At 40.9% G+C, this 288,358-nt stretch overlaps 6 protein-coding genes across 38 annotated transcripts in view; 4 read left to right on the plus strand and 2 right to left on the minus strand.

The window, feature by feature from the left end:
* Window positions 1–35,852, plus strand: part of lrp8 (low density lipoprotein receptor-related protein 8, apolipoprotein e receptor) — a 170,775-nt gene extending 134,923 nt beyond the window's left edge. The window contains exons 10-19 of one of the 8 annotated variants that reach the window (XM_019346925.2): window positions 2,873–3,044; window positions 6,331–6,555; window positions 8,128–8,246; window positions 9,596–9,735; window positions 16,555–16,696; window positions 19,163–19,315; window positions 21,357–21,728; window positions 25,443–25,511; window positions 28,160–28,350; window positions 30,099–35,852. In XM_019346925.2, coding sequence (XP_019202470.1) covers window positions 2,873–3,044; window positions 6,331–6,555; window positions 8,128–8,246; window positions 9,596–9,735; window positions 16,555–16,696; window positions 19,163–19,315; window positions 21,357–21,728; window positions 25,443–25,511; window positions 28,160–28,350; window positions 30,099–30,137 — 1,622 coding nt within the window. In that variant the 3' untranslated portion in view covers window positions 30,138–35,852. Of the gene's footprint in view, window positions 1–2,872; window positions 3,045–6,330; window positions 6,556–8,127; window positions 8,247–9,595; window positions 9,736–16,554; window positions 16,697–19,162; window positions 19,316–21,356; window positions 21,729–24,481; window positions 24,862–25,442; window positions 25,512–28,159 lie in introns of those variants that run through there. The other 7 variants (XM_019346926.2, XM_019346930.2, XM_019346921.2 and 4 more) reach the window with 7 other exon arrangements.
* Window positions 35,853–56,619: 20,767 nt separating this feature from the next.
* On the minus strand, window positions 56,620–133,232 carry kank4 (KN motif and ankyrin repeat domains 4). Of its 6 annotated transcripts, XM_013275840.3 has the most exons (11): window positions 130,838–131,165; window positions 108,039–108,246; window positions 76,250–76,323; window positions 72,224–75,664; window positions 68,850–68,943; window positions 64,915–65,178; window positions 62,709–62,793; window positions 62,402–62,621; window positions 62,146–62,288; window positions 61,531–61,731; window positions 56,620–59,961 (listed from the first exon to the last, which is right to left on the minus strand). In XM_013275840.3, exons 3-11 carry the CDS (start codon window positions 76,266–76,268, stop codon window positions 59,842–59,844), a joined length of 4,587 nt encoding a protein of 1,528 aa, XP_013131294.1. In that variant the 5' UTR covers window positions 76,269–76,323; window positions 108,039–108,246; window positions 130,838–131,165; the 3' UTR covers window positions 56,620–59,841. The 6 variants fall into 6 exon arrangements, with proteins under 6 accessions (XP_013131294.1, XP_005457168.1, XP_005457165.1 ...); XM_005457111.4 differs by lacking the exons at window positions 108,039–108,246; window positions 130,838–131,165 and adding an exon at window positions 133,139–133,232; XM_005457108.4 differs by lacking the exon at window positions 108,039–108,246 and having other exon boundaries at window positions 130,838–131,164.
* Window positions 133,233–136,072: 2,840 nt separating this feature from the next.
* Window positions 136,073–145,829, plus strand: usp1 (ubiquitin specific peptidase 1). Of its 3 annotated transcripts, none has more exons than XM_005457107.4 (9): window positions 136,073–136,442; window positions 136,925–137,165; window positions 137,497–137,638; window positions 139,933–140,034; window positions 140,418–140,599; window positions 141,031–141,755; window positions 142,050–142,208; window positions 142,453–142,654; window positions 142,875–145,829. In XM_005457107.4, the coding sequence occupies exons 2-9, from the start codon at window positions 136,993–136,995 to the stop codon at window positions 143,677–143,679; spliced, it is 2,490 nt and encodes an 829-aa protein (XP_005457164.1). In that variant the 5' UTR covers window positions 136,073–136,442; window positions 136,925–136,992; the 3' UTR covers window positions 143,680–145,829. The 3 variants fall into 3 exon arrangements, with proteins under 3 accessions (XP_005457164.1, XP_005457162.1, XP_005457163.1); XM_005457105.4 differs by having other exon boundaries at window positions 136,074–136,442; window positions 137,494–137,638; XM_005457106.4 differs by lacking the exon at window positions 136,073–136,442 and adding an exon at window positions 136,471–136,650 and having other exon boundaries at window positions 137,494–137,638.
* An 82-nt stretch (window positions 145,830–145,911) lies between these two features.
* dock7 (dedicator of cytokinesis 7) lies at window positions 145,912–192,006 on the minus strand. Of its 19 annotated transcripts, XM_025899825.1 has the most exons (53): window positions 191,844–192,006; window positions 187,480–187,579; window positions 185,428–185,603; window positions 184,592–184,660; window positions 184,358–184,487; window positions 183,990–184,202; window positions 183,724–183,809; window positions 183,551–183,617; window positions 182,901–183,050; window positions 182,420–182,500; window positions 181,994–182,156; window positions 181,411–181,553; window positions 181,207–181,300; window positions 180,920–181,082; window positions 171,802–171,919; window positions 171,554–171,624; window positions 169,653–169,791; window positions 169,239–169,340; window positions 168,893–168,979; window positions 167,907–168,138; window positions 167,655–167,819; window positions 167,442–167,462; window positions 167,014–167,183; window positions 165,766–165,858; window positions 164,078–164,167; window positions 162,708–162,803; window positions 162,420–162,560; window positions 162,055–162,168; window positions 161,584–161,751; window positions 161,317–161,456; window positions 161,005–161,174; window positions 160,563–160,741; window positions 160,274–160,456; window positions 159,638–159,797; window positions 159,260–159,356; window positions 157,727–157,744; window positions 156,426–156,522; window positions 156,181–156,315; window positions 155,944–156,096; window positions 155,541–155,699; window positions 155,255–155,355; window positions 154,914–155,106; window positions 154,647–154,790; window positions 154,430–154,561; window positions 153,061–153,075; window positions 149,878–150,003; window positions 149,697–149,786; window positions 149,366–149,602; window positions 149,138–149,281; window positions 148,956–149,062; window positions 148,541–148,708; window positions 148,374–148,393; window positions 145,912–146,727 (listed from the first exon to the last, which is right to left on the minus strand). In XM_025899825.1, exons 1-52 carry the CDS (start codon window positions 191,879–191,881, stop codon window positions 148,378–148,380), a joined length of 6,444 nt encoding a protein of 2,147 aa, XP_025755610.1. In that variant the 5' UTR covers window positions 191,882–192,006; the 3' UTR covers window positions 145,912–146,727; window positions 148,374–148,377. The 19 variants fall into 19 exon arrangements, with proteins under 19 accessions (XP_025755610.1, XP_025755609.1, XP_025755604.1 ...); XM_025899824.1 differs by lacking the exon at window positions 148,374–148,393 and having other exon boundaries at window positions 159,638–159,773; window positions 191,844–192,005; XM_025899819.1 differs by lacking the exon at window positions 148,374–148,393 and having other exon boundaries at window positions 191,844–192,005.
* Window positions 175,462–179,168, plus strand: angptl3 (angiopoietin-like 3). Its single transcript, XM_005457091.4, has 7 exons — window positions 175,462–176,111; window positions 176,256–176,366; window positions 176,517–176,628; window positions 176,751–176,864; window positions 177,087–177,182; window positions 177,810–178,082; window positions 178,240–179,168. The coding sequence occupies exons 1-7, from the start codon at window positions 175,584–175,586 to the stop codon at window positions 178,422–178,424; spliced, it is 1,419 nt and encodes a 472-aa protein (XP_005457148.1). The 5' UTR covers window positions 175,462–175,583; the 3' UTR covers window positions 178,425–179,168.
* Window positions 192,007–193,397: 1,391 nt separating the features above from the next.
* atg4c (autophagy related 4C, cysteine peptidase) lies at window positions 193,398–204,517 on the plus strand. Its single transcript, XM_005457090.4, has 10 exons — window positions 193,398–193,818; window positions 194,202–194,285; window positions 194,834–195,058; window positions 197,141–197,480; window positions 198,277–198,347; window positions 200,746–200,948; window positions 201,114–201,192; window positions 201,964–202,040; window positions 202,515–202,634; window positions 203,000–204,517. The coding sequence occupies exons 1-10, from the start codon at window positions 193,743–193,745 to the stop codon at window positions 203,165–203,167; spliced, it is 1,443 nt and encodes a 480-aa protein (XP_005457147.1). The 5' UTR covers window positions 193,398–193,742; the 3' UTR covers window positions 203,168–204,517.
* Window positions 204,518–288,358: the final 83,841 nt, after the last annotated feature.

Consider the following 288,358-nt stretch of genomic DNA (forward strand, 5'->3'; position numbering starts at 1 on the left):
ATCTGTAGTGCTGGGGCCTTTCAGAAAAACAGTGACTCAGCTTCTTTCTTTTTAAAAAAAAATAAACTTCAGAAGGACATATTGCTGTGACAACACCGATGAGGGATAAGAGATATTGTCATGAAAAAGTGAGTCTGTGGGGATTGATGAAAGACATGTCAGAGTTATCCATGTCCTCATTATACAGGCTTCAAAATGTTCTCACTTTTCTCTCTTTTTGCCACTTTCCCATGTTTTCACTTGTTTTGTTGATGGCTTTTTCCTTCATCCTTCCTTAATTACATCCTCTTAATGATCATTTCTTCCCGACTTTACCTGGATTTGTCAGATTTACTTGCGCTTGCCTGTTCCTTTGTCTCTCTCTCGGTTTCTCTCTCGCTCGCCCTCTCAGCGGGGGAAATTGATGATTACAAACCCAGTAGTAAGAGAAAAATGATTGGATCCTAGCAGTAGTAGAACTGTAATATTTTCTCCTTGTGCAGTGGCCTGTAATAAACCAGGGCTGAGGAAACCTGTCAAAGCACGGTTGAGTCGGTGTGAAAGTAGGAGTTTGTGCTGTCTGTGAACGCTCGAACGTTGCTGCCGGCCGGCTTTCTGTCTTGTTTGAATGCTTTATGTGGCAGTGTTTTGATTTTTGTGGACAGTGGAGAATAAAGATGACGTGACAGCTAGGACAGAGAACAAACGTTAAAAAATGAAGTTGGAAAATTTAATGGGAGTGGCAATCCAGGACAAACCAGTGCTGCTAAATTAAAAGAAACATTGTTGTGTTATTAGCTGCACTGTAGTGAGAGTCCAGGACTACATTTCTTGTATTTTAGGTTGAAAGTGCTTGATGACAAGAGTATGGATGTCAAAGAAAACTCCCATGCTCACAAACTAAGGTATCTCTGTGTGCTAGAGTTGACCTTGTCACCTACCTAGAATTATTTAAATGTCTGAGCCATCCTCACCTTCAGTCAGCTGACATGTGTCCCCTACCAGGTAACTAATGTGCCAGCGAACGCCACATCCTGAATGCCCCTGAAAAAGAGAACCCAGCAATGCACTGTTGTACTTAAAATAGACTACTGTCATGGCTCTCGTTGGGTCACTTCAGTAACAAGACTAATGTAACTTTGTCCAACAGTAGGACACCACACTTGCATGCTTATTCCAAAACAATAGTCTTTAAAAAGGGATGTGTGCTTTCCATTTGGACCGAATCATACCGCATACATCATTTTTCCTGTAGTGCATAATTGTGTGAAAAACTCACTCAATAATATGATGTTGTTCTAAAATCTATGTGTAGATGGGCGACATTATTATTTTAAAGGGGTTGTTTGGATACATAATTTATGTTCACATCATCAAAAATACATGCTTTAAGGACCTAAATAGTACAAATGCAAAACAAGAGTACAGTTGGCTTACATTATGTTCCCTTTTGGGAATAAGGCTAAACACTCAGCACTACCCACGGTATCTTTGTACACAACAGTATGTAGGTTATTAGACTGGTGAAGAATAGCACAGGGAAACACTAGAACAGCCTATTTTGTGTGTATGTGTGTTAACAAAATGCCACAATGTTCCCAGGAATGGGCGTCCCAAGAAATTCCTCTTAAGGTCAGACCATGCAATACCCAGAGAAATTGCTTAAAACCCCAAGAGGTACATCTCAGACTCTAAAAACCCCTGTTTGGGTGTTAAATGTCAAAGTTCATGACAGTTCATGACGCCACAAAAAGGCTGAACAAGTGTGGCGATAGCGTCTTCTCTTAAAAAAGACCACGGCAGCACACCTTAGCTTTACAGAGTTCATCTGAACAAACCACAAGACTTCTGGAACCATGTCCTGCGGACAGATGAGAACAAAGTGGAAATGTTTGGCCATAATGCACAGCCCCACGTTTGGCAAAAACCAAACACGACATAATCAGCACAAACACTTCATACCAACTGTCAAGCACAATGCATTGTGCTTGACAGTTGGTACGCTGTATACCAAAGTATTGTAGAATCAAATATGAGGCCATCTGACCGACAGCTAAAGCTTTACCCAAATTGGGTCATGCTACAAGACAATTATATCAAACACAGCGGCAAATCTATAACAGAATGAAAAAGAAAAAAATGAAGGTGTTGCAAAGGTCCAATCAAGGTCATCCAGACCTACACCCGAGTTATGCATCAGAAAATGCTGCCAAACCTCAATGAACTGAACCAAGGTTGTGAACAGTTAACCAAAGTTGTTCAGTAGCTTCAAGTTATTGCTGTCTAAGGTGATTCTACAAGCTACTGAATCATGAAGAGTACTTAGTTTGTCAGAGGACTACATAGAGTCCTATCAGAACTTTGGTTTCACATGATTGTGTAGATTTGAAAACTGTGGGGCAATGACTGCAAAGGCTCTGTCACCTCTTTGCTTGAGGTATGTACCGTAAGAGGCCTTTACCAATGGGTCTGTGAGATTGGGAAATATTAGTGAATATAAATGAATAAGACTGGTAATACAAGCTAGGGGCTGTCCATTAAGAACCAACAAACAACCATAAACTGAACTCTAAAGTGAGACATGATGCCAATGCAGAGAGGCCAGGACTGGAGTGATGTGCTCATACCTTCGGTTCTAGTCAGCAGTCTAGCTGCAAATGCCTATAACAGTAGAGATTAACAAGTTCAGCTTTCATGTACAGGTATTTTGCAAGGGTAACAAATATTTCCCTGTGACATACCAAGAGCAAAAGCAGTACAAACGGCCCATATTTGGTAGGTTCCTCATTTAGAGTCACAGCAGCGGGTTACAGGGCAGATGAGCTGTTATGTATAACTTCTCTGTCCAGTTGTTTCATTGATGGTAACGTAAACATCTTTCCTTTTCCATCAGGAAAGAGTCCGTACCTGCTGTTCACTAACCGTCATGAAATCCGTCGTATTCACCTGCTGAAGAGTGAGTACACACAAGTGGTTCCTACACTGAAGAATGCCGTGGCCCTGGACGTGGACGTGTCCACCAACAAGATGTTCTGGTGTGATCTGTACCATCAGAAAATATATAGGTACACACACATACAGCATGCACACACAATGACAAGTTATATTTATTTTTTAAATTATTTATTTAACCCTATCAGGTACTGCTACACAGAACTGAAAACTCACTGCGTCACTAACCCACTAGATTTTGCTGGATCATTCTGTTTAATCGACAGAGAAGTGATCTACAGTTGTATATTTCAGTACAATTATTGAAATGCTGTAAATGATGTGTATATATTCTGTCTATAAAGGCAGAGGAAGGCCATATAAAACAATGAAAGCCACTGTATAGACGCAGGACCTTAGAAGTTTGGATAACTCACTTTTGTCATTCTTCAGCCAACATGTTCATTATCTTTCTCCTCTATCCATCCGTCTTGTGTGCTTCAACCTGTCACACCTTCTGGTAGTGAGTCAGCCGCACCTGTTTGTCCTTCACACACACTGTGTGAGTCTGTGTGTGCACATATCATAGCTTTGCACATACATTTCTGTGTGTTTGTGTCACCCTGATGGCTGACAGGTTGTGGGAGGGGCTTTCTATCATCTCAGCTGAGCCATATGCTCTCACTAATTTCACTGCCTCAATAATCGCTGCCATTATTCATCTCCATACACACACATTCACACGCAGACATTCTCCCACACAAACTTGGTAACACAGTCAAGGGCTTGTGACAGGGAACGGACAAATGAACTCATTTTTCACAGCGAAGTCTATTTTTCGATGCCGTAAATAAACTCACATATCAAAAGTTGCTTTAAGTAGCAAACAGCGAGGGAAGTTATACGGCTTAATCTACTTGGCGTTGTCCTTGATGTTGTTTTCTTTTCTCTAATCTTTCAAAGCAAAATCTTCTGCACTTGCACCCAAGTGCATAGCATCAGAATCAAGCTTTCCTGCTGTTTAGAATATCTGCTCTTTTTGACATTACCATGTTTTCTTTTCTCCTGTACCGTCACAGTAGAACATTAGTAAGCAAATTGTCCAAGTTGGCTTGGTGACAGATCTTAACCCCAGGTAGAGATGAAATTAGAAATCGGAGCTTATTAGGCTGGACTACTCTCAGTAAATTGTGGTTTATTTATTTTTTATTTTGTTTTGTCCCCTGATAAGGTGTATTTATATGAAATAGCTAGGCTTATTAAAGTCTGCACTACTGATTCACCCTCAATGTGATAATGTGGTTTTCCAGACTAATTCATAGTGATTAGCATGCTACGGGTCAATGACTTGTTACCTTCTCCCAATGATGGAGATGTCTGTTGCAAACAATGGTTCAACCAATTAAACATGCAATCTGCTCAGTGGACTTGGACTCATCTGTCTCTGTCTTATTCTTCACTGTGCCTGAAGCCTCTGTTCAGCCCTCCAACCTGTTCAACCTAAGTCTATGTGAAGATTTTCTAACTCAAATTAAGGACATAGTGAAATTAGAGTGAGTAAAAGAATATAAAGTGGATATAAAACATCTTCAGAGCACTGTCAAAATATCAGGATTTGTGATGTTAAGAAAATAAGAGCCCAAGAAAAATGACTTCAGTACTTTGTCCATTTTTAATGTGACATACATAAATTAAAAGCCATGGTCCAGAAAGAGCTTATAAAGCATTAAAGAGATCTTATTATTTAAAGGTATCAGTCAGGAAAAGGGTACACAAGAATTTCCAAGCTGTTAAATATACCTTAAAACACATTTTGTTTCACTCAAAATGGACAGAAATATGAACAGTTCCAATACTGATACCAATTTGGTACAAAAACTTAAGGCAACTGCTAGACGAAAATGGTGAGGAATTTCACCCTTTAGCACAACAATGACCCAAATCATCCAATTCTACAAAAGAATGTCTTCACTAGAAGATGATTGAAGTTTTGGAAAAACTCAGACCTGAATCCAAATCAAAATCTGCGGGATGACCTGACGAAAGCTGTACAGTAAGAGAATCTGACTGATTTGCGGCACTTTTGCAAAGAAGACTGTTAAGTATTGCCACATCAAGAGACGCAATGCTGTGGCTACTACTACTCCTAGCCAAAATGACCGAACGGTGTAGTAAAATCAAAAATGTTCTTCAACAGTATTTTAGTCTAACGCTGCACAGCCAGGTAATTGTAAGTTTTTCAGTGATTGTCCACCACCCAAATAGAATTGAAGAGTGACTGTGAATTGTGCAGGTTAAACTTTAAAGGTGGAAATGATTTTCTTAAATTGTTTACCTTGATCTCATTTTCTTCATTTTTATACATCATGAAAACCTGACGAGTTGAATTTTTATATCCACAGTGTTCATAAAATTAAATATTGGAGAAATTGAACAAGAGATTAAACAGAAAATATGTTTTAGTGGAACTCGCGATTACTCAGTATCAAAGAACAGAATATAATGTAAAAGAAAATTGTTTCAAATTGAATTTGTGTCAAATGTAATTTTTGTTCTGGCGTTTTCAGTAGAGTTTCAATGGAGTTCAGTATATGCATATATGTCCACCATGCTTGAGCCGTTTTAATTTAACCTCGAGGGTGAAACAGTGTGGTGCTGGATCCATGTTATAAACCCTGAGGCACTCTTGAGAACCCATAGATTATCTATCACACTCACACAGTAACATCCCACACTCACCTGACTGTCAAGATGAAGATATTTGGGTTGGCAAAATGTAACAGTGAGCATCTCCACTTCATCCCTCGCTCTAACTACCCGTCAACCTTCTGTAGTTAAGATGCACCTCCCGTCTCCTCTTCACTCCTGTAGGCGTTCTAAATTGTGAAGGCACTGTGCAACTTCGGACAATGCTTGTCCCAACCTTTTATCGAGCATTTTTTCTTCCATCTTGCTCTTGCATTCATATATTGTCGGGGCAGTAATCTATTAAGTTTTAACAATTTTCACCAGTAAAGGGAATGTCAGTGGGGAATGGGGACAGAAGAGTTGACAGAGTAAGTGGGAGGAGGAGGAAAATCAAAGAAACTGAAGACAAGAAAGGGACACTCGGTTAAAGGGGAGATATAGGCATGTGGTGCTGATAGAAAAAGACAGACTCATTGTCCCTGGGAGGCTGTGTTTGGTGTGAAGGCTGAAGTTGTTATAAAGGTGTCAGGATTGGGTGCCCCTCACACCTGAATAGAGTGAAGAATCTGTGTTCCCAACAAGATATCTAAGCCACTCACAATCAAGTCATTCCTCCCAAGGAAAGGAAGCCAGACGGTAGTAAATCTATCGTGCCAGCACCTCTGTGATGGATTAGGCTTTTATAATTTCCAGATTACTTACTGATACATTTCCTTTCCATCCGCCCACCAGCGCTTACATCAACAAGGCCAGTGACTCATCACAGCAGGTGACACTCATCGATTCGCTCCACTCCCCTGAGGGCCTTGCTGTCGACTGGGTCCACAAGAACATCTACTGGACGGACTCAGGCAATAAGAGCATATCTGTCGCTACGGGAGATGGCAGGAAAAGGAAAATGCTCATAACCACTGAGCTGAACGAGCCACGAGCCATCGCTGTGGATCCGCACCAAGGGTGAGTTGGGTTAGTTTTAGGGTAAAAGGGTTTTGAAAAGATGCACAAAGGAGCAAAAGATGGCTTTCCTACTGTCATTGTGTGTGTGTCTGTAAAAGCCAGTGTTGTTATAGTTGTTGGTGTAGAAGTTGGCCTAAAGTATTGCACCAAAGTAAGGCTATTTGTAGCACTGAGCCCATCTGTTAAATTAAGCAGTTTAACAGTTTTCTTGAGATGGGATGTAACACTTTGTCTTCCCTTTCTAACTCTTTCCATTTGTCTCGGGTGCCTTGAGCTCCCCAAAGACATCTTTTCACAGCTCTACAAAGCTAGACTAGCATGAAATACATGCAAATGAAGCCACGATTTCACAGTTTTATCATGGACACACATACACACATATTCAGATAAGGTCCAAGTTTCCAGTACCTGCTGTTTTGCACAGTGCTTTCCCTTTTATGTTTTCAATGCCTGTCTTACTAATAATACAGTCATTTTGCAAAGAAAATAATAGAATATGTCTGTGTCTGTGGAACATCGTGTGTCGGAGTACAGTTGATTTTATCAGTTAAGAGTTTTTCAGAAAAATTGACATTGCATATTAACCTCTCTTCACAAGTGACTCCTTTCATTTTTGACACTGAACTGGCCGTGCCTTAATGATACAACATGTATATCAAGATGAACTTGGCCACAATGGCATCTCTCACTGGTTTTGGACTGTATTTGGGTGATAAGCTGTATGTTAAGTTAGCAGCTAATGCTAGCTACACATACAGATAAGGTGCTAGTTATTAAGTAACAGACAAATAAAATACTACAATTTCACTCACCAAAAGTAGAGCACACAGGAAGCCATATTATTTGTTAGATGATTGTATTAAAAGTTCAAAAGGTCACAAACACAGAAAAAAAAGGTTCAGTTCGATGACTCGAAGTAGTGGAAGTTAAAGCCTTGCCGCGAGTTGGTGCTGCAACCACCTGTATTAGCATCCAAGTGTCCGTCACTGTCCACAGCCGTAGTAATTCACAACTTTAAGTGTTAATACTTTAAGCCCCCATAAGGGGATGAAATGTGAAGATGTCACAAAGGTGGAAAATTACTTTTTATACCAAGCTGGAAACGTTTTTCACCCCTGCTCTAAAGCTAGGCACTCAGCCACAGATAGCCACCCATTGGTTTCTGAAGTGCCATATTGTATTGAAGCTTCTTCCATTACCAGCTTGGTTGGCAAAAAACCCGAGTTGACAAGAAGTCAAGTGTAAAACCGCACAATCATTGGCTAATGACTTCTGACGGACAGCTAACCATATCAAGCGTGCGGTTTTTATATCATTTTGTAACATGGTATGACCAAGATTTATAAAATGGAGTTGATATTTTATTCAGTATGACCCAAAACAAATGAGTAAACCTTTAAAATCTGTAAGCCATTTCTCGTAGTCTTCTGTAAGACTTCAGGTCTTCTTTACAACCACAGCTATCGCCATCTGGTGGCCCTCAGAGAGAATGCAGGCACATCACGTTGGCTTGATTTCTCAGTCTCCGAGGTTGCTGCTTCAATTTAATCTAACTTGTGTTTCTTCCTACAGGTTTATGTACTGGTCAGACTGGGGTGGTCAGGCCAAAATTGAGAAGGCTGGGATGAATGGAGTGGATAGACAAATTCTGGTGTCTGAACACATTGAATGGCCCAATGGAATAACTCTAGGTAAGGAAAAAACATGTAGCTTTGAACATGCAAAGCCCACTGAAGAAGGATGAAAAGCTAGAAGATGATGCCCAGTTAGAAAAATCAATCAGCTGTGACAGCAGTTTTATTAAAAAAAAAAAAAAAGTTATTATGCTGACATTGCTTTTAGAGAGAGAGAGAAAAAAATGTCTCGAGCGAATTCAACACAAAGAACAAAAAACAACACATGGAGGAAAGCCAGAGAGAGACAAACACCACAAGTTGAGAGAAGAAAATAGTCTATGGGTGCTGAAACCCAAGTAGCTCTTATTGTTATATACCTCAGTTTGTGTCTGGCTCTCATCAATCAAGCCAGTGAGTATGAGGCTCCGAATTAATAAGCCAGACGCTCTGTGCTGTCGATACCTACCCTCATCCCTTTCAACTCCCTCCGAAGCACCAGCCAATTCCTCTCCGCTGCCCTTGCCTGAGGAGAAATAGAAGCACACAGTCGCTACACTCTGTGGAATTGAGGTGTCGCCGCATCTGTATGAAAACAAATTATTTTTTGGAATAAGGCGAATGAGAGGCTTGGCGCCAGGCGGCTGTGGAAGAAAGGGTGAATTGTGTTCCCCCGGTCATTGATTTCATAGAGACCACCAAACAGTGCAGGTGATTGAGTCAGGAGAGGTGAATGGGGACCGAGAATCGTGTTAATTCTCTTCCTCCTCCAGTTTACTTCGGTGCTTTTATTGGATGCTTTTTTTTTTCAATATACTTCCAGTGTTTTACCAATTTTGAATTGTTTATTGAACACAAAAGCTTAATTCTTTATTATTTACTAATTAAATTCTTGCTTTCTGTTTTTTAAATGTTTTTCTTAAAAGCATAATCTTAGAGTCTGGTGGAAAAAAAGAGTAATACAGGGATTATTTCCTTTGCTGTTTAAATTCAATGCGGTGTTTCGATTTCAAAGTAAACACCACAACACTTTGCAGCTCGTAGCAAGGACACAACAATGATTTGGGCCTAATATAAATAGCAGTGGAGGCTGAAATGTGGAGTTAATTGAGATTTGAGAAACAGCAAAGTTTGTCTTTAAAATAGGTCCAGCAAGACTAATGAATCTGTTCAAGGGCACATATATTTTCCCCAGCAAAGAAGTCAAGCGGCAATATTACAATCACATCTGTGTTTTCTTAGTACGGGGCTGAGGCCGTCATGTCAAAGAAGATTGATTGTGTAGCTACTGGGCCATTACATCCATATACCTCTCACCCTAGGCCGTTTCACTCTGAGTGACCTCTCTCTCTCCATTCACCTTCTCCCCTACCCCCTCTTGATTTTGTTCTCTCTCGCTCTCTCCCCCCTCCCCTACATGTTCTCAGACTTGTCCAACAGACGACTTTATTGGGTGGACTCCAAGCTGCACCTGCTGTCCAGCGTGGATTTCAATGGTGACAACCGCAAAGTGCTGCTGTCCTCGCATCACCACCTGGGCCACCCCTTTGCCCTCACTGTCTTTGAGGTACAGCAGTTGAGAATTGAGATTCAAATGCAAAGAATCAGACCAGGCAGTAATACCAGAGCTCTGGTCTGGTGCGTACAGCAGTTTCTGTAATATGTATTTTTGAAAGTGTACAGTGTTTTGTTTCGTTTCCAACCTTTTGGGCAAATTTTAGTTTATGCTAATGTAATAATTCATCATTAGACTATGTCATCATAGGGGATATATTTTCTGCTCCAGCTGTATACCTATTGAAATATATGCTGAACAGTTTATTAGGTACACCTTACCACTAAGGGTTGGAGCTGGAATCATTCCTCCGATTTTGATCCACATTGGCATGATGCCATCAAACAATTAGATGTGAATCTCTTGTGCCACCGTATCCCAAAGGTTCTTTTTTGGTCTGGTGACTGTGGAAGCCATTTTTGTACGGTGAACTCACTTTCATGTTCAAGAAACCAGTTTGAAATTATTTGAGTGGCATGATATGGAGAATTATCCTGCTGGAAGCAGCCATCAGAAGATTCATTTTACACTGTGGTCGTAAAGAGATGGATATGGTCACCAACAATACTCATAAGTTAGTAGAGGGTAGGGACCAAAGAATGCCAAGACATTTCCCCGGCACTATTTCATCACCACCAGCCTGAACTGTTGATATCAGGCAGGATGGATTCTTGCTTTCATTTTATTTATGCCAGAGACTTTACAATCCGAATGTAGCAGCAGAAATTAAGACTCATCAGATCAGGGATCATTATTTTAATCTTGTGTTGTCCAGTTTTGATGAGCCTCTGTACGATGTAGCCTCAGTTTCCTGTTCTTAGCTGACACCCTGTGTGGTCTTCTGCTGCTGTAGCCCATCTGTGTGAAGGTTAGAGTTGTTTCTTGGTCCCATCTACATGTTTAAATACGCTGAATTCCTGCCATGTGATTGGCAGTTGGATGAAGTTGAACAGATGTATCTAACCAAGTGACTGGTAAAATATGTTCATTGGTCGGGTTTCTGTCTTGGTTAATGTCCTTGGTTAGGTTAGATTTCTCAATATATGTCTTATATAATTTTGGGTTAGGGTTGGGTTAATTTGAAATCAGTTTGCTTAAAGTAGATTAAATAAATGTGAAGAATGCTGAACTCTTTTTAAGTATATATGGATATACACAGCACGCTTTTTCTTTATCTCCTAATAGAGTTAGTGGGAGGCTTTACCTGGAAGGTAAACAAGATCCACAAGTTCTTATTTCACTTCCAAAATAAATGTAAACACACACACAAAAGGGGTCTCAGCTCAGTTATCGCTGCTTTGTAAGTGACAGTCATATCTTGTCTGTTGATTCCCAACATGGTTGCGTATTTCTAGACTTTTAGCAGTGGGATGAGTTTTTAAGTACCCTGTTTTGATGCCATTTATAACTATGCTTGTTCCTCGTCATAAATGGAGGACTGACAGACTTAACACACATTTTCAGAGTGTACTAGCGGTAAAAGAAGTGAGAGAACTCGAGGGGGAGAGATGAGTCGGTGCAGGGACATGGCTGACTGACTGAAAAGAAATGGAGATGTTATAAAAGTATAGAAGCAGGATAAATCCAGAGAAGGAATTGTTGTTTGCTTGCTGACGAGTGTAGAGTCACAATAGAGTGCATCAATCAATAAAACTAATTTGGGTGTATTTATTGAGGTGGGAGTGAATCGGTACGTTAGGGCCCATCAAGCATAGATGATGGTGCGGATGGTGGAAAACAACTGGAGGAGGGAGGAGAGGGCAAGGATGAAGGTGGGGAAAGTGGTAGGTGAAAATGTGATCAGTAAGTAGTGTTTGCTCCATTCCCCTCTTTGCTGCACACACTGTGATGATGGGAAAGCAAAGGGAAGAAGGGACATCCATCATGTCCAGCTGAGAGCGTGTGAGTGTGTGCGCGTCTGGGTGTTTGCGTGTAAAAGAGAGAAAGAAAACCGATGTTTCGAGCAGCAGTGAAAGTTCACCCCAGGAGATTAATAGCTCTCGGCTCTTCTGGTCTTTCTTCTGCTCTGGTTATGATACAGACCAAATTAAAAACCTTTAGCAGCACAGGAGGATGTCACGGTGCCTACAGACCGATAATGGGAAGTTTGTTACTTTTAGAATTGCCTGGTTCAAATTTTGAACTAAAACACTGAACGTTTTTGATCATTTAATTCATTCTGGCTTCAAGGAAGTGCTCTAACAAGTAAGGCACCGGCTGTGATACTTCATAAAGATAGGATAGGATAAAAGAGCTACTGTTCTAGGCTACTGAACAGAAAAAGAAACACGCTTGCAGCATCAGTAAGGAGGGACAGGATGGGGCTTACTACCAATAACAGAAGGCACAGTGCCCGTCCTGCAGATGTGATACAAGGTAAGCCTGCAGCATAGACCTGACCAGGACAACCACACTTACTGCACAGTGCAGAAAATATGGAGTGCAGTGTACTGATATGCACTGATATAATTCATTTTAATGGAGAGAGACTGAATAAAGTCCTATAGAAAAGTTCCCAAGAAGCCTAAAGACTTTAGAGAGTTTCTGGCCAAAATCCCTCCTGAGATGTGTGCAAACCAACTCCATGAAACAACAAGACAGGAACTAAGTCATGTTTTGCTTGAGGATCAAATACTCAATTACATACAAATCAGTTTAGAACTTTTATGTGATGTGTTTTTTCTGCATTTTGGTTGATGTTACGTCTCTCCTTTTAAAATGAATCTACCATTTGTAGCCATTTGTAGATGGATAGCAAAGGCAAGTCTATACCCAAGTTTATACTGAATGAACAGACTCCTAGTGTGAAGATGCTTTGCAGGGACAACATTTTCTCCAGCCAAAACACAAGTTTTTATAGAATGAAAAAAGTGAAAGCTGTGACCTGTGTGTCCTGCCTCAAATTCAGCAGAACAGTTGGAGTATTTTAAGGTGGAGCAAGAAAAACAACACCTCTAGCAAAGAGCACCTGCAAAGAATCATCTGTGTCGAGAATGGCAGAACACATTTCCACAGAGTCACTCATGCAAAATATTTAAAACTGGTGTCATCCATGCCCAGGAAGTTTGAGTTTTATTAAAGGTAAAAGCAGAGAGAGTAAAAAATATTACAGCATGCACGAGTTGCACGGTGTTGCTGTGGTAGGAATGTCGCCTCGCTTTAGTTGGTCTTGGGTTTAAATCTAGGCTGAGGGCTATCTGTGTGGAGTTTGCACGATCTCCCTGTGGCTGTGTTGATTCCCTTACATGTTCCAACTTCCTCCCACAGTCCACAGTCATGTATGGGGTTGGGTGAAGTTTAGGTTGGTGATTTTAATTGGTTAGCATGAATGGTTGTCTGTCCCTGAGTGGAAGGAAGTGGATGGGTGGATCAAATATTGGATCCACGCTAACAGACACTTGTGTTGCAGTTGATTCTTAAATAGTGTAAATTAAGCAAACGTTAATTTAACCGTTCCTATTCTTTGGTTAAAAACAAAGTAACTATAAAATGTTCACATTTAGCTCATACACTGTTCGGTTAGTTTCAGTTAAGACAAATCCACAATAATAAGACCTGAGGGATCACATGTAAAACTTTGTAAAAACTGTAGAAACTTAGTGGGAACGGGAATTGTTGTGGGGACTGTGTAACTCCAAATCAGTCATCCTCACATGTTTTCTCGCATGCAGAGAAAATGTTTCTGACATTTAGTCACATTTGATTATGCACAAGCATAAAAAAACCACAACCCCACTGCTCTTAAGCATCCATTTCTTTCACATGCACATCCATATAGCTGCTCTTCTGAGCATGTCAGATATGAGTTGTCAACTCATGTGTGGCGTACGGTTTATTCCAGCTCCTCATATTCTTGAGCGATACAGTGAACGCTACAAGTCATTACACTCGAGCGTGTCATCTGCAGACTTTGTTTTGATGCTGATGCGCGAACAGGTTTTCTCAGCACTGCAGAGAAAGATGCAGGGCATCGGTATCAAACCCTGAACAGACACACGCATGTAAACTCTACCAGTTAGTGCCGACCGCCTGCCTACACGCCAAGCCCCGAGGAGATGTAGATCACAGAAGCTTGCAGAGAGTAATGTTGTCTCTTTTCAAGCTCTTGACAGGAAGGGGATAGAAGAGAAGGTGGGATGGGTTTGAGAAGAGGAGTGGTGGTTGAAAGAAATAAAAACTGGAGTAATATGTAAGGAGCAAAGAAAATGTCAAGATTTAAATTTTAAAGGCTCTGTGTGAAAACAGGGGCAGTCAAACGACATGTGACCAAAGCTTTATTTTCAAGAAACCTGACAAAGACGTCGGTCAGGCCCTCTCTGTCCACATCTACAGCCCAAATAAGAAAACTAGTCAGCTCACATAACTAGAGACACGTTGTAATGTGCACATGAGAGAGATTAAAATTTTCTTTTGCAGCTTATTGGAGATTAAATGATTTACCGGAAAAGCCCCCACATTATTATTTCATAACTTGGCTAATTATTCCAAAGAATGCAGATCAAACCCCTAAAAAAAATCAAATCAAATCAAATCCTCAACAGGCGAGTGGGCTGGCTTTGTTTGAGCTTTCATTTGTAGTTTTCATGCATGACATCCAGGTATCCAGTAGGCACCTGAAGCTCATCAGACGGATGTGTCAGACAGCCCTGACGCATATTCTTCTGGGATATAGAATCACGGCAAAATCATAAAAGGCTGCTTTCCCTCGACTCAAAAATGACTCCATATCAATTTAGACGTGCTCTGACTCCCCCCGAGTTGCAGCTCCGTCTGATGTGACGTGGCGCCATGTGTTCATGGGAGCAAGTCTGCGTGCGCTTTGTGTATAAGTTCTGGCCTATCCTTCAAAACATAAAAGATGTACCTTGATCCTACAATTGAAGAGCACTGCCCTTCTCAGGTTTTGTGCTGCTGTTTGAAGCTTCAAGGTCACAAGTGGCGCATTGAAAGATTGACAGTGGAGAAAGTAAAAAGGGGAAAACAATGTCAGAGACTGACTGCTGAGGTAGAAATCAAGAGAGAGAGAGAAGCAAAAAAGAGATGGAATAATAGATTTGAGTAGTGTTTTATCAGCGTGGCTGATATTTGTCTTTCATTGTTTCAGAACTACTGTCATATGAGTAAAGGTTATCAGAACCTAAGTGAGGGAGAGATCTAGTGATAGAGAGCTCACTGAAAGATGGGGGAAAGTGGGAAGGTGAGAGAGAGGTCAAGTCCACTGATAATACGGCACAAAATGGAAAGCATGGATGGCTGCTGTGAGTCTTGCAGGTCTTTGCCTTTAAAAAGATGATAAAAATACATCCTCCCTGTAACGACAAAAAAAAATCTGCAGACACTCTTCCTGTTTGGTCTCTCCGTCTCATACTCACCTCCTAAATCGTCTCTTCGTTGTTTTATCGAGCTTTCCATGATCCCAGCTTTTCTGTGTTTTCTCGTGCAGTTATTTGCTGCATTTTTCTTTTTTTCTTAATTGATGTGTGCTTGCAAAGACAAAGCCGTCTGGGGTTGCTGTGGAAACCAAGTGCCGTGAGCACTTGTGCGGTTATATCGTGTAGTATCATTAAAGAGAATAATGAGGAGGTGTGAAAGAGCGGAAGGGAAATTGAGAAGGAAGCAGAGCTAGGACTACAAAGACACTGAACGCTCCGCCAAAGCAGTCACTACCTCCTTCTTTGGCACGAAGCTTAAACAGAGAGTCAAAGGTACAGATGTTTTTACAATAAAACACCGGGGCTTTTTATTCTTATCAAACATGCAACTTCCTTACAGACTTAAAACTGTGTTTTTACTGGGGAGGGGGGGTTAAGTAAACACTGCTCGCCTTTTCACCCACCGAGCACAGAGTAGGTGGCTTATTTTAACTAAACCGTCTCCAAAAGATAACACACCTCCTCTGTCTCCTTGCATTTGTTAAGTTGCTGTGATAATTATGATGGTTAAAAATAGAAATTACCAAAGAGTGCCACCTGGGCTTTCTTCACTGGAGTAATGTGACTCTGTTTTTAAGTTTATTTGGGGCTGATTATTTTTACCAGAGAAGAGAGAGACTGTAATCTTAAATACCTGGAGTGCTGGAGGGTAAAGATGGTAGAATGGGGGCTAAATCGCATGTTTTGGGGGGGGGGGGGGGGGGGGGGGGGGGGTATTGCATTTTTAAAAAGTGAACCAGTTACCTTGGATATAAAACACCTCTCTGGTCAAGTAAACCACAACACATCCTGAAATGTAATCATAAATTTAAGTAAATAGCCACTTTTGGGATGAGGACATTTCTTTGCACCAGACTGGCTTTTTTTTCTTCCTTTTTTAAAATTAACAGTGACTACAATCAATATCAGTACACGGTTTCTAAGCAGAGACAAATGGTGTTTATGAAAAGCCATTTACTCTAAAGTTGTATGCAGATGATGCTCATTTGCAGCATGGTTGCTCCATAGTTGAGGTCTCACGGTTCTGAATTACAGAATCACTGGACTCTGAAAATGATAAGCGACAACAGCTTTATAAAACCCTAGAATGACGCTCTCTTTAGAGAAAACACAGATGATGGGCATTTTTTAAGTGTTCTGTTACTGAAATATGAAATATGTTGTCATCACTGCCATTCGATTAGAAACGTGTCCGATCTCAAGTGGTACGGAGCCGGCAGTTCTGAATCTGCAACATGCATGGGGCTTTTTAACATTATCTGTGGCATTAGCTGAGTTATCTTTTATTTATTCTTTTTTTTTTTTCTCCAATAGGTTGATCGTTAATCATCAAGGCTGGTTTAGGGCTTTTTATTTATTTGTGTATTTCTCAAGCTGACTTTCCTTTATTTTAACCCAGGATCGCGTGTATTGGACAGACTTGGAAGATGAAGCGATATACAGCGCCAACCGACTGACGGGACACGATGTGTCCAAGGTCGCAGAGGACCTTAACAACCCCCTGGACCTGGTGGTGTTTCATGAACAGAGGCAGCCCAAGGGTAAGAAGAAGAAACGCATAGAAGCTTAGCACAGGTGATGTAAGTGGGGCTGTCTCAGATTATCACCTCAGAGAAATCGTTTTTATTCCACCATACTGCCCAATCTCTGTCTAGGTGTTGTTTGCCACTCGTAAGCGTCCAGGGTCTTGTTCAGTATAATGAGCAGGATTTTGGGGCGTATGTGCACACAGGAAACACAAAATCTAACCTCCTTCCTGAGTACAAAGCCCTGCATTATCAGCACGTAGACGTGAGGATCCACTTAGTGAAACGGTCTGAAACAATAAACAGATAATCTGATGAGTGTGATTAGACTGGTGGATGTGACGGGCACGCCAAAATGATGTGTTTGTCTTTTTTTTTTTTTTTGCACTCTCGATGTGTGTGACTGCGTGCGCGTGTGTTTGTGTGTGTGTGTGTGCGCCTGTCAACACCTCTGCTTGTGAATACCTGGGTGTGTTTGACACTGCGTGCCAGAAATGTGTTTGTGCGAGTGTTTTCATGCTTTGTTTTCTCTCCTCACTCACTGAGCGCTCAGAAGCTGTCTTGTCTGTGCGCCAGTAGGCAGCTAATTGCATTCCCTCATTAATAAATCAGGAATCCTGGTCAAAAAAAGAAATCACAGAATTGGAAAATGTTTTCTCCCAAATGCCAACAAAAGCAAGACAAGACACTGCAAGGCTAAGTGAAGGTGTACCAAGTAGCCCCCCCAAGCATACGAGTAGCATTGATAAGCAAAGTATTTGATAAAATGTGACCTCGACTGCAACGCTTGGTGAGTTCAGACTGCTCTCTGCCCTGACTTTTACCAATTTATCTTTGTTTCATTGTTTCATTTCTTTGTTGTTAGTGTACTACACCTAAGGAAACCCCAGTGAGGAATATTATCTGTAAGTGTGGTTTGGTATATTACTGTGTGTCTCCGCACATTTTGAGACGCTCAGATGTGTTTCATGTTTATCGACACACTTCCTTAAAAGAGGCTTTCGTCCGATCCTTCCCATGTTGTGTCTGTTTTATTTATGTCTTTATTTTGTGTGCGTTCAGTGGGTCTTTAATATTTTAATATTTATTTAGGACAGTGCATGTTAATGAACATAAATGTAAAAAAAAATTACATGAATGTAAACATGCCAGATTATAGCCAAAGGCTAATTTCCATCTGTTGTCCTTAAACATAAAAAAATAGACATAATAATTCATAAAAACTCCATCACCAAACTTACACATACACACCATTCTGTTCCCAAATAAACAGCCTAGGTTCACTCTTCTTAGTTGGAGACCAAAGAGAGGCAGCGCAGGAGGAGAAAGTGACGCTTTTATGGCTTAACAACAACAAAATTATGTTGTTATTATCATCTCGGTCCTTCTTTTTTTCAATCCTGATCCTCATCATCTTCGTTCATTTTTCTGTTGCCTCCCTCTCTCTCCTCCTCTGTTTCCTTCTTTCCTTCCTACACTCTTCCTTAACCCTTTTTTCCCATCCTCCCCAGTTTGATGACTCCTTCCAAACCTTTTACCATATTTGGAGCTTTGAGAACTTAGACAGCTGTTCCTATTACATAGTCATTATGCTGAGATACTGTACATCAAGTATAAATGTATTCCCAGCTTATTAAAATCTCTCTGTGTAGCAAGTGATATTGCTGCTTTTCCTGACAGCTGATGACGTGCTGCTCTCTACAGCTACATAAGAAATCAGGAAAGATTGCGACCTGACCTAATTCTCGTGCTTCCCCACATGACACAAAACTGGAATGTTTTTCCATGAGTCTGCAACTATGCTTAAGAAACTACATGTACATTTTTTATTTGGGTTACAGAGATTAAAAGCAGTTGAGACTCTCCTGCATTCACCTACGCATCTCTAAAGTCGGCAAGAGGAAGCGTGTGGAATAAAGATTAGATTCCTAAATCTAGCTTCAAACTAGTTAATCGTTTGATGGCAGCAGAAACTTTTTACTGATGAGATACCGGCTCCTATGTGTCAAATTTGATGCTGGTTTTTCTTTTTCTTAGGTTCATTGATGAACTTCAGCATCTGCGAGATGATATAATATAAGATGATTATTCCCAGTCGTGTTACTGACATGTTTCCAGTTAACATAATGAGTTGCAAAATGTTTCTCCAGCTGGTTCTCTTTCGTTAACACTTACTTTTGCAGCCTTTTCTTGCCCGTGTTCCAAAATTTTTTAAGACTAGTTATTGTTATCAAAATCAAAGTGGCCTTATTTTTTTGTTACAATTGTACATTCTCTAATTTTAAACCTTTGATATATTTTCTGTGTTCTAATTTGAATTAAATTTGGGCTGCTGAGATTTGGGCTTTGTGCAAGTTTTTTTTTCCTTTTCCAGTACAGCTCATTAATAAAACATTTGGGGTTTTATTGTTTTCCAAGAGATAAATGTGTTGCCAAAAGTCTTTTTTTAATATTTTTACATTTCTGCCTGTGTTCCCAAAGGTCCTGATACCTGTAATATGGGCACACTGCCTAATGGTGGCTGCGAGTACCTCTGCCTGAAGGCGCCTCAGATCACAGACCACTCCCCCAAGTACACCTGCGCCTGTCCTGACGGCATGGAGCTAGGACCAGACATGAGACGCTGCGCCATCAGTAAGTCTACATTCCACAGGCGCACCTGAATGAATGATTCGTGTGCATAAATGTCACATGAGATTCACACTGCTAGGATCACAGTGAAATTCAGGAGCATTGGTGCCATTCTCAGGGGTCGTTGGCTAACAGTGATCACTCCGATAGTAAGGCCTGAATTTTCTGGGGTTCCCAAATTCCTTTATGCGCACAAAGAATCCAGGCTAACTTCTAAGCTACTCCATCAGTAGAACATAGAACAGCAGTGGTACACAACAAGGCTGCAAGAACGAAGCACACAAGTCATTCTGTGTATAAGTAAAATGATTTGGAATGAGCTTGTTTCTAAGTCAAACTTAATCTGACAGAAATATTTTGGAAAGACCTGAAGTTCATTTGAATAAACCCACAAACATGCAAGCCGTGTAATACTGGATTAAATTACCAAGAATATTTTTGTCTCGTTTATTTATTTGAGTCATGTTCGTCTGTGTGTGACTTGTGTTAAAGTCTGATCATCTTTTAGGTCATATTTAAGCACAAATATTTAAAATTCTAAATATAAAGCGTTTCTATTTATACCGTTTCTATTTGTTTTAAGTCATAATACTTTGGATACTCCAAATACAGTATTTTTCAATGTCTGCAATTTAACAGTACAATGTGTACAAAGCTAAAAGTGCCCTGGATCCTTCAGAGAATCTGGACCTTGAGTGTAGTGTAAAACTATCTTGGGAACTAGGTCAGGGACTCTTGCCTGCACTTCTAACCTACCTCTCTTATTTTGCTGACCTTATTTCATCAGTCAGCTTGTCCCCCTGCCCTTATAGAGTCACTACATTTGTAAAGTTGCTATTTTTACTAGACCTACACCTAATGTCTATATAGGTGAGATAGGAGGAGCTGACACAGAGAAACGGGGGGGAGGGAAGAGATGATGAAGATGTATTGAGGCAATATTTCACAGAATCCCTGTGAGAGAGGCTGGGAGTAGGTGCAGGGGCAGTGAGTGCATTTGTACCAAAGCTTTTTGGATTCTTACTGTAACACAAACATTTCTGGTGGAAAAATTCACTGGTTTAATTGTGACTGTATTGGATCAACATTTCAGTTTTACAACCACAAAGAAATGCATTTCATGATAATCACTTAAATTAAAAATAATGTTTAGAAAACACAAAACAGAATGTTATATCAGCAGCAGTGTGTGCACTGGGATTTGTGTAAATCTGAAAAAAAACAGTGATCAGAGGAAGAGCCCAGGGTGACATATGGTGTAATTTAGCTTCAGCTAAAATCCCTGACTTGAATACTTCTTTTAGTACATGTAGTACACTATGAAGCAAACATACTGGTGTAGTACATCTGCTTTAACAACGTAGTATTCTCTCAGATCATTTCTTGTGATGTGATATGATGTTTGCAACGTTTGACTGCAGCGCTTGCACTAAATACTGCTTATTATGCGCTTGTGCAACTTATCCATCTGGCAACTTGTTACTTATGAATGTGTGAATGCACTTTAGCACACTGTGTACACAGAAATATCACAGTACCTGTCACGGTACCTATGTGGTACTGTATAGGACTTTAAGGTGTCACACTTCTGATTAGCAGTAACGCAGGGATTATACCAGACTGCTGTGGTGCACGGAGAAAGCTGAAAGGTGAAGCTTTCCATTTACTGAGTTTCTACTATAACGTGGTTGGGCTCAGCTTTAGAGATGAGACACTGAGGAACTTGGACATCTGGAGGGACCTTAGAGTAGAGCCGCTGCTCCTGCGTATCAAACACACCAGCTGAGCATCTATTTAGGATGCCTCATGGGTGCCTTCTTTTGGAGGATTTGCAGGCGTGCTCCAACTGGTAGGAGACCCCAGGGTAGACCCAGAACCCCCAGAGGAGATTATATAGCTCATCTTATAAGACAATGGAGGCATTGCTGTTGACTGCAGTCGCATGCTGAATATTGATGCAGAGTTTACAAGTGGAAATGGATGCAACAGTCGAGCAGTCTGGAGTAAAATCTCAAATCCCACTGGTTGTTTTTCTGTTGCGCAGTTCGATCCCGTCCAACCACGACAGCTGCCCCCACCACAACCACAACTTCCACGACGACCACCACAACAAGCACAACAACAACAACTCCCACAACCGTTGCCACGACCACGACGCCCACTACCACCACCACCAGCACCACCTCTGCTACTACCACATTACCACCCACAGCCAAGACTACAACACCAGCCCCTCCTCAGACCACCAGGAGCGGCAGAATCACAGAGCACCCTCGGACTCCTGCCGCTACCAGTACAGAGACGACCAGTTTGAGCAGCACTAGTCAGAAGTCCACGTCCACGCACACACCCTTATTGGCCGCCGTGGCTCCCAACAGCATTCAGAAAGAGAGCAATGCCAACCTCTCCCACAGAGGTAAGTGACATGATGACAGGAATGTGGATGTGTGTAAAGCGAGTGTACAGCGTGTGTTTTCTTCTGCTCTGCTACCATCACTGCTGTTACCACCCATCATTAAATCAGCAGGAAGCTAAAAAACAATACTTTTATCCCTCCTTTCTCCACTTTCGCCTCTGATCATTTGCTTTACCGGCCCTACGACCTCCTCCTCTATTCCTTTTCTCATCTGCTCACACACACACCCATCCGAACACTCCAATGGTGTGCACTATGTCTCGGTCTGCTTACTGTTGGTCCCTCGCGACCAGCGTCTTAACAGAAGTGTCAGAGCTAAGAAATGACAGTCCCCTCCATTCTCGCATAAAACTACTCATCACTCATCCTCACTTTCTGACAGCCTCTCTCTTACTCTCTTTGTCTTTATCTCTGTCTTGGTCTCTCCCTCTGTACCTCTCTCCCCTTCTCTCCCCTTCTCTCTTTAGCTCTCGCTCGCTCTCTCTCTATAACTGGCAGTGTTCTTCATTCTCGCGCCAATCACGCTTCACTGGCTCGCAAGAAAAATACCACTTTGCAGCCCAGACAAACAGTGACAGCAGACTAACAGGCGTAACAATGGTTTACAAAGCCACGCTAAGACTTAAATTGTACTTGGAAGCGGACGAGAATCCTCGATAGCGCCACGCAGCAAAATTGATAAAGCCACCAAATTGTGTGTGTGTGTTTTCAGAGATCAGTATTTTTCAGCAGTTGTTTTAAAAATCTTCTTAGCTTTTTACTGCATGGAGATATTAATTTGAGACAGTCAACCTGCCGAGGCAGCTTTTTATTATGTCTTTTGTTTCTAAGAAAATGAAAAAGGTTGCCTTTTTAATACTGACTCTTTAGATGAATATGTATTTACGTCAGATAATGGGCCTGTGCACTATTTAAATGCCCTGAAAGGAAGATTAATACTAAAACACTTATTGTAATACTTGTATATCTTTATATCATTCTAACAAATAATTTAGAGGAGGAAAAAAAAGGAATTGAAAAAATTACAAAGAGGTAAAATTTGCATCGGAGAAAGGCTGGTGGTTTCTGTACTGTGTCTGAACTCTTGATTTCTCGTTTCCTGTTATATTGAGAAACCAGGAGAGCAGGTGTTGAGGATGAAAAAAAAGCTGTATGGATGGAGAGAAGCAGGGAAAGATGATGAAAGTTTTAAGTGGGAGTTGGAGGACAGGGAAACGAATGAGAAAAGGAGCAAGGACTAAAACGAAGGAATGTTAAATGAAAAAAAAAACAAAAACGTGCAGTGTGAGACAGTAAAGGGGCCACAGAGAACGAAGAGTGAACAGAGAGCGAAAAAGAACATGACAGTCCAGCACTTAAACGGGGAGGATGGGAGTTGTAGATGACACACTGTTGGGAGGAAAGGCGGCATTTACATGGATATGAAACGACGGGATGGAAAAAGAGGCGGGAGAGAAAGTGATTTTCTGGGAATTAAAGAGGTTGCCTGCTGTATTACTTTAGGGGCCGCGGTACTTCAGAGTTACTAAGAGGCGAGAGGCACGTTTCTTCCGGTCTCTGAAGTTGTCAGCCCTCCTCACCACACCACAAGTGCTCCAGATGAGAGGTGGAGCAGACACAGATGAGAAAAATGGGGCATGAACAAGACGTGTCTCCAAACCCACGGGCCATGTGTTATAATTTTCAACTCGGTGCACACTGTCAAGTTTGCCAGCATCAGCTGTTACACATGTGCGCTGCTGGGGGGAGGGAGGGAGGGCATGGTGGGGCGAGGGAGAACCAGGAGTCTGATTGAGGAGGGCAAAGATTAACCACAGCTGGTAACCAATGTTTTCTTTTGATATTGGTAGTAATTTTGCACATCTTTCTGTGCAAAAAAAGAGAGATGTGTGACACACACAAAAGAGTCTGTAGAAGCCATGATGCTGCCCGTAACATCGTCCAGCATGACAGGTTTGGTGGCGGGTCAGTGATGGTCTGGGGGGCACAGACCTCTACAGGCTAGGCAATGGCACCCCGACTGCTGTTAGCTCGCAGGAAGAAATCCTTGGACCCAATGTCAGACCATACACTGGTGCACTTGTTCCTGGGTTCCTTCTGGTGTGCAACAATGCCTGACCTCATGTGGTAAAAGTGTGCAGGCAGATCCAAATCCAATAAAAGACCTCTGGGATGTTATGTTTTGGTTCATCCGATCCTGTAAGGTCACACCTCAGACTGTCCAGGAGTTCAGTGAAGCCCTGGTCCAGATACTCAAGGAGATCTCCCAGGACACCATCCGTCGTCCTGTTACGAGTGTGCCCCATCATGGTCAGGGATGCGTACAAGCACATACCGTTTTGAGATGCTGCAATGACATTTCCACAAAACAGACTAGCATGCTGCATCATTTTTTCACTTTGATTTTCAGGGTCTCTTTGAATTCAGCCGTCTGTGGGTTGATAATTTTCATTTCGATGTGGCATCTTCTCATTCCTAACACATTACCCAGTCCATATCAGTATAGATATTCAGCTTTTCCCCCCATTGAGATCTGATGTGTTTTTAAAGTATATTTTTTAGGAGCATATTTACAATATACTGTTTTATTAATCATTGTTAATTGTACTGGATATAGCATTCTAACCCTGACAGTTGTATTTAAATACAAAGTGGCAGTAAACGTTTTGATATTAAAATCCCTCCAGTGAGAATGACCCTCATGAAATTGAGACTTTTGTCCCCTTTTTTTCTTCTTCTTCTCCCTTTCTCAGTGCCCTCCCTTTCCAGGACAGCCTTCTTCCAGAGCAGTTTCTTTAATGAGATTCAGTTAATCTGCCTTTTTGAGTCTTACTGTAGGACCCATTGGACGTCACTCACGCTTAAGAAAAGCCAAAATTCGCTTCTGCTGACTCAGAACTCGCTGTCTGAAGTTGCTTCACCTTTTGTGGCTCGTGTGTGCATTTATCTGCATTTCATTTACTATATGATTTCATTTATGAAGAATAATGTGCATCTGCATTCTGTCACATCCATCACATGCCATCTGTCTCTTTTTGCCAGCCATAGAACTGGAACAGTCACTTTGTCGAATGAGCCAATCAGTATGCAGGGCCAGCACTGTGATCTCTTGTGTTAATCTTCCTTACCAGACTTCATTATAGCCATCTGATCACACTTTTGGCTAACAGCTAGCCTGCTGCTAATACGAGGGTTGGGAGCGAGATTAATGTCAAAAGCTCCCCCGCCGACCTGTTGGGGTGAGAGCTGAAGGGGAGTAAGGATGCAAAGCATGTCCAGAATAAATGTCTTCTGCATTGCATTGTGACACAGTTTTGAAACATCTCGTAGAAAAAGAATGGAGTAATGCGAGATCATGTGCTCGTTGCTTATATTCATACAAATTCTGATGCATTGGTTTCTGGAAACGCATTTGTCCCTTTGTGTATTAAAAGGCATCTCACTGCATTTTTATGCCATCCCTGTGTGATTCATTGGCTTTTTCATTTACACATGCTGCTGGGGAAGAAAAAGTCAGCAGTCCAAACTGAAATCAGATGGATTCTCTGCCCTTATATTATGCAAATATCCTTTTCCAGCCTTTCTTTTGATGCTCCCATGTTGAAATCTCTTTCTCTCCAGGAGGGCACTTGGTGGGGGTTGAAGCAAAACTTTTTCTTGGTTTGATTCTCTTTTTTTTTCTCTCTCTGTTTTCCATCTTTCTGTTCATCTCAGCTGCGAGTGATCACTACCTCATAGGTAACAACATCACAGTAGCTGTTCTGGGGATAGTCATTCCTATCGGTGAGTACTGTTGACTCCCTCACTGTGTTGTCTTTGCTTTCTGCTTGCCTGCCTCTCCCTCCTCGCTCCTTCAAGTCTGCTTAAGTCCTGCATGTTGTGTGTGTTTTGTTTTTAATGTGTGTGAGTATGAGGTTATGTGTTTGCATGCGTGTGCCTGGGTTTTAGGATGTTTGCGTTTCCACCTGGCTGATTAAATCTAAAACATTCTCATTAAAATAATAACAATTCAACACATGAGCCCTCTATCTGGTTCAATAGTGAGATTCGGGCATAAAATTGTATCGCATCTATAGAGAAAATGTACTGAGGTATGGTATTATCCAGCAATATCCTCGTGGCCTATGGCTAGAAAAAGCCATTACATGGAAGTGAGCCCCTCAGTCAGTAAACGGCCAGGCCGCTGTAATATGCACATTATGTCATTATTAATGACATTTAAGCGAATGTGAAATTCAATTCAGGTTTTGTCATCACACTTGACCAGCTGTTAGAACATTTTGCTCGTGTTCACCGCTCTGATCAGATCGTATCAATCAGGCCAGCGTTCTGACCTATTTTTGTGACCGAGCGGACTAAGAGTGGGTTATACCGCTTTACGGGAGATGAGGGGAGAGAAAAGTGGATTAATGCCATGAAATTGTGTTTTTGGCCTGGAGCAGAAAGCTAATGACCTCAGACATAATGCTGTTGTCTGTTTAGGCAATGAAACATAAAGAGAAAACCATCAAGCTGCCTCTACAAAGGCAGAAAAAGGCAATTGTAGTTCTTTCAATCAAACCGGCTTAGAAAAGTTAATCTACTCTATTAGCTCCGATTAAAATGAAAATCTAATTTTATGGAAATATTTCATACTTTCATGCCCAACTTGACTGGGAAATCAGCTGAATGTGCAAATGACCTTATAGTGGCAGCATATGCCACTAATTGAGATCTCTTTCATCCCTAATATTAACAAGTTTGATAATTCAGGGGAGCGCTAAAAGATTGTAAAGCTATTTTTTTTTCCTCTTTTCAGTCTCTATAGTTGAAATATCAGCTCATTAAAATAACCCCGGAGACTATTAACCCTTTCCGCTTTATCCTTTATTCTGTCCTTCTCCCATTTATTGCGGCCACAAATCTTTTTTTTAGCAGCTTTGAAACGTTAATGTTGGAGGTCCACACGGGCTGGATTTCTGCACCCCAGCTCGCCGCTCATACCCAGTAATGCACCACACCCACCCACAGCTCCGTAAGGGGAAGCAGCCCAGCAATGACTATCGTTTTTACCCAAAGACAGGCTGTTTTGCCACTCGCTAATTGGAGATAAATTTTCTAAATGAGAGGAAAGTTGATGGTTTTTTGTTTTTTTTCCTTTAAACCATTGAGCATTTAGAGCAGAACAAAGGAGGCACTGGAGTTTCCAACCAGGCCATGAAAGAATCTCAAGTGTCTATCCAATAAAGTCGCAATTAGACAGGCGTACTGTGGCGTAGGAAAACACATCTATGAATGCAGGCACACATATCCAAACCTCCTTGACTTACCTCTGGTTTGGCTGTTTGTGCTTTCATTATACAAAAACTCTAAAGCATGCACTGTATACACACACACACACACACACACACACACACACACACACAGGTCCTTGCAGGGCAGTTATGCTGATATGGTAATGAAAGGGGAGAGACGGCGCTTATCTCAAATCCTCCAAACCCCAACCCTTTCCCCGTCTTCTCTCCTCCTCTTACCCTCTTCCTATTCTCCTCCCATAACCCCATCCAGACACTTCAGATATTAATTTTTCGGTGCAATATAATACAAAATTATAAATCATTGCCCAAAAAACGGGCAATGAGCACCAGGATTATATGCTGATGACAATTAAGCAACCTTGTGGGGCTTTTATTCAAAAACAAGGCCGTAATCAGTGTCTTCAGGGCTTGAATGGTTACAGATTTAATATAAAATGCCAGTTTGGTTCAGTGTGCCCACGTGTGTGTGTGTGTGTGCGTGTGTTGGAATGATGTATATGTGCATGCAGACATTTATGGTTGCATATTGTGTGTGCATGTTTTTGATCGTTACGTGACACTGAGGGGGGATATAATGCAATGAATGATTAGTTCCTCTTTGAAGGCTCATTGTTTCACTAATAAATGCTTAGATTTTTTTAAATGCAGATACAGAGGACATACGGGGGATGAAACATAAAAAGCTCAGCCCACAAAATTTATAGAAACAGATGCATAAAGTGCCACCACTTTTTCTTTAACTTGAAAGTTGAAAAAAACAACAACAAAACATTGTTCATTTAAAATATATCTTTTGTAAGTGGTTTCAATACAGAACTTTCTACTGTAATTGTGTTTTAAACACTTTAAGAAAAGTGGACTGCTTCCCCTTCAGGTTCATCTCCTTGTGCACCTCTGGACTTTTTCCAGAAGGTGAAAATTTCCGTTTTGTTTTTTTTCTTTCATTTCTTAGCAGCTGTTATGCAAACAACATTTTGCATCTTTCAAAAACAAAAACTGAAAAATAATGAGCCTTCAGGTGAACAGTGCAACGTGTGCTTGTGCGTGAGTGCTTAAAGCGTCGCTCTGTGTCCCCCGGGCTGTGTTAACGCTCCCGCCGTGTGTTGTTGTTGTGTGTGTGTTAAACACATGCAGTCCCTATCCTTGCCACAGTGGTCATCGGATTGCTCTGCACCGGCGGATACCTGGTCTGGCGCAACTGGCGGCGCAAGAACACCAAGAGCATGAACTTTGACAACCCGGTGTACCGCAAAACCACAGAGGACGACGACGACGAAATCCACATCGGGCGTCACAGCGAGTCCATCGGTCACGTCTACCCAGCAGTGAGTGGCAGCCACAGTCAGCCATTCATAGCACTTCCTCTAGGGGGCGGCGTCACAGACAACAACTCTCACTGGTATTCGGGGGCGCCGATGCTCTCGAGCGCTAAGTGAGAGGTACTGCAGAGGAAAGGAAGGAGTGTGAAATATTTGGGAAATGGGAGTTGGCGCGAGGGTTTGGAAAAGCTCGTTTTCTTGTACATGTCAGCCTGGTTGTAAGAAAGAACAGGCTCGCACACGTTCATATATCATTTTATTTCTTTATGTTTTTGAAGTAATTACCGAACACACCAGTCACGCGTACACGTAAACCCTCGACACCACGCCATGTCCACATTTCGTTCACCTTCAGCAACCATATTCATGCGATACATCCCTGCTGCCGACCCGCCATCCCATTTATTTGTGCATCGTGTTAGTGTTTTTGGTTGTTGAAGTGAGTGATCCCCATTTCCTGACAAAACCCCTGTGCACAGGCAAAGCATTATTCCTTTGCTTCAGAAAGGTTCGAACAAATGTTGTCCAAACAGCCAAGAAATCATGATTAGTGCAGATGAGATGCAAAAAAAAAGAGGTGAAAGAGGAGTCGCTCTATAGCCACTTAAAAATGGACAACAGAGAGCACAAGGCTAGACCGCTCACAAATAAATTGGACATGTAGAGTAGATAGTTGCGTCATAGCATTGAACTAATGCGATTTTGTTTAGAGGTCACACAAAATTTGAAAAAGGGAGCACAAATCAGGATGAAGGACACTCTCGAAATACAATTTATCTTGCAGAAACCATAAATCTCAGCAATGTGATTTCAGGATTACCCTGATGACTTCCCACTGATGTATATGCAGTTTTAAAAATCACTGCAAGCGGCATTTTCTACAAACCCTGGACACGGCGGCTGCTGCAACATGTAGCAGTAAAGTAAAATGCCCTTAAATCCAGGCTGTGCATCATTAGGAGTTTATGACATTTACCGAATATGCTTCTTGTTTTGGGTGTCAGAGAGCAAGCGACGAAGGGCAGCCAAAAAGGATAAAGGAGGGAGGGCGAGATGGGAGTCTAGCGCTTTGATCGGTTGGCATGGTAACACAGATTTCTTTGTGTCACCCCGGAGAGAAAGAAGGCAAAGAATTCTGGGTATCACTGGCACGATGACAGGCGGAAAGCACGCTCAGACAGAGACTGAAACAGGTGCACGACTGAGTCATATTAAGATTCAAGGTCGAAGTAACAACCTACCCTCACCGAACGAGAGAGGGGACTTTACTCCTTCTCTCTCATTTTCCCAGTTTTATTACAAACATTTGTACAAATCTTATGTATTGCCTTTTATCTCTTTAGTGGTTTTCTTCCTCGTCTTTTCTCTTCCTAACTTTTTCTTGCCCTTTGTCTCAGTGTGGCAGCTCGGGCAGCCAGAGGAATCAGGCTTGCATTATGTGGGCCAGACTTTCGCAGCCGTAGGCAAGCAGCCTGCATTCCTCGCTACGAACAGCCAGGGAAGGAGGGGACAAACAAGACGTTGGGGGGGCTGAATTGGAAAGAAACGAAGACAAAGGTCGGGGACAGGAGGCAGAATAGTGAGAGGGCATCACATAACAAAGCTGCCATTTTTCTTCTGGGTTCCACCTAGACTGGAATCTTGTCTCCCTTTTTCCACTGAGCCTCTCTGTTTTCATTCCCCACTGTTCTATCTCACTTCTCTCTCCTTAACCAGCCTGCTGTGGTAACGGTCTTTTTATCTGCTGTTTGCAGCGCGTGGCACTCAGTCTGGAGGATGATGGCTATCCCTGAGGGAGGAGGGGATGCAGCCTGCACCCCTCCGCTCCCATCCTGGCCCCCTCCTCTCACCACAGCCTCTAGACCACTACAATGAGGCCAGTACAACGCAGAGGAGAAAAGAAAAGGAGACCTCATTTTGCCTCCCCGTTTTTAAGGAGCAGGGATGACATGTACACCTGTTAAATCCCCCCTCCATCTCCTACCGTCTCCACTGGAGTAACACTACTACCATTATTAGCTACTACTACTACTATTAGTTTAGTAGCCTCTACTCCACTCCTCTCTTCTCTCTGCCTCTTGTTAGCACCAGTGCTGCTCAAAATGCTGCTTGATGATGATATTGTCCATACTAACCTCATTCAGCTGTCTCAGTGCACTTTGTAAATAGAAGGATTTCTGGCCGTCATGCAAGCGGGAGAAGGCAGCATGCATAATTTTAAATTCCTCGTGCTTTCACTCTATTTATTTCTGTTGCGTTTGCTGTTGTAAATATGTGACCAGCACCTCTCAGTGCACTGCACGAAAGACGAGTTTGGAAGGATGGTGCGGTACAGTGGCAAGCAAGGACGTTGTATTTCTTCATTGTCATGTAAGGAGACCTTTTTTTAAGGGGTTTGTTGCAGGGGGGTGTCATCCTTTTTCACACCTAGTCACTCAGATTTGCCCCTTTCACTTACTGTAAAGCTAAATACAGCCAAGGAGAGGAAAACTGATGGGGTCGTCTCTACATTTAGAGGTGATTTTGGGGGTAAAGGAGACTTTTTTTCTCTTTTTCTTTTTTTCCTTTAGGGGGAGTTGGAGTATTTGTGACACCAGAGGGTAGTGCCTCAAGGCTGAAAGCAGCAGGGTAGAAAAGGCAAAGGATTATGGGTAATCCCCTCTCCTCTGCCGTCAGAGGTGTGCATACAGTCAATAATGAACTTGGGATTGTTTTCCTGTTTGCACTGAGTAGCAGGAATCCCACATGTGTTTCTGAGTCTTCATTTGCATCTGCCAGCGTCAATATTCTAGCAGCAAGAACATATTCTTTTGAATTGCTGCAGGGAATTTAATTGGATGTTAAATAGTTGTTTAGTGATCGGATTTAAAAACATGCAAGTGCATGCTGCACTTGCTGTATAGGAATCCTGGAGGAAATGAAGAGTGAGATGACAAGCTCATCACGGCAAGAAAACACAGAGGTCTTTGACTTTGAGTGACCCCATAAACATCAGTCCCAGCTGGGTTTTTTTGTTTGTTTGTTTTTTGGGGTGGGGTGGGGGAGGCACCTTTACTCCCCCTTTTTAACAGTGCAGCTGTGTGTTTTCTGGATGTGATGCTGTATTTCTTATGTCTGTCACTGTCACCGTCTCTGTGCGGTGCGCAGATGAGTAACACACCGAGGCCGACTGAGCTGAGCGCCGATTTGAAAAATGGGACCTGATCTTCCTTGGCTTGCTTCAAACCAGCTTCCAGCCTATTGAATCAGTTGCGATTCATGCCAATGAATATTGCAATAATTGCTCGTCTCGTGCTGGAATAGCGAATCACTGGAGGCCGCGATGACAGAATAGCAGAGCTGTTACAAGTAGTCGAGGCAAAATGCCAGCGTTCTTATTCAGGACATTATTTGGTGTCCTAATTGAAAATTTGACACTTTTAAGCACAGTTAAAACACATTATATACTCTGTAAGGCAGTTTTGGATGGTCTAAACTATAAATACATAAAACACTGGTCTTCCATTCTTGCCTAATGAATCTGATCAATGCTGCATTTAAGATCCTACATATTGGACTAGTAAATCCAATATGACTAAATAACACACACACACACAAAAGTTCCCAATGCAAATGTTAAAGTCTTCCATCCTAGACTCATTACGGTCTCAGATTATGTATTCATGCAACAGTTGATTAATGACGGTTATTATTCATGGATTTCACTATTTCTTGGAAGGCTCGGCTTCAGCGTAGAAGCTCAGATAACCACGAGGGAGGAACAGAAAGGCAAGGAAAACAAAGATAAAAGGTGGTGTAGGGCTTGACTGCCAGAATTTATACGCCGCCATATGTGAGCAGGTTTGTACTTGGAAGATGAACGGTGGGTCGTTTGTTTTCCCCGATTTCTGCCAGTGTTGGCGTCGCCGTATTCTGACAGTCACTCCTCTCGCCTCCCTCAAAAGGATGGCACTCTCTCCTCTCAGTTTATGAAGCACAGTGGGTGATTTGTATGAACTGTGTGTGACAAGTAGCAAGCTAGACAGGTAAATTGTAGTCCTCTCCAGCAGCGCGCTCCCCCTACATCTATCTAACAGAGGAGGATCGAGCGCAAGGGGGAGGCCATCTCCCTTCATCTTCACCTTGTACAGATGAAGCAAAATGTAATGCACTGCACAGTGGGGAAGATTGGGACTCCGCTCAGCACGACGTTAGACTGGTTTGTTAGTTTCCTCCAATGACTGCCTTTTAGGCCTTTAAGGATTGACATATATTAAACATGATTAAACACTGAAAACAATGATGTATATTAGCCACTGGAGTTTTTATGCGTATAGGATCAGGAAATATCCAGTTCCCAAAGGAGAGATTAGGTAGTGATGGAAAAATGTGGATGTAAAGATATCTTTGTGAATTTAAGATTAAATAAATCACAGCTCCCTGAGCTGAGTCAGCTCTGCGTGCCAACACTTTCCTTCATGTCCATGTTTGCTTCAGGTCTAATCGAGTTCCATGCTGGGGGGTGGGGGGTGGGGGGGTGCAGGTAGGAGAATAAATTGGCTACAGTGTGAAGACAGATTGGCTGGTCCACTGTGTGGTCACCTCAAGAGCATTCGTCTGTTCTGAAGGACATTGAAAGAAGCCCGGAACGGTAGTTTGTCTTTAACTATTCGAGGTAGTAATTGTAGTGGCAGTGGCGTCCTTACAGTGACCATAGGCTCTCTAGACACCTGCTTCACTGTTGTTCCATATTTACAAGACTATTAAGGGACTAACTACTGGTGTGATGTCAGCTATATCGGCTTTTTTCCTGTAGGTTCGACAAGCTTAGAGTGCACTGGCTCACTTCTAAAAGTATGTGTATTTGTTTTGTTTTTTTAGTTCAGTGTTAATCTAGTAATCGCTGCTTTAGAGAACAAAGTGCAACATTACAAACGATACTGTGAGTTCTTTAACACTTAATGGGGAAACATACTGCACTAAAATGAACTTTTTCCTCATAGACTGTGTTTACTGAATTGAAAATGTTGATGTACGTCTAAAAATGTCTCGCTAGTAAACTTGAAATCTTTGAGAAAAATGAGTTAATTAAATGAGTTGGTCTTTGCATTGTTGTGTTGTATGGATTTCTGAGTTACTGGAACTCACTACCTTTTGTTGAAGGAAGAAAACAGGGTACATTTGTTCTGGTGATTTACATTTAAGTGAACGCCTCGCTATTTACTTTTAACACAGATTCAATGCTGTCACCTAGAAATGACATTTATATCGTACTAAATACTGAAATATTGTCTGAAAGGCTGATTTTATTGGTTGATATTAACTATCTTGGTATCAGCATTTATAACAGCCAATAAATGAAAAAAGTAAAGAGACAGGAGAAACACCCTTCAATTATGTTGAGTATTGATGTTGCATAGTTTGTCCACTAGATGGCACGCCGAAACTTCCCTGTTGGCGATAATGCACACATGCAGCAACCAGCAGATCCAAACAACATCAGGCAGTGTGTAAATTATGCTTATATACCACGCCCAACCAGAATTGGCAATCAGATGTTCAAGGTGGACAGAGGGCATACAAATCAACAGAAGAGCTGTTTTCCGCTCTGTTTTAGAGCTTTTAGTTGACGGCTGCTCAAACAGCTCTCAGCCTACAGTCAAACTCCAAATAGAAACCAGAGCTAATATTTACATATATCATACCAGAACTATATAAAAGGACTAATATGGTCCCTTTATATGTATAGATGCCTACAGCTACTACATATAAAATGTGTTGCTAGAGACGGTGTTTTGCTTAAAAGTAGTTTCTAGGTGACAGGATTGAAATGAATATAAGTTGTTATTTTAACTATGTAGGATGCATACTGTTTACACCAGTAAAACCATATGTATAGGCATATTTATCATAATATTTAACTCCTTCATATTTAACTCTATTTAACTCGTTCATTGATTGAGAAAACAAATATTCAGAACAATCCTAATGGACACCTTAAGTGCATAAACTGTGCAAATTGTTACTAAATCAAGGGAGGAAGTTGTTGCATGTTATCAGCGTAAATAGTAAATACTAACAGTCCTGATAACCCCGATACAGTCTTCCTGATCTGTGCTCTCCATTTTATCGTACTGTTGCTTGTCTTTTCCTTTTCTGAGCGGAGACCTTACGTTGCTTTAACCACAGTGCTCTTCTCACATCGCTCCACCACTTCATCTCCTCGAGCACTGTATCAAATGTAATTCCAGCTGTGAGTTTTACTGTTTCTTTGGCTGTCGCACTGTTGAATTTCAGCTTCGAGGGCAAAGTCCACGCTGTTGTTTCTGTGCACTCTCATTCGCTTGCAACCCTCTCATCTTCATCTCACCCATGAACATCTTTCCTTTGGCAAGGGCTCTCAGTCTTTGGGTAGACAGGCACACAGCGGAAGAATTAAAGAAAAAGAAAACACTGGAGGAAATAACCTGAAACAACAACAAAAGTAATAAGGAAATCCCCAGAGATAGAAAGAAAAATGTGAACCAGCAAACCGGTGAACAATCACACTCAGTTTGGAGAAGCGGCCTCCCCCTTGAGCTACAGTTTTGGATTGTGGAAGGAACCCTCAGTGACTCTACTTGGATGGCACTTAGCTTTTGTTGACCCAGTGACTTCCCTCGATACACTGACTCCTCTTTTTGTTATGTGGGGAGGTTTTTTTTGGACTGTGTAAGTGAGTTGTAGTTGTTGCTCTCCTCCTTTCTCTGTCTCTCCCTCTCTATCTCCTCACCAGACTATTTCTAGTTTTATGTGTAATCTACTTGATGTTTGATTACTTGAAGGGGCAGCGTTCAGTTGCCTAGATTTTTCGAGCACTCGGTGTAAAATGAAGGCTTTGTGTAAATCTTCTCATGGCTCGGGATGATGATGATGATGATATGTACAGGGGGAACGTTTTGATACGTTTTGATGATCCTTCCACAGTCAAACAGGATGAAGAAATTGAAAGAAAATCTAAGGCTCCAGGTTTTTTTGTTTTTTGCAAAACTGTCCACCTACATTTTCTCAGAAATCTTGCTGATGTGTCTTTGTCTGCAAGGAAAGCTTAAAAAAGAAAAGAAAAGAAAAAAACATCCGGGCCTCTAACCATTCCTCAGCCATAAGACAGGCATTTTTTTTTCTTTACGCTGTTTGTTGCACAAAACTTTTCAAGAAGCCTTCTGCACTGTGTAAAGAAATAACGTTCTTTGTAAGGGAGGAAATAAAAGTGTGGTGGGGGTGGGGCTCGAGGGGGGTGTCCAGTGGTACAGTCCAGTGGTTTTGAATCCTGACTTGTAAATAATACGTTTTCATACTGCAAAAATCTTTTGATAATGTTTTAAATGTATCTGTAAAAACAACAACAACGGCAAAAAAACGGAAAAAAAAAAGATGTACATAAACTTCTGGGGTAAAAGGAGTGTAGACTATATATGAATTTATTTGTATACATGAGCACTGGATTTCTTTACTACTTGATTGTAACTAAAATTTAATAATCTGCCAAAGTGTTTCTATTTTACTTTTACTTCCATTTGTTCGTTTCTGTTTTACTTTCTTGCTTTTTAACAGCAATGCGGATTTTTAGCGTTCCTACTGTATTTAATTCTGTTTAAATTTAATTAGTCTTTTGTTAGTTTGGGGGGGCGGGGTGGGGGGGTTGTTTTTTTGTTTGTTTTTGTTTCTTTTAAGTAGGGCTGGGGAAAAAAGGAGGAGGAATCATTTTAATTTATTGGTGCCTTGTTTTGTGCTCCTGTATACTTCTACTCTGTTTTTCTGTCTTCTGTGTCTGTTGAGGGAGGGGGTAGGGGCTGGGGGGGTGCAGGGTGGTTAACTGGGGCGGGTTGTTAAGGGGGGGGAGTGTTGACAACTTAGCAACTTCTGTACTTACATTGAATATCTGTACTGTATGCCAAAATGGTCTCACTCACGTTTCTATGAAATCAAGCTGTTGATAAATATCTCTATATATTGATATATTAAATTTATAAAAACTGTCCAACCCTTTAGTGTGAATACTGTTTTTATTTGTATTTGTTTCTTTGTTTGTGTTTGTCTTTCTGTATGGGCTGACAACCTGTCCAGGCTGTGACAGCTACTGTAGGTTGCAGCATAATGTATTAATCAAATGTATTACTCCTATCACTAGTTTCACTCTAGTCCAAAAGCTGGTCTCAGATTCATTCGAAACTAAATGTCTTAAAACATCTTGACAGTAGTATTAGAAAACTTTACTGTGGATTAATGCACAGCTCCAAAAAATAAATAAAGGAACACTTAGAAACACATCACATCATGCTGGATGTCTATACTGACGTGAAATGTGTAATGTGTTAGGAATCAAAGGATGCCATATGGTTTGATGACATCCTACGTGATTTTTTTTTTTTCTTTGGCCCTCACATGCTTGTATGCATGCCTGACAATGCTGGGGCATGCTGAGACAACGAATGGTGTCCTGGAGGATCTCCTCCCAGATCGTGACCAGGACCATCTCCTGGTCTGCAGTGCAACCCAGCAAATCAGATGGATCAAAACATAACATCCCAGAGGTCTGGGCCAGTTAATGGTATTTTGACCAAAACCTCTAAGTATTCACATGTGACACCGTTGTCTCAGTTACACTGGCTTCCTACTGAATTTAGAGTCCATTTTAAGATCCTGGTTTTAACCTTCAGAGCTTTGCACAGACTGGCACCAGCTTATATCTCTGATCTTCTACAGCCCTATGTCCGTAGCAGAACCCTGAGATCATCTGATCAGGGCTTACTTGCTATACAACATACTAGGATGAGAACTAAGGGTGATAGAGCTTTTGCCACTGTGGAACTCTCTCCCCCAAACCTTAAGAACTGTGGATTCAGTAGTTGTTTTAAAAAAAAAACAACAACTGAAAACTCACCTTTTTAAAATTGCTTTTGGATAATTTTTGACTGTTTTACATTGTCGGTTTTACCTTTTATGACTTATCTTTTGTGCAGCACTTTGTGATTCTGTCTAGAAGGATGCTATATAAATAAAACTATTTATTTTATTTTATTTAATACCCTCATCCTGCAGTAACTGCATGCATACTCTCGCCACATGAGGCCAGTTATTATTGTACAGGAGGAACCAGGGATCAACTGGAACAGAGTGTTTGAACAGGACAGGGCGTCTGTGGTGGACCTGACAATTCTGCACAGAGCCCCCTAAAACATTTGCTTCTAATCTTCTTTTTTTAAAATTATTTTTATTTTTTTTGTAAGGGAGACATCCACACCAGTGACCTGCTGGAGGTAATTTTGTTGCTCTGGTAGTGCTCATTTTGTTCCTACTTGAACAAAGGACCAGATACCAGTCCTGCTGAGGGGTTAAGGGTCTTCTGCAGCCTGTTCCAGCTCTCCTACAGTAACTGTCTGTCTCCTGGAATCTCCTCCATGCTCTTGAGACTGTGCTGGGAGACACAGCAAACTTCATGGCCATATGCCACCCTGGAGTCGGACTACGTGTGCAACCTCACCAGGGTTCAGATATTGCCTCATCCTACCAACCGAGATAGTGACCCTAGCCAAATGCAAAACTTGTGAAAGAAACAGCCAGAAACGATGATTAGGGACAAAATCTCAGTGACCTCCACCTGTAAAACAATTCCTGGTTTGTGGGTTAGCTCATTGTTGCCCCTCTAGTGCACCTGTTTTTAATTTCAATAACACCAAACCAACTGAAACTAATTTAAAACCCCCTCTGCTACTTAACTGACCAGATCAATATTTTATTTTACTTTTTTTTTTGGAGTAGTGAATATGGTTCAACAGAGTACTTACAGCAGAAAATAGTATAATTGTAATGAAAGGGGAAAAAAATCACTGAAGATCTGGACCAATCAAAATTAAAATGCTATAATTTGTGGACAACGCACAAAGAATTGCACAGAATGTGGTTTTAGGACAATAAATTTTCCTTCTAGACCACAAACTGAAGCAGCACTTGCCAGAAAATTTAAGTGCTTATAATCAAAGATGTTTTTCTAACCACCAGGTATAGTAGGACTGTGACTGCAAGAATATATAGACAGACATTACAGTGAATTCACATACACTGGGTCATTTGGATGTACTGTGTTGATTATACGGTACGGGTGTAGTAAATAAGTTACAGCTTTGAGTCATGGCAGAACTCCCCAACCCGCCCACCCAAAATGTGTTTCTGGCTCCTGCCAGCATGTTCAGGAAAACTGGGTTTTTCTAGTGAGGTTTTTTCACTGTGCTAAGTAACATTTATTCTTTAATCACATAAAGAGTGTACAGTGTACACCAGGAGTTGTATAAGTCAAAGACAGAAATTTGTTTGACTGAATTGAATAAAATTGAATGCAATTCTGAGCTAAATAAGCAGATTCTTTAGAAAGGGTTTACATCAGTGTCCTCAGGGTGTGCTTTTATGACTTCTATTAAATTTTATTGTCCAGAACAGAAAATAATGCACTGTGATCAACGATTATGTGCAGACCTTTATGGTCAAAACATGTCGTCTCAAACTGAGCCAAAAGCAATGAGATGTTTTGTGTTTCTGGCGTTTTCTTTTAGGGCATTGAGTTCACTTAGTGCAGATGTTTTGCATTTGATATAATTACTTAGCTTTGAAAACTCATTTGAGAAATGAATTCCATGCTCTTTCCCTTCACTTCTTTTGTTGTCTAACCCGCGCTCTCATCAGGATGTGGACCTGCCATGCCTTTGATATTAATCAAAGACCACTTCACTTCTAGCATAGGTATGAGTTAGTAATTAATTCAGTTTCATTTATACAGCACCAAATCACAACAACAGTCGCCTCAAGGCACTTTATATTGTAAGCTAGACTCTACAATAATACATACAGAGAAAAACCCAAAAATCATATGACCCCCTGTGAGCAAGCACTTTGGCGACAGTGGGAAGGAAAAACTCCCTTTTAACAGGAAGAAACCTCCAGCAGAACCAGGCTCAGGGAGGGGCGGGGCCATCTGCTGCGACCGGATGGGGTGAGAGAAGGAAAACAGGATAAAGACATGATGTGGAAGAGAGCCAGAGATTAATGACAACTATGATTCAATGCAGAGAGGTCTATTAACACAGTGTGAGAAAGGTGAATGAAGAAGAAACACTCAGTGCATCATGGGAATCCTCCAGCAGCCTACACCTATTGCAGCACAACTAAGAGAGGATTCAGGGTCTCCTGATCCATAACTTTATGCTTTAGCAAAAAAGCAAAGTTTAGAGATAAATAGTATTGCATATGCCCACCTAAAATAAAATAAAATTAGATAAGCTTGAATGGGTTTCCAGAAGGGGTTTTGTGTCCTAAAGGCTCTTAAAACTTCCAAACATCTTTTTTCTCCTTTTTATTATTTGCTATAATATTATATATGATACATGGACATTGGAAATAGTTGCGCTTTGTCCATGTTGTCGGGCTCCCAGAGAAAAAAAAAGACAAGTTTTTCTAAAGGTTAGCAGGAATGTTCGGGTAAAATGGACTTGACTGTGTAATGGGGGGAAGGAAAGGAGACAGGGGACTTTTCTAGTCTATGGAGACATTTGTGGAGTGACATTTCACTCGGAGTTTGATGGATGAGCCAGCAAAAAGAGCTGGCTCGGTATGTGGGCACTATTTGGCCTGCGAGTTGTTCCGGCGTTGCTGTTGCTCTTCATTGAAGATTCAACCTGTGTTTGAAATGTGTGTTTTAAATCAGTTCTTGGCCTCGAGAAGACTTTGATTTAAAAACAAGTGTCCTTGGCATAATGTTAGTCAGGACTGTTGACCGCCACCTTGAAAACCACAACATGCTGAGGCCTTTCATGCCTAGATATCAATTTGGCAGACAACAGCAGCATTATGACTTTCCTGCTTTCCCTTCTTTGGGTTTTGTGATTACGCCCCTTGCTGGGGTGGGCGCTGTCTTAGCTTCTCATTAGTTTTTCTCAAAATGAAGTCACACTCTTAAATAAAGAGACAAGAGACCACACAAAACTGGTCCAGGATAAAAACAATCTAACGGAAAGATTGTTGCTAAGATAAAACAATCTTCTCGCAGCTAAAGCTTTCTGTGGTCGCCTGAGGATTGGCACTGATTCCAATAAGGGGCAGGAAGTGTGAAGAAGCCTCAAACAATTAGCCAGTCTGTCACAAATCGAGCACTGACTGACGCATTAATGCATGTGGGAAATTTAGACCTTTTATATTCATCCACCTAAAAGCAGTCAGTCTGCTTTCATGGTGGAAAGAGGTAGAAAATCCAGATTTTTCAACACTATCCACATTACTATACAACATATTAATTTTCTCTGTTTGACCTGCTAGAATCCCTCGAGCAGTCGACTTTCACAGTGCTGTGGTGGCAATCCAGCCTCACTCCACACCTGCAAGCTACCGCTCTCATTTTTCCTCTCTCTCTCTTCAACTATTTCCCTCTCCTCTGCTAAATGGAGCTCATGTCGGACTCTATTAGCTACCATTCAGAGTTAGTAGGGCATCCACGTGTCTGAGTGCAAAAATCTCCTCTCTCCACCTGTCACTTAAAATGAATAAAATATTTGGGGTGCCTGGAGTGACACCTGTACTTATGAAAATGAAGTAGCACAGCTGACCTCCATGTCTAACCTCCCTCGCTCTCTCTGGAAAACTGTTTTGTCTGAAATTTTGGCAAAATTTTAGGTACAGATTTCCTGAGGTATCTTTTTAAAATATATTTTGGGGCTTTGCATCATTTTAAAACTGAATTCTTTACCATTAAATCATTATGTAGTTCAGCTAGTACTCTGTGTGCCAGCACAGTAAATTTAAAACGAAACCATGACGGAACATTTTTTAAATGTTCCACCTTAATTTCATTGCTAACTGGTGAGGAATTACAGCCATGTTTCCACACTGAGGACAGTTCAGTCAAAAGATGTTTTTATCAACAGGCGTACCCCCACTTTGTTGCTGTTTATGAATTATTGCAGATAAATACACTGAAGCTGATTGTGGAGTCAATTCCAGAGTTGGCATTTGAAACTGCAGCTGTTAAACCATATGAGGCAGTCATTCGGATTCGGGAGACAGACAGTATCTCTACTTTCAAGATTAGGCTTAAAACTTTCCTGTATGCTAAAGCATATAGTTAGGGTTGGACCAGGTGACCCTGCATCCTCCCTTAGTTATGCTGCAATAGACGTAGGCTGCCGGGGATTCCCATGATGCATTGAGTTTTTCCTTTCCAGTCACCTTTCTCACTCACTATGTGTTAATAGACCTCTCTGCACTGAACCATATCTGTTATTAATCTCTGTCTCTCTTCCACAGCATGTCTTTCATCCTGTTTTCCTTCTTTCACCCCAACCGGTCGCAGCAGATGGCCGCCCCTCCCTGAGCCTGGTTCTGCCGGAGGTTTCTTCCTGTTAAAAGGGAGTTTTTCCTTCCCAATGTCGCCAAAGTGCGTCATATGATTGTTGGGTTTTTCTCTGTATTTATTATTGTGCTATCTGCTGTACAATATAAAGCGCCTTGAGGCGACTTTTGTTGTGATTTGGCGCTATATAAATAAAATTGAATTGAATTGAATTGAAAGGACCTGTTAATGTAAATGACAAAGATATACTGCAGAAACAAAACATCAGAGAGACAGTGGAAACATTTGGAGTGTCTGAATGAACACATACGCGACAAAATAAAACGCACACCTTGGCATAAAGACCTCGACATCCATGGAAGACGCAAAGGAAATCCTTTTTCTCTCCAGCAGTTAGTCATAGCATTATCTATATCTGCAATGAAGAGAAGACTCAGGGAAGAAGTGCAAATAAAGAGGGTTCACAACAGACTACCAAGTCTTCAAAGGCTTCAAGACTCAAAATCCCAGAAACATCTTTAAAACCCAGGACCTGCTTTCTTTGGACAGACAAAACAACCTGTAAAAGTATGACAGCAAGAAAAAACGAGTTTATGAGCTTAAATTAGCCATTATTTCTTTAGGCAGGCTGTATGCTCTGCTGCCCCTACTGGCAGCAGGTCCCCACTCTGCTAATGTCTGACCCCAAAAGGTACCCTGTGCATATCTTGGCTAAGGTTTTGACTCAACAGCAGCATCTGGCACAGATGGTGGGAACACAACAAGACCCAGGCTGCTAGTCTTTCCAACCAAAGAAAAACTAATCTGCCCTTTTATTTTCAGATCACACACTTGGAATAGTGACACGCTGCTGGATCTGTGTGCTTACATTTCACTATAGTAACTCTCTTTTGATTATTCTATTCTATTATATCTGCCTACTCTTGCTCAGGTCCCCTATTTCTTCTCCTCTCATTATCATCCTGTCTTCCGTTGTTTCTGCCACTGAGAAGCAGGTTTATGGTGCTCCTGCGTGAGAATAATTTCACAGGATTAAGAATTGAAGTGTTTCACAGCCGTCGCAGTAAAACTTAATTGTAAAGAATCGTGCTTTTCAGCCCTTTCCATTTGCTTCGGTTTATCCCCTCATATCCTCCCCTGTGCTTTCCCTCTTGTGCTGTCTTTCACCCCGGTCTCTCTTGGTCCATTTCATTTTACCTCCATCAGCGTTTTTGCTGCTTCCCACTTTCCCGCCGTGGCATCATTTGTTGCAGTGGTAAGGTGTTTCTGCTTTGGGAAGCTTGCTTTTAATATGCCACATCTGCCCTCATAAAGTTAAACATGAAGTCTGTTTAAAAATGCAGTGAACACACAGCCGCCCCTCTGCCACTGTCTCCCTCCTCCCTCTGCCTCATGGATGACAGTTTCTATTATCTCCCAGATAATAAGTTGCACAGATTAGCCATGCGGGCAGACAGGGGAGCGGGGATATGGCACGGCACATGTGTGCATGTGTGTGTGTTTTTTGTGATTGTACTTGTGGATTTCTGATTAACCGCTTGTGCAGCTATCAGTATTTGTCTTTTCCATCTCTGTGTTCATGGATGTCTTCCCAGCTGGATGTGTCTCTCTGTCTAACTACGTGCAAGTATGTGTGTTTCTGACTGAGTGTGAATGTGAATGTGCAGAGACAAGAGAGAGCTACCGTGCCTGCAGTGGGACACGCGAGAGGAGGAGTTGATGGGCTAAGTGCCATTACCAGATAATTACAGCTAAAAGTCTCTAACGAGGACGGCTCATCATCATGGTGCTGGCAGACAGAGAGGCCACAAAAAACATCTGCAATTCAAATTAGGAGCACTTGCATGTTCGCTTTATGTGTGTGCATTCACTATGTGCCTCCCCTGTTGTTCTTCTCTTCCTCTTGTCCTGTCCATGCGACAGATTCACATTTTAGATTTAAAAAAGAAAGAAAAAAAAACAGCCTCTTAGAGAGCATTTGCATGTGTGAGGGTGCACACACGCACAAATATGAACATTGTACATCAGTTTAATTGGCTGGTAAGGGGCCTCTGTGTGAGTTGAGTTTGAGGGCATCCTTACTCTACACAGCGATGCCTGTAATGGGCTCACTCTTCACTCTCTGTGAGGGGCTTATCCTCCTCCTAAATGTGATCTGTGGTGCACACCCGCAGTCAGCAGCAGGAACAAGCGCATGTGTAAGATGGGGGTACATAAAAAGAACAAAGAAAATATTTTACCCTTTTGTCCTGCAGATATTATATTTTGCATAATTGTGAAAAATTAATCTAATTATTATTTTTTTACCCGCTAGGAAAGGCGAGGAGGTTCAGATCCTGATAACGAAGGTTTTTCTCTTAAGCCTTATCTTTGCATTCCACAGAAATCCAAATAGTTGCTGATGATCGTTTTTAGTCATTATCCTTTATTTAACTGTGTGCACGTGGGTGTGTGATTTCATGGTTTTTATGTATAAGGTCAAGATACAGAAATATCATCTAATCCGGTGGTTCGCAAACTGTGGTACGCGTACCAATGGTGGTACTTGGGCTCCTTCTAGTGGTATGCAGGAAGTCTCCAGATTAAATAATATAGCATGTTCTGACTGAGGGATTTCTGAAAAATTAAAACGTACAGCTCTGCTGTCACTTCCAACATAAATGAAGACAGAAAACTAAACAGCAGTGACGTTTGTAGGGTTACTGAAGTTGGACTAGCTGGTATATAATGATGTGCTACGTGGTGGCTAGCGACACAGCTATGTTAGCATAACATAAACACAGTGAAGCTGGAGGATGAACGCTAACCTTTTTCCACTCAGTAAAGGTTAACGTGAGGGTTCCCAATGCTTAGGGACAAATGCAATCTCATGGCAGGATGCTGTAAACGGACCAAACTCAGTCAGGAGAACAACTGAGATAATCCATCCACAATATGAGGTTAGTCATTAATTTACTGCTGCATGGGCTGGGCTGTAGTTACATCGTAAGGTTTGAAAAACTGAGCTTTAAAATGAACAGTGGTAATAAAAACCGAGAGATGCCGACAGTGATCACTGCTTTTTTTAGGTGCTTGTTCAGATTAAATAGAACAAGACACAAAGCATTAAAACATGTTAAAAGCGCAACAGCCTTAATAAACAAGGAGTAGTTTGTTCAGACGTCATCACTTAAAGACCAGATTTCCCACCTGCTGTGAATGTTTTAATGCAGTGCAATTATTATCATTATAACTTGTCACATCCTGTTTATGACAGTTAAAATAAATAACATTCATATAAGAAATAAAATTGCCTCATGTAAATTGTATATGTTGCTAAATAGGCCTACACCACTGTACTTTAATGTCGGTCACAAGGGTGGTACTTTAAGAGCCATATATAGACAGGGTGATGAGTTCAGTCATTCAACGGCGGCTTAGATTAGAGCCACTGCTCCTCCACATCAAAAGAAGCCACTTGAGGTAGTTTGGGCATTTGACTAGGCCTCCTAGGCACCTCCTGGGTGAGATGTTCTGGGCATGTCCCACCAGGAGGAGGCTCCAGGGCAGACCTAGGACATGCTGGAGAGATTACATCGGTCTGTTGACCTGGGGAAAGGGAGGTCTGGGCTTCTCTGCTTAGGCTGCTAGCCTAAGACCTGGTCCCAGACAACCGGAAGAGGATGGATGGACGGATTGATGTATGGGGACGGGATTAAGGGTGATGTGGACTACTGTGCGTATATTTGTGCACACGGGCAAAAGATGTTTGTGTAAAATTATTGCAAGGGGAACAACTCAAACACAACAGTACAACATCATCCACTACAGCTAAAAGCTTCATCACTCCCCGCCTCTCTGTTTGTAAAACATCCATCTGTCTCCTGTAAAAACCAATCTCCAGCCTGATGTAATCAAATCAACCCAACAAAGTATTTTTATTGATATGTTTTTTTTTCATGTGTCAATTGTTGGTATGATAAGAAAACTAATAGCAATAGATTTGATGTAACACCCCCAAAATCAATTTTTACACTAGCATATAGTAGTCGGTCCAGCTCAGCTTTATTCACTTGCTGTCTCATTGTTTGTTTGCTGCAGCTGTATCTGGCTGAATGTGAATGTTAAGGAAGATGAAATAAAGAGCTTTTAGGGTTTGAAAGTCAGAGTCTTTAATTTATTATGCTTTGTAGCTGCCTTGTTTTAATGTCAACTTAAGCCATCGAAGGGAAATGCACTTTAAATGAGTTTATCACTTGTTTGATTTTCATATCTTTTAATATCCATGAAACCAACACTTTAAAAGAGCGCACTGCTTCTTCCATTAGTACAAATTAGATCATTTTCTGTACTGTGCCCTCACTTGTAATATAGAGTGATTATAATAGCGTATTTTTCATAAAAATGTTTTGCCTAGAGTGACTTGATAATCTAATGAATCGATATGGGAGAACATTTACAGCATTAATGGAATCAAAGACGAGGGAACATCGAGTCCTCACTAAGCTCAGGCAACAGCTCGAACAAAGGAAATGTTTAAAAAAAAGAGAGAAGGATACAATGCTGATTGATAGCAGGTGTTTTCACACAGACGTTGCCCCTGAGGAAATCAAGCGGTTAACATGGCTTATTATCAAGGTTATCCGATGATTGGCACTCCTAATTGCTCATTATGTTTGCTTCCACAAGTGGAAGACAAGAACTCGGCTCTTCAGAGGAGACTGATTGCTGTGGAATGTCTTGAAGCATTTGACATTTTGTCCCATCAAAATCATCAGCTGATCCTACTCTGACAGATGCACAGGATTAATATCAGAAATTTGTGTTGCCTGTTATAAACAGTGCATCTACTGCACTGTTGCTGTGCTGTAATAATGCTGCAGCTGAAGTTCTGATGTGAATATTAGTTTTAACAGTCATGGCTATTCCTTTATTTATTTCTAGACTCTATTAAAGTAGCTTTGCATCATTCACAAACATATTCATTATTTAGCTTCTTCCAACCCTTTGTGAAGCCCCTGAGGTTGTCCACTGTCTAAAACCACCCAACATTTTCCTCTGATTGGCTGCACCTCACAAACAGAAGGTTTGGGCAGCAGGTAGTAATAATACTATGCTAACACTAAAAATGCAAGGGAAATATGACGTAATTTTCAATCATGAAGGTCATAAGAAAGCTAAAGTCAAAGACAGCTCACCTGATTAACTAATTCAGACATCGAACACCAAACAAAAATTCTCAAAACAAATCTAAATAAATAAATACATTAAAAAAAGCCAATCAAATTTTTGAAAAATTAGATGCAAATTATCTTTAAGAGATTAATAAGAAAAACCTTTTGTGGCTGAGGGATTAAACACTAGGAAATGAATGTCTCTTCTTCATCCTGTGTGATTGTACCGTGCGGTTATACCGCCATCTGCTGGCCACTGCTTTTATTTCACCCTCAACCGCTGTTGGTGCTGAGGCCCTACATTCGAAAAACAAACGGGAACATGAGCAGATTGTGTTTCGGGGAAAAGGGGAAAAAAGAAAAGAAAATGTGTACCACTAAAATATGCATATCTTAAAATCTTATTCACTGTTCAATTATTATTATTTTTAAATCACGAGCTGATACATATTTTAGTTGAACAGCAACCAAACTGTTGGAGCTGTTTTCTCAGTTAAATGAAAATATTTTTTCAGCCCATAAAAAGTTAAATGGGCTGAAAAACCAAATCATGGGACGACACAATGGTTTACCCAGTAATACTACTCATCCATCTTATTCAATGTATTCTGTTAGAATGATGACACACAGATCATCAGGAGTCATCCTGATTGGCTGACTGTAATTATAATAATTTCAAGACACCTCCACAGGTAAGTCACCTAGACCGGATGATTATAGATCATCTTCATAGCTGCCCTGTGTCTCTTTCAGGTAACTGGGAGTAGCTGCAGCACATCTGAGCAGGCCAGGCTCAGGTGCAATATATACATGCTATGGCATGCATACTGATATGCTGACAACTATTTATACTATTTGGGTTTCTTTATTTTATTTTAATTTATTTTATTTTATTTTATTTTATTTTATTTTATTTTATTTTATTTTATTTTATTTAAATACAGCCTTCTACGCCTGTGTGTTGTCTCCCTCTTTATGTCACATACATCTGTGTTGTGATGATACAAAATACAATATTATATAATATACAATAATAAAAGTAAATACTGCCCAGACAGTGAGCTGTGGATGTTTATGCTCTGTGAGGACTTTTTCTGTGTTGAATCTTTTCTGTTTGATTCTCAGTTTGCTTTGTGTTTACTTTTTCATTTTCATGTATTTCCTGTAGTTTGTCCTGAGTTCTTACTTCAAGTTTGTATTAGGTTTTTTATCCCACTCAGTGTTTGTGTCTCATCACCTTGGTGATAGTCCCTATGTTGAGTTCATTCATGTACGTTTTCCTGTTCTGTTTTTGTAGTTACTTGTCTCTAATGTCTTGATGTTACTCGATTTAACTTTGATCTTTTTTCATGTTTCATTGCCTTTGATTACTATCATCTGCCTCTCTTTACGCAAATGTGTTCACTGTCCTCTAATTTCCTTCTTGTGTATGAATAGTGCTTAGTACCCTGTTGTCTTTGTCTCAGTATCTGTTAAATGGGTGTTTCCTTGCTGTTGTTTGGATTTAGTTAGCTATTTTATCTAACGGACTTTGCATTTTAGACTTAGCTCATCAGGTCATGGACTTGTTTTTGGATTTTGGATTCAGGGCTACAGCCTAAATAAGGGTTAATTTTCTTAAATCTGTCTGTTTGGCACCTACCAATACATGGCACTTGCTGCTTCCATAGGAATTAATTATCAGCCAGGTGCTGCTATATAAGTTTTGATCAGTTTCCTGGTTTGAAGCATTCAGGTGTGCCTTAACAGAATGCCATAATCTTTCCAGGAGTGGATGTCCCAGCAAATTCACTCCAAACTCAGACCACTGAATGCTCAGATAAAATTGCAAAACTCCCAAGAGTTACATCTCAGACTCTACGGGCACGTTAGAGTTCATAAGAGTATAATCAGAGAAAGGCTGAACAAATACAGGGAGTGCAGAATTATTAGGCAAGTTGTATTTTTGAGGAATAATTTTATTATTGAACAACAACAATGTTCTCAATGAACCCAAAAAACTCATTAATATCAAAGCTGAATGTTTTTGGAAGTAGTTTTTAGTTTGTTTTTAGTTATAGCTATTTTAGGGGGATATCTGTGTGTGCAGGTGACTATTACTGTGCATAATTATTAGGCAACTTAACAAAAAACAAATATATACCCATTTCAATTATTTATTTTTACCAGTGAAACCAATATAACATCTCCACATTCACCAATTGTCATGAACTAGCTGTGTGGAGGCAGATGAGGACCCAAACGCAAAACTCACGGAGACAGAAGTGGAACTCAGAAACGCTGCTTTATTGCAGGACTTACAAAGTAACTAAACTAAACTGAGGACCGAGGGAACACAGGGAGGCACACAGGTTCGGGAAAGAGACGTTGACGAAGCGACACTGAACTGAGAGAGACATGCACATAAATACACAGAGGCTTAACGAGGGAAGTGGGGACACACGGGGAACACAGCTGACACAGATAACCGTAACGAGACATGGCAGGAAAAACGCGACACTGACGGGAGACTGTCAAAGTAAAACAGGAAGTACAGAGGTGCAGACGGGAGGAGAGAGAGACAGGAGAGCACGGGGAAAGCACAGGCGTAGCGGGCTGGGGAGACATGGAATGAAACACAAGGAGGGGAAACGAGGGCTCACAGATACACAGAGGAGCACACAGGGGGTAACCAAAATAAGGGACATCTTAACAGAACCTAGGAATCATGGCATAATGAAAGAACAAAAGTACAAAAACACAGAATACTGGGCCAACGTGGCCCAGGACCATGACATCACCCCCCCTCAAGGGCTGGCTCCCGACAGCCCAAACCCAAGAACCAAAAGACAAGAAAAAACAGAAAACAACCCACCCAGGGCGGGAGGCGGGGGACCAGGACGGAGGGAACGAAACCAAACAAAAGACAAGGAGCACGAGACCAAAACTGAGTCCACAAACACACAAAAACAGTTCAAAACAGGGAAGCGGTGTCCATAGAGAACAGGAGGTTGACCCGGGGGCGACAGCACAAAAGTTCAGTTCGGCTGTTCCGGGGGCCGGCCACGTGGAAAGTGGCAGTGGCAGCAGAACGGGTCCGGGGGCCGACCGCGTGGAAGACGGCGGCGGCAGCAGAACGGGTCCGGAGGCCGACCGCGTGGAAGACGGCGGCGGCAGCAGAACGGGTCCGGAGGCCGACCGCGTGGAAGACGGCGGCGGCAGCAGAACGGGTCCGGGGGCCGACCGCGTGGAAGACGGCGGCGGCAGCAGAACGGGTCCGGGGGCCGACCGCGTGGAAGACGGCGGCGGCAGCAGAGCGTCGGGCGTACTGGTCGAAGCTTGGTGGGCACAGGACCAGACGAGGCGGGACCAGACGGTGGCGTGGCAGCCACGGGCGACGATGGAACCGGACCAGACGGTGGCGTGGCAGCCACGGGCGACGGCGTAGGCGGAGCTGAAGCAGAAGCCGGAGCCGGCGTAGGCGACGCAGAAGCCGGACCAGGCGACGGCGAAGCTGAAGCAGAGGTAGAGGCCGGGCCAGGCGTGAGCGAAGCTGAAGCAGAGGTAGAGGCCGGGCCAGGCGTGAGCGAAGCTGAAGCAGAGGCCGGACCAGGCGATGGCGATGGCGTAGGCAGAGCAGGAGCAGAAGCCGGAGCTGGACCAGGCGGAGCAGAAGCAGAAGCCGGACCAGGCGACGGTGAAGTGGACCCTCCAGCGGAAACTAGGAGCGGCTGGAGAGGTTCTCCTGAACCCCCAGCGGAGACGAGGAGCGGCTGGAGAGGTTCTCCTGAACCCCCAGCGGAGACGAGGAGCGGCTGGAGAGGTTCTCCTGAACCCCCAGCGGAGACGAGGAGCGGCTGGAGAGGTTCTCCTGAACCCCCAGCGGAGACGAGGAGCGGCTGGAGAGGTTCTCCTGAACCCCAGCGGAGACGAGGAGCGGCTGGAGAGGTTCTCCTGAACCCCCAGCGGAGACGAGGAGCGGCTGGAGAGGTTCTCCTGAACCCCAGCGGAGACGAGGAGCGGCTGGAGAGGTTCTCCTGAACCCCCAGCGGAGACGAGGAGCGGCTGGCCGGGCTGACCAGAGCCGCCAGCGGAGACGAGGAGCGGCTGGAGCGGTTCTCCTGAACCCCCAGCGGAGACGAGGTGCTGGCCGGGCTGACCAGAGCCGCCAGCGGAGACGAGGGACGGCTGGAGAGGTTCTCCTGAACCCCCAGCGGAGACGAGGAGGTGCTGGCCGGGCTGACCAGAGCCGCCAGCGGAGACGAGGGACGGCTGGAGAGGTTCTCCTGAACCCCCAGCGGAGACGAGGAGGTGCTGGCCGGGCTGACCAGAGCCGCCAGCGGAGACGAGGGACGGCTGGAGAGGTTCTCCTGAACCCCAGCAGAGACCAGGGATGGCTGGAGCGGTTCTCCTGAACCGCCAGCGAGAAGAGATGCAGAGCCAGCAGGTGCGGAGACCTCTGGCTCAGTGGACGCTAACTGTAGCTGCACAGGGCACGCAGTCGGCTTAGGATGCAGCGGCTGGGGCTGTGCAGTGCAAACAGTCTGTCCAAGCTTTGTCAGCACCACGCAGTCCTCAGCTGGCTGAGTGGGCTCACAAGAGCTTTTAGCAGAGGGTGGCAGTAACTGAACGGGTTGCAGAGCTACCAACTGAGCTGGTGACAGAGTTAATGACTGAGCTGATAACTGTGCAAGAGACTGAGCTGGGGACAAAACAGGAAACTGTGCTAATAACTGAGCTAACGACTGCGCTATGGACAAAAGTGCCAGTTGTAGTGGTGGTTGTAACAATGGCTGTAATGTTGGTGGATCAGCAGGTAGTTGAACTGGTGACTGAGCAGGTGTCTGACTCCTGGCTGCTCTCCTCCGGGGAACAGGAATGGGTACAGGGCCTGGCCGAACACCAGCCATCCCCACCCGAGGAACAGATACGGGTGCAGGGACGAACTGGGCTCTTGCAGCCTTAACCCTGGGAGCCGGCGTAGGTGCAGGACCTAGCTGGACCTCTGCTGCTCCCACCCGAGGAACTGAGACGGGTGCAGGAGTCGGCAGGGTCACAGCTGGCCTCACCCGGGGAGCCGGAACAGGTGCTGGCAATGGCTGGGTGTCCATCAACCCCACCCGAGGAGCAAGTACGGGTGCCGGGATGAATGGAGCCTCTGCCAGGCTGGAGACAGAAGCAGGGACCAGCTGGACCTCAGCCATCCTCACCCGAGGAACTGATACGGGTGCAAGGGGAAGCTGGGCCCGCGCTGCCCTGGGTACAGGAGCTTGAGTTGGAGAGCTGAGCTCAGGAGCAGTAACAGACACTGGGAAAACCAAGTTAATGGCGCCTAACACAGGTTCAGAAAACAGAGACTTATGGCAGGCCAATTTTAGCAACTCTGCTGTTCTTAATCTGTCCATGTTAGAAGTAGCAGTCTTTAAAACAGTCATTCTACAGAAGGATCCAGGCTTAGCAAAGTTAGAGTCTGTAATCCTTGGCTCAGAAGGAGCAGTTATAGAAATAGGAGCATTCACATAGCCTGTTTCTACGTATGCAGGCTGGTGAGCAACACAGTCCAGGAGTGAAGAAACACCATACACAGTCTCATGTTCAGCAGGTACAGGAGTAGGGGAGTTAACACAGGCGGTGTCTGAAGCAACTGGGTGCGAAACTAACTCAGGAATAGGCAACTCGGGCTCCCCTAGCAGTTTACACATGACGGACGGTAACTTGTTGCCCCTAACCTCAACAACAGTAATTGAATGCACAGTTGTATTTGCAAAACCTGAGTTAATAGACCTCGCCTTAGCTATTGTTAGCTCGAGAGGAGCAACATTGTTTATCCCTGGAGATACAGTTTCAGAGCTAACAGACATGGTAGGAAAATCTAAATGTGGCAGAGGGTCAGAAGCAACCTGAAGAACAGAAAGCGCAACCCTTGAAGGCTGGAAGACACACAGTTCATTCACCAGGGGGTCCTTCCCGGTTTCAGCAGGAAGAGGAACCTCAGGACTGTTTGTTTCAATATTTAGTTCTCGGGTATGCAACTCAAAAACAGTCTTTTGTTTATCGACGGTGAGAGTATCAGTCTGTGTGTTAATTACTGCTGACCAGGGAGGAGCAAAGGAAAAACAGTCATTCTCAAACATGGGTGTGAGGGTAGGTAACGCAGGTGCTGGTTTAACTGACCCAGAATTACTAGACACAGAGTTAATGGCCTCTGGGATGACATGCACAGAGTTTACAGTGTCAGAATCTTTTAATGCAGCCTGAAAAGCAGTCTCTAGGGGGGCGATGAACTCAGTCTCATGCTTAATGGGTGCAGAGGTGAACTTAGGAACGTTATGAGACCTGGAAACACAGTCACTTTCAACCTTATTATTCCTCTCTGAGTTACGGACATGAAAAACTGCGGACTGAGGAATAGAACACTGACCGAGTCGGTCCGGCTCGGAAGTGGCATGGAAAAAACAGTCAGCTTCACTCACCACCGGAGTTTGCTCAGTAACACTTGGGTGGCGACGGCGTGAGCGTCGCTTTTTCCTGGGAACTGTGCCGTGAGTTCCCGGGGCTGTAGACGCTGGCACCTCTGAGACGTCGGCTGACAGGGCCGATGACGGGTCGAGCTGCGTCGAAGAGCCAGGGAGCTTGTGCAGCTCCGAGCGTGGAAGTCCCAGGAAGAGCGCAAAGGACTGTAGCGGAGATAGGCTGCTTGTTGGAGGCACGAAATCTCTCTTCGGCCGCCGAGTAACCTTCTTCTTTGCACGGGACGTGGGCGGCGATTGGGGAGGTGAACCGGAAGTTGAGAAGGCCGGAGGAGTTGTGGCAGGCGATAGGCTGAATCCTCCAACTCTTATCACCGGGGGATGAGATGGGGAAAAGGCAGTAGCGTTTGCAGTTTGGAGGCTGCGCGGCCCACCTAGAGCCAGTCGAGTCCCATAAAAGGCAGACTCGGGCTCCCGGGCATGCCGAGCCTCCTGCCTTCTCCTCTCGTTAGGGAAGGCGGAGTCTGTACGCTGCCGATTCCGTAGGGAGTTTGCTGGGTCCATTACTGGTCGCTTCGTACTGTCATGAACTAGCTGTGTGGAGGCAGATGAGGACCCAAACGCAAAACTCACGGAGACAGAAGTGGAACTCAGAAACGCTGCTTTATTGCAGGACTTACAAAGTAACTAAACTAAACTGAGGACCGAGGGAACACAGGGAGGCACACAGGTTCGGGAAAGAGACGTTGACGAAGCGACACTGAACTGAGAGAGACATGCACATAAATACACAGAGGCTTAACGAGGGAAGTGGGGACACACGGGGAACACAGCTGACACAGATAACCGTAACGAGACATGGCAGGAAAAACGCGACACTGACGGGAGACTGTCAAAGTAAAACAGGAAGTACAGAGGTGCAGACGGGAGGAGAGAGAGACAGGAGAGCACGGGGAAAGCACAGGCGTAGCGGGCTGGGGAGACATGGAATGAAACACAAGGAGGGGAAACGAGGGCTCACAGATACACAGAGGAGCACACAGGGGGTAACCAAAATAAGGGACATCTTAACAGAACCTAGGAATCATGGCATAATGAAAGAACAAAAGTACAAAAACACAGAATACTGGGCCAACGTGGCCCAGGACCATGACACCAATATACATTTCTGACATTCAAAAACAAAACAAAAACAAATCAGCGACCAATATAGCCACCTTTCTTTGCAAGGACACTCAAAAGCCTGCCATCCATGGATTCTGTCAGTGTTTTGATCTGTTCACCATCAACATTGCGTGCAGCAGCAACCACAGCCTCCCACACACTGTTCAGAGAGGTGTACTGTTTTCCCTCCTTGTAAATCTCACATTTGATGATGGACCACAGGTTTTCAATGGGGTTCAGATCAGGTGAACAAGGAGGCCATGTCATTAGTTTTTCTTCTTTTATACCCTTTCTTGCCAGCCACGCTGTGGAGTACTTGGACGCGTGTGATGGAGCATTGTCCTGCATGAAAATCATGTTTTTCTTGAAGGATGCAGACTTCTTCCTGTACCACTGCTTGAAGAAGGTGTCTTCCAGAAACTGGCAGTAGGACTGGGAGTTGAGCTTGACTCCATCCTCAACCCGAAAAGGCCCCACAAGCTCATCTTTGACGATACCAGCCCAAACCAGTACTCCACCTCCACCTTGCTGGCGTCTGAGTCGGACTGGAGCTCTCTGCCCTTTACCAATCCAGCCACGGGCCCATCCATCTGGCCCATCAAGACTCACTCTCATTTCATCAGTCCATAAAACCTTAGAAAAATCAGTCTTGAGATATTTCTTGGCCCAGTCTTGACGTTTCAGCTTGTGTGTCTTGTTCAGTGGTGGTCGTCTTTCAGCCTTTCTTACCTTGGCCATGTCTCTGAGTATTGCACACCGTGTGCTTTTGGGCACTCCAGTGATGTTGCAGCTCTGAAATATGGCCAAACTGGTGGCAAGTGGCATCTTGGCAGCTGCATGCTTGACTTTTCTCAGTTCATGGGCAGTTATTTTGCGCCTTGGTTTTTCCACACGCTTCTTGCGACCCTGTTGACTATTTTGAATGAAACGCTTGATTGTTCGATGATCACGCTTCAGAAGCTTTGCAATTTTAAGACTGCTGCATCCCTCTGCAAGATATCTCACTATTTTTGACTTTTCTGAGCCTGTCAAGTCCTTCTTTTGACCCATTTTGCCAAAGGAAAGGAAGTTGCCTAATAATTACGCACACCTGATATAGGGTGTTGATGTCATTAGACCACACCCCTTCTCATTACAGAGATGCACATCACCTAATATGCTTAATTGGTAGTAGGCTTTCGAGCCTATACAGCTTGGAGTAAGACAACATGCATGAAGAGGATGATGTGGACAAAATACTCATTTGCCTAATAATTCTGCACTCCCTGTATAGCTTGTTTGGAAGGGTTGAAAAGAGAAAGTGTGTTCTTTCTAGAAGTAACATAGCAAGACAGCTTTGTTATGGAAAATAAGTATCTGAATATACTGCAAGACTTCTTGAACAATGTCCTTCTGAAAGACCAGACCGAAGTGGAGATTTGTTTGGTGAAAATTACAGCACACCTCATATCAACTTTCAAGCATGGTGGTGGAAGGGTGATGAGTTTGGTGATGAGGCTTGTTTGTCAGAACCAGGATGTGGGTACTTTGCAGGCATTAAGTTGACCATAAACTCCTGTAAACCAAAGTATTATGGAATCAAATGTGAGGCCATCTGTCTGACAGCTGAAGCTTGATACAAACTGGGTCATGCAACATGACCCAAACACAGCAGTGTGAAAAGAGTCAAGGTGCTGCAATGGCTCAGTCAAAGTTCAGATCTCAACTCGATTGAAAGGCTGTGGTGGAAACTTAAGAGAGCTGTGCATGAATGAATGCCCTCAAACTGAAGCAAGAGTGCAAAGAAGAATGGTTCTTCAACAGTGGTGTGAGAGACCGTTAAAGCCAATTCTGCAAGCTAATGTATCACAGGGTGTACACAGGGCTGCATGGCTATAACATTTTATGTGATTTGTTTGAGTATATCACATTTTATCAGTGGGATGTTTCCAGAGTTATAAATCTATTTTATGTTATTTATATGGAACTAATTCACAAAAACAGTGACATCAGGGTTTATATTTTGAGGTAAAGACTATACAAGATAGTTGTATATACAAAATTTGAGCAGAGTCACCTGATCTTTTTGTATACTTCACCTGAATGTCAGGAATGTGTAATTAATCATATCTGTCACAGCTTAGTGGTTGATTAAAAAAAATCATATGCGACAACATAAGTTTATCATTTATTTATTTAGAATTAGTTCTCTGGTTTGTAACATACAAGCCTGTTGTACAAGGAATATTACAGAGAGGTACAGGTTTTTACATTTGACTCTGTCATGTACGTCGGCTCGGATTTCCACTTTGATATTCAAACAAGGGAGACGTTGCTCTCATAGCTTAAGTCAGTGTCAGATCTGAAATGTCAAGAGTAGCATTAAAAGACACATGACAGTCCACAACCTCGTCAAATCACACTATGTACTATAACCACCCAACCGATGAAAGATAAGTTAAATGATCACATCGTCAGGGTATACTCAGTACAGTTTTCAGTCATTCAAAATTCCCATTGAGCTGTATCACTTGAATATTTGTCCATGCATACATAGGTATATTATACGATAAAAAATATAGCATTTGGAATAAATACTATAATCTTAGAGCAAACTGTCAGACAATACTTGTTATATACTTTTCACAATACTGTATGTACATATATTTGGCTGGATTTACAGGAACAGATAAAATACATATTTAGTCCCGTGTGAAACAGATTTGGTTTCAATTCTTTGGTGCTCATGTGAAACCTTATAATATCTGGGTCACAGGGGATTAAACATATAGATTTTCATAGAGACTTATACGCAGGCACGGAAGACCAGATTCACCAGATAATTCCCGCAGCGCCCTCCTGATCGTCCTTTGGCTGTCTGCAATGCAGGAAGCTACGGCTGTACAGAGACTCTTATTTTTGTTCCTTCATACACAGACAGTCAGTGATGATCAGATGCGCTGCACAGAGTTAACATTGAGATTTACTGATGTTGTGTGAACGCAGCGACGTTGTGGAGAAAACCTGTGCTACTTTGTGAGCCCCCACAAATACTTATCTGATTACTAAGTCAGTGTGAAAAAATGTTTTTTCTTGTGTAAATGTACTATATAAGTCAAAGTATATAGATCTATATAATATACTTCATTTAAAATGAGTCTTGCGTCATGGTCAGTCTACATATTTTTATATTTGTGCCCGGAAACATTTACTAGAAGGACTGGGCACTGGTGCAGGATCAGTGGTGAAATCCCACTGCAAAACCCCCCCAAAATAATACCAATTAAGACAAAATGGTAATGTATTCTGATGACATGATATATTACTATGGCCACAAATATTCAATTGCTAATCTAGTTTTATTAATAAATGATAATAACAGCTGATAGGTTTGATTTGTCTGTATGCTAGAAAAATGTTCGTTTCGTTTCGTTAGCTGTGTAGCTTTTTTTCTTTTGTAAATTCAGACTGGATCATGGTCATAGGTCACACATATGGCAGTTGTTAAAGTGGTAAGTGGTATTCCCCTTTAAATCCCACCTTCAACTCTTTAAAAAAGAGAACAAAGATCAGAGTAGTCATAAATACGATCATAATCAGGTGAAAAGAGAGGCTTGCAATGAACTTGATCGATTTGTCTATCAATGTTCTTTTCTAATTTAGGCTTACTCCCCCTATTTCCTTTGCAGTCCATGAACTACATGAATTATTTAAAATTAATAACAATAATAATGTTATATTACAGGTCATTTTATGCCATTCTGTTGTATCATTTCAGCATTTCATTTAACTGTAAACATACGGGACTGTTTGACATCAGCAGCGGCCACTGAGTGGGAAACTGTAAACTTTATGTTAAAGACCGCTACTCCTGCTTTATATTAGCTCAGGAATACGAACGTAGGTTTGTGGTACAAAAACATCAACACTGTGGAAAACATCTTATGTCTTATGTTGTCTGATTAAGGCTCGACCAAGGTCACTCACTCGACCTACTTTATGACTGACAGTAAGGTAGTATTCAATTGCTATTGCTTCTTAAAATGCAAACCCAAGTCCCAGCCCCACCCTCAACCCAACCCTCGGGTCAGATTTACCATGTTGTCTTACCGTTTATGAAATGAGACCACACGAAAGCAAGGACGGGACGATGTGTCTCGTCACACGTAATATAAATAACCAGACTCATTCCAATGTCTGCCACATCCACTGACAGTCTGTGTCTGTTAGTCGTAAAGCCCATGCCATTGTATTTAAACTTGCTACATTAATTTCCTGGAATGTGTCACAGCCAGCCTGACATTCATTGTGCATTTTGTAGCAGTTGCATACATGGTTTGATTTTAAAACGAGCAGGTGAACAAGGCATACATTATATTTGAACTGAAGGCGGCAGATGCAGAGAAAGAGAGAGACGCTATGAGAACAGACAGTACTACAACATACTGCTGTTTAGTACTATAAGACAGCCAGTAGGGGGAGTAAACGTATTGGCATGCAGTACAATCTTCATAAGAGAAGAGCGTTGTCTTTCTTCAGCCTGGTCATGTTGTGGTTATAAAAAATAGTTTCATGTCCCAAAGAAAGGATTTGTTTCTCATTAACACACAGATGATGAGCACCCATGTCCCACATGTGAAAAGCGATGGGTACTACGGCAAAAACGATACACTGAATGTCAAATATATTCTGTTATAAGTTATATTCTGTTATTTAAATTCCTAATGAATGCTTTTCGGAGATATATAATTTCATTTGGACATCAATATTATAGAGGACTATTTACGAAACACATCAACAATTTAAAAAAAAAAAGTGCAGTAGAAAATACAGTTTTTGTGATTTTTGTGATTATAATCTATCCTACATAAACTATGCCCTCAATAATGGCTTATGTCCAAATATGTAAAGACTGATTTCAATGTCATGAAAGGGAAAAAAAATAGAAAAAATGTATTATTTCATATTCTATATTTGCAAAGGTAGATCATGTGCTTAGTATTTTGCTTTAAGAATTAGCTGATGATAGGAAGCAGCAGTTCGGAGGCTCTCTCTGTCCACTTGCTAGGCCGCCCAATGTGTTGTCCTGCTTTATAGTCTCACCCCGTGTCCTACTTAACATCCCGTCAGTCACACTTGACACTGTGGAAACGTCTTCTCATCAGGCTGTCGGGGCCCTCAGCTGTGGACCTGAGCGGTTGATGCAGCATATCCATCGACACCCACCAGCATTACTGGCAGAGACGTGGAAGAAAAGCTCCTGCCACGTCTTATGATGTGTGTGGTGCCACCGTGTGTTTATTTCAGCGTTTTCTCCCCACATTGGCGGCCACGGTTAACGGAAACAGAGCGGTTGAGCAGTTGAATGGCGAGCTGGGATGGTTTGGAGAACTCTGACTCAGAGGAGGTCTGCGGTGCTTGTGGACTCTGAGGTTTGGACCTCAGCGTTGGCCTTCAGAAGGTCTATTATGTCTTGTTGAGAGGCTCCTTCTGCCACCAACAGAGCTGTCTGACCGTTCTGGGGGGAAAAAACAGACATTTCAAAACACTGCAGTGACTTTTCTGAACCACACAGTGGCAGTGTTGTTTTGGGCTAAACACATTCTCTAGTAACTGAACATCAGGAGTATGGTGCATGCTGAACCTGCCCTGACTCTATATACTAATAAACCCTTTTTACATCCTACAATTGTCTTGAATAATAACGGTTTAGCCGGATGTTTGTATTGATGTTAAGCTGAATACAAGTAACCTGCATTTCTATGAAGTATGGTATTTGCACAGGCAATATGATAAAGTAGTGACCTATAAGACACTGTGACCAGTATGTGATTGATCTCTTGTTGAAAATGCACTCAAATATCTAATCACTGCCACTGTCACCTACTTACTTATTTGATCATATTTATTTTCTTGCAAGCATATTTTTAAAAATTAATATGCACAGATTACAATAATGTTTTTTTTTAAATGCAGCAAGGTAAAATAAATAAACGCTGTCGGGCTTGTGCTGTAATTATGTACCGTGCGAGGATTTATGGCAAGCACTCAAGTCGCGCTCTACCAGCAATTATCAGAAATAAGAACGCTTATCGGTGCTTGCGTCCTTATGGATAACAATCTCCCCAACCCGCTGCTACAAACACTCTTCAGAATGCAATGACTTGCAAGCACATCTTACAGTTTAAGAAACGCGCTTGATGCCGAGACGTCAGTCAAATGATACAGCTGACACATCTGCAATATCAGGATTCTGCAAGAATATTTTTGCAGAGTATCTTGGTGTTTTTTCGTCCTTCTTTTAATTCTATTAGGCCACATCCCGAGACATGAGCATAAATGTTCTGTACCACATACGGTGTCAATTTTGTCCACTTGTTAGACAAACTGTTTGACTTGCATGAATAGAAAACAATGAGTCGGAGCTGTTTATTTCCCCACTTTGAATATTATTTATGTGCCCACTACTAAAATATGGTGTGTATTCATGTGTTTTCATAGGGTCACAGTGCAGAAACTATATCAGAGCGATGTAGAATCTGGAAGACTTTTAATGTTGTTTTAGGGTAAGATGCAGCACGGTGTTTGTTGCAACACTGTTGCTACTCTTCCTGTGGCATTTACAAAGCCTCACCTCCACACCTGCATCCATCCTTTTTTTGCAACAGGACACTAAGTGTCTTTGCTCTCCATTTAACGCAGTCAGTCCATTTGCCTCAGTGTTTCTAGGATTGCTTTCATTAGAGAAGTGCTTCGGCAGCGTAAAGCACCGGCCATGATGTGATCACTCTCTGACTGGGGAATCTACAAACTGAAGAAATCAATGCACCGGGCTGAGCAATCAATCTACTTTGTGTGGGCCAGCCATCAGTTCCCATATCCCTATAACCTTACTGAGGGCCCACAGTCTACATTTTTGAGCGAACCAGGTGGTAAAAGCCATGTGACCATTAGTCAAATGCGAACAGCGAAGAATTGTGTGCTGAAATGAATTGCTGAACGTCTCATAAACGAGAGGTAAAACATCTACAAGTTTACAACAAGCCACTAAATGGCCTGATTTCAACTGCACAACCTAAAGCTATACCTTATCTTTGAGGCTGGTATCGCAACGACCTGTCTCCAGCAGCAGGCGAGCGATGTGCGTGTGCCCGTGCTCGCTGGCACACATCAGGGCCGTCGAGCCCTCGCGGTCCTGGGCATTTACATCCGCGCCGCAGCTCAGGAGCAGCTTCACCATGGCAACGCGGCCATGGCTCACCGCAAGCATGAGTGCTGTCTGGCCCGCCTAGAGAAAGAGTGAGAAAAACAGAGATTAGAATTAAACAGTGAGAGGGCAGGAATGATGGGAAGATATATATATCTTACATGCAGACAGAGAGAGAAAGTGACGAGTTAAATAGTACATTAACTTGTTATACAAACATACATAATTGTTTGTTCTGGTGACCTTGATTTGCTTCTGCAGTCCTTTTCATGATTTCTGTGTGGTTTCCACTAAAGGAAATCTTGCAGTTGAGGAAAAAAAACATGTCCTCCTGTAAAGTGACCTACATTTTATACCAACCCTTCACTGCCTTAGGGAATGTATTTACTTCCTTTTCCTATTTTATTTTATTTGTACAACACACCAAACTGTTTGATATCCGTTTTATTTTTAGTTCATCCAGTGTCTAAGTGCAATTGCCGTCTGTATATACACCTGTCTGGAGCGTGCGTTGACATCTCCCACTTTCAACAGTTGCTGTGCCACTTCAAGATCATCGGGGCTCTCAGCAGCCGTCAGTGCAGCCAGCATCACTGGAGTATAGCCTGCCTTATTGAAATTGTCTGTTTCGCACAGGCCTGAATGTACACAGAAAGTGACTGAGTGAGTAAAACAGATGAGTTAGAATCTGTTATAGTTATAATCTTTCCTTTTAGTTAGATTTGTCGTTCTGTGTGCTTTTCCGTCTCACCGGTATCCAGCAGCAGTTTGACCACAGGGAAGTTGGAGTGTGACACGCTGTAGTGAAGAGCCATATTCCCATTGCCGTCTGTCAAGTTAACAACATATGGCAGGAGAGTGGGTGTGGTCATCCCCACTTGTCGCAGGTATAATCTGACAGTATCTGCCTGGGAGTCTTTTTGACTGGAGACTCTGAACCACTCCTGGTAGAGCACCACTAAAACCTGGCGCTGAGGAGAGAGACAGAAAAGACAGTGGAAAACCTAAAACTTAAAGTCGGGTTACATTTTATTAAGTCCAATCAAAGAAATCCTTACCATTTCTTTATCTGGGGATGAAACCTCCTCCATGCGGTCCTTTACGTAAAGGCATGCATCTATAAACCCCTTGTCGACTTTTCCCCTGAAAACCAAAACCATACAACACAGAAGGATTAAGTATGGCCAAAAGCCGGCTTCTGTGGTTGTTGTCTAAATCCTGTCAGAAATTATAACAAGAAAATACAAGAAAAAAATGCCTTGCACGCCTCCGAGGCTTACTCACATCACTCAACAGTCTGACACATTGATAGCACACGCAAACCTCAACAGTCACAGTTTGCTCTGATTCACTGCCCATTAATATCCAGAGAGCGCTCAAACTGGCCATCCATCACGCAAACTGAGCATCAAGCCTGAGTGGGTCACAATGTGACCTGTACTAGCTTTCCAGCTATAACACCTATACACATATAGAAGCACATCCTGCACGTACCCACAGGAACGATCAGACAGGTGCTGAATGATGAGTTAATATAAGTCCTGCTTTCTCCTCACTGCCTGGGCCCATGGCCATCAGCCCTGTCCGCATACCTGAGACTGATAAGTGATCAGTCAATGACAGGGAAGACAACACTGCTGGTTATTTGCTTTGTCCTAGAACAAAGTATGTCTGTGTGACTATTGAGCACCCTTAATCAAAGGGTTTAGTTGCAAGTTGGAATATGTGTGTGCTTGTGTGAAGCGTTTAGTGTGTTTAGTGTGTATATATATTACAGACACACGTATGGCAATGAATTTGCACAAGATTTAAAAAAGCATGAGTGTGTGTTAACTGAATTCCTATGCATGCAAGTCAAAGTCCCAATGTAATGCCTCCGGTGCATGTATGAAGCATTAATCAGCACCTGTCCTATACCAAGTATATCAGATAAGGCTGCATACGAATGACTGTTCCAGTATTTGTACCTGTGAGCAGAGAATGCAGTCTCTACAGTTTAAAGAATTTACATACACAAATATTTACTAATATTTAACGCTAAAAACCATCTTGTGTTTTAAAATTCATGTAATTAAGTATTTACCAGTGATATATTAAAAATTTAAGCTCAGAAGTTTAACAGTTTGAATCTGAGCCTTCAGTAGTTTGATCAAGATGTTGATAAGTTTTTTAAAAGGTTACGTATCCATGTCGGTGTCGAAATAAATGTTTAATATAGCGTTGTCAATTTAAAAATTAAACATTTAAAGATAAAGATACCATTTAATATAGCACAGCTCTTTTTATAATGGCCAACAAACCTTTATATAGCTTGATTTACTGGCAACTGCTTTGTTAATTGATAAGTTGTGAATTTGTTTTTTCTTTCAGGGTGTAAAGGTAATATTGTGCTGTTCACAGTGTCTGTGAAAACTAAGTAGAATCAACCAGAAAAAATCTAAGCTTGATCCATCCATATATTTAAGCTGGCTGTGGTCATAAAATGAGAGAAATAAAGTGAAAAACTTGCACTACAATCAGCTAATTTAGGTTTGCATGCAGGGGGAGAAAACTTGTGGAGCAGTCTAGAGCTCTTCAGGAGTGGAGATATGGGCATTTAAGTGTATGATGGTGAAGTGCAAACTGCCTCCAGGGCAAAAACAGGAGCATAATAAGCATAACAAAACCTTGGCTCTTTGCAACTATCTGCACAGATATGTCAGCAAAAAGGTAACGAAAAACCCAAAGTGATATTAATATGATATAAGCTTAATGCATGCTGACCCCAGTCCTGCAGCCAGAAACTGAACAAGTAACAAAAGCAGCTTTAAGCCTCAGTTTTGAACTGTGTGTGTTGGTACAGTAGAATTATTCTGGTGATTGTTTTAAAGTCCCTTTTGGCTGGTTTTCATCTTTGCTTTGTGTTGTTGGTTTTGTGCTCATAAATAGTAAAAGAATGATCCTATGTATTGTGTCCTTAACATAGGGATTTGTGCTGGTTTGTGGAACTGTAGACTGAGGTTTCTATAACTGGTGTTTAAGTGACAATGTGTTTCTGGCCATTGCAAAAAAGTAATGAGTAGTGTAATAAGTAACAAGCGCAACAACTTTTTTGAGTAACAACCCAAACACTGCTTCTAGAAAATTCTGCAAATGTGGTTATTTTGGAGAAACCATTTGATATCATAGCAGACCCAATCTTCAGTTACATTTATGAGAAACACATCACCTACAGTGCAACACAGTAACATAAGATTATAATTTAAACTCTGCTGTCGGTCTCACCCTTCAGCCTGCTCTTCCAGGAGCTCCTGGCCACTTTCTGGATCCAGCAGACCTCTTTCAGTCTCCTTCTCTTGAGCTACAGCACTTCCTCCCTCAGCTGGGACCTCTGCATCTTTTCTCTGGGCTTCTGCTCCCTCCTCGGGCTGCTTCTCAGGCTCCTTCTCAGGCTCCTTCTCCACTTCTGGTTCTGAGCTATCTTCCTCTTCTACCTCCACATTTGACTTCTCATCTCCACTGGACTCTTCACTGGATGTCGTCTCATATCTTAAAGAGAACATAATTAAAAAGATGGCAGATTTTATAACAGCTCCCCAGAAATAATTCAGATCATTCCACAAGCTAAAGCTTTCCCACACTCTCCAAATACAGAAATCCATCCAAGCCATTTTGTCTGTTATACTGTATATTCAGAAATATTTACAGAGTCTACTGAAAATCTAAGTTTGTGCAGCACTAGCAGCATCACCAAGGAAATGTCTAAGCAGGTAAAACTAATATTAAGTCAATGTTAAGTCAGCTCCAGGCAAGACAAGGTAAATACTAACAGGTTATTCCCCTCTAGACTTCACAAGTGAGATGAAAAAGATGTTTGCCCTGTGCAGCCTTGCCCTCATATCCTAACATAAACATAATTTAAACATACATAAAAAGCCACAGACATGTTTGAGCACAAACATAAGCAACCTTGAATAACGTACAACCTTGTTCAGTGAGAAAAGGCTAATGATATGCTGCGGAGGCTGCTGGAGTAGCATGTACATAAGTGTGATTACTGGTGCGCATCATCAAGCCACCTCTGTAAGGCCAGTGATCAGATAAGGTTATACTGAATACCACTGATTCAGACTTCTTGTAGACACACAGACACACAGTGAGACACCACAAGAGACGTTCAGGGGCCACAGCATTCTCTAGATTCCAGAGGAGCTCAAGGGAGAGCAAAGATAGGTTAGACTATCCAAAGAGAAGAAGTATAAACAGCAGACCACTTCCTGCTGTGGGCAGAAGCCTAAAGATAGTCCGAGAAAATATTATTGTCTGACATGTTTGCCTCATTATAAATAACATCTGCATATTTCAGAATTGGGTGGTGGAACATGGAAATGATCAAATATTTATAGTAAAGAAAAGAGGTTGAAATAAAAACTAAAGAAATGTAAACTAGATGTCAAAAAGTTTTATATAATCTAATTTATTAAACATAATATTGTAAGTTTATAAGGAATAGATTCTTGCAATACCATAAAGAATCTGTTACGTGTTCTTCTGAATGTGGGTATGTTTGCAGATTATTGTGTTGAAGGGAGGAAGGAATGGACTACACCACAACAGTCTGCAAAAACACTGCAAAGGTGAGCAGGTCACAAAACAGTGAAGCCCAGGAATGTAAGAGCAGGAACACGGGAATAAAACAAATGCTACGCATGGCAGCCATTTCCGTCATATGCAGGAGATTAAAATAGCCAGGAATTTAAAACAGAAACTTTTTACGTAAGTGATGAGAAATACTGTAAACGACCACAACAGGATATGAAATAATGCTGTAAAGATGACCTAAGAGCAAATGCTACTTTATAGCCTTATGGAGGGACAGTCTTGTTCCTGGTACTCTGTTGGTTTTCTTGTTCATTGTGTCTTCTTGTGTCCCCCTATTTCTATCATTATGTTTAGTGCAAGTCTTTGTGCCTAAATTTTACTTTGAAGGTTAGTTTTCTCATATCTTGTAGTTTTCCTGCTCTTTCCCTGCTTTGTCATTGTCTACCTCATTAGTAGGTAAATCACCAGAACCAGTACTTAACTTTTCAATAAGAAAATTCTGAAAACACAATGGTCCTTTTTTTTTCTCTTTTCCAGTAGTTTAGGTACCGTAGGCAGCATATGAACTGATCGGGGTTGTTTAAAGAACAGGATATGCGGATGCTAATCAATGCTAAAAATTGCTAACACATTAAATACCCCTTTGCAGCATTACTGATACCAGCACAGCAGTAGACAAGAACACTGCCCCTCCCTCCACTAGCAGCTAATCACATGAGCAGCAGCACAACAAAGTCGGCAAAGCATCTTAAAGACAACACCGTAACGATTCTAAAGATTAAAGATTCTTAATGAAGAATTTTTCAGGTCAATAAAGCTTGAAGAACATTTAAGTATTATCACACTCGTGTATTATCCACATTGGCTGTCTTTTAAGTCATCATTTAGATAGTGGCTAATTTACTAATTATAAACAGTAATGCTAAAGTGGGAGCAAAAGTTATCTTCTCTGTGTCCCAGATTGAAACAGAGAAAGGTGTACCAGTAACAACACCGAAACAGTGTTAGCCTACTTTACCAACTCTGTTTGAACATAAAAAACAAGAAAACACAAATATTTTAGAAATCTGTCAAAAATGTGTTTAAAACTAAAAATTAGACCATTCCCTTAACGTTTCATGGTTTTGCGTCCACTTTTAAGTAATCAAGCATAAAATTCAATCGCTAAAATGAATTGATATGTTCCGGAATGTCAGTAAATAATTTTAATTTAGCATCTGAATCAAAAAATAATAACGTGCTTTACTATGTGTTCCTCCTTTTTCATGAAAGAGTAAATTTGAGAATTTGTGGTTAACACCAATTATATTTTAGCATAAAGAGCTTGCACATACTGCTGGATTAACCATAACAGAAACATAAAATAAAATATGTTGATAATTCCCATTCCTGTCAATTTAGGGGCGCTGTGGCATAAACGATACACTGGGATGTGGTCTATTAAATTTGTAATGTAGACCTGTCTTACTGCTCTACATCTGTTTCCCTTTGTTTTCCATTTTCAACATAAAGAAAAACTACACATTAGAGAAGTGTTTGAAAAAAATAAAATAATTTTCTGAAACACAAATATCTTAGTATGCTTTTTGTCATGTTATCTGAGCCCTTAAAGCAGTAATTCTCAAACATAGTAGGTGCATAAGGCCTCTGAAGATGGGTGAGGGTGACCATTGGAGCCATATAGTGAAGTTATATAATTGAGACACAAAAACAACTTTACTGAATTACTGAACTCCTCCTGAGTTTTATTTCACTAAAATACAATTCCTTTCTTAGATTTAATAACAGAAAATTGAACTGTGAGCCATGCCAGAAAAAAATTGAGAACCACTGCCATCCCCTTACTTTAAATTCATAAACACACACACACACTGCAACCAGCATCAGCAAATGCTGACATAAGCACGCTAGCACAAATCACCTAGGTGCCATCAACAGAAACTATGCATACATATCACATAATCTAAACACACATTAATGCAGGCACGTTAGCACACCAGCAGAAGCAGCAGCAAGGTCAGATTCAGGACAATGTGTCTTTAGTGAGCCTGACAAACAGCAAGAAGCAGATGTCTGAAGTACAGCTTAATGTCCAAGTTTAAAACTGAGTGAACAGTGACAAAGCTGACGCATACACGGCTAAATGACAAAAGATTAAGATTAACACTGCTGCACAGACAGTTTTTTGTCTTGAATGAAAAGAGTGTTTGTTAAAAATGGACCTCATGTACCCTGAGATACAGCTGCATGAAAATCCAAAGTGTCGCCTGTGGATTTCTACACACAAAGATGAATAAATCAAATAACATCAAATCAAATTTCTCAGACAATCCTGTATCTTTTGCTCTTTGCTCGAAGAAATTTGTGGGTAATCCATCAAACTGAAGCCCCTTTGCATATAGTAACACATCAAACCTAATAACAAATACTTTTATTAAACTAAATCAAGATGAAAGGGGATTTTATTTGACATTAATCAGAAGTGGCAACACATTATTTTTCCTATAAGGATGAACACTGACAAAAGCATGAAAATATAAGTGCACAAAACACATTTCAGCCCACACAAAGATATAAATCACAAAGAGATTGGACGATGACTAAAAAGAAGATTTTACCCTCCATTCACCCCCACAAACTTCAGGTTTTTCTTGGCTCCCTTGTTCCCCTGCTTGCCTGCTGCACCATTTTTCTTCATGATGGATTTGAGACCTAGTGAAGAGGAGGACAGAGCGAGAGGCAGAGGGGAAGATGAAAAATAAAAATGAGGAAAGTAAAAATTAATTAGGTTTCTGTGGAATTTGGGTGTGTGCATGTGTATTTTGTGTGTGTGTTCAAGTTCAAGTGATTTGAAACATCTTCACAACTAAACAGTTAGTCAGAGGGCTTCACAGTTTTTTAGTGTTTTAAGATCTGTCACCTTTACAGGCTTATGGTTAGAATAAATACAGCCCTGTAACATCAGTGATGCAGGTTTTTGAGCTAAGTACTGATAAGGAGCCCAAAGGTCCATTTCTTCTTTAGTATGAAGGAGGCAGTATCCTTTTTTCACATTTTAAATCATATGACCACAGAACAGTTTTTCACTTTTGCTCATTACATTTTCAATGACCTTTGGCCCAGAGAAGATGGTGACGTTTCTGATTCACGTTCACAGCTTTCTTAAGTTTTAACCTACATTTGTGTATGGCTTCATGAACTGTGTTCACAAAGATTTCTAGAAGTGTCCCAGAGCCCATGCACTGATTTCCATGACAGAATCATGCCTGTTTCTAAAGGTCTGCCACCTCAATCACAAGAATCAAGCAGCCAATATTTTGAGCCTTGTCCCTTGCGCACAGAGATTTCTCCAAATTTGCAGAATCTTTTGATAATATTATCCACTGTAGATGATGTTTTTGCAATTTAACATTAATCATTCTCCAATTAATAAATGCAATTTTTTTGCAAACTGGTAAAATGTTGCCTCTCTGTAATGCTCTTTTTATACCCAATCATGTTACTGACATGCTTATCATAAACTTTAGTCCCAAAATGCTCCTCTAGCTCTTTTTTTTAGTACCACTTACTTTTCCAGCCATTTGTTGCTCCTACCTGAACTTATTTGACACGTTACTGCTATCAAGTTCAAAATGAGCTAATAATTTTTCATTTAATATGATTTCTACATCCCATTATGAATAAAATATGGGTTGATGAGATTTGTAAATCATTGTATTTTGTTTATATTTACATTTGCACATAGTACACTTACATTTACATTGTTATTGACTTGTATCTCATTAAGTAACAGACAACAACAATTTGCAACTGTATTTCTTTGGGCTAGTGTTAAAAGTATGTCTGTCTGTTTGTTTCTGTGTGCTCTTGTATGTGAATGTCAGTGATTTTGAGCCTGGAAGATATTGGAAAAAAAAACCTCTTGATGCAACGAGTAAGTACAGCACATCAAATGATGTGGAACACTTGTGTTAACACAGAACAGAAAAGCTAGAGCCCCATTTGCTAAGTATACTCTATACAAAGACAACAACAAAACTAATGTGGGGGAACAGTATTACACTGGGAAGAAAGATGACCTTTGTTATTAGAAGTGCACGGCAAAATGATCTGTTAATGCAACAACATTGCTTAGATAATGAAAAAGACAACAATTAAGACTATGAACTGAAATCTAAAGCACATGCTTCAGTTTTTAATTAGATTTAACTTTCCAAGTACACACCAAGGCCTCGAAGTATTCTCCATGGAAATATATACAGGTCAAGACTATACACCTTATTGACAACATCCAACCTTGACTCTGCCAGGCCCATTTATGTATGTAACTGCACAGGAATTGATTCTGTGTGGGCTCTTATGCTGACTCCCCTTGGCTGTGAGCCCAGTATAGCTGTCTCAGTTGTGCGTGACAGCAGACATGGTGCAGAGTATCTGTAATGTTTTATGCAAGGACATAAGACCGTAGCTTTGAGCCAAAAAACACCAGTTTAAAAAAAATTCCCAGGGACCACCATCTAAGAAGAATGATGCTTTTAGATCTAGTACCTCCCAGGAGACAGCAACATGGAGAGGAGGGTTGGAAACATACTTGAAATTTGAAAATTTTCTTTTCCTAATTCCTAATAAATAAATTAGTTGTGGGATTTAACCCTCCTTTGCTTTGTCAGAGATATTTCTCTTATTTTTGCACATCTCCAAAGTTTCACTCGAGGCACAGATTGACTAGAATGAGTAAATTTCTCAATGCAACAGTAGGCATTTCTTTTTTAATACACAAAGAAGATGATAAGACATTAAAAAGGCCAGACTGGGAAACTTCACGTCAGCCATAGGCACCTCAGAAAAGGGTCTGACATATGCACATCTCAAACCTGACTTAAAAACACTCCTGTACCACACTGTGCTCCCGGCACTGAACTGTAGATGAACTTTGAAAACAAAATATGTGTGTGATAGTTGGACGAGTGAGTACCATGACCAGAAACAGGAGAGACGTATCAGGGGAGGGAAGAGAGAGGCATCATCTGTTTGATTTACGTGTGAGGACCGGTGCTTAAGGATCCATTCGACTGTATACTGTAAATAGATGCTTAACCACACGTGTGAACTTTGCCGTGTGATTCTGTCTTTGCATATATTGTGGGGAACAAGAAATGTGTACGTGTGCTCTTGAAGGTCACTGAACCATGTCATTTTGACAGTTTTTAGTAATGTGTGTTTTTTTCCACTCTTGTATATAACAGAAAAAAATGCCTATTCCCAGCTCCCCATCCCTCACCCCTCCTCCACTCTGCACTTCAGAGTAAAACTGACATTTACTGTAGCAACAGTGCTCAGTGTGTTTTGCGCTCTGCGTAATATGTCTTATATTAACAATGCCTGCGCTCTCCAGAAAGAAAAGGCACATCAATTTCAAGATATTAACCTTAAAATAAGTTAAGCAATGTCATTTATTTCTATTGCGATCCTATTACGACATCTAATCTCATGACTAAGGCACACTAAAACTTTTGTAGTACTATTACAGTACTATTCATAGAAGCAGGAGAAGTGATAATTTGACAGCATATAAACTTGAGTATAATGTTCCCAGTAATTGAATGGGAGCAGTGTGGTTTCAAGTTGCAATGAAAAAAATCTGTGCTGTGAACACACCATTTGTAAGAGTTTGCTGGTATGCAGGGCTAAGATCTGTGCCTGTACAAGTGAAACCATGGATGTTTGTCTAACCACACTGAAAATGTCTGGGTGTTTCTGCAGGAGTTCTTTTAAGGGAGAGAAGTCAGTGTTTCAGGCTAATGAGCTGCACACATTTATAATACTTCATGACGATTAGAGATCATAAGGGACATGTTGTAATGAAGCGGCATGGCTAATACATCATTATGCTCCTTGAAGGGATCTATTCAGTGACTGTAAGAGAGAAATGGCTTTAGCTAATACAAATAGGTGAGCAGCTATCAGACAGACAGATGAACCACGGGCCTACCTTGTTCTTGCTGTTTGCTGGCAGCAGCCGCTTTCTGGCTTGGGGAGTAGAAGGCAGAGAGGACACTGAGGGAGCTGACCAGTTGGCTCTGAATGGAGCTCATTTTGGAAGTACCAGGTTTCCCTGCTGGTTTCCCTGTCGCTGCTGCTGCTGGGGCTGCTTTCCCCGCTGGCTTGGCTGACGTTGCCTTTCCAGCCTCCGCTCTTTTCCCTGTCGTCTTTTTCTGTGTGCTCGTGCTCTCCTGCTGGCTGGCTGTTTGCTGAGCGCCAGAGCTGCTTCCGAGATGTGCCCACTGCTCTCCTAGCAGCCCCGTTATCCGAGTTACAACTTGACCCAAAGCTGCAGGAGATGTTGGTGATTCACTGGAGCCTCTTCGAGGAGGCTGGGCCTCCCCGGGGTCGCGACGTGAACCCTGGGCTTCGCTTGAGCCACGGCGCTGAGCTGCTTCACTGGAACCTCTGCGCAGTGACTGTGTCTCACTGGCATCTTTCTGAGGGGCCTGAGCCTCACTGGAGCTTCTACGTGAACCCTGAGGTTGAGTTTGAGCATCGCTCGATGCTTGGCGCGGTGGTTGGATCTGGGCTTCTCCCGATCCCCGTCTAGGAGTGTGTGATGCACCAGACACCCTCTGCGGTGCTTTCAGCTCTTTTGAGTCACGCCGAGGTGCAGACGTTTGAGATAGGGCTTGAATTGATTTAGGCCTGACTTGGACTTCACTAGAGCCCGGAGACACGGTCTGAGTCTGAAGCCGAGATTCAGACTGCTTCTCTCCAGACTCTCCAGGAGGTTTCTTTGCTATAGTGTGGTCCTCAACCTGAGGCACAGACGGTGTTTGATGTTTCACCTGTGTTTCAGAGAGCTGTTCTGGGGACCGAGCTTCAAGCTGAGCTGCACTCTGTTCCTGCACCTGGGGCTGGGTTTTCGTCTGCGGCTGGCTCTGAGTTTCACTGGATCCCCTACGAGGACGCACAGGCACCACCTGAAGTTGAGGAGGTGACGGCTGCGCTTGCTCCACTGAGGGTTTCCTGCCTCTTTGTGGTCTTACAGGAGCTGCTGTCTTCACAGCTGAATTTCCATCAGTTACTGCAACAGTGTCAGTGGCTACAGTTTCTTTGACTGCTGCAGACATAACCTCCCCGGCTCCTGTTTCTTTCTTCTCTGTAGTCTCAGGGGCAGCTGGTCTTGTTTCAACCACTTCTGTAATTTCTTTTGTTTCTGAGTCATCTTGTTCAGAACTCACTTTAATCTTATTTTCTCCCGCTTTAGCAGCTGAACTGGCGCACTCTTCATTCTTCCTAACAACATCTAAAGTTTTTATGCTTTCTACAGCTGCCGCTGAGCTTTCTGATAAAACCTCAGCAACTAAACGTTCACTCTCTCTTTGAATTCTTTCGTATGTTTCCCTGTCTTCTGTTCTTTCGCTCAACACTACTTCGTCTCTTTGGCTGCCTGCGTTCTCACTAACCTGACTCTCTGCTTCGACACTTCTGGCTGGGTTGTTGTCATGACGTCTCTCCATCTCTGTCTCAGTCTGCTGGTCTGCTCTCTGGGCTACCTCTGTCTCTGTCACTCTGTCCACAGTGCCCACCCTTTCTGTCTCTGTCCCTCTGTCAACACTGCTGGCCCTCGGTCTCTGAGGATGGTCCGTCACCATCTCGCCTTCTGTTTCTGTGACTTGGTTTACCCTTTCGGCCACGGGGGTCTCGGTCATCTGATCCAGAGTGATGATGCTCTCGGTTAGTGTGCCCCGTTCCATGCTGTTGGCTCTGGGCCTCGGTGGACTTGCCGCTGCTATCGCCGCCTCCATCTCTGTCTCCTGGTCATGCGTGTCAGCTTTTCCCGTCACCGGTCCTTGATCTGTACTTTTAGTCTGTTGTTTTGGTATGCACACTTCAATGCATATTTTATCAGTGTCTGTCCCCTGATCTACAGTACCAGGCGATTCTGTCTCTGTTTCTTGGTGGGTAAAATCTATCCTTTCTGTCACTGTCCCTGTGTCAATGCTCTCCCTTCTTGGACGTTCATGTGCGGTGCAAACCTCCACCCTCGTTCCCTCACTCAGTTGTAGTATTCTCTCCTCTTTTAGCTTGTTCTCCTCTACTTGCTGTTTCAAAAGAGAATTAGTTCTCTCTAGCTCCTGGCTGGCCTTAATAAGTTTAGCCTCTAGTATCGTTAGCTTCTCCTGCAACTTCTGCATATCATCTGGATCCTTTGGTTTTCCTTCTTTTGCTGCAGTCTCTGTTTCTTTTAAAGCCACTGTGATAGATAGTAATTCCTCCCCTGAAATGTCTCGTGGCAGTTTTTGCACTGTCTGTCCCAGTGGACTCTCTGTTTCTTTTAGTTTGTCAGGTATGTCCAACTGCAGTGATTGTCTCTCCACTTCTTGTGCTGACGACATGCTACGTTCTCCTTGTGCCGAGCTCTCCACTTCAGATAGTAACACGTTAGTTTTCTCTGTCTCACCTTGTTTCTCCTTCCCTGTAGCTTGCTTTGATGGCCCAAGACTTGTGTCTTCTAAACGTCCAATGGGTTGAGTCTTTAGGACTAACTTCATCTCCTGTGAAGGTCTCTGTCCTTGCGACTGATTATTTGTCCTAGGATCGTAACCTGTTGGTACTGTAGTAGATAATTTGGAAGCCTGGGCCTTGGCTTGTGCTTGTAGCTGAAGAAGCAGCTGCTCCCGCTCCTCCCTCAAAGAGCAGATCTGAGCTTTCAGTTCTGGGATGGTTTTGACCTGTTCCTCTAGCTCTCTGACCCGCTTCAGTGCAACAGTAATCTGCTGGTGAAGACCTGCCCGATCTTGGGGAACACAGCGTCTTTCTGTTACGTCTGGTGAAGCCCGGAACATGTTCTCTGTTGAGCCGTTTTCTGGTGTTCCCACGGTACGGTCAGGACTGCTCGAATCTGAACTCTTACGCTGCTGTAGCGTGATGGGCATGCTCGATGCTCTGAGCAGATTTGGACGACTCTGAATCTGAATCCCCCCAGTTTTGTCTTCAACACCGCGAGCCCCCGCACCTACTTCATCTTTGGGTTTAGTTGAAACATAGCTAGTTCCTTGACTCGTGGTCACCCTGCTGCTCAGGCTTGAAGTCACGCCTTCATTTGCTCGGAAGTCAAAGATCTGTTGAACCTCTGTCACTCGTGATTTAGGCTTGGGACCCAGGGTAGACGTCCCAGACCAAGTACTGTCCTTTTCCTTTGGGGGAGGCCTTACTCCATGCCCAGGAAGACTAAAATTTCTAGGCAGAGTGCTGAATTTAGGTGGGCCCTTTACCCTGCGCTGAATGTGGACCCTTTTGATTGTGTTGCCTTTTTCAATATCATCAACATACTTGAGGAAATCAAGATCCAGGTGGAAGCCATAGGGAGTCTCCACTGAGTAGGGCAGCTGCTTCCTTTGAACACCACCCTCACCGGCCTTGGACTGAAAGCCATTGGCTGTAAAGAATTAACATCAAATGATTCATTAATGAAATAAGTCATTAGTTGGTGCTTATTTTCATACTTCAGTGACTAGTCATAGTAATACTGCAGTATCCGATACAAAAGAACTAAACATGTGCAATTAGTTTACAATAAGAACATGAACCAAATCACACATCATCAGCATTATTAATTCTTTTCACCCCCTCGTGCAAGCAGGCTGTACTGTGCCGAACACACAGTGCTTCATTATGTAAAACCCGATCACTTACTGGGAAGTAATTATCATGCAGTGATTGCGCCAAAACAAACTAATCAGCATGTAAAATGCTGCTCATGCTGTGTCAACTTATGAATGCAGTATGAGACAGGGGGTGGTTATCACCTGAAGGAAATAAGCCCATAGCTGTTTTTGGCCACATGAAAGGAACAGCGAGATAAAAATGTCACCTTTTATGTCATGAACTAGATTATTTATTGGAATAAAAGCAAAAAATAGAGTCTGACTTATTAAGATTCTCACAGTTGTTAAAAAAGGTTGCTGCACATGTTAGAAGCAAAGAGGATTGTTTGTTTAACTACAGGCTTGGCGACACTCACCACTTTTCTTGTCCATCATGGGAGGCCGAGTTCTCAGTCATCTACTTGTGTTGGCTAGAGTAGGAGCTAACAGCCTGGGGAGAAAAAAGCAGAAATGAGAGAAAAAAACATGAGAAAATGAAATGTCACCCACTATTATTATGCGAATAGAGCCCAATTCTGCAAGAGTAAACTTTATGGCATTTACATCATGCTTTTGGACCTTTTTTTAATATCAGGAAAATCGAAGTTCTGTTTAATCAAACAAAAAACAAACAAGACAAAAGCATGTGATCCCTGCAGATAAGGACCAGAAAACATTTCACAGTGAAGTTATTGCTTTCCAAGATTCTCGTAACATGCTGTCAATGATTAAGTGAAGCCACCAAAATAACACAAAACGATTTCTTAGAGATACGATATTTGGTTGGTTTTACATGAACATAACTTTAACTTGGCTTCCGGGAAAAACAGTCAGACTTAATATACACAACTTGTAATATTTCAACTCTGGCTCTCCACAGTGTATCTGTTGTCTCGTCTTCCTCCCCTCACCCTAAGCGTTGGATGGCTGCCCCTCCCTGAGCCTGGTTATGCTGAACGTTTCTTATTGTCAAAAGGGGTTTTTTCCTTTCCACAGTCGCCAGGTGCTTGATCATGGGGATCCCCTGATTGTTTGGGTTTCTCTCTATTATTGCAGGGTCTTCAAAACGCCTTGAAGCAACTGATTTGGTGCTATATAAATAAAAGTGAACATTATTTTTATTAGGAAAACGATAAATGGATGCACATTGTATGTTTAAAAATAAATATGCAATCACATATTGTACAGTCTTGAGAACCCCACTGAAGACAAAAAACATTTAGGTCTGCCAAGAAAAAGCAAAAATTAGTAGAACATTGCAGTTAATTGCAGTCCCGCTGTGCCCATTACCTTAAATTCGCCTTTCGTCAACCTTTAGGATCCACTTAGGTCAGCACAACCGAGGACAAGCTCACAGATGTTTGCATAATTTGTTCCACATGGAGAAGCCAATAAACCAGAGCTGCTATGACTTTTTTTTTTACAATTAGTTTATTGCACAGTAGACCTATGCGAGAGGGAAAACAATCCAGAATGTGGAGTCAAAACTTTTAGGGACTAAAAGCTTCTAATAAAATATCCAATACTCACAGTAAAAATAACGGCAATTTGCCCAACTTTGAGTGAGTTGCACAGTTCAAATCCATATTAAATGAACACTTAAACGCTTGCAGCCAAATATCAGCTCTAAGGCTATTTAGAAAATAGGCACACATTATTCACGCAATTTCCATGCAAATTTATGGCACTGTAGAGGATACCTGCTATGTATGAGACATATAGCACATAAGTGCCCGAGGCTGTGCTTTAATAAGCACTGGAGTTCAAACGTCGACACCTGAGGTAGCTTAAGAGGCTTAAATTAGCATTTTCATTATTTTTAGGAGTTCCACAATATTATATGTAGTATATGAATACTACAGAGGAGTGTTTCACACCCCTCACTGATGCTCTATATTCTATAATACCTCTAGCACTCAGTTTCAAGTCACTGCAGACAGCTGATTCGATGGATACAACGGTGCAACAGTGAAAGCCATTTTTCTTGTTTTGATGCTGTATTTAGATTCAAAGAAGATAAAAGTCTAATGGGAATATGGAAACGCTGTCTTTTAAGAGGTAGTTTTCCCATTTGTGATGACTTCTTTGACGTATGGATGAGAACATTGAAAAAAAAAAGTCACCTGCATGAAGAATCTCACTACTGACTAGCCAGTTGTTATTTTCGTTGCAGGAGCAATTCAGATGATCACATTTTCAAGCAACCATGAACCAAATTAAATCAAATGTTTGCACCACAAAGTGCTGAGATTATTTTGAAGCAAGTTCGTGGTCTAGTCTGTGGGAAAAATGTGTCAGGCACTGCTGAGTGAGGACATACTGCAAGGCAAGCATTACATGAGATGGCAATATAATCAGTCAAAATGACAGCCAGTCCACCCAGGGACCTAAACAGGAGCTGTGACAAGCTCTATTTGGCCTCCTGTCCCCTCCTGTGCAGACTGAGCCTTAATAATGAAAAGAAGAGGTGACCTAGAGCAAAGTTGTTGTCTCAGTTACAGATGAACAGATAAACACAGACACACAAAGAGAAACACCGATCATCTGACTGACAGTCGCTGCACACAATCTGACAGGGCGATGGCTGCCATGGCAACCACTGCAAATCCACTATTTCTGTGTGTCCCAGGAGTGAGACAAGAGAACCGGCATTCCTGACTCCTCGTGATGCTCAATGCGGCTACGATCACCTCGCTGTCCATAAGGCTTAATTAGCTGATTCGGGAGCAAAAGAATGATGCTGGTAATTGCAGAGCGAAGTACAGGCACACCCCGGTGGCAATTATACACAGTGGGCAGGCAACAAAACCCGTCTTAATTAGATCATTACCGGAGACAGAGGTAGAATGGAAGAAAATGGAGCAGGGACGAAAAGCAGAAGAAGAAGGGGGAGTTTAGATGATAAGTAAGATGCGAGAGAAGAAAAACAAAAGTTTCAAAATGACAGACAGGTTTGACAAGATGGGATGAGGAGGGCAAATGTGGGGGAAAAAAGAGCTTCTATAGTTTTCCCACATGAGACGCATTCTACCTGACCTTCCCTAAAGTGGAAGTTACAGGACTTTTGTTTAAAGTTTCCTCTTTTAATTAAAGTCATTCCTAATGTGTGTGTGTGCTTAATGAAGGTCTCAGAGCAACAGAAGGATCGTGTTACATTAAGCAGTGTACTGTGGATGATTAGCATAAATGATAAGACATATCAATCAGTCTATAGTGTTAAAGGCATATGTTTCTAAATTGCAGGCACTGTTATTTCAGCATAACTAGAAGATTACCCAGGTTAGACTAGTAATTAAATACTGAAAGCCCACGGTGACACTGATGATGCACAATACACACTGGATTACAGTCATAATGAGTATGAGCTGAAAGCTCCAAAAGGCTATGCTAATCCAAATTGAAAGTATTTGCTAGAGGCCACACGAAGCTAAAAGGAGGCCACGAGTGTGAGTGTTCAAAACTGTTTGTGTGTGTCAGCACCAATTTAGTCACTCTCTTTGTCAGTGTTTATTTATGTGTGTGTGTGTGTGTGTGTGCTAGCTCTGCCTTCACCATGTAGGTTCACATGTGCGTCAGGTTGAGTCACTGTGTTTGAATACTCCGTGTCTCTCAGACGCACGTAACCCCCTTAAAGGACGTGCCGCAGTCTCTCGACACCAATCCAATAAGTGTGACAGCTGGTCGAGAGGCAGCGATGGTGATAATGGGAAGAGTAATGACAGTACAGTAAATAAGCCCGTACTGACAGCTGGGGGTTTTCATATGTCATCAGTATAGAAACCCCAACCACACTAAGATAACTGTTCTTTTTTTTTCTTTTGCACAGACCACGAGATCAACACCAACATTTATTTAGTCAATGTGTTTTTTTACTTTATGCAAGGGCATCAAATGCGTGTACCCTGGCTGTCACCCTTGCCAGATTATACACACAGCAGTGACTCAGGGATTCACACATGCACATCAGGCAAACACACATACAATTACTGGTGACTTAACCTACCAAGAAGCATTAATTGAATGTCATGGGTCATTACACTGGAGTGCCTGTGTACTGGAGATTGAATTAGTCGGATACACTGACACACAGCAGGACTGGATAGAAGACAGAACAGCAGGAAATGAGATTGGAGAGAGCGAGCGGGAGGCAAGAGGTGGGCGGATGGGAGAGGGAGAAAAGTGGGCGAGAAAGTGAAAAAGAGGCAGAGACGGGAGTGGCAGATGTACTCGTATCTCGTGCAAGCAGAGCGGTTTCGCTCTCATTTTTCCCGCTCTCCTGGCTCTCCCAGCATCCCTTCTCTCATTTTCTGTCTCAAACTTTATCTCATAAAAAAGAAATTACCCATGAATTCACTACAATCTCTCATATACTCTGAAGCATTGTGCACTGACTGCAGCTGGCGCTTCAAACACAAGTGCTCATCAGCTGTGTGAAAGTGACATTAAAGAAACTGCACGCAGCAGCAGATTAAAGAATAACGGGCAGGCTGAGTGACAGTAACACAGGTCCCAAGGTCTTATCACAGGACCGACATGCATGGGAACAGCTATCTCTGTTTACCCTTGTACTGCCCTGAGAATCCGAGCAGGAGCGTCCAGCTTAATGTGCCAACTCTCAGCCCGAGATAAAAACAAATTTGAGGAGGAGCACATGTGGAGAGAAACACAGGGATACAGATAAAGATGTGAATATGCAAACTACTGCTGTTAAAAACTTATGACAGCACAAGACTGCCAGAGTGCAGTTTCAACAAGTATAAAGTCAGAGGTAGAAACCCATGGTGGGGACTACCAGAGCTTAATTTGCAGCCATATTTGGATGCTTAAAAGTGCCATATTATCATTCAAGGTTACTGGAACTGATTTACTCATTTAAAATGGAGTGGATTTTAAATCCACTCCAATATACTTGGTTTGGTTTTCCTAAGAACATGAACAAACTGAAGCAAATGCAATTTAAAATGATTCGACATTGGAACATTTCTTTAAACTTCGCTAAAATATTAAAGCATCCCTGTGTGTTTATCTGTTCTTCACCAGTATTGACAATCGCTCACATTATTGTGTTCCAATAATATCAATATTACAATACAGAGAAAGCATAAGAAATGTAATTAGAACTGAGTAAAACTGACTTCATGGCGTTTCCAAATCATTAAAAGAGCAGTGGGCTCTGATGATGATTTATAGTGCGTTATACATTAAAGCACAATTTGTGCGTCGATGTATAAAAATTTCTAAAAAATGTTATGAAAGCCACAATTCATGGCATGGATACATATCAGCATGCGTGCTGTTATTCTTCCTCTGTCACTCAGGGAGTCATATTGCATGAATGCTAATCAAAGTCAAACGTGCGTGAGCTGTGTTACTAAGCGTGTAAAGATAGGTGCTCCTGTATATGACCAGTTAGCCTTTCTAATTAAAATATGAGTTTCAAGAAGCGGTATACTCAGAAAATATAACATAGGTATTCTTTTGTGTCCGTAGCACCGTAGTCCTGCTTCATGTAACATAGTGATGTCAAGAAATCTACACATGTCACTTTAATTACTCTGGTATAATCACAGCTAATTTCACTTTAGCTTGATAACTGGCATCGCTGTCTCACTGAGACTCCTCTCTGCTGGATGTTTTAGCCTCTGCAATCAGCCAGCATTCATCTCGCTGCTATGAGAGCTGTCATCAGGTTTGTGACTGTTTTCAGTCGGTCCCAAAAGGGTGATTCTGTTTATCTGGACGTAGCGTTTTCAATGGGAGAAACGTTTCGATATTCATCCAAAAGACTTCTTCAGCCTCAGCTGACTGCAGGTTTCCCCAACCTTATAAACAGTACATTTGCACAATGACTGAAACCAGCACCACCGAATGAACAATGGGTTGAGAGGTCAGTTCCTTGATCATGAATATGCAAATTATCATGACCATTAAACAACAACCGCTGATCAAAGTCCACTGATCATTGATCAAAGACCAGAATCAACTTTTTGGGATTTACTTACCTGGATGATTGAGCATGCATCTGGGGGGGGGGTTCATTAAATCTGGTGTTACCCATTTCGTGCTCATCTGTGTCACATTACAGACGCGTTTCCTTTGATACGAGTGTGAGTGAAGGACGCAGCTGACGGTGCAATTAGTTCAATCTGGTGAATTGCAGGTGCAGATAACAGTTTTTGCATAATGACTCTGTTGCTACTGTGCAGCAAAATTTACCGACAAGTCAACTGGGAACTGGAAAGTTTAGGCTCGCGCAGCTCAAAGAATGCTGTTAGCATCCAGAATACAAGGAGTGAATTGGGGGGACATTTATCTGATATTGCAGAGCTTAGTCTGTCTGTGTTCTGCAGGAACAGATCAATCTCTCTCTGCTCTACAAGAGCTATTTGAGTAGAGTCTGGGCCATCCCACTCCAGTCTAAGATTATCTCTGTCTATTTTATAGTGCATTACAAGAATAAGGTCCTGCTGTATTACATCTTCTGGTCCAATTTATCATTATTTGACTTCACTCCAGACCTTTGGGTCTATTCTAGTTCATCTTCAGTCCTAATCCTGTATGATCCAGTCAAGTTTAGTCTAACAGCGTCTGCATTCATCAGGGGCCAGATTGTTCCCCTCGTGCTAAACAACATCTGGCTTTCAACTCCAGAGAGAAAATGAGAGAGGGAACTTCTGTCTATGGGCTTCATTAAACAGTGGCAAAATTTTCCCACAGGGCTGCAGTGAGCAAGCTATTATAGGTCAGTTAAAAGAGCCGTTTTTTTTCTCTGGAAGAACTGCAAATTCAGGATATGGCCTTTATTGGACGGTTTAATAAGAATCCGTCTTTGGAAGGAGCATGAATTTTAATGTAGCTGTAATAATCAGATGTCTGTACAATAGTGAGTTCACTAGTTACCTCCAGTTGTTGGCTGGTTATCAGCAAAGTCCTTACAACGTCTCTCTTATCAGTTATTCACAGAATGAAGGAAAAAAACATCTTTCCTAAGCTCAAGGCCAACAATAGAAATGGGTCCTTCTACAAAAAGACCAAAAGGCACAAAGCAATGTTTTTTTTATGCACTTGCCAGTTTTAGGACGCCACACAAAGAACTTTGTTTAAAAAGGAATACTGCAGACCCCAAGTATTGTACTGATGATTCACAAAGACCATTCAGGATGTATTCGACTCATGAAGGAGGACTCCGAGCTTTCTGCCTAACTTGCCAAATATTTCTGCCTTGCTTTTTTTAACATGTAAGTAAAGTAAAAATAAATTCCAAGGAGTCTTAGTCTTAACATATCTGATCATGAGGTTTCCTGAAAACCACACAAATTGCATAACTTACACTCTAATAAAGTTATTTCAGAAAAAAATAGAAACTGTGGGGAAGTGGCACTGTGTGGATATTTACTACCGTGGTTGTGATTTTCACACTGAGATTTCAGTGGGCCACTGTGCAGTGGTTTAAACAGTTTATAACAATGAAATACATACACACTGCACGTCAACAAGACAAAGCTTTAAGATTTAGTTTACCATTCAGCAATAAATGCGTCTACTCTATAATGCAACACAATAAATCTTGTCTTTACCTCCACCGAGGGTGTTATGTTTTTGCGAGTGTGCATACCTGCATGTCATTGTGTCTGTAAACACAATAGCTCAAAAGGTTTTATATGAATTCGTTTTTTTTTTTCTTTTTTTGCCTGTCCCATTCAGCACTGTAGCAATCAGAATTATTACCTGAAGGCCAAGAAAAAAGCCCAGCAGATTTATTTTCCCAAGTGGATCCATGAGATCCAGGCCCCAGATATCTAGAGGGTCCCCGGAGCATGAGCCCAAGGAGGACCACTGGAGGGGCAGCAGCACCACCCTCCTAGAAAAGAGCTAAAAGAGAGCCCCAAACGGTGGGGTCACTCAGCAGCCACGGAGCAGAAGCCACGCAGGGCTGTGGCGACGCCAGGAACCTGCTATGCTAGAGCAGACCAAGGGCCCTCCACCCTCCGGAAGGGGCCCAAACGAGCCACGGGCGCCAGGCGCTGCCCTCAGACCCAGGAGTTGTTTACCCATGTTCTGGGGTGGAGACAAGTAGACCACCCCCGGTCCTGCAGCAGCAGGGAGGCCCAGCAACCCAGACCCCAACCTGACAGCCAACTCCCCCTCCGGCCCAGGGATGAACGGAGGTGTGAAGACCCAATACCTCTCTCCGCCCGGTCATATGAGGTGTTTTGTATGAATTCTCATAAAAAAAAAAACTTTGTAGAGGGGTAGCGTGGGGATGTTAAAAATCCATTCGAATTTGTCTTTCATCCACTGAGGTCTTCAAGGTCAGTTTAATGATTTGTTATCTTTAAAACTATGCTTAAAATGCTACTGCATTTGTTTGTACTGGAAACATTTGGGACATGAGATTAGTATATCGGGATTGTAAATATCCAAGTTTCCATGCCAGATTTGACCTCTGGCCTAATTTTTACATTTCACATGTGCCTATTACATCACGTATATTAAAATGGGTTTCAACAGAGGAAATAACAAAAGCCTGCACATTTAAAGAAAGGACAAAGAAAACAAAATGAATATGTAGAAAATTACATTACTGTTCTTGTTTAGTTTGTTTTACTAGTGGAATTACTGGGCATTCAGAAGAACTGTCATGGACACAGCTCCACTCATATGTAACCCTTTCTAAATGTAATGAATGTTTTTCAGATACTGTAGCCCATCTGTCCACTGAGGCAATATGTCCTGCTTAAGTAATTACATCTGCCCTTTAATAGTTGGTAATAAATGTTATTAAGGCCCTCAAACAAATTTTCCATTTTTACTCAGTCTTATGACACCAGTCTACAACATAATTAGCTGTTTTCAAATACAGAATGGGTGAGGGGCTGACAGGGTAAGTGCAGTGTTTTATCAGTAATAGCGTGGACACGACCTCAGTGCAACCACCCCTGTCCTGCTTCTGCGCTGTCTGTCAAAGGACAGATAACGCTTATGCCACGCCTTCGCTGCAACTGCCTTTTATCTCTTCTATCTCTGCATCTCTTCTGTCTCCTATTGCATGAGCTCTGTATGCCTCCATAGACATAGTGAAAGGAGCTTATCTTTTCCTCACGTTCTGTAGTGGTATTCCAAAAATGAGGAACAGCTGCAGGCTTTCATTAGCGATAAAGGAGGTGCCGTACCATCTATTATTCATTCTAGTTGGAGATACGTTAGCATTATGGTTACTTCCCCTCATGGATGTTAATAACGGTGGTGAAGCTAATTAGCATTTGGGCCATCTGACTATTGATGTGTCAACAGTTGGTGAAACGATGCTGACAAAAAAGGGTAGAGAGATTTGCAGAAAACGGAATAAATCTGTGACATCTGTCAGAAAGACAGATGGGATTAGGAATGTCTAAGGTTATGCAGTCTGGATTTGAAAGGCTTAGATGGTCAAAGATAAAAAGGAGTGAAACATGACAAACAGCGGAGAGTCAGTTACAGAGCTGTGACGTTATGTCGTCTTTGACAGGTAAAAGCAAGTCTTTCTCAAACACACACACACATACAGAATGTATGCGTAACATGCGTAAACTATGGAAGTGACAGCGTAAGCGGTCTGAGATGTGTTTCTGTGAGTGTGTTAACATGAGTTATAAATAAATATGGGTCCCCTTGCTCATTAATTATGGCTTTCTACTTACACAGAAACATAGAAGGCGTGTGCACGCACAAACACACACAAGTAAACACACGTACAGATTTTGCATAAAAACAGGAAATTCTAACACAGTAAAGCAATCAAGTAAATGATCTGTGCACAGAAGCACATGGAAACGTGCATGCAAGCACATAATTCTGCCAGAGAGGACGAGTCGGCTTGAAGCCAGCAGAATATAAGTGCAGGAAAGCAATTCAGTTTGGTATAGCGGCACATTCTGCAGAACAAGCGGGAGGTCTGTGCAAAGAAATCAACACTTATGAATTCACACTCTATCGCTCTTAGCATAGAGGCAAAACTTCCAGCTTTGCTTCCCTTTGCATGTACAGAAAAACACACACAAGTTTAGCATGTCATCTCTTTTTTTACTGTGTTTGTCTTAATGCATTATTGTGTGCTGCCTTTTACATCTCCAACAAATATATCGCTGCCAAAGCTGTGTGGGGGAGCGCTAACATTGTCCGACCAGAACAATACTACCCTCTCTCCATTACACTCGTGCACATCCTGTACATACTCCCCTTTCCCTTTTCCACACTTTCTTTCTCACACATCCGAGGCTCCTACACATGTGACCCGTGTTCTAGACTGTAAAAATAGAGCGGGGAGGAAGGAGGAAGGTAAGGTGAACAAAAAAAGCAGAGCAAACAACGGTGAATGATGGCAAATTGTTCATGAGACATGAAAGCTGAGGGGAAAAAATGAAGAGTGGCAAGAAAAACAGAGTTAATTCACAGGGGGCATTTTTTCTCTCACCTGCCATGTAGCTCTTCTCACCTCCTGTCCTTCCTGTTTCTGTGAATGCTACTGACCCTGTCTCTCTTAATATCAGCAGAGAAAGAACGAGAAAAAAAACTGAAAAAGAGGAGGGGAGGATGGGTGGGAAAGAGGGGATGTGTTGGCATATGGTGCCAGAGGTAGAGAAGAGAAGAGAAGAGAAGAGAAGAGAAGAGAAGAGAAGAGAAGAGAAGAGAAGATCAGTTGTCTCAGTGTGATAGATTCACCAGCCTCCTTGGTGCAACCAACTGGCCCAGAAAAAAACAAAAATAACACCCTAATAGACAAATGGGCTCAACAGAAAACACACGAACAAAAACACATACAGACACACAAATGCATGGTAATGAACCACCACAGCCCGTGTTAACAGCACAGAAACGTCCAAGCAGGCATAGAAATAGAAGCTTATAAAGCTCATGATTTGAACAAAAAACAACAGAACAACAAAGGAGTCTTGTCTGTTTTTTAATTTATGCACCTCTTTCTAAGTACAAGTTTGTGTTCATTCATGCACCTACTGTTGCGTGTACACGCTTAGTTCTGGGCTGTGTGCATCTGCAGTAGTGTCTGTGTGTTCTGCCTCTGGGCTTAAAGGTCCAACCCTGCAACGATCACACACTGTGTAACACTGTAACATTTACTGGGGGACTCAAAATTACCCACCCCCTCTACAGTGCTACCACACGAGACTGGATCAAACTACTTTCAAGGTGCTCTAGACTATCATATCTGTGAAATTTATCAAGTAAACCCCCAAGTTATCTCAGTCTGGCTCGATAACAGAAAGCAGTCTAATGAGTAAACCCAGCCTAGCCTGGTTGGCTCTATAGTGTAAATGAGGTAAATAATTAACTGCCTTTAAATAGGCTAACTGCCCAGGCTAATGGGTCCTATCTCTTATCTCACTCCTGCACCGATTCCTCAGTCCAACAATGCTAATTCCTCTCCACGAGTGTGTGCAAACGTCTACTCGAGAGCTGCTTGACATCACTGCATGCAAAGAAAGAAAGAAAAAATCCAGCATGTCATATGAGCAGTGTTGGTCATAATGTGTCCAAAGTAATCAGATTAGATTGTTTTTGTAACTCAGTATATTAAGTCATCACACTAAAGTTACAGTTGAGTTACATAAGTTCATCAAAAAAAGGCATCAACGGTGACCTTTTACTGTGCACTTCTGTAACAATCAGCTGACTTCAGCTAGTATGGAGTGAGGAGACTAAAGTGTACACCTTCTCAGGAGTGGAGAAATCAATATTACTTTCCAGCTGAGCAGCCAAAGCTTGATTTTCAGCAGGTGACAAAAGTAGTGATGAGCAGTCAGGCTTGTAGCGGTGCGTTAAGTCTACCTGTACCAGTTTCTAAAATAGAGTCACAGTGGTCAAAACATTTTTCTGTGATCCACCCCAACTCTGCTGTTAGCTTGTTGCTAAAACTTCAAAGTTAAAATGAAGCTCTTCTAGGTATCCTCATTAATTAAGCATCATCCATCATATTTATCATCAATTATATAAACTATTCATCATATATTACTGTCTTATTGCTTATTTTCTTCTTATTAAGCACTTGGTGACAGTGGGAAGGAAAAAAGCCTGTTTAACAGGAAGAAACCTCTGGTTGTTGGTGTACTTTGTAACTGTATTATTGTGCAAGACATTACTTTTTTTTAAAGTAATGACTCTAACATTGCACAAGAGCACACAAATATATCGATAGGCCCAGAATCTTTATGGGGATATATATCGGATAGTGGTAGCAACACCAATCTGTATGCGATGGTCTTTCCTTTTGTCTGGCCAAAAGGGTACATTTTAAATTCTGGACACTAGCACTGATGATACTTAAACTGCTAATGTGAACTTTAAACCACTTTGCTTGTTTTGATGATGCTGTTTCAAATGATTAAGTGAATTTAAGAGAGGCACAACATGGGAGTGTGTTGTATTTAAATATTAATGATTTTTTTTAAACCTATTAAGGGCGTTGCCTTGCACAAGGAACCTTTGTCAAGCATGAAGTCAGACAATATTCACAGTTTCTGTGGCTAAATCCCTCTCGATATATGTCTAACACACTGCACACAATCAGCTCACATCCTTTCATCTAAAGCAGCGGACTGAAAGAGGGTGTGATGCAGCCTAGGGGGTTAAACTTCTCCCTTCCCAATCACATGAACCTCTCCTGTCAGGAGGTATCAGATGCCACCTCAGACCCTAAGGACTTCTTGAGGATCACTCCTCCCCTGTCTTTTCATTATATGTTGCAGTGATGTTGTCTGTCCATCCTGGTTCCTCTTGTGTTAAAACATAAGAAAAATGTAACTTATAAGTGGAGGCAAAGTTTGTGAAGTGAGCTGTTGCCTCAAGAGAGGTTCAAATAACTTACTATTGCATTCATGCACAATTTAAGAGCAGCAGGAAATCAACACGTAGATATATGCAGCACCCTCAGTAATGAATTTCATGTGGTTCATGCCCTTCTCTTCACGTACAAGGCTTTAATCAGACCCCATCTTATATTAAAAACCTTATAGCACATACTTGGGCTTCCTAAGTGGGGGCTTTCCATGATCCCCTGAACATATTAATCTCTGGCTCTCTTCCACAGTGTGTTTTTTGTTCTGTCTTCTTCCTCTCACCCGCAACTTGTCGCGGCAGATGGCTGCTCCTTCCTGAGCCTGGATCTTCCTGTTAAAATTGAGTTTTTCCTTCCCACTGTCACCCAAGTGGTTGCTCATAGCATTTGATTGTTGTGGTTTTCTCTGTATTATATTAATGTCTTGACCTTAGAATATAAAGGTAACTGTTGTTATAATTTGCTACTGAAGTGATCTGAATTGTATTGAACTGTACAGGGAGTGCAGAATTATTAGGCAAATGAGTATTTTGTCCACATCATCCTCTTCATGCATGTTGTCTTACTCCAAGCTGTATAGGCTCGAAAGCCTACTACCAATTAAGCATATTAGGTGATGTGCATCTCTGTAATGAGAAGGGGTGTGGTCTAATGACATCAACACCCTATATCAGGTGTGCATAATTATTAGGCAACTTCCTTTCCTTTGGCAAAATGGGTCAAAAGAAGGACTTGACAGGCTCAGAAAAGTCAAAAATAGTGAGATATCTTGCAGAGGGATGCAGCAGTCTTAAAATTGCAAAGCTTCTGAAGCGTGATCATCGAACAATCAAGCGTTTCATTCAAAATAGTCAACAGGGTCGCAAGAAGCGTGTGGAAAAACCAAGGCGCAAAATAACTGCCCATGAACTGAGAAAAGTCAAGCGTGCAGCTCCCAAGATGCCACTTGCCACCAGTTTGGCCATATTTCAGAGCTGCAACATCACTGGAGTGCCCAAAAGCACAAGGTGTGCAATACTCAGAGACATGGCCAAGGTAAGAAAGGCTGAAAGACGACCACCACTGAACAAGACACACAAGCTGAAACGTCAAGACTGGGCCAAGAAATATCTCAAGACTGATTTTTCTAAGGTTTTATGGACTGATGAAATGATAGTGAGTCTTGATGGGCCAGATGGATGGGCCCGTGGCTGGATTGGTAAAGGGCAGAGAGCTCCAGTCTGACTCAGACGCCAGCAAGGTGGAGGTGGAGTACTGGTTTGGGCTGGTATCGTCAAAGATGAGCTTGTGGGGCCTTTTCGGGTTGAGGATGGAGTCAAGCTCAACTCCCAGTCCTACTGCCAGTTTCTGGAAGACACCTTCTTCAAGCAGTGGTACAGGAAGAAGTCTGCATCCTTCAAGAAAAACATGATTTTCATGCAGGACAATGCTCCATCACACGCGTCCAAGTACTCCACAGCGTGGCTGGCAAGAAAGGGTATAAAAGAAGAAAAACTAATGACATGGCCTCCTTGTTCACCTGATCTGAACCCCATTGAGAACCTGTGGTCCATCATCAAATGTGAGATTTACAAGGAGGGAAAACAGTACACCTCTCTGAACAGTGTGTGGGAGGCTGTGGTTGCTGCTGCACGCAATGTTGATGGTGAACAGATCAAAACACTGACAGAATCCATGGATGGCAGGCTTTTGAGTGTCCTTGCAAAGAAAGGTGGCTATATTGGTCGCTGATTTGTTTTTGTTTTGTTTTTGAATGTCAGAAATGTATATTTGTGAATGTGGAGATGTTATATCGGTTTCACTGGTAAAAATAAATAATTGAAATGGGTATATATATTTGTTTTTTGTTAAGTTGCCTAATAATTATGCACAGTAATAGTCACCTGCACACACAGATATCCCCCTAAAATAGCTCAAACTAAAAACAAACTAAAAACTACTTCCAAAAACATTCAGCTTTGATATTAATGAGTTTTTTGGGTTCATTGAGAACATGGTTGTTGTTCAATAATAAAATTATTCCTCAAAAATACAACTTGCCTAATAATTCTGCACTCCCTGTATGAACCATAATAACCATAATAATTCAACCGGCCAACATTCGTGAGTGGGGCATTTGTGACAAAGTCTTTTGTATATCAACAGTCTCAGTGTTCCAGCTGAGGTAAAAACACGCAGTTAAAATGTTAAAACAACACAAAGCAGCATTATGTAAAGTCTGACACCCCAGGATTCTGCAAATGTATGTTTTTAAATACGTGTGGCTGTGTGTAAGTGTGAGAACATAAAAACTGCTGCACTCCACTGTTCAGAATAACAGCTTCGAGTCATATACTGAATGTTTTCACAACGGTGGGAGTTACAAAGAAAAAAAGTCTGCAAACAAAAGTATTTGTTATATGCAGCCTGTAACTACAGCTAATGTTTAGTGGTCACCACCAGGCACTGAATTCATAACTCACTATTACCTAAGACTCGTGCAAGTCTTCAGCTCACCTCTGATTGGATCACAATGTCAAATATTTTGACTTAGCATACATTTTTTTCATCATCGCAGTTCTGGGAACAGCAATTAAAATATTTAGATTATACTGTTAGGAACATTCCTGCTAATCAGTTTAAATGTCTGCTATGTCTCGCAAAATAATTTTGTATAATATTGTTACAGTTTTAGCAAACTGGCAGCCCGGGATTTATGCCAACTCTTGCAACACACAATTATCCATGCAAGTGTCATCTGCAGTATGTGTATGCTTGTGTCTGAGTGGGTTCAAGTGTGAAAAACCAAAAACTGTTTTTACTGGCAAAGCTCACAGTTCTCAAACCACTTCCAGCAGCTTTGAGCCTTCTGGAAATAAAAGTTTTCTTCTCAAAATAAACTAAAACGTCATCTACTCACAAAGTTTTCAGTTTTTACTCATATACTGTGCTTTCGCACCAGGGTCTGGAAGTATGAGTCAGTTTTATACATTAAACTGGGAAGATGACATGTAGGAAAATGGTTCATAGTAAAATTTCACAATTATGAAATGTAACTTGGCAGCAAGGAACGATTTATTAAAAACAAATTTCAGACTCATTTGTTTTGTTAGGGGAGTTTTCATCCAGTTAATCTACCTTTTCACAAGGCCTTCCTAATATGTAATAAATATTATTTTGCATCTGTGAGTCATGAGTAGGCTTGCAGTTCTTTTCACAATACTGCACTATTCCACATTATTCAAGCAAGAACGATTTACAGTATTTAGCAAATATGTTGGCTCACCAGAACTTTCAAACTGATTTTAATTTATAGTCGCATCGCTTTTCCAGTGTTTGAAATGCATGTCGTGTGTATGCATAATTGAAGCCATACATCACTGCTTCAGTGTGCACACAGTCTGAAGGTCCAGTCCATATATAGTCTAGACTAACCTTGCAGCACCAGCTGATGATATTAAAGGCTGTGACCCCCACCAAAAAGAATGTGTACTTTGTTTTCATTGTTCTTGTTTTCTCATTCTTTCATGGAAATCACACATGTAGACACAGACAAGAATAACACCCAAGATAAACACTTTGAGAAGTGCTGCTGGAAGATTCTACTAGCCCCCTTTTTAGCCCCACAAAACTTTGCCTTACTTACATACACTCCTCAAACAAATTAAAGGAACAGATTAAACACTCAAAATAAGACCTCAATTTTAAAAGAAATCATGCTCCATGATTTTTTAGGAATTAAAGGATGACACAACTCTTGATAGAAATGAACATTTTTAACTAACAGAGGACTGAATTAACCCTGAAAATCAAAGTAAAAAAAAGTATGTGGCAGGCTAGTCCATTTTGTGGAAATTTAATTGCAGCAACTCAGTAGTTTGTTTGGCCCCCATGTGCTTGTATGCATGGCCACAATTTCGGGGCATGCTCCTCATGAGATTACTGATGATGTCCTGGGGGATCTCCTCCCATATCTGGACCAGGGCATCACTGAGCTACTGGACAGTCCTACGTGCAACCGGGTGGCACTGGATGGATTGAAACATCATGTTTAAAAATAAGTAAATATATAAGTTCTATTGGATTTCAATCAGGCGAGTCAGGGGGCAATCAATGGTATCAATTCCTTCATCCTGCAGGAACTGCCTGCATACTCTCGTCACAAGAGGTCAGTTCCAGGAGGAATCCAGCATCCACTTCACCAGTGTAGTGTCTGACAATGGGTCCTTCCGATTTCCTGATTTCCCTCCGATATTTAATGGCAGTCAGGGTGCAGAGGCCTACCCTGTAGAGGTCTGTGTGTTCCTGTATGGATATGTCTTCCCGAACACAACACCAAACAAGTCATGCTGAATGACGGCAAATGCCATTCAGGCTCCATGGTGTTGGGCAAAGGACCCACTAGATAACATTAGTCCCTGAGTCCACACTCATGAAGTTTGTTTCTGCTTGTTTGGTCATAAATGTTAACATATTAACACCAGTGGCCTGCTGGAGGTCATTTTTTATAGCTCATCCTGTTCCTCCTTGCACAACGGAGCAGATACTGGTCTTGCTGATGAGTTACTACGGCCCTGTCCAGCTCTCCAAGTAACTGCCTGTTTCCCAAAATCGCCTCCATGCTCTTGAGACTGTGCTGAGAGACACAGCAAACCTTCTGGCAACGGCACATATTGATGTTCCATCCTGGAGAAATGGAACTACCTGTGCAACCTCTGCAGGGTCCAGGTATTGTGTCATGCTACAAGTAGTGACATTGGCCCTAGCCAAATGCAAAACTAGTGAAAAACAGAAAAGATAAGGAGGGAAAACATGTTAGTGGCCTCCTTGTTGCACCTGTTGTTAATTTCATTAACACCAAATTAGCTAAAACTGATTAACAACCCCCTCTGCTACTTTACTGACCAGATCAATATCCCAGAAGTTTAACTGACTCGATGCTCTACTTTAATGTTTCTGAACAGTGAATTTTTTGTGAGCCTCTGTTACTTTGTGTATTCCAAGGAGGAGTATAGAGAGGCAGCAAATGCTGAATTCATTAACACTAAAAAATGTCAAAATCTTGACAAAATCATTCAAGAGTGAAATAAAGCACCACTCTTGACATTATGCCCACCGACTGAGCATTAAATCAGAATTTCTCCATCTATCTCACAGGTAGGGATGCAACCACTGCAAATTAAGCAGCTGCAATAATGTGATCAGTTCCAGGCTGAATCCCCTTAATGCAGCTTGTTCTTGACTTTTATTAAAAAGTTGAAGCAATGCCTGGGCAAATTCTGTCTGTTCAAGAGTAGCAAATACCCATGACTAAGATAGTTTTAAAATAGGAAAAACAGTGAAACGAGCATCGAAATCGGAATCAGAATACATTAATAATGACCAGGACTTTCCACTCTAAACAAGTGTGTGTTTGTGTTGCTGGGCTATGGTTAGCAGACAGACATCCTGAGGAAGGCCAGTCTCTGATAAGGCCATTAGGCAGGGAAAAGACTGTTTATATGTTGTAACAGAACTGACCACAGAGCGGACGTCACTGCTCAAGTGGAAACGATCTGAGCTATCTTGAACACTGTGTGTGTATGAGAGAGACAGAGTGCTACGAAATGAAGACTGCAGATTAAAATCAATAACTATCACGCTTTTCTTGACTTTCCAATCAAATATGGTGAGATTGCAGAGAGAATACAAAAAATACCGACAGCCGCCAGTGCTACCCCTCAGCCTGCTGGTACACGCGCCCACGGTATCCCTTTCAAAAACCTACACTGCCTTGTTCTCAAGTTATCACATTCACAAGATTTTCAGAAAACTTAATTTGACTTTTAGGTCGAGGTCACTGCAATTCAAACTCATCCAAGATTTTTAGTAGATGTATCAATTTGAAAATCGTAGATGACTTCCTTCTTGAGTTATTGCATTCACAAGATTTTCAGAAAGCTTGACCTCTGTTCTTGACCTTGAGGTCGAGCTGAGTGAGATTCGAACTTGCCTGAGATTTTCAGTAGATACACCTGTGGTATTCATTTGAAGCCGCCCGCTGCCTGCCCGGCGGGGTGACGACAATACCCCATCAGCCTTTTGTGGCTGAGCAGTAAAAGTGAAAAATACAGCATGCCTTACTTCAATCCTCATCGTTTTCATGTAGATATGGTTGCTATGTTACTATGTCAGCAAACAGTGACAACAACAGGTTGAGTACTGAAAGCTGTCATTTGTAAAATAGTCCAGCTCTACATTCTGTTATTTCAGATTCATTTAGAATTTCCAGATGCTTTTCTTTGTATGCCACAAGAGCACATTTCCATGGTTTGCCCATTTATTTTACGCTCTCACCGGAGCCTCAAAAGAGTTACTACAATCCACAATTTCTGCTAAATCAATAATCCTTTCTCGCTGCCCCAGAGAGACTTCATTAGAACAAATAAATTGGGGAAGCGTATGCACATGTACTGAGGTCAGACCAGTGCATATCAACTGCTTTTAACTGTTTCTCACTGTGAAATTTAAACAACTAAAATGAGCTGGGAAAAAGTGCAATACAGGCACCGAAACTTTATCTTTGGACTATTTCACTGTAAAAGGCTTCCAACCCTTTTACTGTGTTACTTTAAGTGTAAGTGAGCATGAAAGCCTCATTTCAATTCATTTTATTATGCTTTCATTTGAATCAATGAAGCACAAATCACCTAAATCACTTGTTTGTTTTTTTTATTTTTTTGCCATTCGATCCAATACACCATGTTTATCAGTAATGATGGGCAGTTTATGAGCTTGCATGTTTCCATCGGCTCGCTCGCTACATGTCCAGTGTTCATTGATTTCTGAGAAGCCACTCTCCGGGTACTGCTGGCAACAGTGTAACTTTAGCATTAGTTTCTTGTTGAATGCCTCCCTGCCTTAAAAAACACAAAACTCGTGTCACTCTCTGACTTTTTGAGATAGTTTTCCGATTTGGAAGGATGGAGAAAATCTGCATAAAAGTGTGAAAAAGGCAAAAAGAAAAAGCGCAAACCGACAAAAAAAAGAAAGAAACCGAGATTTATCATCAAGTGTGGGTGAAGTATGGCCGAGCAATAAGCTGATTGCTTCCCACAGACAGTCTCTTCTAAAGGCCTGAACTCTGCTGACCTGTGTGGGCGAAGGAATATACAAACTAAATGCTGGTTTTTAATATCACTAATTAGCATAACATCGAAGAAACCAAATCTATAGAGCACAAAGGGAGCATGGAGGAAGTACATTTATACAGTAGTTCATGTGTTTATTTATCTGTGTTTCACTGTAGAAGCACAGTGTGTGTTGTTTTTCTCCTTCTTGGTGTCTAGCCATAGGTATTCCTGCCCATGAATCAGCATCAAAGCCACAAAAACTTAAACAATAACCAGAACTGACAGCCGGTGTATCTGAACCTCCCGCCTATCACGGGAAAGGTGTAGGTTATGTATGCAAACACATACAACGATATGAAAGCAGTTAAGACTGAACCTGCAGCAGAGATGAAAACAGTCTGTGCTGTAGACAATATTACACATGGTGATTGTATAACAGCAAATCAGTCTCAGTCTACATTTAGATTTATTTTCAGAAATAAATCAAAGCCTGTTTCAAGTCTTTCCATGTTGATTTTCACCACACTGTGAGATGGACAGAAACCAACAGATGCTGGGAAAGTAGGAAATCAATCTAGGAACATATGCTTTGGAAAATGCTTTGCAGTGATGTTATCAGCCTAAAAATACAGAATAATGACTCCGGACTCTCAATTGCAAAACAAAAATGCACACTTCCTAATGCCAAAAGAGCACTGACCCATCTGGACGGCGGAACTCTGGGTTGTCTTGGTTTCAGTATTTCCAGCGGTGTGTTCAATTCAACTGGGATCAGGGGAGTTAAGAAGCCAGGTCAGGTCATGGTCATAGAGCCACTAATTCATGGCGTGGCAGGATGCACTCTCCGATTACGGCACTCATCATCATCCTGAAGCGGCATTCCTTGAATGCATGCCATTGCAATGGGGAATGTGTTAGGTCTGCAACAATATAGGTGGGCGGTGCATGAAAAAAGTAACAACCATATGAACGCCAGCAGCATGTTACATTGAAACAAGATGATTCACTTCACCTGTTAGTGCTTTAAATGTTGCAGAGATCTGGGAAATGATCTGGCAGGCTGATCTGCAGCAAGTCCTCCAAAGCAAACAGCAAAATATGTTGTTTGCTCGTGCTGTCTAGAATGGCACATTAAATCTAATTAGGCTTGTTTTTGTCTTAGTCTGACACCCCTAATAGTGGGACACAATTTCCCTGTGCCTTCCAAAACTGTTCTAAATCTATTTCTTGACACTACAGTAAGGTTTGTGCAGACCGAGCTATACAGACTTGCTAAGCTGTTGTTCAGGTGAAAATCCTCCATCCACTTCACCCTCCTCCCATTCTGGCTCTTGTTGCTGGATAAACAAATGCTCCTCTGCTTCCACTATAACAACACTGCTGTAAGACTATTTTGTGACAACAAAATTTTTCTATTACATAAAAATTTCTAATAACACTTAAAAAGCTTGCAAACTTGCCCCGTAAAATGTTGCTCTCACTGAGGTCCACGGAGACTGAAAGCAGGCTAAGCAATTTGGTGATATGAATAAAAGGTATAATATTATTTGCTTTACTTTGATTGTGATAAGCATGTTACATGAACCATGCCACACACCACAGCACCTACACTGTCCACCTGCAGCCGAGCACATCTGAGTTCGCTCTGTGCCACACTGTACACGTGGAAAACAGCAGTGGTAGCCAGGAGGCTGCGTCAGCTCTCTCACCACATGCAATTTGTTGTTGAGTCTGATGGGAAGCTACACGGGGTCGCGAACTTGTCTGAACAGTTCCCAGGAATCTCCCCTTACATAAGTGAAAATGGGGGTAGGGGGTATGTGGGTTATGTGTGGGTCAGAGGTGTGTTGATGCTAAAGGGGTTAAATCCATTTGTTTGGTCTTCCTTCTGCAAGAGTATCTATGAGGTCCTAAGATTTTACAGATACGACAACTAAACATGATCGCCATCAAAAGGCTTCAAGATGTGGCACTTAATCGCACAGTAATGAGGCCAAATGATTATAAAGACAAACATAATTTTGTACAACATATCTCACAGACTGCATCTCCCGCTTCAGACCACTGAATAGTGCTCACACAAAGCAGAGCCATTTTTATCCGCCCTGAGGGAGTCCTTTGTGTGAATGTAATGTTTTCCTTTGAGTTAAAAAGGGAAAAACCATGAGATAAATCTCTATAATTCAAACAAAATGTTCTATATAAAAAAAAAAAAAACTGAGGCCACATGTTGGGATGACTTTGGGGATTTGCATAATTGCTGATAACAATGGGAGTAATTTCTTTGGGTAAATAAAATGTCTTTTGTGGGATTTTATTTCTGGTATGGTTCCAGTTACACACAAATGAAAACGTGGACTCGGGCGTTTTACTCCCACTCGCTGTTTTTTTGTTTTTTTTAATCGCTGAGAGGAAAGGAGAAGACTCTCGAAAAAATACAAGCGTCAAAGGGGGGCAGTGCTGGTGACTAACCTCGTTTTGAGCTTTCTACCATGTACTTCAAGGGTTCACGCCTGGCTCATAGCCCTTTTTCGCGTGTCATACCCGCTCTCTTATCTTTCCTGACACTCTCCATGGTTCCCCATCTTAAAAAGCCTGAGTGTCAAACTAATGTGGAAGATGAAGTGCAACCAAGGGGAGAGGTTTTTGTTTAGTGGCATTGTAGAGAAACAGCTGCCAACAGCTATGAAACAGTGAGTCAGCGCCAAACCCTTCTATTTCTTTGACCTCATTCTTTCTCCACCTGTATTTCTTTCTATGCTTTTCTTCTCTTTTACCATTATATGTCTTGCCACATAGGGAAGCACACTAAGTACAGCTGAACGCTGCAGGCAGAAGTACTGCACAAAGAGCAACAGCAAGCTATTCTACATGAGTTGGGAACAAGGGCCACCAAACAGCTGAGAAGACAGAAGTCATAATAGGCAAAGAACTTTGTAGGAGTGTAGTCAAAATGATTAAAGCCATCCACTGCAGCCATTGTCAGGCTTCTTACTCTGCGGTATGCCCCATTATGGTTCCCTTTCTTGTTCAAGCCAACTTCCAAGCAGTATTTTGCCATACCCAAAGCGTTATTGCCAATGGGCAATACACTCACTTTTTTTGGAGGAGTTTATGCAAGTGTCTTTATAGCCTTCAAAGTTTTCATATGCCATAATCCTTCTTGCTCTGTAGACAAAGGGCTGCGTAGATGCACACAAACAGCAGTTAGCAGCAGAGCTAACCAGAAGTAGCTTTCCTCCCATTAGATTTCCAGACATTTGGGGTCAATCTGTCTTTGCTAGTTACTGGTTTCAGATACATTAACACCTTTTGGAAGGCTTTAGTAGCATTTACAGCAGAGTATAGTAGTAGCGAGTAGGGTTGGGCGATATGTAAAAATTTTCCAACCGACAATTGTCAGTCCACTAATCGACAATGGGCAATACATTCGTGCATGCGCAGACTTTTTGATGGGCGGAGCAATGTAATCATGCACTGACTGATTTGGGCGTTTACAACCCAGAAGTCCAAACATGGACAAACTAATTTCCCCCCAAAATTAGGGCTGTCAGCATTAACGCCGTCATCACAATTAAAATGTTTAACGCGCTCAACCCATCTGGAGCGCAGAATGAACAAACTTTGGACAAATTGCCCGAAATGCTTTGACAGAGACATTTTAGGGATTTTCACTCAGTCTGCGCTCCAGATGGGTTAACTGTTAATCGCGTTAGTCTTGATAATGGTGTGTTAATGCTGACAGCACTAAAAAAACATATAAAGTTGTCCATTTGGGATGAAAGAGGTAAACCTAAGGATGTAACCAAAGCGGTATGCGCTTGTGCAGACGTATAGTGTGAGCAAAGTACTCAAACACGACTAACTTGCATGAGCATGTACGTGTCCACCATCCGGCTGAGTATGCTAGGCTATCACCAGCTTTTGCAGCTCCATCAACAAGCATTTGGGCGCACTCTGAGGAGGGTGCATTTGCTCACAGATGAAAGAGGGTGCTGTTAAAACAGTGCTATTATTTTTCTTTTCTGTTGACTGCTTCTATAAGCTCCATCATTATTAGCAAACTTACTCATGGGCAAACAAGTAAGAACGATTGCCGATGCGATCAGCCTGTCGATACTTGATATATTCATCCAACCCTAGTAGAGAATAGATTTTCTCTACCTTTCTCTACCTGTTTTCTATGGTGCTGAAGTGGCAGAGGAATCACCCTCCACAGTTACTCACCCTCCACTGGTGTATCAACTACTCCACACCAGAAGTACACATTTATGGGACACGAGTTAATGGTGCAAGTGCTTCTTCACTGAACTTATTCTCGAGATCAAACTGAAACAGAGAGTGCAAACACAGTTCAAAGAGAACAGACATTCATCACAGCGCGGAGGGGAAATGAAACCACATACGAAACAGGGAAAGGAAGAAATAAAATGACAGACTGACAAGATGGAGATGAGGGGATGCTGATTATTGGCCGTGCCTGTAATGCACAGATTGGACTCATTTTGACAGCAGAGCTTTTAATTTTCTTCCCCCTCTCACTGCCAACTGAGATAATGGCAGGGTGACAGCATGGTATATTTGGTATTTTCCAGAGCATCTCAAAGGGACTTTTGAGCACACTTTTTTATTAAATTATTAATTTCTGTGAGGGATGTGCTGCTTCTCTCTCAACTTTTGTCTTTCTAATCACGTCCGTGCAATCGCTTTAATTAACCAAAGTTTTTCTAAGTGCTTTTGATCTTGCGCTGTAAGCGCTTTCAGTGGGTTCTGACCAACCCTCATTCAGCCCCTGCGGCAAAATGTAGCTACTCAATTTTAAAATGCTGCACCATCCATCTGTCTGTCTCTGTCTTAGCTGCGTAAGACTGGCTGGATACGGGTTTTCCAAAAAAAAAAAAAAAAAATTGCACACCACCATAAACCAAAACAAACAGCAGCTTGAGAACACGCAGTAAGTGCACAAATAAGAGGAATACACTCATAGATGTGGAGGATCTGAGACACAGTCGAACAATGGGGACATCATTTCACCTCACAGTCCCCTGCAGCTGAATCCCAAAATATCATCAACCCCAAATCTATCAAAACAATGTGTCCTACAGGGGTACCTGCTTCTCTGTAGCTAAACCCCCGCTCAACTCGCCTCATTCTGTCTCTCCCTGTCTGATAGAAGTCGTCTATCTCGGCAGTACCATGGGGGCGAACTGGGATTCCTCTTAGTGACAAAAAACAGAGGCTTTATCCCTTCTTAAATACATGCAGAGGGGTGGAGTGGAAGTGAGACACAATGCTGTAGTAAAGACATCTTATGTTTATTTGGAAAACTGCCAACACTCCCAGTTTTCCGATGCCAAAGCAAATATTTCACAGCAGATACGAGGGTCTGAGACAATGGCTCGCCATCTCTCCGGTCACGAACGGGCCAGCCTATCCTGTTAGATAAAGTTCACTACATGAAATGTGATCAGATAAAAGCAGATTTGTGAACTGTTAGGAACACGACCGACCCCAACAGATCTCGGCACAGAAACATGAAAATCCTGGGTGAAAATTTTTTAAATTCCTTCCAGTTCTGGTCTGAGCGCCCCGCTGAAAAATAAGAAATGCAATATCAGAGCTATAGCACATTCAGAGCACTACAGTGACTGAGACCGCACCCAACATGGCAGCTGTAAAATTTATTGGGAAATAATAACACCAATTAAAGTGGGCTGAAAACAAACACGCTTTACTTGCTGTAACCATTCTGGTTCAGAAGAGCAATTCGAAAATCATTTTCAGTGTAAAAAACTAAATGTCACATCTTTGCCTTTAGCAAAAATGCATCCCACAGTTTATCTGATGCTGATGTCAGGCTTTAGCATTTTGGCTGGATCACAATGGTTTCTTTCAAGGTTATAACTTTTTATAAATTTTTTACTATCCCTCCACTATTGTAAATCATGAGAATAAAAGGACCCGATTTGAAGCAAAAGGGCTTGTGTCAGGGCTGATTTGTGATAGAAGGATAGCAGCAAGAGTAAAAGAGAAGGTTTACAAGATGATAGTGAGACCTGCTACGATGTATGGTTTGGAGATGTTGATACTAACAAAAGGAGGCAGAGCTGGTGGTAGCATAGTTGTAGATAAAAAAATTCATTAGGAGTGACCAGGAGAGACAAGATTAGAAATGAGTATATTGGAAGGACAGCTCAGGCTGAGCAGGTTTGGAAACAACATTAGAGAGGGAAGGCTGAGATGGTTTTGACATGTGCAGAGGAGGGATAAGTACTGGACAAAAGATGTTACATATGGAGCTGCCAGGAATGAGGAAAAGAGGAAAACCACACAAAAGGTTCATGGATGTACTGAAGGAGGACACGAGGAGGGTTGGGGTGACAGAGGAAGTAGGAAGGGAGAGGGTGAAATGGAGGCAGACGATCTGCTGTGGCCACCCCTTAAGAAATCTATTTGAAAGAGTCCCTTTTTAGCAAGTGTATTGACTCAACAAGTGTAAGGCCCCTTGTCTATGCCCTGATATTATGGAAGTGGGTTTAATGTTGTGTAGCAGATATACAATGGGGGAAATAACGATTTGATCTCCTGCTGAATTCCTAAGTTTGATCACTTACAAAGAAATGAACACATAAATTAATTAAAGTTGATTAAAGTTATGAATTAGTTTGCATGTCACTGGGTGAAATATTAGTATTTGTATTTAAATATTAGAAATAGTATTTGATTGCGTACAACCCAGCCAGATTTCACAGATTGGTTTTGTGCCCATGTGGTAGACAGATTATAGTTAGTCAATCAATCAAGCAAGCAATTACAGATATTCCAGATCTCAGTCCGTTATGTGTATAAAGCACACCTGTCTATAGAATCAGTTTCTTCCATTCCAACCTCTCTACCAACATGGGCAAAACCAAAGAACTGTCAAAGGACGTCAGGGACAAGATTGCAGACCTGCACGAGGCCGTAATGGGCTACAAGGCTATCATCAAGACGCTTGGTGAGAAGGTGAATGCTGCTGGTGCAACCAATCAAAAACAGACCAAACAGAATTGTTGAATATGACCCAAAGTACACAAACTCCACAATCAAGAACAGAGATGGAAACATTATGCTTTGGGGCTGTTTTTCTGCTACAGGTACAGGATGACTTTGACACACTGAGGGGTGAATGGCTGGGTCCGTGTATTGTAGAATCTTGGATGAAAAACTTCCTTTCCTCAGCCACAACACTGAAAATGGGTCATGGATTGGTCTTTCAACATGACAGCGACCTGAAACATACCATCAAGGCAACAAAGGAGTTGCTAAAGAAGAACTTTAAGGCAAACAAACTCAACTTTTACTCCTCTTCTCTTTTCTTCTTACTTTATCCTAATGAGCAGAAAAAAACCTAAGTACCAGCTACTTTGGAGCTCTGTACCACCCAACTCTGGCTTTGAAGTACTATTTTTTCTCACCTCGTTAACTCCAGCTATTTCAATCATCAGACCATTTTTGCTTTGCCGCGAGCAAAATCGAAAATCTCAAAATACAACATTTCAGTCACATTATGTCATAAAGCGTGAAATATGATAATGCAAATAAAAAAGTTTTCTCAGGGGAAAATGGATTTTCCACTGAGTTCCGACTTTGACACGATCCATCATTTTTGCATCTTGCCAAACTGAGATAAAGAAAGTGCTGGTCAGTGGGTTCTAACTGCATCAGTGCTTTCTCATATCTTGTGTTTTTGATATGGTGTAAATTTCCGGTTTAAAGTGTTAATATTTAGGCATGTTAGAAGATTAAAGGATTTAAAAAAGAAAAGGTGAAGGCAACAGCCTGCCATCTGTCATCTTAGTTTGGGACAAAACGTGATGATGGATGGACAGCAGATGTGTAACTTTGCTCCTTCATTGCTTAAGAATATTAGTTACAGCCTGGAAAAACACAAACAAATACCAGCCCAGTGGCGAAAAGATTTACATAATACAAGAAAGAAACAACATTAAGATCAGGATGATTGATGAGGTTATCAAAAAGCACAGAGAGTGAAATAATAAAGCTGGAATAAGAAGCCATACACCAGCTATACGTTTTGCATTTAAGTATAAAAGTGAGAAAAACACCATCAATTTTATAAAAGAAAAAATACAGGGCTCAGCACACAGCCTTGGGGCATGCCGGTGTTCAGAATGATGACCGAGAAAATGTTGTTGCCCAGTCTGACCTGCTGGGGTCTATTTGTCAGAAAGTCCAATATCTCTGGGTGTTGCCAAGGTTTTGAGTTTGCATTTCGTTTTTAGTTTTGTTACAATTTAAGTTCCAATTTTCACTTACTCTTGAGTATCGTGAGCTTTCAGTTCTGGTTATATTTTATTTCTACTTTGTATTTGTTATTTAATTAATCTTCTTACCTTTTCCCCGTGTCTTCTTCCCAGTTTTCAGTTATTGTTACTCACTTCCTGTTTCATTTTTGTAATCAGTTTCCTGTCATCTCTTACATTTAGTTTTACTTCCTCTTTTTTTCTCATTGTAATTGAATGTCTTCACCTGTGGGATTAACCTCACCTGTGTCTCGTTCCTCCAGGTGTTTCCACTTCTTTGATAACCATGTGTGTATAAATAGTCCCATCCTTCCCCTTCCCCTCCCACCAAACAAACACACACACACACACTTGGGACAAGTGTATGTTTGTTTGCCTTTGTTTCTCCCTGCATTTTCTTTAAGTTTTGAATTTAGAGATGACTGCCCTCTTACACTTTTGTTCAACCTAAATAGTTTTTTCCAATTCCTGTCTGCTTTTGTGTCTTTAGTCCACATCTAATGACACAAACAAAAAACTATGAAAATGAGTTGATGCTAAATCCAATCCTTACAGATATTGTTTTTGTTTATGCATGTTGAATAATAACTGAGCAGTAGGTGTTTAGATGTAAGTGGAATTACATAGTCAGTTCACAATCTTTTACAAAGCTCACAAAGCTTTCTTTTTTTTTTATTTCCAAAACTTTTTTGCCATTTAAAACACCGGGTTAATTAGCGTTTGTCCTTTTTGTTATAACTGAGTTTGTTTCTGGATAGAAAACAAGAAGAAATAGCTTTGGATCTAGTGAAATGTGTTTTGGAACGATTTTCGCACATTTCACTTTAACTGTTGCCAAATGATTTATTCTTTCTGTGCTGCCAAACACAGAAGTTTGTTTTTTCAAAAGTTTTGCTTTCATCGGGTGTTTACTTTTATTTTTGCTCACAGTTTGTATAGATTTTTGCACAGTAACCTCCTCGGGGTTGGGAAATGGTCAAAGTTTGAGTTCAAATTTTGTTTCAATCACAAATTTTTCAATAACATTTTTTGGTTAACCCGTCTACTGAGCTGTATTCAGTAATACAGACTTATATTCCATAATAATGTCTCCTCTTTATTATCTGGACTGCCCATTATGCTCACATGTTTAAGCAGTGAATCTAGTGACCACCACATACTGTATTAGAATTGTTTTTTTCCAATCTCAACCTATATGAATGTCTAATCAGCCTGAATAAATGAAAATACCTGTGTTTATGGATCATAAAAGGTGATCTGCTGGTGGTTGTTCATGAAATTGTTCCTTGCTTTTAAAGATTAGGAGCGAGAAAAAAAAAAGGGTCCAGGATATCATGTTAAATAAAACCTCCAGCAGACACAAAAATTGAAAACAAGAAACATTTCTTCTGACCCACAGCTTGCAGGCTCTGTCAGCTCACACCGTCAGTCCAATCTTATTGTCTTCGGTCTGTCTCCTTCTGTGCCTGCTGCTTTCCCCACTCTCTGATCTTTTTTTCCCTTCTCATATCGTCTTTTGTACTTTAAAGCCCAGCTTGTTTCCTCTTCTACCACAGACAAGTTGTTAAATCATTCACATCTATTTAATTCTATAATTAGTGTTTGGAGCCAAATTATTGAAATTATTGAAATTTTAGTTGGTTTCAGAAAGATGTTTTTTCATGAAATGGTCAGATGAACAGTTGCACCATGTAAGTTATTGAATAGTTTGCTGCCTGTGTTACTCCTGTGCATGTCTTCTGTATTGATGTAAATACATGGGTATGTTTGCTTCTTAATTACTCATCTACTGGGTTGGAGCCCATTCCAGCTGTTCTTTTTGTGCGACAGGAAGGGTAGACCCCAGACAGGTCGCCTGTCTACTACAAGGCAGACACCAGACCATGTTATCAAAATAAATCCACCGTTACATTCATACTATGATGACTTTAGAACTACTGAAAGCCTAACATGTATGTCTTTGTACTGTGAGGAAAAAGCTAGAATACCCAGAACCTATACAAACACATGGGGAACATACAAACTCCACAAGCAAAGGCCCCAGGTGGTGGCTGACAAATTCAAAGCCAGGGCCCTCCTGATGTGAGGTGACAGTGCAAACTGCTGCACCACCGTGCAGCCATGTATACGTCTCCTCTTTCTAAAAATAGCAGCTTTCAAGTTAAACTTTTCTTAAGCTGTTGGATTGTTTATAATGATTTTGGTTGGAATTAAAAAATTGGGCATACAATCAGCGCTATTGTTTAGGTATGTCACTGTGTAGCAACAAGCACACTGTGCAGCTGTACCACAGAGAAGTCCAAATGAATTGTTTTCAGGTTGGCTTAGCTTCTAGCCAATTGATCTTCCTGTCACAGGTAGATGATGAGAATGGGAACATGGATCGGTGCCTTCTTAACACCAGCGTGTGGGACGACTGGCAGAAGTCCAAACATAACTCTGACTTTGGTATTAAAAATTTGGGAAAGTTTGAAAGTCTCCTTGAAATATTTAACTAATTGGTGTAAACAACGATAATACACATGTGGGGAGGAGCTCGTAACAGGCTAGACAAGGTGCCCTAGTCTCAGCTTAATCCTTGCTTGAGGTTTTGCAGAGGTCAGACACTCTGATAGTCAATGACATAAAATTCTTCCATGGTCCCTAAGCAGATCCTGTGTGAATTCCATGTAACGGATATGAAGAGCCAAGGCATTGATTCCAAGGGCAGCTTTTATTCTGCTATAAAACCAAAGAATGAAACACAGATAGCCAGCGTGAGAGAAGAAGGAGGGAGTATTCCCTGAGCAAAGCAACGATATCAAATGAAATCTGCCTCCCACTCCTCTCCTTAAACCCCCATCCACCCACCCCTCCACTTTTTCCTACAAGGAGAGGGTTCCCAAGGTCACTTTCATTCTCTTTTACTCTTGCTCTCTTTCTCTCTCTCTCTTTCTCAAACACACACACACACACACACACACACACACACACACACACACACACACACACACACAATCAAGTACAGACACATAAGGAGACGGACAGATACCATTTCCGCTCTGGGATTCCTGCTTAATTATTCACTGCCGCGGTCATGTGACTGCAACATTCACATACAAGCATTTAAAGATGCCCGTAAGGATGCATTGTATGCATCAGCCGTGTTGGGTGGCATGGATGAAATCATTATAATATATTATTAAAAGGGCATTAGGATATATTTCAAAATCAATATCCACTGTGATGAGCAGGGTGAAACAAGCACTGCTGTCAGTTTACCGACCCTTTCGCTGCAGGCTCGTTGATCCTTTTGTTAATTGTTGGGAATTCTAAATCTGTAGGTATCCAAATAATTATCCAACAAATTTGTACTTACATTTTAAAAACACATTCATGCTCCTGGTGATCTGCTAACCTACTCTAGGGCCACTGTGATGTTAAGATTTTTGGCTTTTAGTAAACTGTTTTGAATTCTAAATTAGACTGTAAGCAGCAGCATCAGGTCAAAATTTACTGGCTCATACCAGATGAGACCAAACACTTAGTTTTACTTCATGAACAGGACAAAGCTGGTAAAGTTGCACACACATGACCAGATAGACAGAAATAGGAAACAGACAGTAAAAGCAAAAGAAAATGAAAAGAGAAAAGTTGACTGCAGTGTCTGATTATTGTCAGAATAAATATAGATCTGTTCTGCTGGAAAATAAACACATGAGTACATATAGCATCCACACCCGGCACGCATATTAATCACCCGAGAATACAGCAGAAAGTGCAGTCACAAAGCACGGGAAGTTCAAGCTCAAAGTGCACAGGTTAAAGGTTAATGGAAACAAAAGTTGCACACGATGGACCCAGAATGTGAATGCAAAGATGCATATTTTGAAGGCTGCGGAAAATACTTTGTGCTCCATCTTTTGAAGTTTAATAAATCCCACACTGCTCCACTTACCGTATTTTCCTCCATTTGAAGTAAAAGACAGCAGCCTCCTCCAGTCTCTGCTCTCACATTAGTCAGCCAAAAGAGAGAGAGCGCAGACAGAGTAAAAAGACTACTCTTCCAGCATTGTTTTGTTTCCAGAGCTTCCCAAATTACCATCTTCTTGAAATAGACTCAAACTGCACTCTGGTGAGATGAAATGTGTGTGTTCGTAGGTTCACTGCAGGACAAAGGGAGGAGATTTCAAAGTGATACACATACAGACACACGCTGTTACAGATGGCAAAATAACAGCACATTTACACCAGACGACGAACTCCATTTCTCCATGGATGGAACTTGAAACTCTTTACAAAATTGTGGGCTGGGATTCAACCACTTTTTATGTCTATAAATCAGATACGTGCACGGGGATCTGTAGGAAGGGACAAGAATTGTTGATATTGAAAAGGTGAAACTGACTTTTATGAGTCCCTTAAAGTGCAGTCAGGTTTTCACAGGAACCATAATCTAGTAACTGCTAATCGAACCACAGTTTAAGACAGTAACAGGCTATAAAAGCAGTGCCACAGTCAGATAAGGACAGATGGGCACTGGGTCATTCAACTGCGCACTCACACACAGCCGCGGCCAGAACACCCAAATGGAGAAAACACAATACAGTTTGGCCTGAAGGGAGCTCATTTAGAAACACAGACTTTGTTCGGGCAGCACAGAGGACCCAAAAACAAGAGGCTAGCTGACTGACTCACGGCACACACACACACACACACACACACACACACACACACAGTGCTCAGAGGCAGTTCTGATGTTTATAAAAGATGCACATTAAAGAACAGGGAACTGTATGTGAGGAAGCACGCGAATATAAAAATTGTACACTGAGGTAAAATAAAGAGCAAATGAAAATCTATGTTACACATTAAGCATAGGGGGATGAATAAAAAAAAATAAGCGATGAAGTCTTACTTGAATCCTGTTTTCCAATATGGGGAGTAGCAGAAGGCAGAAGGCACTCAAATGGGAAAAGAACAGGCCACGCATGTTCTGTGAAATCCTGGCTGTGTTTAGGCAACCCTCTGTGCTGGCTAGGAGCACAGTTTTGCCCCACATTACATTGTACTGCCAAAGATCAAGATAATTCAAATGGGCAAAAATCTCTTTATCTCCCACTAATGATGATTTCATTTTATTTGGAATATATTTAAAGTCATTCCTGGGATCCACGAGTGCAGGAGAAAAGTCTAAATAAGTGAAAAAAATAAAGCAGGATATGAAATAAATTTTAAATTCATAATCCAGGGGAGGGTCTTATTGAACATGTGATATTTTTTTTATTCTCCATAGTTTCCAGAAATTTGCCTGAGGCCTCTCCAGTAAAACCACAGTTCATTACGCTGTGATACAAGGACAAATGTGCTGGTGCTGCTGGGGCTTCAGTTCTTAGTTGAAAAGCAGTTGTCAATTAAGGTCATTGCTTTCTAATACAGTACCTGCTGTATTATAACCATAGATCTATATTTTAGGTCAGGGGTCTCAACCTCATGGCCCGGGGGCCACTTGCGGCCCGTATATTAACATGAAAAAAACACTACATTTTCGAAAATATTTGTGGGTGTTTTCCTGTTTGTTTTTTGTACTGCTTGAACCCTCCAATGAGATGACAGTGCCAGCATTGACCCACAGTTCATTTACGTTTGACAACTATGTTCTCCATGGTTCCTGTTTGTCAGAGGGCGGCAGAAAGCTTCTGATCATATGAAACCACTTACAGGAAACAGGCAGGACAAAGGATTCTGGGAGCTGGTCACCTCAATGGGATTCCCTAGCTCTTCAAAGGGCCATAGCTGCATACACACACATGCACACACACACACACACACACACACACACACACATGCACACACACACCACCTTTATCTCTCTCTTCAGTAGATGGAATAAAGCCATGTTTGTTCCTGCCTCTCCTCTCTTAGCTTCAGAGTGATGAGTGCAAGCATGCCCTTGATTCCTATGACTTGTTTCTGCTTTCTGCCTCAGCTCCTTTTTTTTCTCCTACCACATATGTGGCCACAAAAACTTGACCCCCAACCCCAACCCCCATCAACTGACCTGGGAAATACATGCGCTGGCTGTTAACCTGCCTGTTCAGGTTGAAAAAGTAACTACAAAATAACAGCACTGAAAACTAATAAAAACAAACACTACTTCTTAGACTTTGGAGGGACAGGCACAGTGTTCGACAGCTTTACCGGATCTTCACACTTGTTAAGGTGAAGCGAAGAAGCGAGGGGAACATGAGAATCAACAAAACCTGAATTTCAAATCGCAAGGGGCAGAAATCAAACACACTTGGATGAGTTATCGCCAAAAATAGCTGTAGTGTCACATTAACCACATTTTAATCAGGCTGAACAGCAAGAAACTAATTGATAGATCAGTCAGCTTATAAAATACCAAACAAAGATAAATGCCCACTGCCTCCTAAACGCCCCAAGCAATATCTTCCAATTATTTTTCTGAACCATTATTTAATTTACAATGACATGAAATATTAGACCCAAGCTAATCTATTAATATGTTTGAGAGCCTGCAGCATGCAAATGACCGGGTGTTTTTACTATAACAAACATAATTAATAAATGGTGAACTGATAGCTAAGTAGCTGTTAAATGAGCGATAATGTTTGCTACCATCTAAGAACCTTTTTTGATGGTTAAAGTTGCAGATTATGTTTAGAAAGCATCGGAACAGGTGAATAAGTCCCATGTCGCGTACATATAAACATTGCTGGATGGTGATTTTAAAGCTAAAGTTAAAGTAACACTGGTGAGGCCGAGCAGACAGCACTTAGATGCATCCACGTTCCTAATTTTTACTCTTTACACAATCTAAAAGGTTGAGTTACAAACAAAATTACCTCTTATGTGGTAATTTTGTTACCATATAACAAAGGCTGGAGGAATGCTTGTTTTCCATTGGGGTGGTTGTGGCTCAGGAGGTAGAGCAGGTCATTTGCTTATTGGAAGGTTGATTGTTCAGTCCCTGGCTGCTCCAGCCAAAGTATCCTTCGGCAAGATACTAAACTCAGAGTTTTTGCTAATGCCTTCACTGCATGAGTGTTTGAGTGAACATTCAACAGAAAGCACTTCGAAATAGAAAAAAGTGCTTGGGTGAATGAGTCGTGATGTATAAAGTGTTTTGACTTCTCAGGTAGAGTGGAAAAGCACTATATAAGAACCCATCCATTGACCATGCTGATTATTTGGACATTTTAACACGTCTAAAAGGACTGACTTGCTTCAGATGACCAGTTTTAAGCAGTTCATCCATTGTTTTGTTTTTGCTAGCTTTTTGGTTGGGTGCAATGCCAAAATGAGTTGCTCAGGTTTAGGAAATGATTGTTTTTTGGATCCAAACAAAACATTTAGAAGTGAGACCTGTATTCGACCAATACCTCTAAAGCATTTTACATGTAGATGGTCTTATGCCTGTTCCTAACACCATATGCCTGCACCTCATATCTCTGACTTCAGTGCTTGTTGCAAAATATGGCTAATGATCACAGGTTTAACATTAACAGGGGAATAATTGTGCATTTCTAGTAACCTCATTTTGACAACAAGGCTCCGAGAAGTCTTGGCCTCATTATTATCTCTAAGAGCAGCACCAACTTCCTGTAACTCTCAGAAAGAATGCAAATGAGCTTTCTGGCCAAATGTATTCCTAAAAACGTAAAGTGAGCAACAACATACAACATGCTATCCCTCTTAAAAAATGCAGAACCATAAAGAGATGATAAGCATAACTGATGCAGAAATGGGAGCAACATTAATCTGCTATACAGCTGTTATATTTGGCACACGGGTAATAAAATGTACGGCAATATAACACATCGATCCATCCACTCATCCATCATCTACGTCCTTTCATGCTGTTTAAGGTCACTGGGCTTGGGCTTTCCCCAGTGGGAGGCGGGGGCACTGTAGACAAGTCACCAGTCTATCACACTGTCACTATTTCCCAGAATCAATCAAAGTCAAGTCAGCAGTTTCCTATATTTCAAATATAGAACAGGATGTAATGGATTGGCAAACCAATAACATATCTACTGGTGTTACTTAGTGTCAGTTACTTAGTAACCATCTGTTACTTGGTGACTAATTCGTAAACGTCACACGCTTAGCAATGAGGGAGAAGTCAAAATGTTTAATCTGGTCACCTTGCCATCAAAAGCATTGACATTTCGACCACTGTAGAGAGAGCAGATGGCCAGAAACATACAGTACAGATGGCTTAAGCCATTTTCACACATGCACTGCAGCCCCAGATATTACTCAACGTCAGTGGATATGAGAAGTCTAGTGCCGTTGAATCAGCCGTTAGACTGCATTTAATCTATCAGCTTCCTAGTAATAATACTGTGTAATTTCTGATTGTGAGAACAGCTTCAGCTGGCGGTCTACCAATCATGAGGTTAGTGGTTTGATTCCCAGTTCTTCCGATGACCGCATGTTAAAGTGTCATTTGGCAAAACACTGAGCTGGAAGCAATCAAAGGCATAGGGAGAATGTACAATGAATGTGTGCGAATACACCCTATAGCAAAAAGCTTTCTGGGTGCTCAGTTAGATTAGATATGCAGTTAGTTTACCAAGAGTAACCCTGATTACAACTAACATGTTAAAAAGCAAATGATTAGCTTTAGCTCTTTTGGCTTTACATGCTTTTCCTATATTGAACCATATGGGTCAATAATTCTGTCAGTTACATACAACATTAAAAAAAAACCTGCAAGGTTTTATTATGACTAGCTGCAGGATTCGTGTCAACCACATCTCTGTTCTCTCATCTCCACACAACAGTGGGGATCTTATCTCTCTATTCTCTCAAAATTGATTTCCTTCCTTGTTCCCTTCTTTGTCTGCCAGGATAAGATGTCACTACTTGAGCTGCATTGATATAATGAAATCACTGAGCAAAAAGAAAGGAGAAAAAATGTACAGCTTGCGCAAGTGAGAAAAATGAACTAGGGGGAGGAATTAACATGACCAAGTCTGCAAAATCGCCCAGTATGTTTGTGTGATTGCTGTGTGAAGCTGAAATAAATAGCCTGACTGTTATAATGCGGTTGCCTAAGAGTCATTATTTTTCAGGCTTACTTTTCCCCTCCTAATTGCTAATGTGCTACCGTTCTTTGTTCTTATTATTCCCCCACTATCCAATTTGTTACAAATGCCTGTGTTGTCTCTTTTTTCTCACAATGCCCCAAAATGGCACAATAAATAGTTGAGAGTATGAATAAATGAGGTAGTTTATATAGACGACAAACATGCCAAATACACCCCCCCACCTGCTCAAAAAAACCCCAAAAAACCAATAAACAAAATGTAATAACATTTTAATCTCATAACAAATTAACAAATATCACATACAAATAAGACAAATTCATCCAGACTGGGGATTTGTTAAATATATATAGCATTCCTCCTTTTCTGGGCTGCAGACAAGTTCCAATTCCCTGTTATCACACAGAGACTCTGCAGAGCTTACAGCTTTTCTTTCCCATCACGATAATGCCTGAGTAACCACTCTCTTACATACTGTCAGTGCCCTCTATGCACAGTGTTCCCATTAATCACATACTGGGAATGATGCCTGGAAAAAAATGGACAGAATTTTCTGTGACTGTAGATAATAGAAATTCCCAGCTCGCTCTGGCAGTGCTAACAGAAGGCACATGAAAGGCACATTTTGAGCCGTATAGTAAAATGGTCATTTATTGTGTCTTGGGGCTTTTTTAAGTATATTATTAATTCACATGTGGCTATACTTTTTCCAGAATGTCATTCATAATTAGGGCTTTCATAATTCAGCATTCAACAGTCATTCTTATTACAACTGTAAAGAAACCAGTGCGCTCATTGTAATGTTATAGAACAGCAACAGCAGGACTTCTGTTCCTGAGTGCTCGGGCACATTTCCTCACATTTTAGCAGCCAGACACGGCTGGGGAGTTAATAAAATACCCAATCTGGGTTTTTTTTTTTCCAACATCTATGTTGTTAAGCTGGACTTTACAGCTACAATCTTAGAACCTGCTTAACTCTTTAATAAATTTCAAAAATCAGTCTAATCTGATAATCTGGCGATGAGACGTGTGCAAGCAGTTTAGAGGTCTGTGGCAAGACAACTAAATCTCTAGATTAACAACAAACAAATGAAATTCATCTAGCATTTCTATGTGAATCGGTTAGATGGGTCAAACGTGGACCAAAAAGCTGAACCCTGAGCTAAAACTAAAATTTGTAGATGTCAGAGTCTGAATTTGTAGAAATCTGAGACAGCCAAGCTCACAAAGAGTAAAGACAGACAGAAAAGTTCTGATTCAAGAACCAGTTCCTACCTCAAAGTGTGGAACCATGCTGGGCTCCACTTTGCAAACCAGTTCAATAATATGTAGGAGATTTTTATCTTTCAGCTCAAATAGGTTAAGAAAAAAACAAACAACATGATGGGTTTCATACTATTTACCTTAAAGTCTTTAGCATTTTATTTATTTATTATATATTATTTTTTTACATGTTATTTACAGTGATCAACATGTGTGTGCAGTGGTATGTGAAGTTGACTTGTCCCTTGCACAGCTCATTACAACTGACATGGTTCCGATATGTGGAAGCTTTATTTTCCTAGTAGAAGCGCATTTATCCCAGTGAGGGAGTCAATAACTCTGCACTGACCAAAACACACGCAAAAGCAGAAGACTGAAGTAGAGTAAAGATAGATACCGTACTTTAAATCCTCTAAGCTGAGTGATGGAGAACATCACAGCCAGTGTTCACTTCCTATCTTTGCCATCTCATCTCCCTTCCTCCTGACCTTTATCAAGAACCAAAATTCAAGAAACATCATAATAAGGAATGTAAAAAATGAATAAGACAGACAGAGTGACAGCTCAGAGAGTGCAAATGAGATTTAGATATTGTTTGTGAATATAGATGGGGGGCTGCAGAAGGATGCTGGCCACACATGCCACATTAGGAGGCATGATTATCCATCGGGATTACACTTTAATCAATCTAAAGTACTAGTCCCTGTCTGCCACTGTACTAATCCCATCAAAGGGGGGCTCTTTCTGCCTGTCACCTTATCCCCTTCCCATTCACCACCATGTTAAACACCCCATAAAGCTGTATGTCAAGCATCAGCTGGGCTTCGGCATGGAAACGTCGGGACCCAGCTGAGCAACACTGGATCCAATCTACCAACAATTCATACATGATGACAAAGACAGGATTTCCACATTGTGTGGGGCAAATTAAATGCTGCAATGTAGTTTAATGTAAAAAAAAAAAAATCATAAAAACAACATTTGCCTTCATTGTGTTCAAAATGTTTCATTAAGGTCATGAGATGGCAATTTAACTGTAGACAAGGTGACGCAGCAATGTAATGCACTTGATCAATTAATCACCTATTAAAAATAATTGATTGTGAGCAAAAAGCCATTCATAAAAAGATCAAACATTTCCTGACTTGAAATATTCAGATAATAGAATTTCTTGCTTGTTTTTCTTTGTTTTGTATCAGTATAAGTTAATTATTTTTGGATTTTGGACTCAACCACATTACCACAACTGAAAATATTTGTAAGTTGAAGCTCTAATAATATCGTCATTGTGTATTTGTGTGTGACAGAACAAAATGCAGAGCCTTTATTTCCAACAAGCTAAATGCATGTAACTGCATACTCACCCACAGGGAGATCAGAGGGAGGCACACAGACTCTTTTTAAAAACTAAATCTAAAATGCACTGTCACGGTTTTATGGTAACTGACTTATCCTGGTTATTTTTGAGGTGCACACCAACAGACAGAATTGGTTCCGAATCTGACGAATGACCCAGCTAAAACTGAACACACAGGCGGCTCAGCGGCACGCAGGGCGATACGTTTGAATTTGAAAAAAATAAAAACACTGGCAGAATGCTGGAGAAAAGAACCTAAACGCATGCATTCAGTTCAGTGCGCATGCACGCTGCACTAGTAGGACAGTCTATGTGTTTATGTGTATCTGTGTTGAAAACCCCACTCTGGAGTCTTTCATCTCCTCACTGGCAGCTTCACTCTCACACAGCCTTAATGAATGGATGGAGAGAAAGAGCAAAGAAGTAGAGGGAGAAAGAGAGCGAGCGATGTGAAAGGAAGATAGAAGCCACTGAGGGGTGCGTGAAAAGAAAGACTTACGAGCTTACGAGCATTCAAGATAAAAATAACCCAAGAGCCAGGAAGAGAGAGGAAAATATTGTGCGTTTTTCAGCAGACCTTTCTCCATCCATTTGTGTATGCATGTGTGTGTTTATCTGCCTGTGTCTGCATGGTATTAAAGCTCAGAGGGAGGATGAGGGAGGGAGGATCATGTTTTCAGTGTCGATAAAGAAGGCAGATGAGTGCAAGCCCATGCATAGTGTACACTGACGCCATATACAGAAGATACAGGTTAACCATAAATCTACTGGCAGATAAAAAACAGAGATGTGCAGGTTATCTAGACAGCCTATATCTTCACACAGTAAACAAACACATGGCAAGATGCTCAGATAAAGACACATCAGGACCGGACTGAACAGACAGACTAAATATTACCCATCTGCTCGTTCCTGGTGGCAAATTGGGTTCATTATTCAGGCTAGTTACTTCTCTCCATACTAAACCACAGTTGGCACGCGTGTCCCAGTTGAAATGGTTAGGGCTAAATCTGGGGCTCTGGGTTGCGGCCAAAGTGCCGCACTGCAATGAGAGATTTGAAGAGGCTTAGTCAGCTGCAGACAATGCACAGTGCTCGCATCATGACACAGAAAAACAAAGCGTCAGTGGGTCACTCTTGGTTTCCTTTTGTGCCACGATGCAGGCTGGAAAAGCATGTGTCGACTATAGCAGTCTACTGGGAAACCGCACGGCCACACAGCAGGAACAAACTGCGATGATAGTAGTAGCATCTGTTCTATAACTGTAATATTTTTCCAGTTTTGATGCTAATATGTGAAATGTATAATGCAAGCCTATCTAGAGATATATTTAATTATATCTTTGGTTTAAAATCTGTGTTGTTTTGTAAAATAATTGTTGATTTCCAGCCTTAATTATGTATGAGAGAAGGTTATTGTTAAATTAATTTTTCAAACTCTAAAAGCATTTTGCCTTTTTAACCTCACAGTGATTTTTCTTTTAGTCCCAAAGTGCTGGAGTAGGTGCCAACGCAACACTGTGTCCGTCACATCCAAAAATCTCCATATGGCACTGCAAAACCAGTCTAATGAGTAAAAGCATGCTCAACTCTCTGAAGATGTACTTAGAAACACTGTTTATTTTGTTGTATTTAATCATAAATGTAAATCACAGTGAAATTTTGACTTGCTTGTAAGGCCCATGACAGAATATTAGGACCACATTAAAGAAAAAAAACTGAGATTAAAGGCAAAATAGAAGTTTGACTTTTTTCACAACATTTGAACTTTACTCTCAAAACGAACAATAATAAAACTCAAATCCTCCTAATATTTTTTTAATACTCCTTATTACAAAATTAAAAGTTATAAGGGAGAATATATTAATAACACGGGGAACAGGAATATGGACATTGCACTTTATCATTGTGCAATAAAAATAAAAGCAAACTGCATCCAGGACAGAAACAGCTGCATACTACTTATACTACTAACAAAACTTCAGCTGGTGCAAGAATCTGCAAAGACAACATGCTAACACGAAGCTAGCCAAGAACCCCAAATTACATTAAAGCTGAGTGTAAGCAGACCCCAGACCAGCAGCCAGAGCCTGAACTTCAGTGATGAGCAGTCAGGCTCACAGCCTCCATCTCTACCCGTTCACAGTTTTTATATAGAATCACTATAGCATTCACGTTTATAGCATTTGGGCTTTACTCATTTTACTGAGAAAAGAGAAAGTAATGTCACAAGTAGAGTAACAAATTGCTTTCTCCAGAGAGTAATTAAGTAAGGTACTGCATTACTTTTGAGAAAAGTAACAAGTAACATGTAACACATTACTATTCTAACAACCCCAATACTGGTGTTGAGTAAATGGTGCTTAAAGAAACATACATTTGGCTAACTGTGGCAAATAGTAGACACAAAGTCTGATAGTAACAATGCAACATAACTGTAGCAACTTGAAATGCTAATATAAAAAAAATTATTAAATATCAGATGCTCACTGCATATATTTGTGAAGCGCATGACGATGTGCAGGACAACTGCAAATTCTCCATGCCTCTCTCTGGACTAGTACACTACAGGTTGTCAGTCTGCACACTGCTCATGAAAGTCTGAAACATTTATTCCATTTTATTGTTACACTAATTCACACTGACAGCTGGCCAAGCTGCTTAATTTGAACAGGAAGGTCTTCTCCATCCATTCCAAATATGCGGTGCAACCAGTGATCATAGTGGCGAGGAAACCAATTTACTCTGAGGTTTGGTCCTGGGCTCGGATGAGAGTTTCATTAATGTCACAGAGGAAATACGACAGTGGAGTGACGAAAGGCACATCATCGAGTCGTGTGCTGGTGAGACCCGAACCCTCATTAAAGAAGTCAAATATATCAAAGATGCAGATTCTCCTCTCTCACTCCCTCCTCTTTTCAACCATCACTGGCGCCTTCTCATCTGCTTCCTCTGTCTATCCCCAGTCTGTCTATTGGCCTGCTTCCCTTCCTTTATCTCTCTGATCAGATTTGCTGGATAAAAACGGGAAAAAAAGAGGTACCTCAGTGTTTCAGGAACCCATGGCTGACTGATGGAAATATCTGATTTGGAGGCATACATACAGGCAGTCAGAGATACAGGGAAAACATGGCCTCTGGAATGCAGTAATGACAATCTCTCTCTCTCACTCTTTTTTTTTTACCCATTCATTCCTTTAACATCTCTCCACCCAGCTTCTTCCAGCTGACATGGGAGGAGAGCTGAAAGACGGATTTTGTCTCCCACCTCTCATCACCTCTTCCTCATCCTATTCACTCTGTGCTTTCTATTTTTCTCCACCGTTCCTCTGCTTTCTTGCTCTTTCCTCCCCTCCCCTCATTGTTTCTGCATCTTTAACAGGAGCACCATATCATACGTCTGCCCCCCGCCCGTCTCCTTTCTCATTATGTCCGTTTTTCAGATGCTGCTTACAGTAAACACTCGCCGGGAACCTATCTGTCAAGCAAAATGCTTTCTAGCAGCAGGATGAAAGGCGTGCGGCGCTGATTTGAAATCAAGGGCTATCTGTTATCTGATTGGCTATGCTGTCTGTGTGGATTTTAGTTACCGGGGAGAACAGGGAGATAATGGCACCGTGTCAGCAACTTCTGGCATTCCGGAGGCCAGAAGAAAATGGAAAACGACAGCTAGTCAAACTTTTGAGTGTTTATAGAGAGTTTTGGGGGATTTGGTGAAGTGAAATGGGAATTTCAGTTTCTATTTCTTTGTTTTTTACCAAGACACTGGAAAATGAATGCTTACAGTCTCAGTGAGCATCACATTGTAAGATGTCAGGAAAATTTGAATTTATACTGTACAGATCTATCGAGATTATGTGATCCATACAAACTTTTTGGTGTGCCTTTGTGGCTGAATCTTTGTTGTTCCTGTACCAGTACTACAGTTAAACCACAGTGATGGCCATCATTTGTTCATAATCATAGCTACAGCCCCTCACTGGTGGATGAGAGAGCTGTGTGTGAACTTTAGATTTTCATATCTTTCTAACTGCAGTTGGCCCGGCTTGTGCCTGAGCATCCACGGCTTAGAGTGCGCCAACGCGCTCTTGCAGATCACTATTTTTGTCTTGCAGCTTAATAAAATAATTTGCCTTTCGAATAGTGAACTAAAGCTGTAATTATTTGTTGCTAGCATCCTATTTGCTTTCATGAAGAGCTTTTTAACTAACCCCTAATTTTAGCCTGTCCTTAATCCCTTTATGCTTTGATTTTGTTTGCTGCCAAAACATTTTTTAAAGGATGTCATTTGGATTCAATTTCTACTGCTAAGTATATTTGGAGGAGCTGGCTTTAAAACATGAAAAGTGGCTTCAAACACTTGGCCCTGAGTGACAGTCAGAAAAGGCCCTCGCGGATGCAGTCCTGCTGATTAGAGTTATTCATGGCGGGTGTGCCTGTTCAAGTGCTGCAATCTTGCCTGATTGTGTCACAGTGACACCTGTGCCTTCCCCGCTCTCCCTCGCCACACGCTGCTGACTTGCTTTTTGAAGTCTGTGCTGAGGTTCCACATATCAGGGGCATTAGTTGAATTTGGGGATACCGAGGGCAGTAAATGATACTCCAGCCGCGTCCTTTAAATTTCCCTTTTTTTCCACAGCGCTTGGAAAGGGAGTGCTTCATCAGAAGCAGATCTATACATTTGTGAACCACAAACATCGAGAGGCAGCTTAAGAATTCCCAGCACAGTTTTCTACACATATCTGATAATATCTGATAAGCCTAATGTTGCTACAGCGGCAGGTTTCCTTTGATCCAAAGCAGTTTCAGTTTCCCTGCCTCTTACCTGTTGCCTGCCAGCTGTTGATGTTCTGCCTGCCAAGTCTGCTGTGTTTGTTAGCCTGATCCTGCCGCCCGTCACCGAATCAAAGTGTTACTCACTATGAACTGCCACTATTTCTGAGCTAATGTGACAGGCTATTCTACCTGTGTATACATGAAGCCATGTTTGCTTCTAACACACATTTTTTTCCATTGATTGATCGGGTATATGGAAATATTAAATGGTCTTTTTTGCCATTTTTTATTTACTAAGCATTTTTTGTCGCCCCTGAGTGTTAAATTAAACTTTATAAGTTGTATGCAATCTTGATTTTCTCAAAATTCAGTGGGAATACAGGGGGAGCTTGTTGCATTGTGGCTAAAATGATGCTGTCCATAACTAGCAGACACAGTTTACCCTAATATGACGTACTTTTGGCACGTATGCGTGAGCCAGATGTGTCCCAAAAACCACGATCCAGACTCGACCTGGGTCATGGAAAGTGTGCCTAAATGTGACAAAACACCTGACAGCTGGTCTATAACAGGTGAACCTGTGGTCAAGCCGCAGAAGCCGGACTCACTTTGAGTCAACACAGTCAATCAAGGTCAAATGTAGCCAGTAGAAAAACTGCTGATGCGGGGACACATTTGGCCCAAATATTCAATGCTATGTGGGAAGAGAACGCTGAGTAAACACTTTTTGAACAAAAGTATCCGCTTGTTTTGTGATTGGGGGAAATAAGTGTTTTAGCAGCTCCGGCAAGATGCTGATAGGAGCTGAAATGCACAAACGCACACTCAAAGGTGGGGGAGATGGCCAAGGTCGAGGCTCATTAAATCCCACTCATGCAGCAGCTCCAATGAGGACAAACACGCTGCAAAACTGACAAACTCTAATGAGAACTTTTCTGACCACAATGAACGCACACAAACACACCTCTAACATCTCATGGCTTATGCATGCATGTGTGTAAATTAACACTGCATACATGAGCAGTGTGATTTCACACATTCAGACACAACCAAAAACTCGCATTCAGTACATGCAGCAGCAAAGCATTCATCTGTTGATCTGCAATCCTAAGCTTCATGTAACTTATTACGGGATGGGAAGGTGGGAAGAACATCAAACAACTGTTCTGAACACACACACAATCACACATTGGATTCTTTTACACAGAAAAATTCTTCAATCTCACCTGCTACCCATCATCTCACTTCTTCTTTATCCCGTCTTTGTTTCATCTATGCCTTTCATCTTTACTCCTATAACCTCAAATGTGTCAGTTTTTAACGCCCGGGGAAAGCGATATGTACATTAGACACAACACGAGGTGAGCCTGTATCTGTAATCTATATGTGTGTGCCAGTGTGTGTGTGTGGGATAGCTAGAACAAGAAGATGGAGAACAGAGAGGGTGGAAAAGGCATAAGGACAATTTTCTCTTTGGCTTGCAGACAGGAGGCATAAAATTTTCATTAGAAAAATGAGTCGTTAGATAGAGAAAGCATGTGTTGTGGTTGTCCTGAGAGTAGTGTTGGGGATTTCGAGCACAAGACAGACATAAAAACCATCGCTCGGTTCTCGAAGGTTCACGAAAGCATACTCGCAAACACTTGGAGGCGTTGCACGTTCACATTCAGAAACTTCTGTAACAAAACAAAGAAAAACTGAAAAACTGACTTAAAAGCCCACACACCTGCAGGCATGGTGGAAGACACAAGCAGCAGGAGAACACAAATGCAGATAACCTTTAAATGAATGGAATCTATATATAATGTGTAACAAAGAGGGAGATATCTTAGATGTGGAGCTATTCATCAAAGGCATACACTGAGGAAATAACAAGAAGACTGACATGTCTCTGACATCTGCAGTGCTACACCGCTGCTGCTGCTGCTGCTGCTGCTGTTTCTTTTCTTGACAACAGGAAGCATGGGTCTGCTGCCACTGCAGTTATGCAAATGGAAGATACCAATTGTGCCTGGTTTAAAGTGCCTGCAACAGTGGTGTGTGTTTGAAAATTCGTTTTTTCTGCAGGATCTCATTCACCTGTGAAAAGCATCACGTGACATTTTTAGCTGTTCTTTTTAAAATTCTTGCCACTGGTAACTTGTCGGACACTTTTCTGTCACCTGTAGATACCATAAAGCTTTTGAAAGCTACAAACTGGCCATCACAAGCCCAAATATTCTCTTCACGTCTTTTTTCTCCCTGACTAACTGTCCAAAATCCAAAGATACTGAGCTTGAAAAGTAGCTAACCATGAACACGGTGACTGTAGCTCAGGAGGTAGAACAGGTCATCTACTAATTGGGAGGCTGGTGGTTGAATCCCTGGCTGCTCCAGTCTGAATGCCAAATATCCCTGGGCAAGATGCTAAACCCAAGTTGCTCTCAGATGAATCCATTGGAGTGTGGCTGGGTGTGAATGTTAGACAGAAAGCACTTAAGCATAGAAAAAATAGCTTGTATGAATGGGTGAATGAGGCATGTTGTATAAAGCACTTTGAGTGATTGGGTAGAATTGAAAAGTGCTATGTAAGAACCAGCCAACAGTTAACTTTGCAATCTTCTAAGGAAAAATAAGCCCCATTCTATCGTGTGGAGGACATCTATTTTAAAATACAATCTAGAATCTAACTACAAGCTGAAGTTGTCACATTACTGTCCAGTGACCAGTGTGGCATTTATAAACTCTGATACTCTTCCACATATTTGAATCATGTGCAGTTATGGTTAGAAGTTTACGTACACTCATCAGGGCTTAATGGGCCATTTATAAAAAAATGCAGAGTCCAGGATCATCAGTTTAAACAGCCGTATATGTGCCAAGGTCTGGAAGAAGATCAAAACTGTCACTGTCAGATGAGAAGAAACTGGTTAGGATGTTTAGAAACAGAAAGATTGAGCTACTTAGCCACAATGGTATGTTCAGAGGAGGAAAGGTTAGCCATTCAAACCTAAGAACCAGTTGGTACCAACTGTACCAACTGTCAAGCAGTTTTGCTGTTAGGTGTGCTGGTACATTGTACAAAGTGGATGGAATAATAAAGGAATAGGGATATTTGGCCTACAAAATCTTCAACTTCACCTGAACACAACAGCTTAGATGGTTGAAACTAGGTGTTTCTGGTGTGTGACAATGATCCCAAACACACATAAAAATTGGTTTTGGACAAAGGTTTTGGAATGGCCTTACTGAGGACCCATTCTCAACCTTTTTTGAAAATTTGTGGACTAAGCATAAAAGCTAGGAACATGTCAGAAAACCAACGAATTTAAATGAAACCTACCAATTCAAAGATATATCCAGAAAGAAATATCCAGACAGAATTATAACTTGCTAAGGTAACCAAATATTAGTCAGGCTGTATATATACTTTTGATCCTGTGTGGATGTATATGCTGTACAATTATTCCACCCTCTAAAAGGAATGGAAAAAATAAATCATTAAAAGCCAAGAATTACCATCAAATTTATGCCCATATGCATGTAAACTTTTTAACACAACCGTATCCTTCCATATACTCTTCTCCTGTATAGCTGTGGTTTGCCCATAATCCCTCCTCATCTTTCATGCTGTCAGCAAGAGCAGTAGGAGTCAATGTAATTCAGTTAGCAAGCTCACATGGAACAAACTTGTGGATGCAGAGTATACAGACAGCTGATAATTGAAGTCTAAACACTGGTCGCATCACTCAATGTAAGCATACATTAAGTGCAGCACAGTCAAGGCTGTGAAGTGATGGCAATGAAATTCTATTTGAGGAAAACATATAATCAGAGCCTTCAGGTGGCTGATTGGATGGGACTGAGATCCATGACATGCTCGAAAGGTTCAGAGCAGGCTTTAAATAAACTTGCTTGTAAGCGTTGCCCATACACAGGTAAATGAAACCGCTTTTATACAAATCAAAGGAAAAGATTTGTATAAAAGGCATTTATATAAAACGTGCAAATGCGGGTAATGCCACACACTTTCACGCCCCTTTTACACATCTGGCCAATTACAGTGTAATGTGGTGGCATCAATAATTGCAAACTGAGTGGTAAAGCAGTGCATGTGCTGCACAGACAGCTTCACTAGAGCACTGTACTGCAAATTATGCAATGCAATCAAAGGCCAATTCATATTTCAGAGAGTAGAGTGTGTCACATGATAATAGCAGCTGAACTTCAATGGATGGAAAGCTTTGCTCTATTTCAGTCTCTACTGTGCACACCAAAAACACAATCCTCCCAAGAACTTCACAGTGCATCCACAGCGAAGATTTCTCTGCACAGACATCTTATAAGTAAATATTCTGAACAACAAAACACTATTCCTGGATTAGAACACACATGAGCATAAAGTCATGCATACACAAAACCTTGGCCTTTCACAGGGAGTGGTTACTTCTAACAACACTCCAACAGGAAGTTCCTGCCTCCTGCATCCAGCCAATTAAAACACAGTATTTGGCGATGAAATTTCCATTAAGGAAGTCCCACGTTCCCTTCAGCAGTCTTGACTCCACTCACGACAGACTCTGTTTTTTCCTGCCTGTCAATGCCAGGAACCCATTAAGAATCAGTGGTGGGGATACTTAAGGGAGGGAACAATGTAAGGATGGACCAAGCCATTGTTGGTCAGTGTTGCTCCTTGAGAAACGTCCAGCTGGTTTGAACCTTGAATCTTTACCTGAAAATCCATCTGTACGTTTTTACGTCGCTTTTTATCACAAGGTTAGTGCATTATCAGCATCTGAGGGGGTGAATCTAAAATGCAAGTGCCTAAGTTTGATAATCACTTTAAGCATTTACTTATAATATCATCATATTATAAGGTATTTTGTTTAAAAAGCTCTTATTGCTGCCAGCAGTGTTGTAATGACTTGAAAACTTCTGTTTCCTTTCTGATAACATTAGAAACCTTATCCCCAGGCTTGTTCGCAGTCCATACCAGCAAATACAGCACAATTAAAAATATGGGTAAGTATTTGGTGAGTGGAGGACAGCGGTGCCGTGAAACATTTTAAATGTGTCGTCTTGCTGAAAAATGAAAACCAGGGCCAGTGTCCCCCACCCATCCCGAAAACCAAAGAACAAGAACAAGCCTTGCTGTATTGTTCCTCTGATCTCCACAGTCCCACTCAGCAAAGAACTGCAGCCCACCTCAGTGACCCCTGTCCAGCTAAACTCACCCACTCAGGCATCCACCATGGAAACTCCACAAAAACACACGCACCATTGTGAAGCTCCGTAACAATGCTCGCATAACCCTTTGTTTTTCCAGGACTGGACTGATTCCTGTTGCCATATATCTATGAAAAGATTATATTACAAAAAAAAGATCATCTTACGAATAGTGTCATTTAAATTTTAACAACAGCTTGAAACCCTTTCAGATCTCAGTTTGAAACTGACATCGCCATGGCACAGATATAAAAGAAGAAACAGATAAAGGAATCAAACAAGGAAAGTTAAAAGCAGGCTCTTTAACACAGCTACTGTCACAACATGCATAGGAAAGGGTGGTCAGGTATGACTGTCAGCACAAAAGAAAGCAAAGCATAAACGTTAGATGTCTGATGAATCACCAGCTTTCTGCAAAGCACTGAATCTGTTGCAGATTGTCTTGATCACCAAAAACAGGCTCTTCAATGTGTGGAGGGAGTTGCACTGGAAGTACCAGACTTTAATCGCTAACAATCTGTATCTACTATCCCAGCAAAGCATAAAACAGCTAATGGTGGATTAATTCAGGGATGTGATGCTCTGTGATGGAGTGATGGTGACCAATGAGTCGTGCCTGTAATCAGATGTTGATACGAATAACACTGATCTGAACGGCTTCAATTAGTTTGCCAAAAGACCCACACTGATAGAGAAAATTGTTTCAGTCTGTAGTTAGACTGCACTGCCCACAGATCTAGTCCAGCTAACATTCCTTTAAGCACAAAACGTGCTTTCAGGGCAAAGAAAGAAATCTGCCTACCTTGGCGCTGACTTCATGGCTGGCTTGTGTCCAAAAATGGTCTGGATCCACCTCAGCCAATTCGTGAACGTCTGCGGCCAAAGTGCTGATTTCTACAAAAGTCTCCATTTTCAAAGTTGATAAAGTTGCACATTTTTCATTTTATTTGCACTTTTAAATCCTTCTTTTATCTTTTTTTTATGGGCAAGTCTGAATTTTAAATGCATTTGTTCTTAATCTGTTCACAGCAGCGCTCCAGATGAACTCTGCTACTAAAGGCAGCTGAAGTGCTAACTCATCTAAACTTTTGCAAAGAGTTATTGTTTTGTAAAATAGTGCAGTCTGTGCACAGCTGTGGTTTGCAGATCAGAAATGCTGAGGGCACAGAGTATGCACACACCTCTGGCCCTCTGTGAACTTTACCTTCTGCTGACTCTGATAGCGGGGAATACACCTCCAGCGTCAGGATATCAACACGCTGCGAGAGAGCGCTCAGAAAGCGTGGCACAGCTGAGGAATAGTATGTCAACAGAGAATGAGATTAGTAGTGCTGTCTCTGGGCGTTCACTCAGCTGGTGTGTGTGTGTGTGTGTGCGCGTTCTAACTCTTAGTGCTTGTGTACTGTATCAGTGTGTATTCTCAGCAAGGGGTTTTTGGCTTCTTTGACTGCTTAGGAGTCCCTCTCCCTCCCACAGCAGTGCTAAGAAGCCCTAAAGCTCCTTACCCACAACTCTGCCACTTGTTTGATGAAAGCACATCTTTTTTTAACACTTTGAATACTGTGGAGATAAAAAAAATCAACTTTGTGTCCCCCTGCATTGGCTCAACCTCAAACATGCATAAAAGGACGTGTTTTTGACAGCTCACACAAGCTCACTGATTCTTTTTGTTTTTGTTCCTGGCTCTGTTTTGTCTTTGCATTGCATTGTTTGCTACAGTATGAAATTAGACACCCTTATCCTTTTAAGCAATCAACTTGGTGCACACATTTGTGCACAAACACGCACACACTGTGTGGGCCAACAAACACATTTATGGGTTCGGTGAAGTCTTTGGAAAAGTCACTGGATGTGAAATTCTGGAGAACTTAAACCACATGGGAGCACCGGGCACTCAGCCAGGGCACAGACTGGCATCTACTGGCACCCGCTAACTTCATGCACACTCCCACCAGGCGCTGCTCTACACACACCAGACCCGCACACACATCACTGCGATGACGCTGTGAGGGATTCGTGTCGTGTGCCGTGTGAAGTATTTTGAGCTGCTTCTTTGTTTGGAAGCTATCTTCAGAATAATAAACAGAAATAATTATCATCACGACCATCACGTACGCAGACCCAGACAACACGACAGGCTTGCTGAGGAAAGAAAAGTGTAGCATGATTTTGTTCACGGTTCCATGTTTTTGCTCTGCATAAGAGCAGCCATGCTAAATGCTCACTGAAGTGGCTACACATTCTGGGTGGGCCCAGTGTGTGTGTGTGTGTGTGTGTGTGTGTGTGTGTGTGTGTCTGCTTTAGTGCTTCAATAGACTTTCCATCAGATTAGGCTGCTGAGGCCTTCCTTTACAGTTCTACCTACGGCTTGGTCTCTAATGCGTCTGGTTTCCACTGTAAGACCAAACTTGGACAGTTTACCCTTCAAGCTGTTTTTAGTTCACCCCGCAAAATGTAAATGTACGACCCCAATTCCAAAAAGTCTGAGATGCTGTGCAACGTGATAAAAACAGAGTGTACAGATTTTGAGATCTCCTGGAACCATATTTTCCACAGTAGAACACAGAAAACATATCAAATGTTTAAACGGATACATTTTGCTTTTATATGAAAAATATTATCTTGTTTGGTATTTGATGGCAGTGACACATCTCAAAAAAGTTGAAAAGGTGGCGAGAAAAGGCCGGGAAAGTAAGTAGTTCTAGGAACATTTGGCAGCTAATTGAGTTAAACTGGCAACAGGTCAGTAATATGATTGGATAGAAAATGAGGCAGCGTGTATCAGAAGCTAAGATGGACAGAGACTCAACAATCTTCACATTATGAAACAATTTCAGAATCATGTTTATCAATGTAAAGATGATTCTTCATATCTACAGTACATAATATGAATATTTGCATAAAGGCCAAGGCTGAAAATCGATACTGGATGCCTGTGAGCTTCGGGCCTTCGGGTGACACTGCATTAAACACGGGCATGATTCTGTGATCAAGTAAACACAGTTTATGGTGCCATTCACAAATGCAGGCTAAACCTCTGTCATGCAAAGAAGTAGAAGCCACAAGGGGTCAGAAAGGCCACAGTCTCCTCTGGGCCAAAGGTCATTTAACATGGACTGTGAAAAAGTGAAAAACTGTTCTGTGGTCAGATGAATCAAAATGTGAAATTCTTTTTGGAAAACATGGACACCGAGTCCTCCATGGGATGATCCAGTTTGTAATCAACACTCAGTTCAAAGGTCTTCGTCTCTGATGGTATGGGGGTTCGTCAGTGCCTATGAAACTGGTACTTTGCACATCTAAAAAGGCACCATCAGTGCTGAAAGTTAGATGAAAATTTGAGGTTGAAGATCAACACATGCTCCCATCCTGATGGCGTCAGTTTCAGGGAAGGTTTTCTATATTTATATTAAACAGCAGCACAGACATTTACAAACTGCTGTTAAAAAATAGATGCTACAGAGGTAAAAATAGCTCAGAGTTTATGAGTTTTGCAGATTATTGCATTCTGTTTATATTTACATTTTACACAGCTTCACAACAGCCTCACAGGGAAACTCTGGCGATCATCAAAGTCAGCAGGATTCTTCCTCAGGGTACCATAAATGTCTGTCCGAGTTTTCATGGCAATCCAACAAATAGCTGTTGAAGAATTTTAGCAGACACTCCCAATCAAAGAACCGCGCTGCTATGATCCCGCTGCAAGTTATAGATATCAACAAAAACATGTTCTGTGTGCTGTTAGTGTTTGTTTTGTTTATGTTAAATATGCATGCTTTTATTTTACGTCTTAGATATTCAACATTTGGATTTTTTAAATGTTATTTAACAGTCTCTCGGCTAGCTTGAAAACTCTACAAACCCCTCTGTGTGGAGAAAGTTCTGTTAGACTTGAGATGACAAAACCGCTTCCAGCTGTACTAGAAAGCCTTAAAAATGAATGACGACTGAGCTTAAAAAGGCAGTTCTGCTTGCTTTCATTTCCTGAAAAGTTGGCATTTCACAGATACACGGTTCCATCAGACAGTGTCAATTTGCAAATCGCACATCAAGGCATCGTTACACCGAATGACTCTTACAGCCACCAGCCTCTGAGCTGGTATGACTCACCTCTCTGAACCTCCAAGGAAATCACACTGACACACACACAAACATAAACACAGAACACACATGCGCACACACACACGCAAGGACTAAATGCAGGTCAGCTGTATCTCTGAGGACAATGTGTGTTATGTGTGAACAACAGCTTGCCCTTTCACCTGAGCGACGGAGTAGAAATCCAAAAGTGAGTAAATGCAGCATACAGCACACACATACACACACAAAGTGGTACCCTGCGAACATGCCCTGCGAAATAGGAACTTTTTGCCTTTTTAATGTTGTGTAGCTGTGGTTAGCCATCCAACCATGGCCAATGGTCTGTGGCAGGCAAGCAGAGCAGTGACCAAGACTGTGAATACAAGCAGACCATAAGAGAGCAGAGAGAGGGAGGGAAAGGGCAGGGAAGGGAAAAGCAAAGAGAGGCACACTGAATGCAGAGGCAACCAAGCAGAAGTTGCATATATGATCACTCCAAACAACAACCATCCTTCGCTTTTACTCCTTCTGACCGACCACTGACTAGTTACAGCACTTCACTACAGCATGCTTATATTGTAACCCCACACATATGTGCACATGTCAGGCTCCAGCTGAAAGAGGTTAGCTGGAGCAGCAGTGAGTTTTACTGATGCTTGCCCTTGCTAACAAAACACTTCAGAGGAAGGATCAGCAGGTATACCGAGAAAGGGGGAGTAATGATAAACAAAGAGATATCATTTGTTAGCACGTTTGCTCATAATGCATAGATATATGTGCATGCCCGGACTGCTTCATCTGATTACAACACAGATACTAAGAGATCCAAAAGCTCAGAGAGAAGCCCAGAATAAATATAATCAGTTGATCAAACACAAGATGCTAAAAATAAAACGTGTTCTCAAGTTGCCAAGCACCGAACCTGGAAGACCAGGATGCACCAGGAGATGAATGCACGTGAAAAACAGTCAAACAGAGAAAAATCAATCTTTCCCTTACCTCAGCAGCTGCTTGTGAAATCCTTTGTGACGGAAAAAATGTAGTAGCAGGGAACAACAAATATCAGTTTGAGAAGAACTGCTAGAGAGCCCCACTTTTATGTCTTTGCAGGGTGGTGTATATTTTATATCTCTATCAGCCAAATGCAAAGTCTCGGGTCCGTTAGGAAGGTGCTCCGTCTGCCTCTGTGAGTTTGTGTAAATATATATATATATCCTTAGATGGTGATGAATAATGGTGAGTGAAAGCAGAGTACTACGCTAGGAGGCAGACAGACTGGCTGAAACAGGAGAGCAGTGAGAGTAGAGAGCAGACTGAGTAGGATGGAAGTTATTGCCTCCCAACATCAGAGCGGCTGGGCTGGATACACCCACCTCCTCGGCATACATCAAACGGGATTCGCTTAGATGCTCACAAGTATGCTAGGAGAGAGAGAGGAATCCTATGTGCAGCCTGAGATCTGATCTGATCTGATATATGCAAATATCCATCCATGCAGGGTTATGCACACATGCATACTTATAAAGGGTCCCTTTAACTTACTTTCACTGACACGCTTACACACCAAACTACTTTCTGTGTGAGAAAGGAATGGAATAAAGTGTTGATGTTACAGTTATAGTCATAGTGCAGCAGATAAACATATCCATCCATTCTCTTCTCCCTATCCTTATAAACCCCTCTCAGACAGGATGCAAAACATGTGAAAAGTGAGAAGCGTAAACTGTTCACTTATGCTTGTGTTTTTGCTTTTTTGGATCACGCTCCAGTTTTCCTTTGTCCCAGCTGCTCTAAGCTGAAAGAAAAGTCTCTGTTTTTCATTGCATTTCTGAGTACATATGTGCACACAAGTGTAGCAGACTTGGACATGCTTCTCATTCTTGGAGTTCACCACTGCCTGTCGTTCAGCATGCTTTCATTTTCCTACCAGCGCTCAGTTCTTGAGAGAGAACCAGGCTGGAGGCTGGAGGAGGGGGGCTGTTTTGTCTCTTGGGCTTTAAGCCCGCCACACCACCCACCTCTACCGCTCCAGCCACTAGAGCTTTGGGCCTCGTGGGACAAGGCCAACCTTGATGAAGGCCACTTGCATAATTCAAGCACCTCATTACTCAAGTTCTTGTAAAACTGGTCCATAAACAGTATCTGAATGTGTTACATTCAGGTACAAGAGAAGCTTTTTTTCTTCATCACTGTTCCTCGAGTCATTTTTTTTTTTTGTATGCCTTCTAAAAATGGAAAGTCTCTCCGGTGAGAGAGAGTATTGCCACCAACGTTTCATAGCACAGATCTCTCCAGTTATCGTATTCAGCGTCCAAAATACCGGAAAATAAAGCCCTGCTTACATTTGACCCTTCAGCATACAGCAGCTTGATACGTGGGTGACCTGGCTATGCCCTCTTTATAAAATTCTGTTATAAGGAGGTGATGAGAGAAGCGAAACACAGTAATCCTCCTGAATGTGAGTCTCCTGGTTAGGATTTAAATGGTGAGTGAGAGAGAAAGCATATCCAACACATCCCCTCCCCGGCCCGCCTTCTGTAATCTAAAGAGATCACTAGCTGCTTGTTTGATCTGTAATGAAGTCACACAACAAGAGTGATTTAGGATAAACTGAACCCACTTTAAGTGAAGTGTGGGACTCTGGTAGGCTCTAGTAAGTTAATTAAGAGGTTTGCTGTTAAAGCTACCTCAGAGCTGGAGACTGAAGAGTATTCTGAGCCATCAGACTGAAGGATGGCGATGGCATCATCATCTACAGTCCCACAGGAAGTCTTAGCACCCCTAAAGTACTCCCATCCACTACTGCATCAGCATCCTTACTGCAACATCCTACCACCATCAGCCTGAAAGCCACTGAGGTTTTCTGGAAGCTGAGGCACAGCAGCTCAGTGTCCATCGGTACGTTGCTGCTGACCAAGCAACCACTCTGCAGCAGCAGCAGCAGCAGCTGTAGCAACAGCAGCAGCGGATCGTCCAGCCTTCATACTGTCGTACTGACAAATGCCTGCACTGACTACGTGCATGGATGAAACGAAACACCTGCCGTCTCCCCATGTCTGTGCCGCTTTCAGGTGATGCGATCCTCTCTATATCGTAAAAAAAAAAAGCAAACAAACAAACAAAAACAAAAAAAACACGCCAGCCAAAGCACTCTGTAATACTGTTAAAGCAAAACAGTGCAACTGATACAAATAAGCTGTAAAGAAGATTAAACTAGACGCACTCGCGGCCCGGCTATTCGAGCAGATTTAGGTTTATCAATTAACGCTGGAAGCAGGGGAAACGTAAACAGTGTCTTACCGTCACAGTCGCGGAGGGATAGCCTCGGAGACTGTCAAACGATGAGATGCTCCGGTGAAGGAGGGAATGATACTACTGGACAGATCGATCTCCGTTCGGCTGGATAATGTCGTCCCCTGTTGGTGCAAAGCGGGCAGTGCCTGTACAATAAGCGTTTTGGTTTCTCTCCCTTTTTATGTATTATGTATACATGTAAATGGCTTCCTTAAATACAATTATGAACAGCTGATGTGGGACAAGCTTCGTTATTAAACAAAAGTCCACAAATATACTTTGGTTCCACAAAAAATATATAGTTTCATTTTAACAGCTGCAAACTATAAACTTCCGTTTACTTTTTTCAAAATAAAAGAACTGGCTAATGAAAGTCGGTGGTTGCCATGTTCTTGCTCAGGATTTTAGTAGGACATTTGCTTGGTTTGTTATCTACGACTTTAAATGGTACGTGCAAAAATCTCATCCCCACTCAAACTAAACTAACTTACTTAATCCCAGAAAATCAACCCCGGTTATCTGGTGGCAGTGACTTCCTAACTTGGAGGACTGCAGATTTCCCCTGTTGTGCCAAAAAGTGATCAACTGTCAAAAAAGGTCAGATCTAGTTCAATTCTACATTTTTTTTTTATGCGTAATAGCTTTTCTTATATTGGTTAATAGACTGTAGTCACTGTATAAGATTGAAAAAAAAAATACCTGTCTGCAAGTATCTTTGACTCCATTATTGTAATTACATTATAATCAATCCAGTCCTTTTTGACCACTTAGAATATCTTTATAGGACTGGGATGTTAAACTTGCTGCAATTTCTGCTTGTCCAGTTCTCTCTTGGAAAAGGGCATTTTTTAATGTCAGACACTTTTTACCTTTTTTATTGCAGCATCTACCTTGTGACAGGATTTTGGTTCTGGCTCACAATGACTTGATATCATTAATGAGAGCACAGCACAACAGCTGACAGGGCCAAAGTTTATTTTTATGATCGTTAATATGCAAACTGTCAAGACCATTCATCAGTGGCCATGAGTACCATTCAAAGAGAATTGGAGAATAGCCACAAACAGCGCTGTAAAATGGTGAAGTAAGGCCCTGTCCTTGCTTCAAAGATGGTCATTCCCTTTTCATGTAAATGACCTTCTTGCCTCCATGTTCAGAATGGTCTGGGATAACCAGGAATCCTTCAGCTTCCCTGCCCTGTATTAGCCTAAGAATACATCATTCACCATCTTAAAGTGTTGTTATTGCAGTCACTGTGATCATTGATCAATGGCCCATTGTTAGTCATTTGTGGGTGTTTTCAGTCATCATGCAAATGAACTGCTTATAATGCTGGGGAAAGCTGCAGTCAGCTGAAAAAGTCACTTTGATGAGAGATGAAACGTTTTTCCCACTGAAATGTACCTCTAGATGAACAGATTCAACTTTGTGGGATTTTCTTACCTGGATGACTGAGCATAATTCATAATTTACTATTATATAACTATACTATTATAGTCTCGTGGGGTTTTTTTTCAGGTAATGATTTATTTTTTTTATTTTTTTTGCTGTTGGACCCAGTTTTGTTCATACTCATTGGCAGTGTTGGGAAGGTTACTTTTAAAATGTATTCCACTACAGAATACTGAATACATGCCCCAAAATGTATTCTGTAACGTATTCCGTTACGTTACTCAATGACAGTAACGTATTCTGAATACTTTGGAATACTTAATATATTATCATGCTGTTTACAACTACGTGAATGTACTATTGCTGTGATTTATTACTGTTACTGAAGGTCCGAAACGTAGTAAAGGGACCTCGGGCTAATACGTCGGGTTCGTGTCGGGCTGGTAGCCGAAAACTAGCTTTACTTTGTTGTCTGGGTCAACTTTGCTTGCGGGAGACAGAGAGAGGCGTTGAAAGGCTGCTCCAACGGAACTTATTTTTCCCGGAGGAAAACACGAACACAGTGTACAGTTGAGTCTTAATAGCTTACTTACAAATGGGCTCCTCAGGCTCTCTTCTTGGCTGCTGTGGTTATTATTATATTTACATGCTTCCAGCTCCCGTTTTTGCTCCGTGACAGCTCGGACTTTTCCTTTCTCTCCCTCCCTCGCTCACAGACACATAACGGGTATGGTAGTCCATTCTCCCTGCAGCACGGACTACACTGCCCATGATGCTACATTCTTTAGAGCTATGCCTGTAGCAGTCTGCCTATTAGCTTAGCACAACAACAACAACACAAAGGCGCTGTCTCACCCAGGAAACACGCAGAGAGAGAGCGTCACCCTGTAACCATGGCAACCGTAACGCTGCCGCCTGGAACAACAGAACGTAGCTGTCAAACAAACCCAAACAATCCTGACCCGCGACAATATGAAACAGGGAAGTACCGCCGTGTATTCCATTTATTTCACCAAAGTAACTGTATTCTGAATACCACCTTTTTAAACGGTAACTGTAACGGAATACAGTTACTCATATTTTGTATTCTGAATACGTAACGGCGGTACATGTATTCCGTTACTCCCCAACACTGCTCATTGGTTTGTACTTAATAATATTATGCTTTCTATACAAACATCTGATTCTATGTTAACCATTTTTCTGTAAATCGCAATTTGGTGTTGGATCAGATATATAAAATGTGAAGAGGATTCAAGAAATATAGAGCACAGTCTCCCAAATTATACCTCTTATACAACAGACCAGCTTCAGCTTGTCTCAACTTGAAATTTGAAAGCCTCTGTGGCCCTTGGCTTCCATGGAAGCCTTGATGAGTTGTATACCTTTTTTTTTTTTTTTTTTTTTTTACATTCATTTAATGAAAGCAATTTTTTTTTTATGTCCTGTATTTAAAATCTTAGTCCTTCAAAAGGGAAAAAAAGTGAGACATGAGAAATGACTGTTCAAGTTTAGCTCGACTTTTAATTAGAAGGAGCTGGAGAAAGGACTACAAGAATGGCGCTGGGAGCTGGCCGGTTGGGTCTAGCCGAAATAGTTGTCTTAACATTAGCCTGAAATCTGGCATGTAAATCTTTTCAGGTATAGAATATTCCAGAGTTCTGCGCGCATTTCCAAATGTTCGGCAACACCTGAAATATTTTCAAGCTTAGTAGTGACCGTTTTTTTTAAACATTTTGGCCGGATGATTTGACGCGATATCCGAGCGCTGCCGGCGATGTAGCGGCCAACGAATCTTCAAGCAGGAAAAAGCGCCAACTTCTGTTGCACCGTCTGAATTGTTAAACAGTCCTTAAAGCATTTCGAGACGGGATATTTAATGGAAAATATCAAGCTTAAACTGGAATGAAGCATTCGGGTGAGTTTTGGTTCTCGACTCTGCTGGGATTTCAAAGAAGTCCTTTTTGGCCGTGAACAGTTTGAAACGGCGTGCTTTCTGTTTTCTCCTCCCACTTCTTCACCGCACCTTCTCGAGCCAGTTTGTCGCTGTGATGTGCGCAACGTGCTCAAAAAACGCCGAGTTATTTGTCGCTACCCTGTCATTTAAAACGAAAACAGCTGCTAACGTAAGCCGTTCTATAGCGGTTGTTTGTGGGAGGGACTGAAACAAAGTACCACCTTTAAGTTAGCGTTAGCCAGCTAACATGTTATATAATGCGTGGTTCGGTCAATAACCGGTTCGACTGTATTATTGAGAAGTGTGTGCTTGATTAGACTGAACCTGTCCGTGTGTAGCTGCACAATAGTGGACCATGAACTTAAGTGCGCAGCTACGTTCGTTCTCGTTGAACTCTGATGGCGCCCGCTGAAATTACATTGTGTGTTTCCATTTTTCACCAGTGAGGTTCGCTGTTGCGTCTCAGTAGGAATTTAAAAGAAAAATCGCCCTCAAGGTACTGAGAGGAAAGATGCCAGGTCTGCAGGGTGAAAGTGTGGTAGTAGCGGCTCCGGGGAGCCCAGTGAAGAAGAGCAAACTCTCTCTGAAGTTCTTCCAGAAGAAGGAAACCAAGCGGGCTCTGGATTTCTCTGAACCTCAGACAGAAGAACCCAAAACATGTGAGCCAGAGGAGCCTGAGGCAAGGTAGGTCTCTGCTACCAGTGTGCGTCAAACACAAATAGTTTTCCAGACTGATGTGTTTTGGGCAGCCCGAAGCACTCGTTTTCCCACAGTTACATTTAGATAATTACGGGAATTCCACTGTTGTTGTGAGGGCAGGATAATGCACGTGTAGATGAGTGACACCTTAGATTTTAATAGGCTTCATCTCAATCAAGCTGGTGTTAGACTTCAACATTAATCTCAGTGTAATCATTTTAAAAACAGTGTGTGCCCGCGATGGTGGCTGTCATTTGTGAAATTCAATTTATTAGCTGCTGACTTTCTGTTTGCTTTCTTCTTAACCGATCAGCAGCTGCGATCAGGTGGTCCCTGGGCCTTCTCAGTGTCCTTCCTCACCCAGCCTCCTCCTGTCCTGCGAGAAGAGAGAGAACTTGGTGCCGTTCGTGGGACTCAATAATCTGGGCAATACCTGCTATTTGAACAGCATCTTACAGGTGAGCCATTACCACAGATGGAGTTAATTTCCAGCGTTAATAGATGTTTTGTCACTTGTTCCAGTGTTTTAGTACAAATGGTAGGATGGGCTTAAATATACTGAAGGAAAAGTTGAAAACTGCACAGAAACTTAACAGTGTGTGTGGTTTGTTCTTGTGCGATTTAAGTTGCATTGAATCCTCAAACCTGTTCACCTGTGTTATCCCACTCAGAAGTGGATGTTCTTGTGATGTTGGGAATGTTCAATTTTCTGATGGGGAAATTGTGGTTCAGCGGTTGTAGTGTGATGGCAGTCTGTGGGGAGCTTTGGACTGTTCTACCTGCAGAGAGCCTCTGTAGTCAAATGGAGGCAGTGCTAAAAAAAAAAAAAAAAAGTGGTTCGACCGGTCTGTAGGCTACTACTGAGTGTTGTAAACAATGTACAGTATCCACTGCAACCTCTGACTGTACTTCTCATACATTTTTTTTTTTTTTTGAACTTCTTTCCCTGTTCTGGCCCACTTGTCAACCAGTCAGCACATTTCTGTTGGTTAAAAACCCATCTCTGTAGGTAAATATCTCTGGAAACTAGGGCTGCCACGATTAGTCGACTAGTCACGATTACGTCAACTATCAAAATCGTCGACGACTAATTTAATAGTCGACGCGTCGTTTGAAGCTTTGTAAGATCCCAAAAGACGCAGGAGTAAGTAGTAGGATTTAAGAGTGTAATAACGGACTGAAACAGAAGATGGCAGCACTGCATGTACAAGGATGCCTGCTGCCGTTAAACCCCAAAGAAGAAGAAGCTGTGTCCCAGAATTCATAGCGCGGCCCTGCTCAGTTTCCAATGATGGCGGCAGCTAGTTAGTTTTAATATTACTCTTATTATTCTTTCTGGGTCACAAAATAAACGTTTAACCTATTTTCAGGCGAGAATGTAGCTGTGTAAACCTCAAATATCTGCTCAGTTTATCAAGACACCACATGTTCTCAAAAGTGCTCCGACGTTTTCGGAGACGTCTGTTACCCACCAGCTCGATAGCTAGCCGGGGTTCAAGGCTCACTAGAGCCGTTGAGAACACCGGACTCCCGGCAAATCGTTTTCAAACCCACCGCTGTCTTTCGCTACTCAGGTTAAACGTGATATATAAGTCACTTAGATAACTTAAAAATGATATTGTTTGGCTTTTTTTAGTATTTTATTTGTTCCTGAGTAAATTGGTTTGGCTGAGATTAAAGTTATAGTTTTTACACAGCTGAATAAACGTCAAACAGACAACTGATTATCAGAAGTGTGAGATGCTCGAGAATATACTGTTATATTTTAGATAGCAAGGAGCAGACTGCTGAGTTTATTAAACTTCACCTAAACAATCTGCAGATTTCATTAAAATTTAATAAAATATCATCTTGTCTTTATGTTTAGTTAGCACATACTTTAAACACTTAAAGCTGTAAGCTAATGATAGTTATATAAGAGCAGATGCATGCTGGTGCAATAAGCTGGACGTTTTACGTCCAATGGATGCATGATCTGATTAGTCGACTAATCGCAAAAATAATCGGTGACTAGTCGACTATCAAAATAATCGTTTGTGGCAGCCCTACTGGAAACAGAGCAAATCTCAGGAGCATAAATTAAGCACAAGGTTTTCACTTAAATGTTAGTTGCTAATGGAATCAAGTGATGGCACATCACTTTTCTGAAGTATGGAGTTAGTTTAATGAGCAGGTTTTGATGTACTCACTGCTTTAATAGAAGATATGTAACTACAGTAGCACTTATTTGCTTAAATTTTAATCACAGTTAGGAATATTATAGTATTTTTCTCTCCATCCTTTTTTTTAATGTTTCTAAACAAGACTTGCATGAAAATTTGATAGAATTTTTTTTTAAGCTTACTTTGGATGACTAAAGAGCTTATTGTAATAATTAGAGTAATTCCGAAGTGCATCCAACATGTGATCAGAAAGCAAGTAGCTGTGTGACTAACGACTAAAATAGAACGGTTTAGCTTCATATTTGGACAGTCATTTTTTAACAGATTTTTGCCACAATGTTGAGCCGGTAAAGGAAGTTAGATCTCACTGTGACCATTAATGGGTTAATGGGAATTACTGTTGGATTCAAGTACTGAAGCACAAATGACTGTGAAGGTCATGGACTTATTTGTATCATCATAATATCACCAGCATTTAACAACCTGATTACTTGAAGATGCTCTGAGTTTTCCACTCGTGTGGATTACTTGTTAACACATCCAGTTTAAAATCACAATAATGACATGTTGATGTCTCATTGCGTCTACAGGTTCTTTATTACTGCCCAGGCTTCAGAGAAGGCATAAAGAAGCTTCACGATCTCTCCATCCAAAAGGAGAAACCCAAGGAAGAAACTGAGAAAAGCGAAGAGGTAAGAGTAAAATAAATCACAGCCACAGTGTGGCTCCAGAGTTTAGCACTTATTAACTCATCTGATGGGAGATGTTGCATGCTTCATTTTAAAGTTGTTGAACAATATAGTGCACTCTAGTCTTCAGAACTTGAAGTTAATTACATGGGACTCGCCATAAGTTTTTAGAACTGAAGAAGCCTTTTGAAGAGAGGTGATAACATTCATGAACCAAAAACAAGTCCAGTAGCCTTCATCTCAAAGAGTTATTACACAGTGCACTTTATTCTTATTGTAAAATGTACAGTTTTGAAAAAAGAAGCAGTATTAAAGGAGGCTGTCTGTCTTCTGCGGTACGAAAGCATATTTCTGTAACCTTTTTACTCTGTGTCATTTTCGTACAGCCACACTGTCAGCAGTCAGACGGTGTGTCGGAGGCTCTGCCAGCTCACATCGAGCTTCTTGGGAGCTTCAACACTTTGATAACTGCAGTGGAGCAGCTGCAGTCTAGCTTCCTGCTTAATCCTGACAGCTTCACCGACGGCGAGCTAGCCACACCGCCGCGCAAAATTCTGCACACGCTCAGGTAAAGATTCGGCAGTTTCAATAAATATTTGTAACCCAGTTGCTTATTTAATCATACGCTTGTGTTGCTAGGTAACCAGTTTGTACCCACTCTGTCTTTTTTCTAACACGATGACTTAATGGCTCTCGAATATTAAATGTTACTAAACACCCAAATATTGTCACATTGTATACGTGCATATAACATGTAAGATCATGAATGTGGAGCTTTGATAATTATTGTCCTGTTTAAAAGGTAAAAAACTTGTCATCATTCATGCTCATTCATAGCTCAAGCTGATGAGTTGGTTACAAATCACTTTTAAAGTAAGCATGCTGACATGTTTAAACTCCAGATTGGCACTTTTGTTTTACTTTTGTGTTTTTTGAACACTTTCATTAAAATTGCATTTTTCTGTCAATTTGACACAAGTTTGTGGTTTTGTGTCGCAGGCAGCTGAACCCCATGTATGAAGGTTATCTCCAGCATGATGCTCAGGAAGTTCTGCAGTGCATTCTGGGATATATCCAGGAAGCCTGTGATACTATCAGGAAAGAGCTGAAAGTAGAAAGCGAGGAGGAGGATGTGTCGGAAGTTAAACTCGAGAATGGTCTCGATTTGGGGTCCGGTGGCTCTGGTGCAGAACCCAAAGCTTCCACGGAAGAGGATGGTCAAGTCGCCGGGAAAAGAAAGAGCGACACAGAAGTGGGGAACGCCAAGAAAAAATCCAAATCCCTCAAGTCTAAGAAATCAGACTCTGCTGAGGAAAACCTGAGTAGAAATAGACCCCTCACTCGCTCCAAAAGGAAGTCCTCCAGTGAAATCAACATGGACAGCAGCCAGAATAAAGGTGGAGAGGAGGATGCGGGTGAGGAAGAGACGAAGAAACCAAATGTGGAAGGAGGAAGCGACGATGAGGGGAAAGGTGAGAAGACGTGTAAAGAGGCAGATGGGAAGAGGAAGAAGAGAGCTAAGCTGAACTGGCTGAGGCCGTCTGGAAAGCAGCCAAGTATTTTCTCCAAGTTCCGCAGCGTGGGAAAGATCAGCTGCACAACTGTGAAGAACCAAAAGAAAACGGAGCAGGAAAATGGAGTGACGCACGACCAAAGCGAGAAAAACCTTCAAGAGCCGTCCAGCCAAAATGCATCCGAACACAGCAAGGCTCCTAAACATCAAGGTACGTGTGAACTGTGATCATCGTAAGAGGCAGCGATTATGAAGAAAACGTTTAGTCAAGAAAGAAATGACTCACTTTAACTTGATTAAAAAAAAGTCTTGGATGATGCCTGATAGAATTGTTGACCATATAAAAAAAATTGCTTGATTTTAACACAATTAATGAATTTAAATGAATAAGCATCCCAAAAAAAGTTGGTACAGACTGAATGTTTGGTCATTCACTTTAACTTTTAATTTGTACTTTGACGTGCATTAGGAGCCTACACTAACTGTGGATTTTCTGTTCGTTCAGCGGGCCTGAGCCTCATGGAGCATTTGTTCCAAGGTCGGCTGGTTCTGAGGACTCGATGTCTGGAGTGTGAGAGCTTCACAGAGAGGAGAGAGGACTTCCAGGACATCAGTGTCCCTGTGCTCGATGACCAGCCCAGCAGCCCTGGTGACCTCTCTGAAGGTGAGAATTTTCACAACTATTAGTTGTAAAATAGTAGTTATGGAGTTTTTTTTTTTTTTTGTGGGTTTTATTTTCCCCCTTTTATCTTAAAACAACAGAAACTAAAACTGAAAGACAGTCTTGTTAGTGAAAGCCAGAAAAAGTTGCTTAGATTTTTTCATCTTCTTTTCTCCATCCTACAAAGCAACTCATAAACATTAAAACAAGCAAAGCAAACATGTGCTGTCATCTTGGTTTTTTTCAGTCTCACCAGACCCTAAACCAGAGCTGAAGACTCTGAAATGGGCCATATCTCAGTTTGCTTCGGTGGAGCGCATTTTTGGGGAGGATAAATACTTCTGTGAGACCTGCCATCACTACACAGAGGCTGAGAGGAGTCTGCTGTTTGACAAGACTCCTGAAGTCATCACTATTCACCTAAAGCGCTTCTCCGCCAACGGTTTAGAGTGAGTCCACTGAAGTCCACTGAACTGCCACGCTACACGAACTCTACTGGAATGAATTTGAGCTAGTGATTGAAAAAGTGATTGCTGTACCACATACTTAGACTAAAAAGATTCTCATCATGGAGAAACAGAATCAGTCCTTTTCTGTAGATGAGTTTATACTGCTTTGATCTCTAGTTTCTAAACTTACTCTTACATCTGTATTGTTTTCTCTTTCCAGACTAGACCCATATGCTGGTCTTTCTAAAGTGAACACTCCCTTACAGACTCCTTTGACCTTATCCCTGGAGGAGTGGTGTACCCAGTCCTCATCCACTAAAGGTCAAAACTATCAGCTGTTTGCTGTCGTCATGCATAGTGGTGTGACCATCAGCAGTGGCCACTACACTGCCTACATCCGAATGTCTGACTTAACAGATGTGAAGATCTGGCTGCAGGACACAAAAACTGAAGAGAAGAAGGAGGAGGAGGACGAGGTGAAGGAAGACAAAGAAGGTGCTCTGGTGAAGGAGAAGGTGCTGGACTACGATGATGGAGAGGTGTCTTTCAGCCTAAATACGAGAGGACAGCGGCGCAAGAGTTTAGCAAGCAGCAAATCGGGGAGCAAAAAGCTGTCAGAGGGCGGTGTCGGACTCTTGGGAGGCCAGAGGAGTTTGTCCAGTTATGACCTCGGGAACAGCAGCAGCAGTAAACACACAGAGAAAGCAGCTAGCAGTGGTTCGACGGAGGGTTGTAATAGGAGAAAAACCATCAACATTTTGAGCCAAAACACTGAAGCCGGACTTAAAAAAGAGCCAGAGGCAGTAGAGGAGGCATCACAGGCTTCCTGTGGCAGCACGGAGACCAAAGAGCAGCAGGCTTTAAATAGCCTCTTAGAATATGAAGGGAAATGGCTGCTGTTTGATGACTCGGAGGTGCGTTTGTTTGAGGAGGAGGACTTCCTGCGAGCCTGTTCTCCTGAGACGTGCTGCTCATCAACACCTTACCTGCTGTTCTACAGAAGGATGCCTGAACCTGGACACTGAAATAGACAGACCTTACAGGAAACTGAGCTCCCAGACAAAAGACAGATGTAGTTTTTGCAATGCTTCAAACAGTGCCAGAAATACTGTGGCTGGCACATTTACACTGAAACTGAAGTGACTTAAGCCAAGGAAAACTAAACCTGCACCAGCCTCACGGTGGGATCAAGGCGCTTCCGTCTTCTCATCCACTCATGTGCAGGTACTCTAAACAGAAACGCCCAGTTGGGGTCAAAGTTTTTTTGTTTTTTGAATGACAATTGGATTTTCTATATGTCAGGGATGATTAGTTGTGTACTTTTGTTTTTTGGTCTTTCTCCAATGTTGACTTTGTATTGTTTTGTTGTTTTTTTTTACAAAATGGCAAAGCACTTTGAACTAAAATTTAATCAAGTCAAAATGGTGAAAACTGACTCTTTTCCCCCCCCCCTGGGTGCAGCAGTCTGTATTCTGTTTGAATTTGAAAATGTTCTCATGATATTTTATTCAGTTTATCAGAAAAGCTTTTGAACTAAAGCTTTTCCCATCAACTGATCCCTTGTTTTGTGAGGGTTTTTATATAGAAACTTGTACAGACAATTTAGTTGTATATCTGAAGCCTCAAACTGATGCCATTTATACAGTGAAACTGACAGATTCTCAGAAACTCATTTAGTTATAACAGATATTTACAACAAACATTCAGCTGTCTAATAATAATCAAAAAGTTTCTACATGCTTCGTTGACACTAGTGGTTTATGCAGTCAACAGGTTATTGCTCAGATGTCAGATTTGTCAGAGTGAAGGACACTTGGAATTTTATTTTATCAATGAACTATCAGGTTTTTATAATATACATTTTACAGTGTTATGGAAAACTGCATGTTTGATATTTTACTATTGAGCCCAACCGATTTAATGTGAGCACGATTGGTATCTGTATAGTCTGACCACCAGAGGGTGCGCTGCAGATTCTCTGTGGCAGCTTGTGGTTGGGATGCCACAAATGTAAAGAAAGGCTCATTGAACAGAATCGGGTGAAGCTCAAACAAGTAAATAACTACATATAACAAATGTTAGAGAATTCTGTTTATGTTTTGTGTATCTGAAATAAATAAATATCAGAATATGAGACTTTTAAAAGACCAAATATCGGTCTGAAAAAATCTTCTAACAGTCTCTAATTTAGTGTACAACTGTCAAGTGAGATGTTTGCACTAGTCAGGATTTTAAGATCTGAATCTCTAATTTAAAACTCCTTAAGCTGCAGTTCAGTTTTATGCTGCAAGGAGGGTCAAAAAGCACAGTATAAATATCTTTATATACAGTTCATGGTTATTATGGGGAGGAAAAACTGCCCGCTGAGACCATGATTTAGCTTATGACCTACCTCCACTCTTCTTTTAAAAGAGTTTTTAAAGTTCATTAGAGATAAAAGAACAAAGTTAAGACTAAAACCGGACTGATGGAAGTTCTCAAGCAGTGAATATTCAGTTTTGTACTTGCATATTGCTGGTTTTGAAATCTATATGTATGTCTACATCTATATGTAGATATTTAGAGATGTATATACATATCTATATTTTGATCTATTAAAACAAATCACCATCCCTCTGATTACACCTATGTAACATCAAGTTTTGTCTCATGACAGATTTAAGATACTATAGTTGAAGAAAAAAATAGATTTTCCTCTTTTGCATTAATATGCTCCATATCTGATCTAACAGCCTAGACACAAAACATTTTAACTTGATGCAGACACACACAGGGAAACATCCCTGTGTGTCCAAGGTAACTTTCCTGTTTATGATGGACTGAATGTTTTGTGACAGTTAATTGATTAGTCATGGATAGCAGATGATAGATTTGGGTTTGCATCAATTGAGCTTTAAAAACTCAGTAAAGGTAACTTTGTTAATCTCAGGTCTAGTGATGGTTTCAGAGATTTATTTGGGTCTGATGAGCTGTCTTTCTAAGTATTACAAACCCTTTTTACCTGTCTTTCAAAGATGAGTTTATTATTTAAAGTGAAATGCTTGCACACTTGGTTAAAAGCACCCTTAATGTGTTTTTGTGTCCTTTTTAACTGTACCATTCCAGTTGTCATTATGCGGAAGTGGCATAGCGGGGTTTCAGAGTGAAAGCAATAAAGTTTTTACCTTCACACCAACTTTATGCTTTTTGTTGTCTTGGTTTCTGCCTGACTTACCTCAAAGTCCATAATAAACACAGAAACATCACATCACACCACCTGAACATTAAAATATTTATTTAGTAAAATATTTAAAATAAAACAAAACTACATAAAATTATACAATGAGGTTTAAAGTACCTAAGTTTAAAACATTGGCGCCTCAACTAAAAACAAAGCATGATAAATACTGGTACAATTTTTTGCATGTTTTCAGGTTTCCCTCCCATTTTGCATTACATAAACTTTCAAGTTGTAAAATGCAATGCTACACCATAAAAAAAAAAGTGCACACATGAAAATTGAGTACAGATTTTTTTGACACATCGTACATAATTAAAAAGACACCTTGACTTTTAAAATTGTAAAAATTTGGCAGAAAAAAAGGGTTTTTTTTGGCACTTTACTGAAATAAAGAACTCTGGAGCATTCTTTATAGCTTGCAGCCATTTCTATTGGTTCCAAGAGTGAGTGCTAGCATGAGCTTTGTTTTTTTGTTATTTTAAGGTAGCATGGGGACAGTATAAGCACTTGTTACCTACTGAAATGACTAGCAAAAAGAAATTCTAAATGCCAAGGTATCTCTTTAATATGAAGTTCCACTTGTTTGCTGCGCTGATTGTGTAACTGTTTGTCTGTAAACAAATTAAGACACTGGAATGACGTACCAAGCTGCAAGTCTTTTCAGCCTTTTCTTTAAACACGCTTTTTTCCAAACACTGACCAACTTTCAAGAGACACTCCTATTTACACTGGAGAATAAATTAATATTGCAGTTTCGGTTAAGTGTTTGTGTAGGTGTACAGGTGCGCTTGTGTGTAGTTCTCTTCATCTTCAAATGTCAAGCTTGCGAAGACTCATTCTGCTGAAGGAATCTCTGCAAATTAAAAACAAAAAGATGTTAACGAGGACAAAAAAGAAATAAAACACTAATCATTTTGAACTGTCATGAGAAGCTGACCTGAAATGTTAAAGCTGCAGTAGGGAGAAATCTAGAAAAGCCTAGTATGTGAAAATAGCTGTCCTCCTGTAGCTCTACCTTCCCACAAGACGAGCACAAGTATATACACATGCTTCATGCATGCTATGAATCAATGCTGACCCCAGTCTCACAGGCCTAGAGCAACCCACCAGGCAACAAATTGTGAGGGAAAATATGAATTCTCTGGTTGCTGTAGTTTCTAGACTTTGCTGTCAGTCACTGTGGACTTAATTTTGAATATCCCATTAACTAAGGCCTTGGGGCGTGGTCAGTGACTGCCAGGCAACCACTGGTTGTGTATTCTGCGACTGTTTGGCAAGTGATTGGTGGCAGTTGGTAGCCATTTTCCATTTTGCGCTGTACTATTTCAAGATTTACTACAGCTCTGAGAGTAAATAGCATCTGCATCTTAAATGAAAAACCACAGACGGCTTGCAACAACCTGCAGATGTTTTTAGTGCAACCAATTTCACTCAGCAACAGCTAGACCCCCTTGCAATCAACCAGGGAATACAAGTTTTTTCGACTGGAGATGATTGAGTTATGTAATGTAGTATTTGAACTAGCCCACTGCCTGTGATTGTCCAAAGTTATTTGTAGTAGATTTGAAAATGCTACATGTTTAATTTTGTCAGAACAAATGGCCCCTCGTTTTTTTGTTTATTATTGTGAACTATTCCAACACTGTTATGTTTACGTACGTCAACAGATGGTGCTCTTGTACTGCTATGGGATCACTAGAGAGACAACTTCGTTGTCCTCTCTATTAATCCACAGTTTTTTATAACTGACTACGCCGTGCTCTCGAGCCTGTGTGCAGCTTGCTGCTGGTCCAGATTTCTCCTAGCCCTGGCGCTGGTAGCATCTTTAATCACAAGAATGACTTTCTAAAACTGTGATGTAGCCCAGAGGATGTGCCCGAGTCAAACTATTTCAATTACGGTATGAAAAAAGTCATTTTTATTTTATTATCATTATTGATTTCTTTTGTGTCCAATGGCAACATAAAGAAGTTGCCTAGCCAAATTGCAGCTAATTTTGGCTACTGCAATTTTAAAGCCTTGCAAAGCATATATATACATATACGTATATTTCCATCTGTACACTTTTTATCTGCAAATCTGTAAACAAAATCACAAATGCTCGATATCCTTGATAAAAATATAACGAATTTATAAAATGAACAGACACACTGAAAAAATGATGTTCTGTAGAGTCTCTTCCTTACAATATAGAGCGCCTTTAGCCAACTTGTTGTGAATTGGTGCTTTATAAATAAAAGGTAATTGCATTCATTCTGATTTTACTAAGTCTGTGTGTGGCTTGGTTGTTCTCTTCATACAACAGGTAAATTCTTAACTGATAAATAAAGTTGCACGAAAAGAAAAAGTATGCTGTATCCTAAAATATTTACAAATCCAATCATTTTTAATTTCAAAATTAAAACTGAAAGCATTTCCCTCTAACCTGAACAGTGAGAAACATGCAAATGAAAAAAACAAAAACACAACACAAAACGTACTCCGAAAAGTCCAAACTACCTTGTCAAGCTGTCCGTTTGCTGCATTGTTTTTACAGAAGCAAAAAACACAAAACAAAAGCAAAACCAAAAAAATGTAAAAAGACTGATTTAATTTAACAACCAAAAACTTAATCTCTACTCTCACTCACATACAGACACAGAGAGAGAAAGCCAGCTTGGTCCCACCTGTGCGAGTTGACCTGCAGTACAGGCTTATAAAGTTGGGGGATCTTCCTGTTGATGAGAGGCTGCAGCGCCTCCTTCAGCCGGTGATAATTCCTCTCCAGCTCCCTCTGGTACTCCTTCTGGTCTGGACCAATCAGGCTCTTGTTTTTGCGTAGGGCATCCTCACACCTTAGGCAGGAAAATATAGTGCGATACTGGCATGTAAATACACAGCACGTGTTGTCTGTTTGAAATAAAATGATGACTGAAAGTCAAAACAAATTCGGTGAGTGAAGTGAAAACTATAGCACTTGGGTGCTATAGTCCGGTTATATAGCAAGACAGCAACAATCAGTGGTATTGTATCATTTCTACAGCTTATACAGGGTGAAAGGAGAAGGTTTCAACTTCTGCCTGGAGGAAGCACAATCCATACCTTTTGGTGAAGTCTTTAAAGCAGAGCCGAAGCTTATTGTGGTGTCTGTACAGTTTAGGGTCACTGGGGATCTCTGACAGGAACACCTGAGCTACCTCCAAAGGACCCTTGGAAAAACAGCTTTCAGTTTTATGAATCAGTAGTGCTGTAAGTTTTTGCATGGTAAAAATTTAAAACCTTACCTGGTTCACAGTTGTGCCTACTGATCCCTGAAGAACCATCTGCAGCATCTTGGCATCGGCAGGGTCCTGGTGGGTGGCGAACGCCAACTCCTGAGTCTTCTTCTGCATGTCCTCTATTGCCACTTCTATCGGTGTGGATATAATCTGGAAGAGTGACAGAGTGGTTGCATGAAAAGGCTGAACGTTTGTGGAATTTACCTGTGAAGTGCAGGCAGACTGTAGACCTACTTCCTCTTTGTGGATGATGTTGATCCGTGTCTTGATGTACGGGAAGGCATGGGAGGTGGTGAGGATGGTCTTGCGTTTGAACTGTTCGTGCAGGTCCCCATGCGCTCGCCCATCCAGGGTGAAAGGAGTGCAGTATACGAAACGCCTCAAGTTGTAGTTCTTGTCAAAGTATGTGATGCGGTCTTTCATTTCGTAAGTGTCAAAGTACGGCTCCACGTATGTGATCTGGATGAATGCCTACAGTAAGAAATGTTTTTGGGTTGGTTTGTTTTTTAGCCATGACCATTTCCATCCGTTTAACATATGTTCATTTAATTTATCAACACTAAACCTTATTTGGGTCCAGCTTGCACTTGTCCACAGGGTTGGAGTCCTTAATGACTTCTACCTGGTCCTCTCCAAATCGCTCCCCATAGAAACCCTACCAGAAAAGACGAAGAACAGAACATTTTACTCTTTCACAGAAAACGATTAGGTTGACAGAGAGAGAACGTGAGCACAGCATAGTTTACCTCTAGCCTGTGAGAGATTTCAGCCAGCTTTGTGATGGCAGGCTCTTTGTACACAAACTCTTGCTCATCCAAGTCACCAAACTTCGTACCATAAAATCCAACTCTGAAGTAAGTACCAAACATTCTCTTTCCATCCTGAACAAGCAGAGGGAAACAATGAAAAATGGATTAAAAACAAGGCAGAACATCATCACCCTGCTACAGCATACTGTGATGTACTGTGGAACAGTAAGCATTTGTATTTTTACTTTATTAGATTTTACAGCTCTCTTCACAGAGGTAAAGAAGATAGAAAAAGTTTATAGTTCACTGAAAGAAATGATATGCCTACAATCCGATATATATGTAGCTATATAGCTACATATATAACAACGACTATTAGAAGTTTCATGCAGTATGTGATTAAATCTGTTGGTTCTGTTCAATAAGTTGCAACCAGCTGTATGTGAGTGTACTGAAGGTTCAGACAGAAAGTAAGTGATTTCAACAACTGTTTTTTTTTCTTTTTCTTTTTTAAAAAAAAAGGTTGTTCAGCAGCTTTTCCACCGCATTTACGGACCTGACAGAACTCATATGGGATTTTTAAGGCTGAAACCAATATTGATATTTTGTAATTTAAAAATCTGATCTTCTGATATATCGACTGACTTTTTGTTTCATGTGTCTGAAAGAAAAAAAATTCCCATAAAATAAATAACTACACATTTGTTATATGTAGTTGCTTATCTACTTGTTTGCTCTCTACCCGACTCTGGGAAGTTGCACAGTGCCCTCTGGTGGACAACCTATGCAATATCAAATAGAAGAGTGTTTCTTCCATCTCTTCTTTACATTTTTCTTTTTCACCAAGAAGTTATTCATAATACAAACACCGACTGTCAAATAGCTGATATCGGGCAATGATACTGGCCTGCTAATAGATTAGTCAGGCTCAAGCACCAAGCAAACTAGGTCAAACATCAGCAAGAAATAAGTGCCAGGTTTAGCTCTTTTCCTTTCAAGCCCTCTCTTTTTAAGCAAACTTTCATCTGACTGGCTGTCTCTTGCAATCAGAAGGTTTGAAAAGTATGTGGGTGGGGCTTCTGTGCTGCAGCTGGAAGCATAGAAAAAAAAATCTGAACCCTGACCTTTGGGTCATAGGAATTACTTTCATATTCTCTTTATTTGACAGTTTGGTCCCGTTTAAATATTATTATAACAATAAAGAAACACACAAAAAGGTCCACTGTAAGTAAACATAGTAGACATTTGGGTTTATAAAATGGTCAGAAATCACTAGAAAATCTATATAATTATAACAAATACGAGGAATGCAGATGAATGGTCTTTATTATGCATGGAGCAAATGTGCTTTTGTGAAAAATCCCAATCTAAGCCAAGAAATACCCCGGAGTGTCTGAAATGTATCTACTGTTGTCAACATGAACTCGACATCTCCTTTGCACCCAGCTTGTAAGTGCTTGTGTTCTTCATGTGTGCAATTTTTGCCCATGTTAAGAATAAAAACAGCTCAAGCTCACAGATCAAAGCAGCACCAAAGTTTTCTAAATAGAAGCCTTAAAGTCACAAACAGAGACAGATAACAAAAAAAGAAAGAAAGACTGAGCGGGAGGGGAAAAAGTTTGTGAAACAAAACAAGGCAAAAACTACTTTAACCTCAACCATCTGTTACATCTTTGGAAGTTGTTGACAAGAAAAACATCCATCAACTCCAATTTTAATTTTTTTTTTTTTTGCTTAGACCTCTACTTGGAAAGAACATCCAAAGGGAAGCCCCACAATCAATCAGCAGGTACACCGTGAGTGCCCAGTGTGTAAGTGTGTATGGCAGGAAAAAGGAAAATGATGTGAAAATCTGAGGCAAATGCTACACAACTTGATGCAGAAGACGTTTAGATAAAGCATCAGGGTAACTTAAGGGAATATCGAAAAAGATACAAGTCATGTATTGCTGGTTAAACCACTGATTTGAATATGTTTTTAAGCAGTAATTAAGGAAACCCTGTAAACTAAGAAACTTACCACAAGACACAATTAAGTAAAGAAGGAAGGAAGGGTCGGCAACCAGGGAAATCAAAAAGGAAAAAAAAAACAGAACAAATTTTAATCAGGATTGGGTTCCTCCAGAGAATTTTAAAAACAACACAAACTAACACACAACAGTAAAAATATCTCCACTGATTGTGAGAAAGAACAGAAACTCATTGTGGAGGATCCAGACCATGCAAAGGCAGACAGTGAAGAATTAAAAAAACAAACGTGAGGGGAAAAAAAAAAAAACAAATAATCCACAACCCTCGGAAACACACCATGCACGCTCAGTGCGCTTCCTGTGCTCTGTCCAATTCATGCAACAGACCATGAGAACTCAGAGGTTAATACTGTTAACAAAGGGACAGAATGCATGAAACAAAAATCAGGGGTCGATTTAGTTTAAACTATCAAAAGAAAGGGCAAGAATAACAACCAATCAAAATCAAAAGGGATAAATCAAGTAATCCTGAGATTACTGTGAGTTGAACCCTCTTAGAAAACACCAAACTGCCTTTGGGGAATTTGGTTCCAGCCTCGACCCAAAGTCTGCAACACCTTGCGTGTTAAAAGGCTCATTTAATTGTGTGTGGCAAGAATGACCCCACGGCTACAGCGGGATGGCTAACAGACACCTTTCATGTCAAAACAGTGCACTGAAATCGAGCCCTGTGGTTGAAGATGAGATGAAGTGTGACAGCTGATGCGCGTGTGTGCCCACCGACACACCCAGCAGACAGATAGAAGACGAGGAATGGAGGGGGGTAAAAAGGTGGATTGTGCAGGTGATGCATTCGCTGAGACTTTTGTCATTAGTGTCACACACCGTGGCTCCCATGCACAGCCTGTCAACACTGTCACATGTAAAGAATAAAAAAAAAAAAGACACAAACACAAGCTCCTCTTGCAGTGTAAGAAGAGTGAGGAGAGAGGAAAACGGTGAAAGGTGTTGTTGCTTAGACAGCGAGCGTCCCCAGCAGGTAAGGGGGCAGACAGTTGATGTTGTCTGCAGATGTTAATGGATTTGGATGTATGTAACAAAGAAGAAGAATGCCAACAGCTAGCAAATAAAAAGATGAGAGTAAATAAAAAGAAAATACAACAAGATAAACCACATGAGCAGGGCCAAGCAGGAGCTGTTTAGTCACCTACCTCCCAGCCAGTACTCTGCATAACAAAGAGAATACAGGACATGTGAACGACAAGACGCATACGCCCTCCGACACACGCACGCACGCACGCACACACACACACACAAAGGATGTTACAACAAGGAGAATGAACGCTTTGAAACGAATCCAGGTTACTAAGTTGTCGAGCTGGACAGAAATATTCTTTAAACAACAAACAAACAAACAAAAAAAACAGGGATGCTTTCTTTACACATGAATGTTTTTGTCACTATGAAAAAGTCTGCTTTGCAAGAGCAGTTGCTCTGCGCACCAGACGACTGCAACCCGTCTGTGTCACACAATCCACACAACTGGCCTTTAACAAAAAATGCAGATAAAAAAAAAAAAAAAACCCAGCTGGAATCCAACATGTCATGCATGCTTAAGTTCATACTTCACAGAAAAGTAAAGCATGGTGGGTATCAGGCATAAATAAATATACTAGGATTTAACTGCCAACTGATAAGATCATGCAAAGCTTTGTCTGTGACAGCTGGTGTGTACGCAACATTAACTGAAATCCATTGTTTTTCTGTGTAGTGACTCATATCGAGACTGATGTATGTAAATTTTAAAAGTCCTGCAGACAAGAAGCAACATCCTTTTTTGTCAATTGATACCATCTACACTGGCTGTTTAACATGACCGTTAATCTGTGTGAGAAAAGTGTATTTGTGCATATATTCATATGACAGTGACAAAAAAATTCTCCTTTTCATTGTAAGTGCTGATCTTGACACTATACCATAATTACTTAACTCTAATTCAACCGCACAAGTCTTAAATTGTGTTCACTCAAGCATTTTTTGGATGAGCCGCATGTGAGAACGCAAAGCATGCATCATAAATATTAAACGATTTTTGCCCTGCTGGCTCCATAGAACAAAGTCTATGAATGTCCAATTAAAACTATGTTTGAAGAGAGCCCATGACTATCTGGAGAATTCCTGTAAGCCCTGCCTCCTCCACCCTCTACCCAGGCATTGTGCCACATAAAAAAAAAACCAAATGGAGCATTTCCAGCAGTGATAAGGTATCTGACATGGACTGCTCCAGACAATTTCCTGACCCGATTCTCATGACACTGTCTGGAATTTATGTATAAAAACAGCTTTGGTGGATTTACATAAGAAAATAAAACAAAAAGTAACCTTGTGTATCCCAAATGTAATCTTCTCATAGCAGAAGTCTGACAATGAATACAATAAATCTGAGTGATGTTTTTACACTGAGATATAAAAAAAATTCATCTTTGAATATAATTGCATAAATTTAGTGCCAGGTCGGCACCACAAACTGCTGGGAGTTGTGATTTGAAGAAGTAGTCTACTTTGTGTGTGTGTGTTTACCTGATGAACAATTTTGCCAAAGGCTTCCTGTAGTTTACCATGAATGGTGGCTAGCTTCTTTGCGTCCCTGTTGGCTTCGTGAACTGGGATCAGTACCTTATAAACTTCATTCACAGCTTCATACATGCCAGCCTGGAAGGATGAAGAATTATTTTAAATAATAGCAGGCCAAAAAAAACAAAAAAAATAAGGACCCGTTCATGTTTCCATCTCTCACCATGGAAAAAGAGGCAGCAGCCTGCTCTAGGAGACCCACGAGACCAATCTCAGTGAAATATTTCCCTGAACAGATTCCCTCCTCGTCTGGTGACACTACATCATCAGAGACCGCAGATTCCTCCAGCACATTTGAAGAAATATTCTAGAGCACATAACCACACACATTTAAAAAAATGAAGGCGATGGTGCATGCACAGTCATTGTAAGAAATGTGTTTCTGTAGAGGAGAGACATGTGCACAAACAATACCAAGGAATGCTCATACCTGGAAGGTGACACAGCCTACAGGAAGATATTTGCGGTCCTCCAGCATGCTTAGGTATTCTGCCACTAAGGCAGCACTGTGCACCAGACACTGAGCAGCCTCAGCATGGTTGTTTCTCTCAGAGTGCTTTCCAGCCATGTTCTGGAGCCATGTCAGCCGCAAGTCTGGAGATGTCTGGTAACCTTTTGCAATCCTTTAAGTGGACACAAATGCAAATGCACACACAGACCACACAGGAAATCACACCCACAACCAGATATTGACTAACTAACCAACTACAATGAATAAATGCTCTTCTAAGTAATCAAAAGAAATCGCTCCATTGCACATGGGTTTTGTACCTGTACATGAGATCTATCAACATCTCAGGATCTTCCTGGTGCTCCTTCATCTTCACTGTGTCAGACAGGATCATGTGCAGATTAAAAACAAGGTCCTGAACCTGAAAGCAAGAAAATACGGCTCAGGTTAAAGAGGCTCCTTCTCCAGGATGACGACATGTTTGAAAACTACAAGGTCCAGAGAATCACATGAGAAAATCAAATTAGAAAAATAGGATCAGCAGCAATTTGGATATTTTGCCTTTCTGAGCAGTGATGGAAAACAACTTAATAGATAACCCAGTACCTGATCCGGGAACGTGGTCTCCCTCAGCTCCAGGTCCTCCTCTGCATAGGTAAGGATGGTCTTTAGAGAGCGACGGAGGAACTCTTCATTGAAATTCTGAGACGTTCCAACCAGCGAGGAAAGAGACATTGTCACCTGCATCTTTACTCTTGCAAAGTTCTAAAAGTGCAAGCAAAAAGAAAAAACACACATGATGTCAAGGCTGTTGGCTTTCTACTGACATATGAAGATAGAAGGAAACATTATGCTTTCAATAATGCATACATCAGTAACTGAACTAAAGTTTGGTATGACTGCACAGTTTGGTATTCAGATAAACCAGGTGAATTAAAGTTAACAAATATGTTAGTTGTAATAGTACAGCCACATTCCAGACCCATCAACCCATCAACTCTGTACTTACATTGCCAATCTCAAAGTTTTGCCTCATGAGGAGGTAGAGGGAAGCACTGGCATGGGATCTGATCGTGCTTATGCTGCTGCTGCAGCTCCTCAGCAGTCGCAGACACAGATCAGCACACTGCTCTGTTTCTTCCTCAAAGAGCAGTTCGGGAAACTACACGGGCAAAGAGAGAAGCCATGTAATCCCGAAAGATGAAATAAGCATGCTTCACACATAAAGAAAGCCCAGTAGTCTAACCTTAGATACCAGGGCCCTCTGTGTGGCAAAACAATGCTGAAGGTAGAGGGCGCTCTGGTTGCAGGCCATGCTGTGGAGCAGCACCTTCAGCACTCCACCCAGGATACTCTCCTTGGATTCCGTCACTGATGCCGTCTGGAGGGAAAAGGACTCATAAGCAGCTGTAATAGGCCTCTGAACACAGCATGACTGTGACTATATGCCTGTTTCCATTTAGTGTGGATACGTCTTCTTCACTTCCATACCTGTACAATAATCTCCAGAGTATCAAGTATTATTAAATTGGCCTCTGTTGCGAGATTACCATCAATAAGAGCTTCATGTTCCAGCTCTGCTCTCGTCCTGCAAAGACACAAGAAGACGCCGTCACAAACTTAACTCATACATTGCGGCTCTGATGATGTGCCACTGAGTGCTGCGTGAGCTTCCAGTCACCACATTAATCCACTGCACAGAATCATAAACAATGAACACAATTTAGAGGAAAAACATGTTATGTGTGGTGTGGATGCTCAGCCAGCTGTGTCTAAAACACAAAAGAGTATGTTTACGCTATTTGGTTTATTTCTGGCAAAATCCAAGAAAGCCCTACACTGAGAGACAGTTAGCCTAAACCAGGGGTGTCGAAGTGCAGGCCTCAAGGGCCGGTGTCCTGCAGGTTTTAGATAACACCCTGGGTGAACACACCTGAATCAAATGAGTAGTTCATTACCAGGCCTCTGGAGAACTACAAGACATGTTGAGGAGGTAATTTAGCCATTTGAATCAGCTGTGTTGGATCAAGGTCACATCCAAAACCTGCAGGACACCGGGCCTCGAGGCCTGGAGTTCGACACCTGTGGCCTAAACCTATCTGCTCTTTTCTTAGAGGAAATATGAGAGGCATTAAAAGAATGGCATAATTTAAAGTTAGAAAAAAGCAGCCCATTATTCCTGATCTACAGGAAGAACGCAGAGACTTTTATTTTGTTAGTCTACATGTCCTAAAATGCCTGTGATTAAATAATACAGAGCTGAATAAATGACCGATAACAAAAAAGCTTTTGCCACATTTGTCTTTTCCCCCCGGAAACATCAACCAGGTGTAAACATCAGTCAGGACCCCAGAAAAACAAGCACACTGGTTAAAAAGCAGAACAGGCCCACTGCAACCACTACCAACCCCAAGGCAGAGTTTGTTGTTACCAGGAGAGGGACTGATGGGACAGGGGATTTGAGGGTCAGGGCCAGGATCAGGGGGGGGCTCTGTTGGTGCTCTGATGTGCATGTGTGAACTTAAGAAGTTAAAATGGAAAGGAAATGAATGCGAACAAATTACTGATTGCATTAATTGCTAAAGTGTTAAAGTATCTCACTCAAAATTATGTTAATTCAAAAAAATGTTCATGACTTGGTAAAAGGTAAGAATCAAATACAAGCTAATCAGTTCAGTCTGCATCCACTTCACCTGTCGGACTTCCCACATGCATGGCAGTACACCTTAAAAGAGGCACTAAAGCAGGGAGGAATTTAAAGGAGCACACAGCAAATGTGGACAATACAATACCTGACTGATCTGTGACTCCTACATTAACACACAGTGACATGAGAGAACAAATGGAAATTAACAGAAGACAAATGCTGGAGCAGAAATGATAAAAGAACAGGAATTAAAATTAAAACAGTAAAACAAAAAGGCATAATGATATATTTTTTGTCATCATTTGACAAAAAATATTGGCAAAAAGATGCAAAACCTTCAAGCTTTAAGCTCCCGTGTTATACAGATACTTTTAGTTGTTGCTTAAACATGGCAAAGTTAGCATAGTCATACACAGTACACAAGTACATGACAAAATAACAATGTGTTTGCAATGGGCATGTATTCTTAGAGTATCAGTTAGGATCATAACTGCATCTGTACACCACTACAGTGGATTTTAAATTAAAAAAATCAAAACCTGACTGAAGTGCAGACCTTCAGATTTCATTCAAAGGGTTTAACAAAAGTTAGGAATTATTTTATATGTAGTCCCCAATGCATATATATGCAATGCAAAAACACTGCCCCATCATCATATGCTTTGGATCAGGAGCTCATTCTCTCCTTCTCATCATTCTGGCTTCCAACACTTGGAACCAGTTTCAAATCTTTGATCTGCTTAGTTTGTCATGACAAACTGTGGGATCAGACCTCATGTGTTAAAAAACCTCTTGTCAGTCAATTCCTTTTTTGTCTTTAAAAATGTGAAACTACATACAACAAAGTTGTTAAACATCCCGAATTAAGGCTAAAAGTCTGCACTTCAATCACATATTGATTGCTTCATTTAAAATCCACTGTGTACATTGTCCAAACCTTAGCAGTGGCATCCTGTAAAGGGTATAAGTAAAAATTTTACTGTTAAATCAAAATAAAGATGCAATAATGGAGTGGTGGCACAAAAAAATGAATATGATCAGGACTCATCAGTCCAGACTTTGCATCTGGACTGATGAGAAATCTTTGAGATTCTTTTCAGAAATGTTTTTTCTTTCATATATATCTCATGGTTTTCTACTATCTGAGGTTCATTTTGAACTTTAAGTCCTTTACCTTGTTAAAGCATCTTTCTCTTGAGTGCTTTAATTGTAGCATATCTGAGAAATGGGACTAGCTTTTTAGCTCAAGTTTTGCCCATTTCGTGGAAATTTAAAATGCAGTTTGAGACAGACCTGACTCGTGCATGTGCCCCTAAGAGAATAAAGTTCCACAATGCCATTAAAAAAATGTCTGTGTAGGTCCTCAGTCATCCAGGTCAAGAAGCTTGGAAAGAAAAGCGACTGGACTTCTTGTGTCCTTTGATGTGGTTTCACTCTTCAATTGCATACCTACAACCGAGGCAGTGGAGACTATGGAGACTCCCAGGTATTTAAGCCCTAGTGGGACTATTTGGTCTTAGAACTGAAGAAACTTCTGAGAGGTGAATGTCTTCAAGAAACTTAAAGAAGTCCAGTCGCTTTCTTTGCAAGCTCTTTAGATTATTAAAGAAATTTTATGTTTTCTTGTGCATGAAACAGTAATCAGAAAAATGTCCTTCAACAGTTCGAAAGACCATACTTGTCCATCTTTTCGCTGTTTTGTCTCCAGTGGGTCATGTCCTTTCTCCATCGAAGGTTTTCCTGGCTGCCAAAAGCACTGCCAGATGGACTCCGCTCTAAATGATGGGGAAACATTATTTACCGTTTCTTTTTTAAACTGTGATGAAAGAGGCTCCCTGGACACAAAAAACGTGACAAACTGGCTGTAGCTATATTTACAGTACTTTCAAAAGGTACAGCCGAATGCACGTATGTATGCATGCACCTGTGTCCAGGAGAAAAAGCAGAATACACTGATTATTCTAAGTGTTGGTGTAACCCTGAAATTTTGCTAATCAGCATTTCTTATTTCTTCCTACCTGCAACTGTGTGAGTGTGCCTGAAGTTTAAATCTCACCTAGCTGCCCCCGGCTGCGTCGCACCATTTCCTGTCTGGCCCCGATGCTGCCCAGTATGGCTTCCTCCAGCTTGGCCTTCATATCTTTGGATTTCTTAAAGGTTAGGCTGTTCATGCGTTCAAACGCCTTCTTGCCCTGCATGGTGAACACAACATGGGCCTTGTATCCATGAGGTAGAGGGTGAATGGACGGACAGAGAACACACACAGCAGGGAAGTTACTTGCAGCGAAGCACCAAGCAGGCAAAGCGGGTTAGTAGCATGAAAAGCAAATATGCAAGCACAGCACAGCAAAAAGCAAACACACAGCATAGCATAAAGAGCTTGAAACACACAGAAGGAAATAGATAATTATAGAACCTTTTGAAAAGAAATGTAAAGTTAGATAGTAAATGTGAAAATATTTTTAGTTTAGTTAGTATTAGAGCACATGCAAAAGTTTGGTTTTGTAGTTTCACCAAGTTTCAATTAGAAATGTCATACAAGCTCATGAGCTCCCCCAGTTTTAATATAGAAAATAAACAGAAGAGGTGAACGTAACCCACAATGTAGATTCCCCCAGTACGCAGTGTGCTCTCAGGTGGGTAATTAATGCTTAATTAGCTCAAACTGTTAGGCAGTGATTGTTGATGTTACCTTGTATTCAAAGCAGGAGACGCAGAGGTAGAGGAGATCCAGAAGGCGATTGAGCTGGGACACTGATAGGTCTGTGAACCATTTCTGTAACACTAGCTCATCAGCGTTCTTTAGCACCCACAGCAGACAGATCAGCAGGCTCCGACTGGACTCGGCTGAGAAGCTCCCATGCTGACGACTCGCCTGGAATGCGAGAACACAAAAGGAGGAAGCAGCACACGGCACTGAGATATTTCCATTAACTGCAGATAAATGAATATTACAGTCACTGTGTCTTGCAGGAAATTACCTGCGAGTTGAGCAAGAAGCTGCTCGGTCGGGACATCGGAGATGCGGTTGAAGTGCCTGCTATTGCCATGGCGACAGTCTGACTGATCATGCTGTTACCTTCTCCCTCTGTCTCTTCTCCGCTGGTGCCTACGGCTGCCCCCTGAGGGCCGCCCGGACGACCCCACTGATTATGTGACTCTAATAAAACAAAAAAGGAAAGAACATAAGTTGCCAAATAATCAGACATGACATCAGACAGCAGACAAAGATAAAAACTGAGGAAGATAATACATTTGCGTTTTGATAAGGAAATTATCTTGACAAAATTGAAAGAAGACCTGAGAAAATATTTAAACTAATGTAAAGGTTTGAAAAAAAAATCAAAAAGTAATCAAAAGATTTGTACATTGCTAACTCTAGCTAACTCTTACGCTGCTTCATACTAAAAATGTCACCTGTACCTGTAAAATCGTGGAGTTGAGGCAGTGCCTCCATGACAATGCCGATGAGAGGCAGGTAAAGCATAGCAACACGGGCTTTGACTTCAGGATCGGCGTAGCGAGGATCAGAGTCGTGGCTGGAAAGGAGGTTGTGAACGACGCTCACTACTTTCTTATGCAGACCGAACATCCTACGGTGGACAATACATAAGAGAAGAAGCAAAACAAATTTAAAAGGAAGCGAAATGGAATGTTTCAGCTCATTTACGGGAAGATTCAGACAATAAAACACATTCACATTTACAATCTTTCTTAATTAAAACATCTTCTCACCCCTCATTGTCTGGGTCCAGTATTACTGACAGTTCAGACAGTACCAGTCCAGCCAGATAATGCTGTTCTCTGAAGGGGACAGACAGCTCAAACATGTTGGCTATCTTTTGGTCCTGGACATGTGTGGAGAAGCCAGAGCTCTGTGAGAGATAAGAGACACTATTAATAAGTTCTCTGTCATTACTTTGACTGTACTTAAATCTAACATCTGTACACTGAAATTTTCATAGTGTCTGCTTTTTAAGGGCAAAAAGAGTGAAAATTGACCTGCGATGTTGCTGAGGACACAGACGGGGAAGGAGAGGCAGGTGGTGTGAGCAGGCTGCAGGGCAGGTTGAGGGTGACGTAGTGTTCATGACTGCAAACAATCCTTAAGAAATCAAGCCGCAAAGACTCCAGAGTTGGGTTCTGTAAAGCGTAAAGCTTTGTGGACACCTAGAAAGAAGCAATAGAAAACACTCATTTACATATTTTTAAACATTTTAAAATGCTTTATTTAGAAAAAATAATGAAGTATGTGCAGTAAAAGAAAGTGCTGAAATGCCATCACATATTACTCTGTTATAATCATAGTGCTGTGAATAAAGCTGAAATACACAAATAGTTAAATGAAGGCCTAATCAGAAACTTCTGCACTCACCTGGATTTTGTCAGCTTTTTTTCAGTCATACTGCTCCTGACAGCCATGGCAATTTAAAACTTAAAAACCAAAAGACAGAGAAAAACAAACTCATTTACCTGTTTCCAGTATGCCCTAATCAGGCTGAAGACAAAACCTCGATCCATAACTGACAGCAAGTCATTGAGAAAGAAGGCCAGGCTCATGTTCAGCCTCTCCACCAGCTCCAGATCCTGAATGGATGAGAAAACATGCTTTATACATGTCAAGGGCATGCTTTGGAAATTACAACTCCAAACTTAAAATGCCACAAAATAATATCCAGAAATTACAAAAAATATTTGAACATACAACTTCTTTTACAGTTTTAACAACTCATAAGATTCCTTTTTCCATATACAACAATCCTGCAAATCCCCGTTCCAATCCAACATGACAAGCCTCTTACTAACACCTCAAGACACAGAACTGGGTCATTATTTACCTTTTGGAAGCGAGACACAATGTCACCAGCGATGGTGCTGACCAGAGCTGTGATGTCATCCATGAAGCGCTCTGGGAAACGGTTCTTCCTGGGTGACTCTAAGCGGTCAGTGAAGTAAAGGTGGTGGATAATACTCTTCACCTGAGGTAAAGGTGTTCATTGGGTTAAAACATAAGCTGTTGGCAGGTTTTATTAACATTATTAGTATTATTTTTTATTTTTACACAAAAGGAACAATGTGAGACAGACCCACGTATGTCACACTTTATCCAGATTTTGTTTTCTTACCATGAGTTCAAAGAAAAACCAGGCCTGTTGCAGAGCACCCTCACGCACACTTCCACTGCTCACCACCCACTGGAGAGCCAACTCTTCATGGAAGAGCTGAGTCAGAAAATCAAAACCGAGAGAAAGAGAGAGGGACAGACAGAGAGGGAAAGGGAAAGCAGTACAGCCAGACAGAGATAATGTGAGGCACCAGAAAAAGTAACCAAGCATAATCTATACTTAGTTCGCCTGGTCAGATAGATCTCAAAATGTATTTATTTTTGTGGGTTATGACATAAAAGAAGTTTTAGATTGGCTACAGACATAACCTGCTAGCAGGTATCAACTGTTGTGACCAGGAATATAGAACAAATAAGAACGCGTACTACATTCTCTATATGAAAGAACAAGACAGCCCAGTAAAGCTTCTGCTCCTCCAAAGCTGAAAATGAACTTCACTGCAGACAAAGTTAGATATTAATAAAAAAAACAAACTGTTATAGACGTGTGCAACCATTTTTGCTTTTAACAAATGATGCACTCTTTTCACCATGGAAACTGCAGTATTTTGTAGTGCGACCTAATGTATATGGCTAAAATACATTTCTCTCTTTTAAAGACAGAAAAATAATTCTAGTTTTACAAAGAACAACATTTATTATTATTATTATTATTATTATTATTATTATTATTTTACATTTGGTAGTCTTATTATGCAAAAATAACATTTTTCGAGCTGTGTGTATTTTATGCAACACTAACATCCACCACAAGTCTGGCTAACATACTGACTTTTGACCAGACTGGTAAGTCTTAAATACATCATTTTAAACCTGTATTGTACTGCCTACTGGAAAGAAATATTTTATTAAAGAGTTTAAGGTTGTTATAGCAGATGCACAGCTTGGTATAAAACACCAAGTAAACTAGACCTGCTTGAAAATTCTATTGTAAACTGAATATTTTCAACCTAAGTGAACATTATAAACTTTTTCCCGATAGACACTAAACATACCCACCCATCTGTCTATATGTTTATTGGTAAGTATGTCCTATGGTAACATAGCACCTGACTGAAAGCTAAACAGTATTGGATTTTCTTAAATGAAAACCAAATACAATTTGCACTCTCTGACTCAGCGGTGGACAATAAAGAAAGACTTTCCAATAGTCAGTGTTAGCCAGATTACAACCAACATTCACATCACATCAAAATATCCTCATATTGAGAACAAGAGGCAGATCGGTGACATACAGCATTCAACAAGACTACACAACAACCAAATACGACATCAATCAATCCAGAGGCACACATCCACAGACAAGACAGGTGAGGAGGAGGACAAGAGGTGGCTGGGGGTCGGCTCCTCCCCCAGTGCAAGTGGCTCTACCTTTTTTGTGGGCAACCGTCCTGTTAAAGTTTGCAAGAAACTGGCGCTCTCAGTGTGCGAAGACATGCGATTGCCACAGCGCTCCATGGCCTATGAGTGGGATGAATGGAACGGTGACAGCAAGGTTAGTGGAGGAGCAACTAGAGAGTGGGGTTGCACCTTCTTCCTCAGCGCACAGGCAAAACGTGCGTGCTGAGTAACACAGCCCCCTCGCGCGCGCGCACACACACACACGCACAAGCACACTTTTGTGATCTGTTGGACATTTTCATACATGAAGACACAAAACAACAGACACAGGACAGGGACACAGCACTTGAAAAGCATTGTACCCGTAATCTAAAACAGCTGATACATCAATAGTTTGAGCATCTTATGGTAGAGATGCAAAATGGCTACACAAAAGTGCAATCAAATATAGTCCCAACATTAATAATGCTTTTGTGCAACACTGTAGCCATTTCTTAATAATGAGCCATTCTGCATCCCTCCAGGTAAATACAAGACCTTAGAGATGGTTTTATTGCAGGTAGGTGGACGACATCCCATGCTAAATGCTTATTATGACTGTGCTCTGCCAGTCTATGCACATTTACTGTGGTAAGCTAGGTGTGATTCTATGGCTACAATATGCCCATTTATTTTTATATTTGTGTAAATTAATATGTTATGACAACTTAAAATGACAGAGGACTTAACATCACATTAAGATGGAAAGTGAGGCGGACAAAGACCACACACATGTAGATGCACAGTCACACTCACAGATATACCATGCTCCAGTAATAAATGAACGGTGGTTGAAATGAGGTTTGTTAGGAGAGGGTCATGCAGGTTAACTAGCTGAGAGCAGAAGAAATCTAGAGAGGGAAAAGGGACTTTTTTTTTTTTTTTAAAAAAGGGGATAAAGATAAATAAAAAAAAAACAACAAAAAAAAACATAAAAAAGAACAACTAGTCTGCTGATGGATTTCTAACACAACTCTCTTTTTTTCTCTACCAACCCAATTATTCTCTGACAGATTGTGTTGGATTGAGGCTAGCAATGACTGATCACAGTAAACATAGAAGAGTGGTCAACAATATCTGAGAAACTGCTACCATAAATTGCTCTGGCCTATTTTTGGATATATCTCAATTTAGACTACTTTTAATGCAGATACAGAGGAAAAAAAGAGAGGTGTTAGATGTGATTCGCAAAGAGGGCTGACACCTAAGACTAACATGACTGGAGGGTCATGGAGGCGGCTGTGACTCCCACGTATGGGATTAATGGGAGGGTTGTGACTTGAGGTATAACAGAATACTGTAATATTCTGAAGTTTTGGTCTTTTATGTCTTTGTCTTTAGAGTCTTTGATACTAGCCACTTGCGTGGTTTAGAAATATGTGTACTTTGAATTTTTAAAAGAGCAAAATGTGATCGGCATCACAGCCAGGTCACTTAAAACCATTGCAAAGAGCTTGAAGGATAGGCTGAAAATATTAATGAAAGGTGTGAGCATGACAAAATAAAAAGACACAAAAATGAAAAACCTGGATAAGCACCGATATACCCGATATGCCTCGCTATTAATGATTCCAGGAAAGCACACAAATAAGCCAAAACTCCAAATATATCAGTATCCCTTAAGTGTAGGTTGTTTTTGTCGTGAGGCAGAGTGGAGGACGGGGCATTCATAAAACCACCTGCATGGTTTCTGGAGCGGACCCAGGGCTGGATCCCCAGGGGGCACTCTTAGAGCCCATGGTGTTCACCCACGAGTTGGATCGGTCTAAGCCCTAGGGGTGCCAGGGTCAAAGGACACAAGGCAGGCAGGAAGCAAGGGAACAAGCGAGCAGCACGGGGGGGAGAAGGAGGAGGGAAGGAATAATGACAAGTTAAAGAGGTTCAGAGGTCAGGACAGCTGGAAGATGCCAAGGGCCTCAAAACGGTTAGCTGTCAGTAAATTAAAAATCATCACCACATAGGAGCAAAGCACAAAGGTTCTCTCTCTCTCCCTTTCTTTCTCTGCATTAAAAAAAACCCCAACAACAACTACCCCTCCCTAAGAGACAAGAGAAGAAAGGTTTAGTTAAGTATTAGCAGCAAAAGGGAACATTCATCAAAAAAAGGGGCTGCATCCATCATGTCATGGTTACAAGTACAGCAAGACCATTAGAAAGGCACATTACATCATTCACTCACTGTTCACATATTTGTTGGGGTTTTTTTCGAGGGGGTTAAATGAAAAAAAAAAAGTTTGAATTGGGAACTCCCAAATTATATGAGACAAAATACATGAACTCAATTAAAAGGATAAAATGAAATAAAAAGGAACAAAGAAATCAAATAAAGACTGAAAAGACTTTGCTACTGTTAGAGTCCTCAGAAAAGACATGGCCTTTGAAACTATTTAATTTAATCTTGACTGATTTGACTTTAAACTAAATACACCGTACATTGTTCACAATGCATAATAAGCATTATTTGTGCATAGCATGTGAGTGAGTGAGTATATGTGTGTGTATGTGACAGGCTGCTGGTACAACGGTTGGAGAGATAAGATGTTCAAGCTTGTGTTTGCACAACGCGCATGCAGTTTACATGTTGATAAAACTGTGGGTCACTGTGCAGAGGGAGGCCTCTACCTTGTGTGGTTTAAGATACACATATTCAGTACAAATACCTTACATGAGTCTGTCTAAAAATACATCACAGAGCAAGAGCTCCTACATTACAACAGTGTTAAATAATTAACTACAGTATCTGACATCCACATTGAGTATGTATGAGCCAAATTTAGAGCAAAGTGCTCCCAAAAATACGAGTGTGGGCTCAGGCCACATTTGGACCACATGTAAGAATTTTAGTGCTTTGTTAAAGATTTAACAGAAAACTGAATGACCATTCAGAGAAAAGAAGTTATAGGGTCATGTGTGACTTGACGACCTTACCTTGCTGCCAATGATGGAGCGGACCTCATCGTCAGGAGAGGTGGGCGTACCGGAGATGTCAGGGTTACTGTTGCTAAGACTACGGGAGCGATTGAGGTTAAGGCTGGCTGGTCGAACAGCTGAGCGAGCCATGGTGGCATAGTGAACCGAACCTCCCAACCCTCCTGGGCCTTTGGCAACACACAACGGAAAGAAAATGAGGAAAATAGGAGTTCGATGAGCCATTGCACCTAACCATACAGTAATGAATCCATTATTTCAGAGTAGTTTATTAACACTTCTGGTAGTGGATGGTTTAACAACAAAAGCCGCTGCAAAACCCCCCAAAAACCTGTATATACCAAATACAAGCCAATACACCAAAAAAACAACTAACTTTTATCCAAAGGCTAAATCTATTGTGATGTACAGACGCTGGCCATATCTACCTGTTAAGGATGAGTTGGTGTCTGTGTTGGGCAGGCAGAAGACAAAATGGATGTGGGAGGAAAAAATAGTAAAAGATGAAAAGAAATAGAAAAAGAAAATTATGGCAGGAAGATTTGATGAGTTAAGGGTTGAAAGGGGTTAACTTAAAAGGAGAAAATAGAAGATTCAGGATAAAGAAAAATGGGAGGACACTGTAGTCACTGTTCCCGTACCTGGCGAGGGTGAGTTGGGGTCGGTGCTGGGCAAGCGGAAGACATAGTGGATGTATGAAGACAGCAGGCTATTGCGTCCGTGCATGTCCTGGCTGGTGTCCAGGTACTTATGAAGACGGTTCACTATGGAGGCCATCACCTCGAAACATGCTTGCCCAAGATTCACTAAAGACAAAAAGAAGAGCTTTCTGCTAGTTAACATAATTACAAGTGTAGCTTTTCGTTTTTATCTGATGCAGGCCTTTATCATACCTATCTGTCCAGCAATGACGGGCGGGCGCACTACCAGCAACACCAACTTGTCAAGTAGAAGGTGAAGGAATCGAACTATTGGTTCCAGTTGGGACGAGTTTAGTGCTGCAATGCTGGACTTGAGCTCAGTTTCCAGGTTGTTCTCCATGATGCGCATGTCTCCTATCCTTACTGGGAACATGTGCTCATCCAGGGCATGCACCAATGCAAAGAACTTATCCAGGTACTGGTCCTAATGATGGAGAGTTGGAGGAATGGGGGTAGAGATGAGGTTAATAAGTGAGAGAAAGTTTTTTGGCAAAAACAAATGTCGGTACCATAATGTGGAAGTGGCAAACAGAGAAAATCAAGTAAAAAGGAGAGAAAGGAAGAAAGAAATGTGACAAAGAGTAATGGATAGAAAAGAAATACCAAGAGAAGAAGAGGCCAAGAATTAAAAAACACAATTGCGTACAAGGATGAAAAAGCTACAGGGGAAGAAAGTCAAAAAAGTAAGCTTGGATGTATTCTTCTGTACTCTTTGCTAAACCAGCAAGTTGCCTCCCTGAGTAAAAACCGCAAGCCGAACATTACTACAAGTACACAGGAGAATCCAGCAAGTCTAATCTGTGCCAAGAACAGTGATTTATGAGCACATTAGTCCCAGCTGGGCTCCTAGAGGCCATGGTCAAGCCCCTCCCAACACCACAGTCGAATCAGAGATGGAGTAGGCCCCAGTAAATTACTGGCAAGGTAAGAGTCACTACCTAATGAACTGGTGCTGGGAAGGAATTAGTTTAGGTGTGAAAATAATGTTTTTTCTATTAACTTTAAGTGAAATATTTTGAGTCATATTACAATAATAAATCTGTCCATCTTTATTTCCAAATAACAGGTTATGTTGGCATTGTAAGGTTTTACTTTCTAGGACATAGTTAACTAATGAATCTGAAAAATTCACAAAACTACTGCAGCTACTGTGAAGCTGCTGTGCTGAGTACTATTACCTGTGTGTGGATGGTTGAAACAGCAACCACTTCTACATTGAATACTCCTCGATGGTTGTCTACCCACTTCATGCCCGGGAGAGGGACCTGAAGGTACAATAATGGGAGAATAAATCCGAGTGGCACTTACATAACAGAGAGAAACAATGAAAGGGGAGGGCCAGGTTATCTGATAGGCTTGTGATAATGCAGTATTATATAATAATAATTTCAGAAGTGCATCCTGGGAATCCCATATATAGCACACTAGTTATATTTAATACACAAACATCAGAAGTTTTCCTTTAGCTCATCTCTCTGCATTATGCTTGTTTCATTCAATATAAGCTTAAAAAATGCATCTTACATCTGGGGAGAGAACAGAGTAGGACTGTGGTGGTTTTTCCAGAGACACAGGCAGACAGAAGTGTCCCGTTCTCAGACGCCCGTTCTGCAACATTGGAATCCACTGCACACAAAAAAGAGAGAGATAAATGATAAACAATACACATCTTCTAAATTCACTAGGAGAATGTGAGTGACTGTTTTGAAAAAGATTTTTAGGCTGTTAAACATGTCTCTAAATAAATGAATCTTTTTTTTACCCTTTCATATGTTGTACATGTGCTATTTTCAGTTAAATTTCTTTCATTTCTTTTTTCCCCACAGTGTCTTTTTGCAAATGGGGTTTGAAGTGGGCATGTCTAAATTCACAGCTATGAAAGAACAGAGCTCAAATTTGAAATTATACACACATGCATTATCACATGATTTTACCTACCGTGTATCCCACAGGGGTCTCCAGTGGTGTGTTCTGCTTCTGCTGGCAGCTGACATGGTAAAAGGTGAAAAGAATGTGGTGGTGGTCTGACAGAGAGGCGGGCAGTTTGATCTTAATCTCGTCATGAAAGTCGGGAGATCTACATCAATTAATGAAAAAAAAACAAAAAAACAATTTCATGAGTATCACAAACTGATCATTTTAGAGTCAGATAATTGAGGACAAATCTCTTTTGAGTGGCTTGCAGTCAATCGATTAAACTGTGTAGGCATATCGTACAGTTCAGGCCGCTATCTCGATGTTGCTTCACTTGGCTGATGGTTCCAGCTACAGCCAGTATAACTATAGATCTTCCACTGTCTGAACACACTGTATAAACACAACTTAGGCATAGAGAAGAGGAGAAGAGTTTCTTAGCTGTATCAAATGTGCAAGCGCGCTGTTCTACCGACTGCCTGCTCACTGGTTAGCACCTCTTCAATACCGGTGACCAGTATATGTTACTGAAGGGAGAACATGTCAGTCAGAAATATGCAAAGGCTTTTCTCAATGCTTTCCCAGAAGGCTTTTAGAGAACTAATTGCAAAGAATATTGAATACATTAGGCCTCTTGTTTTATAAATCGGCTTAACAGGCTTACGTGCTCCATTTTCACCCCCTACAATTACAAATATTTATATCAATTGACCTAAACATATTCCATTTCCACCCTCAATTTTTAACTTGGGAATATTTGTCTCAAGCAAAGCAGGGGTTCAAGTGATCTAAAAACAAAGAAATTATATAAACACGTTATTATTCACTTCAGCTGAATTCTTACAAGTCCCCCAGGAGGAAACTTTCAGAAACAAACAACCACAACTATAGTAAGCCCATCAACAGATCTACTAAGATAGCCTCAAGGATGGAAACAACCAAAACTGCTTAAAAGGGTCATAGAAGGCAACTGATTTCTCATGGGAAGAAACAGTTTGGTTCTGGACCAGAAAAGGAAAAATACTGGAGCAAAAACAGCGGCTGGAGAAACTTTTATTGGAAATGATTGTAGGTTATTGGCAGGGCAACCTACATTAAAACAAAAAGCTGGAGAAAAAGATGGAGAAAGCAGTTCTTTCTTATGGCATTTCTTATTTTTTAGAGATATACATGGTAAAATATTTTGTGCTAGTTCTAAGCGAAATGCAAAGTGTATTGACATTTCTTCTTTTGCAGCAAATTCCTAGTCAAAGTGCTACTATCACTGAGAGAGTTATAAATGACAGCAAAGGCACTGTCAACAATTTACTAGTTATTAAAATGAACACCAGTTGAAACCATCTAACAATGAACTTCACCCATTTCTAAAAAATAGCACTGAATGTAGGGCAAGCGTAGTGATTTTTCCCCCACCTTTTAAATTTCTGGCCTTTGTAGGCCGGCATGCTGGTGCAGTGATTAGGACCGTCACCTCACAGCAAGAAGGCTCTGCGTCTACAACTGAAAGCAACCTGGTGCCTTTCTTTGAGGAACTTGCATGTTCCCCCTGTTTCTGAGTGGGCTCTCTCCAGGTACTCTGGCTGCCTTCTGCATGTTAGATTAAGTGGTGGTTCTAAATTGGCTATAGATGTGAATGTGAACATCAACCGTTTTTCCCCAGTGTCAGCTAGGATAGGCTCCTCCCACCCTTCGTGTCATTGATTTGGTTTAGTGATTTAGAAAATGGATGGATGCATTTCTGTTGTGACTTTGAACAGTGTAAAGTATATAAAAGAACAAAAAACATGTCTTTTAGGGTATGTTTTTCTCTAATTTCGATACACATCAAGGTTAACATCCTTTTTCCTGATTTTTATGAGTAGAGTTGATTTTTGATGATGCTTTTGGAACAGCACACTATGTAGCTCATTTCAACCAAAACACACCTGTTGTGGTACACCACTGCAGTGTAGGCCTCTTTGTAGAAATCAGCACAACTTGACTTCCCAAATATTACCTGAGGAATAAACAACAGTTTTACAATAAATCAGATGACCAGAAATGTATCTTTTAATTATTACCAACTGCGTAATAAAAGTTGCCAAGACACTAAAACACCTGACAGATATTACATTTATAGCTTGACTAAGATTCAAAAACAAAAATCTTCATGTTCTGGAAAATCATTGTGTACCGGCATTGCATTGCTTGGATCTTCTCCGTTCATAAATTGCACTTTCACGGTGATGTTGCGGGCGGAGCCTTGGCGGTTGGCAAAGTTCAGACTCTGAGGGTTCACATATAGCAGATTTCTGAAAAATATACATTCAAGTGCACAGACACAAAGAGGGGAAAAAATGCACATCAGAGATTCAACCACACTGGAATTAAAAGACAGGAATAAAACAGTAAAGAAGCATAACATAAACCTTAGAGGAATTTACCTTTATATTAAAATCTTTTTGCAACTGAGAGGTTTAACATACAGACTCATTTTGTTTACATTTTCCAGGTCTTAAAATACATCTAGGAAGCAGCAGTGTTACTCATCGTCACAAGGTAAACTATTATAAAGTGGTAACTTTAATACACCTCAGTAAATTTTATAATACTGCGTAGCACATTTTCAAATACAGATCTGAAAAATAATCCAAAACGAGGACCATATCATTTGACTACGTAAAGAGGATTAATGACCTTTTACTCTAATAACCAAGTGTCTCGGAAAGTGCTTGACCTACTTACCCTACCACTGTTACATCAGTTTCCACGAACTGATCAATTAAAAGGGGCAAGGCTCCCACAGCAGCTAAACCTATTCTGACTGGTACTTATGGGAGGCTTGGCCTATCAGGAACCATGAAAGGCAACCATTGCAAATAGACTTTACTTTTCAGAATGGGTTAGATAAGAGGGGAATGGGAACTGCATAAATCACTACAAAAGGATATTAACTATCTGCAATGATTTCTAATATTTTAAGAAGGGTTCTGAGAGCTTGGCATTATCTTCAGTAATTTGGTGCAAAGAAGGAAACCAGAATAATGTGTGGAGAATAAACGGGTGAGGGCCCTGGGGAAAATTTTCCAATTTGAAATGTTATTTTTCCAATTTTATCAACTGCCACTTCACAAGAATTGCTTCCATGTGAAGTAAGTCTCCCTATAACCCAGAATACTTTGGTTTACACTGGACGTTTTTTGCAATTAATTCATATACATGAGATAAAAGGCACCTGGTCAGTCTCTCGTTTTACTTCACAATCCCATTCATTGTTGCCAAAATGTGTGTGGTATACTTGTTACTGAACTGTTGGGAAGGAGAAGGAAGCCCCAGAATAGGAAGTGTAAAGTAACCTGGGATCAGCTGACAAACCGCAATGACGTAGTCGATTCTGTGGGGGATAACCCCACAGAGACCGCAGCTGGAACCACAAGTGACAAGGAATCGTGGGAATCTTTGTCTAATGATTAAAAATCTAATCCATCTCTTCCTCTGTTAACATCCATCTAGCATGTCCTAGTAATTGTCATGGCTGTTCTGAAGCAGGCTGTTGAACTTGAACTGAAATAGACCCCAACATGACACTACTGTGGCAGAGCTGAAATACCCATAAAAGCACAAATGGAAGCATTCCTGATTGGTCACTTCACCTCATCCGATTCAACTTCAGTTAATAAGTACACATGTGAAAGCAAACTTTACAATGTAGATGGCACTTAGGCACAGTTACTATTTTGAGATGAGGGGCTCCATAAGGGAAAACTGGCACTGTTTATCAGCTCTAAATAAAACGTTAGCTTTCTAATAAACAGATTAGATGTCATTGGAAAAATTTCCCAGTACGAGTAATTATAGAGTATTAAAAACTGAATTATTAATTTAGTAGGATTCTTAAGTGCTTCTTGATCTATGTGACCTGGTAGAGGTAGATTACACTCCACAAGTCCAAAACATTACCTTTGTCAGACAATGTTCTGAAGGATTTTTCGTATATTCTTCAAGACTGATAATGTAGTAAAATCATGCAGTGAAATAATTGTTCTAGACTTGTTAAGGTAAAATTTCACAGTTACTTTTTTAGACCCATTTTAATTTCTTTTTCTGTGTACGAACATTGAAAAGTGAATTTCTTTAAATGCTTTACATGGAGACAATTTCCACTTAATCACAAATGTCCCAACCTGCTAATTAACCAGTACAGAAGAGTGGTTTTCCTACCCACAAGCCAACATATAGTGAGATGTTCAAGGACATGAAAATATGTTTCTACATGCCTTGAGTGAGAATTTGAAATCAGATGTCACTGATATCCAAACATTAATCCAGCATGTTTGAGATCTGCCTGAGCCACAATAATAGGCGTCTTTGGACATTCCAACAAGTTATCAAATAGATGCAGTACGAGAAAGAAGTGAAACAACTTTATGGATGCCTGTCTGGCTATAAGTCTGCTGACTATCAACACAAAAATTCAAGGAATGTGTCGTCTGCAGTTAAATGATGAACTCCAGCTTGGGAGGTTACATGTTAACTCTCAAGTATCTTCAAGTTAGCCAAAACAATAATCACTGTACAGGAATGGAGGCTAGAGAGCTAAATATTGTTAGGAACTCTACGCCAATAAACTAAATTTCTGGCCCATATACTCAGTCCTTCTTTTCCTTACCAAGATTATTTCCTCCCTTTTTCATATAAAAGACCAGTAATCACTCCAACCTGAGGTACTAAATCCTTAAAACCACAAATTACTAGCAAGCTCATTATAACGACTGTGTGGTATTTTAATGCATAGTAACTGTAAATTTAACAGTTTAAGCTAACGCTAATTAAGAAAATGAAGAAACAAAACTAAAAACGTATGTTTTTATGGACAATTTCAAGCGTTAAACTATTTGCTTTATTTTTTTAAATACAGCAATGTGTTACTATGACAAAATTACAACATTTATATTGCAGTTAAATATTACACCAAAACATTTTACTGATTAGTTCCACCATCCACCGCAGTTGAAGGTCAGCATATTTCGCTTCCACTGCAAGCCTATAAAACTGTTGTTTTTTTGTTTTTTTTACGAGTGATCCCAGTGCACAGGAATGATTCCTTAGAAGCTGCAAGCTAATCAGAAAACTCAGCATTTCCCATTTTGTGTCTGTTTGTCTGTTATTAAAGAAACACAAACACACGCACGTATGCACACACACACACACAAAAACACGCCATGACATATCTGACGGGAAAAAAATTAGTGAGCAATAAAACTGTGATGATGAGTACATAATATCCAAACTCTCTGACATCATTCATGCCCAGGAGCTCAAACCTGGCACAGATGACAGACTCAATCCCATCTCCAGACAAAAAGAGGAAGAAGAGAGAGAGAGGGAGGGACAGAGAGAGAGAGAGAGGGTGTCTGGTGTGAGGCTGATTCAGCAGGATGCTAAATCAAACCCAGGAGCATTAATTACACACAGCATTATCAATCAGAGCCCAGTGAGTGCAGGGTTATAAGGTTTGAGATTGATCAGGCTGACGATCCATCAAAACAGCAGTGGCCATTGTTGGCTTTCTGCTGATCAGCTAAATTGCTGGAGAGCAGGGCAGGGTGTGGTATGGAGAGGGGGATTGGGGTTAAATGGTTAGTATGTGAGTGTGAGTGTGAGTGTGTGGGGGGATGGGGGGTGGGGGGTGGACACATGTCGTTTGCACACTGCTGTGATTTGTTTGTTCAGAAGAGGGAGGGGTCAAGGGGGATTTGGGAGGAGGTGGGGTACATAGCTAAAAACATCGTAGGGATTAATGATCAGCTAATCCCCCCTCCTTTACTGAGAGGGCAGTATATAACACGAGGCAGCCCGCCATTCTCATATTGCTTTAGCAGCAAAGAAGTCTAGCTTAGCAGCAGAGAGAAGAGTGTAGAGGAGAACACGAGTACAGCTGAAGCAGGGTTCTAGGACTGGAATAGCAAAATCATCATGAAGGTATTTTTCCTGTTGCTGGTGCTAACCAGTTCAACCGTTGCTGCCCCCCTGGAAGCCTCGGGTAGACAAGAACACCCGACCCTGTCTTCCCAGGCTTCCACCATAGCGCCGATCCAACCTGAGCCCAGGTCTCGCTTTGCCATGCTGGACGATGTTCGCCTACTAGCAAACGGCCTCCTCCAGTTAGGCCAGAGTTTACGAGAGTTCGTCCACAAGACCAAGGCACAGATCAACGACATCTTCCAAAAGCTCAATATTTTTGACCGCTCTTTTTACCAGCTCTCAGTCGTCACATCGGAGATTAAAGAGGAAGAAGAAGAGCTCAAAAAGACAACTAGCTTTTTGAAGGCCAACAATGAGGAGATCAAGAATTTGTCACTGGAAATCAACTCGAAGATCAACAACATCTTACAGGAGCGCACACAACTGCAGAGCAAGGTGGGGAACCTTGAAGAAAGACTGAAGGGCTTGTCGCAGAGCATGGTCCCTTCTGATCAGCTTAGTGAAATCACATCTCTCAAGGTAAGATGCTTCAGCAGCTAAAACTTTACAACATAAGTCATTCAAGATAAGCTCACTGAATAAGGAGCAGATAAGCTGTGTTTTACATTTCATCTGAAAAACTTTCACGTCAACACATGAGACTCAAAGTATTATATTTTTTAGGAAGTGATTGAAGCTCAAGATAAAACAATTGCCAATCTTCTGAAAGCTGTGAAGGAGCAACATGATCAGCTGGACTACCAGAAAATAAAGATTAAAAACCTGGAGGAAAAGGTACTTGTACAAGAAATCATTATATTTTGCCTTTACAGGGAAAATATCTGAAATCTCTGATAATCTAATTTGTTACATTACCAATGAACATTCTGTTTAAACTATATATAAAACTATTTAAAATGAGTGACTCACTTGCATCTCCTGCAGCTCAGCTATGAGAGTTTTCAAGATACAGCTGATAAACTAATGGACTCAGACTACGAAACTCTCGATATGTTTGAATATCGGAAAGGAAACTCAACTGGCCTGGAAACAAGTGGTAATTACTTAATATACACTATCAGTAGCTCAAATATTTTTCAAAATGCCAAACTTACTTAAATAAAAGTAGAGTAAAGGAATTCATTTGGCTTTTCTACACTGTTTTTTTTTTTTTTTTAGATTTTCCCGTGGACTGCACTGAGGTGTTTAACAAAGGAGAAACAAATAGCGGTGTCTACGTTATCAAACCAAACCAATCAGAGCCATTCAGCGTTTTCTGTGAAATGAGTTCAGGTGGGTAAGCAATCTCGAGTTCTCATCAAAGGCGTCCAAATACCATTTCTGCATTCACAAGCACTGACATTTTTTAGATAACACAATGGCATTTGTGCATATTTCTACAATGATTGAGGAAAGAGCAAGAAAAAAGAAAAGAAAAAAAAAGTTGATAACCTACTCACATTATTTATGACAAAACTTTTACATTTCCTGAAATATTTCTTTGTTCTTTTACAGAAGGGGGTTCAACAGTCATCCAGCGCAGGGTTGATGGTTCGGTGGATTTTGATCAGACATGGGAAAAGTACGAAAAAGGTTTTGGAGATCTGGAAAGTGAGTACACTTTATAGTTTAAATTTTTTTTAAAATGACAGTCTTTACTCGTAATAAACATAAATTTTTCAAAAATGTCATGGCATATTCAGGAAAAAAATATATACTGAAAGTAGCAGAAAACAATAAGGGCTGACACAATATAAAGAAAAAGCCATAATCAATTGATCAGAACAGTTCCTAAATATTTTCTATTAAAGTAGAAAATCTATTGTGTCAGCAGTGTCTTGGTTGCAGGAGCATTTGTAAGTGCTCCCTATAGCCTTGGTCACAGGAAACAATAATTGTCAAATATCGGCCCTGAACGACTTCCTGTATTATCCGAGCACACAGCCAGTTTGGCAGCCTTCCCTACAGCACTTGGTATGCTCAGACAAGCACTCATAATCCATTTACAACAAAAAGGCTCTTCATCCGCAAAAGATGAGTTGCAACCTTCTTTCACAGCTACCTGCCTAATGATTACAACCCACATGCTACTAACAGCATGCTTTTAATACCTGGTTGACCCAAAGTCTGCTGAAAGTTAATTACAATTTTCAATCCATTATAAGATGAACTGAGACTTCAGAGTTTCTGAGATTTTTTTCCTACAAATAAACAAAATAAATTTGATTTGTCACACAGAGGACTTCTGGCTGGGCTTAAAAAAGATCCACAGCATTACACAGGAGGGTGTTTACATCCTTCGCGTTGATTTGGAGGACTGGAAGGAGGAAAAACACTGGGTTGAATACCGGTTCTCACTGGAAGGTCCCTCCAAGGACTATAGTCTTCATGTCAGCCATTTCTCAGGTGACCTGCCTGATACCATGGCCAACTGCACCGGCATGAAATTTGCCACGAAAGACAGAAACACAGACAGCAACCAGAACTCCAACTGTGCACGCAGCTCCACAGGTACAATCACAAGTCACAGTATCTTGGAATGTTTCTCCACCATAGCAATAAAATAAATAATTATCTCTGATGGAGACATTTTTTTCTAAACAAGACAAAATCACATAGCTAAGACCAATATATGCTGATATAATTTCCTATCTTGACTCCCTGGCAGGTGGCTGGTGGCTCAATGCTTGCGGTGAAACCAACCTTAATGCTAGGCATGTGTGGCTGAGACCAAAGGGGCGCTTGATGAGGAGGAAGGGCATTCACTGGAGGCCAACCACAGGGTCCTCGTACTCACTCAAGATGACCAAAATCTCCATTCGACAAGCTTCAACTGCTGATATCTCCATCTGAGCCCCCTGTCCACACACTATATAATACTATTGGCTTTTTTTTCCAATACACGGACATCCAAAAAGTTCAATAGGAGGGGGAAGTGACATAACACAGGCCTTCCATATGTCCAGTCTTAATTCACCCACAACATTGAGCAGATTCCTCCCTAACATTATTCTGTCATTGGCTAGTGCTGACCACCAGATAGCAGACCAAAAAAATGTCAGAAGTCAGCAAATGCTGACCTGTTGCAACGTGGCACACAGGTTGTTAACCTACTCTGTCTGATCCGACAAGGACAGTAAGTAGAACTGTCATTATGCAACATCTGTCACTGCTTGCAAAACAGACATATTGATCCACATCAGCAAGCTAATTCAGAATTGATTGCAAAGAAATACATTGCAGTCGTATAACAGCAAATGAGGTTTCTGAGAATAGACTACAATTTTGAAACCCACACTGCTTAACAACCACTAAGGTGAACTGGGATACATTTATGACAACAACAAAACAAGGTATTTTAAAGTGTGTTTGAAAGAACTACATGTTCAAAGTGGCTAAAGGGACAAATACCAACAGATTATTACATAAAGCATGCAAGTTACGTAAGTGAAGGTAAAAAGATCATCTCCTGCTTCTGAAAAAAGTCCACTACAAATTGGCTACAGCGTAACTGTAACCAGTCAAATTCAGTAGAACACATTGGGGATAGAAAGCTTTAGACAGCGCACTGATTTTTCTTTTTGTTATTCTTTTATATTTTTTTTTATTCTGTATTTAAACTATGATATGATATGATTTATGCAGGTACCGCTAGAAAATTATAATTTCTGTGTATTTCCTACATTATTGAGTCATATTGACTTTTGTTCATTATTACAACATAACCAACTGTACTGTAAAGGTTCTCATACTAACACATCACTGTGAGAAGCAGCTTTGTGTGCTAAAAATCACATTTATGAGGCCAAAAATAAATTCACCTGTATAAAAACAAAACAAAACTATGGTACTATTTCTTTGTTTAATTTTGTCTTGAATAAATAAAGAGGACATGTTAAAAGGTTGACACAGAAATGAAAATGAGATCTAAGGAATAAAACCACTGTAAAAAAAAGAAAAAAAAAGAAGGAAAAACTGTGATCCCAGAAAATCACTGTAAACAAATCCACTTAACTCAGTTCTGCTAACTATCACTCACAGGCCAATTACATCTGAAGACAGTCAGGCCCTGTCAGCACCTGTCTGGTAATGTCTGGATGTAATCACCTAATATCGGTCTATCAAAATATACTGCTCAAAGAAAAAAAAAAGAACAAACTGAAAATCTTTACTGATATAGACTCATGTAGCAATAGTAAATTCATACTTTATGTAATCCCTTGACGTTTTTAGCAGTACAACATTGTATGCTAACATAAAATGTTCTGGACAAAACCCAAAACAGAAAAAAAATGGCAGGCATAATTTTCCAAATACTCCTCACATAGTTTGTACTGCACAGGAATACAAATAAACTAGTTTTTATTTTAACCCTTAAAAAACCTTTTTTGTTTTTAATTTACTTTAGCTTCAGTTAGTTTCCAGATTGTAATTTCTTGTTTCAGTTCAGTTTTTATTGTTTGAAAATGTTAAGTTTTACTTCATTTTTGATTAATTTCAGTGTTAGTTTTGGCCTTTAAAATTATTACTGAATAAAGGGCAAGTGTCAGAGGCCAAGATTGAGGAAAATCAGAAAATGTATTAAAATAAAAATATAACTTTTTAACTGCGAGTTGACTCACAGCCTTGTAGACACCGCGGGTCTCAATAAACACATCCATCAATAAAATACATTTTTTAACCAGTGAGCTAAAGAGTGAAGTAGTATTTACATGTTAAGTTGCTAGCCAGTTTGAATTACACTGCTGGAAAGTGAATATGGCTTATATGAATAATGACCCTATTATTTTGCCTTTTTTAATGAACAATACATAGTTTGTAAAAAAAATCTGTTTTTTTGCACTGGCCCCCAAAATCCATTATGAGTTAGTAATGCTTTAACATCTCTCCATGAGGCCTTGACAAAAATAGCCATAGTTCACTTAGAAATGTGCAAAGATCATGTTTCCCCAGTATACAGCATACTGATAGACATGACCTATAAACACTGACAGATATAAGGCAAACATTATTAAGCCAAAAATAAAGAAATAAAATAATATCATCACAAAGCCTGAGATAACATCTTTTTTAAATTTAAGTCCTTCCTTTGCTGAGAAAATAAGCCAAGAAAGAACATTTCTACTTAGATATTATGTTAGAATATTTCCAGCCCCAACGTAACCTGAATGAGTGGACGAAAATGGATGGGTGAATGATTCACATCCATACCAAAATGTAATGGGTAACTTCCCTTTTCAGATTTAATGAAATTGTGCTTAGCATTTTTTGTGTAATCTCGATCTCAAACAAACAAATAAACTACCATTCAGACGTTATTCAATGACTACAGGTGTTTCTTTCTGTACCTGTATATGGTGTTCGGCACATAGACATCCCTGGCAGGAAACTCAAGGATCTCCCTGGTGGGACGCACCCTGCTGTCTGGGTAAGGCTTAACCTGCAGGAGATCAGGGGTCAAGCAGTAGTGGGGGTTCTCTGGAGCTGGAGAAATGTCCAGCTTCAACTGGGCTGTGGGGAGTGTGTGAGTAGTCAGAGGAAGGGGAAAGGAGTGTTAAAGAAAGAGCAAAGAGAATCGTTTTCAGATTTCAAATCAGGACAATCAAAGGAAAGCATTATTTCCACTCTTAAGTACCTGTGATAGGTCTGAGTCTCCTCAGCACTGAAGACGGTCTTCTCATATCAGCTAAGAACTTGTACAAATCCTCATCACTAAGTCTGTCTCCCTCCTAAAATAACATGCAGCATAACAAACCATGAGAAAATGACAAAGCGAAGGAAAAGTAATCTAATAATAATAATAATCTATTATTATGTGAGCAAGCGCATTCACATGGACCTGTTTAAAGAAGTTGGTGATGGTAAGTGTTGCAGGTCTAAAACCTGTCAGGCTACATGATTCATCTCCACTTGTGGTTCTCTCCAGAGAACGCCTTCCCATAATGCTCGAGTTCCTCCGTTCAGACCATGAGCCTTTCCTCTCTAAAAAGATACAACAAAAACAAACTCAACATTTTAAACCCTACATTTATTTTTCACTCTGAACATGCAGGCATTGCTTCTAATCTGCCATAGCAACAGAAGGCTGCCGCCACCAGTCAGCATCAAAGATAACCTCTAAGGTCAAAGGGTAGTCAAACAGCAAGGGTCACAGTAAAAATAACACAGCAGGGATCAATATGATGTTGCCGTGTTTGTTTCTAAATCACGCCAATTTACTGAAATGTCCATGCACCTAATGCATGACTGCCATGTCTGTTATGGTCTCTTCAACTAGACCATGTGTGACACTGAAAGTGGGCATAAAAAGCGCTGCTATGTTTTTTTTCCTACTTACTGGAACTTTTGATATCATTCTGAGATACATGGTCAACGTCTACAATTACAGTTAGAAAGCTTGCATTAATAGAAGATGGTTAGACCTGAGAGGCTCATCTCCAGCTCTGTATCTCTCTCCAGGCTGCCGGCACTGTTAACAATGTTCATTAGATGGATGGCGGTCCACGCAAAGGGCATTCGGTAGCGCCCCAGACGCTGGCAGAACTGCTCTGACTGGCTGCGAAGCTTCTCCAGCTTTTCCTTGTTCTATAAAAAATGTTAATGTAAATACAGGGTCTGTGGTACATTAACAATGAGTCAGAATTCTTTTTGTTTTAATGTTTATTCACTGCAACATATTGGTAGTAAAATTAGGAGATGACCATGAAAAGGAATGTATTTTTAAATGAGTACTAGCAGTTGCAGAAACAGTAATGAATAAATACATTTATTATAACATCACATATAACTGAAATCCATCTGAGACAGAGCTTTCGTGGTATTCATCATCTAATTCACTCTCATTGTACCTTGGCAGCGTCTGACTCTTTGAAGACCATATAGGGCTCTGCGCACTCTCCAATATCACCCTGCTGCAGTACTTTTTCCAGCTGTTGACAAAGCAAACACAGCTTTCAGTAACTACACTCACGTGCAGTGAAACAGGTCAGAAGATGGGTGTCAAATTGCGAAAGGATAGCAGGTTTCTTCAATTAAGCTTTATCTTTCATACCAAGTCAAACACTGCAATGAAAAACTGTCCGGTGTTTGTTTTGGTTGATGTAATGTATTCTGGTGCTATCAAAGAGGGACAATAAGTCAAGTTTTTACTGGTAATTTATTCAAAGACATTTCTGTAAGAGAAACATAAAGCCTCAAGCACCCTTATACTAACTTACTTGCATAATCATGGATATCTCACATTCAGGAAAACACGCTATTATTACTCTTTTACATATTTACAAAACAAAAGTTGACAAGAGAGATGAAATTCTAGCATGACTGTTTCACCTTGATGACTAGGAAGACATCCTGGGAGGGGTAGGTGATGGAGAATATGGCAGAGCGAGCCAGCGTGGAGATGGCTGCTGTCTGAATGTGAGGACGCAGCATCGCTTTTGTCGGCTCAGAGTTTAGGTCAAAGAAAAAATTTTCTGATATCTGAAGGACACATGAAACAGACACACGGATAATTATTATTTGACCAAAACACATGTTAAATGTAATCATAGCACTACGCTATCACAACTATTATTATTTAATTGTAATTTCTGATGACTCTATTACTGGAGCATGGCTTCTTGCTCGTGGAGGCTGGCAAACATGTTAATATCTCAGTGATGAATAAGCCACCAGAGAAGTTTATGGAGCCGTGAAGGGCATTATATATGAGAGATCTACTTATCAAGGCATCTGCTACCCTCTAGTGTTTGTTAGCTAAAAGGGAAAAGAAAGAAGCAGCACTAGATGGGCTTGTTCAGATAGATACATAGTTCCAGAGTATGATTTAACGGCATTCCCAAAAACATAACAGGCCCACAACATAAAATTTAATAGCCCACTCATCAAATTCGTTTGGCCTCCCAACGATTTTAACGGTTTGCAGAAGTGACCCAACAACTCAGAGCTGAGGAGGCACTGAGGAAAGCATAACAGCTTACCTTTTTCTTTTCCTTGACATCATATAAGGCCAAACTAGCAAATATGGGTTCAATTTCGATCTCAAACCTTCAAGGTGGAAAGAAAAAGGAGTGGATCAGCAGAAAGCAGCAGTTAAATAAAAGAGCTACATGGCGGTTTTTTTCTTTTCTGAAAAAGGCCGTCTACCACTTACTTCAAGGACAAGCACTTGACGAGTAGCCTCTGTCCAAAGTGTTCTTTGGGTACTTCAGGCACACAGTGGCGCTCAACGGGCTCCTCCTACACGTTCACACAAATGTGTGGGGTGAAAAATGAGACAATTGCCAACCTGAAGCCAGTTTTAGATGAAAAGAGTGAATTGCACAATAATTTTATCAGTTATGTAAAACTGTTTAAACTATAATTTTAATGGAGACTAGCAGAAAAGGTTTTAAGGATATGTAAAGGTGCTTACTGTACCTCATCGAGGGCGGGGTGCAGAGCAAAGAGTTCACGGTGGCGGTTGGCCTTGCGCTGGTCTTCGTTATGCCGGTCAATCTCCTCATTGGGGGCACGGTCGAGGAGGTGAGGAAGCAGGGCATCGGGGAGGGAATTCTTCAAGTCAAAAATGCTACAGGCCCAGCTACCCCTCGGAGTGTCATCGATAGACATTGACCGTCGCTTCAAGTCATCCTGCAATACAACCGACGCAAAACTCAAAACATCTATCAATGGCAAACTAGCATATACACTATGGGACTGTTTTAAACCTGTATCTTGATATTCTCAATCTGAAATTAAGACACATCATTCAGGTTAATTATTTTCCTAATGGAAAAAAAGGATACCTGGTCATCCTGGTAACTGCTGCTGTCTGGCATCTCATCAGCTTCAAACACCTGTTTGGGGAGGCCTTTCTGGCGCTCCTTCTGCTTGTCCAGAGTGTTGGGATTAAAGCCAGTACCAAGCTTATGATATCTGAAGGAACAAGCCATTACTTAGAACACTTTAATTCATTTACTAATATTATTTCAGGATTATAATCTGTATTTTAAGAATATTTTCACATGGTGAAGCCTTACTTTCTATTGACAACTGCCCAGTCTTCTGTGTAGGATCTGACACAGTCTCTAACATGAGGATCAGTGTCCCTGCAGCCAGACAGACGTAATCAACCAGACAAACATTATTTTAACAGCAGCGTCAGACTCTAAATGCAGGCTTGCTGATATGGATAGCAGACCATTAAATGTGTTGAAATAAATACATCTTTCTGGTATATCACACGCTGAAGCAAACTTGTAATGCTTCTGCCATCTCTTCTGAAATATTAAGAGCCAGCACTACATTAAGTAAAGACATTAAGCCCACATAGCTTGAAGGATTCCAAGGTGCTCATTAACTTAGTAACCAAACAGTTTACATACACATCTAATATAAAGGCATTTCACTTCCATTCTTAATTTTTGCACCTCTATTAAACTGTAGGTAAGCTTTTTTTTCTATATTTAGTAAGATATAGTAAGATAACGCGGCCTCATACAAATGTAGCAAATGATTTAAGGACAATGCCTTGACATGTAAATATATTGCTGTTGAGTAAATGATAATTGTTTTTGGAAAATGAAATATGGAACCAAGATCACTATTCCTCATTAAAACCTGCGATTTCACATTAATTTGAAATATGTGCTCTCAACTTTATTTATTTATCTAAATTATCTCCATTAATCTCCACTATATATTACAATCTTTTATAGCTCATTTGTTTGTACATTTAACACAAATTATTTGCATTACAAACAATTACTAGTGTCTCTAGATCAACACATTAAATTCCAGATGCAATTAAATGAAGAAAAGAAAAGAAAAAAACAACAAAGAACACATCCACATCTTTCATCCACGGCAGCCTTACCCGTCTTCAGGGACAGCTTGTACCACTGTGCGACACTCCCTTGGTGTGTAGATGACCTCAATGTCATCTGGGGGAAACTCAATCAGATCTCTCAGGGGACCTGACTCAACGATGGGAGGGTGAGTGATAAGGTACTCCTCAAAATCCACCGGCTCCACCGCCTCCGTGAGCGGAACCTGGTGGGCGATGAGAAAGTGTGACAGGGAGAAAATCAGAGGGATGGGAGAAGTTAATTAGCTGTTAAGGGCATACACGCAAGTACAGCTCTGCTACTTTTTTTGTCTTTGTTTACAAATGTCTTAATAAAGTCGCCTCTACTTTTCAGCAAATGCTTTACAAATGCAGTTACTGAGAAAAAAAGGGAGAGCTGGTGTTATTTGTCACTCTATTATAGTGCACCATGTTCTGCAAAAATAGATAAAATATGAGGTGATTTATGTCAATTCTGTTAGGGGAACTGTTTTAGATTTCAGATCATTGTTAATTTCATAATCAAAGAAATTAATTGTAAGAAAGATCCATGCGGGATTTGAGAATGTCCTCAAAGCTGATATAAGCAGCCAGATTATCACAGGCTAATGACATCATGGGTCTTACTGCACTGATACAGGGGAGGATACAAGCAGTAATGTGGTAACTACACACTGTGTATGTCAATGAAATTCATTTTGTAACTTGTGGCGATGAAAAGCAACAACCTGTAGGAGCTGCTGATGGACATACAAAGGAGTGATAAAAATATACAAGATATGCAACCAGACCTACAGTTAACTGCAAAGCAACGCAAAACAAGCCAATCACTATATATGTGAATAAAACCTATGGCTGCATCCTCTACTTGGGATTCTTTCTAGTGCCCGCATCTCTATACCATTCAGGGCCCCTAAAACAGAAATCTTGCCTGAAAGGGGTTCCAACCCCATTTCAGTTTGAAATTTCTGATAATATAATCAAGTCTAGAATTACTTTACATGCTAATTATAAGTCACTTTGTCTGCTTCTCTGATTTGCACAGGTGTTGCTAACCTTGTTGTCTAAGCTAGAAGCTGTTATGCTTATTAATTCTGAGTTTGCACCTTGCCATTCGTCCTAGCAAAAACAAACAAACAAACAAAAAAACTCGCTGGTCTTTCTGTTAGTGCTGTTCTTCCACCATAATATTTTTTATAGCTAAGTAACCAGTCTTCTGCTTCTATGTTAACATTTTATTTGAAAAGTGGTGTCATATGCTTTTCAGCATCTTAATGTGGATGAAAATCCTTATGAAACATTCTGAAATGAAAATGTGCTAGTGTGGACGCAGCCTTTGCCTGCTTCTACAAGTGGAACCCAGGGAGAATCTGTTTTAGCAGCTTCATTTTAAGGGTCTGTCTGTGCGTGTCTGTGTGTGGGTGTGTGCATGCATGTTTGTTTTTCTTTCTCTTGAGGAATTTGAACACAAATATCTTTCACAGTTTTAATTAGAGACCAACTGTAGCCTAATTAAGTAGTGAAGGTGGGACCATGTGTTAGTGTTTGGGCTCAGGAGTACTCAGGGTCAATTGACACTACTCCTTTAACAAACATGAGCCTTTTTTACAGATGCTGAGCCAAATAAAGGTAGCATGATACTGCCTACAGCATTTGATTTTAGATAACATGACCTTGTTGTGGAATTGAAGGCACAACAGTTTATACACCAGTAATATCATTGTAATACTATCATGCCTTACCTGCTAATCTTTTTTACAATCAACGATTAGGTCACGCTCAAAGCTCAAAGCTCAAAGCCAGAACAATAACAATACAAAACAGAAAGGGATAATAATGATGGTGCTGCACCAACACCTTCAAATGTCTGTGTAAAAAGGCATAATGTGGTGAACAGGACAATCAATAATTATCCCTCATGGCACTCTGCTAGACAGTTGTGCAGCTTTTCACATACACCAAAAACCCAACACAAAACACCCCTGACCCCAATTAGAGAAAACATCTCATTTGAAGAAAAGCAACTACTAACTGTTTACATGTAAACACAATGAATGATCAGTGGCCTTTCAGACTACTCACTGTGTTACTTGTTGTTGTTCCGACGTTGAGGTTTTTGAAGAGCTGTGGGGAGCCTCCATACTGTCCAGCTATCTGTTTCCTAACCTCTGCTGCCACAGTCCTGCAAACAGAGGAGTGACAGGTAGAAAGAGGACAAGAAATAATTCAGCTGATGCAAGAAGTCTCTCCAGATATCCATTAAGTAGATATTGCAGGCTTATTAGTATTTAGAATCACATTAAGACCATCCCAGTATTTTTCTCACAGTAAGGACGAGATTCAACTTGTAAGGCTAAGCTGAAATATCTAATGATATCTAATGATTAATATTGTTAAGCAGCCATGAATGACAGATCCCAGTATTGGTGTGATTAAAACAGAACAACAGAACAAACCAGTGATGGAAATGTGTCTGTGTAAAGCTGAATACACACTGCAAGCAATTCACAGCAACGTGACAGCCAGAGATTACAGAAAGCGAATGATATTTGGTAACTTCAAGCAAAATATCTGCTAGCAGCATGAAGTGGGAAAAACCTGCGATAAACTTTCAGGCAAGCAACTGAAGAGACTCCTAACGAGAGTGAAAAATACAGCTGATTGACATATGACCTGCTACTAAATACATTAGAAGGTCACCTGGGCAACCGAACCCTGCAATGTCCACAAGCAACCAGCTGGCAATTTCAAAGTGATGTGCCACAACTGAATAGCTTCAACTATGTATACAGCTTAAGAATAAAAAAAAATATCCAAGGACATTGATATAACTACTAGTGATATAACAAAGCATGAATATGTTTTTCATATTCTCGAACATTTGAACATATGAAATGGATTCTTGTATACAAATATTGTTCTGCAATAGTGGTGCCATTGTAGATTTAGTGGAATAACCCATAAATTAAAAAAACAATGTGCAAAATAATGCCGAAATGAATGACAGAAGCTACATCTGAACTCATGTGATTTCACAGTGCAAGCTCTGATTCATCCAAAACTGTGAACAACAGTGGTTGCACTGGGAAAATACAGCGCTACAACCACAGAAGTATTATAAGTAGTAATCTCAAATATGACACTATGTGGTGAATGTATTTATATCCTTTCAGAGGTTTTTGCTGGGACTGTCCCAGAAACACCAACAAAGGTTTATTGTACAGTGAGACCTTTCAAGTAATGTATGGTATGTGACTGTCCCTGGTACAGTCAGTGTTCTACATTAAAAAAAAATGTCCCACGCGGTCCAAGTGCAATAAAGAGGGCTGGATGTATCACAAAAATATTATTTCCCCTATACAACATTAGGTAATACGATTGCATAATTTTTTTCTCAATTTTATAATGCAATTCTAGCACCAATCATGTTTATGTGGAAAACATACTTCGCTCTGCCTCCAGTATATCAAAATTTACACTAACAACACTGGTACCACTATATCAGCTATGTAACACAAGATTAACTACAGTATCCAGTATGACATTTGTCTCAGTCAATGATATAGAGTACTGACAAAGTCAAAGTTATATTTATTAATGCCTTTAATGTTGACATATTGGTGAAAAAATAAAAATAAAAAAACTGCATGATTGCAATAATGGCATATTGATTTATTTTAAATTCCTTGAGAAGCTAAAAATGTAGGCTTTTTTATTGAATCATTTGGGTTATCTCATAAGATACATTAAAAGATTTAAAAAAGGCATGGTGAAGGATTTTGCCTATGTCCAACTAACTACCTAAATGCAGTTGCTATTTCAAGCAACTCACTGGGATATGTAAAACTAACACAGAGGATCACATTTTTTGTATTTTAACTCTCTTTCTGTCTCTGCTGAGCTTCACTATGTTAGCTCAGACAGCATCATGTATTACACCAATACACAGCAGAAAATAATTAATTTAAAAAAATCCCTTTACCTCAGTGGTCAGCACAAAACTCTCAGTCTTCAACTGTGGCTGCAGCCACGCACATTCGAAGGTCCTTTAAATCACAGCAACCACCAAAACCACTTAAAGATTTTTGCCTTGAACAGAAAAACAATGCAGCAAGAGGCCCAAAGAGACACAAATTAAAACCAAGGAAAAAAGTTGCAAACTAAAGGGCCAAGGTTATCTTACACTGCTAATGCAGAGTGTCCATGGTTATGATGGGGGTTTTTTGTAATATTTTTCCTCATAAGCAACAAACTCTCTAATGTGTCTGTTTCTCTCCACTCTCATTCTAAAAGCTGTATCATAACGACTAGCCTGAAGATGACTTTAGACTGGCCCATAATCACAGCAATTGTGAAGACAGATCACTTGTGATTGAGTCTGTGAGATCATTACAAAAGTCACATCCCTTTCCGATTTTCTAAATCGGCTATGATCATCTCCACTCCTTTAATACATGAGCATCAGACAAGATTACAAACAAAATGTCACAGTTATCATTTTAAGCAGGAAAGCAAAACAAAAGCAGCATGACCCAACTTTCCAGCTTAAGATGAACAAGATTATGTTCTGTGGGAGAGATCAGGAGGTCTCTGCAGAGCTGTGCTGTCACAGCTGGAGAAAAAGCACAAGGCTGCACTGACAAACACATTCCACACTGCTCCCCGAGCCCTCTTGCCAGACCTTTACTTAGCACTGGTCACTGCACAGAGGAATAACTTGATTAAGCAAACAGGATATCTGACAAAGACAGTAAAAGCAACAACTTCTCTTTCCAGGCGCAAAATAGAAAGTGGAAGCAAAAGAAGAATCATAGTTTAACAATCCTGAGGCAGGACTGTGCTTTCTGAGTAGGAGGAAATTTGACTTAAAATATGTGATAGTGGGCGCCAGTTTAGCTCACTGGGATGAGCAGGCGACCATATGCCCGTGGCTGAGAGTGGCAAGCCTTTGCCGCCTGTCTTCTCCTCTCTCTCTACCTCTGCTTTCCTGTCACTCTTCACTGTACCCTTTCAAAAGGCCAAAAAAATATGTGATAATAGCTTTAATTAAAAAGAAATAGTGTAGCTAAACAAGTTCAGCAGAGAACTCTTGTCCTTTGTTAGGTGAATAATTTCAGCATGGTAAAAAGCATTCCAACAGGCTGTGAGAAGATTAACAGGGAACCATTTCAGCTTTTATTGAGGCCTGTCATGCCCATACTACAGATATAATATCACAACTGCAATATAAAGCAGCCAAATCCAACAACAAATCTATTTTGTCTACTTAAACTGAGCCAGAAAAATGTTATTAAATGCCACAGTTTTCTTAATGAGGGCTGTGACTTAATAAATACTATCTTATATTACTCTGTATGCTCATGTGCATGCCATCCAAAAGGCATCTCAGAATCACCTGATCAGTAATTTAATAATAATGTCAAGTTCCAATAATACGATGGAAATTTAATATATGGTAGATTCATATGCTTTCAGTCGGGACATAAACAACTTCTACGGGAAAATGTCAAAATGATAGTGAACTTACTACAGTTCAATAATGAAAACACACTTGCTTCAAATAGATTATCGATTTTAAAATAGACAACACTCAGGAGCATGTCTGTGGTCTTATGTAATCATCTTTCCCTTCACTGTGGATCATAGTGAAACGCTCTCCAGAGAGATGTAAATTCTTATCTCATCTAACAGCACCACACAGAGAACAGGTCAACCAGCAGCCGCGCATGCATATACTTGCTCAACAATTTGTAAAACGCCTTCACTGTTCGCACATTAATTGATCAGCAATAACAGTGATTAAACACGTCTCTGTTGATCTGTACTGTACAGCTATCTGAACACTGACTGGGAAGATGGCATTTGACAGCTTGCACAAAGCCCTTTGTTAAAGAGATTACTTTGATCTGTCTGAGGGGCGGGGAAGAGATTATAATATCAGTATTTGATATCAGCGGAGGGAGGCTTTTGTTCCAAGTAATAAATGTGCAGTCTCGTTTCAGGTCAATCTTCAAACATAACAAAGTTCAGGCACATCTCTCCCAGTGCCAGTAGTACCTAGCAGCCCATCGTTAGCTAATGTAAGCGAGATAGCTACTTGTCCAAAATTAACGGTTATCAATTTACAGTAGCTACGTTCATTTCGGTAATTATAATTATTGAAAGCATGTTTCCTCTCCACCCCGGACACATACATAAATATGATATCACCCCTTTGTTAGTATTCACTAGTAAAGGACAGTAGCAGCTAGCAGTGTCGCTGTCTGTCTGGGTGGGTCTGAGCATCTTTGCCGTTACAGCTAACAAGCGGCTAGCTCAGAGCAGCAAGGCTGCGCTGGCGGCTGGGCCTCCTTCATAGGGTTCCCTCAGCATTGGTCTGAGGGCGACCTACATGGAAGTCCTCGGTGGGCATTTTGCGAGCACGTTGCGGTATGTTAAGTCTTTACCTGCTAATTTTTTGGGCGAAGGCGCGGCGTTCAGCCATGGCAGTGGCCGCTGATGTGCTTAAGCAAATTCCCAGGCAGGCAGGCAGCAGGCAGACTCCGTTTTCCACTCAATACGGCCACAGGGAAAAACGGGAAAACAGGAGAATGGATCATTACCGTAATGACCGTAACGCTGTGCCACAGAACACACCCAATGAAAAGTTCTTGCGCATTCTCATTTCAAAAAGAACTCAGATGGGTTAAGGAAGAAGGATTACGGATAAAATACTATTAATGAAGAGCGCAGTTCTGAACATGTTTCCTAACTAAAGACACTTGAGAATTATCGGGAAAAGCAGTTATCACGAAATGATAGTAAAACCAGGTGCAGGACCTATAAGAAGCTGAAATATGTAAATAATACTGATAATTTTGCATGATTATACATGTCAGATATTTTTACTTGAATTTTTTGTGTCTTCACGGGCAAAGCAGCAATATTTTTAATGGATAATAATAATTTATAAAATAAGTTGTAAGTTAAAATATTTGCTTCTCAATATTTATTGGAGTAGAAATATAAAGTAAAATATTGATGTAAAGTGCTTCACATTTGTACTAAACTTCAACATTTGATACTTGAGTAAAAGTTACTTTGTATGCCTATTTATATGCATGAGTTAAACAAAGAAGTGTTTTTAAAAAGGACTGGAAGTTTGCTGGAAGTTTGTGGGACATAACTGAGAAAAATATATATATGAAAAAAGAACTACTTCATTGTCGCCCTTAACAACCTTAAACAATAATCAGAATAATCATAAAAATGAAAACAAATAGCATAAAGACTTTGTCCATTGTAGATAATGCAAATGAAACACATTCAAAAGAAAAGAGACTACATTTTATCATCATCTTTTTCATATGGATTACTTTAGAAGCCACTGAGTAATGTTGTCTTCAGGTTTTGTGAAATAATAGAATAAAGTTTTTTGTTTTTTAAAAAAAGACCATTTCAAAGTTTTTATTTCCTGAAAATCGGTTTACGGTAAATGTTTAAATATAGACTGCAGTACGCTGTAGTAAAAGCAAACACCTAAATTTAGAGAACCATTTTTCAACATTATTAAAATAATTAAGTCGCAACTGCTAAAAGTCTTAACAGTAACAGGAGTTAAACTAAATAGTCTAATTTCTGTAAGAGAAAGAGAAAAATGTAATATTATCAGCATAACTGTATAACATTGATTGTTATACATTGGTTAAATCTCTACTGTATATTGCTGTAACGGTACATAAAGACATAAAAACGGTAAATAAAGGACTGAATAAATAAATAAGATGAAAATGAACATCAGCCATAATAACGACGTAATTAAAATACTTTTTTTTTATACCACGCCCTGCCCATTTGTACGACGGTGAGCGCTTGTTGTTAATAAAAGAACTACCCAAACAAAGCAGAGTGGAGTTAAAGACAGTTACTGGTGGGAAACCGCGTTTAACGCCGCCCTGTCGGGTTGTCTGGACTTATTTTTCAGGCTAACCCTCGCCGGTTTTACTACTTCTTCCCAGCGGAAACACCGCGAGATCACCTGACTTCACTGTTTCTACTTCCTCAAAATGTAAATATTGGTGTTCGTGTTTGGGGTGCGAGTTCACATAGCAACTACTGGACGACAAACTGTGTTTTAAATTATCTTTATTGTCTTTTTGGCGTGTTTCAACTCGGAGCTGCAACGCGTCTGTGAGGGAAAAACGACCGGATGGAGGAAACTAAAATGAAGCGATGTGCTCACTGCAAGCTTTAATTTCGTGTCATTTTTGTACCTCGAAGTCATACTGTATAGTTAACACTGTGTGTGCGTCACGTAAAACAGTTGGTGGCTGAATGGGAATGGGTTTCCTCCCTCACTGTTTCAAATGGAGAATAAAGGGAGCGACGAGGTGGAAAAATTGAAGACAAAGTTCTTGTCAGTGTGGCACAATGTGAAGTACAGTAAGTAATTGGCTGCAGGCTTACACACACACACACACCGATGTTTAACACTGAGTGCCTGCTTTGTTTTCAATGCACGCGTCACTGATGTGTTACTTTGACTTGTCCATGTTCTCCACAACAGAACACACACTCACACAGTCTTATGCTGCTTAGTCACTCCTTAAAATAGTTCTTCATCAAACTTTTCCACATTGTATTGAATGTCTTCTCTCTACTGGCCTACTTTTGTCCAATGGCGAACGCTCTCCGTCTTATTAACAAGAAGTCAGGAGTCACGGAACTGACCCAGTACACTTACTGATTAGTTTCCTAGGATAGGTGTGTCAGTTAAACCACGCCATCGATGAAGCTATGACATGTCTGTTTATTCTGTGTCGTAGGTTGGGCTCTCAAACCAAAGACGTCATTCAGTAGAAATTCTCCTGTGCTGCTTCTGGGAAAATGTTACCATTTTAAGGCTGAAGGTATGCTTGAACACATGCAGTTACATAAATAAATGGACACTTTTATGCTCATTGAATTCCCTGTAATGACAAAGTCACAGACAATACTGGTTCCCCAAAAGATGGGAAACTGTGTGAACTCTAAACAAAAACAAAAAATTGAATCACACATAATTATACCCCACACAATCATAGGCTCACTTTTAATGATTTTAATTATTTTATGTACACTTTACCCAGCACCCAACTTTATTGAAAAAAATTGTATACAGTATATATGATGTACAGTATGTAACAAATAACTTAAGCACCAGTATTAACTTGTCTAATTTTTATGAATCAACATCTAAGTAGATATTGTTTAGATCATTCTCATATTTGTGGTTAGTGAAATAGCAGGATTGTCTCTTTGATACAGCCATTGAATTTGTAGATAAATTCCGCTAACCAGTTACACCAATTGGTATGAGCCACAAGTAAGAAATGGCAATAAGAAAGTTAAAATTATCATTTTATTATAATTGACACAATTAAAAAGTAACTGCAAATCCCTTGTTATCTTTTTTTAGCCACAGATGAAGAGAGTCCTACTGAAGCCTCTGTTGAAGACCTTGTTATGGGGGATGTGGATGCTTTCCGGAGGGATTTTGCATCCCGTGTCTGGCTCACCTACAGGGAAGAGTTTTCCCCTCTGCCAGGCAGCACGCTGACCTCTGACTGTGGCTGGGGCTGCATGCTGAGGGCTGGTCAGATGATGCTGGCTCAAGGACTTATGTTGCATTTCTTGGGAAGAGGTGAGGAAAATGATGGTACTGCAGCTGTGCTACGGTATAACCCCTTACAACAAGATCTATGAAAAATAAAAATCATATATCATTCTGAGTTTAAATATTCAAATTAGTTCATTGTCCAAATGTCTTTGGTCCCAAGCGGCACAGTGTTGCAGTGGTTAGCGCACCTGCCTTTGAATCCATTGGCTACGTGGGGCTTTTCTGTGTGGAGTTTGCATGTTCTCCCTGTCCATGTGTGGGTTCCTCCCACAGTACAAAGACAGGCATGTTAGGATAATTGGTGATTCTAAATTGACTGTAGGTGTGAATGTGTTATCCCCGAGATAGGCTTATGACCTTGTGCAGCATGTACCTGATGTCTCACCCGATGACAGCCCTGGCAGTTTAGGTGTACAAGTCTGGTGTTTTCACCTGTTTGTGTTTCAGACCAACTCTATTGTGCTAAGATCTCTGCAGTGTAAACTGCTGAGCTCTTTGTTTTCCAAAGATATCAACTGTGAGATAACATCTTTTGTCTCTTTAATTAAGCTTAAATTAACTTTTCAAACGTACAAAAAAACTGATGCTTTTTGGGCTGGGTTCCATACTGTCTATCATGTAACAGCTGCCTCTATTGAGACACAGTGGATCCGTATGTGTATATGTACTGCATATATAATGCAGTGGTAAGCATATATGGATACTTATTTTATTTAATTCCTGTGTGTGCACATGCAGGGTTTATAAAAGGCCAGTCTGACAAAGAAAAAGTGCACGTACAAAACATGTACACACACACAGATGCCAGTTTATTTTTTGTTTAATGGTTATTTTTGAAAAACTCCTTTTAAGTTTGAAGAGTTTCCTTAATTCGTAAGTTTTTAGTTGGTCCAAGGCATCCAAATGAGCGAACTCTTAATATCTTTGTAAGATCTATTGTCTCCCAACAGCTCTAGTCTACATAAGGAATGACTGCCGGTTTAAAGCAGCCATTTAGAAAACAATATTTAAAACTTGTTCTTCTGTCAAATCTAAAATATGTCACTAATGAAATATTTCTCTATAAAATGACTAATGGCCACTTTAGGATATTTATTGATCAATTTTCGCTTTGATTCACTTTGAATCAAGGTCATTTAGTTAATGCCTTAGACTCTATTCTGGTCCATTTTATGGACTGGGCCACTCCCATTCTCCCCGCCTTCAGCTCCCTCCCTGTTTGTAAGGCTGAGGCACAGTTAAAATGAAATACTGGGACACTCAAACTTGTAATTGAACAGAATGACACCTATTCTTTTACAGAAGCACACATGGTTCAGACTCTTTAGGGCAAAAACCTTTAATTTCAAGGTCTGAATGACTTTTTGTTCTTAATGTTCTAAATGGAAGTTTGATATGTTGAATGATCAGGTTCAAAGATCCTCATAAAGAGTTGGTCAAAGGAGTAGACTCTATTATTTTCTACTTCTCATATCAGGCTTTAAAAACCTATAGCCTGTCCTTGCACTGCAAGTACTGTGTTGTGTATGAATTCTCTAACTATTTTCTGTCTTGCTAGAATGGTGCAGACTACCTATGTAACACCTTGGAAGTAACATTTTGTAGGTTATTTTACCCTGCTTTTGAGAAGATTGCAGAGAAACCCCAGTAGGGGTTGGAAAAGTAAGCAATCACTTGAATTTAGTAGCTTTTAGAGCTTCTCTTATCAGCAGCTGGCACCATTAGACATTTCCTGTAGCTGCTTGCGAAAAAATTGTTTCAGTTTAAACTCTTGGTGTGGTTTGGGTCATTGCCATGTAGCATCGTCTAACGATTCCTGATGATAGTCTCCTGGAAAATCCTTCATACAGTTTTGCTGTCATTGTTCGCTCAATGGCTGCAAGGCATCAAGGTTCTGAGGCAGCAATAAAGCCCCAAGCCACAAAGGTCCCTCCACTGTGCTTCGCAGCTGGAATGAGATTTGGGTGAATGCTGAAAAATTTGTATAAGTCTACAGAACTTGGAATTTAAATATTCTGAGATTTTCTTTTTCCAAACAGACTTAAGTAACATTTGTGTTCACAGAGGAAATGTTAATTGTTGCTCATATGTTATATTTGTCCAAAGACTGGACTTGGTCAGAAGCACTGACACTCCAGCCTTTAGACACAGAGACGTGGACTACAACTGCAGCCAAACGTCTGGTGGCCTCTCTGGAGGCTTCCCTGCAAGGTGTGCCTGGACCCTCTGTACGTAGCTCATCACCACAGGCCCAAGCACTTTCCCTTGGATCTGCAGAGGAGGCAGATGCACATTTAAAGGAGATGTACCACCGCACTCTGGTGTCTTGGTTTGGAGATAGCCCTTCGACTCCACTGGGCCTCCACAGGCTCGTCCGCTTAGGCCTGACAATGGGAAAACAGGCCGGGGACTGGTACGGACCAGCTGTGGTGGCACACATCCTCAAGTAGGTTTAACAGTTTGTCCTGAACTTAAAATTGTTTCCATTTGATTTGATTGATTTAATCATGACTATGCATCAGTGATGGTTTAGTTTTGTTTAGGACAAAAATAACAGGGTTTTGTTATTGATTGAAGTTTATATTAGTTGCCATGTTAGTCATGTTAGCTATTTTTAAAAATCTACGATTTAAAACATGTAACAGGAAAGAAAATGTACAAATGCATGTTTGTCTTGACATAAAAATTTATCATAAAATAAAAGTAATTCAACAAAATAAACATTTTCTTGAGGTCAGTAAATCATTTCAGCACGAGGAGGGAGACTACACCAAAACATTTGTACTGCTGAAAAATAAAAAAACCAAAATAATAACCTGTTTAATGTATGTTTAATTGTGCATATGTAAACTGCCTATAGTAAAATGATTATACCCATTATAAAGCCTCCGCATAGCTGTTCCACAAAATTCAGTTGTGCCAATGAATCATCATCTAATGTAACCCATGTTTACATTAAATCATGGAGACTTAATTTTTATTAATCATCATGAAATAATTATAATGTATACAATCTAGTGACCATATGTGTCTATCAACAACTGTGTAATTATCTGGAAATATCTTCATATATTTTAACCTGTTTAAAACACCCATCTGTTGCTATTTAACTTTGCAATGTGATGATGAACAAAGCCTCGATGTCGGGTTAGCATAACCTCCAGGTACAAACTTCCATTTCTCATCCATTTCCTCACTGCTTCTTCTTCTTCTTGTCTTCCTTCCCTTTCTCTTTCTCTTAGGAAAGCTGTCGAGGAAGCGATGGACCCTGGTTTGGCGTGTATAACTGCCTATGTCTCCCAAGACTGCACAGGTATGAAAGATGAGCCTGCTGTTGATGAAGCAGGAGACTGGGCACAGCGCCCAGGCGGACCTTGCGTTTTCCGCCATCTTTTTGCTGCCGTGAGATCGAGCTGCGTAAAGCAGTGACAGTAGTCTCACTGTGTCTATTACCCAACAAACACATCCATTCCAAATCTATAACCTCCCACCCCTGGCTCTTCTTAACCTCAATAACTTGAGAGCTGATTCTAAAGTCAAAGAGAGACAGTTATTGGTGATTTATTTATCTAAATGCAAACTTTTACTGCTTCCTGCTTTTCATACTATGAGAATTTGTGTATTCTCTCTTGTTTCATATGGACAGAAAGTGAAATCCAGGAACATTACCTTGAGCATTTTTAACTGTGCCATTTAAAAAAAAATATTTTCTTGAGACTGAGATATTAAACAATCAGTTTATTGCACAGATAAAACAGCTCTTTAAATTCAGTCTGGTTAATACAATAGATTTTTTTTCTGATTCATAGTTTGAGTAATTAAAAAAAATAATTATTGCTATTATTTTTTTGTTATTATTAAGTAAAAGGGGGGATTTTAAAAAATTACTGTAGATCATGATGATTGTGATATTTAATTCCATTTTTTTTCATGCATTTCTATGTCACTCTTTACCCAAACTATCTGTAAACAAAGCAGCACACACTAGCATGCACCAGACTTAATAAATGTCACATGCTAACTAGCACAAACAGTATGAGCAGATTAGCATTATATATACAAGTGACAGTCATGTGATAAAGAAAGCACAACCATTTTTACTTCTAAGATTTTTTGTGTCGTGACATAAAAATTACCTGATCCTTTGAAGTATAATCTCAAATGAACACATGACAAATGAGACCATACCGTGAGACCATAGTATAGAAGTCATCTGTGAAAAAGTGGAGTGGAGTTGTGCATGATGGTCAGACACCTTCTGTTTGATCTCGTCTGTCAAATGGAGAATGTTCCAGAAGTCTTGTAGTTTGTTCAGGTGCGACTCTGCAAACCGTACCATGCTGCTGTATTCTTTATAGAAAAAAAAGGCTTTCTCCTGACAACCCTTCCAAACCAGTCATACTTGTTCAGTCTTTAACTATACTGTCATGAATTTTAACATTTAGCATGCTGGCCTGTAGAGTCAGAGATGTAGCTATTGTTTTTTTTTTCCAGTTTCTCTGAGCATTGCACTGTCTGACCTTGGCATTAATTCACTGGGACATCCACTTCTGGGAAGACTGGCAAGTATCCCTTCCACTTGTCAGCAATCTTTCTTACTATAGAAAGATGGATTTCAGATTGTTTGGAAATATCCCTACAATTCTTCTCAGATTGCAACAACTGCTTCTATAAGATAATTTCTTATGTCTTTCCTCATTGGCATTGTGTTAACATGCTAACAACAAAACAACTGAATGCTCCAGACCTGTAAACAGCCGAAACTCATTGCTTTTATAGAGGTGCAGTGTGGTTCCAGAGTAGCTCTTTATTCAGTGCATTTACATTTACGAATAGGATGTAAGCAGGTTATAGAATTCTGATTTGATTGTTGGGTTTTTCTCTGTATGTATTATTGTAGGGCTCACCTTACAATATAAAGCGCCTTGAGGCGACTGGTGTTGTGATTTGGCGCTATATAAAAAAAATTGAATTGAATTGAATACCCTTTGTTAAACAGCCTGGTGTCATTATGTCAATAATGTGTATTTGAGTTTGATATAAAAAAACGAAATGTATATCCAGATTGAATTTATGCTTCACTTCTTAAAAACACGTGTACACTTGATTTCATTTTAAAAAGGCTAAAGAGGTGCTCGGTGTTCTTGACCACATATCTGACCAGCCCCTGATAGATAGTAACTTAACTACAGTGATGACATGATCTTTGAGTGTCTCTCACATGGCTGTCATGTAGTCCCCCTGGTTACATGAATGTAAATAAAGTATCTACAACACGTGGACGCTACTTCGAAAGTAATGAGCTCTACTGCAGCAGCAGCAGGGGGCGATATCACAACAAGAGAAGATGGTACAGATGGTTTACCCTTTACAAAAAAAAAGGGTTGTTTAGTTTTATAGTCAAAGTCATAATGAAATAAAAAACAAGACTTTACCAGAGGGGAAAAAACCAAAAGCCACCCTCCTTTTTAAATGAAGTATAGTGGCATAACTGTTTAAGGTCACCTATCTGTGGCAGCTCTTTTTGTTTTTGTTTTTGTTTTTTGTTCAATTTTTTTTTAAAAACAAAAAAAACAAAATCAGGAATGCAAAAAAAAAGACAATGTTTACTGACTGCTTGCTGCTGACTGTTCATCCAAATGGATTTTGGTGAAAAACACAGCAGACTGAATGACCTCAATCTGACCTTTTGTGTTATCGATCCTTTGTAGTATACAGCGCTGATGTCGTCGATTGCCACAGGGCACCGAGAGCAGAGCGGACCTCTGATGAGACACCAGACGCCCCTACTCTGCCACAGAATGACCAGCCGGCGCATGCTTCCACCTTACCGGAGAGCCGAGCTGTAATTATCCTCGTCCCTGTGAGGCTCGGAGGGGAGAAGACAAACCCAGAGTATTTTGACTTTGCAAAGGTGAAAGATGCATCTAGATTTGAATGGTTTAAAAAAAAAAAACCCTACAAAACAAATATTATATTCATATTAATAAGAACAAAGATGTTTGGAGATTAAAGAAAGGATTATGCCGCTGGGATGATGGGAAACTTAAGTCTGTTCTGTCCTTCTGTGTCCATTCAGAGCATTTTGAGTCTGGAGTACTGCATAGGCATCATCGGAGGGAAGCCCAAACAGGCCTGCTACTTCGTAGGATTTCAAGGTTAGTAATGGAAACGAGGGAAAGAAGACGCACAGAGAGGTTGGTGCGAATAGCAAATTACTTTGCATAATATACCCTTCTTATGTGAAGAGACAAAGTGAGTTAATGTATTCCTGTTTGCGCGAGGAAAACGGAGAGGAGTGGAGATGGAAGCAAGTGAAGCAGGGCTTACTTTATTCTCTCTGACCCATCAAAGCCTCGCCCATTTATCACAAGTAAACCTCCCAAGTTGTGAGGCGTAATTGATTTCCATAGGAGGCATGCATTAAATTTCATCTGAGCCCCAAAGTGAGCCACTCTTCATCACCTTCAGGAGCCAGGAGGAACCTTCAGTTGTACATCTTGGCAGTCAATATTTACGCATTTACATTTTACCAATTTGAAATACAGTGGTGGATGATGTCTAAATGACAAGCAATACATTCTCCCTGCCAAGGCGCACCTCGGCGCGGCATTTATCATATGCAAATGGTCGAATATAATTGCGTGTTTGTAAAAGTAATTCCCCCACACAAAAATTAAATGACAACCGCTTTTTGTGGGTGTAAAGAATGGGCTTGTACAAACGCATCTGATTATGTAGAATTTAATCCACCCCGGTGGATATTAAAAAGCAACAACCTTCTGGGAGGCATATTTGACGCACCACAAGCCTAACAGTAGGCTAAGCGTGGTGACTTTGAGCTGCTCTGCATAGAAATTGGGGGAGAAACGCATTTTTGTAATAATCGGATGTTTTTGAATAACTTGTCTTTTGTTTTGTCCTTGCAGATGACAGCTTGATTTACATGGACCCTCATTACTGTCAGTCTTTTGTGGATGTCAGCACCAGCGATTTCCCTCTTCAGGTAATGTGAAATTACACAGACGAGCTGACTTGGGGGGGCCCGGTAATGTGAATTTAATAGTTGCTGTTAGTACTTAAGGGTATGAATCTTAAAGCAGCACTCGGTCCAATTACAGAGTCCCCATCTGCTGATTTATTTGCCGCTCGGATAACTGAAGCTGCCACTTAAGAGAAATACGGCAAATACGGGCTCGGGAGCTGCGAGCCTTAATATTTCAGGGCCCGTACGTACAAATCGGCACACGGCACTGTGCCGAAACTTTGTTTTATGCTTTTTGCGCGCCGTGGTATACAATGTGACAAGGTGTTAAATTTCGGATGCTGTGACAGCAGATAAATAGGATTGCATTCATCATGCGACGCAGAATACATCTTATTTGGTGTCGATGCTGTCATGGTGTGTATGTATGCCCCGCAGTCACCTGGCCCTTCAGCTTGATGAATATTTTCATGTATTTTGTCTCTCTTTGTCTAGTCATATCATTGCCCCTCGCCAAAGAAGATGCCTTTCAGCAAGATGGACCCGAGCTGTACCGTTGGTTTCTATTCCAGAAGTGTTCAAGACTACGAGAGGATCAGTCAGGAGCTGTCTAAGGTGAGAACACAGCAAAGGATACCTTGATAGTTACTGTGACTCTACACAATTCCTCACAATTTCTTTCCTTATTTTACATGCTGTTATTGTTATTGTAATACTGCTGTATATTCATTGTTTCCTGTCCTGGCAAATATATCCGTCAGCTAACCTGAGTTGGCCAGCAGGTGGCACCATTTAGCCACAAATCTGTCTCAATTCTTACTTCTCACACCAGTCGTTTTGTTGTTGTAAACCAAAATCCGTCCTCCTTAAATTTAGAAAAAAACGTTTCTTTTAAGTGAAATGAATGTGATTTGCATCTTCAGAGAGAAGATCCTAAGCCTTTAAAAGCAAAGCCATGAAACACTGCTTTATTGTTCCAGCTGCTGCAGCCATCAGCGAAGGAGAAATACCCCGCGTTCACTTTCGTGCAAGGTCACGGCAGAGATTACGACCTGTCGGCAGGCCTGACCCCTGAAAAGAGAGAGTGGCCCTTCATCCGTGACCCGCGGAGGACGGTCACCACCGTCGGGGACTTTGTGCTGCTTTGACAGCCCTTTTTTAAAGTACAGAGAACAAGTCCTCTTCTGATTAATCAAATTTGTTAAAGTCCAAAGCCTCATGTATGCGATATAGAGGTTTATGGAACTACATGAATACAGTTTTTTGCATCCGGGACACTTTACTGATGAATTTGTACAAACTGGTGCCTGATGTTTGTAGGCAATGTGAACATGTTGAATAATATGCCAGGAAGCCTTGGAACATCTTTTGGTGCTCTACTGAATTCAGTGACCCAACATTTTGTTGTTGTTGTTTAGAAGTGGTATTTTAGCAAAGGGAAGCATTTGGGAGAGCACTGTTCATTTTGCACCATTATCATATTTTTAATAGAGACTTTATGAACTCATCAGATTTCAGAGGACTTGAGATTTTGCACCTTAAATCAGAAGCTTATAATGATCGCCAGGTCAAGTTCACACCTCAGTTTTGTGAATTTAGGACTGAGAACGCCATGTCAAAGTAGTAATTATAACTAAGATCAGTGTTAGATTATTTTTTTAAAATCATAGGGTTGCAACTAGTGTAGGTAGCAGTAGCCTAAAAGGTATGGTAAAAGTCTTCATTAGTATAAGCTAGGCAGTCTATGAAGATGGGCAGAGCAATTTTTTCAAACCTCTCTGCCAAAAAACAAGAATGAAGAGCAGAATGCAGAAGCATATGCTTTGAAGGAGTGTTTTAAAAACACTGTTAATATTTTTTTTATAATTAACTTCTTTGTCTTTGCAACATGGTATGGTGTATTTGCTTGCCTTTGTGCATTTTTGCCTGCTTGCATCACAGTGAAAGGGACTAGGATTTGGTAAGGGGTTAACTGTGCCATGTTTTATAAAGCACAAAGCACTATCTGTTATAAATCTAATGTTAACAATAAGATTCTCTGTAGGATATCACCTCTTTGTGGCTAACATGTTTATAACAGCAAATGAATCAAAGCGTTAAAAAAAGACTTTTCAGTCCAATTCAGGGAATTATAATCTAGAGGCTGCTAAAAGTTTTTTTTGGATTGACAGTAGAGATTCAAGTCAACACTATAAGCACTGTTATACTACTTTACTCCATTATTTCCACATTTTTTAGAGATATTTTTCATACAGAAGGGAGTTTTGTAACCTTTCATGCCATGCACCTTGCCATATGTCACTTTTCTCCGTTCTGTTCTACAGCATAGAGTAAGACCAGGTGTGACACAGTTTCATAGTAACTATAGATAATGAAGGAAGTATTCCATCTGTTAAAAACATGCTTTGTCTGCTTGCATAAATTAACTTGTAAAATTACAATGTTTAACCACTGCCAAGCAAAAAAAGTTAAATAAACTTGAAATCATTTTTTCTTTCTTTTGCTTAGTTTGTTTTTTGTTCACTTTAAGAATCCTAAGCCATCCTAGGACAAAAAAATAAATAAAATTCAGTGCTACATACAAACCTCAATGGTGTGTTGAAATGTATTCAGTTCCTTTCTCTCCCAGTCAAATGTAGTAGATTAAAACTAATCGTACGTGCTAACCATCTCTACAGCCCATTAACCAGGAACCGGAAAAAATGTGACCCAGTGACACTGGCAGCAATTGTGTTCCTCTGTGGAGGAAAAGAAAATATCCTTGTGTGCAAAGCTCTGTTACCATGGATAATCTGTCTGTTGCCCCTTTAGTTTGAGCTATGCCGGACTGTTTTCCTGTACAATACAAATTCTTGTATCATGATGAGGCATGCTTTTTAAGGAGGAAACTGTCCCTTCTGTGTTGGAGACGGGGCAAGGGTTAGGATGGAGGGACAGAAAGAAGAATCCATCTGTTCTCTGCCATGCTGAAGCAATGGCAAAGTGCATAAAGGCATCATTTAGATCCACCGTCTGATCTGTGTGGCAAGTTTCTTTTTTCTTTTTTTAGTGGCTGGGCAACTGACTGTTTGGACAGAGCAGGAACATCAAATATGCAAGAGCAAAAGATCTTTGTATGATGAAGAGGAAGGGTTGAATGGACAGGAGGGATGATGGGACATTTGGGATTTTTTTTTTTTTTTGTCACAGACATGAAAGAGCATTTGTGTCGCAGAGCACAGCGGTCTGAGGGCTGACTGTGTTCTCCAAGTATTTACAGGGGACGTATGAATATTTGATTAATATTCCCCCGAGGCTCAGGGGAAATGCAATAAGCAAGCGGTGGCTTTACAAAGCAAGCTGATCACATACACTATGCCTTCCTGTTTAACACAGCTGCCTAAAGTGTCACTCATATTGCAGATTCCTGAAAATCTAATCTGCAGCCGAGCAAATTCCTCACAAAGAGGGGAGTCCATGAGAGTCATTCCTCTGTTACTCAGATGGATGGATGTGTGTGTGAGGGGATCGGGGGGTCAACACAAAGACATGGAGACGCCCCATAAAGATTTTATTTTGGTGTCATCAGCAGGAGGAAATGGCCTGTGGTGTGAAACTCTTAAGAGGGATTGGTAACATATCTTAAGATCGTGCTTGACTTTAGAGTAAACCCCTGATTAGGTCTCGTCCTACACTGACCCAAGGGACGAGGAAACCTTTCAGATTTGGCACTCACTCCAAATTTAGGATGTGAGAACAGAAAGCTGGATCACGACTGCGAGATGAGCTGTTAAAAAATTTTCATTAAATTTTTGAACCATTCCTCAAAAGAAAATTAATGCGAGAATAAATAAACTAGAAGATTGTCTCATGGGCATTGGATGTGATCTAGTTTGGCAATACCGTAAAAGTTAGTAAACCTGTCCAATTACAAGATGGCCATGTGATCACAGTACTGGGTGGGTGTCGTAAGCAATCTTAAGTCTCACGCTCACAGTGTCAAAATGTATAACCATTCTTTTTTTTCTTCTAACCTCACGGTTCCCAGGATCTCCTCCAACCAAAATCAGGCCATGACGAATGACACTGGGAGCATTCAGGGGAATTACATTTAACAAAGAGGGAAAGACACAGGTGAATCTCTAATACCCACAGTCTATGTAGCTGTCTGGACGTTAATAATGAAAAGTGATGTGTCTGGTGCTTTTCATTCGTAAGTGTGTAAATTTATATGGATGAATCTGTAGTTTACACATGTACGGCTTGTGTGTTAGACATTCTAAATCTTAGGTGTCATACTCCCTCCCTGTCTTAACGCCAGGTGCAGGGGTGCTAGATTTATACCCAGTAGCCCTTGCCCACCCTTGTGGAATGCCATGCATCTTCAAACAGGTACTTCACTTTGAAATCTCATCTCAGCGCGATATCTCAAGGCGGCTAAATATACCCGGCTCCTGCAGCCGTCAGAGCGTAAATACCGCCTGCGCTGCATCAGACCGTATTCAGAGTCGCAAGTCTGTCCATTGCAACTGTCCACTTGTCTCCACCCTTCTCCTCCTTAAACCCTCAACCCCCAATCTATCCTGTTCACAGGAGCTCCTGGAGAAGTGCTGAAGCACTGCATGTCTAACACATCTCTTCTGGGCTGAAGCCAAAGAGATGTCATGGTGTTGTGATTAATCAGCACCACACAGGGCAGAGGTTTTAAGAGCGCTCCACCCCGTGAACATGACCTAACTATATACTAGGTCAAATGTTTGTCACCTTTTTTTTTTAATTCTCCCAGTTTGGAATGTTTTTCTTTCATATATAAGAAACATATTCCAAAATATATTCTGCTATAATGCATATTCCAGTATAATTCTGTTCAAATTACAGAAATTGGTTGCTGTGTAGCGTAGAGAGCTTTAGTAATTATGAATATTGATATTTTTTGTATTGGTGAGGCTCTAAAGTGGTTTTAAAAAATGTTCATTCTCTATTTTAGTTAGATGTCGCAAATTCAGCAGAAATAGATTGGAATCATGTTATTGATTTAAATTGTCAGTGATTAATTATTAAAAACAACATAAACAGTCAGCTTTCACTCAGTGCAAAGAGTGAAAGCATACCTACCAACAGTGCTATTTTCTATTTAAAACTGACTTACAGTAATGAATTAAAGAGAACATGTTTTATGCATGCAAAACAATAGAAAAAAGTTAGACTGGTGATATTATTAATATGTAATTTTGTATACATTTTGACTTATTTCAGTGCCAGAAAGTTAATCTTATTAACACTGGGTTATCGATTATTACGTGGACCTAAGTTATTATTTGTCAGTCTATTATAAATCCCACTTCCAGAATGAACGTGATGGATGGATGGATGGATCTAACAAAAGGACAATAGAAATCACAGTAAATGAAAATATTGCAAATCTTAGGTATAGGTCTTTTAGCAACTATGACAACAGAAGATACTGTAGAAAGGCAAATTTAGAGCTCTCCATCAGCTGGAGTCAGCTGCAGTACGCCATCCTCTGCTTTGAATCAATCAAATGTAAATCCTTTTGACATAATTCCTTGAAGTGACACCTTTTTAGCATCATAAATTTTCTTTGCGACAAAGTCAGTAGGGAACTTTTGGAAAAAGAAAATCGACTTGCATAGATCTACTACATAAATTCAAACATTTGAAAATAACAAAGCTTGGTGAGGAGCTCACACGTTGCCTCTTTTCAAATCTTTAAACTATTAACAAATAAAGTAGAACTTGAGTGAGTGGCACAAAAGATCTAAGTAGAAATACCCTCTGTGCTTCTCTGCACCTCCATGATGTTCATGATGGAGGCAAAGTAACACTATGTACACATGATATTGCAGCAAGCTGCAGTGGCTTTGTATCAGGCTGAGCCTGTCTTCCAACAGGGAAGGGTTTCTGTGGCAGAGGCCCAAAGCAAAGCTTCTCACCTAGTGTTGGCTAACCTTGCCCGCCTGTGACAACAAGAAGGGCACTGGAGTTAACATTTAGATAACGGATGTGTGTGCCGCTTTCCATTTCCATTCCTGGTGACAGGGCATCTTAGGAGTACACCAGTTGTGTTTGTGTGTGAGCGGCTGCTCGGGGTGGGAGGAGCGGGGGTGCTCCTGTGTTTCCTGCATCTCAGGGGTGATGTGGGGGAACGCCGAAATTCCTCATTCTGCTCTCCTTTGAGGCATGGCCAGCCCTCTGTCAGCTTTTACTAACCAGATGCATCCGAAACAGGCACCGAGGCTGAAGGGAGGGGATATTGCCTGCTGTGTAGCTGTCGACTTGTTTCTTATTGCATGCTTGTGTCGAGCAGGGTGGCAAGTGTGTTGTGTGTACGAGGGAATGGGGTGGAGTGGAGTTTAGGAGGTTGTCAGGCTGTCTGTGCGTGTGAAATGTGTGTGGCAGGACATGCTATGAATTTAGGGAAGTGCATAACACACATGCACACACACACTCCATCTGTCTTAGCTCTACCAGATTTTTGGTTTGTAACTAGCATCTGTCTCTGCTATAGTGTAGCCTTAAAGTTTTGTTCTGTTAGTATTCTCCAACTCCTCTGCTTGATGGCATACAGTAGAGTGAATGTGTATGACTAAGAGTGATAAATCCTGAGAAAAATGGAAAGAAAGCAAAGTGAGGTTTTTTTTTAACCTTTTGGGCTTTTTTTTCTTCATTTTTTGTGGGCGAATAGGTCACTCCACCCCCCACCCCTGTTGCATGTATGTGTGCGACTCTCCATCCTCCATCCTGTAGATTTGTGTCTTTGTGTGATACTTTGCAATCTCATCTCCATCTAAAACTCCTGCAGGCCCCGTGCACCATTATCACGCAGTTGCAATAAAACCCACAGTAATTAAAGGGGATCTGGCTGTAATTGCCTCAGTGAATCAACTTAATCAGCACCTGTGCTCACAGTCAACCTAATGGTGCAATCTAACCTTTTAATACCCCAGAAATTAGAATTGTAAAAAATTATACACATGATAATCATTCTGTATTTTGAAACTCTTGAGTGGACAATGAGTGGACCATTGTCCAAGGCAAATATTAAAGCCGGAGTCTGCTGAGTGGGCATATGTGGGTGTGAGTGAGAGAGAGAGAAAGAGAGGAAAGAGTCAGATGCAATAAGGTCAGGGTGGTGACATCACTCAGTCAGTTTCTTAACGTCTTTAGTACCTTTAATACACCTTGGTGAAATTCATTGTGGTTTGCTGCATCTGACTTACAGGCTGATAAAAAGACAAATAAAGTAAAAGAGCTGACAACAATGTACACAAGAAAAAAAAGAGGTAAGACTGTATAATACGGCTGTGACTTAGGGTGTAATTTCCCTATAATTAAATGGAATTTTAGTGTATTTTATTTGAAATTACCATGGAATTATATTTACATACAAATACCTCAAGGTAGTTTCATTAGAATAAGGAGGTAAAAAGTTTATACAGGAAACAAACAAACAAACAATTACTGTTTGTAAATTTAAGTAGTGCTTTTTTCATTTTAAAAGTTACATTGCTAATTTTAAATCGTGTGTAATTACCTAGTAATTTTGTGGCAAAACAAACAGTATTTTCTCGTCCAACCTTGTAAGTACGCTGTAATTTTCGCGGCCTTATTATGAAGTGACTTTACCTTGCCTTTTTACATTTCTATTTTCTTTCACATTGTTATTTAATATTCATTACGTTGATGTGCATGATGGATTTTCTATTATTCAAGTCTCCATTTTTTACTTATACTGTACTTAAAATTAGTTACATGCGTCTAATTTCTGGTAAAATACCCAGAAGTCGGGCAAGTTTAAGCTACTCCATAACACGGCCTGTGCCCAGGAAGTATACTGTACTAAAGATGCAAGATGGGAAAATTTTGTTGGCTTTTCCACTACATTACTTTCGCTACATGAAATGCAGTATTCGCACTATTTAAAATGCACTACTTAAATGTACTTGCATTTACTTACTTATAATTATTTCTTTGTTTCCTTTAAAAATTTGACTTGTTACCAACTTATTCTAGTGCACACAACTTCATGTATTTGCATGTAAATATTATTACATTCTAATGTCATACAAAATACATTGCAATTCCATTTCATTACTGGGGAAGTATGCCCTCAGTCGCAGGCTGTGTTATAAAGTGTTAACAAAACGAACGACGCAACCTGATATTACTGCAAAGTATACGTGCATTACCAGCAGGGGGAGACAATATATTCGAAAGCCACAAAGTAGTGAGCGAAAAACGTTTGAAGTACATTCCGGTCCTTAATCGTCAAAACCATTAAGCTAGGCAGCTAATATGTATATACATGCAAACGAGTTAATAATGTCTGTTTAAGCACTTTCCCGTGATTACTTTTATGTTGGTTTGAAATAAAATTCCTCCCTCTGCTGTTACTGCAGATTACTGCAACTTACTGCCACTTCTGCATGCGTGACACGGTGAACCAGCATGACTATTACACGCTTTGCCATGATACGGGCCACCCAGCTTCATTTCTCTTCTAAACTCACTGTTGCTCTCTCACCCACATCTGTTTCTGACTGGTTAAATGAAATTAAAGTTTGGTTTATTCATAATTTTCTTCAACTTACTGGTAATAAAATTGAGCTCATTCTTACTGGCATCAAATCTACAGTTTCTCATTTTCTACTGATAACTCTGCTACACCTTCCTCTCGGGTTAAGATTCTGGGCAACATCCTCAACAGTACTCTCTCCTTTACGGAACATACATCCAATCGGCCTACCTTCGTCTTTGCAATATTAAGCACCTTTGTTCTTAACTTACCTTCATATTACCACCATACTTGTCAATGCTCTTGTCACATCTCATCCTGATTACTCTAATTTTCCTTCACAAATTTCTCCATGAACTTCACTTGGTTCAGAAACCGCCCAGATCATATCCAGAACCATCCATCTATTCGCTTCCGCTTATCCTTTTCAGGTCGGGTCGCGGGGGGCGCTGGAGCCTATCCCAGCTGTCATAGGGCGAGAGGCGGGGTGCACCCTGGACAGGTCGCCAGTCTGTCGCAGAGCCAACACACAGGGACAGACAACCATTCGCACCTAGTGGCAATTTGGATTATCCAATTAACCTATCCCCACAAGTTGCATGTCTTTGGACGGTGGGAGGAAGCCGGAGTACCTGGAGGGAACCCACGCAAACACGGGGAGAACATGCAAACTCCACACAGAAAGACCCCGGCCTGATGGTGGAATTGAACTCAGGACCTTCTTGCTAACCACTGTGCCACCGTGCTGCCTATGAACAAATAACACCTGTTCTTAAAAAGCTCCATTGGCTTCCAGTTCACCCACGCATTAGCTTCAAGATCCTCCTTCTCACTTTCAAAGGCCTTGGCAACCTTGTTCCGCCAACATGAATCTGATCTTGCAGCCTTTACCTGCTCTGTCCCACGACTTTGGATGCTTCCAGCAGATCTCTCATCTCAAGACCTATCTGTTTGGGCTTGTGTATTCATTGTAACAAGGTCTTAGTCTGTTTTTATAGTTCTGTGATTTGTCTATGTTTATAAATTGCTGTGCTAATGTAATGTACCTTGAGGGTTTCGAAATGTGGCTATAAATATAAATTGTTATTATTATTTTAATTTCACTTTTAGTGTTGTGCATGTTAGCTCACTGAAAAGGTTTAGCAGGACAAAGAACTGAGCTAATATCAATAAAACCTGTGCTTTACTTGCTGTGATGTGTCTAATTATGTCATTAAAAAGGTCTAGAGTCAAACCCTCCAGTGTCTTACAAAAACAGCTCAAAAAAGGAGGCACCATGGCTTGCAATCAGCAGCGAAGCAAAATTTTATTGGACAAGATTTACAGTGTATTATCAATAAAAGTGACACGATGATGTAGAGAAAGAGCAAATAGATGGTGTCCAGAATTTTTTTTTCCCAAGTTGCAGAAACGGACTTCTCTTGGAAATTTTCTGGTAAAAATCACTAATAAAACTACAGTAGACATTTTGACTTTTGTCACAGCTGGAGAAGTATTATTGAAAATTGTAAAAAATTAATAGCATTTTTAAGAATGAATTGGAATCCACAACGTCATGGTCCAGAAAGCACAGTACAGCCACCATGCATCTTTTAATTAATAAAATTACAGATGCATTGTGGAACGTTTTGAAATATGACTGAGCAGATGAAGCAGATAAATGTAAAAGTTATTCTGTGCACCACAGTCTTAAAAATAAAAAAAATCGTGAACTAAATATAGTCTCGAGCATATGATGTGTACAGTGCAGTGCAGAGTAGGTGTGCATAAAGCCACGAGAGAGTCAGCGGCCGGTTTAAAGAATACACACACACACACACACAGATTGTCTCATTTTAAGTGTTTAGTAGTTTATGTGAGCTTTTGTTCCACAACTGCATACACTCGAAAACACACAACACATACTATTAAACAATAAAACCACAAGGAACAACACAGATAATGATACGGCTAAAATCATGAATAAATTAGCACACCCATTACTCTCACACAGCTGGCCCCACAGCCTCATTGAAATATAGGTCTTTTCAACACATATACCTAATATACTAAAAAAGAACATTTAAAATGATTCAGTGGCTGGTGTGAACACATTAATTTTCAGTACTAAAAATATAGTTTTAAGCAGGTCTTGGGCCCTACTTCTTTCTTGTGTGGAATGCATAATGGATTCCTATGTAATCCATTATAGCTGCTGAGGGAGTGGGAGATAAAGAGTCTTCAGCAGCAGCCACCCGGGGTTGTTCTTCTTTAAATGAAGTTTTAATAAAGAACGACTGAGAGGCTGTACAAGGTCAATTATCAGACTTTGCCGAATCTCTGATGCTCTCCTCCGATCCCTGCGCTTGCTTAGCCATAAGAGCTGTCAGTCATAACTTGCTGATCTACACGTAAAAACGTCAGACACCCAGACGAAGGCTGAACCTATCTATCCAACACCTCTGTCAGCGCGCGCTTATTGTTGACTATTTTTCGTCCTGACTGGCACATAAGGTCGCCACTGTCACAGACAGGCAAATCAGGAGAGCTGACTATGGTCGACGTTCATTTGTCAGTGCCCTCGTTGAGAAGGATATCTCTTTATGCATCAAGAATATGTTAAAAGTCACTGGGGGGGGGGAGGTGGAGATATTAATTTCATCTGTCCGGGTGCTCGTTTAGCGTTGAAAGTTGAAAAGCCCCCCCCACGCACACACACACCCTACTGCCACGAACTCATCTCAAAGACTGAGGTGGATTTAATGTACAGGGTGCTTATGAATACACTTATGTATTCATTTGAGCAATAAACGCCGGGCTGGGTCCCACACAGAAAAACAAACTGCCTAGCTTCCGGCAGCCGTTTTAATTAAATGCCATGGATTGTCAAATTTATCGATCCCCCCTGCCCTGACACGAGCCTGAAGGATGTCCTGTGCCATTTCCATATCTTTAGCGGCTTCTCCTGCTAATGTGAGGTGAGGGATGGAAGGAGATGGAGGTCTGCTTGGCTAAATTGGGCCTGGCTTTAACAGCTTGGAGCAGAGGGAGCGATGCAAGGTGTAAATGGATGTAGATAGGCTAAAGAGGAGGGGGTTGCACATGCCCTGAAGCAATAGCCTGAGAGTTGTAGCAAGGCCTCACTCTCACTCTTGCTCTCTCAGAGCAGATCTGTGTGCAGATGGGTGTCTGACAGGCCTACAGCTGTTCTCCTAATTGTTCATTAAGTGTTCTATTGATTCCCTTATTTCAAGTACATGTGTCTTTCAGGCGCTGCTCTCCATGTGAAGTGGCAGACACGCATGCCTCGCATACACACACACACACACACACTATTGCATGCTCACACCTACACTCGCATCCTTGCTTGGGCCGAGATGACAGGGCCGGCTGATGGTGAAAATGTGAACTGCCACTTCTAATCCAGAGCTCGTCTCTCTGTGGGGTCCGGCAGGAACCTGGAAAGCGGGGCCGCTCACAACGTACCAGGCTTTTATTTTCCAAACTTTTAGCATCAATCAATTAAAGTGCTGGCAGCAGCATGGAAAAATGTTTAATTCCTTGTTAAGCGGCAGCAGCCTCAGATTGCACCTGGCTGATAAGGGAGCTTGTGTGAGTCAATTAGATCCTGATACTCTTGCCTTGATTACTCAGGGAGAGTGCAAGCTTTATTTAGGCGGAAGATGATCGAGAGGAGAAGAGAGGAGAGGAGAGGAGAGGTGAGGAGAAGACGCAGCATCATCTTAGAGCAGTTATATTCTAAGTAGTTTAGTAGTATTCTTCTGTTGTGTAGTAGGCCTATGACTTTTCTTTTGAGCTGCTCCTAACCTGCGCCACACTTAATCTGTAAACAGAATTATTCAAATCCTGTTTGTAAAAACAAATTATGGTAAAGGCTCTTTTTAGCCTATGCTTGAGAAAGTCCAGGTCTAAATGAGCAAGCTTTAAGCACTTAAAACAAGTAAAAAAATAAGATGTGTACAAATTGGACAAACACTGGTTTCACAGTCCTCTTTGTGGACTAAGAGTATGCAGAGCACGTAGAGAAAGCAATTTTTTTAATGCTTTTATGATTTTATAGAATGGGTACCATGTATGGACTGGTCAATGCTAAAGGGAGAAAAATCACCACATGCACTGTAACCATTTCTCTTTTTTCCCTCCTTTGTTCTAAGCCTCACAATTTGGCTTTCAAATTGGACTTAGCGCTTCACTGAGTCAAGTCATATACTCCCAGGCTGGGTGGTCGTCTCCATTTCTTGGGCGAGGAAATTCTGTCGGCCCTCCTGCGTTGAGCGGAGTGATAATGTTCTCTGTAAAACACAATCAGTCACCTCCTTCCCTGCCTTTGTCTAAGGCTCGAAGACCCCCAATCAATACTGGCTGGCTGGGTGACTTATCATTGCGGCTCGGTCGCGAAGCTGAACTGAACGGGGCTGCGGACAGTGGGCTGCATCCTGATGCAGACGTGAGCCGAGGCCTGGTGGCTGCATCAGTGACCCGCATGCCAGGCAATGATCAATTTGTTATGAGGCAGTTTTGAGAAAGATAGGGACGGATCTCGCAGGCAGTGCATACAAAACTACTGTTTCTGGAACTAGAGAGAATCTGAGGCATGAATGTAATCAAAACAGTGGCATTTATGAGTGAAATTGATTTTCCTGCACGTCATGATCTTACATTTTTATGTTTCTGGAGAAACCCCCCCTCGCCCAAAACTTTTCTACTTCTCAAAGTAAAGTGTGCACTTCTGTTCATAGGCTAATGTTTTTCACTGTAGTCCACAAATTAAAGTGTAATTATGTGGTCATTTTGGAAGACTATAAAATAATTCAGCACTATCATGTAGTCGTTAGAGTGGAACAAAATAAAAAATAGAGAATCAATTCCAAGAATTATTATAAGCTTGTAGAAGGAGAAAAAAATACTGAGTGCAAATAGTAGATTCTTTATTTTATAGACTTTTATAGACTTGATTTTCCACTGAATAGTTCTTAATCTTCTTGTTCAAGTTACTTTGAAGATAAATACATTCTATCTATCTATCTATCTATCTATCTATCTATCTATCTATCTATCTATCTATCTGAGACTATAGTTTGAGGCGTTTACGTAATACTGGGACTATTTGTCTGTGCATTGGAAAACGACATTTTCTGAGACCTTTCATTATTTAGATTAGTTTAATTGGTCTTGCAAGATTTACCACTTGTCTAAAGACTGTGCAAATAGGTAATTGACTGTAAAAATAAAAAATTAATTTTAAAAAATGGTTGGAAGGATGGAGTTTAGCGTAGTTTGATGATGTTTGCGGCCAAGCAGGCCTCTTAATGGCTTCTAATTGGGTTAGTAAGGAGAAGATGTTGACATTTGCTATGTGCTCACAGTCCAGAGCCTTGCTTTAGCCATTATGCTAATTCAACCATTATATATCTGGGGGTATTAATGGGACTGACACAAGTGATGTTACAGGTAAAGGACTGTGAAATGGTCTGTAAACAGAGGGAATTGATTCCAAGGCTAAAGCGATTGTCACCGACCTGCACTGAACCGATCCTCCACCTTCCTTTTTTTTGCCTCACTCCATTCCTCCTTCTCCTTCTTCTCCTCCTCCCTGTATTCCCCCTCCTCCCAACCTGGTCCAGCCTGTCAAATAGTCTCCAACAGCATTCTGCAGAAGCTGTCAGGGCCATCAAAAAGGTACCCAAACACAGCGTGAAAAGCCGTCTGCTTACAAAAATGAGACTGGATAAGGATCAATACAGTTTACCCCTGTTGCCCAACACCAGAGCCCATCCATCCACCAGCAGCGTCACAGACAAGCCTCAGAATCAGTTGCACTTCAGACTCCATGGCTAGCCAGCTCGCTGTCATATAGAGTGTGGGCTTATTTAACAGGAGCATTGCTTTTGAAAGCCTGGGATGGGACACAAAGCTGATTCACAAATTTTTTGGTGAGTTCGATTTATTGTGAGCGCTGTCCTCCTTAGATGATCAATTATGTTGTTTTTCTGGAACTGTTTGAAGTGAATAGACAGGCTGTCTGTGTATATGACTAAGGGGTAAACTGTAAACTTGTAGAGACGTTATAAATACATTTACATGCATTTATCGGGCTGAGAGTTTTTACTGTGTAGTCCTGACTTAAAAAACTCTTTAAAAGTACATTTTTATAATACTGTTAATTATAGGAGATGAAGTTTTCATGAGCTCATACGTGCTCAGACATAAAAAAAATCGAATCCTTTGACCAAATTAAAATATTGTTTTATGCCTCATAAATATTGTAGGAATCCAAGGCCTGGTTTATATTATTACTGAGGCAGCCTAACAGCTATCTTGTAACAACAGGGGGAGATGACCATTGCCTGCCATGTTCATTTACCTGTGGATGTGCTCACAGTGCAGAGAGCAAGCTATAAAACTAGGTCTGCACTGCCACACAGTAATTGAATTACTCTACCATCCAGCCTCGCATTCATTTACTGTTCTGATGTCTGCTAGTAATAGTAAAATGGTACATTTTCAATCTCATCCTTCTGGGAGGCAGAGAGGACACTAAAGAAGTTTCTTCACTGTATATTTCTTTTAACATAATCATTTGCAAAGTGGTATTGCAACGTGTAGTTATATCAGTCAGTCTAGGTGCTGCAGTTAACGTGGATATCAAATAACAGCCTGCTAACCAGATCTGTCAAAAACATGAGGCTAATAATTATGGAGGGGCTGGGAGGAGGCGCCGCATAATAAATCTGCTGTATTCATCCAGAGAAAATTCAACTTCTTCCCTTTTTTTTCTTGATAGGGTTTGAATACGAAGGCCAGGCTAATAAAAGATTGGCCTGTCATAATGAATCAAGAGGGCCAGTGTCAGGTAGGTAGTGTGAGTCTATCCTCTCACATATCCATCTCTGGAACAAGCCCCGGTGTGCCTATATGGCTGGAGAAAAGAGACCAGTTGACACCCTATTTGGCTCTCTCCACTGAAATTAACTTTAGGCCTGGGAGAGAAAGAGAGACAGTGTTTGGAGCAGCATGGCTTCATTTTCTCCCGCAGTGAGCACCGAGGCCCCAGAGGGACACCAAGACAGATTTGCATGCCACTCGCTATTCTCTGCTACCTGCTGCAAATTTATTATTGTGGCAAGTCAGCTTCCCCAACAGCAACTTGGAGGACTTTTCAAACCTAAATGGTATCTGCAGGCGGTCAGGAGACACAAAGAAATCACATACACACACTGTCTGTTTCTCTCTCTCTCTGTGACACACACAGACGCAGGGGAATGGAAAAGCTGCATCAGAAAGTAATCATGGAAATCAGAATACAGCTGTCAACGGTGGCAAACTCCAAGTGATGCCTCTGATGAAGTGTTGGGCTGTTTTAGAAACAGCTATCAACTTTTCAGACCAAGTTTGTTGCCTCGCATGCGTCTATACAGAAGGGTCATCACTGTGGCTCAGCAGGACAAAACATGTTACATACAGTATGTGTAATTTTGTGCTTTAACTCACCCTTAGACATGTTTCGTGTTGTCTGCATTTTTTTGTCCCTTTGCTCATACTCTGTGATTACGTCAACACAGGAGGGATAGGGGCATTCAGATAAAATTCACAGTAAAAAAGAGCAAATCCTCACACTGGAAATTTTTTTTGGCATCTTTTAACTGAAATTACTTGAGAAAATTATTGGGCTAGCAAAATAGCTGTAACAACAGATTTTACAATGAACTGATTAAAGGTAATTTTTTTAAAGTTTATTCAATATTTTGCTCAAGAATACATAGATAAAAACATAAACACATAAATAGTGTGTAATCATGTCTTCCAGCAAAACTTGAAAGAAAGTTTCACTAATAAACAGCAGCTAACAGAGGCTAACAGGGGCAAAACACCAGTATTTACCCTCAGAAAATTTCAGAATATCTTTAAAAACTTACCTCGGTGTCATCGAACAGACGCGAACGTCACTGATTCATCAATCTGTCACTAAATTTTATAGTTTCCTCGAGAGTATACAGACAAGCACATTTCTCACCCGGCATTGACAGCTGAGGTAAACAGTAAACAGCTATAGAGTCACTCTGCTCTCAGGGGTAAAAATGTAGAATACTGCAAAATATTTATACACATATTCCTTTTTTTATTTCCTAATTTATTGCTAAGTGTTAATATTATTAAAACATGTTAAAATGTAATGTTTACAAAAATGTTATTTTTCATACAAACAGTTGTAGAAACGTGCTCAGAAACCGGCCCAGCTGTTAGGGGGTATCGTCTAGATTTAATGTTATTGTTTTTTTCTTGGCTGACTCAAATATGTTCTGACATCTAGCAGTAAAATTATACACACTATAAGTTAAAGCATTTGAGCTCAAAAATAAAATTGTTAAAATTTAACATTCAATTCAGGTGAAATGGTTGTCTTCAACAAAAGTACAGTAGAGCAACATTGCATGATATTTATCTAGATGGCTCTAATTCAAAAAGTTATCTGGCAACCTCTGCTGTCTCTATTCTCAAACTGTTTGTGTTTTATATATGTTTTGTTTTTTTAGATTCTCTATACGTTTAGAGATGCTTTCACTATCAGAATTTTGGTTAAAAGTCAAAAGCATCCTGTGAAACTTTGGCCAAAAGCACAAGTTTTTTGTCTGAAACTGAACTCCCCTGCTGACTGTCAGTCATTTACCGTAGGCCTGTGCTGAGACAAGCTCAAGGTCAAACACCTTTTGCAAGGTCATGAAAGAACAGAATAAAGAAATATGGTAGAGTCAGGGTCAGCAGCACCCATCACCCTTCCTCTGTCCCCTAAATGAGTATCGCTCACCTGATTATCTATTATCATGTTATTGGACGTAAATTTAACAAGCTGTTGAGAGCACTGGAAAATCAATACCTTTTAAATGCTGTTTATGTGTGATTAACGGTTAATATCCTCACAAATTATTTAATATAATAAGGTCATTTGTCTTTCACATGAGCCCGGTACCCTGCAAAGAATAATAGAATAATAAATGAGGACACTAGTGAAGAGGAGATTTCTGATGCTTTCCCCAGCTCCGTTTTATTACCCATATCCTCTTTACAGCTACAAAGCTGCACTATGGTTATTTTATGCAAGTCATAAAATTAGGCTGAGATGGAATTAGCAGACTCGGGGCTCTTTATAGGTCAAGCCGGTAGTTTATGAGCCCACGACTCCCTGGCACTATTGTCAGGAGGCTAGTTAGAGGGGTCTTTAAGCATGATTTAATATGTCCATGCCTTGGAAAATAGTTAAATAGCTAATTAAATGGAGGAGTTAATTTACATATTAATTGACCTTCCAGTAATATTTATATTGATACCTACATGAGGATCCCTTGTCTTCATTGCCTTTCATCATAGTTAGTCTGAGCAAATATGGTGTAACTTTTTTTGTTTAAACTCAAGTTTCTTTTTATTGTCGCCAGAGAGCGGCTGTGTATTCCCCGCCATGTCAGGCACACAGCTGGCTGGGGTTTTTGTGTGCTGAGGGCTCCTTTTGTTGTCGGATAATGGACGAAGCACCATAAACAGCGATGGGAAGTGGCCCGGGGGGCTTTGCGGGTTGGGTGGCTGGGGCTAGTCAGAGTGTGTATGTGTGTGTTCGGGGTGGGGGGTGACAAAGGAGCTTGAGGAGGTGGAGGACTGTGTCTGTGTCAAAGCTGCTCTTAATTATATCTCTAATCACCAATCAGCTTGCCAACAGAACAGGACCCGGGGGCTCGACATTAGCCCAACCTGTACATAATTCGCACAACACTTCACCTGCGATGCCTTCTAACACATGAACACACACACGCACTTGCATGCAAAGGCACATGTGCACATAGTCTCTGCTCAGCCAAGTTGCCTCCTTAGAGGGAGCACAACATCAATCTGTTTGTTTGCTACTCTCCACACCAGCTATAATGCTTCATAAGAGATTTGTGCCACATTCTCTGTGATAATAATCTATCGTGGTAATGCCGCCCCTGCATGTTGCATTGTCATGTTGATGTCCGCACGGCCATAGAGGGATAATGATGACACGGATCAACGATGATAGATTGGAAGCACATTGTTTGTTTTCGACAGGGGGCGCGTCCGTTCTGTGCACCGTGTTGCTAGCATGGTAAGTGTGTCTTACAGCCTATTATCAGGTTGATCATTTGTCACTAGCCTGTCTTCACTTTGTCTCCCACATTCTCTTTGGATAATGGCCCTTCAAGCAGATCTGCATATGAGGCCTGCGTTCAACAATAGCTGTCACAAATGGGTCTTTTCAGGCCGTGTAAACTAAAAATGTGACAACATATCGCACACAGGAGGGGTTTTCAGAGGGGCGAGGGCAAACAGAGAGAGATAGCCTCTGAGGGAGTTCAGGTAAAAGTTCCTTAAGAAGGCTTTTGAGAGCTTGCTAAAGTCTGTGCATTCCAATACTAAAATTAAATTGATCATAGATATGTTTTCTAACAACCGGCCATATTACTTAAAGTATGCGAAACAGTGTCCATGCATGGCCTCTCCTGCTGGTTTTGACAATATGGCAGCCAGCCTGGACCCCTGATCCAACCACAGGCCAGCAGCTGCCCCGCAGACCCATGCAGCAACACCTCGGGGCCATCAGTGCTCATCACTCACTGGGGCTAAGTAGCCTGTCAAAGGTTGCTGTGACTGCAAATTAAATATTGTTATCATCCATAGAATTTTCTCATCATTGCACCCATGCATACACTTGTTGTTAACAAGCTGATAGAAGACAGAACAGCTTGCAAAGCAAAAATTTGAAAGTGCATTAATGATAGAAAACTGCTCATGTCTAGTTAATTTGTTACTACCTCAAATAACTCAGTTTTAGAAGTAAAACAGCTGGCTTATTAACAGATGAAAGAATTAGCAAATTGTTTTCATAATTGCATCACTACATTTCAATAACTTAGCCTAGTTTCTGCATGTAGCAAAGACTTTCTGCTAATCTGTTCCCAAAATCTGAATATTTTGTTGTCTTAGGACCCTTGGCTGGATAAAACAGGCCACATAAACCTTTCAGATTTTGTAATCTGCATTTAACTAGTACCTAGTAGTACATTTTATAGACTAAACAATTAATCAGGAAATCAAGAAAACAACTTTCAGCTGTAAATCCATTTAATGTGAAACATGGATTGAAATAATATAATTGTAATGGCTGGCACTTGCAGAAGGATAAACTGACCAACAGCTGGTCACCTGTAATTCCTCTTTTGCTCTGTGTCGTTTGTGCAGCGATTAGTGTCTAAGTGGCCCTGTTCTCAGGAGTTGCTCCAAGCTCTGCAGAAATAGCCTTGATATCACCTCTGGCTGTGGGATGCTCTGAGGCTAACAGTTATGTAGGGTCCCAGGGCCAGGTAGTCGCACAGCGAGGATACTGGGAGATGTCAGCTGTGCTGTAACAATAATCTAGCCAGGCCTCTCCGCCCCATCCTACGCCTCAGCCAGAGTCCAACATTTCCAACTGAATAACTTTATAAAATGGACACCTGCCACGAGACCCCGCATGCATCACTAGTGCCAGAGTGGCGAGCACAATCGCCCAGCAGTCACGGCCAGTTGCTTGCTGATATATCAGATGCGATCCTAGAGAAGGAGTTCAGCGCCCCAGCCAAATGTTAAAGTTATTTGTTCTTGTCATTAAACTAAACTTTATTGTGACCCTCTCTTGCTGTTATTGCACTAGTAGCGATTTTCCTGAACTGGACTTTATCATTGAGACTGTCTATGAATCTCTCGGGCTTTGCCACTGCACTCCACTGAGTCATAATTCCTTGTTGCCCTTACAGTCTAGAGGGCCAGAGAGAGGAGAGGAAGAGAAGAAAAAGAAAAGGAAAAACAGATATGACAGCCAGCCTTGTTCACTTTGTGAGAATAAGCTGCTTGTACCATTTTAGCATTTTAAAGGTGACTACCAATTCCGCAATGTTTAGTTAACACTGTGCGCTTTAACAAAAAAAACAAAAAACATTTGCACATTAAGAGGCACAGACTTGTACATGAGAACTCTTCGGTATTATTGGTTATTTGTTGAACATTTTAAAGATTTCTTTGTGATTCTGTCAAACAGATGCTTCAGCAGGTGGACAATGCCTGTAAGACAAAGACAATATTAGACACACAAATGGAATTAGTGAGGCAAAAAAATGTGGGTAAATCTTTTGCAAATACGAGTACTCACACATTTTTCACCTTTGTCCTTTCCAAAGCATCGGGGCAAATGTGTGTTTTTGAACACAAATTCAAAGTTCCAGGAAAGACTAAAGATGAAATATTGTGGAGGAACTGCTTGGTGTTTTAAGGTGTTTTTAGCTCTTTTTTAAGGGGTATATTGTGTTGATGTCAATGCAATACGTGTAGGTGGTGTTGATGGCAGTTTTTATTATGATTTATAATATGGAAAATTGTTGCATAGCTTTATTTCTTTTTATGAATCATGTTACAAACAGACTGTGGCTCATCAGGATCACCAGCAGGGCCTTGCTGCTGGGTATAAAGGTTGCTGCTGGCAGAGTGTTCCATAGACATTCAATGCTGAGCTCCAGAAATCACATGTATTAAATAGAAATAGCAAAAGTTGGCCTACACTAATTTCTGCCTCTGACTTTAATGATTGTCACCTAGCTGCTCAATTGTCACCCATCACAGTCCCTGTTTCTTACTACTTAAAGAAGCATCTTTTGCACTCATGACAACCTCTACATTTTTTATTCTTGGATTCTAATAGATTCACTTTGCGTGATTCACGTCTCAAAATAATTAATCTAATCGTAATAATCTCATATCAGACCTTGATGCAGCACCCAGTTTCTCCCCTAATGAAACAAGCATGTCTAGTACCTTTCCCTCTCCAATATTCTTTGCATTGGCTGCCCCTCACAAGTAGGACTTGAACAATAGGTGGGCTGTTCTCACAAGAAAAACTGTGCCTGTAATGACCATATTAGGATATCCCCTTACATCTATGACATCATAAAGATCCAAGCATAGGAACACTTATAGCAAAAAAACTATATGTTAATACTGTCACTATGTTATTCTATTTTACTTGCACACATAGGGAAAACATTATTTTCTATATCATATATAAGTATTAGGTCAATTTTAAAATATATTTAGTAAGCTTTAGATAACTTCAGATGATGTGTGTTAGATTAAATTATAATCAGATGGTTAAAAAACATGAAAATGTCATTATGTGCAACTGGAAGATTTCAGCCTCTAGCGTTTATCTACCAAAAAACTAGGCTCAGGAAATGTGTTTCTCTTTCAGTTTAATTCTACCTGAAAGAATTCTGAAAATATATTCTCTTGTCTGTCTGCACACTGCTAAGATCCAACCCATTAATCAGTAAGTACACAGAGAACCATTATTATTCTTTTTATTATAGAACTTTACATCAAAGTTTTGGTTTTAACGTTTAAAGCTGATGGTGAGAAATGGAAAGTATGGATCCTCTTACTGTTGTAATGAAAAGGGTTGTGATCCATGGGTGTTTGCCGCGGTTCAGTATGCTTTATCGCTGATGATGAGGGCATCCCTCACTAGCTTTATGCCATTTTCAGAATGTTTCATTACTCTCCTATTTTCCTCTTTTTTCCACCTTCACTGACCCAACATCTGCTGCTCAGGAAAAAGCATTTAAACCAATATTGGAGAGAAATATCTTGCACAAAAGTGCGTGTGGATCATTAGGAGGCTGCAACTGTTACAAAAACATTAGCATTTGTGAGGTACAATGCAGACAAAAAAGGTGGCCGTTTTTACAGCTTGTGTATTTTCCAAAGGTTCTTGAAAGAGACAATGCGGTCATAGAAAATATAAACTGCAGATAAACGATGTGACATAAAACTGCAGCCCATGTCCTGTCAAGCTCGGGTGGCTTCCAAGCTCAAACTGCCTTAATTTTCACCTCCTGTGAATAGCGCTAACATCCTCTTTCTCCTCTAGCATGAAAAAGGAGATATTTTGCTCTGCTTTAATGAGATGGTGTTATGCCTGGTTTATGCCATTTTACAGCTTTAGACATAAATGTGTTGAACCTATGACACTATGTCGGGTAGAAAAAGGGGGTCTCTATTCAGGTTCACGGTTGTCTTTCATTTAAATTTGCTGGGAAAAAAGACAACACGGTGAGGTGGCACACAACAAGAAGCATTTTAGTCGGCTCCTTAAGACAAATCTGGCCGTATAACCTTGAAAACTACCAGCTTGTCTCCAAAATTCCCTTTTCCCCCAATGAAGTAAAAAGGGCAAGTTTTTGCTCTTTAAGATGGCGGTACATAACCTGTCCATGGAACATAAACGTGTCTGCTGGTTGGGGAAGATGGATGGAGGCCCACATGCCTGCCTTAATAAAAAGGTCTTTAAACCCTTGTCCAGATCTTCTTCCCAAGGAAGCATGATATTAAAGAGGGGCAGGGAACTGGGTTCGGTAAACGTAATGGATCGGCAGGAAAGTTTAAAAGCACCAAGGGGGTAGGCCATTATGTAAAACAGGGCTCGCTCAAGTAATCTGCGCCCTGTCTCTAAGCTGCCAAAGACAAAGAACACATGCAGAGGCCCTGATTGCTTCTTAAGAAGCTCTCCCCATGCCGTGATGGATTCTGGTATTTTGACTGTTAATATGTTTGAATGAAAATTATTTATACATTTCGGTGAGGTTGAGTGCCTCTCCCTGTGATTACCGCATCTGAAAATGAGATCGGAGGAGCAGGAAATTTCCATGTCACAGAGGCCTGATGTATACTCAGATTATGGGCTGATTGCCGTTCAGACGAGCACCGCGCGCCATTTTCCCTGCGCCTGTGACAACTCCCCATCCCTGACAAGGCCTCTTAGTTTCCCCAGTTATTGATGCATTCTGCATAAATACAATCCATTGATAGCGTCTCCTGCAGAATATAGGTAAGAAACTGTAACATTTAGTTGTGTGTGTATGTGTGTGTGAGTGGAGTGAAAGCGGGATATTTATTAGAGTCAGAGGCAAGGAGGCGAGCAGCGAGGAAAGCATCCTAAATGTTCTTTATCCAGCAGCGTAGAGAGGAGCTGATCAAAAGTGAATCACGTCGGAGGGGAATCTGCATGTACGATGATGATACCTGGGCAGGCATTTATCAGAGTCCCTGCGCTAGTTCAATGGGAACAAGAAGGATAGCATGATGTGGAGGAGAGAAACCGAGACAAGAGTGATTGGTAATGAAAAGACGCGCGGGAGGTCGTTGAAATAAAAGGTGTTTTAAAAGGATCACATATACAGGTTCTGTAAAAAACACTACATTGACTTATATAAATTCCCAGAAGCCTTAATGTCAATGTTTGATCTAACTAAGCACATTCAATCAGGCAACTGCATCCTTGTTCCAAATTAAAAATTCTCGTGTTTACTACATAACTACAGCTGTAATTTTACATAATTGAGTTCATTTCATTCAACTCAGTTTTATTTATACAGCACCAATTCACAACAACACTCATCTTAAGCAAGCACCTGGCAGCTGTGGGAAGGAAGAACTCCTTTTTGATAGAAAAATACCTCCAGCAGAACCAGGCCCAGGGAGAAGCACCCATGTGAGATATAGATATTATCTATAAGAGCAGAAATCAAATGACATGAACTGAGTAAAGATTTTTTTCCAGTGACCTCTCAAAATGAGCTAATGTCAGCTGACAACCCTTCATATCAGGATGTTTGTGTCTGGAAGTGAGAAGACTGGGAAACGATTCTTTTCAGTGCATTGGGAATAATGGTCTTACACCTTACATATTACATTTTAAGTGTATCTTATTTAACATTGCTGAATAAAACTTTGAGTATGTGTCTCTAAGTTCTAAGTAGTGTACTATATTTTAAGTGTTCAAAGTCAGTGACTTTTTCATTCATTTTTATGTGTTATTATTTCTTTTTTAGACATAAGCTGTATTATTAAGTCTTATTAAGTAAGCTAATGTGTTTTGTAAGCACAACAGTATGCACTTACACTTAACCTCAAAAGATTAGAAAATAACAGTAGGCTAAATTACTGGGAAAATAAACTCACATGGTTTTGTGTGCCTCTTTCTTTCTTCTCTCATCAGCAACAGTGTGTCTATACAGAGAACTACGGATATACCTGCTCAGTCCCACTCTTCCATCTATATTACATGTGTTACTGTGGGTGGATAGTGCTATATAAAATTCCTGAGCCACCACCATTCCTGAAAGCTTTTCTGATGGAAAGCGAGTTACTGAACACTCCATAAAGCCTACGCATAACCCTACAAGAACACACCAATTAAAATGCACATCTTTGTTTTTTTTAATTCCATCTTAACAAATACCTACAGTATATCAATCACATGGAGGATACAGAGAAAACAAATTGGATTCTGTTGCTAATCTCACAGCTCTAATCATAAGAAAAAATCTACTAGTTATAACTTCTGTTTCCATTTGAGCCTAAATTTGGTAAACTTGAAAAAAAAACTCAAAAGTGACTCGAGGCACTTTTTTTTTCACTTATTCCAAAAAGGCTGACTTTTGATGATGAAAAATAATTATCTAACAGCATCAAGGACTTAAACAGGGCCAACATCCACCAAGCTCCAAGATAAAATGATTGATAGATCCACTTCCAGCGCAACAACCCCCTGAGAACAATTACCACCTCTTTAATAATTCTGCAATCATGGCACTTGATCATAACTCATTCATTCTGGTTTGGGCAATATTCAGGAGAAACTTTTGTCTTTTCCTTCTGCTGAAGAAAAACTAATGAAAATATTTCAGTAGCCAACTTTTTAAACCCATAAAAACCCAGCCAGAATAAAAGAGCCATTAAAGGGGATCGTGAGCAGTGTCACTCTGTAGTTAAATGGAATTAGCATTACACAGTGAAACAAATTGGGCGCCCTCCACGCAGACGCACACGCATACACACACCCTTATAAATGCACACATTCAGTCAGCACCCCCAGGCACGGGTTCAGTTATCCTCGTCCCTGTCTCTCTTCGGGGGCCTGATTTGAATATGTGCCTTATTTTATGGAGGAAGGTAATTGGAAGTCGGTGATTTACTGCAGTGTATACAGGGACTGCATCCAACAAAATATCTGGAAGCAGGGAATAATCGCTTTGTAGCCTGCTGCCGCATTTATCTGGACACAGGTATATTTTAACCACCGGGTGTTGACAGTGTTGACTATTAGCCAGCAAATAAATTATTCAGCACTTACAAGAGGGGGAAAAATGGGAAAAATCTCCTTTCCACAGCTGCAACAGGACAAAGCAGTGTGCAGCGGTGGAAAAAAAAAAAAAAGAGGCAGTCATTTTTTGTTCAATTACAAAAGGCAAATATTTATTATTTATAAGTACTTGCCTTGTATGGGCTTAAATGTTATTTATGAACCTGTTGCACAGTGATTTTCAATGTAACTCATTATTTTTAGCTGGAGGGTGTTGTAAAGGAGCAAGGATATATTTAATGACACTCTGCTAGTCGGTGCAATTACACTGTAATCATTATGTAAAATGTCCTATTAATTAAACCAATTTCTGCTGGGGGAACATTCTTTTCTGCAGGGCCTGTGTCTCATCCTTCAGCTGCATTGCTGCCTCCTGTTTTTCACCAGGGCCCCTATTATGTTGTGACTTCACTGCATACATATTTATAAAAGAGATTTAATAAATAGAAAGTGCCACGGAGGTTTGAAAGGCAATTAGATTACTTTCCAATCACACACTGTTTTGCCCTTTTGATTGGTCTAGTACTTGGTGCATTTATAAGTTGAGAATTTGACTATTTTCTTTAGAGAAGAGAAGCACAAACTAAACTACTTGATCCTATTTCAATAACATCTCATACTCACAGGGTGGGAAGCTCAGTGATTGTATTAAAAGAAGAGTTATTAATGCATTTAAACTTCAGTCAGAGGATGTCAGACTGCTTTAATGAATTCAAATCCTTTGATAAATAAGATTATATCAAAACACTGGGCTCTTTCTTTATCTAGATTAATGGTTCTTATTCTTTAAAAGGCAAGAAACAAAACAGAATTTGTCTCCTTTAAGAAAATGTTGGTGCTAGCAATCATGGAAGGACAGAGCAGCTGACCCATCTGGCTCTTTATCTGCTGTTCTGGCAGTCCTAGTGTTGCTGTCGTGACCGGGGGTCATTGGCACTTCCAATGCTCTTCAAACACAATCTGTTTTCTTTACTTCTTGGCACAAAGGAAACGATTAAGAAAACAATTCAATAGAGAGTGAGAACACACACGCGCATCTACATTGCAAATGGAGAAACTGGGATGTTTGCTATTCAGAAAGCATCGGTTGGGATAGGCGCTCTTTGCAAGACTGCTTATACAAGAGGTTCAGTCCTGAATACAACAGTCTGACACAATACTGCTGAGAGGATGACTGATTTTAGGTGACCATGCATAACCAATACCATAGATCTGGTGAAGGACTCCGTTCAATAAGTCCAATAAACAGTAATTCATTAATGATGAGAGAAGAATTGAATATTATGAGATAATAAGGCAAACTACACTGCAATAAATAACCCCAGCCTGTTATACTTGAGGATTTTGAAAGAGCTATGTCGCACATTTTAATTATTTTACAATTGCTTCTAAGTTGTAATTTGAAAAATAAGGTAGTCTAAATATCTGAGGGTCTCTAGGAATCTGAACAGATGGCAACAACATCTCTAACCACAACTGCCAGCCTGATCTTTTTCCCATGCAGCTTGCCACGTGTCATGTCCATTCATGAAGTTGTTACAGATGACTATCTCAGTGCGTCACCCATGTTTGGCAGCAGACAAAGCTGGGGAGCACAATGGCTCGGCTCTTATCAGGAGCGAGGACTAAAGCTCCTTGCAAGAGCGTGACTAAAGTGCTGACAGGCTGAGAGGCTTATAAAGATGAGTTGTTGAAGTCAAGGCACCTGCTGTTAAAGAGAAAGGGTGGATGGTGATGATGATGATGATGAACATGAAGATGATGGATGAAAAGAAAAGAAAAGAAAAGAAAAGACTTGCCTAAGTAAACACCCAAATTTATTGCTGGAAAAATCTCCCAGTTAAATGAGCCACTCAAAAGATGAACAACTGTGGTACAAAGCATCGTATTCTTTGGTTAAAAAAATGTAACCCCATGTACATAAAGTACTTTGTTCCAGGTGGAAAAATCAATTCAGTCTAAATAGTCTGGGTTAATTTTAAATTTATATGTTGCTTCACTTCACTAACATTGGAAAAGGCTTGTGGCTATTTTAGTGTTTAGAACAGGAGTCTGTGCCAAACTAATGATCAAAATCTTGTCTCCTACACACAAAGCTGAAATAATTAAAAGCGTGTATCAAGAAACACGATCTCACACAACACTGAGACTGTGAGAGAGCCCTATTTTAAGTAATACTGAGAATATTGTTTAATGTTGATAAAGAATTCTATAATCACGTAAATAAAATATTAATGACAATTATTAGTGATTAATAATTCCAAATAAATACTTTGCTGCATGTGTTTATTAAATGACTCAATATAAATGATATGCAGAAGAAGATTAGAAAACAAAAAAGTTCCATATTTCCATAAGAGGTGGATGTTCATTCACTTATGGACATTATTTGCAGAACAAGCATAAATTCTAACACACACATAAACATGCACATAGTCAGAGTTTTCCAATCTGCAATACATCAGCAAGTTAAGATTATTATCGCATAGGCGAGAGGTGGCACCATGATTCCTATCATAGGTACGAATTACAATATTTATACTGCATGCTTTATTTGTGGCTGGCAGACGGATGGTACTGTTGCATTTTAATCCATTACACTGCGGCAGGGTGTCAAATTAGGCCGCTTCATTAATACACCATCCGCAAGCCAGAGAGAAAGAGGAGAGAATGAAAGTGGATGGGAAAAAAAGAAAGGAGGAGGAGGAGGAGGAGGAAAAGGGGGCAACTGTACATCAGGGAGAGATTATTATTATTCTGTCTCTCTCTGAGATGAGAGCAAATTATAAGAACATACACCTTCTTCATCTGTTTGGATAAGTGGGGGGCCGGCGCCTGATGGATGACTGTGTTTACAAATGAGGGTGATAATGTTAAGCAGAACTGCACTACATACATTTCCCACCAATGAAGCTCTGGATGGTCACACACATACAAACTCACATAAACACACACACACACACATACAATGAAGAGGCAGACTGATGATGAGAGTCCCTTGGCTACCGGATTAGGCAATCTTCCCAGCCGCCAGCAGATTGATAGAGTCACTGCTCACAGACACAATTGCAATAGGGAGGACTAAAGTTTGGCCTGCTGGTATCATCTGTGCTTACCACCAACTTGGTATGAATCTCTAAGGAAGGATGACCTGTGAAGGGCGAGGCATGGGACATATTCCTCAGTTTCCTTTGTGTCTGTGCAGCTGTGTGGCTCACCACAGTGAAAAGATTACTGTGTCTGCCAAAGAACAATCACATTATTCTTACCCACTTTGTTATTAGACTATTCAATATAAACATTAAAGTGGATAGCTTTAGGTTGGATAAAAACAAACTATTTGTGCTCTGGAATTTATTTTACATTTTGTCATACATTTTTGTGGATTTATTAAGAAAAAAAACTGACAGCTTGGCAGATAAGAAAAACTGATTAGGTTATTTGTAGCTCCTGTCTGTCCTTGTTCTTGTTCATTCTATTCTATTATTTGTGTAAAGCAACTTAAAAGTGTAAATAACAAGGTGGTAGAAATCAGAGGTTTAAACATCTGCAAATATGGATATTAAAATGATATCCTAAATATAAATTATTTCAGCTTGCTATGCATTTTTGGAGGTAATATAAAGTCAATAAAAACCTGTGTGTCCCATTGTATTCATTAAATTTGACTTTCCAAAAAAAGTATTGGTCAGCATATGTCAACTTTAGTATTGCTTTGCGTGTGCCCTACTTTTGCCAGTATTGCACAAAAAAGTTCCATTTAGTAGTAGCTCTAATCATAATGACTATTATTGCAATAATGGCACTACTACTACTGCTACTACTACTACTACTACTACTAATAATGATGATGATGATGATAACGATAACTCCAACTGATATAGGATTTTTAAGGCTGATATTTGGTGATTTAATAATCTCTAATAACACCTGCCGATATTTTTTGAAACATATGAAACAAATCTGTTTGTGAAACGTGTAGTTATTTATGAGTCATTACTAAGATAATACGACAATGTAGTTAAAAAAAACAATAATAATAATTTAACTGTCACAAGTTGTGGAATACTTGTTCATGCGCCGCCTGCTCGATTTGGCTTTTTGTTGTTTGTGGTGTTTCAACATGTTTGCCCACAGGGAAGTTGTTGAGTTCTGTGAGTTGAATAAACTATGCTACGTTAACACTCATAAAATGTTTTAAACGTGTTTCTCCTGTCTTCATTTAATTAATTTCCATTTATTATAGATTTCCAATGCAGATATATTGTCCAATACCTAATTCCGGCCTATATATTGACCCACCCAATATATCAATCTGGTTCTAATACTAATATATGAAATATGAAAAACTATGAAATATATTTCAGAGTTTTCAGTGTCACTGATTCAGTCTGTTGTCAACTTTCTGACATGCTGGTGAACAAATAATACTCATAGTTTCATCTGCAGCCAGTCTCTTTGGCTAAAATGAATGAATGGTCCGAGTCATTTAAGAGCAATTGCAGCTGAAGAGAGGTTAAATGTCTGCATTAGAATGTGTTTGCCCCCCAAGCATGTTAAAGAGCCCTTCTTTCAGGATGCCCCATAATTTCACAGACCCTAGCATGTCATCTTTCTCTGAATGTCACAGAAAATAGACTGATGAATCACTTCCTGATGTCACTGCGGTGGACTGGTGACAATCAGTGAAATGATAGTGTCTGTCTGCCTACACATATCTGTAATTGATAGCCCAAACCCCAAACACTCGCCTCTCTCCACTAGCGATGATGGAACATTGGATTGAAATCACCCCGGATGAGGTGGGGTCCAGGCCATTTGTTATTTACTTCTCGCTCGCTTCGAAACAGCCCCCCACCCCCCCAAAACCCCTCACCAACATCACCACCTCATCAGCCCCCACCCTCACTCCCCGCCGCCGCTGCCAGAATTTTTGCCACAAGAACACATTATGGTAATCAGACGGTATGTGTGTATAGGAATCAATCAACAGAAAAGCCCATCGCGAGAGTTATGACACAGAGAAGTCTGTTTGTAACTTTTGATTAATGGGGAACGTGTCGTTGTTTGACTGGATGAATGGGGAAGTGGGACGACCTGCAGGACCAGTAAGTTCAGCAAAGGTTGTGCTGGTGTCTTTAGAATCACTGTTCAGGTGGTGAAAATCCCATGTTCTGGGGAAGGGTGTTGCCTTCAGTACAGCAAAGCAGGGTTTAACCCGTTTTCTTGACAGTGTTATGTCAAGCGCCACAGAGGTGATGAATGCCATCTCAGATTCCTCTCATCAGCATTACTGCCACCTTGGCACTGCCTCTCCCCCTCTCTCTCCTGCACCTGCCATCCCTCTGCCTGCCTGATTTATAAAGTTGTTATGGCAATTCACTCTAATGTTATTTCCTGCCACATAAATACATATATCTCAGGCAGGTATTATAAGGCTTGTAATGGAGGCGCATCAGGGGTGCTCTGGGGATCCTTTTTTAGGATATTTGGCAGGATGTTATTGGTTGCACCGAGAGAGAAACTTACATTAGCATTAATCCTCAAGGTGCAAGATAAAAGACCGCAGAGGCTGTTTTATTATCATCAGACAGGCTTTGTGCTTCAGCCTCTGCGTGTTCCATTTGTTTTCGGTGGAGTTTCAAAGCAAAAATTGTTCTTTGGGTGTATTTTTGACCCCCTTCCAGAGTTCCAGTTTTTTTTTCATCACAACAGTTAAAGTGCTGTTTAAAAAAAAAAGTTTTTTGTGTTTTCTCTGATTGTAAACAGCAGACACAGCATGACAAAAGAGAGTCCAGATTCCTGGGACCTTGATACCTCTGGGATCATAAAAGTTTTTTTATTGTGAATAAATCACAATGTCCAGTAATTACATCACAATAGTATTTGTTTGTCTTTGCTGACCACCAAATACTCAGGTTGTAATCCACATCCATGTCCTCTTTTGTTCCTGAGTTTTAACATCTAATAATGGTCAGGAAATTAGAATTTTTGACTTTTTAGATATAAAATGCTATCACTTTGCTCTTTATCCTGCTAAGCAGTTGTTATAATAAGCCTATGTATTCTTAAGTGAGGCCAAAACATATTTTGTGAGGTCAGAGCGAACTTGATGTTTGACTTGCAAATCCTTGTCGTGTCATTCTCAATCCAAGTGAACCTTTAGGCCAAATTTATCAGGGCATTCCTGAGATTGATGGACGGATAGACGGATAGCTCCAAAGCAAAATATGTCGGCACGGAGACATAATCAGATGCTCCAAGCTTTAACGTCTACAGAATCCCATAGGCCTCCAGCACCTGATACTTTCTTGCCCTTGTTTTAACATTACTGTATGTGGATAGACAAACAAATCAATCACTCATCGCCCTTTTGTAACTTCTGCAGACAGTTGGGGTTTGCAAATCCAAGGGGCAAATTGTTTTTGGAATCTCCATTATGCCCCTTTCTAATGTTGCCATTAGCAATCAGCTCACTGGGAAAACAGGACAGCTAAAGCTATAGGAAAATCATTTGAACCTGCGTCCCCATCATAGATCCCCTGTCGCTGTGGGGGGTCAGGGGTGCCGGACAGGGTGACAGCTTGGGTCAATACTCGGGAACCGGTGGAGGATTGTGCAGTTGGGTTTGAGTGTAGGTAGTCCTCCTAGATACGCCAGCTTTAAGGTGGAGTCTGCAGAATGTCGAAAAGACAAGGCGTATGCGCATGTATTCATGCTGGTGCGTGTATGTGGTAAATATTAGGGGGAGGGAGGTTCAAGTGATAGTTGCTGACGATGCCAGCTCAAGTCAGAAGTTCACCCACACTCACAGAGAAGCTAATGACAGGCCGAGTGGAGGTATTGAAAGGCGTGACGGCCTTATCAGGGAGTGTCCCTCCCTGTCCTCTGCTGCCAACCTCCTTTCTCCTCCCGCCACTCAGAGGGCATGGCACGCCACACAAGACTGACACCTGAAATATTGAGTTATCGATACAGTGTCTCTCGGTGACAGCGTGAGTGTGTGACAGTGTGTGCACCTCCTCGTACAACCGAGTGAGTTATTGATACAATGCCTGCTTAACGTAAGAGCGTTGTGTGCATTTATGTGTGCGTCTATGACTTTTTTAAGTGTGTGAAGTGTCACTATACGTGCGATGGAGTTATTGATATTGCACACTTGAAGTCAAACCACCTATCGATTCCTGGAAACACGACACCTGCATGCAAGTCAGGTAAAGCCGGCATGCTTTAGGTTTACCGGCAGAGACTAAAGTTTTCAGCAAAGACATCCAAGGACTTTAATGATACATGTTCCTGAAACTAGCCAATCTGTAGATGTGTTAACATTATGGGGCTGGTTTTATATGTACACAATTGATGACATTTGGGTGATAACATTTGCGTGTGGGCAAAGAAAAATGGAGGGGAAAAAAAGAATAAAAAGGATGCCAGTGGGTAATAGAAAAATCCAGAGTATGATGTCAGGTATGGATGTGAGATATTAAGACATTTTTTCTGCCAGGCCTATTTCAGCCAGACAGTAGGGGGCTATTTGGAATGGAGGAGGAAAGTAATAACCTCCATTTGTTCCCCCTTGTCCCTCGGCTTATGAAAAACGCCTTTACAACTTGCTTTGCCTTAACTGGGTTTTCTGGGGGATTTTGAAGTTTGGCAACTTGTCACTAGGATTGGAGCAGGTGGAAATATGATGTTCAGGTCATGCCTTTCTCTGCTAGTTCAATATGATGCTGTGCGATGGAGGTAGGCTTGGCAAAAGGGGGATTTGGTATATTAATAAAGCACAAGGTGGTTCGGGGGCCTCTACATACTCCTCTGCTGTTGTCAAGAATAAAAAAAAAACACCCCATCATGATTTCTCAGTGAATAAATTACAAATATATTTGGTATAAGGTGTAATATTTCATTATATGTGAAGAAGGAAAATAATAAACAGCAGCTTCTATGCTATGTGTTATTCCACATTCTGTTCTAGCTCTCCCCGAGCCCCCTGAGAGCCCGGGCAGCCGGCTCAGCTCCCCCGCTCCCCTTGGCTCCATCACTATCAATTGTCTTTGAACAGCTCCGATCATCACCTCAATTATCCGTTGTCCTGCCCACCTGATGGGTTTTTTGCCAACTATAACTTCTCTGTGGATGGACAGGGAATAATGACAGCTGAGGCCTGTGCTTTGGCAGCAGGGTGGAATACAAAGAGGGCGAATGGATGTAGATGTGGCTGCGAAATTCAGCTTCTCCCTGGCACACACACACATTGATACATGAGAAAATACACATACAGTCTTGCAGTCACACCAAAAGACTCAAAGAGTCCACAGATGTTGATGCAAAAACACACACACACACACGCACACACACATATGCACACAAAAACCCCTATCCCACCTCCTCCTGTAGAAAAGCCATTTACTGACCGAGCGCCGAAGTGTCAAGCTCTAAAGTGAATCTAAGAACGTGCTTGATGCGTTCTCTCTCTCCCGCTCTCGCTCTTTCTGTCTCTCTCACTCTTTGAGGCTGAGAGAAACTCATTTATCCTGCAAATCCAAATACACCAGCAGAGTAGGGGAAATGTATTCATACCACAGGTGATCTTATTATGGGCGCGGTAAACTGAGCAATGAGAACATCATCCAGCGCAAATGACACCTAAACACATATCAACAAAGGAAAAAAAGAAAAAGAAAAAAGAAAGTAATATCATCTGCATAATCAGAGAAAAAGCAGTCAGCTACTATCGTCTGGGAAATGGAATGAATCGAAAAGTTCAGCGCCGGAGCGTCGTGCTATTTATGCACTAAGGTGATTCGATTTAAAGTCCGCCAGGAATCTCCATGTTGTTACTGCGTGGGAAATAAGCATGCTGTGGGTGCTTTAGCTATTAGCCAAGCAAAATTCACAAAAACTATTGAGTGCTGGATGCATATATAGTTCAAGGGGAATTGGAAGTGACACATAACACATAACCATAATCCACTAAAGCAAGAAACACTGCAATTACTTCAAGATTACATACTTTATTTAGTCGAGTGCAGATACTCTAGCCATCCCTCAGGTAGCAAGAAGTTGATGCTTAATAAAGTGTCATTTTGACATAGAATGCAGTGATGGTGTAATCCTAATTTTCCCCAAATTGAACTCCATCTGACGCTATGTTTAATCTTTGAACCAATGCAAAGAGGCTATTTTATCACAAAATTATAGATACTGCACATTTTTTACTCATGCTACTACAAGAAATATAAAAAAACAGACTTTTTCTTTTCTTTTCTTTTTTTTTTTTTTTTACCAAAATTTGTTCAAAAACATGCATACTTTGAGAAAATTGTTGGCTTGTGTGGTGAGTCACATTAATGAATGAGTTTTAAAGCTTTAAACTAATTAATGTGTCCTAAATAACCAAGAAAAGAAATCTCTGGCGTTATTTGACGAAAAAATCCAGAAACAAAGTAGTAAGTCTAGTGATACAAAATATAATAATTAGAGCCTGACCAGTTTATTGGCTGGCTGATGTAAAGCTCAGAAATACGATTCTGTAATTAAACATCTCATTCATATTCTCCATAGGAATTTTGATTATGAGTCGTGTTGTTGTATCTAAAGCAGACTTACTTTGGACTGACATTGTGGAATGATGGTATGTGCTTTGGCAGAAACCACAATTCTGCATGACATTAAGCATGTTTTAACAAAAACATGTTTTATGTGCAATGTTGAGAGAAAATAACTACTCTACCCACAAAATCAGTAACAACTAATTGGCGTAGGTCATCGTACATAACCGCAAACTTCAGGTCACTTTGTGAACGCAAAACTTCAGAAACACCCTGAATGGTGTTTGCAGTTACAAGCCAAGTGCTGTACTATATGGATAACCAAGCTATACAATACACACAGACACAACACAACATGTAAATTAAAATTTTTTCAAAACTTTTATTATACAATACTAACATAATGAAAGAGTTAAATTCAAGAAGGAATAAAGTCTATTGGTATGGGTTTTGGGCTGAGTAGTAATCATGTGTGCAGTCTTGTACCTTTGCTTTTTTGCCCACTTCCCTTTATTAAAAAAAAAAAAAAATCCAAATAAACACCTTTTATGGTCACCTTGCAGCTGGCTGGTTTGGTTCCAGATTTAAATCTCTCTTTATAATTTCTGTAATGTCAGTGGAAAATTGAATGGGAAACTCATTTCCAGAACCAGAGCCTTTAAAAAAGTGGGCAGACACAATTGAGCTCTAGTATAGGCTGATATTAGCTATTTGCTGATCCATTGGTACTGGCATTTAAAACTGTCGATTAATGAAAATTAAATGTGTAAAGACGAAACAGGAAAAAGACTTTTCAATCCCGTTATGAGTGTTGTTGTTACATCTTTTGTCCACCAGCGGCGCTCTGCTATTTCCCTGTTGGCAACAAACCTGTTTGGAATACCTCAAAGAACAATCAGCTGATCCAAGTAGTAAATGAGCACATAACAAAAGTTAAGGAACTCTGTTTAAGTTTTGTGTCTCTTAAAGGAAAAAATACCAGACGATATGCCAGAATATCGGATTTAAAAATCCTACATCGGTTGCGCTCTGTTGCTATTACAACAGAATATATTATCATCTGTTTCGAGTGTATAATGTCATCCTTCCATCCTACAGCAAAATGGCTGCTGACATATAAATAGAAATTCTCGTGTATAATCCTCAAAGGTTATAGTTGGCCTGTGATAGGAAATTATTATTCTGCATTGTCTCAGGGCCATCCAGCCAGATAGCTGCTCCATTAGCATTTTCCTCTTTGTTCCCATCTATAAACATTTTTGTTGTCCTGAAGGGTCATCTCTGTATTCTTCCATCTCCCCCTTCCTTTGTAATGAATGAGTGTAATTACCAGGCCTGATTGGTTGGAAGGTCATTGGGAATCCTGTAATTTTTCACTTATGTTAAGCTTGTGTTTGTGATGAATGTACCCAACCTTTCTGCATCCCTCCTTAGATTACTTTAGGCATAGAAATGCATCCACAAATTAAGCTGTTCATTGAACACTGTTCCTGGCCGGCCATGAGTACGTTTATACAGATAAACAAATGGAAAGAGGTGGTGTGGTGGTTTTTTAATGCCTGGCCTATTGCAGAAGAGGCATGCTGTGTTTTTATGTCACTCATAGTTTCTTTATTTATACATCGGGAAATCTGTGAGAATAAAGTTTCAAGTCTTTGTGTACATATCAACTAAAACCATTGGCAGTTTTACCTAAAGGGTTATTTTAAGGAGAAGCACTGATGTGGATTAGATTCATTTTTGAGTGTCATAGTATATACTAAAATGCTTTTTAAAGAGATATCTAGTCATTATTAGATGGATTCCTCTTTAAAGAAGCTTGTTCACTAACTCTGTAATTTAATCGAGCTTGTTCTTGTATTGAATTTAACTGAACAGCAGATTTCCCAGGTATCCATCGTCTCATCTGTACTTTTTCAGACTTTCATTAAAAGTCCATCATTGGAGTAACAGTAAGATCTTCAGGTCTTAAACCCACCACCATGCCTGTCTTTCCTAGTTCATTTTCACATTTTCTAAACTTTTCTTCCCCTCTCTTTGGACCTATAATCTTAGTGTTTGGTTGTGGTTTCTCTTCTGTTGGTTGAATTAGTGGCCTGTCAGAGATGGTTCTGCTGCAGGGCGCTGGCAGCTGCCCCACTCACTCCACAGCTTATCAGCCTCACATTCAGCTGTCCATGAAGGAGGGATGGAAGGACAGAAGCATCATTGGATGGAAAGAGCAAGGTAAGGCTTCAGAGGGCCAAAGGATGGAAAGATGGAAAGATGTGGTGATGGACAAGGGAGAGAGGGGCACTCTTGATGGAAAGAGAGAGCAGAAAGTGGTGTGGCTAAAGAATGGAGGGATGAAGCAAAGGAGTGAATCGGCTAGGGGGCTCTGTGGCCGAAAGCCAGACAAGTGAGTCAGTGGATGGTTGCAGAGGCTATAGTCTCCTTGTCTTCCTCTTTTCTTTTTTCCCCTACTTTCTTGCTCTCCTCCTGTTTCCCTTAGAATTGCCTTCTTGGTGGACTCCTGGGCTTCTATCTCTCTTCTCTCTCTTTCACCTTCTCTTTTCTTCCACAGTCAGGCAGCTGACAGGCGGACCGGGGCCATGATGGACGATGCCCTCTCCGAGTCCGACAACATTTTCTCTCAGTCCCTGAAGCAAGATCAGGCAGTATGAGACGCAGGCCGATGCTGGCCTCTTTCAGTGTTTGTGAGGTCCAATTCCTGTGTTCAGTCACCCCTCTCACGACCCCCATATCAGCTGCACGGGGCTTGTGCAAACTGGAGCTGACCACACGGCCCTGCTTCTCAAAATCTGCACAGTGGCTATGCCACAGCGAGCGGGCAACATTTAACCACATTTCAGCCCTGTGACTTTTCTCTCTTTCTCTTTGTCACAGGGCGCAAAACAGATTTATGAGATCATAAACAACAACAAAGCTTAGATATGAAGTCATCAAGCCCTGTCAGAAAGTTTTCCCTCTCAGTATGCAAACGAATCCACAAAGATTTTTATAAGCCTCTTAACAATTTGCATAACAATGCATACATTTTCATTATTAACAAATTCACTAATGTCAGCTTAATTCTTCGGACTCTTTCAAGATGAGCGACATGGTAAATATTTGGTCAAATTAGAAAACAACTTGAAATGTGTGAAAAATTCAAATATCTTCAGACAATAAGGTTTCCCTGCAGCCCAAAACAAGAAAACAGCCACAACTTAATTCAATCTCATTAATTTGATAACGCTTAATCAATGAGCCCTGCTGTGTTAAAAAGGTCTAGTTCAAACATCGATTACTGCCTTTCAATTCTACCTCAACAATAAGCTGGGGGAGGCAACTTACAGTCAAAGGCCTTAAGATGCTTTAATCTGCATTTTCTGGGGCATATTCATGGCGTAAACACCGGCGTGTGCTTATGCGCGCGCGTGGGGTTGGTGCTTGGTCTTATTATTGCTGTAATATCAAGTTTACCCCACCTCAACACACACACTCACAGTGTTGGTACACCAGCGGCCACCCACCCACCAATCTGCCAGAACCCCAAACTCACCCCATCCCCAGCCTTAATCCAATTTGTTCAGTCCCCCTGTCTTCTGCTGGCACAAAATTAAAGGCCTGCTCCCACAAAAACACCTCACATTTCCAAGGTATTGGCTGCCCTGCAAGACTAGAAACTTCATTTATTCTGGCTAACTTCTCAATTATCTTCCCAGTAGTGGAGACGTGTAAAAAGTACAAAAATCAATAGGATTCCATTCCCCTTGTATTGGAAAGGGGAAAATTAATGAGATAGGACACTCTCTTAATCAGAAATAAATGTTTTAATTCAGACAATGACATAGTTTTCCCTTGCAGAAGGATGACAAATGCCGAAGCGCTAGGAGCCCCACCAAGAAGCCGTTTCAATTTTATTGTAAATATAAAAGGTATTGATCTGTGAGATGTACAAACCCTATTGCTTACAAAAGCCATTCAGGGGGACTGGGAAAACTATTAAGCGGCGGGTCAGAAATCAATAAACAACACTAAGAGGTGGCTGTGCCTGCCCTCTCTGGCAAATCTCTGGAAAGCCAAATGGCGGAGTTAGTGACAGACGGCTGAGCGGTGGAGCAATGTTAAGGATGATAGGGTCAGCTGGTTAATGTGGTGAGGGCCCTGACAGGTCGGCAGCCCACCTCAGAGCTGAAGGCCTGACAAGCTGCCATTTAAAGAGACACTGACTCATCAGCCTGTCGCTACAGTTAGTGTTTCACTGCAGCGGGCCTCAGCTGACAGGAGCCATTCTGCTCTTTCTTTCTTTTACTTCATTTTTCTCTCATTTGCTTGCATTCTCTCATCTCCTGCTCTTCTGCTGTGGTTTTATCTTCTTTTAGCTTGTTAATCTAGCTTTCGTTTTTGTGTCTTTTTTCACTCTGAGGCAGCCGTGGTTTCCCTTATCCCAGCTTCTTTGCATGCACCTTACATCAGGCGGACAGCAGTAGTTACATATGCGTGTCTTTATGCTGGAATAAACAACTCAGTGAGAACAAGCTACTTGGCTCTGAATTGCTCTGGCTTGAATATAAAAGGCCGATATAGAGGTCACAAGTTATTTTGAATAAAGCTTTTACAAAACAAGACAAAACAGGTCTGTGCAACACATCAAACAGCTCTTCTAGAAGACCTGCCATTTTTCACAAGCTTTCGGGTTCTGTCTTAATTTATCGTGGCTTTATTTTATTGTATGATGTATGTATGTCTGTATGTGTGTGTATATATATGCATAGGTGTATATATAGACATATATGATGTTTTTTCTGATACTTTCAAGCAGCTGTCATATATCAAGACATCAAAAGTTGATGTTTTCTAAAAGCGCATAGTGTTTTAAAAAAACTCAGACCTTGTGCTAATGTGTCTCATGTTGATGACTCAAAGTGAATCTGACAGATGGACTCTGGAAGACCAATAGGTAGAGGTTATGTCAGAGCCTGAAAGTCAAGAGGTTATGGCAGGTCTGAGGGATGGATTGGTGTTTATTGAAGAACGGGAAAGGGGAAAAAGTTTGGTTGTCTGTGCAGTAATTATGAGGAAAAGCAGGCAACTGACCAGCAAGCCGGGTCAGATGACTTAACCCCAGATCTATTCACTCCATTGGACTGTAAGAGGGTCAGGCCCTCCCTGGAAACTATAAGATCCCCACCCTTCATTGACATGAAAGCAAATTAACCATCTTAATAATACATTAATGACTGCTTTAGACAATATGACAGACGAGATAATGCACAGAACAAGATCTGCCGTTTTAGACTTCCAAGCGATTCCGGTACACGTGATCATTTTTGCCTGTTGAGCCGCTGGGACACCGCAGCAAAGCTATCTTAGCAAACATTATAAATTGATAAATCATTGAAATACGCTGAGGGACTGTATCTGCAGGGAGATGCTAAGCAGGCTTTAGAGGGGATCAGTCTGTGAGTATTGCCATCTTCAGCAGGGGACATCCGCTACATCCGCCAGACAGATAAATAAATCGAGGGCTATGCGTCTGTATACAAATGAGTGAGCCTGTAAAAGAGAGACAGAGACAGCAGCTGATAGTCCGAATGGGAAGGGGGGGAAAAGAACGGGATGTCAGAGAAAATCCCACGCCATCTCCCCCTATGCTGGGCACAACGATGATGAGATTTAGGAAGGGTCAATGGCACCTATCAGTAGGTGAAGTGTTTAGTGAGAGTGTTTCTCCACCCCCTCCTCTTGGAGTGTCATCCCATGTCACTCTCATCTCCCCAGCCTGATGATGAGGGGGCTGGGGGGCCCAAGGTGCTAGCTGCCTCCTCCGGTGTGGGTCATTTGACCCCACTGTGTAATTCCTCCCTAATGCCCCTCGTACGAACAAAGCCAGCATCCGTGGCACACTCAGACCCCACTTGACCCCCGCAGCCCAACACAATGCAATTGGCCGTGTCATTATATCGGGCCTGCTCTGTTCCATCTCTCCCTACATGCAACGCAAGACTGTATAAATTGATTTCCAGCTGCCGGTAAAGCACCTTTGCATCTCTCCCAGTGGCGTGGGGAAAATGAGAAAAAAAATGACAAGGCAGGAAAGGTCATCTGATATCTTAGATGATATCCAGGGAAAAATGGGTCTAAGCAGTGACGGAAAAAATATTTATCTACAGCTCCATCTGAATTTCCATTTAAAACCAGCAGCAGCGCCTCCATCTGAAGCAAAATGCTCCATGTCTGTAGCGGATTTTTAGCAAACTGGTATCACAAATAAATGCAAACAAACCCGTAACGTACTGGGAATAAATTTGAATATTAAAATTGCTTGTGTCGATTTCAAAACCAGAGCCAATAGTCGCACTGCTAATATCAGAACCGCTACGTTTACATCTAAAACACTTTGTGCTCACAAACAAAAGTAACTGTTATCCTTCCATGCACACTTCCTACTTTAATAAAAACTACTTCCAGTTCTAGCAGGTACAAACTTTTAACAGCAGGGTGCCTGCTTTTCTTTTTGTTTTATAGCAGAACAAACTCCTCATTTTTCATGGCTCTGATGTATATGGTGACCGTGACTAGTCCATAACTCAGGCTAAAGAACACAGGCACTTTCCCCACTTTGTTGTCTCACCAAAGAGAAGACCTTGCACGGCATGGCACGGTGCAGCACGCGGCTAGGGGAGAGACAATTTATGATCCGGTGACACCGGCAGAGGGGGTGATTTATAGTTTAATTTGCTGTGGTAATGGACAGAGGATAATAACATGTAAAATATTAATCAATGTGTAGCAACAGCAGACATCATTTGCTAAGCTTGTTATCCGCTGCTCTGCCCCTGACAGTGAACAATTAAACTGACATGAGGAAAACAAGGCGTCGAACAGGCATACAAGGACCGGGCCCATAGGGCAAGAGGAGGGTTCAAAGCCTGGGTCGGGACTAATAACAGGAAACAGTTACCTTTTTTTTTTAAAACCAACCTATGTTTGGATTAGTAGTTACATTGAACAACTGTTTGGCCTTATTAAATTATAAGGAAACATAAAAAATGACAGATAAAAAATTATGTGGTTTATGGACAAAATTTGATTTTACCCCCTCCCCCAACCAAAAAATACCCTGACATTCAGATTTAGCATATTTATAATATTTGGTTAAAAGAATAAATAAATTGAGTCTATTTGTGATATAGTGTAAGTGAGTAATGTTAGTGTCAACCAGACGAGGAGATTTTATGGGCTTATTATTACACTGTGCTATGTAAAACATTGTTTTCTTCAGACGCGAGAGCCAAAACAAAATGCCTTATGGACCACTAAGTGAACAAGCACGCTATCTAAAATCATGTCCACCTGACTGACCTTTTGTTTTCCGTTTCCATGAGACACACACATACACACGCACGCACACAGAGCTGATGAATGAGCTCTCCGAGGTGCAGGGCCCAGTGTAGCGGTGTATTTTGAGTGATGTCTACATAATTAACGTGCAGTGGTTTAGCCTCGGTGATGAAGTGTGTGTATGATTAGGGCTGTTACAAGGATTCATCTCACCTTGTTGGAGCAGTGGCGAGATAGTAATATCCCCTCTCCGCTATGCTCGGATGGGACTGAATGATGGATCATAATCTCGCTTTATGTTGCAACCCAACGAGAAGCGCCGGCTTGCTAAAACACGTTTGCACAAATGTTTTTGAAAACAACGCCTGAAATTTATGAAAGAATGTGATAATATGGGGAAAATGCTTGTGGGGTTATACACGCATGCATGCATGCAAGGTAGATTATTGATAGATAAACAATAATGATGCTAATCTAATCTAATCTAATCTAATCTAATCTATATTGATTTAATCCAATCAGAAGTAGTCAATAATATGGTTATTAGTATGCCAGAAATAATATATTTTAAGGTGCCTAACTTGTCACTAAATACAGTTTAATAAATAATTTTTTTCTATTTTAAATTTATAATAAGATTTAAGGTATGATTTAGTGTTATCTAGTTTTATAAACAGCTCAAATTCTTTAACAGGCACTCCCATTATATTTAAAGCACATGTAGGAATAAGCTTTTCTACTACAGTTCTCTTTTTCCTTGTTTTTTTTCTTTATTCTTCTTCTTCTGCTCCCCGCCCTCATGTGTGGGGCTATTTGTGTGTGCACGTGCGGATGGGGGGTGGGCAGACAGTCTTTGGTGTTAGATGTATGTAAGGTCACAGTGGGAGATGAGCCCTTGGACCACAGGAGAGACTTAACAAGAAACCCCTCTCAAAAATTCAATTACAGGCTCAAAGAAATTAATAAATCCCTCCTTTTTTTCTGTTTGGTAGGAACAAAAATTTGTCAACCTGTCCATTTTTCCCGCATCTCCCCCTGACCCCGGTCAATTACATTGCTTGTAAATAGTTTTTATACATGTTCAAATAATTGCTCATCCTAATGTGCAGTGATCTGTATTCGTCATGCTCCGTGGCACCGAGCCCATCACTCGACTCCGCCACCCGGAGCCATTTTGCTGCCGTGGCTGTAAGTGAAATTGAAATTGAAGTTATAATTGATATCGGGGCCCATCACCATAATGGGTTCATCATAGCACCATCTAAAATATTAATTTTCTAATTATGGATAAATGATCAGACAAGCTGAGCTGGCGCTGGCTGCGGAGCCCCTGGGAGCTGGAGCGATGCGGATGGGAGGACAGGGCCTTGCAAAGCCCACAAATCTTCTCTAATCCTCTCCCGCACGGTGCCTCAGCTCCATTCCCCCCATAATGGATAAATAATAGTTAAGAATCAGGCTGTTAAGCTCAATTTTCTCTCTCGCGCTCTCTCTTTCTTCCTCTCCCTTTTTATGTTTGTATGGGCTGCCAGTGCATTGTTGAGCACACTGAGTGATCCTTTTTTTTCCCTCTCTGCCTTCTGTCTTTGCAAAGCCTCCATCCTTTAACCAAATTCTAGCACACACAGGGTGGCTGAGTCAGAGGGGGGCCCCTGCAACACAATTTACTTGCAATCACTTACCAAACCGACGAGGCTACTTAACGGTACATCTATTTACACAGAAACCCGTAATTGTCATGCAGGCAGGCACACACACACACACACACACACACACACACACATGCAGAATTTCAAGATATTTAACACAGCGATTAAATGCATTTAGCAGAAGATCAAAAAAAATTCCACAGTTCTTTTCAAAATTCAATTCAATCATATACCCACAAAATTTCCATATTTATTCACAAATGCCGACTGGCTCATTAAAATTAACCTTTTCACTTGGCAGGTAGGAGGCGAGGGAAATGTCCTTTTTTATGTGGTTATTTAGGAAGGACGACACACACACACACACACACACATCCAGGAATTAAACATGCTTTGGCAGAACGTAAATTTCCGTTTTATGTGGCAATACTTTCTGCTAATTGTTTCCCTGCACCTTGATCCCATAATTAGGCCTTTACTGATTACCTAATTACCCAGCAGCAGAAGGGCAGGTTGACGGCAACATTTCAGCCATCGTTCAAAGGCTCATTATCCCTCTGAAAGTCACTCTCTCTATCTCTGCCCCCCATCCCTCCCCCTACACATCTCTCTTCACCCTGGCTCCTCTCCTCTCCTCTCCTCTCCTTCCTCCCTTCCTTTCCTAGCATCACCTGCTCTCCTACTCCTCAGTACACTGGGGGTAACAGGGAGGAGGTATAGTATGTGGACCACGACGCTCTACCACCCCCCTGCATTTGTCAAGCTGTCCGTTACAATGGCAAGTTTGCCACATCGCAACTGCCCCTCTGACAGCCAAGTTTATATTGCAATGGGAAGCTGCATGTTGAGTGGAGTCGGGCAGGGTGGAAGGAAGGGAGGAAGACGCGGGGGTAACAGGCACAAAGGAGGACATTGGTGGGAGGAGGTGGGGAGAGAGCTAAGGGGAGAATGAAAGAGGTAATTTATAGGTAGTGGGTTTGATTTGCACTAGCGCTCTTGTCTTGTGGCAAGATATATGTCAGGAGCCGCTTGGTGGAGGAGGATGGAAGAGGGGAGAAGGGAGGGGAGGATCCTGCTCAGGCTCTCCCATTGCCTCGGGCCCCTCCTGGGTTTCTCAGGTGCACGGAGCCTTTCTCATTTCACTGCACAGTGGGGCCTCCAGACATGGCACTACTATGTGCCCCGGGGATACCCCCCTCCCACCTTACTGCACTTCTCTCCTTTCCCTCCTTCTGTCCTTTCCCTGTTTGTCTCCTACCCCTCTCTCTCTCTCTCTTTTTCTCTCAACCTTTTTCTCTGCTCACCGCTCCTCCTCCCCTCCTCTCTTTTCCTGGGGCATCCCTTCCCAGCAGGGTGGGCCAGAAGAGTAGGCACCGAGCACTTTTGTGTCGCCACAGCCATTTGACTCAATGCGGGACAACATGGTTAATCACTAATCCAATTTTGGGGGCCCTGTGCGCCAGCAAGGGATGTTCTGTGCTCTTGTCACACTTCATTAGGGTCATTACAGGCCATTTTATTTTTTGTCTACGGCCTAATGTTCTCAGTGACACATTAAACACCTCGGGGGCAGTTAGAGGGGACAGTAGAGGGAGCTAGAGAGATGCAAGGGGCAAGAATTAAATCCAAACATCATCAACTTTTCACTCACACTGGCAATATTCGAAAGAGGATGCAAGAAGCGTTCACTTAAAATCTAGCTCAGTGATGGAGTTTAGACTGAGAGCAGCGATAACTGGTTTGTCTTTTATATGCTGAAATTTAGGACTGTGAATCTGCTCTTATGCAACCATTGCATCATGTAATAGGTGAGATGAACCCTGTCTTAGGAAAAGGAAGATAATGACAATTTAGCTTAAATCCACCTCAAATTTCAATTTTTCTTGGCAATTTTTTTCAACCCCCCCCCAAAAATATTTGTGCATAAATGCCTCCTCTCTCTGTGTTCAGCTCCACGTTGTGTGATCAGAGCCGGTGATCAAATGGGCATCCCGGCGCTAGCCGTGCATCTGCTGTGACTATATCACAGAGTCTAATTGGCATGAAAAGAGCCACACAGAGCTTGCAAGCAGGCCGTTCTATTATCCCCACGGACATCTCATTTAAGGGAACTCATGTAGAGAACCCGAGTGCTGACTTGCATGGTTTAGCATCTTTGACAGGAACATGTCCTCCTGAATGCTGCTTTAGTGACGCTTATTCAGAAAGCATTGGGGCGTGCTGAAGATGGGTGGGGGTGGGCAGACAGTATATTTACAGGGACGCGTTCACAAACATGTTTATGCTCATGAGGAGGAACTTAGTCCTCAGTGATGTCTGAATGTTTCAATAAAGTAAGGTTTGATGATGATGAGCTTTATTTGAATTAAGAAAATATTTTGCTTAAATGTGTGCTTTCATTCAGTTTTGCTCATCTGTGGGGTGGAGTGGGTTCATTATTGCAGACTATAGAGATGCTCTGTGTTATATACCAGCACACTGATTGCCTCAAAATATTATTATATACCTCTAAAAACTCTTACTCAGATTGATGGCGGCCAAAAAAATGTCAACTTGCTGAGAAAAAATGTGTGTTTTTAGTTAACCCTCACAGAGATGAAGGTTGTGAAGCCTGATGAGTGCACAACAGGCTACAAAAAAAACCTCCATTCGAGTTTGTTAAGGGTAACTGTAGCTGAACACTTAAAAACACATTTCAAAAGTATATCATAAAAGTAAAGAAACAAATCCACAGGAAGCAGGCGGGCGCTCTGGAGAACACATCCATCTCATGCTGCGAGATCGATAACAGGCAGTGTGGCTGCTGAGCAATTGATTCATTTTAGACTATTCTATCAGCTCAATGTACAATTCAATATAATTCCCTGGAAATGTAGAATTGCCAATTTAACTGGCTTTAATTCAAATAAATAGTTTAGAATTTAAAAAATATAGAGCTTTGTTAGAGAGACCTTCTGGGGTTTTGCATAGTTCTCTCATCATTTCGGTTGCAGTGGCCTCCACGCCTGCTGTCTCCCGTGTCTATAGTCCACCGTGTCCTACTTGTTTACCTTCATTTCCGCATATCCTGACCCCACATCTTGCTGCTCTTTCTCCTCCCCTGAAGGCCAAGTCTCCCTCCAGAACAGTCTCAGAGCACTTTAACACACTGGCTCATTACCACGTGTAAATAAAGACGAATGGCGGGCAATATTCCCACAAATTTGTTTCCCATTACACCGGGGTCAGCGGTAATTGTGGCTGGCGCCCAAGTCCCCGGAGTGCGCGTACAGTTACATTCATATTACAGTTAATGAACAAGCGGCTAACAAATTGTCCCGTAACACCTCCGCTCCCCCCGGCCCCATTGGAAATTTGTCCTCGGTGGTCAGATACAGTAGCAAGCAGTGAAAGGAAAAAGAAAGTCTACTGGGGAGGTGGCAGGCAATACCCCCCTTTTCTTCTCTTTCTATCGCTCTATTACTCCTGAGAGGGCCACAGAGTCTATTTAGCCTATCCAGGCCTCGGGCGTTGGACCTTTTGTGTGCTGAATGTGACGTGATAAATGTGAGAACTTGCATGTGTGCAATATCCACTGTGAATGCAGAATAATCCAGTAAATCATAGAGGTTTACAGTGCAGCGATTATTTGTATGCATTTATTCAAGCGTTCGGTGAGTATGTTGGTCTCTCACCATTGTCTCACAAATGAATGAGACTAATAGAAGCTAATAGAAGACAAGTGTAAATGAGACTTCCCCTCATCTGTACTGACAGGCAGTCACTCTTAAGGACCTTTAAGTGCCTCCTTATTGCTGTCATTACACGAGACCTCAAAGTCGTGAAATACTGTATCTCACACTCTTGGATGTGGCAGGTCGCCCAAAAGTGACATGGTGACATATGTACTGCAGTTGTGAGCATGTCACATTTTACAGATTTCTACAAATAAAAGGGTTAAAATATTGATTGCAAGTTACCCAGAAATTCAGAAAAACAAGGGGGATTTTGAGAACATCAATCTCTCTCGCTTCTCAGTAGTGAATCCTATAATCTTATTCAGCTCTGCATAGATATAATTAACTGATTACGACTGAACTTTCCATCTTTAAGCTAGATCATCTGCCAGGGGATTCCCAAAGTATTTTAACCATGGCATGCCACAGGACAGGAGGCTGCTTCAACCTGAAATAAACTCAGTTAATATTTTGCACTCACTTTAAGCCACAGCAGTGTTAAAAGTTTTCACGTGTAAAGTCTGAAACTTCAGCTATACGCAGTAGTGGGATAAATTTAAAATAATCAGTGAATGATCTAGAGGAGTTGCATTCTTAAATGAGTAATGAAAATAATCAAAAAATGTGTTTTTCTGCTTTGAAACTTGCTTTTCTGTGTTGTTGAAGAAGGAGGCAGGGCTAAGAGAGCTCTGTCGGTTTTTGTATGGCCGTGCGAGCTCCCATGATCCATTAGAGAGGCTGAGGATGAATGAATGAGCGGTGCTCCCAGAGAGAGCACAGCAATAGTTTCTTCAGTTCCCACCTTATTGATTTCTGCTGAAAATATAGAACCCTGGGCAGGGAGCGAGAAGAGGGGAGGGCCGCAACGATATTAAGTCGTTTTCCCATCTTTTCCAAAAATCTTTAATCAAAGTTTAAGTGAAATACTAACATGCCACTTGACGTGACCTTTTAGCCCCGTTATGAATCACCTGTTTTTGAACCGAGCCGAGTGGCTGAGCGAGGTTGGAGATATTTCCTAATCACAAATCGCTGCGAGAAAAAGAACAAGTTCGGTGGCAGAGTTAAATGGCCACCGAAGGGCTTGTTTGCTGTTGACCTTTGACAAATGCTAGACAACAAATCTATGTTTAAAGCACTCGCCTGACTAGATTCCTTTATAGCGCTAAGTGACTCCTGGGAAGAACGAAGCCTTGAAAAGTGACAAAAGCCCAAGCTGGGAAAGCTCTGCTACACCAAAACACAGGGAGATACGATGCACTTCTTGTACAAATATGGCTCTATGAAGATGATATACTGCAGGACAAGGGGGATACATGTCTACAGGGACAAGGCAAACAGGACGATTTGTGAGCACATGAGTGCCTGGTGTATAATGACAAATATGAAATCAATACAGCGACCTTAATTTGCCCAAAGCATAACTGCGATGTAGGACACAGTGTTTCGATTAAAGGAGGTATAAAAAGACGGTGTCTGCGTGTCGGGAGGGCAGGGAGGCCATGCCCTTTTGAACCCCTGCGCTTACCGAGAGCGTGGCGGCCATAAAAAGAACAACCAACCCTGTTTGGGCATTGAAAAAGCTCCTTATTGCTCATGGGTAATAATGTCACGCCTCAAGACGTATTTTTAAAAAAGAACTGGCGAATGATAGCTACCAATGTGTTCCGCAACACTGACAACATTATGGCAGCAGAGAAGAGAATATAATAGCTTGAATATGCTATGAATAACAAAGCCTGTCAATACTCACCTCTAGTAGAATTGCTGATCAGACACAGTTCATGTAAAGTGTACGTGTGAGGGAGAATTTATGGTATGTGTCCCAGTATATGAGCTTGTGTGTGAAAAGCTAACGTGTCCCTGTGTGTGTGTCTGTGTGTATAAACAGATTGAAAATTGTACAAAAGACAATGTTGCAGAGGTTGGAACTCAAACAAGCGCTTCACTTTGGGAAAGGAGTCGCCTCCATACTGCAGTTTTAAAAGCCAAAGGTTTTTCCATTCTTGTTTTATAGAGGAAATTAGCTATGAAGACTACAAAAGAGTGCAGATTTGTAGTCCTTCTCTTTTCAAAGTGTGATTGAAAAAGCTAATTTAAAAAAAGCTCACAAAATACAACGAAAATGTTTTCAGGGAGACAATAACCTGATGGATCAGCTACGGGAGGGACAAGCTAACAGTTGGTAGCTAATAGCAAACGTATCTACAGTATATATGTATATATGAGTCGTGTGATTAAAACACACATTACCTGCTTGTTTTTAGCCTGTCTCAACGCAATCCGTCTCATGTTTCGGTTTCCACAGCTGTCCGGTCACGTTACGCCTCCCCAGAAACAATTCAGTTGTGTTTTGTGAGTTTTTGATTTTTCTGCTTCTATTGAGTTTTATTCTTCTTCTGTCGTGCATTTTTCTATTTACTGATGTTTGTTGCAGTCTGTTAGCACCTAGGCTTTTTTTTCTCCCTCTGGAGCCATGCTGTTGTGATATGAATAGCATGTGGTTCATCACTGTCTTGCTGAATAAGCAAGATCATACCTGAAAAATTATTTGTGCACATGGCAAAGGTAAGTCTGCCTATATGGCTCAGAATTAATGACCAGATGCTATTCGCGTGAGTGTACCCACAATTTTCCACTTTTCCTTAGTCCATCTTAAAGCACCATGGGCCCAGAGAGAGCGGCTACTTTACAGGACCTTCTATATGTGTGTCTTTTTCTTTGCATTGGTAAAGTTTTAATTTGCATTTGAGACTGTAGCAACAAACTGTGTTATAATAGTTTTCACAAGTGTCACTGAATGTTTGCCCCCTGAAGGCCTGAAGAGTGACTTTTGTGTGCAGAGAGCATTCTGGATTCTTTTAGTACACATATGGTCTTCCTGCAGTTGTTTCCCCAATTTAATATAATCTTGTTACTTATCCGTTGCAATTTTATATCGTTAAGTAGGATTTGAATTATAATTTGAATTCTGCTTTTCATTTTGTACAGTATTATTCATTGGAAGTGCTGGTTGCGGGTATTGAAATCGACACAACTGTGTTGTCGCAGTATTGCCACTCTTTATTAGTGAGGGTCAAAAACACTATTACAAGAAACTGTGGTGTACCATCTCCAGCTTTCACTAACACAACTAACATTCTTATTTTAAAATGAACATTATCACTCAAATAAGTGAAAAAGTTAGAGGAATTTTAGAATGAAGACCGTTTGTAATTGAGTAACTCAAGGCATCGTTAAAGCTGGACACCACTGAGCTTGTCATAAAGCCTGAAAATGGGTCCATCTTGTTTGGCTCTGCCTCTGGGCTGTTAGCAGCCAAAGGCAGAATGGCTCATACAATGGAGCCATTCGGTTAGAGCTTAGCCCTTAAAACAACACGCCACTCAATGATCCTCCTGGAAAACAATGCCAGGTCACATCAGTCAGACCCTTGGAAGAGAAGGATGGCGGGGAGAGGGGGCATTGATCCCCCCATGGTGGAGTCCCGTTGGGAACTCCTTCCAATCGGGTTGGCTCTTTTCACAGCCCAAAGTGGAAGAAGACAGCTTCACAAGGTGCTGGAGGTTAAGTCTTTCTCTATATAACTGATTATAAATAACAGGAGCTTTACAATAAGGTAGACACAAGCACCTCTTATAAGTAATTTGTTTGCAGCTACTTTTATGTGTAGTTGGTGACATTAAATTCCTCACACTTCAACAGAAGCACAAAGCAAAAGTGCTTTGAATATTTTTTAAATAAATCTTTTCTTTTACCATTTATAGAATTATTTTGAAGGCATTAAAACAAACATGCATCGGGTAAATCTTTATACAGAATATTCATGACTCCTGTATGTAAGGACAAAGTGTAAGGCTTAAGGGAAGATGGCAAAATCAAATTTTTACTTTATATTTATTCAGAAAGGTAAAGAGCTGGTTAGCCCGAGAGGTCAAAAAGGATCTAATAAAGCAGAGTAATGTTTTGGAGCTGAAAGGAATCGAGGAGACCAGGGATGCACCGAAGGCCCCCTGGGTCATAAATACCATAAGGCCTCCAGCATATTACCCAGTGCCGGGCCAGTCTCTGTTCATTACCACTCCACGCTACTCAGCACTTCATTTAAAACTCACATTCCTCTAATTAACACACACTGCTGGGTACAGATGAGCCAGTACAGAGCCCTGTCTGTCTCCCCCTTGCTTTTACCGCTTACTCAATTATGCGTCTCTGTCATCACATTTCTTTGACTCTTCATTCTTTTTTGCTCTCTCCTGTAATTTAATTTCCTGCTTTGTGGCAATTTCCTCCCGACAGCAGCTTTTTGGAATAAAAGCATCTGTGTTTACAACAATATAAAGAGAGCATACTTTCGTACTATTTTCCCAACACAATTAGAGTTCAGATTCGCTTTATTTTTGGTCTTGTGATAGCTAATAAAGAGTAGGAGGAAACATGGCTGCATCAGAATCTGAAGAAACAGTTTGTCCAACAAATTGGATGTGGTAAATGTTTATTCATTTATCATATCAACCAATTACACTGGGACAGAATTAGCTCCATTAGAGTGCAAGAGGCAAGTATTAAAAAAAAATAGAAAGAAATCACACTTTGATTTTTCTTCTTCGCTTAAAGCCTAAGAAGTTTTTACATTAACTCACTCTGGGGTGTTGAATGATACCCGTGCAATCATACACAGTAATCTACATGATAGATGCACAAGACAGAAATGAAATTTAGTTTTTACGATGTCTTCTGTATTCGTAAGACACAAGAAAAACCAGCCATTCATCTGTCCTTATATTGCTTTCAAAATACTTCGCCCGCTGTTATTAAAGGAGTCTTCTGTGCAGCTTAAAGTAAATGATTCTGCTTGTAACACTGCCGCTTATGTGGATCAGATGATGCGTCTACTGATAGGTTTGTAATGGACTTTTCCTGTTCATTAACTGAGTTATAGCACCAGGACTTTATGCTTTGCGGTTCTAAATTGAATAATACATCTCCCATGTTTAAAGTAATATTAATATTTTCAAAATCAATGTTAGTAAAATTTTATGTACACAGTTGTATTTGTTGATGGCCAGCCACTGCAAATAAAGACAAGATTTATGAAGGCTGCGGTATTTTTTTTCTCTCCTCTGTAATATTATCGCAAGTGAAATGCTGACCATAAAAAAAATTTAATTAAAATTTTAATTAGCACCGGTAATCAATAGGGTGTAACATAACATCTCACATATTCTCGGTGACGTGGAGGAAAATGTAATCAAACAAACACAGAGGGACCAAATATGATGATTTTATGGGCTAATAAGTCTGAGGTAAGTGCGGCATCACTACAGGGAAATGCCACTGCCATTCTCTTTTTTTAGTGTGTTGTTTGGTGAAGTGCTGAAAGCTTAAATGCAGATAAATAGTCTTTATCCTACTGGAATTTTCTACTAAATCTACTGTAGGTAGAGTTAAAGGTAAGATTTAGTATCACATGATGCACTGTGTTAGTAACTGAAAGGTCTCAAAGCCATGGTGACCAGATTTATATAAAACTAATAGTTCTGGCTATTTACTTTGACAACTTAAAAACTTCAAGACTTCATAAATAAAAGAAAAAAATATTATTTTTATTAGGGGTGATAACAGCCATCCTTTATATTACTATTATAGCAATCTGCTGCTTTGCCAGTCTCACTAGTTGCCTTTACAGGGAGCCAAATATTCCAGCTCTATTTAGTTTAAAAAGCCCAAACAAAACAAAAATACTCCACACAAAGACCTCAAATGGAATCAACAGGCCTAAACCAAATTTCAGAGGTGCTGGTCTCTTACAGATAAGAGATAAGAGATAAGCCAAAATAACCGCTGAGGAAGACACATGTATTTTGAATATGTCACACTGTTCCAATTAAGCATGTTTAGTGAAAGTAAACAGCCAACCACATTTAAAATCACATCAATCAGTTGACCCGAAAAATAAATAAATAAACAAATAAATGAATGAGTCATGTGACCAAGCTCAGCGCACCCAAAGCGCAAAAAGGGAGCAAAGTTCATTATATCAGTCAGGAAATCCCTCAATCTGTGCACAGCTCTCTCAAACAGAACGTGGTAAAAGAACAAAAGTGTACATTTGCAAAACTAAACAAACAAACAAACAAACAAACAAAAAGACAATAATTCTCATGAAACAGTAAACGGAAACGGAACATGTAAAATATTATTATTAGAGACTTTATTAACATGGATTTTTCCTCCAGTGTCATAATAAAGGCAGGGACAGATCACGGGGACAGGTAAGATTAGCAAAGGGAAAGCAGACAGACTGTAGGCTACATGGTCTGTTGGTGCTTGAATGAAGCTCGTACAAAAGAGAGAAAAAAACGAACAGCAAAGAACAAAGGAAGTAAAAGTGCAAAAACAGAGCAAAAGACAGAGGGAGAAGGAGGGTATTAGGGTAATAGTCCCTGAAGATTGTCTGCCACTCTCATCCTTCGCCTCTACTATTTCTATTTCTTCCAGTTTTTTGCAGAGGTAATCTCCTCCGGAGCTTGACGGGGGCATACCACTGCTCAGCCAAACAATAAATAAACCGGATTGGCCACAAAATGGGGATTGCATACAAGGTAATAAAGCAAATTTCAATCACACTTCACGGACCTTTTTACAGTACCGTGGAGAGTACGTACACTTGTCCATTCGGAGGTTACTGAAACAGAGAGCGAGTGGTCTGCTTAGAAGTAATTTACTCAGTTTATGAAGAGAGTATTAGGGAAGTAAATCCCATTTTACCTCATAAACATTCCTTCGGTTGTTTGATTTTTCTTAATTATTAAGGAGTTGCTTTATTATTGTAAACATATGTGTTTAGTAGGATTTAAAAAAAATGTGATAAGACCACAAAACTTATTAGAATAATGAGTTTTGAACCACAGATTGTTGAAGTTGAAAACAAAAGTAAAAACTACAATATTGACTAAATTTACTTTTTAACCATCACATTTCTTTTAGAAAGAGCAGTACACAATAGCAAATAATGTAATTATTGTTCTCCAAACAAGCACTTGTCCTCACCTTTCATTGAGGTCAGAGGTCAACTACAGTCATGTGTGTGGCTGGTGTACTGTCTTGCTCAAGGGCACCTTGGCAAAACAACTAATTTAACATCTTGGGTCGTATAATTGGTTATGCAACAATGTTGCAAAGCAATCCTGTGTCCTAGACATTCTGTTAAACTGCTAAACTGCTGTCTGGACATACAGTACTATATCTCACTAGTTCCCAAAGCAGGGACAGGGGACTTGGACCAGCGGGTCATAACTCATGGCCAAAGGGATTCATTACAATGTAGTGTGTTAGCAGTGATGTTCTTAAAGGCTGTGGTCTCAACTGTCTTCAGATCATTAACAAGCTCCTTCCATGTAGTTTTTGGTTGATCCAAAACTGCACAGCTTTCTTGTGATCATCCTCAACCCTCGAGGGAAGATCTTGGGGAGCTCCACACTGAGGGTGACCGATGGTCATATTTCTTCCATTTCTTAATAATCATACCATCAGTTGCCTCCCCCTCACCAAGCTTTTTGCTGATGGTCTTGTAGCCCATTCCAGTCTTTGTCCCTGATGTCCTTTGACAGCTCTTTGGTCTTGCTTATGGTGTTGGAGTAGTTGGAATAGAAGCAACTGATTTTGTGAACAGGTGTGCTGTTTACACATAAGCAGTATCTGTATTTGACTGACTGATTGTAGTCTGTGTGTCACATGGGCGCAAGGTGAGTGTGTAAGAGTCAGAACTGTGGCTGGGTTGTAGGGGATCAAGTGCTTATCTATCTATCTATCTATCTATCTATCTATCTATCTATCTATCTATCTATCTATCTATCTATCTATCTATCTATCATTTTCAAGTCAATGTTGATATTTCTGTTTGGGTGTCTGGGGTTTTTGCCATGCTGCAGAATAAATCTGATGCCATATGAGTGTAAACCACCCACTATAACTTCCGTGAAGTGCTGTATAATTATGTTCAGCACACGTTTCCCTGTTTGAACCTCTGAATGAAAGTACTTGTCTAGTCTTAGAGTTTCAGTTTACTTGTATTCTGTCGACTTCTGTAACCTCTGCCCTTTCCTCCAGCTGTGTTGTCTCAGTGCGTGTAGGTATGTGACGGTGCGCTTGAGAATGAGACCATCAGAAATGACCTGAGACATCACAGTTATGTGCGTCTTTGCGCCTAAACATATGTGTTTCTACGCGTGTGTCTCGGATACCGATAAAAAGCCGAGCCCTCTGTAACCCAGTGATGACAAATAGTTTGCCCCTCTCTTCCTTTCGTCACTGCCCTCGGTCCTAACTGCGAATTCCATCTGCAAACAGTTCGATTCAATGAGCAAATGTTTGTCCAGCTTTGAAAGGCTGTTTACGTGGAATATTTTTAAGTAAATGTTTGCACAGTTGTTTCTTCTGTCTGTTTTCTTTCTTTATGACAAACTTTCTGGAGGGGGCGGGGACTAAAAACTACAAAGTATTCCCTCTCAGGCCATTTTACTGTAATAATAAAATGTGAGAAGCTCTATTTGTTTTAAGAGTTTTGTGTTTTCTGGGTAGTTTGGATCATTCTTGGGCAAGTGAAGAGCACAGATGGTGTGACGCTCTGTGGAGAAACAGGCTTTCTCCTTTTTGTCCCCAGTGTCAAAGTCACTGGCCAACTTTCCAGTGAAAAGATTTTTTACTGCTCACATCTAATAAATATTTTACTCATCTGAAATGATGCAAACACAAATGAAATGTACTTAACGGGCATCCTGTCCATTGGAGGAGTTTCAATAGGGCACCACTGAGGTGTGAAATGGCTACAACAGGCACACACATGCTGTCTCTCTCTTGCTGTCTGTGTCTTTGGTCCTGTGCTCACACACTCTAAAACACACACAAGGGGAAAAAGAGCACCTAATATTTTCTGTCAGCAAGACTGTGCATACCCCCAACCTTCAGATAATTTACTGCTGTGTGTCTACAGAGTGTTTGGTGCAAAAGTGTCACTAAATCTCAGCCCTCAAAGTCAAACGTCAGGTAAACCACAGAGAAATAATGTTTATTTTCTCTCAGCCCTGGCCCCGTTCTTAACCATGCTGTCAGTACACCGGTAGCTCATATATCTCACAAATTCCCTCATGATCTGTACAAGTTGCCTTTGAATGAGAGCGGAAACAACGTTGCATCTGATTCTTTATTACTTTCAAGTCCCGACATTGACACACACCTTTTCACCTTGAGGCCGAGGAATTTGTGCAAATCCTAGTTTTTGTCACTTTTCTCAACACATGTTGTGGTTTAACCCATTAAAGCAAACCACACAATTCTAATATATTTGTACAGGCTCTCCATTGTTGCTACCACAGTAACGACTATTCTTCCATTCATCGGATCCATTGCAAAAAAACATGACTAGATATTCAAGAAAATTTTTTAGAAAAAAAGGCATTTTATGCCTTTACAAAAATACTTTTAAATAATAATCTGTGAGAAACTGGACTCGTCCTGTCAAAATAAAATGCTAAAATGCTCCATAGAGTTGGTAACAAAGTGCGTGCCTGGTAATGGTCTCAGACACATACCAAACCATTTTCCTGCTTTCTAAACGATTATGCCTGCTTGTGCTTAACCTCCTAAACCCATCCTCGCCACTGTAATAGAATTTCTCAACCCATTCACCCCTCACTACCCACCCCCATGACACAAATATCCTCCCGCTTTTTCTCAAAATCCCTCTATCCAAGACACATTCGCAGACAAGCACACTGTACACACAGAGAAAGCGGAAAAACACGGGAAGGAAGCGAAAAGGGGACACACGAAAGCGCCTCCACAGCTCACCTTCCATGTTTCCCCTGTTAAAGATTCACAATGGGGCATTCTTTAATAACAAATCATTTCTTTCACTGTATGCTTTTTAATCTGCCTCTGCTTGACAGGGCCCATCCTTTCCGCTGAAGGGGAAGACCACTTAAAGGCCAGGCCAATAAGGCCCAGGAGCCCTGTGGCCTGACTTGGGTGATTTGTCAGGATCCTCCTGCGCGCTTGCGTTGGTCACACCAATGGATTTATCCCAAGGTAAATGGAGATAGCCCTCGTCGGCCGCCGGCTCGGCACTCTGATTACAGACCCCTCTCTTCGAGTTCCATTGATAGATGTTGCTTGTGTTTGTCTATTTACAATGCCACTAAATCTGTGAATACAATGTAATGCGGGGAGAAGGGGTGCGACTCTGGAAGCTGGAAGAGAGAGCGGATCCCACATAGTTTGATTTATGCTATGCTATGCAGAGCAATAGAGAGGCAGCACAGATGAAAGGTGTGGGATGAAACAGCTCGGAGGGGCAGAGGTTGTTGTTTTGCATTGGGGTCGGAAGGAGGCTAAGATGAATCTCATGCAATTCTCACACTGGATGCTGTCCACCATGCCATAAGAATTACAAACATGCTGCAAAAGGAACAAGGGGAGCTTTTCGGGAACACCGGAGAAAACGGATGTGCTTTTGCAACAATACACAGAATTCCACAGAACTGGGAAGTCTATCCAAGATGCACAGTGAGCATTTATCCCAGTACTCCCATATCAATGCTAAAATTACTTTTCAGCATAGATGCGGCCAGAAACAAATACTGGGACAGGTATAGTTAAGACTACTGCTTCTATGTCATTGCAACCCTATAGCTTCTCCCTACAGCTATGTGGAGAAAATCTTGGATATAAAAACATTTTGGTTTAGTTAAAGAGTCCAGTTTTAACTAGCGTGAGCAATAGTTGGAGATAAAGAATTTCAGGAGTGGGACCAGGGTTCCAAACACGCTCCTTCCGGTTCTTCACTAGATATGATCCCCCAGTTCTACAAGCTGTTCGTTCTTGTTTTCGTGCCCCACCCTACCTCCCCTTTTCAATTCTTTCACTTCTTCCCTTCTGTTTAGTACATGGGGATCTGCCAGGCCTGGGAGCCGCCGCCAGTCCCCTTTCAGGCCTTCCCCAAACTGCAGCTCAATTCATGTTTGAGCTATTCAACTCAAACATGAACTAAAATGAGGACGTGGGCCCAGCGAGTGAATGAAAGAATAACCATGACCCTGAATTGGACTCTGAATAGATGGTTGGAGAAACATCTCCATCAATTAAAAAAAAAAAAAATGCATTTCTTCTTTAAATTTTCAAATTGGCAAAAACAGAAATGCCTCTGTCTCCACAGCCGTCCAAATATCATCCAAGTATCTTTGAACCCGATACTGATGAAGACTGCAAGTTTGCTGAAATCAGCAAAGTGCAACTTTTGTCACTGCCAGTAGTGTAAATTACCACAAAGCACAAACACAGAGTTGCAATACTCAAAAGGTCAAGTTACCAACAAGTTATGGACACCATCGACATGTAAAAACGGAATATTTTAGTAGAGTAAGAGTCTCACTTGGTGTAAAAATGCCTCTGAAAGGAGTGGAGGAGTAGAACGACATCTGTCTTGTTTTCTGCTTTTTTCAGTGATGCAGTAACGGTGCAGCAGAGACACCTGTGGCGAATTACATCACTTGAAAAAGTGGACTTTATGATGTGTGTGTGTGCGATTTTTTATGAGCTATTTTAAAAAGCACTTAATGTAGACAGAATCAGTCTGTTACAGTGTTAAGCGATCGTTATCCCAGTGATAAAAGAAAATATCGGATTATAATTTTGGCTGCTTATAAGTGGCTCTATCTCTTTGTGCACAACTGGCCAGTTTGCTTTAAGCCAGCTTCGCTTTTTCTGTAGTAACCCCTACTGTATGCACCCACACACCACAACAAATCCCCTTTTGCCCCAACCTCTGGGAAAGCTTATGTATGGCGCTCTCATTGTTTCTTCAGCCTATTGAGGTAAAGATAACTGTGGGATGTGAAAGAGCTGAGTGATTATACATCAGTAAAATCACAGGGGGTATATATCACTGCCAGTGAGACACACCCACTGGAATGAATTGGGTCAAATGAGAGCAGTGCATCGGGCAGGGCGCGCTGACAGTTACTAATGCACCTTCCCTGGCCACTAATAGGAGTGTACAAATTGCTGGAGGTTTGTAAACTTTGCCTGTTTGGGGCAGGTGCAGCCAGGGTTTGCAGGCAGATTTTCCGTAGTAGCGTAGGTAAGGAAACTAAATCAACACTTCAGCGGTGCGCTGGGATGACGGACGGGACTGAATCAAGGAGGAGGAGAGTTCCACCTACAACACAGGTAATAGATAGCTAGAAGCTGGGAGATGTCCTTTATAGAGACTTATATGGGAATTTGAGGAAAATGGGCTCCAAACACACTGACAATATCAGTCCCGCCACTATCTTTTTGTAAAAGTTGGAGTTTTAAAATGTCACACCATATTTAAACGCATTCAAATGCCTTGTTTGACCAAGTCGCATAACCTTAGCCAAACCACGTTTAGGGTGGGATCTATAAATACTGAGACAGTAGCATAACCACACGCAGGCATGCTCAATATTAACTTTCAGCGGAGTAGCTGAGTCCTTTTAATCTTTTAGAGGTCTCAAGATCTTGCAAGACGGGCAAGTGCAGGCTGAGGAAGGAATGTTACACCCTGTTCTCTGATCCTGCCCTATCACTCACTTTGTCCTCTCTCCTGGACAAGTTATTTTATCACACTACAACATCAGAGGACACACATGTGCCCAGCTTGGAAAAGCACCACTGTGACAGAGGGTCACTAAAGCCACAAAGCTATTCTATATGTTTGAACACCCATTATCACAGTACGTGATAATGGGCATGCCAATAATTTTAATTATGATGTGAAAAAAATGTGGCCAACATCAAGTGTGCATTTGTGTTTATTAGGAATACACAATTATATAATTATGCTTATGTAGCTACATGCCTCAAGTGGCACAAAGCATGTGCGCCATTAGGAAAGAGATGCATAGGTTTTTATATCTATCTGTATGATTGAGTATGTATGGGCTAAAGAAGAGTATTCAGAGTCACACCTGTTTGCTGCAGTTTGCACCGAGGCGTGGGGAAGCACAACAGGCATTCAGTGTCTATGCACGCCTGTGCACCTGGACTTGATGGCCGCACATACATAGAACAACAATATATAGAAGTTTAAATGCTGCTCCATGTTTTACCTGGAAACTATGATATTGTATCCATCCATCCACCCATTTTCTTTCACTTTGTTCTCTATAAATTTTGACTATTTCAGGACAGTAACACTGACAGACTGGTGGTAGTGTAATGTATTTTTAGTTGTTTGAACATAATCTTCTGTTCAGACTTGGATGGCACACAGTGCCTTGAAAAAGAGACATCAGAGCAGTCTGTGATGCTCTAAACCTGTGCAACAGCTTTATACTAATCCCAGTGAATCAATATCTTCTGTGCCCTGAATAAACAGCTGCTCATGAAGTAGCATTATCTTCATAATTGTATGAAACTGCATCTCAGATATAAGGACCCTTTAATTGATTTGATAAAACCGTAACCATTATCAGACAGATGTTTGGCAAATTTTAATAATCCAGCATTTTTTGTTTGTTTATTTTTTACAAACTGGTTTCTTGAATTATTCTTTGTACGTTGATGCTTGATCAGCAAATTCTGCAGACTCTGAATGTAAAAAAGGGAGAAGCCAAAACTATCCTTCTATTCAGTCCAGCTCTAAGCTCAGCTATGTACCAGTATGGTGCGACTTGGCCCGTGGCTTGGCAGTGAGCTCTGAAGCCTTTATGTGTGTGTGTGTATGTGTCTGCACGTATGAAACTGGGTTGACCTCAGATGTGTACAACACCTGTGTCCACTAAGCATTAGATGTGCTAAAGACCTGCAGCTGTGAAACTCATCCCGTTTCCTGTCTCACTGCGTCACACAGCATGCACACACACACACACACACACACACACACACACACACACACACACACACACTTGAACACATTCAGATGTCTTATCCAATAAATCAAAGTATATACATGAGACATGTTAATGCTGTATGTGTAATACATGTCTCCAAAGCATCTCACTAGTTCTAAGACATCCAGTCACAAAATACAAGTGGATGTTCTCCCTGAAACACACACTCCCACTGGTGTTGACTTGTCACACACATGCTCAGTCTCCCTCTCTCCCTCTCTCTCTCTCTCTGCAGGATTATGACATGTTATTAATTGCGGCCATTATCAGCGACAGCTTGCCCAAGAACTGGGCCCTTCTCTGGGGGCGTGAGGCCCAGCGTTGCAGCATACAAAAAAGTGCAGGGAGAGAAATAAGGAAGCGAAGACGCCGGGAGAAAAAGGGCACATTGAAAGAGTGACTGAGTGATGGTGGAGGGCAACACAGTGAAAGAGAGAGAGAGAGACATAGAGAGAGACAGAGACTTGAAGGTGTAATGCGTCACACAGTGCGATGCAACACTCTGCCCAAAAGGGATTGTGGGACGGTGAATAATTTATCAGAAAACATTTTTCTTGGTCCTTTCCACAGACCCACAAATCCTCCCTGAGCTCTCTTTAGAGGGGGGAGTCAGATATAATGTACTCTCTCTGTGTATGTGTGGGGGTGTGAAAGTGAACATGCTGGCAGAGGCTTACAACATTCACACAACATTCAGTACCAACATACACTCATTAATGCACGAGTAGGAGTAAACTCTCACACAAAGGGACACACAGATGCTGACGCTTTGGATAACACGAGGCAAGGATCCGTCCCAACAGGCACATGCCAAAATAATGGTGGCTAGTAGATTGTACGTGATTACAGAGCCATCTTCTGTTCAAGCAACAGTGATGGTAATTCATAAACAGAGATATCGTCAAACTGCTAATCTCACAGTTAAATCATTGGTGCAGCAATCTCTGAACCTCGTCACAGGTTCGAGGGCCCATCTGTGTATCTCCCCTGCACGAATGTAGTGGTGAGGGGGGCATTGATTAGGAGGAGTATGAAGGAGAATTCGATTGTCAACAGCATTCTGGCATCAACTCCCCTAGCCCATTCATCTGTAGCAGCAGAAAAAACAGTTACATGAACTGTCACACCCAACTCTACTGTTAATTTAAGGTAATTAGTGAGCGAGTGATTCCCAATACATCATGGTGCAACTGGCAGACTCCACAATATTTCACAGCCAATCTGTTACCTTTGCAGCCCGCCTCTGCCCCCCCGCGCACACATACACCTCCCCACCTCCCTCCCAGTCTCTGTTTCTCTCACTTCAAGCACAGTAACTACACCTGCAAACACACATCTGTGCTGACAAACACACACACACACACTGAGATACTGCTATTCTCCTGGAAATAAGTGTGAGTACATGTTGTACAATATCTGCTTGTTCTCGCTGACCTGTCAGAATTTACCATCCTGGAAAAGTAATGGCACACCAATTTAATCTCATGCAGTTACAGATTATATTGCTATTATACTAATATATCTATGCTATCTATATCTAGCTCTATCTATCTATCTATACATACATATATACATATATATATATATGTATACACAGACATACACACACACACACACACACACAACTACTACTAACCAAAATTGTCTTCTCCCCAGTTTTTATGGTATTCTAAATGTACACATGTAGTCAGCCGAGACAAACCATGTGATGTGTTTTATTTGCTCAGATTTGACTTTACTTTTCAGTGTGCCCCTCACAGTAGGCATATTTTTTTCATCTGGTTTGTTTAGTAAAGTAATTGTGTCAAGACAGGAAAGAATATACTGAAGGGAGAGGGAAGTCTGTGTTTAAAGAGGCTTATCAGCTTGGGAAAAACAGGTCAAAAACAACAGCCTGCTCATATGAATCCATTTAATTAAAAAAAAAAACAACAAAAAAAGTTACATGTGGACTAAATTTACCTCTCGTCAGTGTTGATGATGATCTAATGCTTAGGTACATGTGGTTTAGTTTTCATGTCTGTGATTGTTTTCAGAGTCCATGCAGTTGTTAATTTGTGTTTGAGTCAGTGTAAATTTACACACAACTGCAAATACTATACAAAAAGTGTGTTAACACCAGAGAACATCTGGCTTTTATTTACCCAAATGCCTCGACTGTTGGAAAGAGAGCGAGAGATGGGGAAACAGATTCAGTTCAAAATGCCATCAAAGACTTCTTCAGCAAATTTTAAACACATTGAAAAAGAGGCTCAGTTAAGTAACGTTTCGCACAGTATTTTCCACCCCCCGCGCTGCAGTGATGCATGTGTGCATGCTAAAAATTGTCCCTTAAAACGATGCCGTTAATGATTTCGATACACGTTTTAGTCATTTACAGTGCTTAAGATATTTATTAGGCCACCACCAAGTGTAAGGATTAGGGTTTCATCCAGCTGCACTAAATTAACAGTAATGGTAATTACCCAAATTATTTTTTACGTTTCTATAATGGTTAATCCACCAGCATGTGAAAGCACTTCAATCAAAATACTAATTTTAATGCTAAAAATTAATTATTGTTGTTATACATGAATTTACAAATAATAATAATAATAATAATATTAATAATAATGATGCTCATTGTCATTTTTTTTTAATTAAGATGATAAATAACAGTTCCTTTTAGTAGTTACAGTGTTAGTGGTTTTATCCTTTATTAATTTCTGATTTGGCTCAAATTTGAGTGAAAATGTGAATTCTGTAGTCATTTGTTTTGTGGTCTAATAAATGTGTTAAGCACAGGTGACTCTAAGGATCATTACAGGGAGTGATCTTTTATTTACATTAAGTCTGATGCTACAGTTTGAGGCAGTGGTTAGACTAAATAAGATATGCAAATGCCCCAAGAGGGCAGTATACAAGTGGCACTGTTCCAGAGTCATCAGCTAATAATCATAGTGCGTTTGTCATGCTGAAAAAAGGTGGCACAGTAATTCAGCTATTTTGAACAGTTTATAGGGGGAAAAAAGCAACGAGGGATGTTTATAGACTTGAATATTTTTTTGTAAAATCCAAACCTTATCCGTGTTTCCAGCTTGATTTCAGACCGAGCAGGGTTCTGTCTCACAGACAGCAGCTGGGGAGGTGTGAGACTACTTTAGCTCGCTGCACCACATCAATCCCTTCTTCAGGCTCCAAAACATCCACAAACACAAACACTGAAACATGCATGCAGCAGATAATGAAATAAATATCAACAATGTCCTAAAAATCAGCACTAAAATGTAACAGATGATTTTAAATTTGCCATTTTAAACAGGACATTCCGCCCAAAGGGTAAATAACAAAACAGGGCAAAAAAAAAAAAAAAATGGTATTGTAAATGTTGTAACAGATGTTAGCCACTGTGCATGTGGCATATAACATATTTAAGGTACCTTAAATAAAGTGATTTAAACTCATTCCATGCAAGTAAGTAAACTAACCTCATTATCATAATGACAGTAGCATCATTGTTGCCAGCAAGCAGAGGATAAAGATTTAACAAAACACTGGAGTGTACATAAAAGCATAAAAGTAACATTTTGTTAGCATTTTAGTAAATGCCATCTGAACACAAACCACCTCAGTCCAATAATAGATAGAAAGGCCGGCGTAAACATGAGCAACAAAGTGGTTGGAGGGGAAAAGGAGAGTTTAAGCAGCAAAGAAAGAAAGAAAGACAGAGGCAGGAAGATAAAGATATTTGTATTTTTTCCCGTTGGTCTGCCTTCCATCAACTGTTTGTATGCAGTGTTCAGATGCTCTTGGTTGCTTCGCTGTCATCGTGGTATGAGGCCTTGAAAGGACCCTCCTGATTGTGTTGAGGGTGAATGGTAGTGTGTGTGTTTCTGTCTGCGTGTAATCAACTCTACCTTATTTTGTGGTTGACAAAGGCAAACAGAGCGAACACCATAAACACTCCCCCTGCCTTGCATCTCAGCGGTTTATGTTTCCAGTGGGAATGGCACTGTCTTTCATAACGAACCTCGCACAATCGTAGCCTGACTGTAACGTGGCATCCCCTTAGGCTTGATTCCTCATTAAAGGAAAGGAACAAAAACCAAAGGGGGAAAAAGTATGTTATCTTCCTTTTTCTTTTTTAATATATACAATGCACTGTCAAACATCTGGCTGTCAACTAAACCTTCAGAACCTTAATCGAGGGCATACACGAGGCATTGCAAGGTGAGAATCCGGACAATATGGGAACTAGACGGGTGTTTTTGTGCTGGCGCAGCAGTGGAACAGTCAATATGTGACTAGCAAGCTTTTTGGCTTGTCTTTCTTTTTTTCCTAATGAGACTGTTAAAGTTAAGCTTGCGTGAGTAAGCAAGGCCCTTTCGACTTCAAACACAGTGACCGCAGTCCTTTCCACTGCTTTTCAACTTTCCCTTCAGGACAGAGTTATAGACTCTTTAGCTTAAGGAGACGGCGACAGCGACGGGCTTTCACACACACCTAAACTGCCTTAGATTACAATGAGCGTGAACAGTGCTCAACCTGTGATATGCCAATGATTCGGTGAACTCTGTGACGTATTTCTTATCAGAAAGGCTTTATTCTTCAGGCGGATATTTTAAAATACTCTATTGTTAGAGTGCACCTGTGTTATGGTTTTAAACCAACTGCTACTGTCACCCTGGCAGCGAAAGTTTTTAAAGAGATGAAGCCGTGCTGAGAATATGGCACACCGGCCGTGAAGATCAGCAGAGCAAATCTGTCTGGTGCCCTGAGCTGTCAAACTATGGCACACTGGAGCATTTAGTATATTAGAGGGAATGTAAAATGATTACATTCAGAGGTTTCTTTTATCAACACTCAGGCAGAGCAAGAAAGAGAGAAAAAAGAGAGAGGGAAAGAGATAGCCGCTGTCACTAGGGTCTGTAACAATCTTCATCTGATTTGTTTTTTTTCTCCTCTACCCCCACTGCCTCTCTTCTTTCCCGCTATACCTTTTCTAGCTGAATGAAAATGGGAGCAGACTCAGATCATCCCGTTGCTAAGCAACACTGGACACGTGGAGGCTCCTAACACTCGGATTCAGGTCCTGTTTGGGTTTGGCTACTGTCTTCTTCTCCATATCCACTTCCTGATGGTTCACTCCCCCTTCTGATCCTTTTTCTTTCCTCCTCTCCTCCTCAGCCCTTTCTGCTACCCCATTTCTTTCCCCTCCTTTCTGCCTTTATGGCTGCACAGTAGAGATTTCTGCGCCTGGCAGATGAACAGCGACTCTAGCCAGGGGGAGCTGCAGCAGCCGTGAGCATTTATCAAAGCTCCGTAATGACCACTCAGCAGTGGGGAAATTGAGCTGACCCTGAGGCCAAAGCTGTTAGAGGGGACTGGTGGGAAGGCCAGTAGGGTCAGGCCATCCTTGTCCCACCCACTTAGTGGGCAGTTAGCGCTGAACCATTAGTTTACTGTTTGGAGGCCTTACAGCTCTCCCCTGCACAGTATACACACACACGCACGCACACATACAGACTCTGACACACACAATGTGGACAGCAGCCCTACTGCCTAATCTTCAGCACTTCAGTGTTTACCTGACACAAGTTGAAAAAGGAAAAGAGTCAAAGAAACCAAGGAGGTAAACTTTGTTGGCTGCCTGTAAATGCTTAGATTTGATCTGAAACCATTTCTCTATTGTTGTAATAGAAGCAGGTCAAGACACTATAGGCACAGTAAACTTAGCTTCTTTTGCATTTTTCTTTCCAAAAGATCTGGTATTCTGTAAAGGGAAGGACACCGGAATGCAAGGTGGCGGTTTGAGTTGGAACCGTTACATTTGATGCCTATCGCATGCTTGGATTTCGTGATTCAGCGTGGGATGAAACAGAATGTTTGAATTGTTTTCTACATGTTCACTGTGTTTGTGTGTGTCTGTGTTGTCAGTAAGGATCCTTTTTTAGTGTGTGAATCACACAGATATGCAGCTTCCCAGCTTCCCCTTTTATACAAGCGCACACTATGATTCACGCACAGGTTAAAACCCGAACTCTGTGTTGAGCTTTCTAGCTTTCTCACTGGAAGAATATAATCAGACTAATTCCATCACAACATGTATTGTTGCAGATTAACTGAACTTTTGATTTAAACAATCAAAAATCAGTGACATCAACATTTACAGTGGGAAAAAGAGAATGCAGAGAGTATCTATTTTTAAAAGAATCTGTAGTGCCACATCTGACCTTTGTTGGTCTCTTCCTTAACACTGTGCAGACATGAATGACAGAGCTTGTTAATGCTGGGAAGTAGTGCTGAGACAGATTACCGGCTCTAGTTAACATTATTTAACTCAGCAATGTCTTCAGGCAACTGCTTACCACAGTCCAGGGGCTGCCACGGGGCTAAAAACCGCAGGGGAGCTGCACACACAGACAATCAATATGGACTCAGATGGAAAGAGAGGTGAAGGCAGAAAAAAAGAAGAGCTGGAATAGTCATTTTCGCTTGAGAGGTGCTCCCTTGAAAGCCATGAAATAAAAATCTGAACTTTAAAATTGATAAGGATTGATTTCGCTGACACGGGATCATAACATACACCCCTTTGGAGACTGGCAGCGTAAGGGCTTACAGATGCCGCGTGCATAAATGAGAATGGGGAGGACGTAAATCTGACTGCAGCCCAGCAATTAGCCTTTTACTGTGGAAAAGATATGGAGAATCTTTACTGTTTCATCAAATGGCATTAGGCATGCTCTGGGCCTGGAGGTTTCTTTGGGAAGACAAATGCTAGAATAAACTTGTTTAGACAGATGGATTGGATAGAATTCCTCACAAAGTTCACTATTTTCCCTCACAGATCTATATAGATCACTAGTGAATGGTTAGTTCATTATGTGGCTTCTATTAAATGTCACACAGTGTTTGAGCTACAAGTACAGAGACAAGCTCACTGAAGTATTCGCCCTACAAATGACATTTTCAACACTGTTTTCAGAGACAAAGTTTGGTGTCAAATACATTTTGCGTAGGTTTATGGTAGTGAATAGCGAAACTGATTAAAAGTAGCTAAAGTTAAGGAGAACACAGAGCAAACCCCCTAATAAAAGCCTGAATTAAAAAAAAACACTATTTTTGCACATATGCTTAAAACAAATATACATCCCACGGCATGCAGATTGATTACGACTCAGAAGAGGAGCATAAGTCTGAGGACATGATTAGTTGAGGAGAGAAAGAACTTGGGTGTAATTCCTGCTCAGATGAATGATTAGGACGAATGAACAGGGTGGTCTTGATCAAAGCTAACATCTAAAGCTAACATTGTACTGTATGCTGGTGAGCAGATGGTGAGCCATAAATCCTCACCCAGGCTCTGACACATATTAGCATTTAGTTAGCAGCCCACAGCTTGCCAGCCATTTAGGTAATATCTCCATCAGATCACTTTGGAAATGGTGATGGAGTGAGTTAGCGGGATTTTAATGTTTTCCGTGACTGTATTGTGCTTAATTAGACGGCGCTCTGGCTGTGCCATGAAGTGTTGCTGCAGGAGACGGTGTGTGTTGACAAATACGCTCATCACTGCCCATTTAACTGCACAAGGCTTTCACTCATGCCGGAAAAGCTGTGTAACATCAGTTACCTCAAGCGAATACACAAATTTCCAGTAAATTCCTCTTTTAGTGTCATGGAGTTTCAAAACACCAAGTTTCTCTCTGTCAGCCAACTCCCCCAGCCTAAGGTAAGTCCCACATAACATCGCTGTTGTCGCCCTAACAAATGGAGGTGCACGCCATAAGTTCTGACCACGACACCATCACCACCTTAAACCACTGAAACAAGGGAGGATAGATCCATGCTTTCATGTTTTGACCCCACAATCCAATTGTAGCAGCAGAAATAAAAAAACTGATCAGACCAGCTTATCAGCTTGAAGCGGTGTGATCATTCTCCTCTGACCTCTGGCGTGTTCCCTCAGAAGTGGATGGATATTTTCACTTTTTGGACTGTTTTCTGTAAACCCTATAGCTTGTTGTGAGGGGAAAATCCCAGTTTCTGAAATGCTCAGACCACCCCACCCAACAACCATGCCAAATGGAAAGTCACTTAAACCACAAGTCTTCCTCATTCCGTTTGAACTTCATCTTTACCGTGTCTATGTGCCTAATGCAGTGAGTTGCTGTCATGTGACTGGGTGACTAAATATTTAAGTTAATGAGTAGTTAACAAGCTTCCTAATAAAGAGGTTAGCAAATGTAAAGGCAACATATGTTAGGTGCAAAATATCGGGCCTAGGCCGAGCAACTAACACCTCAATTCCCCACCCCCACATTTGTAGTGCCCTCAACACTAAAAATCATTACACTATGAAAAACTGCTGAATACACATATTGGATCTAAGTCCAAAAAAACAGGAAGAACAAAAAAACAAACAACCCAAGCTCAAATACTCTGATGTGGTTAAGAATAATTTACTTACACAACATTAAGAGGATGAAAAACAACATTTGAACAAATTGTATAAAAGTGATTAGACATGCTCATAAGGTTTGTATTAATAACATTAATTCTAAATTAATTTCCAAATACTAACCCTTATGTAATGAAGTCAGAGTGTTTAAATCAGCCTGTCACTGTGTAACAGGTCATCCAAGGATTCAATCCTAGGATTTTATTTGTATCATACTTAATAATTAATTAGCAAGAATCTTTGCTTGTTTGTTGTCCCAAACAAGTTGTGCATTTACATTGCTAACAAAGCTAGCTAGCATTAGCTCACATTTTCAATTCAGTTTAATTCAATTCAATTTTATTTATATAGCGCCAAATCACAACAAAAGTCGCCTCAAGGCGAGTCAGTATCCCAAATGTATGGTCAAATTTGGCTCCAAAAAGCCAAAATGGTAACAAGTTATGGCTTTAAAAAAGGGAGTCTCAAAAGGCAATGATAAGGTCATGGTAGGTACATCCATCTTTATATATACAGTCTACAATTTTTAGACCGTATATAATACTCCAGTTTGGGTGAGGGGTAAGATCTGGGAAGGTTCTGGGCTTTGGTGCATGTGTGAAAACAGCTTTACACACTGACTGACAGAGAGAATGACCCTCTGGCACGGATTGGCTTGTAGCCTGAGAGCTGAAAGTGAAAGGGCAGCCGCAGTGAGAAAGAGCAAAAGAGAGTGCAAACTATGTGTAGATGTCTGTGAGTGTGTGTGTGTGTATGTGCATGCAAGAGCGTGCTCATGGGCATACATATGCCAGGGGTTAATTGTGGTTCAAGTGTGAGGAACAGCTGAGAGAGCTCATATATGGCACAGAGGTACAAGCATGGTGACAGGCAACTTGACAACACAACCTGTTTTATGGTGACAAGTGTCTGTGTGTGTGGTGAGGAGAGAGAGAGCGAGGTAGTGGGGGAAAAGAAAGTGTGAGAAAGAAAGAGTGAAGCTAAAGAAAGGCAGGTGAGCAGTAAAGTGCTTGTCTGCCCACCCAACATGTTGACATGACTCCTTTAAGAATAGCAAAGAGTCTTGGTAAGCAATTTCTACACTCCAGGGTGCTGATGGAGAGGATTGTGTAACTATGTATGCATGTGTGTGTATGGGGCCGTCAGAGTAACTAAACAGAAGAAAGGCAAAGAAGACAGTTGGCTATCTTTCACCTGTCACCAGAAGTACTAACAGGAAGTTCTCTCAGAGGGATCGCTATTTATTTATTTTTTTGTTGTGAGGGTTTAAAGTGGAGGCAGCAGTCAAGGTGTAGTATACTATACTTGATGCTGAAAAATAACCTAAAGTATATTTGCATGGCTTTGTGTGCGGCTCTGCCTGTGCTGTAGCTGCGCGTGTTTGTATGCGCTCTCGATGCGTAAGCACAGGGTTCAAATCGTCAAAGCAGCTCTCCTCAGCTCAGTTTTCAGTTAGCAGCTAAAGGTTAGACTTATGTGTTGCTACTTACAGTAACACACAGAGACTTCTTTACACCATATCGTTACCACTACAGAACTTACATGTCAATCACACCAAAACCACAAAGTAGGTTATTAAATAACACCACTTCAGTCGAGTGTAAATAATATGAAAATATCACCTGACTACATCTTGACAATGCTCATTTTTTTTTCTACATATGTTTGAATCAAGCTGGTGAATAATATTTGTTTGCTATAATATTTTATATCTATTTTTATATTTATTTATTATTTACAAAATATAAATAAAAGAATAAGAAGACAATTAATTATGCAACATATCTATTTTCTTACAACTTAAGAATTTTTTCTTTTATGAGATCACTTTTTAATATTTTCTGGTCAAACCTCAGTTAATTAAAAAAATAGCTATGCTGATCATTTTGATTTGGTTATTTTCTAATGAAAATGTCAAACTTTTGCTGGTCTTACAGTGCATCTGACCACCTGTCACAACCCCCTACTCCCTGTTCGTTATTTATTAGACCACTAATAAACAGAATTCACATCTTTATATTACATATTATTTATTTTGAGCATTCAACCAAAAAATTTAAACTGCTTTTTCTGTTTGGAAAAGCAGTTAAAGAAATGTAATTATGAATTCAATTAAAATAACATTAATAATAATATGCTTTATTATTATTATTATTATTATTATTATTATTATTATTATTATTATGGATAACACCAACGATTATATTTTAGCATTACAAATATTATTTTGATTAAAGAGCTTGTGCATACTGGTGGGTAAACCATTACAGAAGCAACATTACCAATATTATAATTTAAGGCAGCTGTGTCATCCAACTTAGATTGCCTGGTAGTGTAATACGTTTGTTAAGCACTGTACAATAACTTTAGCCTATATTTTCTTTAACCAAATATAGAAATTCTAAACACTAAATTTAGCTAATTCATAAAATAACAATGTCTTTCTAATAAAGTGAGATCATGTAATAATAAGATTAAATAACAATCAGCCAGTTAATGGTAAATAAACCTAACTCAAAGTTCTCACAAGTTCTCAACTTGCAGCCTACACTCGTGCAAACAATCTGCACTCTTGCTATGTGTGTTCGGACCAGAATTAGGCGAGGTCACCAGCCAAGGTTTGAGAAATGCTGTCAGTGAGCCTAAGCTCTCATTCATGCAGCAGAAGGCTACAGTGTGAACACTGCATCCTCTCAATGAAGTAATGTAAATTAATTACAGGATGATCCTTCTGGCCTAATCTGTCCAATATCTTATTAGGAACTATTGCAACATTATCATACAAGTACCTCGTTGTAGAGCTCAGCCGGAGATAATTTGCTTTTTGTAGTGTAATAACTCTGTGTACGCTTTGTATTGATTTAAGACTAATGCAATACTAATATGGGTGCATTTGGGCATTGCACAAGGTAGTGCGCTGGAATAAAGCAATTGTAAAGAAGAAATTAGTCTTTCGAGTGGTTCAAGTGAAAATCTTAATACACCACACTGAGAAATAAACAACTGTTTCCCACCAGGGATAGTGTGATAGCTCTATTTCTTTAGTCTAGGTTCAATCTGCACTGTCAGCATTACAAGCAGGACAAGTAGGAAAAATAAAATTCTGTTAAAGTTTCATGTTGACGATATAGCCAGGCCATATAAAGTTAAAAGTGAACTAAAAACAACATAACACTAAAAAGAACATTTCTATTTTTAGCATATTCTTGTTCATCAAATAGTTTGCATTGACTGGTCACTGGAAAAATACAGTGAGAGTAAGATGTGCAGCAACTGCAGACTGAATTCAAACCGACATGGTTGTGGTATGCCTCTCAGCATGCTGAGGCTCCAGGACGCCAGATCTGGTCTTTGAAGACGCTGCCGGTTCCCTGAGGCCACACCAGCAGTAGCCGGAGGGGTATCAAATATATTGGAGCTGCCCCACTAATAAGATAAGTGGGCTAATGCTAGCACAAGAGGTTTGCCACTCATCTCAATCTGTCGTGTTTAACAGTCTCACAGGAATAGCTCTCGAATTTAAATGCTGGGCAGCTGTTGATGGAGTGGAGAAGTGTAGTGTGTATTTCAGAGAGCAGTGCAAGTATGTGTGTGTGTGGGTATGTGTTGGTGGGGAGTGAGCATGGGTGGAAGCAATGTAAGACGCTGGCTAAGTCTCATGGAACATCAGTTGACACTAGAAAAATACAGCTGCCGATAAATCTCCGACAACAGCCACGGACTCATGTTTCGCGCTATGATTTATCAGAGTTGTTCCTTTTAGACTTGCCATTTGGAAGCCACAATCTCTGTAGGTCATTTGTACAACTTACTTCTAAACTTTGATCCTGGGTAAGGTATAAATGTAGGTAAAAAGATACTTGGACATGAAATGAGCTGCATATCATTTTACCTTTTTTTCATCAGGAGGTCCTATTTCCTTCTCTATGCAAAATTTGTCTTAAATAATCAGTGATTCAGCTTAGAAGCTTATATTTAACCACTAACAAAATGTCGTGTCTGCTTGAAAACTGCGCTTAATTGAAATATGTGTCTTGTAAGGTGAAAGCTATTACTCTCACTCAGTCTGTATTGATCTGCAGTTTTAGCCCTGATGAGATTCTCTCAGTGTTTATTAGACTGAGGGAACTTATTAAGACATGATGGCTATTTTCCCTGCTAAACATGATTATTTAATAACAAAAAAATGGTCTTGTTCACTGTGTTGTTATATTGCAGGTTGGAGTGGTTTAAAATGTTTATGATAGAAAATCTGTTTAGAGAACTTAAAAACTAAATTGACTAGATTTACTACATGCCTGCCAACATAACACTGATTTACGTTTATAATAGAAATTTGTTTTACAGGGCAGATCGACTGAACACGGTTTAGCTTCATTGCACAATTTTGGGCATCAGACTACATATCCATGCATCATTACTCTAATTATATTCGTGCTGTTCCATTACATCACTCTACCACCGCACAACTATCCTCATAGGCAAACAACAGGTGTTTGCAATCGAATAACACGCGTGACATGAACACGAAATTTGAATGCAGATTATTCTGGTCCTTTTTTTAAATTCACATTATTTCCAAAATCTCAGAGTTTATGTTACTTTTTAGTTTAGTCTGCATTTATTTAGCTTATTAAAATGTAAACATAAGTATTTTTTATTATGATGATGTTTATCATGACTGGTCCAGCTACCTATTTCAGTGTCCACTTTAAAGAAATAACTCTTTCTTATTATATAAGAAACACACAGCTTCCTTCCATCACACTGTGACATGACAGGAAACATTAAGGTTTGACATCTTCTACATCTTCTACATTTTCACATATCTATAATATCGAGAAATATTGATATTTTCTTAATACGCTACAAGCATTATGCACTTTAGTTTTTTATATAAATGTGTTTCATTTTGATTTTGAAATCAGTAAAAGCAATTTAGAGAAAACAGTATCTGAAAGCATTCGGAAAATGGCTCGAACTGGAGCCCAGTGTCAGCATGGCTTGTGCTGCAATGCACTCATTACTTTGAAAATCTTGACACTAATGTCAACACATCTAAGGGTACTGTTTACACGCTGATAAACATAATAATTTCATAAGTGGGCTTAATTATGACAGGTTCCGTGTTTGTCCAAGTCTCTGCTGTAATCAGCTTTCATCAAACAGTCTTTTTCTCCCTCTCTGCTACGGTGAGGATGTGGATAATTTCGCCCAAATAAAAAGGGCTGGCATAAATCACAGAACAGGCCTTTAGATGGGACTGAATTTGATCTTAGCTTTCCCCACACGAGTTTGTTTGCTAACGGCCGTGTGGACACCGCACACTCTTAACACATTCAAATTCCTCCCGTCGCCCCCATCGCCTCCTCGTCTCTGCGCTTGAGACAACCTGGAAACTACCGTCCAAGAAACGAGGAAGCTGGCACTCCATAGTAAGCACCTCAATTACAAATGTTATCAATCCCAGGCAAAGACAGAGCTTAGCACTCGTGTCTGTTTTTCTCATCAGCAGTGGTAAGGGTAGCAGCAAGAGGATAGGAGAGAAGGGCTCAAGAGAGACAGGGACAGCAGTTTGTACATGCGACGGCGCTTGTCTGAGCGAACGTGTCTATCCTCTAAATCTCCACCGACCACTCCCACACCCCTCTGCCTTAAATATCTCGCTGCCTTCGGTGCGTCTTTCTTGATATTCCTTGGTATCTTGACTCCGTGCCCTCTGCAAAACCTTACGAACCAAATCGTCTCAAATTCAGCCCTCTGAAATAATTAAGGGGTTGCATGCCGCCAAAAATAAGAGTGTGTGTATTTCTGAAGTGGGGAGGGGACATATGTTTGGAGTCCTGGGATGCCAGGGTGAATCCAGTGAGGTTCAACTTGTTAGGAAAACTGGGTATTGCCTTACACTTCCGTTGACATGACTGCAGTATCAGTGGCGTGGGTGTGTTAGGTGTCAGCCACCGCTTGGCTGACCCCTCCAAGGATGTGCATGTTTACAGAGGTGTTCTCACAAACATTTGCCTAGCGCAGCGCGACAGACAGGCCCCATGGGCATGAAGAGGTGTTTATAGTTATCTTGCCGTTTGTAAGTTGTTGTTGTGCCTCACAAGTGGTTTAGACCAAAAACACTAAGACATGCTGTTTCTTGTGATAAAACCTATGGCTTATGACTTCTGGTTATTGCTCCTGTTTAAAGGAGTAACAACTTTGTCAGACATGAGCTGTGTAACATTCTACTATCTGTTAAAGTGAGCACAATGATTGAAGTGGAGTGGGTTGTCTACTAGAAACCACGACATCGCACCCAAGCATCCACACATCCCGATGAAAACCAGAGGAAGGGTTGCGAAGGTTGATGGAGCCCACACGGCCAAAGGGTACAAGCCACAGAGAACCAGAGGCAACTAGCAGCCGACCCCAACAGTCCCAGCAATCGAGAACTGCTATGTACCTAGCAGAGCCCCTTCCAGCCCTCCCCCAAAGTGTCCCAAGCCACCCCAAACAACCACACCAAAATATCCAGCTGTACATCTTAGAATTATGAGGTGCCCACATACTCACAGAGAAAACAAAGACCAGTGGTGAGCAGTAAGAAGGGGAACCCCACAATCCCTTCCAACTGCACCCTGAACACCCACTCACAATGCAATCCATCTGAAGTTGGAAGACTGAATTTCTGAATTCCCAGTTGGAAATCTAAACTGGAACGCCCACCCATGTCAGAGGAATCTCACCAATCCGAGTTCACAATCCAAGATCGCAGCAGTGAACACAAACTTGTCATCTATACACGTTTGTCTATTTTTGACTGGTTGAATAATCCATATGTAGAGCTCTGACTATACTCCATCCATGAATGTGCTATTTTTACACAGAAAACAACAAGTACTGTGCTGCGCTGCTAGTGATGGGTGTATAACTAAGGAGCAAAACAAATCCTGTTTCTCCTAGCTTGCTCAGCTTGGGAGTTATTTTGCTCCTATTTTGCTCCCAGCCCTGAAATCCAACTTCCGATGTTTACGGGACGCAGCACAAGTTCTGTTTCACGTCCACCTGAAGATGATGTTTGCTTTCTCGTCTACAATAAAACCACAGAGTGTAAGATGACCTTGAACATGAGATCAGTGAAATTTAAATTAGATAGCATTTTTTTTAAATGAAGCTGTTCGGAGTACTTTTGATAATAAATTGTGTGTTCTAATGTTAATCTTGCCACTGTTTCTACAAAACAACCAGGTCTTCCAATGATCTGAGCACTCCCAGTAGAAAAGAAATAGTTAAAAAAACACACACAACAGTCTCTATTACATTTTTGTAATTGTTGTGCGATTTTCATTAGCATTGCACAAAAGCTGATCCTGGCAGACTGCAACAATCTCCTTGAGATAGCACTCACTATGTACCTCAAAGAAGTGAAGACAGTTTTTTTCTGTTGTCGATCTAAACATAGACTTTCATATTGTTTTTGAGAAGATAACTTGGAAAACAACTCTCTAGAAATCGTGGTATTTTCTTTCTTAATTATTTAATAAACTGGATAAAGATAGAATATTTTAATCGCTTCACAAGGAGAAAAAAAAGATATGTTCAGAAAATATACACGGGGGAACTAAGCTATGTATGTGTGTGATTATAAATCAGGGTTTAGAGCAGCATAAGCACAGAAAACACAGCTTGGTATAAAGGCCTTGTTTGTAATGTACCAGAAGCCTAAGCTTGACTCAACTTTACAAACAAAAAAATATACACAGGCTTACCCAAATATTCTACAGAGAAAACCAGCATTCATTTTCACTAGCAACGATGGACAGCGAGCAGACACACAGACGTGTATCACAAGCTCGTGTGCACACACAATTCATAAGCATGCAGACTGGGGAGCAGGCGTCCTTTTGTTAGAGGGAGAATGGAAAGTGTGAAGGACGTGACGAGGGAGATAAGTGTCCTCCAGGGCCCTGAGGTTACCCTAATGGTGTCATACATCACCACTCACAAAGCCATGCAGAGCAAAGTTGTCAATGCATGAATGCTGCACTATTACTATCAGCCATTTTAATCATGGCAGCTGTCACTGCGCTAATCAACACCATAACTTCACACTGGAAATCACTCAGAAAAACTCTCTCATCCTGCCGTATACCAAGCTGTATACAACAGGCAGAAAGTTAGTCGGATTGGGGCGGGTGGTGGTGGGGGCTGAGGGGCTGTAACTTTGTAGTGCATCATTGCCCTTGTTTAATGGAGGCTTGGCTTTTCCTAAGCAGTTGTTGTGACAATGCTAAATGCTGCTTTTATGAATGTGCTAAAAGGGACCTCACCAACCCCACTGCCCACTGTCAACATCTCCCCTCCCAACAGGCACACAACCAGACTGTCCAGAGGGGCATTATGGAAACACACAATGAGGGGTAAACAACCCTTGCTGCTCTGCAACTGTTTGTCTTCCTTGTCCTTTCCAATACAGATTCCGTTATTTATCATTTCTGAATTTTGTTTTCATCCACCCTAAAGTTATACACACAGTGGTCTTGTGTGATATCAGGAAAAAAACCTACTTTGATGATTCCCTAGAATATTACGCTCGACTGGACGTCTTAATCCAGCTACTGCTGAACAAATTATCTCACTATTTGCATGAACCAAAACTAACCTGAGGAAATGATTATTCCCAGTACAGTGGAAGGTTAAAAGGTTGGCTCGTGTCTTTTTGCTACTTGCAGCATTTCATGCAATGTTGCAAACAATAAAAAGGTGTCTATTGCCCCTCATTTGGATAATGTAAATGTCTAACATGGCAAACATGCTCTATAAACTGTGTTCTAATGCAAACCTGAGCACAGAAGTCACTAAACACTATATTTTTGAACATTTTGACAGCTTTCTATTCTCTGTCAGCATTTTTGTTTTTTTAATACTGGCTTCTTCAGAGTAGGTGCAAACCTGTTTTTTTTACTAGCATATACTTTGTACAACTCATTCCACATAATGTTTACTGAGCCTGATGTTAGGTAGACATTTTGCAGTCATGCTAATTTGGTGTAATTGCCAAAGGCAAATGTTTCTCAAGGCATCTAACCACACTGTGCTATTGTATATACACATTACAGTATTCCCAAACCCTTAGTGCCATTTCACTGAAATAACAAAACATTGATGTTCTTTAGCTTTTGTGAAATCAGTTATTGGGGTGTTGGTAAAATTTATTTTCTGTTTGCAGACAGTTTCATATTGTTCATAATTCTATATAATTCGTCTAGATATAGGCATTCAGTAAAAGCACAATGTTTGTTGACAGATATCAATACAGTAAATAAACTATGTTGATCAAATTTGGTTTAACTTAGGGTCACTACTATGTGGGTTTGGACTGAAAGGGATTGGACTTATCAGTAAGTTCTCAAGCTACTGGAATGGAAAGTCTTGTACATCATCTATCCAGTACGCTCCCTCCTGTGGCACCGTGTCTTCTTTCAGACTGAAACACTCTGTGGATATGTGCTCCAAAATAAGATAGATATGTTGCCCAGGAAAGCAAGACTTATGATGGCAGCTGGAGAAGCACTGATAATATGTGGAGGATTTCTAACTATAAAGACACTGATATCTCAATATGAGTGATGGAAACACTCATGGTGTTGGTTTCAGGATAGTCGGACAGCCCTGTTTGGGTAGCACCGGAGAGACACTGGGTCAGGTTGCAAACTGTTAGCATTCCTAAGAAGAGAGACTATAAGACGGGCTGTCTACTGCACTTTTGTCTTTTAACAGGCAGGAGAGGGACCAAAGATCATTAGACCAGGGTGGAGAATGCAGGGTAGACCCTAATGCTGGAGAAGATGGGTTGAAAAATGTAGAGAATGCTGGGTTTTTCCTTCCCAATGTCACCAAATGCTTGCTCATAGAGGGTTGTGTGATCGTTGGGTTTCTTTCTAATATTGTGTTTAATGTCAAGCATCTTGAGGTGAATGTTTCTGCAAACTGGAACTTTATAAAAAGAGTTAACTTCAAATCAATTGAGATTTCAGAAGACATAAAAAATCGTGGTGTTTGTGTCCTCAATATTATCATCACCTTCAATGGCTAAAAGTGGGTTTTGCTTACTGTAACATTTGAACGGGATGTCAAACTCATTTTTTAGCAAGAGCCACATAGAGCCCACTTTCCTTAAGAAGGCTGGACCAGTAAAATTCCTCTTTCTATCCATGTATAGAAGTTTAACTACACATTTAATCCCTGATGTAAAAAAAAGACGTGCAATTCCAACAGTCTGTCCCAGATTTTCCACACGGTAAATCTATTACTGTACTTCATGACTCTGGCCTTATAAGAACAGCTGTAGGTGTCGTATCAGCAGAAAAAAGAAAAACTCCAACTCCAAAAGTCCGAAAATGTATCCTCTCCTCCACATTTTACAAAGCCGTCCACTGGGCCAGACTGGTCTCTTTGCCGAACCGATTTTGGCTCCTAGGCCTTATATTTGACACCCGTGCCTTAGGAGATCCAAATATGCTGTTGCAGCAGGAAGTCCATGAGGAAATCTTTTTTTCATTAAGAATGGAAAACTAACAAAAGCTGTGTGATGTATTTCATCTCGAGACTATTAATTCACACATTTTGTGAATAAAAAAGAAGAACGAAAAAAAAAAGAACATAGGCTCAAATCAGTCTTTCGATTTGTGGATGAAAATCGCACACCAGACTTGAGCCCGCCAGCTGTAAGAAACCATATTTGAACAGAGTGGTGACTTTAGCAGCACTTTGTGCCATGATGAAACCTGTTTTAACTAATGAGATACATTACCGTTAATCACCTTCTCATTAGGAGCGACATGTTCCAGAGAGACACAGTAAGATCAGACATGCAGTGTCACATATATACATGTAACCAGTTGCATGCACACACATACATCCTCCTATTATCTTGATGGCTCTGAGGCATTTTGCTGATTTTGTCAATGTGAACCATGTACACAATTTGAACACTCGGCAGTGTGCATGCAGTGCAAATGCTTCTCACATACCCAGTGCTCCAAGGTATCTTAGGTGCACTTTTTTCTGAGAGATACCCTACCCTGGTATAAGGATTCAGACATTCTGGTTAATGATGCCCAAGCCTCCCCTTCCTCCCCAGGTGCCATTAGAACCTCATTTTAAAGGAGAGTGATGGGCCAGGCTCGCAGGGTTATCTGGCCTATCTTTTAATCATAAATGAGACCCCCTCCCCACCCCTCCCCTTCCTTGTCTTTCTCTCCATCCTCACCTCTCTCTATCAACCTCCCTCACTCTACCCCACTGCCCTCTCTCTCTCCCTCTGTGGGTTAGGGAAATTGCTGTATCAGCGTTATCCTCGTTCCCCCCCCCCCCCCCCCCCCCCGCCAACCCTCCCCCACCTTCCTTTTCTGCCTTTATGCTTTTCCAGCCCATCACTGATCGGGGGCATCAGTTCCACCGGGGTGACTCTCCTGTCGTCACTTAGGAGCCGCAGAGTCCTCTTCTGTCCGAGAGGAGGAGAGATGGAAAGATGGGGAGGGCTGTTGGAGAGGGTAGAGAGGTAAAAGCAGGGTCATGCCAATGATAGGACGTCTTAAAGTGGCTCACAGGCTTCTCAAAAAAATCCTCTCGCTTTAGAGCAGAGGATCTTAGGGCTGCTAGCCCTGCGAAACTCTCCTAAAACATTATCTTTATCCAATGGCACAGTGCTATAAACACCCCCCCTCACCCATTCTCGGCAGTCTATTACTTCTGCAGCGTGTGCAATATTTCACAAAATAATTTTTTACACACTCTCTCATGCATACACTATCCACACTGTTTCTACTTTTTCTTTTTTTCTTTTGAGGACTGTTAAGTTTATTCTGAAAAAATTGAAAAATATATTCTAGCGCTTGCAAAGTTTTGAAAGAGTTGATTTAAAAAAAAATGGTGATGATGCATTCTCACCTGCAGGCCCCCAGCAATGATTTCCAGGCCACATTACCATTCGCACACACCACCACCTCAGTGCCCCCTTGCCTTCAGTCATTGTCTCTTGCTGCAGTCCTGCAGGGGGTAAACGTCAAACTCTCCAAATTGGATGAAACATTATGGGAAATATTATGAGGCAGCCTGCTGCTGTGATGGCTAGGGGCTTCTGGTTAATTGAGTTGTTGCCCGTGCTGCATACTGAACAGGACCTGCGGACGGCTGAAAAAGTCTGTTGGGACACTGGCTGTTTTTTTGAAGACATTTCATCTTTATTGGTTAACGTCGAGACAGAGAATGTGCCAGAAGACAGAGACAGTAAGAAAGCGATAGACTCCTCAGGCATTAATGTGTGCATGTATAAATGTACACGCAGCAAACAATTGCAATAGCCTTAGCCTTGCCCTGCATGTGTTGAGTTGGTAGTAGAGAAGCTTTTATACTTTATACTTGATTCATCACATTTCCTCCAAGTTCACGCACAACTTTCCCTCTCATGCCATCAAAACTTTCTCTGCCAGAACAGCTGAAAAATCTCCCCTCTTTAAGCCTGACACACGGAAATCTTTTATCCACAATATTAGTCGGAAAAGGAAGACAGAACTGAAATTTTAAAGAGAGGAGGGGTTAAAAAAAAAGCGAAGTGAAGTACTTTTGATCATCGCTGCGACAAGGCTGAGAAGTAACATTTAGTCATTAATGTCAAAGCGGATATATATCCCAGGATTTATATTTTAGCATTAAGAGAAGCCTATTAGTAATGTGGCTCATCCTTAATCGGGGTCACTGCCAATGAGTAATAATCTTATGCAAATATATTCTGCTGGGAAATGTTCTGATGATTACTATATGCAGATTCAGGTCCCGGTCTCTTCCACTGGGCCTGAAATGGGCAAAAACAGAGATACCCATACATTGCTCACAATTAGGTGAAGCTGAAAGAAGCTGAAGTGCATAGCAGGTGTCACACCATTAAAGAAACATAATCTAACCTTTTTTTAATAGTCACAAAAGAATAAATATATCTGCTTTGTATCGTAAGCTTATGAGTGCAAATTTTAATACCCTTAAATATAAAAATTCACATGACATCAGCATTCAACATGTATATAATGCACATCAAACCCATTTAAAAATATTTTCTTCTATCATGTGGTTACTGCGTGTCATAGTTAACTCTTTCATTAGGTTTTAGAAATCGTTAATGAAAGTGCAAGCAATGATGATGTGTTGCACATGTGCAGTGAAAATAACCGCATGTCCTGCTAATTCTGTGCACAGGCTTCTCGCAGCCCGAGAGGAAGTGTGAGTTTCCAGTCGGTTACTTCATCAACATTTCTCGGTGGGTCAGTGTCCTTCGTTGGCAGAGCCCATCAATTTAGAGGGGACATCGATCACAGCCGCCTCTTGTCACATTGACCAGCTCATTAGCTGGACTTAATATACGCCAAGGGAGTGCTGAGGCCTGCTTGTCAGTCTCGCACTCTGTAAGAAGTTAGCTCAGAGATGTACACAGCCTCTTATAGGTGCACTAACGAGCAAGGGAAATATTATATGATATCATCTGCAGATTTCATTTTATATTATCTTCTTTTATATTATAATTAAAACTTGTTTCAGTTAATTTGATATATATCCTATTCGTCTTTGCTAGTCAGCCTTCCTTAACAATTACATGTATATGGACAATCACAAAATAAAACTTACAATTTTTCAGTCACCACCAAATTTGGACTGAACACTCAACAGCAATAACTCCACCCAATAGACAAGCCTGCCCAGCCCTCCACCTGAGCCTCAGAGAGAGAACAAAAGAGAGACAAGAAAAAAACAGAATATAAAAACTGCCCCGACCATGACAACAAAAGGTCTTACAGTGCTGTTCAAATTCTTGTGGTTTTCTTTTACTGTGACAAAGTGAAGCTAGAAATCACAAAGCAAACAAATGAAATCCAAACTATGAACTTTGCTTTTTATTTCAATTCAAGTTTGCAAATACAAGTGTGCAAATTTGAAAAATTGAAAACTATAACAGAAGCTTTAAATGATGGCACAGAGGAAAACATTGTTCTTTATGATGGCAAACAAGATTTAGCATTTTATTGCCTCAGAAATTTGTATGTGTATCATGGCCCTCTAGGTTAAAACAATGCTTCGTCCCACTGATCTAAACATCCACTCCAGAGCAAACCAGAGTGCCCCAGCTGACTGTTTGCCTTGTCAGACCGGCCCACTCACAGATGAGGGCCACATTGTGCCTATTGTCTGGCTAAATGGTGGCTTCTCAAAGGAGAAAAGGGGGAAACTTGTGTAAACAAGCTACAGCTTTAGCATCTCAATGTCACTGCATGGGTGTCTGCTGCTAAGTAATGCGTTGTTCCTGCTGGCATCACACATTCCTGCCTGGGCAAACTTTGGACACAAATCTGCCTGTAGTGGGACTTCTTGTGAGGATTTATAATTATATTGTCAGAATTATTCTGGAGCCTACATATTAAAACTTGCTGTTGTTCACAGCAAAAATGCGACAGCAAAGAGTACTGAACTCGTGATGTCCAAGGAAGCTGTCAATTCAATGAGTTTATTAACCTGGCTTTAGCTGTGGATGGAAGGCGGGGTCTGAAATTTCTTGGGGATGCGGTGGGAGATGTTAGTATAACTATGGTGCCTAATTTGCTTCCTTTTCCCTTCCACTATTTATGTCTGTTTGTTGTGTTTTGCCAGTGAAAAGATGTGAAGAACCAGTGACACATTTCTTTGCTTTGGATCAAGTGCGTGGCCACACTTTTGACCTTGACGTGCCCTCAGTGTTTTTTACTGTTTCACACAGTCAATTTTTAAGAGGGACGGGGCTCTTCTGTCTCCGGTGATTACTGGCTAAAGAGATTCCTTTATTAGTGTCTAGTTTTGTAACGCTGCCAAATAACACTTTATTGCCCTTTAATTAAATATTAATGGTAGTGTCATTCCATCTCCATTCATAATTAAAGAGCTACTAATGGCTGATATTGCATATTAATGTAATTAAACATCCAGTACTCTGTGTGTGTGTGTGTGTGTGTGTGTGTGTGTGTGTGTGTGTGTGTGTGTGTGTGTGTGTGCATGACTGTGTCTGAACGGTCGCTGTTGTGTGTGGCGATAGTTGTAGTTGAATTTAAACAATACACATATATTATGGCTGTTGTTTTCATTGCAATCAATCAACAATCAATGCAAGTATGTTTCATAGGGTGCTGGTAAATTTGCAGAAATACGCACACGCATTGTGTCTTGTTCCCATCCACACTCCCAACAGTGTTGTGCACATTAAAAGCCTTAAAGTGCATCCTCTATATAAGGTCATTAAGTAGATAACAGTACTGTTTTACACCTTTCACACCCAACAGCTGATCAATGCTCCATTGGAAACTGAGGATGAGATTGGTAAGATAAAAAAGAGGGTCAATTCCAGCTAAACTGACTCCCCACAGATTACAGGACCTGCCCTAGTCACAGTGACTTCAGAATGTCCTAAGATGTGCTTTGTAGTAATAATGCATGACAACAAGGATGCTTTTGTTGTTAATTTGGCTAACAGGAAGCTTCTGCCCTGGAGGCTAAAGTGAAGACGGACAGCAGCAGGAGCAGTGGCCATCTTTAAATCCTATTTAGTGATATGACCCCTGACCCTGCCACAGAGAAGGTCAGACAAAACTTATGCCTCAATGAACAAACTAGCCCCTTTTAAAGTCGCTATGTTAGTAATCGCCTACAGTCAGCGCTTTGGCATTCTCTAGGAAAGTGGTACATGTCTTGATTTTTAATTAACAGGAGGAAACACTGGTGGTAGACAAACGGAGAGAAGATCTTCCAGGTAATAGAATTTTGTTTTAGCAAAATCCTTTTAAAGTCTAAAATCTATTAAAAGAAAGTAAGCCTAAAACAAAGCTCAGAAAACCTTTTTTTAAATTATGCTAACACCTGTTCTGTGATCAGTGCTTCTGAAACTCAGGACCAAGGCCATCTTTAAGTTTCTCAAATGTACAG

The sequence above is a fragment of the Oreochromis niloticus genome, linkage group LG17 (genome assembly GCF_001858045.2).
Source record: "Oreochromis niloticus isolate F11D_XX linkage group LG17, O_niloticus_UMD_NMBU, whole genome shotgun sequence".
Lineage (NCBI taxonomy): Eukaryota > Metazoa > Chordata > Actinopteri > Cichliformes > Cichlidae > Oreochromis > Oreochromis niloticus.

Bases quoted from the DNA above. Each gene is read 5' to 3' on its own strand.
- kank4 (XM_005457111.4), bottom strand. The intron at 65,179-68,849 runs GTAAAATCTTCT...GTTCTCTTTAAG, and splicing joins TTTGTGGGGGTGAATGGAGG to ATATGAGACGACATCCAGTG. The intron at 62,289-62,401 runs GTGAGACGGAAA...GTGTACATTCAG, and splicing joins CAAACTGCTGCTGGATACCG to GCCTGTGCGAAACAGACAAT.
- usp1 (XM_005457105.4), top strand. From the start codon at position 136,993: ATGCCAGGTCTGCAGGGTGAAAGTGTGGTAGTAGCGGCTCCGGGGAGC. The intron at 141,756-142,049 runs GTACGTGTGAAC...CTGTTCGTTCAG, and splicing joins CAAGGCTCCTAAACATCAAG to CGGGCCTGAGCCTCATGGAG. The intron at 142,209-142,452 runs GTGAGAATTTTC...GGTTTTTTTCAG, and splicing joins CCCTGGTGACCTCTCTGAAG to TCTCACCAGACCCTAAACCA.
- angptl3 (XM_005457091.4), top strand. From the start codon at position 175,584: ATGAAGGTATTTTTCCTGTTGCTGGTGCTAACCAGTTCAACCGTTGCT. The intron at 176,367-176,516 runs GTACTTGTACAA...CATCTCCTGCAG, and splicing joins TTAAAAACCTGGAGGAAAAG to CTCAGCTATGAGAGTTTTCA. The intron at 178,083-178,239 runs GTACAATCACAA...ACTCCCTGGCAG, and splicing joins CTGTGCACGCAGCTCCACAG to GTGGCTGGTGGCTCAATGCT.
- dock7 (XM_025899819.1), bottom strand. From the start codon at position 191,881: ATGGCTGAACGCCGCGCCTTCGCCCAAAAAATTAGCAG. The intron at 162,169-162,419 runs GTAAATAATGAC...TCATCCATTCAG, and splicing joins TTGTGTCTCGCTTCCAAAAG to GATCTGGAGCTGGTGGAGAG. The intron at 155,700-155,943 runs GTAAGTACAGAG...TTGCACTTTTAG, and splicing joins AAAACTTTGAGATTGGCAAT to AACTTTGCAAGAGTAAAGAT.
- atg4c (XM_005457090.4), top strand. From the start codon at position 193,743: ATGGAGAATAAAGGGAGCGACGAGGTGGAAAAATTGAAGACAAAGTTC. The intron at 197,481-198,276 runs GTAGGTTTAACA...TCTTTCTCTTAG, and splicing joins GTGGTGGCACACATCCTCAA to GAAAGCTGTCGAGGAAGCGA. The intron at 202,041-202,514 runs GTAATGTGAAAT...CTCTTTGTCTAG, and splicing joins CCAGCGATTTCCCTCTTCAG to TCATATCATTGCCCCTCGCC.